Here is a 262,219-nt window from a genome sequence, read left to right as displayed (position 1 = left end):
TATTCACATGTACTATATATGTGCAAGGGATATCCATGTGAAAGTCAATGTTTTTCTAAAAGATATGCTCTAGTTCAAGTATAGCTAATGGAGCTGAAGGAGAAATTGATACAGGAAAATTCGGTGGTCTGTGTTATGCAGGAGGTCAGACTAGAAATTCACAATGACTCCTTCTGGCCTTAAAAATCTATGACTAAATTGCTGAGTCATGTGATAATTTGTATTTGAACCTTGCATCTTTGACCAGTTTCACCTGCCCTTTGCCCACTGGGACTACTTCCAACTTCAAACAGTTGCTAAATGCAAAAATAAAAAAAAACTTGCCACAAAATCCAGCCCTGGACTGATGTGATGAAGTGGGAATTTTCTGTAATGTTTTTATGAAGCCTATATGTGCCTCAGTTTCCCCTAAATGCTGCATTGTTACCAAGTGGGGAAAGGGACTGTTTGCTCTTAGGGCATGCTAGGAGACTTGGGTTTGGATGTCCCCTAGCTGCCTGGCCTTAGTCGCCATATCAGTGGAGCACCTGAGAAGACAATGAAAAACCCAATAACCATGACATTGACTCTTAGTAACCAATGACCTAGGGAGATATTGGTTTTCCTCACCTCTTAGCAGGGAAGCTGAGCAACATCCCCAAGCTGGAGAACAAAGGACAGAGATGTGAGGTGAGGGATAAGAGTTGGCTGCTGGAAGGAGTCCGGGCTCTCACCTGGAGTCTGACCAAGGAGGGACAGACAAAGCTAGAATAATGGGGTTCACTACAACTTGGCTGGGCTCCCTAGAGTGAACTATGCATTAACCTTCATTCCTCTGTGCTAACCTAAGGACTTCCTGTGCTGTGTTCCAGTTCCTAATAAACCTGACTTTTGGCAACTCTATAGTGTCACTGCAAATGCTGAGTGAGGTGCATTAATCCCTGCAGAGCGTACAAGAGTTTATCTCTGTTGGACTCACTGAACAGAGCTCATAGTGTGAAGCAGGGACCTGAAGGCCCCGAAGTCACATCTAAGGAGATGGTGAAGCCATATGGCCTACCCTGAAGGAAGAGACTATGAGGAGTCCTTGTGGCACCTTAGAGACTAACACATTTATTTGGGCAAAAGCTTCCGTGGGCTAGAACCCACTTCATCAGATGCAATCCTGAAGGAAGAATGAAACCCCTTGGGGGTCTGGCACACCCCAAGGGTTCTTCCTAGAGACTCTTCCATAGCTGGGGGTGTAGCACCAATCCTGTAGATCCTTGACAACCAGTGACAAATTTAAAAGCTGAATATCTTATGAACAGATCAGGCTGGCAACAGGTGTTTAATCACACTGGAAAGAGACTGGGATCCCCCTTTTAATTTCTAGCCTTGGTAGGTTCCAACTTATCAGTCCTTAAAATCATGAACCCCGATAGCTATTTGCATAGGTTTGCGCGTGTGCGTGCTGTGATGCTCTGTACATTGGGGGAACACCCAGCACCCCCATATTCATCCTTGTAAAATGATTGTGTGGTATACAATGCAAAGTTTGTCATGTCAGGTGTCTTCGGAGGGCTCATGATGTACTGAGCATTGTTGTTATAGTGATGTTATAGGTTATAATTTCATGTATATAGTTATGAGGCTGAAAATGTATCCTCATGGCTTAAAGCAAGCGTAGACAAAAATTCTCCAAGAGCAGAGAATCAGTTCACACCTCATCAGGGCAGGTATGGGACAAATCCAGCCTAGCCTCACAGGAACAAAAGACGCTGGCCTAGGCAGCAACAAAAGAACCTGTTACTCTCGAGTGAATCACCCCCCCTTCCTTTGGTCAGTTTGGAACTGCAATGAAGTAATGCTCACCTGACTCTGAAGGTGGGGGGGGGGGCAAAATCAAGATGGAAGAAAGGACATGATAAAAGGGAGAGACATTTGCCATGCTCTCTCTCTCTCTCTCTCTTCCACCTACATCTACAGACATCACCACCAAGCGACTGAAGCGCTGATCAAAGGGGAGAGCCTGGCTGAAGAGCAACCAGCCAACCTGTGGTGAGAAGCATCTAAGTTTGTAAGGACATTGAAAGTGTTAAGAGCTTAGAAAGCGTTTTGCTTTTATTTCATTTGGCCAAATCTGACTTGTTATGCTTTGACTTGTAATCACTTAGAATCTATCTTTATAGTTAATAAATCTGTTTGTTTATTCTACCTGAAGCAGTGCAATTGGTTTGAAGCGTGTCAGAGGCTTCCCTTGGGATAACAAGCCTGGTATGTTTCAATTTCTTTGTTAAATTGACAAACTCATACAAGCTTGCAGCATCCAGCAGGCATAACTGGAAACTGCAAGGGGGCGGGATAGCTCAGTGGTTTGAGCATTGGCCTGCTAAACCCAGGCTTGTGAGTTCAATCCTTGAGGGGGCCATTTAGGGATCTGGAGCAAAAACAAAACAAAAAAAACTCCAACCAACAGGGATAGTACTTGGTCCTACTAGTCAAGGCAGGGGACTCAACTCAGTGACCTTCCAAGGTCCTTTCCAGTTCTATGAGATATACCTATCTCCATATATTATTATTTATTATATTATAAGACAGAGGTTCCTAGGGTTGTGTCTGGGACCAGAGATATTGGCTAGTGTCATTTGCTTGCAAGTAGCTGGGAGCAGCTTACATGCCAGAGGCTGTGCATGAACAGCCCAGGAGTGGAGGTTCTCACAGCAGAGCAGGGTAAGGCTGGCTCCCAGAGTCAAAGATTGGAGAGGCCTAGCAGATCACCAGTCTGGATAACACCAGAGGGGAACGTCACACAGTCAGTCAGTCTCTCTCTCTTCTTTATTCTCCTTAAATATTGGTTGGGAATATTTTTTTTCTGGGACATCCATGTATCTTTGGAGTTTCTTTCCCTGTGGAATCATATTAAAAAACAGATGTTAAATACAGCCCTTTTTTGGCTTGCTGAAAGCTAAATTGGTGGTATGACTGCCTGGCTCCCATGGTGCTTGGGTAGTGCTAATAACCCAAAGAGCAGGTTTCACCTTTTGCAAAGAGTAAATTAATTCTGCTTTCACTATGTGCTAGGCACCAGGGTTGAAGATAAAGGGCTTAGTTCTCAGTTACTCCATCCAGGGCTGCTGAGAGCGGGTTCGGGGCCCAGTGAAAAAAATTTTCAGGCCCCTCAGCAAGGGCAGACCGGCTAAACAGGGCTGACGAGGGGGGGGAAGCCGGGCCCCCGGCCCCCTTCCGGACCGCCGGGCCCCAGTAATTTGTGCATCCCTAAGCCTGGGGCTGTGTAACAGAGCAGGCTCCACTATCTGTCATAGAATCACAGAACATTAGGGTTGGAAGAGACCTCAGGAGGTCATCTAGTCCAACCCCCTGCTCAAAGCAAGACTTAGGCTAGGTCTACACTGGGGAGGGGGGGGGGAATCGATTTAAGATACGCAAATTCAGCTACGTGAATAGCGTAGCTGAATTCGACATATCCGATCCGACTTAACCCGCTGTGAGGACGGCGGCAAATCGACCGCTGCGGCTCCCCCGCCGACGGCGCTTACTCCTATCTGGGCTGGTGGAGTACGCGCGTCGATTCGGGGATCGATTGTCGCGTCCCGACGAGACGCGATAATTCGATCCACGAGAGATCGATTTCTACCCGCCGATCCAGGCGGGTAGTGAAGACAAGCCCTAAGAACAACTAAATCATCCCAGCCAGGGCTTTGTCAAGCTGGGCCTTAAAAACCTCTAAGGATGGAGATACCACCACCTCCCTAGGTAACCCATTCCAGTGCTTCACCACCCTCCTAGTGAAATAGTATTTCCTAATATCCAACCTAGACCTCCCCCACTGCAACTTGAGATGATTGGTTCTTGTTCTGTCATCTGCCACCACTGAGAACAGCCTAGCTCCATCCTCTTTGGAATCCCCTTTCAGGTAGTTGAAGGCTGCCATCAAATCCCCCCTCATTCTTCTCTTCTGCAGACTAAACAAGCTCAGTTCCCTCAGCCTCTCCTTGTAAGTCATGTGCCCCAGCCTCCTGATCATTTTCGTTGCCCTCCGCTGGACTCTCTCTGATTTGTCCACATCCTTTCTGTAGTGGGGGGCCCAAAACTGGACGCAGTACTCCAGATGTGGCCTCACCAGTGCTGAATAGAGGGGAATAATCACTTCCCTCGATCTGCTGGCAATGCTCCTACTAATACATCCTAATATGCCATTAGCCTTCTTGGCAACAAGGGCACACTGCTGACTCATATCCAGCTTCTCATCTGCTGTAATCCCTAGGTCCTTTTCTGCAGAACTGCTGCTTAGCCAGTCGGTCCCACCCTGTAGCGGTGCATGGGATTCTTCCGTCCTAAGTGCAGGACTCTGCACTTGTCCTTGTTAAACCTCATCAGATTTCTTTTGGCCCAGTCCTCCAATTTGTCTAGGTCACTCTGGACCCTATCCCTACCCTGCAGCATATTTACCCCACCCCCCACCCCCCAGCTTAGTGTCATCCGCGAACTTGCTAAGGTGCAATTTATCCCATCATCCAGATCATTAATAAAGATGTTGAACAAAACCAGCCCCAGGACCGACCCCTGGGGCACTCTAGTTGATACCAGCTGCCAACTGGACATCAAGCTGCTGATCACTACCTGTTGAGCCTGACAAGCAAGCCAGCTTTCTATCCACCTTATAGTCAATTCATCCAATCGATACTTTTTTAACTTGCTGGCAAGAATACTGTGGGAGACCGTATCAAAAGCTTTGCTAAAGTCAAGCTAGATCACATCCATTGCTTTCCCCATATCCACAGAGCCAATTATCTCATCATAGAAGGCAATCAGGTTGGTCAGGCATGACTTGCCCTTGGTGAATCCATGTTGACTGTTCCTGATCACCTTCCTCTCCTCCAAGTGCTTCAAAATGGTTTCCTTGAGGACCTGCTTCATGATTTTTCCAGGGACTGAAGTGAGGCTGACCAGTCTGTAGTTCCCCAGGTTCTCCTTCTTCCCTTTTTGAAAGATGGGCACTATATTTGCCTTTTTCCAATTGTCTGTGACCTCCCCGATCACCACGAGTTTTCAAAGATAATGGCCAATGGCTCTGCTATCACATCAGCCAATTCCCTCAGCACCCTCGGATGCATTAGATCTGGACCTATGGACTTGTGCATGTCCAGCTTTTCTAAATAGTCCTTAACCTGTTCTTTCATCACAGAGGCTGTTCACCTCCTCCCCATACTGTGCTGCCCAGTGCAGCAGTCTGGGAGCTGATCTTGTCTGTGAAGACCGAGGCAAAAAAAGCATTGAGTACTTCAACTTTTTCCACATCATCTCTGACTAGGTTGCTTCCCTCATTCAGTAAGGATCCCACACTTTCCCTGACCTTCTTCGTGTTGCTAACATACCTGTAGAAACCCTTCTTGCTACCCTTCACATCCCTTGCTAGCTGCAACTCCAGTTGTGTTTTGGCCTTCCTGATTACACCCGTGCATGCTTGAGCAATATTTCTATACTCCTCCCTAGTCATCTGACCAAGTTTCCACTTCTTGTAAGCTTTCTTATTGTGTTTAAGCTCACCGAAGATTTCTCTGTTAAGCCAGCCTGATCGCCTGCCATATTTGCTATTCTTTCTGCACATCAGGATGTTTTGTTCCTGCGCCCTCAATAAGGCTTCTTTAAAATACAACCAGCTTTCCTGGACTCCTTTCCCCCTCATATTAGCCTCCCAGGGGATCCTGCCTATCATTTCCCTAAGGGAGCTAAAGTCTGCTGTTCTGAAGTCCAAGGTCCGTATTTTGCTACTCTCCTTTCTTCCTTTTGTGAGGATCCTGAACTCAACCACCTCATGGTCCCTGTCCTGCCATCCCATACTGTTACCAGATTTGCCTGTTATGTTGGGATACGCTCATTTATTAGGAACAGAGACGCAAGTGCGTCTGATGAAGTGGGCATTCACCCACGAAAGCTTATGCTCCAATACTTCTGTTAGTCTTAAAGGTGCCACAGGACCCTCTGTTGCTTTTTACAGATTCAGACTAACACGGCTACCCCCGATACTCATTTATTAGGGTTACTCTTCTGGGGGGCGGTGTTTTGTAATTCTATCAATGTACTGCTTGTGTCACTTGTGTTCTCATACAGAGCTCTATTTCTCCCGTCTGCAAGTTCCCTCCCAATGGAACTATCCTACAGGACCTAGGTTCCCCAGGGCTGGGTTCTTTGAGCCCCAGAATCAGATGAACACACACATTAACAGGGTGCATCTGAGAGGACAGGGTTAATCAGCACTTGCGAGCTGACCGCTTATATGTCCCTGGACTCAGTAGGCTGGGTTGAGCAGCATTTTCAAGCTGTCACCCTCAGTCATATGCCATGGGCACCGCACTGGAATAGAGTAAGCCTGAGCAGGCTGGGTCGAGCAGCACTTTCAGTCTTCCACCCTTATATGTCCCAGGTTCAGCACGTCCCTATCCCCACTTTCACGTTACAATTGTTCTGGTAGTAACCCACTTGATGAGCAAACCCCACAGGATTTTGGGGCGCTACAGGGATCTTAAGCTTAGTTACGAGGAGCGTTGCTGCAGAGCGAATGGGGAAGCCAAAAAAACACCCACGGCGGGGGTGGGGATGAGGGAGAGAGAGAAGCAACCGGCTTAACAATGAAAGCTATTTATTGCTAGGTAATAACCATACAAAGGGAGGCAAACAAACAGAACAGTAATAATATTAAATCTAACTTAAATTTGATTATAAAAGTCAGGTTTAGAAAACTATAACTGATCACACAAGTCAGGGTCAGAAGGCTATAGCTAGAGAGAGAGAGAGCGCTGGGTTCTCACCACTCCGTGAAGCTTGAATCGATCAGGGGTCCCAGGTGGTGGTGGTAGCTGAGGGTCCGGAGTGCTGGAGACAGGTAGAGCCCACAGCATGATCAGTCAGGAGAATATGAAGTCCCAATGGAACTGATGCAGATTTTGAATCCAGGCATCAGAGCACTTACTTGAGCATGGGTAGAGGTTTTTGTAGGGAAAGAACGATGGTTTAAGGGAGAACACTAGATTTGTTTATGGATAAACCAATGGCTTAAGAGAGTATACCAAAGGTGTTTTGTTCAGGCTAGACAATAGGAGCTGATCATTCCTGGCTTTGGGTGGTGTTCCTTCGAGGGAGTTCACAATGCAATTAGGCAGCTTCAGTATTTTGGATACCAATAAAGGATTTATTACTAGAATTGGTCTGATAACTACTGAGCTGGGTGTGTGCAGGCGTGAGTTCATTAACATCTGGAGCAGAGATCCAGCATCATGCAGTGCTTTCCTGCTTTTCTGGTCCCATAGTTCAGTGCGATTCTTGCCTTGGAATCTCTGTTCTCCATTCTGTATGCTAATGGGGATGCCTCCCTGTCCCATCTCCTTAGAGCCCCCAATCCACAAGCTAGTCAGGTAATTAAGTAGTCCATTCCTCAATCAAGTTTTCTCTGGGCTGGGGGAACTAACCAGAGCTTAAGTGACCAGAGTGCTGGGACAATTGTTATCTCTCAGCACTCTGTCACAAGCAGAGATGGGGGAAGCAAATGGGGAGAGCAAAGCTATTTTTGTACTTACTGTATTGTGAGGCTACGCAGGCTTCTTCCTGGGCCCTGGCCTAAATTAGAGTAGCCTCGGGGATTTAAATATTATTATTTTATATTGCAATAGCACATAGGAGCCTCAATCATGGGTCAGGACCCACTGTGCTAGGTATTGTACAAACACAGAACAAAAAGATAGTCCCTGCTCCCAAAGAGCTTACAATTTAAGTGTATGATGGGAGAAATCAGGTTGATACAATGAAACAGGCCAGAAGAGCAGAAGGTAAAAGTGAGAAGAGTATGATTAGTGTAATAAGCACAGAGCACCAGCTAAGTCTTTTGTAGGCATCCAGGCAGAGGTGAGTTTCAAGGAGAGACTTGAAGGAGGAGGATGTAGTGTCATTGTGGACTATTACAGGGAACTCCTCCCAGACATAGGGGGCAGTGTGGGAAAAAGCACCAAGGTGATTGTGGGAAAATTTGACTAATGGGTCGGCAACACTGGAGATCCATTGATGGTCTGCACTCTCATATAAAAGTTATCTGCATTAATCTTACATTTTATGGGACAAGTCCCACTTAATAGTGCCCTTATAAAATAAAGCAACGCACCACGCCATCTTCTCTCCCCAGAATGCATGTCCCATCTTGCTTCTACTGCACAATACACTTCTGTGGGTTAGAAAGTATTTTATCTTGAGTTTTGTCTTTGTTCTCCACCTATGTCATCCTGGTATCTGCCTGATTAATTCAGAAATGCCACAGATGTGAGAAAAAAAACTAGAAAGGAAAAATACTCTGACCCAAATTACTGCAGTGATTCAGAAGAAAGCACAGAAAAAGGACATGGCAAATTTTAGGGGGTTTTAGTAAAAGATAACACTTGATTAAGTGGCTCATTCAGGGTTCAAGCCAATACTCAAAGAAATCAGGGAGAATCCTATTGACTTCAATGAGTGTTGAGGAAGGTCCTGAGGTTAGAACACTGGGCTGGTTCTCAGCTGGGTGTCAATCAGTGTAGCTCCATTAAAAACACTGAAACACCTGAAGATTTGGCTTGCTGTATGGAACCTCCTGTGAGCTGGCAGGGAAGATCCCAGTCTGGGGCTTCTATAGAAGGCTTTATCAATGATAAGTGCGTGTTAGCCAGAATGGTCTGATCTGGGGATCTTTCATGTGGAAGGGGGGAGGTAACCAATATCTGGCAGAGAATGTATTTTTGACTTGATTAGGGTGATCTTTATAGAACACTAATGAACTAATGGCATCTTCATTATTGTCTTACTGTTTCCTTGTGTTCCCCTATCAATGTGGGGCATCCATCTGTTGTGTCTTGGATTACACTAAAATCATAAGCTCTTTGGGGCAGGACCTTCTGTTGTTCTATATTTGTACAGCTCCTAGCATCATGGGGCCCTGGTTCATGACGGTCCCCTGCTAGGCACTACAGTGATAGTTAACAATACTTTCCAGTGGGAAAGGCTCTCCCAGCAAATTTTCTCATGGTATGGTCATGTATCTCAGCTGAAAGAGAACAGGCTCTCTCTGTCTCTGAAATCATCTGGGTTCACTTCCTTTACAATGTAGCACCCAAATGGATTTACTTTTCACGCACTGTCTTGCCACAGGGAGAGAGAAAAGAAACAAGAGACAAAACTTTTTTATTAATTTCCAAAATAGAAAACAACTTCTTGGCTAACATCACAAGGGAGAATTCCTTTGTATTGATTCTGTGCTCGCTAACTAGTGAGCTCCATTTGCAAAATCTCATTTCTTTCTTTATTGCTCAGTTCAGAATTAGTCAGCAGGATCCAAAAGTGATTCCTTTAAGGTAGGTAGTAAGGGTTAGAGCCTCAGATAGTGTAAATTGGCATATGTCCATTCAAGTCAATGAAGCAATGCTGGCATACACCAAGCTGAGGATCTGACCCTCTGTGTGATAAACATCAGCTGCATGAATAAAATCTCCCTTGCTACAAGCCCGGGGAGGAGTGGGAGCTGACAAGATCCTTAGTTACATTGTTGGAAGGTATTTGGGTTGAAATGGAGCATGAGGAAGAGACCAGAGCACAAAGAAATAAAGGAAAATGAGTTAGGGCAAAACCTTTAAAGCTTTGCTATTACAGTGCACTCCTTTTATAGGAATCACATCCATCCTGCATGATTTGATTCTTATGAGCGGAGTATTTTAGGTGTAGGAATGATTTTGTCCCAGTGGTTTCAATCACTATATGCGGTTGATTCTTAGATCAGTGATTCTTATAAACAGAGTGCACTATTACAGTAGCACAATAGCTTGCATCCAATTTCAGGGCCCCATTGTGCTAGGCACTGTTCATAATTAGAGACAGGCCCTGACTCAAATTGTTCACAGTCTACACAGACAGAAGGTGGTAGAAAGGAAACTTTCTTCCTGTTTTACAAACGGGGAAGTGAGGTACAGGGAGAGCTGCAGTGACTGGGCTAAAGAAAGTCTGTGGTAGAGTGAGGAATTGAACCCTCATTTGCTGAGGTGTCAACTAATGTCTTGGCCACAAGGCCATCCCTCCTCTCTTCGATGGGCCTGTGCACCTTGGATTGATTCCACACAAACAGTAGGGTTGCCAACTTTCTAATTGCACAAAACTCAACACCATTGCCCTGCCCCCTCCTCACCCCAGCTCACTCCATTCCCCCTCCCTCCATTGCTCACTCTCCCCCACCCTCACTCACTTTCACCAGGCTGGGGCAGGGGGTTGGGGTATGTGAGGGGGTGAAGGCTCCAGCTGGGGGTGCAGGCTCTGAGGTGGGGACAGAAATGAGGGGTTCAGGGTGTGGGAGGGGCTCCAGGCTGGGGCAGAGGGTTGGGGTGTGAGAAGGGGGGGCTCTGGCTGGAGGGTTGGGCTCTGGGGTGGGGCCAGGGATGAGCGGTTTGGGGTGCAGAAGGGGCTCCGGGTTGGAGCACGGGGTTGGGGTGCGGGTTCCGGGAGGGAGTTTAGGTGGGGGAGGGGGTTCCAAGCTGCTGCAGGGGGGTTGGGGTGCGGGTTCTGGCCGGGCAGTGCATACCTCAGGTCGTTTCATGAGCATGCCTGGCTCATAGGTGGAGGGGCCAGGGGGCTCGGCACCGCCCCCACAGCTCCCATTGGCCAATAAGAGCTGAGGAGCCAGCGCTTGGGGCAGGGGCAGTGCACGGAGCCTCCCTGGCCCCTGCGCCTAGGAGTCAGACATGCTGGCCACTTCTGGGAGCTGCGCAGAGCAGGTAGGGAGCCTGCCTTAGCCCCGGGCCCCTGCTGTACCGCTGACCCAACTTTTAACGGCCTGGTCAGCAGTGCTGATTGGAGCCGCCAGGATGCCTGGCGGCCCTAACAAGCGGCAGAGTTGGTCAAAGGCTTCCAAAGCCTCCAGCACATCTGCCACAGGAAAATGAGAACTCCCCCACCTAGAAGCCCTGCTTCCACTGAGAATTAGGTTGCCCCTGCTGCAGTCACAGGGAGGTTAAAGGTGGCTAATGGGAGATGTTCCAGCCAAGAAGAGGTGCACAAAAGTAACTGATGATTCCAAACCAGAATATATGGGATCATAACATCTGCTAGGACACAGCCCCATGTGCAGGAGGTCACTTGCTCTCTAGTTCTCACTGTTCCAAAGGAGCAGCCCCTGAGTCACTTACATGGAAGAGATTAGATGTGGTTCACTTTTTTCTGAATAATGTTTACCCTACAAACCCTCTGTAACTGAGAACACACTCTGCAGGGAAACGAGCAGGGCTTTCTCTGCATTCGTGGGTACTGGGGTCTGTGGCTAGGGTTAATGTTGCCCTCTTTGACACTGGTGCATGTGACTGTGCTTAGTGAGTGCCACTGACTCAGACAAAAAGCTTCCAGAACATTGCGCTGGGAGCACTGGCACCTCGTTAAAGGCACAGTTTAAATGAGCAGCTTTTCAATGTTTTCCTTAAGTATTTAATTAAGAGGGCAAAAATCAGGTGAGGGGGATGGAACCTCTGGCCAGTTTATTTCCCCTTTGAGATCACCAAGGGACATTGCTGGTGAGCTGGTTGCTGAACACAGCAAGCTGAGCCTGAAAGTGGCTTGGGGGTGGGAAGAAAAGAGGAGAATCTCCCTCCCCCCAGACCAATTAGATGGATCTAGAGGATGGATCTAGACTGTTCTCAGTGGTACCAGATGACAGAACAAGGAGCAATGGTCTCAAGTTGCAGTGGGGGAGGTTCAGGTTGGATATTAGGAAATCTTTTTCACTAGGAGCGTGGTGAAGCACTGGAATGGGTTACCTAGGGAGGTGGTGGAATCTCCTTCCTTAGAGGTAGGTCAGGCCTGACAGAGCCCTGGCTGGGATGATTTAGTTGGGAATTGGTCCTGCTTTGAGCAGGGGGTTGGACTAGATGACCTCCTGAGGTCCTTTCCAACCCTGATATTCTATGATGTTCTGGGTCCAGGAGACTCCAGATCCACCTGAAACCTTTCTGCTCACTTGGAACATTGAGCAGGCCCAGTGCTGCAGGACCCCGCAGTATCAATCACCCTCAGAAATTAGTGGTGATGAACACGTGTGCACCATCCGGACCCGGATTTCAATCACCCCAAACATTGAGACTGGAGCAGGGCTTAGTTCCGACCCAGCTTATAGTGAGACTTTTTAACTGATTGGTGCCCAGATCCAAAGGCCTCTGGATGCCCTACGAGAAGAGAACTAAACCAGTGGATTGCAGAAGTGGGCAAGGCACTTCGACTTAGTGCAAGGGCAGAGAGTATAACAAGAAAGTGCACTAAGGAACTAGCTCTGCAAGATTCGGTATTTGGACCCTGATTTATATGGAAGTGGAGGAAGGCGAGGGAGCAGGAGCTCTATTCCTGTTCAGACAGCAAAGTTCCTCCACTGTCTAGCACTTCCTAGTGAGGCTTGCTTTAAGCTGCTGTGAGTTGCAGGGCCGGCTCCAGCTTTTTTGCCGCCCCAAGCGGCGAAGAGAAAAAAAAAAAAAAGCCGCGATCGGCAGCACTTCGGTGGCTGCTCTACTGCGCCGCTTCATTCTTCGGTGGCAATTCGGCGGCCAGTCCTTCCCTCTGAGAGGGACTGAGGGACCTGCTGTCGAAGATCTGGATGTGCCGCCCCCTTCCATGGGTGACCCCAAGCACCAGCTTGCTGTGCTGGTACCTGGAGCTGGCCCTGGTGAGTTGCTAGAACTTTCCAGCTCATATCAGGTTGCAAATTCAGGGCTAAATCCCTGGTCTCCTTTCTCCCATGAGGAGTCCCATTGATTCCACCCCATTCTGTTACTCAGCTTGGTGCAGGGTCAGAGGTTCAGCTCCAGCACAAGCCAGCACAGTTGAATGAGTCTGGTCGAACTAGCCTCCCATATTAGCCTTTTTTCTGTTACTTGTCTGCCCAACATCTAGCACAACAGGGCACTGATCCTTGGTTGGGCTCCCCAGGCCATACTAATATACACATAATGGATCTTGGCTAGAGTTGTGCAAAACTACCAGCTTTGCACAGCTTTAAGGGAATCCATATTTCCCTTGGTGAGGCACCTTCTGTCCAAGGATCTCAAAATGTTTTACAAGCATAGCAGCTAAGGATTAAGATCACCTCCGTGTCACAGATGGGGAAACGGAGGCACAGAGATGTTACGTGACTTGACAAAGGCCAGAAACTGAGTCAGTGGAGAAGGCAGGAACAGCACACTGTTCTCCCAACTCCACAGTCTCTCCCTTAACCACAAGATGACCCCTTCACCCTCCAGCCTTTAGTTGCTATTATTATTGTTGATTTATTTGTGCAGAAGGGCCCCAATCAGAGATCAGGAGTGGAGCTGGGAAAAGTTTTGCAGATTGCATTTTTTTTGGCAAATTAACTATTAGTTACAGGGTGAGTGCAACTATTCATAAATCCAAGTCAAATTCAGCCAAGAGTTTCAGCTAAGGGGAAAAAAAGAAAAAAAAAATTCAAAACTTTTTGTTTAGACATTGTCAAAATGATCTGTTTTGACTGTTTGTTATAAAATGATCACTTGTTTTGAAATTTTGCTGGATTTATTTAAAAAGAACAGACAAAGAAACTAAATGAAATGAAAAAAGGAGCAAAATGTTTTGGGTCGAACAATTTTTTAAAATTGTGGTAGAGGAAAAACGAAAAAATTTCATGTTGAGTCGACCCAAAACAAATATTTTTCCAGATTTTTCCATTTGATTCTATTTCTGGCTCATCCAACATCACCCAGCAGGCCAGTGGCAAAGTCACGTTCTTGCTCCGTGCCTCAGTTTCCCCATATGTGAAATGGGAATAATGATTCTGCCCTCCTGTGTAAAGTGCTGAGAGATCTATGAATGAAAAGTGCCAGACAGCTGGGTATTATTCTTAGTTGTTAAAAACGCTTTACAAAGATCTATAACACAGACAACCCTTGCCCTGGAGAATATACAGCCTCACTAAGACAGATGCAGAGTTGACAGGATGTGTGGGGATGCCCACTAAATGCTTTTGCCCTAGTCAGATGTTTGCTGCAAAACATGTTTTTTAAGAAAGCAAGCCCCTGGGACGCAAGGCGAAAAGCTACTGCAGCTTTTACTTGAACTTGAGGAATTGCTAGTTTTTAATTTCTGTGCTTTGAGCTGTGAGGAGAGTGTTTTACGCCCAGGTTGTGAGCTAGCTGCTGTGTCAGCCATCCCCTTAGATAATGAAAAGGAAGGAGTGGGCAGTCCCCCAGAGGGCTGGGTTTTTTCACTTGTTAAAGGGGAGAGTACCTAGAAAATTTTGCATCCCTAGCAGGAGCTCTGCTAGATAGTATCATCGCTTGGAAGGTTTTCCCCTAAAGTGGCCAGACTCAATGTACTCGCAATGAGAGGGAGTTGTGCTGGGAAGAGAAGGGGTCTCCCCACCACCCAGAGATGTCTTGGGTGGCTTCTTCACTCCCACAGTGTCAACAGTGATGCAAAACCACAGAGGGTCAGAGCAGCTGGGGTAAATTGACATTGCTGCATTGACTACAGATGGGGCTCTGCCGAGTCGCTTAACCTGAGGATCTGGCCCAGAGCACGTCATGTGAGAGCACACAAGGAAGGGGGAAGGTAGCCAAATGACATCAAACTGCTCTATATTGCAGAGGATGGGATAGCTGAATGGGGGAAATGGTAAAGCAAGATTGAGCCCTACCCAACAGTTCCAAAGGCAGCTCAGACCTGGGGAACAATCAGAGCAGCACATAGAGTCTGAAATCCTGGCTCGATGTCAGCTTTGCTGTTTAATTACTGTGTGGCCTTGGGCAAGTCACTTCCTCACTCTGTGCCTCGATTTCCCCAGCTGTAAAAGGAGGATAATGCTGCTCTGCCTCTCGGAGGGGCTGCAAGGCTGGATGCATTCCTGTTCCTAGAACCCAAGAGGTGAATTCTCAGGTCTGGTCAACAGCGGCAGATTAAGGTTTCCTCAGGCCCTGAGCCAGAATAAATGGAGGGTCCCTCCCCACCCCTTCCACCTGCAGCCCTGCCCCTTCCGCCTGCAGCCCTGCCAATGGCCCCATCCCTTTCTGCCCCTTCCCCAGGCGGCCCCTTTTCCAGCTAGTGTCTCCCCCCCATTCTATCCCCCACTGCAGCCCCCCAATCCCTTTTGCTCCTTTCTTCCTCCCCCGCCCCCCACGGCCCCAAGACCGGAGAAGCTCTGTCCCCGTGCCATGGCCCCAGGGCTGCAGTGTGGAGTGAGAGCTCCTCCAGTCCCAGGGCTGCAGCGGTGGTCCAGGTGCTGGGGCTTCCCCCGCCACCCCCTGGGGGGGACCAGGGAGGGGACGCTGGAGCTTCTTCCACCCCACCTGCCCGACACTTCTGCCGGAGAGTGGGGACAGGCGTGGGGGCTTCCTCTGCCAGGAATGGGGTTGAGGGCCATTGAGGGGGGCTTCTCCCATCCTGTGGTTTCTAACAGGGAGTGGAGTTGGGATGCAGGGGCTTCCCCTGCCCCGCCCATCCGGGGCTCCACGTTTCTGCTGACCTGTGGCAGATTTTTTCCAGGGTCCCTGGGCACAGGACCCGTCAGCCAAGTGGCTAATCCACCACAGCTGGTCAGAGACTTGTGTTAATCTCCTCCTTCCCTTCTCGCCCTAGATTTCCCTCTTTCAGTTTTTTATTCCCTGTATTTCACTTTTAGAATTTGCATCAGTGCCAAGGAGATTCAAAGGGTGACATGAAGGAGAACAGAAAATGGAAAGAAAGAGGAAGAAAATATTTTCCATTGGGGGAAAAGGGCAGGTTCTTGGTGTCTGGTGGGGAGACAAGGGCTGGGCTGGATTCCTGTTCCCTCCACTTAGGGTGACTAGACAGCAAATGTGAAAAATTGGGACAGGGGGTGGGAGGTAATAGGAGTCTATATAAGAAAAAGACCCAAAAATCGGGACTGTCCCTATAAAATCGGGACATCTGTCACCCTACCTCCACTCAAGGAGCTGGGGCTCAGTGCTCTGAGTGCCGCCATGGGGCACAGCTCCTGGGAGGAGCTCCATCCAATGGCTTCTATTGGCTCAGTACCCACGAGCAGGACCTTGACGAATAAATGTGTGTGTGACTGGGTAATATGCCTACACCTACCATGGACCGTAGGATAAATGCTCTCCCGGGTTCCCAGGGCCAGCCAAGCTGTGATTGACACAGGACCTGAAGGACAAAGGCATCTCTCAGGGCTTCTCTAATTTATTCTGGGGTGGTGGTGGGTGGTAAGTGAGCCCTGAGTGTTGGACCCAGTGGGGAAATTGTGTGCGCCTCGATTCCATTGCCAGGACATGGAGCGTGTAAGCGTAAGCCAGTGAACCCCACAACTGGGCTCCAATCCAGAAAGAGCCCTCCTGCACTCCTGTCATGGAGGACAAGCTCGGTGGCCCTCGGAAGAACAGCACAGGAGAACTCAGCCCCTGCCCCCCACTGCTCATCAGAGATTTCCAGCCTGGCTGCTGTGTGTTGCATTGGTCAGAACTGAGCCTGTAGCACTGCTGATCATTAGAGGACAATGAGATGTCTTTCTATTGTAGATTAATCTCTGATAATTTTTATATGACTTTACATTGTGCCTCTTCATATAACCTTGTGGTGGGTCTACCCATGTGTGACCTCTGTTTTCATGGGACTTTGTATTAAAACCTCATTTAGAAACTTTGCATTGCCCTTGGTATAATATTATAGCCCCTCAGGATAGAATAAGATAGAAGAAAAATTTTTTTTTGCTAGCAGTAGAACAAGAGCTCTCCCCCCCCCCCCCCCCCCCCGCCACTCTTAATCAATTGCCCTGTTGAATGAATGAGGTGTGAATGAGCAAGGCATGGAAGGCAGCACCTCCAGACAGCCTCAACTGTTGGAGAGGGGCTGGGAGCCAAACCCAAGGACAATAAAGCGTGTCAAGTGGGCTCATTAAAGACAAGCAGACATACTGAGGTCCTCGGGGGTTAGAAGCAAGCACCTTCTTTTGGAAACACCCTTTTTGCAGCATTGGGACAACACTCAAAAAAAAGCAGCACAAAGGACCAATGGACACAGACACAGAGTTTGAATCTGGTCTAGATTTGCATGAGAGGAAAGCTGCTATAAAAGTGAGGTGTCTTGCAGAGGACCCCGGGTCTCGTCTTGTCAACATGGGAGCATCGATCCGGATCGGCAGAAGCCCGGCTCCACCCCCTCCCCCATCTAACTCACCTGGCCAGTGAAGTTAAGGGGAGCAACTAATTGGTAACAACAAGACGGAATGGGTTTGTGTGTGTGTGTGTGTGTGTGTAAGTGTAATATATTATATGCATATAATACAGTGTTAATGAATACATGTATTACTAATAAATGTGGCGTTCTGCCTTATTCCCCCTGAAAAGATCCTGTGCAGTACTTTAAGTACAACATTTTGGTGGAGAATGCGAAAGGGGGAGCAAGCATAGAATCCACAGTTATTATAAAACTGGTGTGCACACCGCCAGCTTTAGCAAGACTGGCACTAGAGGAAAAAGAGTGTAAACTTTCAGTTAATTAACCAAACTCTGAAGGATATAGGAGTTTAGGTTTAAATTGTGTTCATGACTGAGCTAAAGAGGAGAATTTAGTGTTTCTCGCTCTAATCCGGGGAAGGATTAACCAAACTCTGAAGGATATAGGAGTTTAGGTTTAAATTGTGTTATAGAGGTACATACACCCTCAGCCGTAGCAAGACTGAGCTAAAGAGGAGAACTTAGTGTTTCTCACTCTGATCCGGGGAAGGATCTAATCCGGGGAAGGATTTGTATAATTGGTGTATGAACCCTCGGTGGTAGCAGACCGAGTAATACAGAGGGAAGCTTAGCGTCTCTCCCTCTGGCCCAGAGTGGGTTAAAAACATAAGATGCAGATCTTGTTCTGTTAAACCAAACTCTGAAGGATATAGGAGTTTGGGCAGTGTAGTGTGGTTTATGTTTGTTTGTTTTATTTTGTTTTGGTAAGTAATATTGTGGTAATTTCACAATTTTGAAGAAAATGTTTAAGGAATGGGACCAGGAAGGGTGGGGGCTAGTTGGAAAGCCCACCCTCCTTGCTAAATTGGTAGTGGAACAAGGCTTGTGCCCATGGAAAGGAACTGTTTATTGGAAAAAGCAGGATCGGGCCCAGGCAAGCAATAGATAAAAAAACTGAAAAACAGGTTGGGTACAAAGAGTTAAAACAGCACTCTCAAATCTTACAGCAGCAGTAACATCAGGAGAAGAAACATTTGAGACCCCAGAAGGGGGCAGACCTTTGGGACCCCTCTGGAGATTGGGAAGGGGGATATTTGGGATATTTGGGTAAATTCCTCTTCCCAGGGCCAAAATGCCATTAAAACAGTTAACAACAGTGCCTGGTTCTGCCTCAGATCTCCAGGCTATGGCAAAATGGCTGAAAATTTTAAAACAAAATTTTTTTTCTAGATGGAGTGTTAACGCCCTTTTACTGAGAGAAAGGGAGGATTTACACTCACAAGAAATGCACCATTTAATTAGCATTTGTGCAGCCCCAAGTACCAAACACACTGTGGCAGAGACCAAGCAGGTTCTGCCAAGGTGAAAGCACTGTGCTAATTTGTTTCCAAGCTTCTATCTTTCAGGCTCTGAACCAGAACATCAGGAGAGCTGGTACCAGCTGAAGAGTTATAAAATACCATGGTTATAGTGTCATGACAAAGTCTGTGTTCAGTGTTCTGTGTTGCATGTTCTGTGTCTGTCTCTGGTGGTGTCCTGTGCTAGCATTGGGTCCAGAGAGAGAGGGGATACTACACTAGACAGGGCAAATGTCTTTTCCTCTCTCTACTTCCCCCATCTCCATCCAACTTATCAATCACCCCTTGTGTCCAAAAAACTTTGGTTCCCAATGCATCAGGTTTATTTTTTTGTTAGGTTCTCTAATAGTAATTTTGTTGTTAATTTTTGTTCTTAAAACATTTGTATTGTTAGTTACATTTGCTTGTATTATTAATTCCACACTTTCCTCTATGCACTCTGGTTCTATTTCCCCAAGCCCTGAAGGGTAGTTCTTGGGCCCCCATAACCTGTAAGACCTTGGCCCATAATTGTATGGCCCCATCTTTCAGGTCCCCAGAAACCTCTAAAAACAACTGTTAAAAATAGAAAATTCTACAACATTTTAGCAACTAAATGTTAGTTTAAGTCCAAAACAGCTTAACCTTGCATAACAACTGTGGTACTCCTACAAAATCTTATTTGTTGTGTGTGCTTAAAAAGGTCCTGACCTCAGTGACTTTTATTGTTTGATGGCTATTGCAGCATCAAACTTGGGCCTCATTTTGTTTGTCAATGTACCCAATTATTGTAATGGTAATGGTTTTGTTGTATTTCCAATTATTATAATTATAATTGTTTGCATTTGTGTTTATGTTATATCTGGTGTTTAGTCAACTGTAATGGTTTTAGTTATATTCACCTGGTTATAATTGTTTGGTTTGTTTGCAACAAATACAAAAGATTTATATGGTGACCACTCAAGAATTGTTCTTGAGAGGTCAAAAGGGGGACAATGTAGATCAATCTCTGATAATTTTCATATGACTTTACATTGTGCCTCTTCATATAACCTTGTGGTGGGTCTACCCATGTGTGACCTCTGTTTTCATGGGACTTTGTATCAAAACCTCATTTAGAAACTTTGCATTGCCCTTGGTATAATATTATAGCCCCTCAGGATAGAATAAGATAGAAGAAAAATTTCTTTTTGCTAGCAGTAGAACAAGAGCTCTCCCCCCACTCCCCCCCCCCCCCCCGCCACTCTTAATCAATTGCCCTGTTGAATGAATGAGGTGTGAATGAGCAAGGCATGGAAGGCAGCACCTCCAGACAGCCTCAACTGTTGGAGAGGGGCTGGGAGCCAAACCCAAGGACAATAAAGCGTGTCAAGTGGGCTCATTAAAGACAAGCAGACATACTGACGTCCTCGGGGGTTAGAAGCAAGCACCTTCTTTTGGAAACACCCTTTTTGCAGCATTGGGACAACACTCAAAAAAAAGCAGCACAAAGGACCAATGGACACAGACACAAAGTTTGAATCTGGTCTAGATTTGCATGAGAGAAAAGCTGCTATAAAAGTGAGGTGTCTTGCAGAGGACCCCGGGTCTCGTCTTGTCAACATGGAAGCATCGATCCGGATCGGCAGAAGCCCGGCTCCACCCCCTCCCCCATCTAACTCACCTGGCCAGTGAAGTTAAGGGGAGCAACTAATTGGTAACAACAAAACGAAATGGGTTTGTGTGTGTGTGTGTGTGTGTGTGTAAGTGTAATATATTATATGCATATAATACAGTGTTAATGAATACATGTATTACTAATAAATGTGGCGTTCTGCCTTATTCCCCCTGAAAAAATCCTGTGCAGTACTTTAAGTACAACACTATGAGGGAGAAGAAAGCAGAGATCTGTCCTGATTAAACCTCTTCATGATGTGCCTTTGTGAACACAAATTCCCCCTGTGGCAGGCTAGCCCTGTGAGGGGCACCCGCCAGTGTCAGGCTGCAGCACAACAGGTGGGCCTGCCTCAGTTTCCCCTTTCTTCCACCCACAAATGGACCATATCTCTCAGTGTCTGACACAAAGCCCACCTCCAGACTTAGTTTATGCAACTACACCAGAGCAGCGATTCCCAAAAACCCTTGTAGTAAAACCATTCTCCAATTCCCATTGTAAACATAACAAGATACAAGAGGTTTTTCCATTCCCCTCTCTGGGGAGATCACCTGACATCACCTACCCAAGAGTCAATAGCAGCATTGTGTTCCCAGGTCCTTTTGCTCCTCATGCAGGGCCCCACTCTCAAGGCTTCCCTGCCTGAGGGATCAGTCTCACAACTCCTTTACTACACAGCCCCCAAGTCAGATCCCCTGCAAGAGGGCTCCCCACAGCATTCCCCTCCCCACACTTCCTTGCCTGTGCATCCTACCCCAGCTCAGGGATCCATCCTTCAGCAGCCACCCTCTTGCTTCCAGGCTCAGCTTCCTTTGACCAAGAAGGATCTTTCCCTTTTCTTGGGAGCTGCTCATCAGCTCCCCCAGCTGTGGCCAGTTCTCACCAATACTCCCATTCCAGCTATTGTGGGAACTCAGCTTTCTCTACTGGGTCTCCGACTGCTCTCTCCCAAGCAACTGCTGCCAGCTCTTCCTTGCTGCATCCTGTCTCTGAGTCTCAGACACCTCCTCCTTCTGGCTCCTCTCAGGCTCTGACTCACCCCAGCCATAGGTACTGGAACTAGGGATGTGGGGGGTGCTGCAGAACCCTGTGGCTTGAAGTGGTTTCCATTATATACAGGGTTTACAGTTTGGTTCAATTGTCACACAAATGCTTCTCAGCAGCCCCACTATCAAAATAATTGCAGCACCCATGACCCCGTCTCCTTCCCTCTAGGGCCCAGGTGGCCTCTCTTAAGTCTAATTGGGGTTCAGCTGAGCAGTCAAAGTGCACCAGCCTCTTCCCTGCAGCCCACCTCCCATCCCCTTAGGTGTCTCAAGGAACAGCCAAGCAGTTGTTCACCTTGCAGGTGCATTACTTCAGAGAAGAGGCTTCCTGGGAATGACTCATGGTGCATTTCCCGCATAAATAAATTAATGGAGATATCCTATCTCCTAGAACTGGAAGGGACCTTGAAAGGTCATTGAGTCCAGCCCCCTGCCTTCACTAGCAGGACCAAGTACCAATTTTGCCCCAGATCCCTAGGTGGCCCCCTCAAGGATTGAGCTCACAACCCTGGGTTTAGCAGGCCAATGCTCAAACCACTGAGCTATCCCTCCCCCTATGCATCACCTCATTTGCATAGCAGAGGACAAAGCAAGGCAGTACCCTCACTCCTCATCTTCCTGTCTTTTTATTATTTGTTTACAGAGAGAAAAAAATCAATGAACTCAGTATGGGGGGGATAGAAAGAAAAATGTGAACTTAAAAATAGAGAAAGATTTGCATAAAACATTTTAGTGAATCATTTCTGAGCTGCTTTCCTAGACTCAGAGATAGGGAGGTTGTTTGCTTTTGCCATGCAGAAGGTCACTATGCATTGTGGTATGGGGCGTTTCCAATTCTCTTCCATTCTGTTGCTCGTTTGGGTCCAGCCAAGTGGGTGTGTTCATAGTGGATTCCCCGTCTAGGATGATTTTAAAGAAAGTGTGTGGTGGAATGGAAGTATTTAAAGAGGGGCATACACATAGGAGACATTTGTGGATCATTTTGTGGTCCTCTGAAACACCCAGAAAAGGGATTTCCCTTGAGCCTGTAACTGGGGTAGATGTGATATGAGGCTAATCCACATGATTTTTGCCTATGTTGGTACATAGGATAGTCCATAGCAGCTCAGACCATGTAGACCATCATCCAACCTGGCTAATGCTCCAGAGGAAAGTGGAAAATAAATCCAGAGTGTGCTTACTCAATAGTACAATCTTATTCCATGGACAGAAATGTCCTTTATGGGTGATTAGCTGATTCCCAGAAACATGCCTTCTATTCGTATGTATAACCCTCTGTGTAGGACAACTCCTGTTGTCTTCAGGACTGGGCTCACTATTATCAGGCATACACAAAGCACATTGTACTGGGAAGCAATTTTTACTCAGGATATTGCCAGACAAAGTCGACACCCTGATCTTGGCACGTGCACACAGGCACATACACACTGTGGCGTCAGGAGGTATCAAGGTTAAACTTCTAGTTGGCATTGGATCAAACTGGTGTGGGATCTCTGAGAATCCAACAAGCTTCAGTCATCGGAAGATCTTGTAGGTGTTTGTCTCTGTCTGAGGGGTTGGAGCAAATTCGGTTGTATCTTAGGGCTTGGCTGTAGACAATGGATCGTGTGATGTGTCTTGGATGGAAGCTGGAGGCATGTAGGTACGTATAGCGGTCAGTAGGTCAGGAACCTACTGATCTTTATCAAGCATTCGTAAAACTACAATATCCACCTGGGGAAGTGAGGAAACAGATTGACAGAGCAAGACGGGTACCCAGAAATCACCTACTTCAGGACAGGCCCAACAAGGACAATAACAGAACACCACTGGCCATCACATACAGCCCCCAGCTAAAACCTCTCCAGCGCATTATCCACGATCTACAACCTATCCTGGAAAATGATCCCTCACTCTCACAGACCTTGGGAGGCAGGCCAGTCCTCGCTTACAGACAACCCCCCAACCTGAAGCAAATACTCACCAGCAACTACACACCACACCACAGAAACACCAACCCAGGAACCTATCCCTGTAGCAAACCTCGTTGCCTACTCTGTCCCCATATCTACTCTGGTAACAGCATCAGAGGACCCAACCACATCAGCCACACCATCAAGGGCTCATTCATCTGCACATCCACTAATGTTATATATGCCATCATTTGCCAGCAATGCCCCTCTGCCATGTACATTGGCCAAACCGGACAGTCCCTCCGCAAAAGAATAAATGGACACAAATCGGACATCAGGAATGGCAACATACATAAGCCAGTAAGTGAACACTTCAATCTCCCTGGTCATTCTATTACAGATTTAAAAGTCACTATCATTGAACAAAAAAACTTCAGTAACAGACTTCAAAGAGAAACAGCAGAACTAAAATTCATTTGCAAATTCAACACCATTAATCTGGGCTTGAATAGGGACTGGGAGTGGCTGGCTCATTACAGAAGCAGCTTTTCCTCTCCTGGAATTGACACCTCCTCATCTATTATTGGGAGTGGACTACATCCACCCTGATTGAATTGGCCCTGTCAACACTGGTTCTCCACTTGCGAAGTAACTCCCTGCTCTCCATGTGTCAGTATATAATGCCTGCATCTGTAACTTTCACTCTATGCATCCGAAGAAGTGAGGTTTTTACTCACGAAAGCTTATGCCCAAATAAATCTGTTAGTCTTTAAAGTGCCACCAGACTCCTTGTTGTTTTTGACCTTGCTCTCCATGGACTGTGGGAGGCTGAACTTGACCCAAGCCTTGCTTTTTTTCCTTTGCAGCTGAGAGAGAAGGCGGGAGTAGGCAGAGACCACACCTAAATTCCCCTGGCCATCAACCCCTCCCTTCCACAACTCACTCCAAGATTTTGACTCAGTGGATGCCTCAGAATATAAATAAACAACCTGCACCTGGAGTGTTGCAGATCAGGAAAAGTTAAAGCTTTGCTTGGCCTCCCTTTTCCCTTTGTTTTTTCCGCTCATCCTGTTGCTAATACCCAGAAGAGAGATCCCGTCGCTTACGCATGTTCCCCTCTGCACTGCTCCGGTCACAACGACTCCCTGTCCTGATGTCCTCGGAAAACTTTCCAGAGGTTTGACTGAGCCGGTGGGTGCCAGCTTCCCCTCATTTTTTCCTGTGGATTAAAGCTGCTGGATGGAAGATAAATCTTTTTCTTGTCGGAAATTTCTTTTTTTAATCAGGAACTCTTCTGCCTCCCCAGCATGAGGAGCACTATGCCGGGAGGAGTCCTGTGCTGCTTTCTGCTGGGTTGTCTCTTTCAGGAGAGCTTTGGAATCACCAGAAGATACTACATTGGTGCCGTGGAGACGGATTGGGACTATGTGCACAGCAGCTTGCTCTCTGTGCTGCAGGCACCAGCTGGGTAAGGCCATTTGTACTGTAAATGTTCTGACTGTGATGTGATGTCCATAGACAGCTCTCATCGTGGCTTTGAGGAAGGTGGCACCCTGCATCATGGTGGTTATGGTGCCCACAAGGGAAATAAGGCAACTATAAAATGTGTGTGTAAATGCAGCTGTATGTACATGAGTGTGTGTGCATCTGTTTGTGGGGGTATATCTGTTTGAATGTGCATGAGTGCATCTGTGCATGTGTGATTTAATCTGAGTGTGTGCATGTGTGTGAGGGCATTTTTCTGTGTGCATATCATATTGTGTGTGTGTGTGTGTATACATGCAGAAACACACAATCTGATTCTCCCAATGTCTTGCACATTACGTCTTCACTGGTGTCTATGCAAAGTGGATGTAGAATGCTCCCAGCAGTGCAGGTGACTCGAGAATTTTGATTTACTAGAATCCTCACACCTGCTTTGCACTCCATTTGCACAGGTGTATATCACTGCACGTGGTTCACGGCAGGGAGAATCAGGCCCACAAACTCACTCTCACGCACACTCAGACATACACATACATTCAACCAGGCACACACACAACACAGTGTAATTAGACACATGGATTAATTCTGTATTTGCTCGTGTAGCCAGCAAGAACAGCTTTGATGATGGAGTTTTAGGTTGTGTCATGTAGGGTAATTATTATTAACTATTACTTGTCCTATGCATTTTTCCATCCCAAATCTAGTTCATTTATTTGTGACTGAGACCTTGTATGATAAGAATTGCTTCTCCAGCTGGTACCAGCTGAGTATCCCCTTCCCTCACCCTGCTAGCTAAGTAGGGTTCTGATTTGCTTTTTGATGAGTTAATAGCTGTGGACTGTGCTTTCCGTGTCCCACAGGTTATAAATGATATCGTAGTGACACCTTTAGTTAAGGTTGGCCATCACTTCCCCTTAGAACTGTTTTCAGTTGCTTATAATTTTGCCAAACTGTAACTGTTTTGGGCTGAAATTTTCCATGCTTGGTGTCTGCCTCAAGGGGAATATTTTTGAACATTTCATCAGACATGGTTTGGCCATTTCCAAGAATGAGATTAGGGGGAAATATGTGGTTTTGCCCATGTGAATGAATTGTAAGAATTTTTTTGAGAAGTTCTAGCACCTGGGTACTTTGGATCAGGGACAGGAAATTTGATGGGGGAGTTGCCCTGGACTGGATGTGCCTTTTGCTTTTCCTGGGAAAATCTGTCCAAATTTGGCCAAGTCCGAGTCTTTGAAAAATTGCAGTTTTCACATGTTCTGTAGAGATTTGTTAGACTTTGACAGATAAATTCTCCAAAGATGCCATCTGCATATGCACAATCCTCCTCGAAGTGACTGAGCATGCTCCATCCAGGGGCTGCAGGACTCTCCTTGCAATTGCTATGCCCAGGGGCGGCTCTGTTTTTTGCTGCCCCAAGCATGACAGTCAGGCGGCCTTCAGCGGCACGCCTGTGGGTGGTCTGCTGGTCACGCGGATTCGGCGGGGTTTCGGCGGGTGATCTGCCGGTCCCGCGCCTTCGGCGTACCCGCCGCCGAAGCCGCAGGACCGGCAGACCTCCCGCAGGCATGCTGCCAAAGGCTGCCTGACAGCTGCCCTCACGGCGACTGGCACGCCGCTGCCTGCGGCTTGCTGCCCCAGGCACGCGCTTGCTGCGCTGCTGCCTGGAGCTGCCCCTGGCTATGCCAGGCTGCCCTGGCACCAGGCACCACAGCTGTGAGCAGGGAGGCTGTGCCTCCTGTGCGCTCAGTGTTCCCACTGCTGGTGCCCAGGCAGCATGGAGGAGGGAGTGGCCTGAATGCAGAGTGCTAAGGAATTGGGGTGGAGAATGGGGGAACACAGGAAGGGCGGATTACAGGAGCCAGAAAGTGGGGAGAAGTAGTGGGAGACAGGAACAGGGAAGGGTAGGGAATGGCAGTAGGGGAGGGGGATTGGATAGGAGCAGAGGGAGGGGTGGAGGCTGGGGTATATGGGAGGAAGGAAGATAGGAGCAGATGGGGGTCTGGAGGATAGGGGGCAGAAGTGTCTCCCATCAGTAGAGCACACTCCCTCCAGAACCTGGAATTGAACCCAGGAGACCTGAATCTCTCCAGTCCTCCGCTGTCAGCAGATGTCTGTAAAACCCACCAGCAGAGTGTGTCTCGTCCCTCTCTGATGCCTGGTCCACATACTCAGCCTGCTATTACTGTCAGTTACTCTACTAGCTCAAGTAGCAGAGGTCTGTACCAAGGAGCTAAAGGTCATAGAATCATATAATATCAGGGTTGGAAGGGACCTCAGGAGGTCATCTAGTCCAACCCCCTGCTCAAAGCAGGACCAATTCCCAACTAAATTATCCCAGCCAGGGCTTTGTCAAGCCTGACCTTAAAAACCTCTAAGGAAGGAGATTCCACCACCTCCCTAGGTAACCCGTTCCAGTGCTTCACCACCCTCCTTGTGAAAAAGCTTTTCCTAATATCCAACCTAAACCTCCCCCACTGCAACTTGAGACCATTACTCCTTTTTCTGTCTGGGTGTCTCAAGTTAGAGACTCAAAATTAGTGGACACTTCTGACAATATTGGCCTTAATTTCTCTGTGTCTCAGCTCCCCTTCCGTAAAATGGGGATGATACCCCCAAATCTCACAGGGATATTGGGAAGATAAATTCATTAGTGTTTTTGGAGCAATTTGATACTCTGGTGAGACCACCTTGGAAACTCCTAGGAGGAAATTAATAATAAGGCCTGGGGCCATACACTGAATGAGGAGAATAAAAAGAAATATTGAATATCTACCCATTCACTGAATGAGGCATAGGCTTTGTGAAAATGGGACATGATTATGAACTTAGATTGTATGGTGGTGCAAGGGAGCCAAATTAAGGTTGCACAGGAAATCTCAAGTCTGGCCTTTCCTCACTTTTGAGGGCTTGACATTGCAACTTAATGGTCTTTCAGCATAGTTTGTTAGATGTAATATATATTGACTTCAGTGCAGCTAGGCCACATTGCTGGGATTTTAAATCTATGGGCCAGATTCTGTTCTCAGTTAAATCCAGAATAACACCACAGACTTCCATTGTATTCCTCTGGGGTTTTGCTGGAGCAAGAGAACAGTATATGGTCTTCTAACTCTTATCACGTTTATTCAGTGATGCTCCAATGATGATATGGGAATTCATTCCCCACATTACAAGGGGAAACCCATCCTGTCTGCCATAGCGACTGCAAAATCAAGGAAGGTTTTTGGAATCACTGTGTATTTGGAAAAGAGGGTTCAGCCTCCTGAAATGTTTTATAGCCTCCCTTCCCTATTCTCCCACTGTCTCAACTTGAATGTCGCTTGAGAATGTTTTCTATCCTTTAACCATAGCCTGTTCCCTCTCCCTCTACAGCATCTCTATAGTCTGTCCATACCTCTCTTTCCCCACTGCCCAAACCCTAGCTTCTCATTTTCCTGGACTACAGTCACTTCCCCTCTTTGTCCTCTGCACTCCTCTTCCAGCCTGTCCAAAAAACCACTGCTAAAATCATTTTCCCTTCTGACTGCTCCACCATGACCCACCCTGCTTTCATGCCCCCTTGGTTCCCTGTCTCTTGGAAGCGATGCAGCAAAATACTGAGGCTCAGAATATGGGTGGTGTTAGAAGTGAGTCAAATAAGCCTGGTAGAAGCAAAGGTGCCATGTGTGCATAGGCTCTTGATTAGTCCTAGGTGTGGGTATCATATGCTTTGCCTCTGTCCCCAGGGGGCACTGACATTTTATAAGGTTATCCAGGCAAATGGCAGAGGCCCTTCTGGGAATGACGTCACAGCTTATCATAGAATCATAGAACTGGAAGAGACCTCGAGAGGTCATCTAGTCCAGTCCCCTGCACTCAAGGCAGGACTAAGTATTATCTAGACCATCCCTGACAGGTGTTTGTCCAACCTGCTCTTAAAAATCCCCAATGATGGAGATTCCACAACCTCCCTAGGCAATTTATTCCAGTGCTTAACCACTCTGACAGTTAGGAAGTTTTTCCTAATGTCCAACCTAAACCGCCCTAAACCTAAACCGCTGCAATTTAAGCCCATTGCTTCTTGTCCTATCCTCAGAGGTTAAGAAGAACAATTTTTCTCCCTCCTCCTTCTCCTCCTTGTAACAACCTTTTATGTACTTGAAAACTGTTATCATGTCCCCTCTCAATCTTCTCTTCTTCAGACTAAACAAACCCAGTTTTTTCAATCTTCCCTCATAGGTCATGTTTTCTAGACCTTTAATCATTTTTGTTGCTCTGGACTTTCTCCAATTTGTCCACATCTTTCCTGAAATGTGGCACCCAGAACTGGACACAATACTCCAGTTGAGGCCTAATCAGTGTGGAGTAGCACGGAAGAATTACTTCTCGTGTCTTGCTTACAATATTGCTAATACATCCCAGAATGATGTTTGCTTTTTTTGCAACAGCATTACACTGTTGACTCATATTTAGCTTGTGATCCACTATGACCCCCAGATCCCTTTCTGCAGTACTCCTTCCTAGGCAGTCATTTCCCATTTTGTAGGTGTGCAAATGATTGTTCCTTCCTAAGTGGAGTACTTTGCATTTGTCCTTATTAAATTTCATCCTATTTACGTCAGCCCATTTTCCAGTTTGTCCAGATCATTTTTAATTTTAATCCTGTCCTCCAAAGCACTTGCAACCCCTCCCAGCTTGGTATCGTCCACAAACTTTCTAAGTGTACTCTCTATGCTATTATCAAAATGATTGATGAAGATATTGAACAGAACCAGACCCAGAACCAATCCCTGTGGGACCCCATTCGTTATGCCCTTCCAGCATGAATGTGAACCACTGATAAATACTCTCTGGGAACGGTTTTCCAATCAGTTATGCACCCACCTTATAGTAGCTCCATCTAGATTGTATTTTCCTAGTTCTTTTATGCTTCTGAGAGTGCTGATTGACGACCGATGAAGTTACCCCTTCTGGAGGCAGGATGACTGGAAGTGTTCACCAATTACACTGGTGGGTTCCATGGCCCATTTGGGGGTTTGAGTGGGTGCCTGAAGATGTCTATGCTCTGTCTTCTCCTGGCTATGTGTCTGAAGGACTTTGATGGCTGAAACAGCTAAGATACACTAGCCTGCTGCTATCTAAACTAACTCCATCTAATGGAGACACTCAGAACTTATCTGTTACTTTTCCCCCTTGTTTCTAATTCCTTCCCTGCGTTCCAAGAGACTAAATCTATTTGGTGACTCCTGATGAGTGACAGGCATCCCCTTTCCTGGGGGTGAATGGAGTGGGGAATGGGGTCTCTGTGTATCCTATCAAAGTCTTGAGAATCTCTTCTCAGCCTCCAAGCCTTTTGGCAAAGGAGGACTGGATGGTAATTTAGGTCTTTAGCATGACAACAGTGCAGAGTGTTTACCTTGGCTGCCTCAGAGTTCTGAAGAAATTAATAGATAAGGAAGCCTAACAATGCTGATGAAATGTTCCAGGCGCTATCTGCCTTCACTTAGTCTGCTCTTAGGGTAAGAATTCTACTGTGATCTGATCTGATAAGAAGTCCTGCCAAAAATGCTTGGACATCCAAACTCTTATTTCACCTCTGATCCAGAACAAACTGGACTCTCCTTTGAATTTCTGGATTCTGCCCTGTTAATGATGATTGCAGGGAATGCAAAAGGAGCATTTGTGCTGCAGCAGCATCACCGTACATAACTGACTCCTCTTGGGCATAGTATTTAAGGACCAGAATCTATGCTAGTTTCCTGCTGGTGCCATTCCTGTGGCCTAGTGGAGTGGCTTCTGTCTTACAGTAGTATACCTGAGATCAGAATCAGGCCCTACAGCTCTGAATGCTTTTTTCAATTGTCACCAAAACCAGACTTTCCTGGCATAAAGATTCAAATAGTCTGACTCATTTCAGTGGAAAGACCAAAGCTTTTCATCTCCAGGGTGCCAGCTCAAATCTGGGACACATCACCCAGTGAGTACATAATGGTACAATCTAATGACAGTACTGTGGCTAATGTGAAATGAGTTTGGTGATCTCAATTGCCAGTGGGCAAGGAGCAACAGAAATCAGAGCTATAACTGGAACTAACTGGCCAGCTCAGTAAAGAGGCCATTGACTGAATAAACCGTGGAGACTAAATTCATCTCATTTTCTCCAATCCATCCAGACCAGGTTACAGGCATATTGGTTGGGTGGCATGGAGATGCTTGCACTGCTGCTATCTTGTTCTGTGGATTCAGGAGACAGTCACTCATCAGTGGAGCTTGGGGAAATTTTTCAGACATATAGTTCATTGAATGTGTCTATAACCCCAGCCCTTCCCAGTTTTCTTTGTCACTCAGTCCCTCTCCATTTCCCCTTTAGGAAAAATTAAGCCAGCTAATGTTATTACAAATGAAGGATTAGTCATAAGGGGAGAGAAATCTCTTCCATTTCTTCAAGGGGAAAAATAGCAACTGGTTTGTGTTCCAAAGAAAACATGCTGCAACAAACAGTGAGAGCATTCATTACTGGAAATGGTCTGTGGGCTGAGACTGATAATGCAGCCTGTACAATCCCTGGAGAAATTCAAAGCTTTGTTATCCTGAGAAACTTACTGGATTTCTTCTGGATAATGAGTTTGTTAAGCAGCTTAAAAAAAAAGATCAATAGTAGGTCTAGGTGGTGCAGTCAGTGTGCTAAATCATTAAAGCTGCCTTCCGTATCACAATGAGATAGCATCTGATTGCTAAGTGACCAGGGTGCAAATCCTAGTTAGGGTATAAATTAAATGAATTTCAGGACCTCACTCTAATCTCTAAGCAGAAGTCAAAAATCTAACCTGGCCCCTGCCACAGAGGATGAGAGCTGGAATACGGTACTGCCAAGGCATTGGACACAGGGCAGGGCTATCTGGGGTGCCAAAGACTGTATATGCAGGTCAGAAATGACATGCATAATTAACAGACTTCAGTATCTGAATACTCAGCATCTAACCTCCCTCTCTTGAGCAAGCTTATTGGGAAGCTCACCAAAGCTCACCGCCCCATGAGAAGGTCTGACACTTTGCAACCAGTAGAGGGCAGACAACCACATACACGTCTGTGGAACTGGCAATGAAAAATTCTGTGCCTGACAGCCCCTGATTGCAAATCAGCTTGTTTCTGTGCATATACTGGCCCCATTAAGCTGCAGCTCCTTGGCTTAGCATGTGGGGATTGCAAGGGCTGCATTATAACTAACTTGAAAGAAGTTGATCTTTCCAAAAATAATTTCTACAGATAATATCGATGTTTATTTTTATGCATTTTTCTATTTTTATCTATTTAAATTTTCACAGGAAATTATGGGGTGAGAGTCTGGCAATAATTATTTAATGATGGTAGATGTTGAGAATAAAAAATGTTAAAGCTCTATAAATGTTAGAACACAAATTGTCAACATCACATGTCAAAATATACAAAGTAAATATCCTTAAATGAAATTCTAATAAGTTCTCAAGCAGCATTTTTCTTACTTTGCTTATCTGTACATTTTGATTATTATCAATGGAAATATTTTGGCATCGGTTTGTGTGAGTACGTTGAAATTGACATTTACTGACATTTACCGATAAAAATCTAATCCTTCCAACCCTAATTATAACCCAGTGGTAAATTCCCAGTCAAAGTCAGGGCCCCATTGTGCAAGGCACTGTAAAAACATAGGAAGACAAGGGCTCTGTCCCCACAACCCTATAGTCTAATGCATGAAGGAAATCCATGATTTTAATCCACATGTCAGTCATTATGAGGGTCTTTCTCTTTGGATGAAGAGGGTCCTTATGAAAAGCATTCCACAGCTGAGCAGGTGCATTATGAGCTTTACTTTTCTTTAAAGCATGGGAGACTGGCTCCTACAGAAAGAAGGGTGCTAGATTAGATGGGCTAGGTGCTCTGAGCTGGTACAGTATATCTGATGTGCCTGCAGTTGAAAAGAGGTAAACATAAATGTTTGAGGAAATCTGGCAACCATGGGCCCTTGTATTATGCAGGATAAAGGATCACATAGAGCTTATGTTTCTTAGCAAGCTCTTACCACCTCAGATAGATAGAGTCACATGTTCACAATCAATCGATCAATCATACTCATCAGTGGATCTTGTCAGCATGTGTGTATTGTATAAAGTGGTAAGAAGTCTCATTATGATGCATCTTAAACCAGAATGACTCATCGTGTTATGTTATTACGGATAACTTAGTAATAACATTTTAAAAACTCATGCAGCAAGTATTAGGAAATTTACAGGGTGTATTAGGGCAGGTATTGACTAGAACTGACACAAAGGTATGATATTTTGGGGATGAGGGAGGAAAGGGGCATTTGTAAAAACCTTATAGATGGATCTGTACAAACAGTGCTAATTTTTTCCTTCTTTAATGCAGAGCTTCAGGGGTCCAAGGCCAAAAGTTACCTATGTCTGGGATTTCCACTCGGTACAAGAAGGCGGTGTTTGTGGAATATACTGATTCCTCGTTCACACAAACTAAGCCGAAACCAGCCTGGATGGGTAAAGAGAATGAATGTTAAATAGTCTAATGATCTATAGCTTTATATACATCTAATGGTCTTTATTTATACTAGATAGTATGGTGAGGAGAGTGGTACAGGAACCTAGACAGATATAGTTTTAATTGGGGATATACTATATCATATACTACAATGATGAAGATAGATAGATAGATAGATCACCTTTCATCCCAAAGAATCCCCAAACCCCTTACAAATTATACATAGCGATCACTTCACCCACCATCAAAATGCAGCCATCTATTGCAAAATACTAGTAATGACTTGCAATGCACTGCAGCATTAGTTTTGCAGCATACCAGCAAGTTTAGCATGATGAGGCAATGGGGAAGAAATTACCCAGGGAACCAAGCTACCCTCTGAACAACACAAACCTGGTACAAGAAGGAGATGCAGTATATTCTCAACTCAATTTTCCTTGGTCCAAGTCAACATTTCCACTTTTTTCCCCCCTGCATAGTAACATTTCTGAGCTTTCACAACTTTCAGTTGCTTAAAAAGAAACAATTCTTTTAAATCTTAAGATGTTTATTTCTTAGTGAAAAAATACATTTCTTCCTCTCCAACTGATCTGGTTTTTGCTCATCCTTAGCATGATGGACAAGCTTGGCAATAAATCTATTCACATGCCATGTCTTGTTGGGTGCAGTGTTACTGTAACTGTGATGGTCACCCAACTTGTCTTCCTCATATCTTTCTGGAGTCTTTTGGGGTCTTTTTGGATACAATATAGGTTGAAGTCAGTGACATGTAACCTCTAAGGTTATTAAAAGTGCTCAATAAATTGAAGCCTCTTCAAGCACATTGCTAAATTATATTCCCTTTACAGCTGTGCTGATATTGCTGTTATTTTAAAGAGTGTTTTTTCTTTAAGGAAAACCCAGCAATGTTTATTTTCAGATAATATTTTTCTAGCTCCAGAGGACAAGTGGGATCTTGTTTCCTTTGGACTTGGGGGTCATTATCCAGGGTTAAACTCTTCAAAAAGCTCCAGTCCCATTTTCAGAACTGAGTTAAGCACTTAGGAGGTGCGACTGCAGCATGGGTAGGCATAGCCAAGCTAGATTTGGTCTAGCTAGCTTGAACACCAATAGCAGTGAAGCCACAGCTGTGTGACCTATAAAAGCCATCCTGCAACCCTGGATATGTATCTGGCAACTAGCCGGTACTGCTACAGCATCACTGCTGTTGGCAGCCACGCTGGCTAGATTACAGCTAGCTCGGGTATGTCTACACATGCTGCAATCACACATCCAATTGCAGTGGAGACAGACCCTAAGTCTGATTGAAAGTCTATGGGACTTAGGCTCCTAAATCAGGTGCTTTTGAAAATTTTACCCTGCGTCTGAGCTTTATATGCTTTTTAAGAGCACAACCCCTTCAGTACCCTCTCAAAGCCACAAGGATCACCCTCAATTTGCTTTTTATTTCTCCAGTCTTCATAAACACCTCAGGATTAAATTAATGGAGATATCCCATCTCCTAGAACTGGAAGGGACCTTGAAAGGTCATCAAGTCCAGCCCCCTGCCTTCACTAGCAGGACCAAGTACTGATTTTGCCCCAGCTCCCTAAGTGGCCCCTTCAAGGATTGAACTCACAACCCTAGGTTTAGCAGGCCAATGCTCAAACCACTGAGCTATCCCTCCCCCCTAATGGATGCTGTGACACGTGCTCTGGCTCTGGAAGGCTGCACATGGCTTCCTGCCAGTGTCCTCCCCCTCACACTGCCTTAGTAACTAGGGAAGATTTATACCACATCATCCTAACTGACCCCTGCCTTTTGGGACAGTTTGGCCTGGGACCTGCAGAGTAACTCACATTCTGCTCATGACATGTTCACTCATAGACTCACGAGTACTAGCCGGGATCGCCTGGCTTTGCTTCAACAGCACGTTACGCCACTGTAGTAGCATCATAGAGTCCAAGGCCAAAAGGGACCACCAGATCATTTAATCTGACCTCCTGCATAGTGCAGGCCACCATCCCACCCAGCACCCACACACTACACAGAATGTCCATCCGAACACTGTACAGAACTGGAGACTGCAGGGGGGGGTCTCTCTCTCTCTGCCCCCCCAGGGTATCCTGTTCAATTCTGCCTGGAGAGCCTCCATGATGCCTCCATGATAAGATTATGACAGATCGCCTGGGATAGTAGGGACTGGACTTGATGATTCAAGCGGCCTCTTCTCCAGTCCTATGTTCCTAGGCCTCCCAGTGTGATGTCCCCCACCCCCATACCTCTGGCTATTTCTCCAGTTATCAAGCACCACACACTCCTGGGCTTCTGTTGTCCCTCTCCAGGATATGATTTACACCCCTTGTGTCTCTGTTTTTAGCTCAGCGGTTGTATGTACAACAGTTGCCCTGCAGTGTTCTCGCTCTTTCAGGTCTCCTGGGCCCCACCATCCGAGCCGAAGTCTATGACACGGTGGTTGTTACCTTTAAGAATCTGGCTTCCCACCCTTTCAGCCTCCATGCTGTGGGTGTGACATACTGGAAAGCATCAGAGGGTAAGTCTGGCCTCTTATCTCTGGCTCTGCAAAAGCTTACACAGTGCTTGTTTGCAGGAGGGCAGAGATATGGGAGCAGGGAGCTGAAGAATATTGTGCTGCATTCAGCACTAAATGGAAAAGCAACCTTTTTGCCCAGGTTTTCTCATCAGAAACCTCATTCTCATGGATGCATTAAAAACAAACAACAACAAAACCCCACCTTACCACCCAGTGAGATTCCTGGGGCAGGGAAGAGGGAAAGAGAGAGAGCATTGTCATATTTTTAACTCCTGGTGGGTGTTCAGAGACCACTGATTAGGGCCATAGACAAGTGGATTGGGTAGATAGATGGATAGGTGATTGGATGGTTAAGGGAAATTATCACAGGATTTCTAATGCACCAGTTTGAAATCAGCAAAAGTCCATCCAGTAATAATCTGGTTTAAACTAAATAAGTATTCAGATAATGAACTAACCCATTACTTGGCTATTTAACATTGATCTTCTGTTTGCACTAAAACTAGCTGTCAGACAGAGGTATCAGATAGTAACCAGCTGAATCTGGAGAGAGGCACAGAGAATGAGATGAGGTAGGGGCTGCCCAGACTGTTTTTAAGAATGATAATAATAAAACAAAGGGCAGTTGTGTGGTGACAGGTCATTGGTGCAGTGGATACGAGGTCATCAGTGACAAATGGGCTACTCTTTTGGCTTTAGGGGCAGGATATAAGGATGAGACCAGCCAGGCTGAGAAAGAAGATGACGAGGTGGATCCTGGTAAGACCCACACGTATGTCTGGGAAATCCTAGAAGACCAAGGACCAACAGAGTTTGACTCGTCATGTCTGACCTACTCCTACTTCTCTTACACTGACAGCGTGAAGGACATCAACTCTGGCTTGATCGGAGCCCTGCTTGTCTGCAGGCCAGGTGAGGGGCATGGGGAATCGGAAAAGTAAGTGGGTGGTTTAATCCAATCAACTGTTTAGTATTTTGGTCATGACTGAAAAGAAAACTTGAATCTTCCTTAAACTGAGTATGAAGCAAAGGCAGGAGCCCTGGGAGGAACAGCATCTGTTGTGAACTGACAGATTTTCTGGTTGACACATTTTCCAAAGGGTGGCTTCATCCATTCCCAGTCCAGAAAATTAACACCTTTTCCAGTGCCATGATGGAAATAACTTGGTCGTCTGTTTCCCTCAAAGAATTTCTAGTATTTCCCAGAGATTCCAAAGCAGTTACTGAGGCAATGATATCAGGGTGTGAATGTTTGTCCACCTTTTTAAATGCTTTCATCTATGCCATGATTATTCAGTGTAAGTATAATCACTTATACTTACATATAGGTATTTAAACCAGTTTCTTTACTCCACCTCCGACGAGGGGATTAGCGCTAAAATCGGCCTTTGTGGGTCAGATTTGGGGTAGTGTGGATGGAATTCGACATTATTGGTCTCCGGGAGCTATCCCACAGTGCTTCATTGTGACCGCTCTGGACAGCGCTCTCAATTCAGATGCACTGACCAGGTAGACAGGAAAAGCCTCGCGAACTTTTGAATTTCATTTCCTGTTTGCCCAGCGTGGAGAGCACAGGTAACCACGCAGAGCTCATCAGCACAGGTAACCATGATGGAGTCCCAGGATCGCAAAAGAGCTCCATCATGGACCGAACGGGAGGTACGGGATCTGCTCGCCATATGGGGAGATGAATCAGTGCTAGCTGAACTCTGTAGCAGTAAACGAAATGGCAAAATATTAGAAAAAGTCTCAAAGGCCATGAAGGACAGAGGCCATAACAGGGACGCACAGCAGTGCCACGTGAAAATTAAGGAGCTAAGGCAAGCCTACCACAAAGCCAGAGAGGCAAACGGAAGGTCTGGAGCAGAGCCGCAAATATGCCACTTCTGCACGGAGCTGCATGCCATGCTAGGGGGTGCAGCCACCACTACCCCAACCCTGTGCTTAGACTCCATCAATGGAGAATCACGCAACAGGGAAGCGGGTTCGGGGGACGCAGAAGATGATGATGATGAAGACAATGAAGATAGCTCACAGCAAGGAAGCGGAGAAACCAGTTTCCCCAACAGCCAGGATATGTTTATCACCTGGACCTGGAACCAGTAACCCCCGAACTCACCCAAGGCATGCTCCCAGATCCTGAGGGCACACAAGGGACCTCTGGTGAGTGTACCTTTGTAAATATTACACATGGTTTAAAAGCAAGCGTGTTTAATGATTAATGATTAATTTGCCCTGGCAATCGCGGCCAGTACAGCTACTGGAAAAGTCTGTTAACGTGTATGGGGATGGAGCGGAAATCCTCCAAGGACATCTCCAGAAAGCTCTCCTTGATGTACTCCCAAAGCCTTTGCAAAAGGTTTTTGGGGAGGGCTGCCTTATCCCGTCCGCCATGGTAGGACACTTTACCACGCCAGGCCAGTAGCACGTAGTCTGGAATCATTGCATAACAAAGCATGGCAGCGTATGGTCCCGGTATTTGCTGGCATGCAAACAATATCCATTCCTTATCTCTCTTTGTTATCCTCAGGAGAGTGATATCATTCACGGTCACCTGGTTGAAATGGGGTGATTTTATTAAGGGGACATTCAGAGGTGCCCGTTCCTGCTCGGCTGAACAGAAATGTTCCCCGCTGTTAGCCACGCGGTGCGGGGGAGGAGTGAAGTGATCATCCCAGAGAATTGTGTGTGTGGGGGGGGGGGTAGTTGGGTTTGTGCTGCATGTTAACCCGGAAACTGCATCCCCTCCTTTTACATTGCAAACCCATTTTAAATGGCCAACCCAATGGGTCCTTGGTATGGGAAATGAGGGCGCTGCTGTTTGAAACCATTCCCACATGTTATGAAGGTTAAAAAAGCCAAAATACTGTGGCTTACCATGGCTGCCTGCAAGCTGAATTCTGTTGCCTAGCACTGCATGAGTGATCTCTCACACCAAACCAGTAGGCCCTCAATATAAGAGGAAAAATGCGACCTTCTAACGAAAGCATATGTGCTGTGTAATGTGAACAGCAAAATTTAACGTGAAAGAGTGTACCCATTGTTCTCTAAAATGTGTCTTTTTTAACCACATCTTCCTTCTCCTCCACCAGATGCAAATGTTTCTCCTTCGCAGAGGCTAGTGAAGATTAGAAGGAGAAAACGGCGGACTCGGGATGATATGTTCTTGGAGCTCCAGATGTCCTCCCACGCTGACAGAGCACAGCAGAATGCGTGGAGGCAGTCAATGTCAAAGTGCAAAAAAGCACAATATGAACGAGAGGAGAGGTGGCGGGCTGAAGAGAGCAAGTGGCAGGCTGAAGAGGATAGGTGGCGTCAGCTTGCTGACAGAAGGCAAGAGTCGATGCTCCGGCTGCTGGAGCATCAAACTGAAATGCTCCAGCGTATGGTTGAGCTGCAGGAAAGGCAGCAGGAGCAGAGACCGCTGCTACAGCCCCTGTGTAACCAACAGCCCTCCTCCCCAACTTCCATAGCCTCCTCACCCAGACGCCCAAGAACACGGTGGGGGGGCCTCCGGCCACCCAGCCACTCCACCCCAGATGATTGCCCAAGCATCAGAAGGCTGGCCTTCAATAAGAGTTAAAGTTTTAAAGTTTTAAACTGCAGTGTGTCCTTATCCTTCCCTCCTCCCCCACCCCACCCGGCGCTTCCATACTCCCCCACCCCTCCTGGGCTACCTTGGCAGTTATCCCCCTAGTTGTGTGATGAATTGATAAAGAATGCATGAATGTGAAGTAACAATGACTTTATTGCCTCTGCAAGTGGAGCTAGAAGGGGGGAGGGGAGGGCACATTGCTGGGGCCCATACTTTGTGAGAGGTCTATGTCCATGTCAATTTCCTCATCACTCTCGTCGTCGCGCTGCAATTGCCTCCTCGCCTGGTCCTGGTTTTGCTTTGGCATGTTCTGGCTCTGCATATACTCCAGGACAATGCGCGTGGTGTTCATAGTGCTCATAATTGCCACGGTGATCTGAGCGGGCTCCATGATCCCAGTGCTATGGCGTCTGGTCTGAAAAAAGGCGCGAAACTAGTGTCTGACGGAGGGTGGAAGGGTGGGGCGAGTGACGACATGGCGTACAGGTACAGAGAATTAAAATCAACAAAGGTGGCTGTGCATCAGGGAGAAACACAAACAACTGTCACACAGAATGGCCCCCGCAAAGTTTGAACTCAAAACCCTGGGTTCAGCAGGCCGTTGATTTCATGGAGGGAGGGGGAAGCAAATGAATACAAAACAAATCTGGTCCATCTATTTTTACATCTTAAGCTGGCAGCAGACGGTGCAGCATGACTGATAGCCATCGGCATCTTCTGGGTGCTTGGCAGAAAATGCTGTATTACAACTGCTAGCCATCATCGTCAAGACGGTTCAATAGGACTGCCGGGTCTCCAGGAGACAAAATGAAGAATCAGATGCCCAGAGTGGAAAGTTTGGTTCAGTATTTCTTAGAGGAATCTGCTAAAGAAGTTTCCCGGGTGCCTCTGATTGAACTCACTGAGGAATATGACGATGACAGATATCAATCGTAATACACCATCCACTGCCAAAAGGCAAGGAGCTGCTGTTGTGTAGCAATGCAGCTCCACGTCTGCCAGCACCCAGATAGCCGATGACAGCTACCAGTCATACTGCACCGTCTACTGCCAAAAGGCAATTAGCTGCTGCTGTGTAGCAATGCAGTACCACGTCTGCCGGCACCCAGATGACATATGGTGATGGTGAGCTGAGCGGGCTCCATGCTTGCTGTGGTATGTTGTCTGCACAAGTAACCCAGGTAAAAAGGCGCAAATCGATTGTCTACCGTTGCTCTGACGGAGGGGGAGGGGCCTGACGACATGTACCCAGAACCGCCCGCGACACTGTTTTTGCATCATCAGGCATTGGGATCTCAACCCAGAATTCCAATGGGTGGCAGAGACTGCGGGAACTGTGGGATAGCTACCCACAGTGCAACGCTCCAGAAGTCGACGCTAGCCTCGGTACTGTGGACGCGGTCCGCCGACTTAATGCACTTAGAGCATTTTATGTGGGGACACGCACAATCGACTGTATAAAACCTATATCTATAAAACCGGCTTCTATAAATTCGACCTAATTTCGTAGTGTAGACATACCCTGAGATACAACACCACCCTTGCTGTTTCTTTAACAGTGGCATCACCTCTCTCTCTCCTCTTGCTCGTAGGAGCCCTGACCAAAGACGGAACCCAGGGCACGTTGCAAGAATTCGTGCTGCTCTTCTCGGTGATTGATGAAGGTAAGTACATGGTATGAGGGTGGCCAGATCCTGTATCCTGGCTTTAGAGTAGTCAGATTCTGCTGGTTGGGAGGGTTTGTGCCACATCTGGAATATTACAAACAAAGCCAGCCGAACGCACCTTAGAGTAGCTGGAGTTCACTGTCTGGGTGTTTCCTTCTTTGATGTATTTATTTGCTTTTAGGCTGGCAGAAGGGGCTAGAGAACAAAGTCTCTTTTTTTTGATTGGCTGCAGAGCTGCTTCCTGAGTTGAGTCTGAACACAGTGGGTGTGTCGACACTGCAGTCGGAGGTGTAACTGCAGCACATGGGATAAACCAGAACTAGCTTTGATCTAATAAGCAATGAATCCACAGCAGCTCAGGCTTGCTGCTCAAGCACATACCCAGGGTCCTAAGTGAGGTTGGACAGTCCAAGCTGCTACCCTGGCGGTTGTGGATTCACTGCTATTGTTACCTGAGCTAGCTAGACCAAAGCTAGCATGGGTCTGTATCCCTATGCTGCAGTCCCACCTCTGACTGCAGTCTAGATTCTCCACTCTGCCAGCCAGAGGGGTGAGACACCAGGACTGGTATTTGAAATCTGGTCTCCTGCATCACGGCTCTGGAAGATAACCTCCACCTGGCCACGAGGTTCAGCATACTGGGCCACTGGTTTTATTCTCAGAGCGGGACTCTCATGACTCTAACTCACTTGATGATGTCCAGGTGCAAAGAATTTTTGCCCGCCCCTGCATTCCCACTAGCATATGGAAAAAACAGCCTTCAGACCACAGGGCAGTCAAACCCATAGAGGAAATCTAGATTGTGATGAGATTTACTGGTGCTGAGCAACCTCAACTCCTATTAACTTCAGTGGGACTAGAGGGTACTCAGCACTTTACAATGGGAACTGAGCACCTGTCAGGATCAGCCCCTTACTACCCCAGATACCCCCATCTCTCTCTCTCTGTCTCTATCCCCATACACCTCTTCTATCTATCTATCTATCTATCTATCTATCTATCTATCTATCTATCTATCTATCCCCCATACAACCCCTCTATGTATGTATGTATGTATGGATGGATCTATCTATCGCCATACACACCCACATATCTAATCTAATCTATCTATTTCCGTACACCCCCTCTATCTATCTATCTATCTATCTATCTATCTATCTATCTATCTATCTATCTAATGCCATACACTCTTGTGATAAATGAAGTGGGATAGCTCCCTTTTATGGAAAAAAAAGCTGTAACCTTGGGAGTTTAATACAAGCCTGGAGTGGCAACTATTAATTTTTAGAGTCCTTGCCGGCCCCTACCTTCTGCACTTGAAGTGCCAGAGTGGGGAATCAGCCTTGACAACTCTATCTATCTAGTGCCATACAGCCCTCCCCCCATACACACCTTCTATATGATCTAACTAGCTAGCTATCTCAGGGAATTGGAATGCACACATCATCACAATAACCCAAGTGCTAAGGCCCTGACCCAGCAAAGTACTTGGGTACATGCTTAATTTTAACTTGTCCTGCTGACCTCACACACTGCAAGTCATGCATGTCCTTGAGTTGCTTTGCTGCACCGAGGCCTCACTGATTAGCACCCAGAACAACAGTAGGGTTACCATATCTAATAAATAAAAAAAGAGGACCCTCCACGGGCCCTGGCCCCGCCCATTTCCCCACCCCTAGCCTGCCCCAACTCCGCCCCTTCCCCGCACTAACTCCGCCCCTTCCCCCCTAACTCCGTCCCCTCCTCCCTCCCACTCCCAGCCACGGGGAAAGGGCTGCCCGAGCGCTACCGGCTTCACGGTTTGCCGGGCAGCCCCCAGACCCTGGAGGGGAAGCGCCCAGCTGGGGGCGCAGGGTCTGGAGGCTGCCCGGCAAACCGTGAAGCCGGTAGCGCTCGGGCTTTGGGAAGCCCCTATGCCTCCGGACCCTGTGCCCCCAGCCGGGCACTTCCCCTCCCAGGCTCCGGCGGCGCAGGGTCTGGAGGCACGGGGGCTGCCCGAAGCCGGTAGCGCTCGGGCAGCCCGGCTCTTAAACAGAGCCGAAGAGTCGGGGAGGAGCAGAGCCGCCATTTTCCCGGACACGTTCGGCTTTTTGGCAATTCCCCCCGGACGGGGGTTTGACTGCCGAAAAGCCGGACATGTCCGGGAAAAAGAGGACGTATGGTAACCCTAAACAACAGTGCACAGGTGCTGTGCTGCAGTCACTCCAAATATACCGAAGGCAGAGCTCTGAAGGAGCCCTGTCCGTCACAGAAACATGCTGGGCCCAGGACATCCAATCAAACAGGATAAATTAATCAAAATAAAAAAATAATGTTTGACCAGCAGTCTGATTGCGGCCTGGAAAGGCCTGGCAGCATAGCCTGGCGCCCCCAGTTCAGGAGAATGAACAGTCAGGGGACCGAGTCCCAGCGTGAGGGGGCTCTCACCCGAGAGCGCACTGCTGCCCACTCCAGGATTGCAAGGCTCCAGACGCTAAGGCCTCAGCTCTCGCAGCAGATCAAACACCATGAATTGCATTTGGCTAAAAACGAACTTCTTTGTCTCTCCCCCCAGGGAAGAGCTGGTACCCAGAGCCCAACAACACAGGAACTCCTCAGCCCCCGGCTCAGCTGCACGCTATCAACGGCTATATCAACGGCTCTCTGCCCGGTACTGAATGCTGTGGAGTGGGGGAAGGGAAAGGAGGATGAGGGAGAAGGGGGGTCTAGGAGCAGTGCAGGAGGGAGATTGCTTAGAGTGACACAGCAGGGTTATAGGAACACCTGAAGAGAAGGGATATTTAGACTGGAAGCCAAGAAAAAATTCCTGAGATTGAGATCTGCTAGGCTGTGGATTAGCCTCCCTAGGGATCCGTTTCTCCCACCTTTGTCTGTCTTGTTTATTTAGCCTGGGAGCAGGGCCGGCTTTAGACCAATTCAACCAATTTCCCTGAATCGGGCCCCGCACCTAAGAGGGCCCCGCGCCCAAGCCCTAGTACGGCGTACCGGCGTGGCCCATCTTCCCCAGGGGGCAATTTAAAGGGCCTGGGGCCCCAGGCCCTTTAAATTGCCACCAGAGCCTCACTGCTGGAGCCATGGGGTAGGGCTGTGGGGCTCTGGGGGCTATTTAAAAAGTCCGGGGCTCCCGCTACCTCTACCTTTAAATAGCCACTGGAGCCCCACCGCTTCCCCAGGGCTCCCTCAGCTATTTAAAGGGCCGGGGCGGTAGAAGCAGGGGAGCCCCGGGCTCTTTAAATAGCCCCCAGAGCCCTGGGATAGCGGGGGGCTCCAGGGGCTATTTAAAGGGCCGGGGCTCCAGCTGCCTCTGCTGCACCTCCTGCCCGCAGCCAGCCCCTGTCTCCAGCCAGCCCTGCACCCCCTGCCCGCAGCCAGCCCCTGCTGCACCCCCTGTCCTGCCCAAACCAGCCCCGCCCCCCCTGCCCTGCCTGCAGCCAGCCCTGCCCACAGCCAACCCTTGCCGCACCCTCTGCCCTGTCTCCAGCCAACCCCTGCCACACACCCCTGCGGCCCTGGCCGAAGCCAGCCAGCCCCACACACACCCCTGCCCGCACCAGCCCTGCACCCCCTGCCCTGCCTGCAGCCAGCCCTGCACCCCCTGCCTTGCCTGCAGCCAGCCCTGCATCCCCAGCACAGTCTCCAGCCAACCCAGGGCCGGCTCTAGCTTTTTTGCTGCCCCAAGCAGCAAAAAAAAAAAGCGCCGCCCCCTGAGCCCCTCAGACAAGCGCCGCCTCCCGAGCCCCCCAGCCGAGCACCGCGCCGCCCCCCCCAGCCGAGCGCCGCCAGAAACCCCCCCGAGCGCCACCCCCCGCGCCACCCCCCCCGCCGAGCGCTGGAGGCCGCCCCCCCCCCCCCCGCGCCGAGCGCCGCCGGAACACCCCCCCCGAGCGCCGCGCCGCCGGAGCCCGCCCCCGCCCCCTGCTGAGCGCCGCCGGAACCCCCCTGCAGCGCCGCGCCCGTGCCGCCCCCCCGCCGAGCGCCGCATGCCGGAGCCCGTCCCACCCCCGTGCCGAGCGCCGCCAGAACTCCCCCCCCAAGCGCCGAGCCCCGCGCTGCCCCCCCCGCCGAGTGCCGCGCAGCGCCGCCAGAGCCCCCCGCGCCGCCAGAGCCCGCCCCCCGCCAACTGCCGCGCCGCCGGAGCGCCCCCCCCTCCCCGCGGAATGCCGCGCCGCGCTCCCCCCGCCGCCCCTTACCAGGTGCCGCCCCAAGCATGTGCTTGGGTGCCGGGTGCCTGGTGCCGGCCCTGAGCCAACCCCTGCCGCACCCCCCTGCCTGAAGCCAGCCAGTCCTGCACTCCTCTGTCTCCAGCCCTGCCAACCCCTGCCACACACCCCTGTGACCCTGCCTGAAGCCAGCCAGCCCGCCCCACACACCCCTGTCTCCAGCCAGCCCCGCATCCCTTGCCCTGCCTGCAGCCAGACTCTACCTCCAGTCAGCCCCTGCCCTGCCTCCAGCCAGTCCCATGTCCACTGGTGCCCTGCAGTTCCCAGGGCAGTAACCCTGCACACCTGCTTCAATGAGGGGGACAGGGAGCAGCTGGGACCCACACGTTAAACCGAGCTCATTAATAATAATCAACAGCATATATGTCGCAATGTACATAACTATATAAGTAATAAAATTATATAGTTATGGAAAGTAAATAATACATGGAAGAAATGAAAGGCTTTTTTTTACATGTTTTTTTTTTTTTTTGTTAGTCATCCCTGCTGGGGCCCTGCTGAAAATGTTTGAATTGGGCCCTGCACTTCCTAAAGCCAGCCCTGCCTGGGAGCTCTCCAGGGCAGGGACTGTCTTCTACTAGATGTTTGCACAGAGTGTAGCACACTGGGCCCTGCTTTTAGCCTTTCTGTACTATACTAATGAATGGGTGGCAGGCTCAGCGCTGGGAATCTCCAACACTAGTGTAGAGGGAGCACTGAGGAAATATAGCAGGAGACAATCCAGCACTGACCAGGGATGGAGTAGACAACACAGCAATATTTTATCTGGATTCCATCTTGAAGGGCCCTGTCACACTCCCATGATAGTCAGTGGCAAAATGCCCAGGTGTCTTTACCGATGCAGAGTCAAGAATTGTACCCCAAAAGTCTGCCTGAGGAAAAAGCAGGGGGAGAAGTGAAGAGGAACAGCAAGTGTTTCTAGGTGGAGAGTCCTTTCCATCCCTAATTCCTATGGGCCAGAACTTGAAGTCCCTAATCTGGGCCTGACCCCATCTCCCATTAAAGTCAATGGCAAAACTCCCATTCACTTCAGGATCAGTCCCTCTTTTTTTGCTCAGTCCTTACTCCCTTGGCCCAGATGCTAAGAGGTGTTGAGCATCTGCAGTTCCCAACAGAAGTCAGAGATCCTGGCATGACAGGTTCCCAGAGCTTAGCACCAGTCAGGGGTTGGCCCATTGGTGTCTCTGGGTGGACTGGAGACTATAGCTGTGTGATTCTATAAGCTGTTCTCTCATTGGTGCATTTCCCCTCTCTTCCTGGCAGATCTCCACTTGTGCCAGAAAAGACCAGTCTATTGGCATGTCATTGGGCTGGGTACCGCCCCGGAAGTGCACTCTATTTTCTTTGAGGGCCACACATTCTTGGTGAGGAGCCACCGGCATGCAACCTTAGAAATCTCACCAGCCACCTTCCTCACGGCTCAGACCATGCCCACCACCAGCGGCAGGTTCCTAATGTTTTGTCAAATCCCGGCCCACCAGCAAGGTAACATCCACCAGCCATCAGGCTCGGAGAGGTCAGGAGAGAGAGGATGGGCTGGAATCAGAGATGTGTGAGGTGACACAACTCACAGCTCCCTCATGCTCAGTTAGACTTGCCTAGACCCAGTCACACCCCTTCTATTCATCTGCAAGGGGATCTAAGGTTGGTGTAATTGGCACACTGAGGAGCTGAAAGTGGGAGTGGGGCTATTTAACTTATACCTTTTCGTAGGCGCCAACTCCGTGGGTGCTCTGGGGCTGGAGCACCGACAGGAAAAAAAAAGTGTGCTCAGCACCCACTGGCAGCTCCACCAATCAGCTCCTCTCCCTCCTCCCCCCCCCTTCCCCCCCAGTGCCTCCTGCCCGCTGAGGATCAGCTGTTCAGCGGCATGCAGGAGGTGCTGGGGGGAAGGGAAAGAGCAGGGGCAGGAAGAGGCGGGGCGGAACAGAGTGGAGAGAGGCGGGGTGGGGGTGGGGCTTTGGGGAAGAGGTGGAGTGGGGGCTGGGCCTGGAGTGGAGTGGAGCAGGAGCAGGGTTGAGCACCCCCTGGGAACTCAGGAAGTCGGTGCCTCTGCACCTTCTTTCTCCTGCCTACTACTTTTCTTGCTACTGTCCTCTCTTCCAGCCATTAAACTTGTGAGATTTGCCATCTTGGACTCCTTTAGGCCTGGGGGAAACTCAGAACTTCTGCTGTTGGTTACAAATTGATGAGTGGATGTGTGAGTCAGGAAATAAGCACATCTTAGAAAATCTAACAGGCTGTAAAATTGAAGCAGTCTCCTCTCCCTTACACTGGATAAATCAGGAGTAATTCCATGAATGCCAGTGGTATTATACCAGTATAATACAGGTGTAAGAGGGAGGAGAATTACAGAGGCCCACTTGAAATTATTTAGCATCATCTCTGAATTTGGTCCAGAATCTTTCCCAGATTTGTTTTTTCCTATGTTATTTCAAGAAGCAAAAAGACCACCACAAATTTCTCCAGATAGTGCAGCAATTAATTGGAAGCTAACCTAGGCCTCAATGTATAATTAATTCTGTCTTTGCAGAGGTAGTGGCTGTAATACCTCTCCCATCTGGCTGCACTGGAGTCTGTTGGCTGTACATTTGTCTTAAGTCATCTATGGATACATATATATAAATCCCTGCCCTCCTCTACTAACCTATCTAATTCCTCTCCTAATCACTCTCCTCATCTGTCTCTCCACCTCAACCTACTTACCAAGACAGATACAATATGGCTAGATAGCTGTATGTCCATCTGATGTAGAGGCAGGTAAATGGGATACTAGTGAAACAATATCCAGAGGTATGAGTGAGTGAGACAGACAGACATTGATGTTTCTGCCTGGCCTATTTGAATCCAGCTGGCATGGAAGCATACATCAGTGTGGAAGTCTGCCTGGAAGAGCCCAAGATGAAGATGAGGCTGGCCATAGATGCACCAGATGAAGACTATTATGATGACAACTATGATCTGGACAACACAGTGATTGTATTTGATGAGAGTGACTCTTCCCCCTTGATTGGCGCACGCGCTTTTGCCAAGCAGGAGCCTGTGACCTGGACTCATTACATTGCAACTGAGGAGGTGGATTGGGACTATGCCCCAATAATGCCCACTTATCTGGACAGGTGAGAGCATGTTAGCATGGCCAGGGCCTGGGGTGAGTACAGGCTTGGCCAGCTGTTCCCTTTTCCCCCTCTGAGTTTTCTTTCTCTTCCTCAAATCACCATGAAGCCTCAACCAGACCCTTTCCATTAGCAGCTTACTTCTTCCTCCTTACATTGAGGAGTTAGGCTCAGGACAAGAAGAGAGTGGGCTAAGTTCTTCTCTCAGGTATACTGCACAACCTCAGGGGAGTGAGAGCTGAGTTTGGCCCTTATATTTAAGCCATATTCCTTGCTGCTGGCAAATGGTAGGCTGAGCCATATAAGTCACCAAAGCCATAATGTGGTTTACTTTCTGCCCATGGAACCTGATCTAAAGGGAACTGTTGTCATTAAGAATCCTATCTGAGGGTGTATTAGATTAGACAATACCATCAGCATGGCAAAAAGGACTACCCCAGAATAAAGGCTGGGTGAGCAATCTAATATAGCCCGAGGCAGCACGCGCAGTACCGGAGCATGAGGCTCTGTTTGGTCCCTTGCCAGAGGCTGGGAAAGTTGTGGAAATGACAGTCAGCTCCTGGGAGAAAGGGAATTGTTTGATCTACTGTACCAGTAGTCACTAACTTTTCACAAGCCACTTACTAGTAGCACAGGTAGAGTTCTGGAGGGAGCTGTGTGGTACTAGTCCTCTGAACAGAGTGTTCTGTAGTTGGTGCTGAAATACCCAGCCCACTTTGCCCTCTTAACCTGTGAGGGTGCCATGGTGGGCCACTTTCTTGGATGCTACCGCTCTGCTGGTTTCAATGGAGATACACCAGGGATTCCTTTGGCCCTGTATTTTTGCAGCTTAGAGATGTGATTGCATTGTCCTGAGAAGATGGATCCATACCAGATACAAGACAAGATTAGCCCCTAATGATGCTCCACTTCCTTCTGGGTAGCAGTAATCTGAGAATTCTATCATAGCAGTGTCTTACTCAGCACTGCCTGGTAGTGACAGTTGTCACCAGTCATCCCACTCGCTCTACTCACGCAGGCTTGCTTGGGTATTAAGCAGGGTCACAGGGTTCTGCTTTCCCATGTAGAGTCTCAGCCCAGCCCCCAAAGGACAAGTATCAACCTCTCAAAACTCACTGTCCCAGTTAGCACTGACTGGGCCTCTTGTCTGCAGGGAAGCCGAGGGCTGAATGCGCTAATAGAGGGGGTCCTTCCAGATCAGGGTAGTAAGAGGACGCTGCCTTGGCCAAACAAAGGAGTTTACTCAGCCATGTGATTTCGGCACCTCTGGCAGTGACCTCAGCACATGCGGGCAAGTGCCAGGCTCACTGCTCTGCTACAGCAACTAGCTGCTGCCAGGTCAGGACACCGATAACTAACCTCTTGTTATTAAATTGTGTAGTCAATAGTGTGACCACACTTGGGTCTGTTATGAAAGAGACTCAGGAGCCCGATAACCAATATCAGCCAGGTTTATTGCTAAAAGCCAATACCGGAAAAATGGTTCAATACAATACCAGTTTCTGGGATGCCGTATTGTTGTTAAATTCACCTTACAAAGAAGGTATGCTCCCAGAGCTACACATTTCAGCTGGTAGTATTTATAGGATGATTTTAGAGGTTACAAACCCCTTCACACTTCACTAAAACCCAAACATCAATTTTTCCCCATTCCCCATTTTTCTGTACCTTCTTTACTAGCACTTCAGATACTTATCCGAGAAAGTATCTGTATTAGGGCAGAACATTAATGGATTTTGCCTTTGACAAGTTTCCTGTTTTCTAACTCCAAAGCTGACTTCAGCTTTGCAAACTGTTCTGGGATACTTAGCGTAAGTGAACAGGATTATAGAAAGACATAGGCCAATTTAGGCCATATAACTGCTAGAAATATATATATACACACACAACATAATGTTATATTAATATTATGTGCTTAATGCATATTAATACATGTGGTGTGAATAATGCATATTGATAATGCGAGATCGTTCTTAACTAGCTGCTTTACAGCCTTTTATCTTTTTATCTATGCGGTTCATTACTTCTCTAAACTCCAAATAACGGGAACTGCTAGTACCATTTTATACTTTGGGTATACTATGATCTGGTTTTGATATTTTTCCTTTTTACAGGGACAATTGGATTTTTTGCCTGCTTCTGGTTTATTAGTAAGATTTTCAGTTAGTAAGATTAGCCCAGTGTATAATGGTCAACAGTGTCCTACAACTGCATCTGGTGCAGGCTTCCTCCCTTATAGAATTGATAGCCTGCATTTGAATCCAATCTTAGGGTTGTGGAAAAGTTGTATTTTGTTGCATTGTTTTTCAGGGCAGGGACTTCCTTTTCATTCTGTTTCTGTACGGTGCCTAGAACAATGTGGCCCTGATCCATGATTGGGGCCTGTGCGCACTACCACAATAACAAATTTATTATTATACAATTATTATTAATAATAATGATGGTGATAATAGTAAAAAAACAGCTCCTGTGCCCTCCGCCTGGGCTCACTCATTTTTCCTTTCCCTCTCTCCCCTGTAGAAGGTACACAAGTCAGTTTCTGGAAGCTGGTCCTCAGCGAATTGGTTCAAAGTATAAGAAGGTGATGTTTGTGGAATATGAGGATGGGACCTTTAAGAAGCGCAAGGTATCAGATCAACGTGACACAGGAATTCTGGGACCTGTCCTTAAAGGAGAAGTTGGGGATCAATTTATGGTAAGAGAAAGAGAGAGACGGCTTTCTGGCAAGAGGGATGGGAAAGGTAAACTCTGAAGATTCATTACTGTTCTTCTTCCTGGTTCCCTATTCATCCCTATGGTCTGACACAAATTCTTTACTGAGTCCCTTGTAGTAGCTAGTGTCCACCACTTCTTTCAGTTGCTATTGAAATCTAGAGGTAAAAGCCTCATTGACTTCAGTGGAAATTCACGTGGGATGGATTTGGCCCAACGCTCTTGACTTGTCTTTAATGCAATCAGCTGTGCTTAGTAATCATACTAACCCATACATGGTACAGTACGTGCCTTCCAACACATTCTTCTGAGACATATCTGTCCACTTCCTTCCTTGAGTCTTCTCCAACTATGTGTTGATTGCACGGGTAATTTAGGATGTACAGTACCTGGGGGAGGCTGCTTTATACGCACAGCCTATGTCACTGTACTCTTATTAACCGGCTGCTTGACTTGTTTATCATTACCAAGAGGCAGAGTGGGCTTCTGGTGAGAACAGGTTATGATTCAGCGGATTCTAGTTCTAGTCTCTTTGATTTGCTGTGTAGCTGATAGCAAGGAACTGAGGCCAAAGACTTCAAACTGGGATGGCACTTATCTCCATATTTATTTGATTGGGCAGATGTTCAGAAACGCCACACACCCATGATTGCATTTGAGGCAGATGGCAGTTGTGGGTGCTCAGCATCTCTGTGAATCAGGCCACTTACTCAAGTCTCTTATGGATTCAGTGTCCAATTATGGGCACCCATGTTTTAAAAAATCAGTCTCAGCCACTCTGGGCCTCACTTTTCCCATCTGTAAAATGGGTCTCAATAATATTTCCCTACCCTCTAATAATTCTGCCATTTCCATGTTCTTCCATGGACTGACTGAAACTGGGACCTCAAAGAAAGTCAGGGTCATAGAGTTTAAGACCAGAAGAAACCCACTGGATCATCTAGTCTGACCTTCAGCCATCACAGGCCACCAGCACCCCCACACTAAACCCGACAACTGAAATGAGACCAAAGTATCACAGCCCACAGGAGACTTGACTCTTATGTGCCACAGACAGAGAACAGGAGGGACTGAGGTGCACCTCTGCCCGAGGCCCCCTGCAATAGCAAGGCAAAGTGTGCCTAAGACCAATCCAGACAACATGGAGACACTGCTGAAGATGAATGACCATAAGGAAAGCTTTGAAGACACAGGTCTATAGAGGGCTAAGTGTTATTGTTGTTTGTTGTCATTTCAGATTGTGTTCAAGAATCTAGCAAGTCGGCCTTACAACATCTACCCTCATGGGCTCACCAGCATAAGTTCCTATCACCCAGTGAAGTCTTCTGAAGGTGAGATTGGCTGAGGAAGGTCACTGGAATTTAGCAGAGCTGTTGGCAAAGATCACATACCTCAGAACAGGAGAGTTTGGTGAAGCCTGCAGTAAATGGGTTGTTTTACCTATTCAAAGTACTTGGGTACTGAGGTCCCCTGAGACTGTATTAACTCTTGATAAGAGACCCCTCTGCACTGTGGAACCTTCTCTTTGAGGGAGGTTTTGGGGAAGGGGCTGACAGGAGAGGTCCTGTTGATCAGGGAACTGAGAGTCAGCCACAGGGGTCCAGGAGGCAGTGTGGAGGCCTCCCTCATGCAGATAGCTCTGGCCTCTCTAGGGCCCCCAAGATCTGAGAAGATCTGCATGTTCTGGAGTCCAGATCTCCTGCTGCTTACACAGAGAAGCCAACCCCGCCTCACAATGGCAGAATTCAGAGGAGGTTGCAGAAAGGGAACCTCTTGGGGTTTCCTTGCCCCTGCAGAAGTTCTGCAATGAGGGGCACTCTATGGTCGCATGTTCCCTCATGATGCTTCCAGACAACAAGAACCGATTCCTCTGCTGCTCTTCATCAGTAATGGAGGAATCACCGAGCCTCAGACATTCTTGTCTTTACACAGGATTTCTTTAGCATATCAGATCATCCAAGTCAGTATCCTCCTTTGGCTGTGACCAGCAATGCTTTGTAGGAAGGAAATACCCACTGCCATAATGCACCTTCCAGTGAGCGATGCCATACACGTGCACTGGGGAAATTCCTTCCCATCCCATGCACAGTGATCAGCATATGCCTTGTATATTTCACTTTCTCCTCATTCCCTGGACATTTCACACTGACCAGCCCTTCCAAAAACCTTCCTGGAACCACACAACTATAAAATGTGTTTTAAATGACAGCTTAAAGCAAAGTCAACTAAATAAACTTGCATGGTTCTAAAAGTGTTTTGAATGATCAATTGGCATTTATCACAAAATTCCTTAACATAAAACACTGCTTTATTAGCAGTGGTGTCGTATGGTAGTGACATGGCTGTCAGCTGTAGTGGTTTGAGCCATTGCTGTAGGATAATGCAGTATTTTTATTATATAATCAATACCTAGCTCTTTTCAGCAGTAGATCTCAAAGCATTTCACAGTTTTTAATATATTTAGCCACATACAGCTGTGTGAGGCAGGGCCCTGCTATTATCCCCATTGTACTCATGGGAAACTGAGGCACTGAGCAACTTGCCCCAGGTCACACAAGAAATCTGTGGCAAAATTGAACCCAGGTCTCCCAAGCCCTCGGCTAGTGCCCTAGCTGCTGGACCACCTGATTGGGGACAATGATAATCACTAATCCTCTTTCTGCCATTTTACTTAATACAACCACCCAGTTATGCCACCTTCCCAGTGACCAGTACCGAAATCAACAGGACTGGAATCTTACCTCATTTATACCAGTGTAAATCAGGAGTAATTTAATGGAAGTCAGCAGAGTAACACTGTTATAAAACTAGTGTGAGGGTGGCAGAATCGGGCCCTTTGTGGCATTAGTGAAATACTCCCTGGGCAAGAATCCTCCATTTTGATGCTGCCAGGATGGATGAGCTGGGCACATAAGCGCTTTCCTGCTCTGCTTTAGTTTGGGGTTTCCCTCTGGTTCAGCTTATCCTCCTGGTACTGTTTCTTGTTTTCCTGTGTGCAGTTGCTAGGTTACCATCTGGCCTTCCAACCACTGCTGGGCTGCCACCTGGTGGGAATCTTTGGGAGACACTGTTACTTAGGAGCCATCCTGATTCCTGGGTGGGCATCATGCAGCTTTTGTCTCCCTCCTCTTTCTTAAGGATTAAAACTATCTAGGACAACAATCGCAGTGCATGAACGAGCTCCTCTGCTGCTGCTCCTAGCAGGCATGTGAACCTCCAAAAAAAGGAGAGGAACCAGTGGTTTCAGGTTTCATAAAACTAGCTCAGATTTGCAACTCCCTCTTTTTTTGCCCCCCTATGATTTAATTTAAGCTAGTGCTTTCCTCCAGGACAGCTAAGTTCTGTTCCTGGCTCAGCCACTGACTCACTACATGACTGTGGGCAAGTCACCTCCATGCTTGGTGACTCCATTTCCCCAGCTATAAATTGGGCAGAACACTCACCCATCTTTGTGGGATCTCTGCCTAACAATTATTGTACCATAATTTAAGGGTGATCAATTAAATCCAAATTTTTCTAGCAACTTGGGCTTGGCATTAGGGATGGATGAGCCCCCTTCAGAAGCATATTGGGCATAAGCAATTGCCTTGAGCAGGTATCATCACTGTATTTATTTGATGTTAGCGTTTTCTGTCGTCTAACCAACCTTCTTTTCTCAGTTATTCTGTATTTGTCTGTCATTCTGCCCTTCCCTGCATCACTCTTCACCCTATCTATTCCCTTGCCATTTCACCTATAATCCCCACTCAGCATGACACAACCCAGATAAATTTGAGTTCAGATCAAACTCAGCCCATGATATTCATAAGTGGTTTCAAAATTAGGCACAAACCTTCCCTTCCATCCCTGGCTCTGTTTGGCTCAGGCAAGTACTAGCACCTCCAGAGAAGTCTTCAAACCTTCCCTTCATACTGTACTGGCTGCTTGGGTTTGCAAATGTGGTCCTGATTCAGGAAAGCACCTAAGTGTGTGCTGAACTTTAAGCACATGTTTAAGGCCCAGTGCCCTTCCTGCAGAGGATTGCTTTGTTGGCTCATGGCCTTGGGCTGGAAGTGTTGTGGGATCAGGCTTTCTCATGAGATTTCAGGAGCTCTGATTGGGGTTGGGCCAGCAGTCCCCACAAGAGAAGCCTCAATCCTGTAATCTAAACACTGTTGTGTTGCTTCTGGATCTGGATGCTTGTTCTGGACCTTCGGCTGCTTCTACAGGATGCTTGTATGATCTTGATTCCTACTTGTCCCATTCAATCCCTTCCTTCCTCCAGCCCATTTTATAAGTAGGATTACCCCCTCCACCGAATGCCCAAACCTAATGAATTGCTCTTGGGGTTGTCTGTTACCAGATAAAGATGTGAAGGATATACCTATTGAGCCTGGCCAGTCATTCAAGTACAGCTGGAAAGTGACGACTGAGGATGGGCCGGCTGGCTCAGATCCTCGCTGCCTGACTCATTTCTACTACAGCTCCATCAACCCAGTCCGAGACACGGCCTCGGGGCTAATCGGCCCCCTCTTGATCTGCTCTAAAGAATCAATGGATCAGAGAGGGAATCAGGTGAGCTCTTTCCTTTCAGCGTAACCACCTGCCATGGCGGAGGTGGGAGGTGTGGCCAAAGTGTGCTGGAGTCCCATTCCTTTCCTGTTGGAGCTGCAGGACAAAGCCATTGCGGTGCGACATAGTGACACTACACCGCAGCTTCCCAACATTTGAATTTTCCCATTGTGATAATGCATCATTGCTTGCTAATTTTTCATCCTTAGGGACAGATCCCAAAGCCCTTATGTAGGCAAATCTCCCACTGGCTCACGTGAGAGGTTTGCTTGGCTAAAGGGCTGCAGAATTTAGTCTTTACTTTCCATGACACCAATATTAATCAGAACTGACAAAACCTGTGTCTGTTGCCTTGATTTCAGTGCAGACGTATGGTTACCTGCTCTGGACAGCTTGTTCTGCTGTCAAGTGCCTGGTCATATATCCATATGATGGGTAACTTACATTACTAAGTATCTGAGATCAGAGCTGATGTTACAGAAACACAGCAGTTGGGTTATATGAAATGATTCACATTGTAACTCACACCTATGCTCTCCTGCCCCTGAAAGATCTCAATGATTCTGGAATAATAATAATCCCTAGATCTTTTCATCCGTAGATCTCAAAGCACAAGGAGTCAGGATCATTATCCCCATTGCACAGATGAGAAAACTGAGGCATAGGGAGGGGAAGTGACTTGCCCAAGGTCATCCAGTAGGCCAGTGGCAAAGCTGGGAATAGAACCCAGATCTCCTAAATTGCAGTCTAGTGCTCTATTCACTAGGCTGCACTGCCTGAGAGGAAACAGCCTCATAAGTGCATAGGTCACTAACATATCCATGGCACCAGGTGCATAGTAGTGTAGCAGCAACATTAAGAGCGAGGGAGTGTGTCATAAGGCATGGCCACCCCATAGCACTCCTTTTTGCCCAAGCATAGTACTGCCAGCACTCCCTGCCTCAGTTTCCTTCCCTGAAGTAGATCTCCTCAGCTCTCCAACACAGGTCAATGCTGGAGATGTGGCTTAACCCTCCAGCAGTGTTACAATGAACATGACCCCTTCCAGGATAACAACAATCCAGCTAAAAGTCCCAACAAACAAAAAGGTTCTTCTGCCCTCCATGGGTGTCTTTTTAGCCCACCATTTGCGTCCTGGTCCCAGCCCCTTTCTGGGTTACCTTGGTGTCTTCCCTGCTCCAACACAGGGCACTCAGCCCCAAGCTGGTGCCCATGGAGAACCCAGCTTTCTGCAAACCCTGGCTCATGGCTGCACATCCCAGACTGAGCTCTTTCAACTCTTTGATGAGGCAAATCCCTTATCACACAGGTGGGGCTGATCCCATCTCCCCAGAGTATCACGCACCCTGTTCATGAGACAGAGTATTTGTTTTTGTTCTAGTCCTGTCTCTGTGGCCCTGAGCAAGGGCCCAATCCTACAGAGTGCTGATCCCTTCAATGTCCTCTTAAGACATTGGGAGTTAAAATTAATGAGCTCTGACAACAAAATCTATTGACATTTTCTTAAATCCCCAATACGTATGGTCAGTGACTGGGCTTTTGGCTACTGCCAGGGTTGTGTTAGTGTCAGTGAAGGTAGAATTTGGCCCCAAAGGTTCAGACGTTTGCTTTGGATGAGCATCTAGCACGTGTCTGCTCCTCCAGAGCGCACTCCTGGGCAAGGAGACTTGCAAGAGCAAGCTTTCATGGCACATTTCCAGTGCTTCTCTTTGGGTTGAGGCATGAGTTGTGCTTTCTGCAAAGAGCTTTTCCCAACCCTGGTTGTAACATGAACACAGAGCAGCTTCATGCTCAGACGTGCTCAGCCTGGCTGCTGCAGCTCACTCTGGAATCTACCATCTCTGAACTCACCTAATATAGCTGCTGCCTACATACCGTGAGGCTCTAGGTTGGAGTTTAGCAGCAGCCATATGCTGGATACATGCACACACAGGATGTGCAGCCACAGGACTCCACTAGCTGGCTGAGAGCGTTGTCGTGCCCACTGGCTGAAGCGGTGGGTGGGCAGGCCAGAGCAGGAATCAAATGTGCGCACAGTGGTGGGGTAGCAGCAGGTCAGTCTGCATCAGAGGCAGCCAGGACAATGGTCAGAGCTCTCTGGAGGTCAGTAGGCAAAAGATCCAAGCCCAGGGGCTGGGTCAGTGGGTTGGGGAGGCGAGGTCAGGCGACGAAACAAGGCTGGGTTGGGAGAGGCAGCAACCAGCAGACAATAGTCTGTTGCTCAGACAGCTTCCTCTTCCTGTTGGGGCGTTTCTATAGTCCAGGTACCCAGGGAGAGTGCTCCTGTCCATCCAATCAGGGGCCCATAGGCCTTTAGCAATCAGGCTGTTGTTCAGGGCAGGGATTAAATGCATTGCTGGGCACAGCAGCTAAGGCTGCCACCTGGTGGGCCTGGGTGCAGTACCAACATCCTGCCCAGTCTTGGGTGATAGTTGGCAGGCACACTGTGACCTCTGAGTGTCAGTTTACATCCAGGCCAGAGCCATCCCAGATTATGAATAACCCTCTTCCTCTGTGATTCCCAGATGATGTCGGATGAGACTAGGTTTGTGTTGTTTTCGGTCTTTGATGAAAACCACAGCTGGTACCTGCCAGAAAATATACAGAGGTTCTGCACAGATGCAGCTACTGTGAACCCCCAGGATCCTGAATTCTATGCCTCAAATGTTATCCACAGTGAGTATCCCAGGGTGTGAGCTGTAAGTAGAGGACTGAAGAAAAAACCAGGATTATTCATACATAAGGACCTATCTTACTTATTGGCTCAGCACAATTATGGTAGATCAGTGTTAACTGATATTAGCTAGCAATGAATGACCTGATCTTGGGTTCTTTCTTGAGTGTAAGCTGGCCATGACTGTCCTGATATGGGCTCCTTCTGGAGGGGGAATGTGATCAACAGCTGCTTGTTGCCCGGGAATGAACTGAAGCCTTAACTGTATTGTCACACCCAGCTAAAATATAAAAGGTTAGCCGCCATGTGAGACCAAAGCACTGATAAAACTTCTCACACTTTATGCCTCTTCCAGGTATTAATGGCTACATCTTTGACAACCTGCACCTGAAACTTTGCCTGCATCAAGTGGTGTACTGGTATGTCTTAAGTGTTGGTGCCCAGACAGACTTCCTGTCTGTTTTCTTCTCTGGAAACACCTTCAAACACAACATGGTCTTTAAGGACATGCTCACCCTCTTTCCACTTTCTGGAGAAACCGTCTTCATGAGCATGGAAAAGCCAGGTTAATAACTTTAGTTGTTTTATAAATTACTGTGCCCAGCTGCTGTGCAGTATATGTTAACAGAGACAGGTCAGCATGTTCCATCAGGAGCATTTTACATGCATGAACTGTAGGGATCAGCTAGAAAAATAACCAGCTTTATTAAGAGAAAGAGATAGATTAATCAGAACTCAACTGAAACTGCATGAGCACGTAAATGGTAATTCCAGGTGCATCTGGTTCCGCCCTACTCCCTCCCCCACAACAGAGCTCATCAGCTAGCTATCAAGTTACATCATCAGAACAGGTTTCAGAGTAGCAGCCATGTTAGTTTGTATCCGCAAAAAGAACAGGAGTACTTGTGGGACCTTAGAGACTAACAAATTTATTTGAGCGTAAGCTTTCGTGGGCTACAGCCCACTTCATCAGATGCATAGAATGGAACATATAGTAAGAAGATATATATATATATAGATAGATATATACAGAGAACATGAAAAGGTGGAAGTTGCCATACCAACTCTAAGAGGCTAATTAATTAAGATGAGCTATTATTAGCAGGAGAAAAAAACCTCTTCTTACTATATGTTCCATTCTATGTATCTGATAAAGTGGGCTGTAGCCCATGAAAGCTTATGCTCAAATAAATGTGTTAGTCTCTAAGGTGCCACAAGTACTCCTATCATCAGAACAAACTCCTACGGAGTGGCTACCTTACAGAAGTTTACCATGTTTGAACACAGTTGTGAAGAATCAGCCTTGCTGGCCTGATGCTGACCATGACCTGGTGCCCAGTGTATAGATGAAGAAAAATCATATTCGGTATTGTGTGTGCTACCCACAGTCAAACCCTGCAGATTATAGCTTCAGAGAAGCACCTAATTTCCAGTCTCTGAAATCTTTCTTGGGTGTTACGTGTTCCAGAGAGACAAAAGAGCAGAGCTGAGAAATACAACAGACACAGTCACATTTTGTGCCTGTTTTGGCCACTAACGAATGATGTGAAGAATGCTGAGAGATGTAATGTTATTGTGAAGTTACCCCTATAAAAACTCTAAATTAAAAAAATTGTTAAACTTTTAAACTTTTTTTTTTTTGAGCAAGGAACTTTGAGAGTAATTCCCAGAGTACTTTATTCAGGTGCCAGGGGCAGAAGCTGATTGGTCATTCCCAAAAGACTTTAGAAAAGCCACAACCACTCTTTTGGCCACTCGGATTCCCCCCTTATGGAATGCAACAAGCACCCTTCCTTAACTTGCCATCACTACTCCTTGAGTTGCAAAACTATACTGTTCCACTCCTACAGAATCCCATGTGGGATGGGTGATGGGACGCAGAGCCTTCTGCCTCAAGGGGACTGGTTTGACAAGCTAAATGCTGTTACCATCTAATGGTGATCTCATGTCTTATGTGAAGTGCCCAGACGGCTTGAGTCCCATTCTTAGTGGCAATAAAAAGCTACCATCAGCACTGGCCTCCTTGTTGGCCATCTGAACAACACAGAGGCAAATGACTCAGGCCTTGATCCACGAGGGAGGAGCTCTGTCTGTGCACAGCGTCATTGACTTCCCTGGGACTATGCAAGGGTGTAAGAATCTTCCCGCATGGGTCTGGCAAGATCCGGGCCTAAATGAGCCGGAAAGAATGAACACACCTTTCCCTTCTAGGGGCGCCTCCCCGGGATACATTGACAAGGACAGTGTTGAAGAAGCATATGCTGTCTCCGTATATGCTGTATCTTGTCTATAATAAATACTGGCCTTCAATCCCCAGGGCTGTCAATCTGGCACCTTTCACCCCCATCAAACATACTTAAAACTGTATTAAAAATGGTTTAAAAAATACATCTGGACTGAGTCATGGTAGACAAGGTTCCACCACCTGGGAGTGCTGTTTCTATTCAATAATTTGTTGTTTGTTTCTTGTCAAAGTGATCTGCAAATTATTCTTTTAAAAATTAGGCTTGTTCCTTTATTTTTGTTTCTTATCATTTATAGAGAAGGCCTTGAATTTTTTAAGTCAGCTGTGGTTTTTGCTTGGTTTTGCAAGGCCAGCATCATTAACTGTTTCACTTCTGATAGTTTTAGCAGAATTTCAGCTTTTCTGTAGTTGTGGGCAGAGCCTGGGTAGATTACCACCACATTTTTACCAGTACGAGTCATGCCATTGCATGACACTGCAGTAAGATCAGCACAGCACAGCACATGTATGCAGATTTAAATTTTAAATAGCACCCAACATTCTTGCAGCCTTTTAAAAACTCAGAACAAATCTTACTGACAATATGTATGGCTGGAGAACAGACTATATTTTAGTGCCTAGTTGAGATTATTTTAAGTGTTTTTGTTCTGTTATAATGCATGCAAATTCTTCCATATACGCTCTGTCAAGTTTGTTCCAGCCTCCCAACCCAGTTTCCAAACGATAGTGAATCCCAACATGCTGGGCCTATGGCTTTCTGCTGGTGTCAGGAAAATCACTCTTAGGCCTGGTCTACACTACGGGTTTAGGTCGACTTTAGCAGCGTTAAATCGAATTAAGCCTGGACACGTTCACACGACGAAGCCCTTTCTTTCGACTTAAAGGGCCCTTTAAACCGGTTTCTTTACACCACCTTTGACGAGGGGATTAGCGATAAAATCGGCCTTTGCGGGTCGGAATTGGGGTAGTGTGGACGGAATTCGACGTTATTGGCCTCCGGGAGCTATCCCACAGTGCTTCATTGTGACCGCTCTGGACAGCACTCTCAACTCAGATGCACTGACCAGGTAGACAGGAAAAGACCCGCGAACGTTTGAATTTCATTTCCTGTTTGCCCAGCGTGGAGAGCACAGGTAACCATGCAGAGCTCATCAGTACAGGTAACCATGATGGAGTCCCAGGATCACAAAAGAGCTCCATCATGGACCGAACGGGAGGTACGGGATCTGCTTGCCATATGGGGAGATGAATCAGTGCTAGCTGAACTCCATAGCAGTAAAAGAAATGGCAAAGTATTAGAAAAGGTCTCCAAGGCGATGAAGGACCGAGGCCATAACAGGGACACACGGCAGTGCCGCGTGAAAATTAAGGAGCTACGGCAAGCCTACCACAAAGCCAGAGAAGCAAATGGAAGGTCCAGGGCAGAGCCGCAAACTTGCCGCTTCTACGCGGAGCTGCATGCCATTCTAGGGGATGCAGCTACCACTACCCCAACCGTGTGCTATGATTCTGTCAATGGAGAAACACCCAGGGAAGAGGGTTCGGGGAACGAGGAAGATGAGGATGGAGGTAATGTAGGTAGCTCACAGCAGCAAGGAAGCGGAGAAACCGGTTTCCCCAACAGCCAGGATATATTTGTCACCCTGGACCTGGAACCAGTAACCCCCGAACTCACCCAAGACCCTGAGGGCACACAGGGGACCTCTGGTGAGTGTATCTTTGTAAATATTACACATGGTTTAAAAGCAAGCATGTTTAATGATTAATGATTAATTTGCCCTGGCAATCACGGCCAGTACAGCAACTGGAAAAGTCTGTTAACGTGTATGGGGATGGAGTGGAAATCCTCCAGGGACATCTCCAGAAAGCTCTCCTTCATGTACTCCCAAAGCCTTTGCAAAAGGTTTCTGGGGAGGGCTGCCTTATCCCGTCCGCCATGGTAGGACACTTTACCACGCCAGGCCAGTAGCACGTAGTCTGGAATCATTGCATAACAAAGCATGGCAGCATATGGACCCGGTGTTTGCTGGCATGCAAACAACATCCATTCCTTATCTCTCTTTGTTATCCTCAGGAGAGTGATATCATTCACGGTCACCTGGTTGAAATGGGGTGATTTTATTAAGGGGACATTCAGAGGTGCCCGTTCCTGCTCTTCTGAACAGAAATGTTCCCCGCTGTTAGCCACGCGGTGGGGGGAGGGGTGAAGTGATCATCCCAGAGAATTGTGTGTGTGTGTGGGTGGGTGGTTTAGTTGGGTTTGTGCTGCATGTTAACCTGGAAACCGCAGCCCCTCCTTTTACATTGAAAACCCATTTTAAATGGCCAACCCAATTCATCCTTGATATGGGAAATGAGGGCGCTGCTGTTTGAAACCATTCCCACATGTTACCATGGCTGCCTGCAAGCCAAAATCTGTTGCCTGGCACTGCGTGAGTGATCTCTCATACCAAACCGGCAGGCCCTCACTATAAGAGGAAAAATGCGACCTTGTAATGAAAGAGTGTACCCATTGTTCTCTAAAATGTGTCTTTTTTAACCACCTCTCCCTTCTCCTCCACCAGCTGCAAATGTTTCTCCTTCACAGAGGCTAGTGAACATTAGAAAGAGAAAACAGAGGACGCGGGACGATATGTTCACGGAGCTCCAGATGTCCTCCCACGCTGATAGAGCACAGCAGAATGCGTGGAGGCAGTCAATGTCAGACATGAGAAAAGCATAATATGAACGAGAGGAGAGGTGGCGGGCTGAATCGCGGGATGAAAAGAGCAAGTGGCGGGCTGAAGATGATAGGTGGCGTCAGCTTGCAGACAGAAGGCAAGAGTCAATGCTCCGTCTGCTGGAGCATCAAACTGATATGCTCCAGCGTATGGTTGAGCTGCAGGAAAGGCAGCAGGAGCAGAGACCGCCACTACAGCCCCTGTGTAACCAACAGCCCTCCTCCCCAAGTTCCATAGCCTCCTCACCCAGACGCCCAAGAACACGGTGGGGGGGCCTCTGGCCACCCAGTCACTCCACCCCAAATGATTGCTCAAGCATCAGAAGGCTGGCCTTCAATAAGAGTTAAAGTTTTAAAATGCAGTGTGTCCTTTTCCATCCCTCCTCCCCCACCCATCCCAGGCTACCTTGGCAATTATCCCCCTACTTGTGTGAGGAATTAATAAAGAATGCATGAATGTGAAATAACAATGACTTTATTGCCTCTGCAAGCGGTGCTCGAAGTGGGGAGGGGAGGGTGGGGTGGTTGGTTTACAGGGAAGTAGAGTGAACCGGCGGGGGGGGGGGGGGGCGGAGGGTTCATCAAGGAGAAACAAACAGAAGTTTCACACCGTAGCCTGGCCAGTCACAAAACTCGTTTTCAAAGCTTCTCTGATGCGCACCACGCCCTGCTGTGCTCCTCTAACCGCCCTGGTGTCTGGCTGCGCGTAATCAGCGGCCAGGCGAGTTGCCTCAACCTCCCACCCCGCCATAAATGTCTCCCCCTTACTCTCACAGATATTGTGGCGCGCACAGCAAGCAGCAATAACAATGGGGATATTCTTTTCGCTGAGGTCTGAGCGAGTCAGTAAGCTGCGCCAGCGCGCTTTTAAACGTCCAAATGCACATTCCACCACCATTTGGCACTTGCTTAGCCTGTAGTTGAACAGGTCCTGACTACTGTCCAGGCTGCCTGTGTACGGCTTCATGAGCCATGGCATTAAGGGGTAGGCTGGGTCCCCAAGGATCACGATAGGCATTTCAACATCCCCAACGGTTACTTTCTGGTCCGTGAAGAAAGTCCCTTCCTCCAGCTTTCGAAACAGATCAGAGTGCCTGAAGACGCGAGCATCATGTACCTTTCCTGGCCATCCCACGTTGATATTGGTGAAACGTCCCTTGTGATCCACCAGGGCTTGCAGCAGCATTGAAAAGTACCCCTTGCGGTTTATGTACTCGGTGGCTTGGTGCTCCGGTGCCAAGATAGGGATATGGGTTCCGTCTATGGCCCCACCACAGTTTGGGAATCCCATTTCAGCAAAACCATCCACTATTGCCTGCACGTTGCCCAGAGTCACTACCCTTGATATCACCAGGTCTTTCATTGCCCTGGCAACTTGGATCACAGCAGCCCCCACAGTAGATTTGCCCACTCCAAATTGATTCCCGACTGACCGGTAGTTGTCTGGTGTTGCAAGCTTCCACAGGGCTATCGCCACTCGCTTCTCAACTGTGAGGGCTGCTCTCATCCTGGTATTCTGTCGCTTCCGGGCAGGGGAAAGCAAGTCACAAAGTTCCATGAAAGTGCCCTTACGCATGCGAAAGTTTCGCAGCCACTGGGAATCGTCCCACACCTGCAGCACGATGCGGTCCCACCAGTCTGTGCTTGTTTCCCGTGCCCAGAATCGGCGTTCCACGGCATGAACCTGCCCCAGTAACACCATGATTTCCACATTGCTGGGACCTGTGCCTTGTGAGAGGTCTATGTCCATGTCAATTTCCTCATCACTCTCTTCGCCGCGCTGCAATCGCCTCCTCGGCTGGTCTGGGTTTTGCTTTGGCATGTCCTGGCTCTGCATATACTCCAGGACAATGCGCGTGGTGTTCATAGTGCTCATAATTGCCGCGGTGATCTGAGCGGGCTCCATGATCCCAGTGCTAGCTATGGCGCATGGCTGGTCTGAAAAAAGGCGCGAAACTAGTATTTGACGGACCAGGGGAAGGAGGGAGGGAGGGCGGGCTGAGTGACAACATGACGTACAGGTACAGGGAATTAAAATCAAGAAAGGTGGTTGTGCATCAGGGAGAAACACAAACAACTGTCACACAGAATGGTCCCCCCAAAGATTAAACTGAAAACCCTGGGTTTAGCAGGCCATTGATTTGACGGAGGGAGGGGGAAGCAAATGAATACAGAACAAATCTATTTTTTACATCTTAAGACGACAGTGCAGCATGACTGATAGCCCTCGGCATCTTCTGGGTGCTTGGCAGCAAATACTGGGCGCTTGGCAGTTAGTGTACGAAGACTGATAGCCACATTTTTCCTGTATGATGATGATGGCCTTCAGGCCTATTGCACGATCTGCTGCTCAGGGAAGACTCTGCTAATGTGCGATGATCCAACTTGTAATAGGACGGTTACCAGTCGTAATACACCATCTACTGCCAAAAGGCAAAAGGCAAGGGGCTGGTGCAATGCAGCCCTATGGCTGCCAGCCCCACAGCTGCCAGCACCCAGATCGCCGATGAAGGCTACCAGTCATGCTGCACCGTCTACTGCCAAAAGGCAGTTAGCTGCTGCTGCTGTGTAGCAATGCAGTCCCACGTCTGCTGGCACCCAGAGTACATATGGTGACGGTGAGCTGAGCTGAGCGGGCTCCATGCTTGGTGTGGTATGTTGTCTGCACAGGTAACCCAGGTAAAAAGGCGCGAATCTATTGTCTGACGTTGCTCTGATGGAGGGGGAGGGGCCTGACGACATGTACCCAGAACCTCCCACGACACTGTTTTGCATCATTCGGGCATTGGGATCTCAACCCAGAATTCCAATGGGCGGCGGAGACTGCGGGAACTGTGGGATAGCTACCTATAGTGTAATGCTCCGGAAGTCGACACTAGCCTCGGTACTGTGGACGCGGTCCGCCGACTAGAGCACTTAGAGCATTTTATGTGGGGACACACAAAATCGGCTGTATACAACCGATTTCTATAAAACCGGCTTCTATTAATTCAACCTAATTTCGTAGTGTAGACATACCCTTAGTGAAGGATGGAAACACTGCTGGGGACAGTTCTGTGGAATGAGCCTAATTCCATCTGGCACCCCTTAGCATCTGGTGTATCTCAGCGCTGCAGTCCAGTTTCCTCCATGTACATTTCATCTGTCAGTATGTCTGCTGAGCCGTTAAAACAAGTCACTGAACAGCTTGAATGTAGTAACTATAATCCCCATCATGGATCATGGCTGAGATTGCCAAAGCCACACTAAGGTGTGTGCGCCCAGGTTCCATTGGAATGAATGACAACCCAGTTTCCACATCCTGTAGGGAATTAGCTCAATCTCAGCCCACATATTTAACTCAGTTGTTTAATCTAAGAGCTTACCTGGTGGCCTTTCTTCTTCCTCATCCCTAACCTGCCTGTCACACTCACTGGATCAGACACTCCCAGCGGCACAGGGAGTCTAGTCACCAACTTTTATGGGAGTTGGGTCAGGCCTGTTATGATGCCAGTGTGCTGTGCAATCAATGCCAGCTTCCCTTGAGCTTTTTCCTATTTCTGATTTGAAACAGCCACATGGGCACTGGTCACTCAGGCTTGGTCTACACTACCCCCCTAATTCGAACTAAGGTACGCAACTTCAGCTACGTGAATAACGTAGCTGAAGTTCGAAGTACCTTAGTTCGAATTAGTTCGAACTTACCTTGGTCCACACTCGGCAGGCAGGCTCCCCCGTCGACTCCGCGGTACTCCTCTCGGCGAGCTGGAGTACCGCAGTCGACGGCGAGCACTTCCGGGTTCGACTTATCGCGTCCAGACTAGACGCGATAAGTCGAACCCAGAAGTTCGATTTCCAGCCGTCGAACTAGCGGGTAAGTGTAGCCAAGGCCTCAGAGTTGTGCTTGTGGCTTTAACCCTTGGCCCTTTGCCCACCCTGGAGAGAATAAGAAAGTGGCATAATTGTATTTATGTAAGTGAATTTAGAACAGGTGAACGGCACCAGCCTATTTGGTGACCAGGACCAGCACAGCCCCCCAAAGCAAGAGAAGGCCCTGTCCTCTCTAGTGAAGGAGGGGGGGAGGGAACCCAGAAATCAACAGTTCATGGGGAGAATTATTTAAATCTCTATTAGAATAATCTAAATGTAGATTATTGTTATTGTATCCGGTCTTGGCTGTTCAGAGTTGACCAGGAAGGAATGAGCTGGTCAGAGCAGGGGGGTGGGAAGAGGGGCTTTGTGATAGAGGGGCTTTAATTTCTTTTAACTTGAGCAGGAGAGAAATGGTGACTGGGACTCAGGAGATCAGCATATGCAGAAGACATTCTGCACCATAGGTTCATAGATTCAAAGGCCCTCCTGCAGAACATAGGCCAGAGAACTGCCCCATAATATTCCTGTTTGAAATAGAGCAGATCTTTTAGAAAAACTGCCGGTCTTGATTTAAAAATTGCCAGTGATGGAGAATCCACTGCCACCCATGGACAACCAACCAAGTATTGGCTCTTCTGAGATTTGTGAACTCAGATGACTGGATTCAAAGTCCAGAATGCTGACCATTATACCATAGAACCAGTATAGTGTATCTGACAGCACCAACCAAACCTTTGATGGGTTGATTCTGGAATCCCACTGGCACCTACATGTAAAGTTGCAGCCATTGTATTAACCACTTCATAGCTACTCTCCACTGAACCCATTGTGGGGACATACCAGGTAAAGGTGATGGTACCAGGGATGCAGTCAATTCATTAGGTTTGTTAGGGAGCATTAAAGCATTTAAAAATCCTTGCCGGGGTTAATTCTAAACGCTGCCAGAAATGTTGCAGCACACGGAGACATGCATGACAGGTGAACCCAGTGTGTGATAGATTTCAGTGGGAATGGAAACAAGAATGTCATTGGCTTATGTCAGAAACATTCTTAAAATACAGAGCTTGCTAATGAGGGAGCACCAGCTGGGTGATAACTCTTGAGATTTCCTGGTATGTTGGACTAACACTGTTCTTTTGTCCTTTCCTGGGATAGGCGTATGGATGCTGACATGCCTGAATCCTGACTTCAGAGACAGAGGAATGTGGGCAAAGTTCACAGTCTCCAAGTGCAACACTGATCCAGAACTGTATTCCTATGGGGAAGATTATGATTTGATACCGGATTACTTGACAAATGAGGGCAATGTCCTTCAACCTAGGGGCTTCCCCAAGAATAAGAGATGGCGCAGGCTATGTCTGAGAAAGCATCGTAATGTCACTTCTTCCGAAAAGGAAACAGAGACGCTCAACCTCCAGCTAACACCCTGCTTGAGAAAACCCAGCCAGCCCCTCAAATTCAATAACAGACTTCAAAACAGCAGGAAGAATTCCATGGACCCCTCTTCCAACAGTACATCAGTGCTGTCCGATCTACATGGCCTTTCCCTATCTTCTCAAACAGAGACTAGCTTTGAGCCAATATCTTATGATTCCTTCTCAGAAGAGGCAGGATTGTCAGAAATGATCAGCCCTGACCAAGGATTTGGACACCCTTCTCCTGAAGGAAACTCAACAAGCTTAAGTGAAGTGGTCCATCATAACACAAGTTCAGCAAGAGCTGCAGCATCTGGCTCATATCCAGAAGGAGATACTCTCTTCTTTGGAAAGCATAGACCAATTCAAGCTGTAGAGATGGCTAAAGAGAATTTAGAGCTGCACAAGTCAGTAGACGATGTGATGTTCCAACTAACTGCTCCATTGGCCAACTTAGAAAAATTTCTTAAAGGGAATGTTACTTTGGCACAATTAAAAGAGTCAGCACGTGTGATGGGCCATCAGGAACCTTCCTTTAATGCTGACGAAACTGGTCTTCAAGGGAATGATAGTTCACTGCAACTGAATGACTCAAAACATGATTCTAGGTTTCAAGAAAGGATTCCATTACATGATGAAGAAATGCCTCTAGAATTGAATATTACATCTTTAAAGCCACACATACCATGGAATGATACAATAGCTACAGAAATGACTTCATCAACTAATGATAACACTTTCCTTAAAGGGAATAGTACTTCAGCATCATTAGACAAGTCAGCAGATAACACAAGTATACATGTCATCACCTTTGTGAACAGTGGGAAAGCATTTCTTAAAAGCAATCGTGCACCAATACAACTAGACACTAGGTTAGAAAATGACACCAGGCTTCAAGAAGAGGCTTCACTGGGTTTTTATGAAACTTCTCAAGAAGGAAAGTTAAATAGCCCAGCATATGGTACCATGCTTCAGGAGAACACATCGGCTACAAATGGAGAAGTATTCTTTGAAAAGACGGTAGAGAAGTCTTCAAATGATACAGGAATTCAAAGGACCCCTGCACCACATCAGAAAGATCTTCTCCTTGGTAGGACTAACATTGCACTCTTAGATACCTATGATACAGCAGATCTGAGGCTTGCAGAAAACCGTCCATTGGACCATGAGACAGGACAGGATAAATCTGGTGATGGTCTGGGTCTTTCAAGTGTAGAACACTCCTTGTCTGCAGAAAGTAGCATCAGGCTAGCCCCAGATAAACTTACCAATGGTACAAGCCTTCTAAAAAAAACATTTCTGGGCCGCAATGACATTTTTGCCACCAGCTATGTTACTACACAAAAAAGCAATCAATTAATACTGGGGACAAAGTTTCAAGAAGCTACAGAAAGCAAGGAAATGTTTGAAATGGAGAACGTTGACTTACTCAAATTAAATGTTATGGCTAACGAGAGGCAGTTCGAAAAGGCCCCTTTACAAAGCAGCAAAGACACATTTCTGAAACACAAGGTTACTGTGCTAAGTTTAGATGGGCCAACAAATGAAGACAACAGCTTATTAGATAATGAGGAAGTTTATCTCAACAGGAAAGTACCTCCAGCAGAGCTAGTGGACTTGATAAATGGTTCAGGTCTCCTGGAGGCCAGTTCATCAGACAAAGAAGGAACACTCCATAAAGGTAAGAGAATGGAGCTGGACTTGGACAGCCGGACCCCTGGGAAGCTAGTGCAAAGGACAGCTGACAAGCCCTGTGATCAAAACTCTCAAGGATGCAGCACTTATGTAAAAAAGAGGTCCCTGGAATCACATGGAACTTCACTGGAAGAAACAGAGGTGCAGCAAGGACTGGAGGATAAAGCCAGAGCATTGAAGGGAAGGCATAACTCTGGCAAACATACAGGAGGAATCGGAGCTGTGCTCAGAGGCACTATCAAGATAAGTTACAATGACAGAGCAAACCCCCTTGCTGCTAGGCCACTCTTGGTAGACACAACAGCAAGAGATCATGAAGCAACTGGCACTGATAAGCCCACAGGATATATCAGGGGTGTGTCAGCTACTCTTCCATACCATGCCAGCAGTCATGAGCTACCAGCAGTAGAGGGACACTATGACAACCAAGGTGAAAGTGATACAACTCAGAGAGGAGGTAACTCCTTTCTGATGGTGGAAGAGTCAGAGGAGGAGAAAACTAGTGCCACCTCTGCCTATTCAAGTGAGAAAACTACCAGAAAGGAACAGGAGGTAGGAACTGAGGCAGACACAAAGCCCACTGCATCCACAGAAGAGCAAATAACGAGTATGGTCCCCATCTCAACACAGGTTGTGGGGCAAGTGAGTGGAATTGAGTCACCTGCAGTAACTGCAATGCAGCGTAAAAGGGGTGTTGATTGGGAGGCACGTTTGAGCTTGCAGCCCAAGGGAAATGTGACAGATGGGGAAGTGAGCACCTTGAACCAGCTGGAGCTGAAGGAAACATGGATCTTCGGTAAACTGCAGCAGGAGCTCAAATCTAGTGCCGTTAAGGACCAAGTATTAGGAACTGAATCTAAGGATTTTCCAGCAAGCAAAGAGGCCTCAGAGATCCTGACAAAACGGGCCTCCAAAGGAAACTATCCACTTCCCCAAGATGGCATGGCTCTCAACCAGACCCTTAAAGGGGACCAATGGAAGCTGAAACACAGCCACCAAGAAAATCAAGTGTTTAAAAAGGAAGATGCCATTCCCCTCTCAGGTAGTAAAATACAGACACCAGAATGGAAGGAGGAGGTGCAGGGGGTAGATGGGACACCAAGCAGCAGGGAAAGCATCAGCAAAGCAAAGAGCAGGAGCTCCACTCCTGGATCTGAGGAATATTTTGACACCCCTAGAGAACCCAATGCCCTAAACAACATGGTCAAGTCCAACATCTCAATGCCCCAGAAGGAAAAATCAGACTATGATGACTACAGCAAATCCAAGGGAGACACTGACGAGTTTGACATCTATGGGGAGGAGGACCAAGATCTGCGCACCTTCACTGGGAGGGTCCAGCAGTATTTCATTGCAGCTGTCGAAGTTCTGTGGGAATATGAGAGCCAGAGACCCCAACACTTTCTAAAAGTGAAGTAAGTTTTACCAGACACATCCTTCCCCTTGCATGAGGCATCTTTCCCACCCTATTGATTGCTTTCCCTTCTACGGAGCAGCATGGATGAACAAAGCCAGAAAAGGCTTAGAGATCCATCCAGGGTACAGGCCCCACCACGAGACAGACACCGAGTTCCAGCCCAGCCTGTCCTATTCATGATGCTCCACCCCAATAGAGTCTTGTCTTCCTCTTGAGTCCTTGATCTTCCTTCCAAGTGTAGCAGCCTAGCTGGCGGCAGTCAACTGAACTCTGCCCTGCTACCTGCTGCTCCGCTTTGTTGAGGAGTTCACGTCCTCCCTAGCTTGATCCCAAAGATTCTGGCTCTAATGTGTCTTCCCAGTGGTTTGCAGTATCAGTTTGCCGTACCAGGTGAGGGGCAGGAGTTGGAGCCGCAGACTTAGTCATTGGCTTCCTATAGACCTGGCAATGCTAAGGAGATGTAGGAGAGGAATGAGCAACACATTGGTCTATGATTAGTCCCCTACTTGACAGTTTGTCCACACTGCTGGGGGACGCCAAAGGGAGCATCCTCTGTTGAGTGCTGTGTGGCTGCTGAGCTGGCCACAGCCATGTCCAAAACAATTGACTCAGAGGAGGGGCCAGAGAATCACCTGCGAGATGAAGATAGGGGTACTCTCAGCTACCACCTCTGCTCTCAGTCTGAATGTTACCCCACTTGGATTGCTCTCCAGCATGGCTATGAGCACTAAACACTCAGAACGTAGAGAGGGTCCAAGACAGCGAAGGCTGGAGCTTCTGTAAGTACCTGACTGTACCTCAGCCCCTTGGCTTCTGAATGGATTCCAGTCAAAGAAGAGCTGCGCCAGAGAGAATATCCCGACATGTAGAGCCCCGTGCTGATACAATTTGTATCTGCAAAACAGTCCATGGATATAAAGCAGATAGCCACAGATTTGCAGGGCTCTACTGCCATGTCTTGGCAGCTACATAGATCACTGTCACAGTCAGCTCATGCTTTGCCTCTTGAATGCCAGTCAGAGCCCTGTGGTGGCTCCTGGCTTGGCTCTACATTCAGACTCTCTTCCTGAGCAGGTATGTAGTGAGATCACAATGCCAACGGAGGTGCTTGTTTGGGGAGTTAGCCGAGGGACTAGAGCTGTGATGGGAGTCAGGGTGGAGAGAGGCATTAGAGCCCAGATTCCAATGTCCATGCCTCAAGCCTTCCACTCAGCAAGCCTGGCTGGTGCCTTCCCACAGAGGGTGTGGTCCTTTCTTGTTCTTGCAGGGGCCCAAGTAGGGGCTGGAGGAAGCCCTTCCAGCCGTACAAGAAAGTGGTGTTCCGAGGGTACCTGGACAACTCTTTCACCCAGCCGCTGGCACGTGGGGAGCTGGATGAGCACTTGGGAATTCTGGGGCCATACATCAGGGCGGAAGTTGATGATGTCATAATGGTGAGTCAGACTAAAAAGGAGAATCCCCATTTCCTTAAACGGAGTTAGGACGTTCCCAGTGCAAAGCTGCCCCTCTTTAGTTCTAGGTGGGTCTTCCTGCTGTTGCCGGCCCAGATGGGCCCGAGGAGGCAAACAGCAGGGTTCGTTGCCCGGTGTGCTTTGCACTAATAGACACACCAGGTGTGGAGAAGCAAAACTAACTTTATTCAAGAGCTCTGAATAGGCACTAGGAGACCAACACATCTTAAATCAAGCGCAGCACATATTAGCACGTTTCATTTTATATTTTAAGCAGTTTCTGTGTAAGCCTTTGTTTGTTACTCCCTCTTACCCCTCCCACCCCTTCCTTTTCTAGCAGTTACAGCAGACACACATTGTGGCTTATTAGAACAGTTTTCATTTGTATGCTTATCTATGGCCTTGTAGATTCATGCGCACGCAGTCTTATGCAGTCTTTCCCTCCCCCTTTTCCCCCGCATTATTACTACAAGTTTTGCTAGTGTGAACAAAACTACAGCTGTCTGCTAGAAAAGCTGACCCTTACATTTCTGCTTCAGCATGTAAGCAGTTAGCATAGAAGTAGGTGAAAGTTCTCAAGATGGAGTCACTGTGGCTCACTTAGACCCAGAGCAAAGGAATTTCATCGGCTCTTCTGGCCTTCCACTCCCCTGAGTTACCTGGTAGCTATGCCTAGTGACACCAACACTGCTACCTCTTGTGCCGGGACCCGTTAGCACCAAAGGCCTATCTTGCACCATAGGGTGGAGTTAGAAAACTGCCAATCAAGGGCCATGGCTGAGATCTGTCACATTCACTTTACTCTCCTGCAGTTCCTTGGGTGTGTTGGCTCTCATTGTGCTGACAATGCAAGGATATTCTGTGGGGCATTATTATTTATGCCAACACAGTCCCAGCTCCTCTAAGGTATTCAGGCACCTAACTCCCATTGATCAGCACCTAGATATCTGTGAGGAGCTGGGCTGTGGTACGCTGAGGTCCCTGCTAAGATCAGGGCCCCCTTGTGACGCTCAGACTGATAGCTAGAGATGGTCCCTGCTCTGAAGAGCTCACAATGCACATAGACAAAGGCTGGGAGGGGAAACCGAGGCACAGAGCAGTGAAGTGACTCAGCCAAGGTCATTTAGCAGGTCCAGGTCACAGATGAGGGTCTCCTGATCACAAGAGCAGTCTCTGTAGAAACACCACATGGCACTTCAGGGAAAGAGCCTCTTAAAAGGCAGAAGGAGCAGGGAAGGGTAGAAAGCTAACTGGGATTCAGAATGGCTCCCATTGGAGACACACAAGTCCCCAAGTGCAATCAGGCTCTGATTCATCCTCCCTAAAGAGCAGGGGACCAAACTGAGGAACCGTGTATAAACTCAGGCCTTGCCTACATGGGCAAGTAGCATCAGTTTAATAGATTGCTAAACCTATCTATTTAGTGAGACTCCTGTGTGGACACTCTTATTTTGGTTTAAGAGGGGCCTATTTCAGTTTAGCATCAACTTGTCCCAACTGGACTCAAGCAAAACCCAAATAACAGCATCCACAAAAGCGTTTGAAACTGGATCACCTTCAGTTCACACCTTGCTCATGCAGACAAGGCCACTTTTCCCACACAGCTCCAGCTGAGCTGGGTGATAGTGCGAGTTTGGCTGGGCAGTGTGCAAAGCTGGGACCCAGGCTGGGGTCCATTCTTGCTGACTGGCTGAAACTGAGTCCAAAGACACCCCCCAGTCCAGTGTGGATGAGACCTGTACTCATCATATGTATCAAGGAAGAGGGAAATTCTTAGCATATGTAATCCTTCTGCCAGGTGGAGCCAGCAGCAGCAAGGGCCAGGTTCAGTATCTAGGAGTTCCTTTTCACCAATACAACACAAAATCATCTCGAGCCCCCACCCAGTGACCTGGGACAATTACACAACACCCCCTGGGCGCCTCTAAGAGGAAATACTTCCCCTCTCGCAAGTAGAGTCTGAGTGTAGCAAAAACTTTTAATAAAAGGAGGGAAGTAACTCAGCCTTAATTTGGGAAAACCCCACAACTAGGGTTCATAAACATAAACCATGAGCAAAAGACCCACCACCTAGTAAGTTGGGCAGTGTCCTTTTCCCCTCAGGTTCTTAAGTCCAGCAACCAAAAAGTCCCTTTAACGTGCCCATCCCTTCTCTGCACCCCATTCAAAATTGCTGTCTTTTGGCCAGTGCAGCCCCAGAGTTCAGAGGTTCATCCACAGAGTTCATCTCCCACCCTGGGTGGAATTGGGTATAAGGAGGCACCTTACACACTCCGCTGCTGAGGCACTTGCTCATCACCCGCCAGCCAATTGCCACACCTCTCTAAGGGGCTCTGCTCTGGTCCTCTCCACCAGCCACCCAGCTGGCCACTCACCAAGATGTCTTCAGGGCCCACCACTTAACACAGCTCTCAGTGATTTCAGCTGTTAGTGCAGGAGCCTCACTGTTGGTGCACACTAAGCAGTCTCTTGCAATAGAGACACTGTTCCAAAGTAGGTCTAATACTTAGACCTAGGTATCAGTGATTTCAGCTCTGTAGCACATAATAAGACACTCAATTGAGTCTAAATTAGCTCTTTTATTATACCAGAGAGAGGGTCAAATGGTACTTATGACCCTTAAACAAGACCCACACCCTTTCTCAACTCATTGGGTTTTGGAACCCATGTCCCCTGCCTAGCGAGTGCCGTTCAGTTGAGGGTGAGTCCCTCCATCGGAGTATGCAGGTACAGTTCTCCAGCCCTCAGTTCATACAACAAGGATAACAATCCTTTATTACTCCTGCCCCAATAACAAGGAGACTGGGGATCCAACACCAGCCACAAGTCATCGTTTGGACAAGCAATCATAGAAGATTAGAGTTGGAAGAGACCTCAGGAGATCATCTAGTCCGTAATCACATCATGCTGAGCACCTAGGCAGGGTGGGTGTGTCCATGCAAATGAGATCAGCTCTTGAAGTGCTTTTCCACAGCTCACCACTAGATGGCAGAGGAGAGCTCATGCAGACTCTGCTTACACATACAATGGGGGCAGCACAACCCTGAACTGGGGAAGAAGAAAAGACCAGGTAGTATGAAGCCAGAGGCTGGAGCTGGGGGAAAAAGCAGTGGCAAGGACTGGCCTGTGTTTGACTGGCACTGTGGAGAAAACACACATCCTGCCCATAAAAACACATGTATCTTTCCCAGTGACTCCAGTAAGAGATGCACAAGCAGAACTGAGGCTAGGATCTGTCTCACTGAGCTTCACTAAAGAACAACAGCAGGAAGGGTATGGGGCATAGCCTGTGCCCCACCCAGGGAAGGAGTGTAGGCAGTGCCCTGGCTCCAAGATTCCCCCCATAAGGAATGTAACCCTTCTCTTTGCTTCTTCCTCCCACGGTGCAGGTTAGCTTCAAGAACCTAGCTTCCCGGCCTTACTCCTTCCATTCCAACCTCTTGCCCTACCAAGGAGGCCTGGGGGGAAACAACACATTCAGCCAGGAAGTGGTGCAGCCCGGCGAGCTACGCGAGTACTCCTGGAAGGTGCTGCCCCAGATGGCACCCACTGTCAATGAGTTTGACTGCAAGGCTTGGGCTTACTTCTCCAGCGTTAACCTGGTAGGTGGGAACCATGTATGAGAAACCTGTTGGTCTCTCTGCTAGCCATCTCTGTCCTCAGCTGTCTCTCAGCCAGAATCCCAGCTCCCCTGTTCCATGCAGACCCAAGGGGGTTAGTGCCTGGGACACTACTGCATAGGATATTTCTGTGACACATTGATGGGGACTTTCATCGGGCCATTTGTGAATGGGTCTGAGAGTGTGTAGAAATAGAAACGTAGGGCTGGAAGGGACCTCGATAGGTCATCAAGTCCAGCCCCTGCAGGACCAAGGAACTCTAGACCAGGTGTTTGTCCAACCTGGTCTTAAAAACCTTCAGTGATGGGGATCCCACAACCTCCCATGGGGGCCTGTTCCAGAGCTTAATCACCCTGGGACTTAGAAAGCTTTTCCTACCACCTGGTCACATTTCACAGGCCAGATCCTCAGCCCCTCTCTGGCTGCTTGTGTGACCCAGAGGTACAAAACTTCCCCTGCCTTGGTGAGTCCTTAGGCAGTGCAGAGTCATGCAGGTGGGATGTCTGGGGCATCCTTATGACTGGCCCTGTGCAGGCTATGGATAGAGCAGCCGTCAGACTTAAAAATCTGGTCCTTCTCAGCCACAAACTGACTAATGCTCACAATATCCTGTACCATTGTCCAAAGTGTTTCAGGTGGGGCAACTGAGGCACAGCGGGACTAAGCGACTTGCCTGAGGTCAGGCACTGCATCAGCAGCGGAGCTGGGAAGGGAACCCAGCGAGTCAAAACTATAAATTAAATAAGAGCAATTCTAAGTGTGCGTTCTTCCCCCATGTCAGATTGGGATCAGAGAGGGAGGGGGCTTCTGCCCCCTGCTGAAACCCAGCATGCCTCTCCCACTCCCAGTGCCAGGCTCTGCACACGCCTTGCTCCTCTCCATTTCTTGGCTTTTCAGCTGTGAGTTGGGAGCGTTCATAGCCAAAGCCTCTTCACCTGTCTGTCTAGGCTGAGGCAGCACATGCTGCTGGAGTTGTGGTTGGCACTCACAGGGCGCTGCTGGAGTCTGACAGGCACAGAGAGAGCCATCCTGGGATGAAGCACACGCTTCCAGAGTCCTGCCTGACAGTGGTTAATGTTGTTCTGAGTAGCCACATTGTGGCATTGTGGATGGGGTGGAAGTTAGGAGTGGACTCTACATTCCCATTACAGGAGAAGGATCTGCACTCTGGCCTGGTTGGGCCGCTGCTTATCTGCCACCGTGGCGTCTTGAGCCCTGCCTTCAGGAGGCAGCTGGCGGTGCAGGAGTTCTCTCTGCTCTTCACTATCTTCGATGAGACCAAAAGCTGGTATCTCGCCGAGAACATGGAAAGGAACTGCCCACCCCTCTGCCAGATCCAGCCGGACGATCCTGATTTTAGAAGGAGCAGCTACTTCCATGGTAAGAGCTCCGGCTCCTTTCCCCTCCCTATCCAGCCAGCCCACATAGGAGGGAAACTCTGCAGGGGCTGCTGTTACAGCAGCAGTCTGACTAGCAGAGCTCCAGATCAAGGGCTCCAGAATCCCCTTCCTTGCCCATCCCCTGGATAACAGCAAGAGGGACCTCAGCCCACTCCAGTGTGGCTGCTGCTGTCTGCAGACTTTGAACCACTCCCCTGCCACAGAACGTCCCAAGTGTGCTCTTCTCCTCCAGCTATCAATGGTTACGTGATGGACGCACTGCCTGGGCTGGTGATGGCTCAGCACCAAAAGGTGCGATGGTACCTGCTGAATGTGGGCGGCACTGAGGACATCCACTCGGTCTATTTTCACGGGCAACAGTTTGCCATCAGGACGAACCACGAGTATCGAATGGGAGTCTACAACCTCTATCCTGGTAAGAGTTGACCCAGGTGCTGGGAGCTAACCTGTCTCCTGGAGAGGACTGACGCAGGAGAAGCAGGCATGCCAGCAGCCTAACTCCAAAGAGTGCCCACCTAGCTTAGTGCAGCTGATGCACTCTGATTAGGGTGGACATGGCACCAACCTGACATCAAGGGGTACCTAAATAGATGAGAGCCTCTCAGCCTAAGAAAAAGGCCCTGGAACCAACACTGCCTCAAAGATGTGGATCCAAATGGCCGATAGCTGGTGATGCCTTACTGGCTTTGAAGAGTCTTGTTCTGTTTGTCCTGCACTTCGCACAATGAGCTCCTTGTCTATGACTAGGGCTCCTAGGAATGAGTGGTGGAAGTGCCCTAAAAGTGGGGGGAGCCACAGACACCCAAACCATTTGCCCTATCCCAGTGCTGTACTACCCCCAGGCCCAGCCCCTGCACCGACCGTTCCCCCCTGAAGCACCACCCTCACACCGTCCCTTGTCCGTGAGCCCCCACCCTCACACTGCCCCCGCCCCTGCACCGCCTCTTCCCCCATGACCCCACGCCCCACTCACTCCTCTCCACCCTGTAACCCCTGTCGCTCAACTTTATGGCTGGTAAAAAGTGATGGGGCCATGGCCCCCTGGCTCTCCGTTCTGGTGCCACTGCTTCTAAGTGCAATGTAATACAAACAATTCATATTTTTGTTAATTATTATTAAGTATCAAATTGAAGTGCATTTATTGGGCCAAACTCATTCCTGTCTAACTGCACTGGCTTTGATGAAGTTACACCAGGGAACAATTTGACCCAGTCAATGTGCTGTTAAGGCTCAGGAAGCAGCCTGACACCCATACTACCCTTGGGCAGTACTTTACTCTGTGAGTTGTCCAGTGCAATTGGCATCATGGCAGCACAATCTGCCCACTGGCTGCTCTTTTAGCTGCTAGAAAGAAATAATCCTTCATTCTGCTGTCCCTCCCCTTCTTCTCACCCAGGTGTCTTTGGGACGGTGGAAATGCGCCCCTCCCAGCCGGGAATCTGGCGAGTGGAGTGTGAGGTTGGAGAGCACCAGCAGGCTGGAATGAGCGCCCTGTTCCTTGTGTATGACCCGAGTAAGTGACTCTTCTCCTTGTTCTACAGTCACCTTCGCTGACTCTTCATTCACCTCCTGAGAATTTCATGTTAGACAGCAGGAGGGAGCATTTTCACAGGTCCAGAAGTACAGTAAGGCACTCTGGAGAACAGGGCTCAGGCTCCTCCTGTCACTTAGGTGCTTTTGAAAATTTTACCCTCATGGCCCTCAAACTTGGCCACACCAGTTTTCACCCTCAGTCAGCTGTGGGCGAATGAAAGTTACAGCACTGAACAATCTAACCACCTGACCAAGCCTACAGAAGAGACAGCAGGATAGCTACCTGCTGTCATTCACACCTGGAGTGAATTACACCCTCATCCAATGGGGGCATGTGACTATGAGTGCAAAACTGGAGGCCAGCTTGAACCACTTTTAAAAATTTGCCCCCAGCAGCCTGATTTTCAAACCCTAAGAAGCTATGGGCCACGTACAAAAATGTGCATAGACATATCACCACCACTGCATGCGCCAATCCAGCTGGCTAACTGAATAGGGAAATACCCATTTGTGGATAGGTAAACTGAGGCACAAAGAGTGCCTTGCTGAGAGTCACAGAGGCTGGCCACAGGTTATCATGTTCAGTAACACTCTTTACCATGTAAAGTGGTGCAAAATCTGTTGGGAATTGCAGTAAAGTCTTTGCCAGCTCAAGAGTGTAAATCAGTTTCCACCTCATTTTAAATACTAGTTTCACAACAGCAGGAAAGGATTGATTAAAAGATAGGAGGTGTCAGCCAAAATGTTCATAGAAACTTGTGTTTAAAAGAAACTGCCTAGCAACAAACAGGCCTGGGAGCCAGACATCAGTACACAGAAGAGACATTTGTCAACACAGTTGTCACACCAGTGACCCAACAAGAGGACAGTGTATCAGAGGGCTCTCTGAGCTACCATCCCAGATTGGCTTATAAACCAATAATAAAAGCTAATATCACCCACAAAGGTCAAAATCAGGAACAAGGGTCTGTAAGGGCAGATTTAAAAATTTGCAAAAATTTTTTTAAAATGCTAGAAAATCAATTCCTACCTTACTTACATGCCAGGACCTGAGTTCAGGCTTTTGGGGTCCCCTGTGATAGCTGTAGCAGTTAGGGTCACTAACACCTAAGGCTGGGTGGAAGTGTTCTCTCTGATCTTGAAAAAAGCAACAGAGGGTCCTGTGGCACCTTTAAGACTAACAGAAGTATTGGAGCATAAGCTTTCGTAATGAAGTGGGCATTCACCCACGAAAGCTTATGCTCCAATACTTCTGTTAGTCTTAAAGGTGCCACAGGACCCTCTGTTGCTTTTTACAGATTCAGACTAACATGGCTACCCCTCTGATCTCTGATCTTGCTGTATTTAGTATTGTCCCTATGGTGCTAGCAAAAAGCAAGGGTTCATGGTTCTATCTTCCCTTTAAAGCGAGTTTAAGATCTCTGACACTGTGTTTAAATTCAACCCCCGTCAAAACTTCCAGGAGAGACTTGTCATGTCACTGCACTGTGATGCTTCTTGATATCTGCACTGCACAGTGACTGTTAGCACTATTGATCTGCAGCATTGCATCGTCACATGGCGACATTGTAGCACAATGAAGTGGCATTGGCTCTGAGTATTGCCATCCTGGGATGCTTTCAATACCCTAGCTGCGCAGGGTGGTGGGTCACAGATAGCAGGACCTGGTCAGAACTGAGATGGGGGGAACTTGGCCATTTGAATTCTCCAGTGTTGGCACAAGCCGTTGTCTGTCTTGTTTCATATGGGTCTCCACGTCCTGAGTTTCAATTTGGAATCCAGGTTCCAGTGAATCAAGAAGTTAAGTGATGCTCAACTGAATCTGCCAAGTTGGCCTGGTTTCTAGTTGAAACTACTGGATATGATGTGATTTACTCTCCAAATCTTGAAGGGCCCACCTTCAAAGCCCAGCTGTGGCTGGAAACATGGCCCAGGTTCACACGAAGCCCCACAGAACTTGGTGCACCTTTCAGCAAGCCTGGCCTGACCTCTAGGTTTGTAACAAGCCCCCACTTGTCTTGGGTTGTGTTCAGAAAGGCTGGCCCAGCACTAACTGAGTGCCCTTATGGCAGGTGATGTCACTTGAGTACAATGGCCACCAGCCCCAGGGGAGGCTCCAAGATATGAATCTAGCAAATATGTGGTTTGAAATACACACCACCATGCAAAGCAAGCAGTGCTGTATGGGCTCCTTGGCTGCTGTGCCGAGCCAGACTTAGGAACCTAACTCGGTGTCCAGGACTGAAGGCTCACCTAGGTCTTAGCTTCTAGCCCATAAATCTTCTTTCCTCTCTCTTCCCCTTTGTTGCAGAGTGCCAAAACCCTCTTGGCCTGGCTTCCGGGAACATTGCGGATGCTCAGATCACAGCATCGGGGCAGTACGGTGAGTGCTGGACTTTCTGGCCTTGTGACCAGGAAGAAGGTCAAGTTTTTTCATCAGGCTTAGCCAACCCATGCTAGCAAGGCCTGACCTACTCAATCAACTTTCCTAGTCGAGACAAAGCCTTTTTTATGGAGTGGTTCCTGCCTCCTGCTGGATACCATCCCGGCATTGAAGGAGTTGTGGTGGGAGCAGACAGGGGCTGGCAAAGGCCATACCATTGGCTCTGAGAGCCGAGCTCTAGAATGCCTTCTTCCCTGGCCCCTTTCAACTGGGTTTCAAACCCTTTCTTGATTCCTAGAGGCCTCAACATGCTGCATTGCGTTGCCTTGGTGATTTTATCCCTTACCTTCTATGCCTGGGATGATTCCATTGCAACCACAGTTAGATGAGGCATCTGCAATAGACAGGTGCCTTCAAACATCCTTACTGTTTAGTTCACTACTTCGTCTCAAGTTCAGCTTTCCCTGCCTGCTGTGGCCAGTGAACACCTCTTCTGTCAGCTGAGAGCACCCTCCTCCAGCCCCCAGAGGAGTCTAGTGAGAATCCATTAGCCATTGTTATAGCAGAAGTGTGGCCAAGATGCTTGTTTCCTCTACACAAGAAGATCATAGAATATCAGGGTTGGAAGGGACCTCATGAGGTCATCTAGTCCAACCCCCTGCTCAAAGCAGGACCAAGCCACAGACAGATTTTTGTTCTAGATCCCTAAATGGCCCTCTCAAGGATTGAACTCACAATCCTGGGTTTAGCAGGCCAGTGCTCAAACCACTGAGCTATCCCTTCTCCCTACAGCCCTTTACAGTCCAGACAACATGTGATGCATGGGGAGACCCAGTCCCTTGGCAGGATGGTGGCCACTGTTAAAGAGAGGGTAAATGTGGGAAGCAGGGCTCTGTCACACAAAGATGCCTGAGTGGAGGTTACCCAGACTCTGGCATCCGAAGAAGTGAGGTTTTTACTCACGAAAGCTTATGCCCAAATAAATCTGTTAGTCTTTAAGGTGCCACCAGACTCCTTGTTGTTTTTGTAGATACAGACTAACATGGCTACCCCCTGATACTTGACACCCAGACTCTGTGTTACTCTGTCTTTTTAATCTAAGCCCAGACTTCCCATCTGACATTGAACCAGGTCTGAACAGTGAGGGGCAGGCAGACAGTCCCACTGAGTGAGGTGCTCTGACTCTGCTGCTGGTGCTGTAGTCACCACGCCTGTCTTTCCAGGTCAGTGAGTGAACTCACCCAATGGCTTCCCCATCTCTCTTGTGTTCTTCTTCCACAGGTCAGTGGGCACCTAGGCTGGCTCGGTTAGATTATTCGGGGTCTGTCAATGCTTGGAGCACTGACAGCGGCAACTCCTGGATTCAGGTAGGTTTCACTTATGGAGGAAGGAGACATTGTTCAGTGAAATTAATAATAGCCTCTGATGCCTGCAGGCACCAGTCATTTGCCCTGTGGATGGGCTACAGAAAGAGGCAGTGAGCAATTCAGTCTGGGAAAGCCCCTTAGTTTCCCCACCACCGCATCTACAGTGCCCTCAAGCTATTCAGGCCATTGCAAGACTGGGATGTTTCACCCCCGCTCTCCAAACTCCCTACACACATGCGCGCACCCTTCCAAAACCCCTACACACACACACGCATGCACGCACCCCGCCAACCCCCCTACACACACACACACCCCTCCAAACCCCTTACATACACACACACGCACCCCTCCAAACCCTCTACACACACACACACACACACACACACACATGCCCCTCTGAGCACCGTACACATACACACACCCCTCTGAGCACCCCTCTGAGCACCCTACACACACACACACACACCCCTCCAAACCCCCTACACACACACATGCCCCTCCAAACCCCCTACACACACATACACACACACGCCCCTCCGAGCCCCCTACACACACACACACACACACACACACACACACACACGCACCTCTGAGCACCCTACACACACACACACCCTTCCAAACCCCCTACACACACACACGCCCCTCCAAACCTCCTACACACACACACACTTTTTCCTGCAGGTTTAAGTTATCCTTTTCCCCACTTGTCCCCTCCTGCCAGACTCTGCGCTCCCATCCTGACCTCAGTGTCTGGTGCCGCATGCTCTGCATCCTCTGGAGCTAACCTCAGTGTCCCCAGACGGATGTGCTGCTGGAGTTAGAAATAGCATGCGACTCCCAGTGCCGCAGAAAGGGTCCCCTCTGCCTGCCTATCCCTTTCCTGCACCTTGTGCCTAGCATCTCACCCGCAGATTGGTGAAGTCACTAGTATCTGCCTCCCTCTGATGGAGAAAACAAGAATATTTCATGTTACACAGAGAGAGAGAGAAAAATACCAGATTCCCTTTTGGTGAGAGGTTTCCTATTAATGAGCAGAACAGATGAGGTGCCCTCCATGTTTATTTTTAATGTGGATTTTCCTGCATTGATGTAACACGCATAACAGTGGTTAAGTGATGCACTGTACAGGGCCGCCCAGAGGATTCAGGGGGCTTGGGGCAAAGCAATTTTGGGGGACCATTCCATAAAAAAAAGTTGCAATACTATAGTAACATGTATTTGGAAATGTAAAAAATAACCAGTGAAATACATTCAAAAATTAATGTTTAATAATTTGAAAATACATGAAATACATTATTTTAAAACATTAAATGCTTTAATGGTATGTATACATTTGCAATTACATAATGGGCTGTCGCTGGGTGATGGTGATGGTTGGCGCCAATGGGCTGTGGCTGCCTTGGGGTGGCACTACTGTTGCCCAGGGCAGGGTGGGGAGCTGGGCTCTGGGTCGGGGGGTGCCCGGCTCAGAGGGGCTGGGCTCGGAGCTAGGAGTCAGGGCTGTGGGGGGGGGCCAGGAGGGGTGTCAGCCTCAGAGGGGCTGGGCTCGGAGCTAGGGGTCAGGGCTGTGGGGGATGGGGTCGGGGGGTACCCGGCTCAGAGGGACTGGTCTCGGAGCTAGAGGTCAGGGCTGGGGGGGGAGGGGGAGGGGGGAGGGGGGTGCCCAGCTCAGAGGGGCTGGGCTCGAAGCTGGGGGTCGGGGGGTGCCCGGCTCAGAGACACTTACCATGCCGCTTACCCCCGCCTCAGCGAGCCGCGTCCAGGAGCTCCTGCCGCTCGGCCCGCCAGAGCTCGCAGCCCCTCCCCCTTACCATGCGGCTCCGAGTGGGAGGACCTCAGGTGCCACCCGAGCCACGCCGCTGCAACACTGTCCAGGGCCGCTCCTGGACGCGGCGTGCTGAGGCACCAGGGGATGGGGGAAGGCAAAGGCGGAGGCAGGGGGAGCCTCCGACATTCTCGTGGGGGGCCCTGCAGGGCCTGGGGCAAATTGCCCCACTTACACCCCTCTGGGCGGCCCTGGCACTGTAACATTGCAATCCTCAAAGTGGATTCTCAGCTCAAACTGCTGTGTGTGAGCAGGGCCGGCTCTAGGATTTTTGCCGCCCAAAGCAAAAACAATTTTGCCCACCCCCCACCTTCTTTAATTACCCCACCCCCAGCCCCGCCTCAACTCCGCCCCTTCCCCAAATCCCCAGCCCTGCCTCCTCCCCCCAGGCTCTCAAGCCTAGGAGGGAGGGAGGGGGAGAAGCGGCGCCTGCGCCGCGGCCACTCAGAGTCTCCCCCCCCCCCAGGGTTTGAGAGCCTGGGAGGGAGGGGGAGACTCCGAGTGGCCGCGGCGCGGGCGCCACTTCTCTCCCTCCCTCCCAGGTGCCCAAGCCTGGGAGGGAGGGGGAGCAGCGGCGCGTGAAACGGCCGCTCGGGATCTCCCCCTCCCTCCCAGGTTTGAGAGCCTGGGAGGGAGGGGGAGACCCCGAGCCGCCGCGGCGCGCGAAACAGCTGATTCGCGCCGCTGCTCCCCCTCCCTGTGTGTGAGGACGCCAGCCAGCCCTAAGAATGGGAGCAATCCTCCAGCTTAAATAGTTAAAATCTTGACAAGTATTGTAGCCAGCCTCACTTTAGTCAGCACTAATCATCCCCGATTCACATAAACACCAGATCAACCCACACTTGTAAACAGGAGCATAGGAACTACCAGGCCAGATGTGGCCCACGGTCCATCTGGTCCAGTATCCTGTCTCCAATAGTGACCAGTACCAGCTGCTTCAGGGGAAGGTGCAAAATCCCCTACCGGACAGCTATGGAGTAACCTAGCCATAAGGGAAGAATCTTCCTAACCCTTATCAGTTAGGGGTTGACTTGTGCCCTGAAGTCTGAAAGTTGATATTCCTTATATTATTTTATCCCATCTAATATAAATTTGGGTATTAATTTTATTATTATATTAATATAAATGTCAAATCCTTTTATCAATCCTGCTACACACTTGGACTCCATCATATCGTGTGGCAATGAGTTCCAAAGGTTAATGATCTACTGTTTTTTTTAAAAACAGCCTTTCCTTTTACCAGTGTTAAATTCATCCCTTTTCAGTTGTATTGAATGCCCAAAACTATTATGTGAAAATGTGGAGGGGAATTTAAACCCACAAAAGTCACTGTCATGTTAAGATAATTATAACAAAGCAAATAAAACTGTAATGTGCCAGCACAGTGTCTTTGATAATCTCCTGACAATACACACACAATAATAATACTCTTATAGCATGCTCCATCCAAGGATCTCAGAATGCTTCACAAATAGTCATTCAATCTTTTAGCAATCCTGTATATTATCCCTATTGTATGGATGGGGAAACCAAGGCTTGAAGTGACTTGCCTACGGTTACTCACAGGTTTGGTAGAGCATGCGTCCTGAGTCGCTACCCTGGTTTTTTAAACCGAAGACCATGTCCCCTCCCCTTGAGGCTCCTCTTTCCCCATTCAACCCTTCATACTCATGGGTGTGATTTTCCTAATGCTGGGTAATATCCGTTCTGGCTGTGAGAGACTGGGGCCACTGGGGCTGCAGAGTGAGTGTAGAGAGTTAGATTGGCACATTTCTTAGGGTCTTTCAGTGCCATCACAGAAGGTTGGTTGTGTTTGAGTAGCAGAGGGGAAGATGATGAGAGGGTGGACTGAGGTCTCCCAGTGGCCCCTGCAATCACTGATTGTGTGGGATACCCCAGCCTGGTCCTGACAGATTATCCTTGCTCAATGAGCCAGGGTTCTGCAACACCCTCCCCAAATATAGCAGGGAGGGAAGCTCCTCCCCAACCCCAAACCTAGGAGGAGTCAAACCCCATGTGCAAGTCGCACTGTCATTGGCAGCGGATACCAAAGGACAACCACCCTACAGGAAATGAATCTCTGTATTCCCTCGGTAGGTGGATCTGCTGCGTCCCATGATCCTTCACGGCATACAGACCCAGGGGGCCCGGCAAAAGCTCTCCAGCCTCTACATCTCCCAGTTCGTCATCTTCTATGGCCTTGATGGGGAGAGATGGAAGAGATACAAGGGAAACGCCACCAGCTCCCAGATGGTGAGTAAAGGAGAGAGAGTAGGATCTGAAAAGGATGCTGCATCTTTCTAGAACTGACTGATAGGACAGGATTTGATGAAGGCAGGCATCCTGTCTTCTGCAGCGACCTGAACCCCCTTCAATTCATACAATGCTATCTTGGGGTAAATATCTTCCTAATCCCAGCACGTGATAAGTTTATATCCTGAAGCATGAGGATTCATTGCTCCAGTAATTGCATCCTAGTTCATGTCATGGCAGATGTTTATGTCCATATAAGTATCTGACCATTTGTAAACCTACTCTTCAGTGACATCATGTGGCAGTGAGTTCCAGAGGTTAATTTTGGGTTGTGTATAATAGTATTTCTTTGTATCCATTTGAATGGTGTTTCATATTTATTTCACTGAGCCCTTATCCTTATATTATGAAGCTGGTAAGGTTAATAAGTGCCAGACTGGAGTGACCGTCTCCTTGCCACTCCTTATTTTGTAGACCTCTGTCCTCTTCCTTCTGCATGCGCTGGAGTAACAGGGCCCTATCTCTTCCCTTCCTGCAGGTGTTCTTTGGGAATTTGGATGCAACGGAGGTGAAAGATAATCGTTTCAACCCGCCAATCATAGCCCGGTATATCCGCCTCCACCCCACACACTACAGCATTCGGACCACTCTGCGCATGGAACTCATTGGCTGTGATCTGAACAGTAAGTCCCACCATGAGGCCCTCTGTTTCCAGCTCCTCCTCATGCCCTCTAAAATCTAACACTGGATCAGAGGGGGGCAAGGGCCTTCAGGTGCTAAACTATCAACTCCCGCTGATTTCAGCGAGAGACAAAGGTGCTCAGGGCCTGGCAGGGTTAGACCACGTTGGTGGCAAGTCTGGCACCAGACACACCAAAATTAGCTGCGGGGGACAGGAAGAGGGAGTGACATCTGGTAGGTAACTGATGCTTGAAAATCTCCTTATTGGCTGATGGCTATGGCTATCCTGGGAAGAGCACAGAGCTAGCTCTCGGTCCTGATGCAGCGGCTGTGGGTGGGTGTGTTAGCCATGCTGAGAACGCCCTCCTAGAAAGAGTGTCTGATCCTCACCTGTTTTAAGGCTGTGCTTGGAACCCTGTTTGCTTTTGGTTTTTAGTCAACTGCCATTTCAGTCTAGGGGAGTGATGGGGAGCAGGTGAGCGGATGGAGTCCTCCCTCCCACACACACTGGGACTGGATATGTGAGGCATGTTGGGGAGTAACGGACGTTTCCTTCTGAGTGACTCAAGGAGAACAGCTCCCACCCCCCAGTGAGAGCAGGTTGGAGGGAGCAGGAGCTGCTTTGGGTGTTGGGTGTGTGTCCCATGCACAGGACTGTTCTGGAGATGTGGGAGCTGGGCTGGCGGGGGACGGCAGAAGCTGAGATATAGCCAGGTAAGGTACGTGCATAGCAGGACTGTGACAGCTGGTCTTGATGTGATAATAGATGCTGCCTCCTATATGTTGGCCAGTAGGCCACCAAATGTGAGTAATGGGCAACCAGAAGGCATCTTGATTTCTATTGCTTCAACTCTTTTCCAGGCTGCTCTATGCCCTTAGGAATGGAGAACAAAAGTATCTCCAACCAGCAGATCTCTGCCTCCTCCTACAGCGAGAACATGTTCTCCAGTTGGGCTCCCTCCCAAGCCCGACTTAACCTGCAGGAGAGGAGTAATGCCTGGAAGCCAAAGGTAACCACGAGGCATTAAATGGGGATTTCCCAGCTCGCAGGAGCACTGAGCTAGTGACAGAGCACTGACTTGGCACACTCCCCACCTCTCCCGACAGGAGTCCCTGTGGAGAACGGTAGAGGAGCAGTAGTTGTGGGTCAATCATAGCTGCTCCAGTCTGAGCAGGAGGCTCTGAATGGTAGGGTGCAGGAGGTCTGGCTGTGGGACAGATGATAACTACTCCAGTTTTGGCCTCTCACAGCAGGAGGCACTACAGAGATGAGAGTAGGAACAGTGAGTACACTTAGCCTGAGCTGTGATGCCTGGCCTGATGTTCAGAAATGTTGAGCACTCACCATTCCCGCCCACTGACATTAGTGGGACCTGCAGGGCCCCAGCCCCTCTGAGAGTGAGGCCAGTTGAGTTCAAAGTCTCTTTGGATCCAGCAGCTCCTTGTAGAACATTTAGACCCCATCCACAATACAAGTAAACTGTGACTGCGACACTCTCATCTGCCATGCTTACAACACACCATGCTGAGTTGAGTCCACACAGCAGCCTTTTTCACAACACATGTATCTCCAATGGATTTGTGCATCTGCATCAATTATGCTCCGTGCCATGTTTGTATCATGGTGCTGTGGGAAAATCAGGGTAGCTATCCCACAATGCCTCAGCAGAGCACATGAAGCAATGCATTTTGGGATGCCCTACTGCAAAGAGACTGGGAAGGAGGGCTGGACAACCAGGTGACACAGACGCTGTCAGGAGATCCTACCCACACAAGGAAATAAGTGTCCTCACTTGGTTCCAGGAGCATGCCATGTGCCAGTCTAGCAGGGCAACACCTGGTTAGCTGAGATTGTTCTGAAGTTTTAGCACTAACCATGTCCAGAGATGGTTACCAACTTGGTTCAAGGTTACAGCATAGAAAAGGCTTTGGCCTGTTCACTCCCTGGAGCTGAGGACATTCTTAGAGCAGTGGGAGGGACTGGACATGCCTAAGTAAAAGTTCTGACATGTTGAGAGCTGAGGGGACTGTGTGCACCGTGTCTGGTGGGTATTTCCAAAGGGGTCATGAAGGCTGGTGTGTCATTCCCCAGGTGAACAGCCCCAATGAGTGGCTGCAGGTGGACTTTGAGAAGATCATGAGGGTCACTGGAATTGTAACCCAGGGCGCCAAAAACATCTTCAGTAACATGTTTGTGAAGGAGTTTGCTGTCTCCAGCAGTCAGGATGGCTCGCGCTGGACTCCAGTTCTCCAGGATGGTGAGGAGAAGGTAAACAGAGCCAGGCTGGTGCATGGGGGACCAGGGAAAGCCCAAGGGATCACAGACACTGATACTCAGGGCTGTCCTTAGGCATACGCAGCTATGCTGCCTAGGACACCCGAAAATAAGGGGCACCCGGCCCTAGGTCTTAGTGTCCACCCTCCCGCCTCTTCCTATCCCTGTTCTGACCCTTCCTGCAGGCTCCCATCACAGCTGGCTGCTGCAGCCTGGTGAGTCTTCCTCTGGAAGGGATCTAGTACTTAAAAGTGAAAAAGCCTTCCAGCCTGCCAGACCTATTAGCACAACACTGAAACTGTTAAAGAGCCATTCAAGTTGTAATGAAGCCATTTAACAGGCATTTGCCAATCCCCAGGTATATACTGTCAGTTTCTGGATTTACTGAAAAAACAGTTGTGCATTACTATAATATTTACTCAGAACATGTTAGTCTACAGGACCTTAGTTTAAAGTTTGCTTTAAAAATATTTCATTAGTGTGTTGCTGAAGATTATAAAATCACATCTCTAAAAAAGCCTTGCATAGATTTTTAGATGCACAATCTGAGTATTCATCTTTAGCCTTAAATGCTTGGATCTTCAGGCATATAGTTTTTTAAATAAATCCTTCAAAAGACCACCCTTATCTAAAATACACATGCAAGCCCGGGCTGCCGTCGGGCATAGGGGCACCAGTTTAATAATACTGCATAGGGCCTCATAAATCCTAAGGATGGCCCTGCTGGTACTCCTGGGCTCACACTTGGAGAGGGGCTGGCAACCTCTCTGTATCTTTATTTAACCAACAGCAACTCCTGGGGCTTTTGTCATTGGGGCAACTCAAGGGCCACTTGGCAGTAATGTGCTGCCAGGGTTGTGATGTTGTCTCTTTGGATGGAGCAATTAGAGGGGTTTTTCTGCTAGGATGAGAAGTCGGTGTTAGGTGTCAGGACTGTTCTTGGTGCAATCCTGTTTATGTACCAAGAATGCACACAAAGTCCTGGTTCTCTGAAAAGGTAGAAAGAAACAACAGTAGGCAGTTTCTTGGCTGTAAAATTCCCACGTCTGCCCCTCCAGTAGGGGACCACTCACTCATTCCCAAATACCGGACATTCCAGTACTTCTGGGAATGGCATGACCCCACCCCTGCCAGCATGACCCCACCCCCACTGGCTTGACCTTGGATGCACCGTGCACACAAGGTCATGCTGCATTGGGCAGCGGGGCACATGCCATTGTTAAGAGCACACTGCTCTTCAGATGGGCGTCTCCCATCTGAACAAAACCACATCTGTTTTTTTCTGTGCGGAAGTGGGACATACCCTAAAAAGCAGGACTGTCTGGTTTAATACTGGACAATTGGGTTCTTACTCTTCAGTGAGCTAAGCTTCCTCCCAGGATCACATTCACAGCTTCTCCAGTCATCCTGCAGGCTTTCTTTCGCTAACACACACAGGCTTCCAAACCAGTCTGAGGCCTTGGCTACACTTGCGAGTTGCAGCACTGTAAAGCCGTCCCCAGCGCTGTAACTCACTCCCCGTCCACACTGGCAAGGCATTTGCAGTGCTGTATCTCCGTGGTTGCAGCTCTGCATGTACTCCAGCTCCCCAAGAGGAATAGTGAGTATTGCGCTGCCGCTGCAGCCCTGCGGCGCCAGTGTGGCCGCCAAATGCGCTGTGAATGGCCTCCAGAATTATTCGGCAGTATCCCACAATGCCTGTTCTAGCCACTCTGGTCATCAGTTCAAACTCTACTGCCCTGGCCTCAGGTAACCAACCATGTGACCCACCCTTTACATTCCCCAGGAATTTTAAAAATCCCCTTCCTGTTTGCTCAGCCTGGCGTGGCGTGGAGTGCTATCAGCGAATCTTTCCAGGTGACCATGCCTCCACGCGCCAAGCGAGCCCCAGCATGGAGCAATGGCGAGTTGCTGGACCTCATTGGTTTTTGGGGGGAAGAAGCTGTACAGTCCCATCTGCGCTCCAGCCATAGAAATTACGATACCTTTGGGAAGGTATCAAAGGACATGATGGAAAGGGGCCATGACCGGGACGCCCTGCAGTGCAGGATTAAAGTGAAGGAGCTGCAGAGTGCCTACTGCAAAGCCCGCGATGCAAACGGCCGCTCAGGTGCTCCCCCCGCGACCTGCCGATTCTACAAAGAGCTGGATGCGATACTTGGGGTTAACCCCACCTCCATTCCGAGCACCACCATGGACACTTCAGAGCCGGTGGGGGGGGGGGAAGGAGGAGGAGGAGGAAACCGGGAGTGATGGTGGTGGGCCAGATGGAGACACCCCGGAATCCCTGGAGCCATGCAGCCAGGAGCTCTTCTTGAGCCAGGAGGAAGGTAGCCAGTCGCAGCGGCCGGTACTTGGTGGAGGACAAACAGAAGAACAGGTTCCCGGTAAGCGTTTTTTTTTTTCGGGAAGGAATTTTTTCGGTGCGGGCTCTTTGGGAGAGGAGGGTTAGGCATGCATGCCTAGATGCGGAATAGTGCATTGATGTGGTTTATCACATCGCGGTAATCGGCCTCAGTAATCTCCTCGAATGTCTCATCCAGAACGTGTGCAATGCGCTTGCGCAGGTTTATCGGGAGAGCCACTGTGGTCCTTGTCCCAGCCAGGCTAACGTGTCCACGCCACTGTGCCGCGAGGGGCGGGAGGACCATTGCTGCACACAGGCAAGCTGCATATGGGCCAGGGCGGAAGCCGCATTGCAGTAGAAGACCCTTACTCACCATTTTGAGGCTCCCGTGGGATATGTGTGCTCTGTTTCGGACAGGAAAATTATGCTATTGTGTAGACCCTGTGTGTTTTCTACTCCTTAAGTGTGGGGGGAACCATTACTCTGTCTGGTATAAACAATGCTGCCTCTGTTAAATGTTGCATTTTGCCTATACAGCTGCATCAACCTTGAGACCTCAGCCGTCCCTCTTATCGCCTGCTCAGAGATTGCAAAGGCTCAGGAAGAGACTGCGAAAAAGCAAAGAAGACATGCTGCAAGAAGTGATGCGGCAATCTATTAAAGAGAATGAGAAAGCACAGAACTGGAGGGAGAAAGAAAGCAGGATCTGCCAGGAAAACGCAGCGCACCGGCGGCAAAGCATGGAGCACCGGCAGCAAAGCATGGATCGGCTCATAAGCATCCTGGAGCGCCAAGCAGACGCTATCCAGGAGCTCGTAGCCATGCAAAAGGAGCAGTACCGCAAACACCCCCCCCCCCTACAGCCCTTGTCCCAAAACTCTTTCCGTTGTGCCCCACTGTCACCTCCAACCCACTTTCCCCAACTTCCGTGTTCTTCACGCCACCCGCTGCCTCCAACACCAGTATGTTCACCACCCAACCCTGAAAACCATGACCCTTTCCCTCTGCACTCAACCCCCATCACCAGGCAGTATAGCTATCCTGAAGTGCAGCACTCACTGCACAGCACACCAGACAGGACATATGCGAATCTGTGATTGTACCGTTCCCCACTCCATCCCCTTGTTTCTTTTCAATAAATGGATTTTTTGGCTTTGAAAACGTTCTTTATTATTGCATAAAGTAAAAGACTCCTTAGCACAGGAAATAAACAGGCACTGAAAGTCTGCTTATCTGCTTAGCAAACACTGATTCCTAAAGATTGGAACTACTGCATTTCACTCCCGTGCAGGGCACCAGATATCACTGCTGGTTTTCAGCCTCAAATTGCTCCCTCAAGGCATCCCTAATCCTTGCAGCCCGGCGCTGGGCCCCTGTAATAGCCCTGCTCTCTGGCTGTGCAAATTCTGCCTCCAGGTGTTGAACCTCAGAGGTCCATGCCTGAGTGAAGCTTTCACCCTTCCCTTCACAAATATTATGGAGGGCACAACACACGGGGATGCTGTTTTCGGCCAAGTCCAGCTTCCCATACAGAGATCGCCAGCAGGCCTTTAAATGGCCAAAGGCACACTCCACAGTCATTCGGCACCAGCTCAGCCTGTAGTTGAACCGTTCCTTGCTGCTGTCAAGGCTCCCCTGTGTAGGGTTTCATGAGCCACGCCATTAACGGGTAAGCGGGATCTCCAAGGATCACAATGGGCATTTCAACTTCCCCATCCGTGATCTTCCATTCTGGGAAAAAAGTCCCGGCCTGCATCTTCCTGAACAGCCAAGTGTTCCAAAAGATGCGTGCATTATGCACCTTTCCGGGCCAGCCTGTGTTAATGTCAATGAAATGCCCACGGTGATCCACAAGCGCCAGGAGAACCATAGAGAAATACCCCTTCCGATTAACGTACTCAGATCCTAGGCGGGGTGGTGCCAGAATAGGAATGTGCGTCCCATCTATCACCCCTCCACAGTTAGGGAACCCCATTTGTACAAAGCCATCCACTATTTCCTGCACGTTACCCAGAGTCACGGTTCTTCTGAGTAGGATGCGATTAATGGCCTTGCAAACTTGCATCAACACGATTCCAACGGTCGACTTTCCCATTCCAAACTGGTTTGCGACCGACCGGTAGCTGTCTGGAGTTGCCAGCTTCCAGATTGCAATAGCCACCCGCTTTTCCACTGGCAGGGCAGCTCTCAATCTCGTTTCCTTGCGCCGCAGGATGGGGGCGAGCTCCTCACACAGTCCCATGAAAGTGGCTTTTCTCATCCAAAAGTTCTGCAGCCACTGCTCGTCATCCCAGACTTCCATGACGATGTGATTCCACCACTCGGTGCTTGTTTCCCGAGCCCAAAAGCGGCGTTCCACGGTGCTGAGCATGTCCGTGAATGCCACAAGCAATTTCGTGTCGTATGTGTTACGCGGCTCGATAGCATCATCGGACTCCTCACCCTCACTCTCACTGTCACTTTGGATCTTAAGGAATAGTTCGACAGCCAAACGTGACGTGCTGGCGAGACTCATCAGCATACGCCTCAGCAGTTCGGGCTCCATTTCCCGCAAACAGATCGCGCTGCACAGAAACCGTTGAAAGATGGCGCCAAAGGTGGACGGAAACAAAGGGATTTCTGGGATGCAAAGCGATGCATCACGGAGCGTTGGGACAGGACCCAGAATGCCCCGCACCTACGTCCCCTTCCCACAACCTACGGCGCCAGAATGGGAAGATGTGCTCTGTGGGATAGCTGCCCATAATGCACCGCTCCCAATAGCGCTGCAATTGCCGCAAATGTGGCCATGACAGTGCGCTGGGCAGCTGTCAGTGTGGACAGACTGCAGCGCTTTCTCTACTCAGCTGCACGAAGTCAGGTTTAACTCACAGCGCTGTACATCTGCAAGTGTAACCAAGGCCTGAGTCTCCTAGCCCCTGAGTTTGTACTCAGTCCACTGAACTGCCAAGTACTTTGGGCAGGCCCTCCATTGTCTCTCCTACATAAAGTGACTTATTTGCTCCTTCCATTGAGCCTGAAAAAGAGCACTTGGCACAGCCATTGGATCAGACTCATTAGTTGGAGCCATTAGTAGCTTTCAGCATAACAATGAGGGGCTCCTCCCAAAACAGCCCCCCTCAGCCAACTGTAAACCCCTATTCCAGGGTGAGAGCTGATTTACACTAGAAAATTAATCAAACCTTGCTCAGGAGTGTGAAAAATCCTTGAATGACCAATTAAGCCAACCTAAAAGTCCCTCTGTAGACAGCACTAAGGCATGTCTCCACTACAAAATTATGTCGACCTAAGAGCAGGTCTACATTACAAATTTACATTGGTGCAGCTGCAGCACGTCTGGCAAAGATGCTCTAAGCCGATGGGAGAGAGCTCTCCTGTCAGCTTAATAACTCCACCTCCGTGAAAGGCGGTCACTGTGTCGGCGGGAGAAGCTCTCCCCTTGACATAGCGCTGTCTATACAGGTTGGTAGAATACGTCGCTCTGGGGGGGGGTATTTTTCACGTAGTTATACCGAAGTAAATATGTAGTGTAGACCAAGCCTTAGTTACGTTGGCATACACAATAATTAAATCGCTTTTGCTCCTTGTGTTGGCAGTGCACGTCCTCCCCAGGAGCGCTTGTACCAGTTGTACTGTCAGTGTGAGGCAGTGTGGTATGGCTTGTGAAAGCCAGTAACAGTCAATGTAAGCTCCACATTGACCTGCGTCAACCTAACTACATCAACATTGACTCTACGCCTCTTGCGGAGTCAGCGTAATGGAGCAGTTACATCAATGGGAGCAAAATTTTAGCGTAGACACTTAGAGTTAGGTCAAGCTGCCTTGTGTGTGTCTACCTAACTCTGCAGTGTAGACCAGGCCTAAGTCAACGGATGAATTCTGCCGTCGACCTACCTACAGCCTCTCGGAAAGGTGGATTTACTACAGTGATTGGAGAACCCCTCCCATCAGTGAAGGTGCTGTCTACACTGAAGCACTACATTGCTTTAAAGGGCAGACATAGTCTGAATGTGCTGCAGGGTACTATGGGACTCAGGTAATTTATCTGCTCTTCCACTGAAACAAAACTGTCTTCTCAGGGCACTAGCCAAGGAGAGATGCAGCAGCCCCACTTGGCAAACAAACATCTCCTGAGTTGCACTTGCTAGGAGTGCCTAGGGTGGTTGCTGCATGTGGATAGCATAGCACAGTGCTGCTGGAGGCAGAGGGGGGTAACCTTGTTGCAGGACTGGGCATATTCTTCCCCATTTGAAAATGTCTCACCCAAACCAAAACTTTTCCGTTTGTTCCAAAGATTTTCTAACCCTTTAAAAATAAAATTGAAGCAAAATTTGAAACAAAAAATCATTTTGAATCGAAATATCTATTTTCCATTTTTTTGCATTTTTTTCTTGACCAAAACAATGCAGAGAATTTGACACAAATGCATGAAATATTTCTGTTGACCCAATTATCCAGTTTTAGGTGAGAAAGAGTTTTGTCCGAAAAGTTTCGCCCAGCTCTAAGGTATGGTTTCCTGCCATTGTGCCCATTGGTGCTTGCTCTGGGTGAAGCCTTGCGGTGGGGCAGAATTCCACCAGCCCTGCTTGTAACTACCCTTGTGTCACCTGGCCCGTCAGAAAGCAAAGTACAGGGACTTGTTGAAAACACGCATCACCCCCAAATTAGAATGCAGGTCAGAATAAGGGGATTGGTAAAATCCTGACTGTGCAATGGCCCAGGGGGGTGGGAGTAATGGAGGAGAACTGGTTACCATGTGTGCTGCAGCAGCTGGGAGATGGGACGAACTCATGACATAGCAATATGGATAATTTAGTTGGGGATTGGTCCTGCTTTGAGCGGGGGGTTGGACTAGATGACCTCCTGAGGTCCCTTCCAACCCTGATATCTATAATTCTATGAACAGTCTATTAGTATGTGTATTCACTCTGTGTATAAGAATAATAGACTCATAGACCCAGAGAGTTAGAAGGGACCACAGGGGCCATCTGGTCTAAACCCCTGTTAAGATGCAGGATTTGTTGTGTCTAAACTATCCAAGACAGATGGCTCCAGCCTCCTTTTGAAAACCTCCAGTGAAGGAGCTTCCACAACCTCCCGAGGCGTCTGTTCCACTGTCCTAATGTTCATACAGCTAGGAAGTTTCTCCTGAGATTTAATCTAAATCTTCTCTGCTGTAGTTTGAACCCGTTGCCTCTTGTCCTGCTAGGGTGACCAGACGTCCCGATATTTAGGTGTTTGTCCTGATGTCCCGATATTTCGCGGCACTCCACTTTTTTTTTTTTGCTCCGCCAGCGACCCCCTCAATGTCCCGATATTTTCTTCCTCTCATCTGGTCACCCTATGTCCTGCCCTCTGTGGCAAGAGAGAACAATTTTTTTCCATCTTTGTAATGGCAGCTTTCAAATATTTCACATCCCCCCGCAATCTCCTCTCTTCCAAACTAAACATATGCAGTTCCTGCAGCCTTTGCTCATACAGCTTACATTCCATCCCTTTGATTATCTTTGTTGCTCGCCTCTGGATCCCTTCCAGTTTCGCTACATCCTTTCTATACATTGGTAACCAAAACTGGACAGTAGAGCGGTACTGTCACCTCCCATGACTTGCATGCTATGCCTCTGTTAATGCAACCTAAAATTGCATTTGTTTTTTTTTTTGCAACAGCATGGCATTGCTGACTTATGTTGAGGTTGTGATCCACCACAGCTCCCCAATCCTTCTCAGCAGTGCTGCTGCCAAGCCAGTTATCCACCATTTTGTATCTGTGCATTTGGCTTTTCTTTCCTAAGTGTAGCACTTTCCATTTGTCTTTGTTGAATTTCATTTTGTTGTCTATAGCCCAGTTCTCCAATTTATCAAGATCCCTCTGAATTTTAGCTCTATCCTCCAAAGTGTTGGCACCCGCCCCCCAGCTTTGTGTCATCTGCACATTTGATCAGTATGCTCTCTATACCTACATCCAGGTCATTAATAAAGATGTTAAACACCACCCCATACACTGCCTCCCCATATATTAGACGTGGGCTGTAACTGAATGATAGAGAAAGCCTATTAGAGCAATTAGCTGTCTGCACCCAACGCAGTGCAGAACTGATTCCTCTAGTTTATTCTCCAGATCTTTTCCTGTTTATTTTTAAATTTCCCAAGTGATGAAGCTTCTACTCCTTTCCTTGGGAATCTCTGCTTCAATCTGATAGACCTGCTGTTTAGAACCCTCCTCCTCCGCTATGTTCCTTTGCTTCCTTTCTTCCCACTCCTCACAGGTATATCCTCTGCTTGCACCACCTGAAATAATTCCCCTCCTGTGCCCTTCAGATACAGGGATCGCCTTCCTTAGCATTGTCCTACCCAGGGCCAGCTCCAGGCACCAGTGAAGGAAGCAGGTGCTTGGGGCGGCCAATGGAAGGTGGCAGCATGTCCGGGTCTTCGGCGGGAATTCGGCTGCAGGTCCCTCAGTAGAGAGGGAGCGAAGGACCTGCTGCCAAATTGCCGCTGAAGAATGAAGCGGCATGATTGAGCTGCTGCCGAAGTGCTGCTGATCGGCTTTATCTTTTTTTTTTTTCCCCCCGCTTCGCCACTTGGGGCGGCAAAAAAGCTGGAGCCGGCCCTGGTCCTACCCCCAGCTGAGTGAGATTCCCCCCTAGAGTAACTCCACTGACATCCAGGGGCTGGTTCCTGGGATGAATCTCTGAATCTTTCCCCACTGAAGGAGTGAGCAGCCCTGACATGGCAGAGCAGAGAAAGTGCCAACAATTTCTTCCTCCTTTCAGATCTTCAAGGGCAACCAAAATCACTTCAGCACCGTGGTGAACTCCCTGGATCCTCCGCTCTTTGCCCGGTATCTAAGGATACACCCCCGCCGGTGGCAAAACCACATTGCCCTGAGGACGGAGTTCTTAGGCTGCGACACCCAGCAAACATACTGATGGGCTGACAGCTGTGGATTAAAGGACCTAGCTTTGGCTGGACACTGAACCGTCACCAAGCCTGAAGCGACCCAAAGAGGAAGATCTTCCAAAGCCCATATGAAGGGCCACATTCACTGCAGGTCTAAGCAGAAGCAGCACCGTTCACTTCAGTGGAGTTTCATGCATTTACACTAGCTGGGTTGGGAATGTGGCACAGAGCACCCCAAGTGGTCGGAAGAAAGGATCCTGCAAAGGTTTATGGGTCGCCTGCCCTTCCCGTCTTTCTCTTTCTCATATACTGTGTGCCATATAGTCGGAGCATAGCACTAAATAATTAAACAGTAATTTTCCAGCAAACATCTGCCGCCACCCTCCCACCCCCCACCTCTCTTCCCCAGGCTCAGCCAACCTTGAAATCCCCATGGGGCTTAGAGTCAGCATTCATAGCAGCTAATAATTAATTAGCCACTGAGGTCTGCTTCATTATTTTCCATAAACTCTCAGTGACCTGGCCCTGGTCCCAGCATGAGTGATTGAGGGCGTGGTCTGGAGGGAGAGATAAGAACGTCACCCAAGGGCCACGTTTTGCAATCAGCTGGGGTTCAGCGCACCCAGCGGCCCCTGCCAGAGTCCAGGCTGGGGCTGTGCTAGCTAGGCAGAATGCCTGAAGCCAGTGGCCATGCAGCCTGACTCAGGGCTGTGGGATTTGTCCCACATGCCCTTTTGTTTCCCTTCCTTTGCTGAGTCAATAGTGCTCCGGCACTGTCATGGCCCAGTGCCACCATTCTGTCTTCCGCAAGTTGCTCTCTTGTTGGCAGTCATCTCTTGGAGCAAACCCTCCTCCTCCTGGGGCTTTTCTCCTTTTCTGTGCTCATGGTAGCCTGCTATGGGACTTTGGCCCCTCATGTGCTGATACCACAAAGAGTGCAGCCCAGGCAGACTCTCAGATTGTCACAAACAAGGATACTTCCTGTCGCACACACTACCCACCCCCGCCCAGATGCCAAGGATTCAGGGGGAAGAGGGTGCAGAGGTGAGAGTACAGGGCAGTGAGATGGAGGGGGAGCTCCCTCCCCTCTCCCTGGCTTGGTAAAGCACACAGCTCCCCTGCTGTCCCCCTCCTCTCCCTGGCTTGGAGCTCCCTCTCGCATTAGGTCTCAGGCTGACCCTTTGGGTGAGAGTGGGCGCCTGACTCACCTCTTACATAGTTCTCTGGTGTGGTTCTGAGGTGCTCCCTTCCACTGGTGCTGTGTAAGCAGGCCTGCCCCCTGCCAGGGGACGGCAAGCAGGCCAGATAAAAGAAAACTAGTTCCACAGCCCTTGCCTCATGCGCAGGAGAGGGGAGCAGGCTTTCAGCACTGCAGGCTGTTGTGGCTCCCACTCTCCTGGGTGGCTAAACAGGGTCTCAACAGCAATAACAGCCCAGAGGGCTGAGGCGAGTGGTGCATGCAAATCATGCTCCAGCTACTAACAACACAGTGCCCCAGTCTGGTTTGAGTGGTACCCAGTTCCCTGCGTTCCTCCCTTTTATAGACCCTTGTTAGGGTCTGACAAGCCTCATAGATGGGCTTGGGTAGGGGCTGGTCCTTAACCCCCTCTTGACTGGTGTGTGTGGAGGGTCAACTCCCTCTCCCACAACTCCCTCCCCCCACAGCTGGATAGTGATGTGAGAGCTCCCCCTTTTGTTTCAATCTACTTTAACCAAGGCAAGTGTTGGGAAGGGAAGGTGGGGTGATGTCATAAAAGCAGCAGGGTTCCACATGGCAACTTTAGAACCCAGAATGGGAGACTCCAAGATCAGATGTGATCAGGTGTGTGTGTGTGTGCATGCGCACACACACATGTCCTCTGGAGCTGTCACTCTGCAGTTTGGCCATCATCTGGAACCAGAAGCCTGATTTGTTCCCCTGAGGCTTGGCCTCACTGCCCTAGGGCTGCCTCTGACAGTGAGTACCTGGTAATTTGCTCTGTACAAAAATCTTTTTACGGACCTGATGGCCTGACAGTAAGAGGGTCTCAGTCCTTGCTCTGTAATGTATTGTATTGCCCTTGTATTGCCCTGGTAAAAGATGAGAAATACAGCCTTGACATTCTGAAGTTCATTGGTATCTCAATGTGTGCGTGTGTGTGCATATATGTGTGTGCAGGTACAGATGTGTGTGCATGTGTATGTGTGGGACAATGATTTTCCTGGGGCTGTAATAACAGCTCTTTGCATGGCGGCGTAGCGAGATTCCGAGATGTTGCTGGCCAGCCAGGACAGCCACTCCCTTGGAGGAAAGCAACACAAAGCTTGAAGCAGGTTGGTCTCAATGGAGGAATGTCTTTCCGTGTCACTGGGTGACTTGTGGGCTGTGAGCTGGGCTGTAATAGACAGTGATAAATGTTCCCTACAGCAGTGCTAGCTCAATGGCACAAGGCAGCAGGACAGTCAAAGAGTATCTTCAGTGGGTCTTAGAGACCCTAACAAGGATGACAGGCCTGAAGACTGGGCCTGCCAGCTGGTGGAGGCACATGGGACATCCATCCTCTGTGCCCTAACACTCCACTCTTGTGAGCGGTCAGCGGGGGATCAAAACACACAAGCATCCTGCTCTTACAGTGCTGCACAGGGTAGGATTCCTGTGTATTTCAATAGGCATGAAGGGTGTGTGATCGCACAGGCCATCAGTGCATCCCCCTGGTATCCCACATTGGCAGCAGCCGATATCTGACACTTCAGCTGACAGGAGGATTCAAACATAATGCCCCCAGGTGGTGCTGCATTGCTGTATGTGAGCGGCCAGAGGATTCCTTCCTCCTTGGCCCCTGCAGTGACTATTGCCCAGAGCAGGAGATCCGATTACCCTTCAGCCCAACTGCATCATAACAATAACAACCTGCTCACGGGAACAGAGTGTACAGACTGAAGGACGACTCCTCATGCTCATCAGAGCAAGGAACTCTTACCTGTGTGGCTGATGGCGTGGATCTTAACAGGGTCATTGCCCTCATTAGGGGAAACAAAGAGCACTTCAAACTCAGGGCTGGAAAGCTAAGAAGGACTCGGAACAGTCCGTCTCTCAGTGGCTTGCAAGCTGATCTTATCTTTTATTTTAGGAACAGGAGACCAAACAATGCCCCTTTCCAAGGTGATTTTTCCAGAACCCAGAGCAGCTGCAGGATATACACTGAATCCAGGCATTCCAACTCACTCAGTGTCAGAACACAGCTGGCTAGGGCCACTGCACTACTCAGTGATTTGCTCCATGATCCCCTTCCATGACGGACCACCCTCCTCATATGAACCAGCAACTCACAAACTAGTGCCAAAGAAACCCTGGGTGCCATCAGACATGCCCTGCAGGGATCCATCCTGCACTGGCAGAGACATGGACCAGATGGCTAGGCAGCTCTGTAGTTCCGGTCATTGTACTAAGTGACCCTGGGGGAAAAGTGGGGTTGGGTCCCCTGGGAAGTGTGGCCTACTTTAGAGTGACAGGTACCACCTCAATGATAAGCCTGCCCTTGCCAGCTGTGTTCTGAAGCTATTAGACTAGAGCCTGGTCTTCCTGTTCCATATAGTCACTGCAGCTTCCTTGGAATTGGTAAAATCAGCTGGAAAGGGGCCAGGAGGCCAAAATGGTTGGTCTTGGCTTGGAAGGGGGCAGTGCCAGAATCAAGGTGTGAGGGGATATAATCAGGGGCACCTGTGGAGAATGGGCCAATCCACTCAATCCCACCAGCCTCCACCACTGGCACATCCCAGAGCCGGTATCTGCCTCTCTTTAGTGAAGCCAGAGTCTCTTGGGCTGCAGGGCTAGTGAGACGCATTGAAAGAATAGTGGTGCTCTCTCGCCAGCATCATCCTGCTCAAAGCAGGAGTCGCAACTCGCTGCCCTCATCCCAGATGCTGAGTTTTTAAAATATAGTGATAAAGAGATTTAAAAGAATCAATCAATTGGACAGAAGGTCAACCCAGGAAGTGTCCAATCTGGAGTGTTCCCAAAGTATGAAGCCAGCCTTGAAATTCCAGGCAGCAGGGTATCAACAGGGAAACTGCACTAAACCTGCAGTCCATGGGAAAAGTCACAATCCCCTGCAGCAACTCCAGCTGCCCAGAAGTCAAGTGACTCAGTAATGGCTGTGGAGTGCTGGATTGTGGGTGGTGGATTTGTAAAGCCTGACAGGCTCCTGGACTAGTTTCCAGAACTCTCTCTTTAAATGTATCTTCTTCCCCAGGAATGGAAACAAGACCATGTTTCCCCTTGCCATATGAGGCAGAGCTCCCCAAATCCCCGGCCCCTATGTCATCTCAAAACAAGAATTCAAAGGTTCTGCAGAGTTAAAGGGCCAGATCCTCAGCTAATGTAAATTGTCGTAGCTTTGTTGCCTTCAGTAGAATGGTGCCACACAGTTTACACCAGCTGAGGATCTGACCCGAAGTGCTTGCATGGTGTAAACTGGTAGCAAGTGCCAACAGTGCAATTAGGTTAATTTGGGGAGAGAGGGTCTTTCCTGCAACAGCATCTCAGGATTACAGAAACCTACTCAGTTTAGGGTCAGGGGAGTCTGATAAACTGTATTACGAAATAAACCCTGGTCATTCTGTCAAGAAACAGCCTGGAGGGATTATCTATCACCTGGGAGCTTCTCCCACAAAACCATAAAGCAAGTTATCCATTTCCCTCTTTTCTAGCCTCTCTCTGTCTTTCTGCCTCTTCCTCTCTTCTTCCTCTCTCCTTTTTTCTTGTGGCTGATCTTGCTTAGACTTCAGGTATCCATGTGCGTAATTCGGTTCCAAACAGCAAACCCAAACCCTTTGCTGCATGGTGCTGCATTATTGGTGGATTTTGGCCCCACAGGAGTATCACATAGGGCTCATCAGTGGCGTAGAGCTGGTATATTGGCTCCTACATCACCCCTACTCCTACCTGCCAGCACAGGGGGCATAAGAGGTATTTTGTACACCCGGTATTATTTACAACTGCCTTCAGGTTGTTCTAAATTATGCCAGGGAATTGGCTTGTCAACGCAGCTGGCCCAGGATTGGGAGAGCGCAAAGACCACCTTTGGAACTACCTCTTGAGCTGCAACAGCCACAGCTTGAGGATCTGGGTCATAGTCACTCATGTGACACAGAACTACCCTGTCTATTGCTTATGCACAGGCCACCCTGGGTCCTGCCAAGAGGCCAGTGACCTTTTTCTGGGTGTCTTTGCTTTGGGCTTTTACTCCTCTCCCTCAATACATTTTAATTTCTTAAAGCATTTAAAAAGAAAAAAATTTCCCCCACACTGAAAGGCACCAAAATAAACATTTGTTACAATGTCAAAATGCTGGCTAAAAAGGGCCTTTCCCCCAAATAAAATGGCAAATGACAAGAGAATCAGGGCAAAAATGGCTTCATCTGGTTTTTAAGTTCAGGCTTGACAAAGCCCTGGCTGGGATGATTTAGTTGGGGATTGGTCCTGCTTTGAGCAGGGGGTTGGACTAGATGACCTTCTGAGGTCCCTTCCAACCCTGATATTCTATGATTCTGTCTCTTGGTCAGGACTCTAGAAACAGCAGAATCCAGACCCAGCCATCCCTGGGAGCCCCAGCAGGTCCAGGAAATTGACCACATGGGGTACATCTGGGAACCCTGCAGGCCCAGGAAATCGATCGCCTGTGGTACACCAAGGGGCCCTGTAGTAGGGTTACCATATTTCAGCAAGCAAAAAAAGAGGACGGGAGGAGCCCTGCCCTAGCCCCGCCCCTGCCCCTGCCCCTCCCACTTCCCGCCCCCCCAGAACCCCCAACCCTCCCCCCCTTCCTTGTCCCCTGACTGCCCCCTCCTGGGACCCCTGCCCCTAACTGCCCCCCAGGACTCCACTCTCTATCTAAGCCTCCCTGCCTCTTGTCCCCTGACTGCCCCAACCCTTATCCACACCCCCACCCCCAGACAGACCCCTGGGACTCCCAAGCCCCATCCAACCACTCCCCACCCCCTGACAGCCCCCCCCCAGAACTCCCAACCCATCTAAACCCCTCTGCTCCCTGTCCCCTGACTGCTCCGATCCCTCTCCGCACTCCTGCCCCCTGACAGCCCCCCCCAGAACTCCCAACCCATCTAAACCCCTCTGCTCCCTGTCCCCTGACTGCTCCGATCCCTCTCCGCACTCCTGCCCCCTGACAGCCCCCCCCAGAACTCGCAACCCATCTAAACCCCTCTGCTCCCTGTCCCCTGACTGCTCCGATCCCTCTTCGCACTCCTGCCCCCTGACAGCCCCCCCCAGAACTCGCAACCCATCTAAACCCCTCTGCTCCCTGTCCCCTGACTGCTCCGATCCCTCTTCGCACTCCTGCCCCCTGACAGCTCCCCCCCAGAACTACCAGCCCCCCACCCCCCCGCTCCTTGTCCCCTGACTGCCCCCTCCTGGGACCCCTGCTCCTAACTGCCCTCCAGAACCCCACCCCCTACCTAAGACTCCCTGTTCCTTGTCCCCTAACTGCCCCCTCCTGGGACCCCCCCCCAACTGCCCCCCAGGACCCTACCCCCTACCTGTACCCTGACTGCCCAAAACTTTCTCCACTCCCCCCAAAAAGCCCCCTCCGTTTCTTGACTGCCCCCTCCAGAACCTCCCTGCCCCTTCTCCTGCCCCCTGGCCCCCTTACCCTGCTGCTCAGAACAGGGTGTTGGGCTCTGTGCGAGCCGAGCCGGACACGTGGCTGCGCTCCCCAGCACAACAAAACCCGGTCCCTGGCCCTGCACAGTGCTGCTGGACCGGGCTGCAAGGGAGAGCTGCCGGCTCAGAATGCAGGGCGGATCCGGCTCCTCTACAGCTGCTCCGGAGTCCAGCCCGGGACTTTCCTGCAGCCCTCCCAGCCGCTCGCTCTGCTCTGCCGGGGGGGAGGGGGGAAATCCCGGACATTTTGAGTGCTTTACAAATTCCCCCCGGATGCTATTTTTAGAACAAAAAGGAGGACATGTCCCGGTAAATCCGGACGAATGGTAACCCTACCCTGTAGGCCCAGGAAACTGACCAGGTGGGGGACACTTGTCTGACCCTAACAGACTCCCAGGAAGGCATAACCCACCCCCAAGTTCCTTCCTGTTATATCCCGAAAGGAAATTACTTTTCAACCTAAAATGTGCTGCTCATTTCAATCCTGTGCGTGAGCAGGAAGCACACTGTCCAGGGGAGACACTTGATACTGGTAATGTCAAACCCTGCTGCTGTAACAGTGGATTCTCAACACCAATTCTATGAAAACAGATATGGGAGACTGATGTAAAGGGACAATTAACATTAATTAGCAACAATTTGTTATTCCCAGAATGAATCCCGTGCTGCATAAAATCGATCACTTGATTATTACCTTTTCTGTTAATTCCCTCTGAAGCACCTGGCATTGGCCACGGTTGGAAGACAGGACATTGGGTTAGATGGACCGTTGGTCTGACCCAGTATGGCTATTCTTATGTTTTTACAAAATACAGAACCAGACCCAAAAATGGGAAACAACCCGGAGGGAGGGGGCAGTGTAGCCTAGTGAATAGGACACTTAACAGGAGCTGGGGTCAATTCCCACCCTACACTGATCTGCTGGGTGACCTTGGGCAAGTCACTTCCCCACTCTGTGCCTCAGTTTCCTTTTCTGTAAAACGGGAATCATGGCATTGCCCTCCTATGTAGAGTACAGCTGAAAAGCGCTATAGAAGAGCTCAGGATTATTATTATTACATTTATCCAGGTACTTACAAGTCCCATCTGAGCCCCTCCCAAGTATTCATTCTCACAAAACCTCCATCAGGTGGGGCAGTGCTATTATCTCCACTTTACAGGGGGTGGGGAACCATGACAGAGAGAGACACAGTGACCTATCCAAGCCTATGGCAGAGCCAGGAATTGAACCCAGCCCAGTACTTTAACTACACCATCAGCCTTCTCCTTGTATGAGCTGAATCAGAGGGCTGTTAATTACACTGAAGATCCCCCATGCTGTCTGAACATATTTAATGCCCCCATGAGTGTCAGATATCTGAGAAGTCATTGTCCGTTGGATCTTCCATGCAGCATCTGCAGCTTGTGGGGGACAGGGTAAAGAGGACGCACTGCTGTTGTTTGGCAACTTGCATCTCCCAGCAATATTTGTAATGCTCAGATGCAGTGTCAATTTAATATCAGATATATTCTCTGTTGGGGGACTCCATTCGCCTCTGGCAGGGGTGTGGACTGGCTGATTCAATAGGTTCTTTTCTATCTTGGCTATGATCCTAATGGTTCTCTTCGTATTTCAGAGTAATTCTCCTCTTCCCTGCTGTTTATACCATGGTTAGCTGCAGGATTGTAGTTTGCTCTTTGCATTTATAGGCTCTCACAGCAGTATTTTCATTGTTATGAGCCTGTCTCATGCACTATTAGGATAAGGGAAGCATGAATCCAAACAGCCCTTCTTCCCCTAGGGATGCACAAAAAAGTCTTTATACGTGCTCATAATAGCACAGTTCCTAGCTATGCCTGCAATCAGATGACAAGGTGTGATTCCATGGATCATTCTGTAGACATCCAAATCCTGGATCCAGACTTCCCCAAACATTGGGGACGTTGGAATCCCAGCTTTATAGCTCAGGCCTTGCCTCTATATTTATAAATTCAGAATCTTGCTTAGTGAGATGCTCTTTCTAGCAAGAATACACTTAAGAGCCCATCTGACTGGCTAGCCAGGGAGTAGAGAATTAAGGGACTACTTTCAAATGTGGGCTGCAATTTGCACCCACTTAAGCCTGCATGAGCGCATCCAAACAGGCGCTACAGGCACAGTTGTGCATTATTTGGGCCTGTTCCAAAGGCCACTGAAATCAGTGGAAAGGTTCCCACTGACATCACTGGTCTTTGGATCAGGCCCTTTGTGAATCCAGTTACTCACCAGCATGTTGGGCTCATACCAGTTTTTCTGCTGTAATAAAGGGAATGGGTTTGGGAAATTTTCCCCTTAGTAACTGATGAGTCTTTTCTCAGAATAACAAAACCCCAACCTGTTTACACTTTTCAGTCTTCTTGTGGTCAAAGGATGCCTAAAGATCAAGACTAGAGCAAGGGCAAGCACGTGAGGGGCCAGGCGGAACCAGGTGAGGAGAATCGAGCCCTGTGAGAAGTCCCCTGGCAGGAAGAAGCCATGGCACTGCTGTTGCACAAGGCTGCGTTTCCTCTGCTGGTCCAGCTGATTGCCTCTGCCTCCTGCTACCAGTCCACCTCCAAGCCTGAGGTCATCTCCCACCCACCCAGGTACCTCTTCAGGATCAGAGAGCGGGGAGCCCAGAAACCAGTCCCAGGAAGACTTCTGACTTGGCAGGAGAAGGGGAAAGTTTACCCCTTTGCTGTGGGAGAGAGAGGAGGGTCAGGCCAGGAAATCCAACGTAAGTAGCAAAAGCAGCAGCTAAAGCCAAATTATGTAGAGACAGGCCTCATGCCTCCAGCTCTATGGGCTGGAAGTAGAGAATGGTACTGCCAGATCCATTGGTAGTGCTCATAGATGACGTATTTTTAAAGCCCCCCTCTCCCGGTGTCTGGGATCTGCAGACTGAGGTACACGATGGATGTGAGGCTTATTGTTCCCTTGGAGTCAGTTCAGTGCTGGAGAAAGGGACAGGATTTGCAGCCCTGAAACTATAAATTCTCAGTGTATCCATAAGAGCATCTACAAGACTGGCCCTAGCTATGTACTCCAACTTGGACCTAAGAGGAACCAGTTTTAGGGACAAGAGAGGCGTTCAGTCACCATGATCCATTCAGCTCTTGGTCACTCTGCTAAAACTGCTGCCAAGGGCGGGGGCAAGTTAGTGCCAACTGGGCGGGCAACGTGTAACGTGGTTATGAAACATCATAGCTAGTTCCTCCACTCCTGTCCCGTGCCAAAGGGGTACTGGATGTTTCAAGAGGTCAGAATGTAATTTGTTTACCCTGCCACCAAATGACCCTCCATTTCCTTTGTAAGAAGGGCTCAGAGTTCAGGGTTGTCTCTCTGATTGCTTTGTATAAAAGTAAAAATAATTTGCATTCAGGGCACTGACACTAGACTCATCTCCTCGAGCTCTTGTTCCTTATAATGGCAAAGGACAGTCACAAGGTGAGGCAAGTGAAAAGATAAGTGTATTCTTAGTTCTAATAGTTAAACACTATTGGCTATGTAGGATCAAAAGGGGTGAATGAAACAGGAACTGAATTATTATACTATTCATGCTTCAGAATAAGTTCTGATTTATTGGTCCTTTTCTAAATCTACTTTTATGAAAAATCTCACTAAGAGACTAAAACTCCTTGGGTCAGCTAAAACGGGTCCTCTTGGTCTCTGTTCAAATAACTGAGAAAACCCCAACATTTAACAATTAATATTGGGGTCTGTCTACATGGGAACACTTAGGAAAGTTAATCTGAATTAACTAATGGTGTGGATTTAAAGTGGATGAGTTAAACTGCATTAAATTCCTGTGTAGACACTCCAATTCAGAATTAAAGTGACCTTAATTCCATTTTGCTTAATTCACAGAATTAAATTAAACTAAATTAAAGCCACGTTAATTCTGAATGACAGAGTTTTAATGAAGTTTAACTCATCAACTTTAAAAGTTAATTTGAATTAACTTTCCTGAGTGTTCCCAGGCAGATGAGCCCTTAGAAATGTTCCAGTCTTTCTGAATGCTATTCAGGCTGTTTCAGCTTTCCCCAAACCTGCCTTCCAGGTTCCAAAACCTAATGAGACAGAGCCCACCTTCTCCCAAGTGTCTATGTTCAGCCCAGGATCCAACCCTCATGTGGCTCTGGGACCAAGGAGTCTGCCAAGAAAAGACACATGGGATCTGGATCTCCATTCATAGAATCATAGAATCATAGAATATCAGGGTTGGAAGGGACCTCAAGAGGTCATCTAGTCCAACCCCCTGCTCAAAGCAGGACCAATTCCCAACTAAATCATCCCAGCCAGGGCTTTGTCAAGCCGGGCCTTAAAAACCTCCAAGGAAGGAGACTCCACCACCTCCCTAGGTAACGCATTCCCGTGTTTCACCACCCTCCTAGTGAAATAGTTTTTCCTAATATCCAACCTGGACCTCCCCCACTGCAACTTGAGACCATTGCTCCTTGTTCTGTCATCTGCCACCACTGAGAACAGCTGAGCTCCATCCTCTTTGGAACCCCCTTCAGGTAGTTGAAGGCTGCTATCAAATCCCCCCTCATTCTTCTCTTCTGGAGACTAAACAATCTCAGTTCCCTCAGCCTCTCCTCATAAGTCATGTGCTCCAGACCCCTAATCATTTTTGTTGCCCTCCGTTGGACTCTTTCCAATTTTTCCACATCCTTCTTGTAGTGTGGGGCCCAAAACTGGACACAGTATTCCAGATGAGGCCTCACCAATGTCGAATAAAGGGGAACGATCACGTTCCTCGATCTGCTGGCAATGCCCCTACTTATACAGCCCAAAATGCCGTTAGCCTTCTTGGCAACAAGAGCACACTGTTGACTCATATCCAGCTTCTCGTCCACTGTGACCCCTAGGTCCTTTTCTGCAGAACTGCTACCTAGCCATTCAGTCCCTAGTCTGTAGCAGTGCATGGGATTCTTCCGTCCTAAGTGCAGGACTCTGCACTTGTCCTTGTTGAACCTCATCAGGTTTTTTTTGGCCCAATCCTCTAATTTGTCTAGGTCCCTCTGTATCCGATCCCTACCCTCTAGTGTATCTACCACGCCTCCTAGTTTAGTTTGCTTCACAGATGTCAGGAGGATGTGTCTATAGGTTCTACAGTACCAAGTTAGAACCTTCTTACATTACCAGACAATCAGCTTGTTTCATGTAGGTTACTAAGAAGCCATCAGGTGGGCACTACCAGCCTGGTTTACATTGAAACAAGTGACCTAGAGATGCAAATTGCCTTGGGCCCTATCCTGTTCCCACTGAGGTCAACTGAGTCCACTGGGAGCACAGTTAGGTGCCATATTCCATCACCAGTCCTCAGAGCTATCCATTCCTCATTCTCTGGGCTTTGGAGAGGCAAGGTGGGTGAGATAACTGGCTGGGCATATGAGGAGGCAGCAGGGACTCGCCAATGTGATACTTTATTGGCTCTCCCACAGACAGGATCAGGTGCCACATACCTTCTTCTCCTGTGGTGCTTTTTACAAAGGACATTCCTGTAGGAGATTTTTTTATTCTATCCCTCCAGCACCTTGCTCCTTTTGCTGACTAGAATGTGTCACCTCTGCAGGAGTCCGCAGGTCCTGGCTGGCAGACTACATGGACAATCTCTGGACCCATATCCTTGGGTCCTTCCCCCGGGCAGCTCTGTACATCTTCCCCCTTGCCTTGGGGATCATGCTCCTTCTCTGTTGCATCACGTAAGTGTGTGCATAGCCTAGTGCTCAGTGCATGTTACACATCCCCCATCTGTGCCCCAATACTGTAGAGCTGATGTTTATATAAAAAGCAGGTAGTCTTCCCTTGGAAGAAAAGACTAGTTTCCTCTTGTCTAGAGCTCTGGGATGAAGACTGTGGTTGATAGCTTCATTCCTCTACAGAGTTTCTCAGACTGGGGGCATGCCCATCTGCGGGGCATGAGAAGCTTTAGGAGAGCGGTGACTGCTGGCCAGGTGCCTGGCTCTGAATGCCATATCATGCCACCCTGACTTCTGCATTGCTGCTGGGGGTAGGGTGACCAGACAGCAGGTATGAAAAATAGGGCCAGGGGGTGTGGGGTAATAGGAGCCTATATAAGAAAAAGACCCAAAAATCAGGACTGTCCCTATAAAATCGGGACCTCTGGCCACCCTACCTGGAGGTGGTGCTGCCTTCAGAGCTGGGTGCCTAGCCAGGCATCGCTGCTGTCTGGGCGCCAGTATATGTACTTGTGTGGCGGGAGGGGCATAAATGACTACAGACACAAAGAATGGGGGTGCGATCAAATAAGTTTGAGAACCACTGCTCTAGCACAATGGAACTCTCAACAACAAGGGTTAAGCTCATCAGTGCAGGAGACAGCTTTCTTGGCGGGGACGGTCTGAGTCTGTGGAATGAATTCCCCCGGAAACCACAGACTTCCCCACCTACCTTCTGCTCCAAGTGCAAGGTGCACTTCTTTGACCTGCCTCTCTAACATAAATACATCCCCCTCCCCCCCCCTCAACCGCCCCACCCTAACAAGACACTCCACTGCACACACTTCTCCCCCTGGGGAGAGGCTGAGAGAATAAACACCAAGTGCCAGGTGTTAGTCACGCTGCTGAATGTGCTATTGAAGGTACTCAGCTACTACAGGGAGGAGTGTGATATAAGAACCTACACAGAACAGCAATGGCTGATGCATCCCCTCACTCTCTATGGAGTATGTTTCCAGTAAAATGGTTTGATTGGGGCCGGGGGAACAATTAATTTCCTTTCTTTGAAAAACAGCATTTGCAGAGCCAGGGCATTGGATGCCTTGTTGTGGAGAAGACCTGCACTTGGTCCCCTCATGAGCAGCCTTGCTTTATTCCATTCAGGAGGTGTGACCGGTGGCCCCCACCGCAGTCCTGGCCCATCCTCTGAGAGATTTATGGTCACCTAGAACAGGCCTTCTCTTCTTTGTCCCCACATCCCACAACTCACACTACTTTCTGGCTTTTAAATGCCACGGTCAGAAGCCTTATTCCATCAAGCAGGAGAAAGTTGTAGTTACAGCAAGTTGAGTCTTATTTTCATTACCCTTATTTTCCTTCCCCTTCCTGCCTCCTCATCCCCCCCTCCCCGTTTCCTTTCTTCGGTGACTTAACATTCTTCTCCTTTGGTTTCTCAGGGTTCTTTTGGACTGAAGAGACCAGAGGAACTTCCAGACATGTCTATGTCCTCTCAGTCCAGCGACGAGATGCCAGTTGGGCCAAGCTCCACATGGCCCCACTGAAGGAAGCCTCCCCAGGAAGTTCTAGGTGTTTGTGTTCCACAGATAGGAGATCAGTCTGTGCTGTTACTTATTTCCTTTTCACATTGGTGGTTTTATCTTAATGAAAAACATTCTCCCAACACCCAAATTGAATTTAATATTTCCAAATAACTCTTAGGGCTTGTCTACATGGGGACACTAAGAAAAGCTAATCTGAGAGTACGTCTACACTAAGGACACTATACTGGCATAGCTATATCACTGTACCTATGCCAGTATAATCTCACAGTGTAGACACAGCCTACACTGACCGAAGGGGTTTTTCAGTCAGAGTCAGACCACCACCTCCCCACACACGGGCAGCTATGTCAACTGAAGCATTCTAACTGCATGTACACTGGGATTGAGGTCAGCCTAGCTCTGTCGGTAAGAGGGGGGAGACCTGTGGTGACATCAATTGTAAGTGTAGACCTGTCCTGAAATAAGTTTAAAGTGGATTAGTTAAATCACATTAAGCCCCTCTGTAGATGCTTTTATTCAGAATTAAAATGACTTTAATTCAGTTTAGCTTAATTCACTTGAGGTTAATTAATTCACTTGAGGGGAATTAAACTAAACTGAATTAAGGTCATTTTAATTCTGAATGAAAATTCACACAGGGTTAAATAAAATTTAACTAATCCACTTTAAATTCACACCTTGAGTTAATTCAGATTAATTTTCCTGAGGGTCTCTGTATAGATAAATCCATAGATCTTCAGTTTCTACTTTCTGATAGTCTGTTATTAATAGGGATCACATTAAATGAGCAAAATGGTTTGTCAGCTCATCTTCCTATGGGGCCGTTACCAGTACATAGATCTTCAAACCCTGCTGGTGTCCATATATCATGCCTTAATCTGTGGGCACGCACACTGACAGAATTGGCTTCCATCAGTCAGGACATGGCTCTGCTACATAAAGGGGAGGGTTTCTTGCCACACATGGCTCAAAGGCACCGATCGTGAGCCCCACAAAATTATATACAAAAGCTTTGATTAATCCTTGTTTAAAATATTTATTTTTAAAAGATGCCATTTTAATGGGATAAAACCTTCCTGTCTGCAATTCTGAGTCTTGGTGCTTGTCCCTCCCAAGCAGGCTGCACTGTGACATGAGGGACTTTTAGCAGCTAGAGGTCCCAACCAAAATCAAGGTCTCCTTGTACTAGACTCTGTACAAACACGGTAAGCTCTTCAGGATATCAGCTGTCTCCTACTATCTAAGTAGACAAAACAGACAAAGGGTAGGAGGGGGAACGGAGAGGAAATGACTTGCACAAGGTCAGTGGAGGGCTGAGAATAGAAGCTAGGTCTTCTGACTCTCCATTCAATTCCTGCTCTCCCGGACCAAATGCCTCTAAGCATTGGGCAAGGTGACATGTGACCAAAGAGGCATGAAAGCCCTATCAGCTTGCAGGGAGATGGTGAAAGCACAGGCTTCCTGATCTTGCATCTAGAGACCAGCGTGAACCAAAACACCAGATCTGAATACCTCCAGACTTCAGGAAAGCTGGGCTCAGCATCCAGATCTCACGGCTGGGCCTGGCTGTGGGATGGGCAGGCAAATCTCAACACCCTCAGACTTTGCGTTCCAGTTTTACAGTTGATTCCTATCTACGGGCATACATCGCGCATGTCCATATCACGTGCCTGGAGGGTACAGAGCAGTGGGCTGGTTTTGTTTGGGTCTCCTAGCCCAAGAGTTGAAATGGTAAGACCTTTGTGACTCTTGTTTCAGAGGCTGTAGCTTTTTCATTTAGTGCTGGGCAAAATTTTCAGACTAAACTTTTTTTCATCAGAAAATGCAGGTTCGGGTCAACGGAAACATTTCACAAATTTGCAGCTAATTTCCCAACTGTTTTGGTGAAAAAAAATCAAAAAAGATTGAAGGGCTCATTTTTACATTTTCAGAATAAAAAAGTTTTGATTTTTTTCCATTCAAAACAAATGGCATTTTGAATTTTACTTCAATTTAAAAACAAATAAAAAAAGGTTAAAAAAACCCCTCAAAAACTAAATGAAACATTTAATTCGACCCAAAGTAGTGACGGGGCTGGGCTGGGAGTGCCCCACAGCTGGGCTGGGAGTGCAGTCAGAAAGTGGCTGCAGGCAAGAGGTTTAGACACTCCTGCCCAGGCCCTGTGCTTCATGTCTCAGTGCAAGCACCCAAATATCTGCTGCTTGTGGAAAGGTTCTAGTGTGGCAGGGGGTGAGCCAAGAATATCCCAAGGGAGTGGGACCTCACACTTCTGGGCAGGTTATTAGATTGATCTCACCTCATTATCTCCTCCCATTTGACCAGACATGTAGTGGGAGACTGGCCTGTGTGAGCTCCATGCCAAGACAGAACAGGTCCAACTGCAGACCCAGCACAGAGGTTCTGCATCAAAGGAGTGTGGAAGCAGAGAAAGAACTGTCATGCATTGCATCCCCTTCCTGTCAGTTCTTTCTCTGCTTCCACAGGAGCGAGAGAGATCCAAGTGTCATTCACCAGAGCTGAGCACTGCCTGGGGCTCAGGGCCAGAGGGCCAAGAGCCTGGTGGTAGCGGCTAGCCCAGGACCACACTGCGTTAGGTGATGTATGAACACAGAGGCAGTTCCTTCCCTGAGGAGCTCACAGCCTAACTTCCTGTTCTCTTACTCCCTCCTCCCCCTACCCCAGAGCTCCCATCTAATCCCCTCTCGCACAGTACATTTGTCTCCCAGCTCCCTCTGGAGCACCCACTTACCCCAGCTCTCTCTCTTTCTTCCATCCCCCCCTTCACAGGGCTGGGGACTGTTTTGTGTCTTCCTTCCCCTGGGGGAGGGAATGGGGGTAGATGACTGGATTTGGGGGTATTTGGGAATATGGATAGATTGATATTTTGGGGGAGTAGATATCATCTGAGCTGTAGTGATGGATTTGGGGGGGCACCTGGCTGACTTGGGGGTACATGGGTTTTGGAGGAGCAATATTCAGGTGGCAGTAGTTGGATTTATGGGTGCAGTGGCAAAGGGATTGGGACTGGTCCTGCTAGTGAAGGCAGGGGGCTGGACCTGATGACCTTTCAGGGTCCCTTCCAGCTCTATGAGATAGGTATATCTCCATATATATATATAATATGAATGAATGTATGCAGGTTGAAGGATTTTGGGGTGCATTTTGTGAAAAGAGAGGGGGGATGTGGATGGGAGAGGGGCAGGATGTCTGGGAGTAGGAGGGGAGTAGTAGTGGGTTTGTGGATGGGACCTGGGGGGTGCATGGCTGTTTAGTGGAATAGGGAGACAGGGATGGGGATTGGAGGGGGTGCATGGCGGTTTGGGGGTGAGGGAAACGGGGCTGGAAGGATGGGGATTGGCGGGGGTACATGGCAGTTTGGGGGTGAAGATGGGGCTGGAAGGGTGGGGATTGGAGGGGGTGCATGGCTGTTTGTGGGTGAGGGAGACAGGGCTGGAGGGATGGGGATTGGAAGGGAGAGCGTGGCGGTCTGGGTCTGGAAGGATGGGGATTGGAGGGGGTGCCTGGCTGTTTGGGGGCAGGAGGGGACAGGGCTGGAGGAATGGGGATTGGAGGGGGTGCATGGCTGTTTGGGGGTGAGGAAGACAGGGCTGGAAGGATGGGGATGGAGGGCAGTTTGGGGGTGAGGGAGACAGGGCTGGAAGAATGGGGATTGGAGGGGGTGCATGGCTGTTTGGGGGAAGGAGGGGACAGGGCTGGAGGGATTGGAGGGGGTGCATGGTGGTTTGGGGGTGGAGACGGGGCTGGAAGGATAGGGATTGGAGGGGGTGCATGGCTGTTTGGGAGTGAGGGGGACGGGGCTGGAAGGGTGGGGATTGGAGGCGATGCATGGCTTTTGGGGGGGTAAGGGGGCTGGGGCTGGAGAGGTGCATGGCTGTTTAGGAGTGGGGGAAAGCTGTGCGTCCCCATTAGCCTCTTCTTGCCCGTTTGTTTCCCTTCCCCTCTATCGCGGGCCATTGCGCGGGCGCCCCCTGCCAGCCGCTTCTCTCCGAGTTCCTGGGGTTGGTCTCTCCGCCCGCAGCGGGAGCAGGGGCCGCGGCCTCCCCCGCCTGGGCACTCCTCCTGTAGGGCAGCGAGGGGGAGTGACGGTGCCAGTCCCCCGGCTCCCGCCCCCTCCCGGCAGCCCGGCGCTTCCTTTCCCCGCCGGCTCCGCACGCTGTCCGGCAGGCTGCAACATCCCAAGCCCGCTGGCAGGAAGCTCAGCCACCCGTCCAGCCCCGGATCCTGCCCCCAGCAGCAGCTTTACAGGCACCGGTCGGCTCGGTTGAATTAATGTCCCGGCACTAGGCGGCTGGGGAGCGCAGCGGCTGCACCCGGGAGCCTGCGCAGGGACTGGAGCCGGCCCGGGAGCCGCCGCTGCTGCAGTGGGGAGCCGGCCCGCTCTGTTGGAGCCAGGGGAACCGGATCAGGTGGCTGGAGTCGGCGTGGGAGCGGCCGCTGCGCAAAGGAGTCGGCTCGGGTGACAGCAGAGAGCTCGGCATGACTCTCAAGTCGAGCCGGGGCGACAGCGTGAGCAGCATGCGGACGGCGCTCTCTGACCTGTACCTGGAGCACCTGCTGCAGAGCCGGCCCAAGCCCGAGGTAAGGGCGCTTCCCGGGGGGGCAGGGACAGCGGCAGGCAGCCGCAATAGGGGGCTGTGGCAGCCGGGGAGCCAGAAGCCGGGCACAGTGTGATGTGGGAGCCAGCAGCCGGGCAGAGTGCCCAGGGCCTCTAGCAGCCAGGTCTCATACAGTGCGGGGTGATAGCCCTAGGACACTTTATGTTTGGGGCCTCCCCTCACCCGGAACACACTATTAGCTACTAACTTCCCTGGGGTAGAATTGAGTGACCAAGCAGTTTGATGTACATTTGTGGTACAGCGCCAATCACATTTCACTTCCCTCCCTACAGCTGGCAAAGCAGGGGCACTGAGAGCTAAGAGGTCTGGGTCTCCCAGTGTGAATTTTGGCAAGTCTCTGCACCACTCCATTTCTCAGTTTCTACATCTGCAAAATGGGGTTAATGATCCCTCTCCTGGTGTGAGATCCACAGATGGAAGGTGCTCACTGCAAAGTCTCTCGGTTCTTATTCACTCCAGTCTCTGGCCCTTGGGCGTGTGTGGCCTTTTCTGTGAGGTTACTGAAGGGTTGAGGCTGGCGTCAGTGAAGCTGCTCTTCACAACACTGAGGATATCAGTGTTTAGGAATCCAGTTCACTTGCCCCCCCCTCCTACTCTGTCCACGGCGCTTTGCCGAGATTGTGGCCCTCATCCTGCTCTTGCTTGCTCTGGTTTGAATCCGAAGTGACTCCCTTGAAGACAGCAGCATTAGAGCAGTGTAAAATTGGTATGAGTGGGATCAGGGTTAGAGCTGGGGGGTGCTGTGGCTGAAGAGCCGTGAGCAGGGAGGGAGTGCTCGCTCTGTGTTACTCCGACACTACCTCCCTGGCTGATGTGGGGGCAGCATTGATTGGTTTTGGAGCCCCCTGTCCAGGGTACAGTGAGGAAGCCCTAATCTGAGGGTAGGGAGAGCTGCAGATGCAAAAGCAAGGTGTGAGGCAAGGAGGTGGTATTCACTGTCCTTAGATCTCTGAGTGGGGCTGGGGGACAGCTGAGGGGCTGACAGCTGTACTTAAATCTGTAATGAACTGTCCTGCTCTGTTTCCATCACGCTGCAGCATTTCATGCGTGGTTCTCCTCTCTGGGTGGATAGTAATGGGGGGGAGAGGGGGCAGGCATGTGAAGCTAGTTTGGAAGAGGATTTGCCATTTTGCTCCTGGGTAGGGAACGGGTAGCTGAATGGGATGAGGAAAGCTGCAGCTCCAAGCTAAAATGAGACTCTTTATTGTATTTGCTGCAAAGTTGTAGCTGGTCTGAACTGGAACTGCCTGTCACGTGAGCTGATTTAGCTACTGAGCAACCTCCAGCAAGCAGGTCCACATATCTGGCTGGAGGAGATATGGCAATGGATTTTAGCCCTGGGAAACTGGGGCAGGCCAATCATGCCTCCTAATTCCTGCTCCTGAGACAATGATCATTGTGTGGCAGGCTTCATACACAACAGCACTGGCTGAATGGCAGTGGCATTGGTTAAGAAAACAGCTGCAGTGTGCCTCTCTGCTTCAGGGCTACATTATCAGCTGGTGTAAATTGGGGTATCTCCAGTGCAGTCAATGGAGGTATGATAATTTACATTGCCTGAGGATCTGGCCCATTATCCTCAGAAGTGCTCAAGAATCTCAGCACTGTTAGGGTGTGTAGCTTTCAGGCTGCAAAGCTGCACAGTTGAGCAATGACTGCTTCTCTTTTTAAACCCACAGAAGCAGGGAGGAAATTGGAGACCAGACTGAAACTTTATCCTTAACCCACCCTGTTGTGCAATAAAGCAATAGAAAGAAACACAACCACCCATCATGAGTGAGTTAAATGTGAGCTTTAGAGTAGCAGCTGTGTTAGTCTGTATCAGCAAAAAGAACAGGAGTACTTGTGGCACCTTAGAGACTAACAAATTTATTAGAGCATAAGCTTTCGTGGACTACAGCCCACTTCTTCGGATGCTTTCATCCAGAACTCTGGATTCCCTCTCTTTTTGGTGACTGAAATCTGGCACCGTGAGGAAAACTGAATGATCTTGTATGTAAGGTGGGATTTGGAACTTCAGTCAAACCAAAGAAACTTTTCACATTTCCTGCCCCCCATCTCACCAGCCTGGAATCCCACAGACGGCTCCACAGCAGGTGTAAATTGTTGTGGCCTCAGAGACTTCAGTGGAACTGTCACAGTTTATACCCACTATGAATCTGCTCCCCAGTCTTTCCTTTTTATGCCTTGTTCTGCATCAGAGTGTCTTTAACCCTTTAGGAGCCACAGCTAGAGAGTGTCACAAGGGACATGCAATTGGTCTTATGAAATCCGAAGAAGCTGTATGGGGCTGGAGGGTGAAAGTCATAAACAGCAGGGCTGATGGTGAGCTGGGATGGCACAGGGCTCTTCTGTTTTTTCTTAAAGGTCTCCTGATGTGTATCAGGACATTTGGGACAGGCCTTCATAACAGCGCCTGGAGGGGGCTATGTATTTCTGAGCCCACGAATCAGATTGTCTTGTCACCAAGACCTAGCACTTCAAAGAAATGGAGAAAATTCCGAGTGTGTGGCTAGTTACAGGCTCTCATTTAGAATCTGAAGGTGCATCTACACTTCGAGCTGGGGCTGTAACTCCCAGTTTGTGGAGAGATACTCACACAAGCTGTGATGGAGTCAGTGTGCTGAAAATCGAGGGTAGCCTCAGGTATGTCGCCCCAAACTGGGAATTGCACCTCCAGCTCCAAGTGTAGACAGACCCTTAGGGACTTCAGGTGATGGAAAAGTCTCCGGCTGTACAGTCTTGGAGCCATCTCTGACAGTGCAAAGCTGCAGTCCTCCCCCCATTTATGAAGCTGTCTAGCCCAGATCTTCAAAGGTATTTAGGCACCTGAGGGTCTGGACCTCTGTAACTGCCCCACACTCTAAACCAGGGGTACTGGCCGGCAGACGAGCATCTGCCGAAATGCCGCTGACAAGCAGCGTCATCCAGGGGCGTCGCTGCTGAAATGCCGCCGAAAATGCGCCTATTGACGTTGCCACTTGTTGGCGGCATTTCAGTGGATGCTTGTCCACCGCCACGGTCCTCCGTGGCTCGCCAGACAAAAAAGGTTGGGGACCACTGCTCTAAACTCTGGTCAAATGGAGTGAATGGATTGTTCCTCTCTCCCTTTGTTTTGACAGTGTTTATGAAATCTTCTGTATAGCAAGCCTGACCACCTGGAGTCAAGATTGCTCTCTGGGAACAGGGGATGATACAAATTAATGCAAAATCCTATTCTGCATTCCCTCCTCACTCCAGCCCTATCACACACGTGTATGTTTCCCTAAGTCCCACCACCACCCATCCCCCGCATGGCAGTTTAATTCCCAGTGCCTGATAGGGCTGCTGGCTGACAGCTACAGTGTCTGTGTGTGGCCATGGCCTGTGCAATGAGGCAGCGGTGAGGGTGCTGTGAAGGGAGTAGACTCGTGCAGTGGAGCCTGCCTCCTGTCCGCAGCTGGCTGTGCAGTGATCCCTGCCTGGAGGGGAATCCTAGAGAGAGACCTAGGCCTCTGTGTGTCTTTGAGCTCATTTGTCACTGCATAGCTGTTTCCTTGGGTCCCTGTGCCAGCCTGGAGTGGGCAGAGAGCCAGCATCACCCTTGGGTTTCTCCTGGGTGACTTTATATCTGCTCTTGTTAGTCAGGGCTTCCCTTGGGAGACCTGGTCTTTCAAAGTTGACCTGAAGAAGTAACCAAGAATGAAGCAGGTAGTGGAGGTAGATGGCCCTTATCCCCTTTCAGGGGGTCAGGCATTAGCAAAGCGTACCATGCTCCGGTTGATCTTTGGACAAAGATGATGGCTGTTCAAATGATCTAATTGCTGTGAAGTTAATGTTTGATCACCTGCGACTGTGTTCCCTGCCTGCGGCAGCAAGGGTAGCAGCATTTGGCTGGAGAAGCTTGGCCTCCTTTGTTAAGCTGGAGCTGCCTTGCACCTCCCCTCCCCCAGGACCCGTGTGACCTGGAGGGATGAGAGTTCTTTGGCCTTTCCAAGGAGTCTCCCCTCTCCAGCCTGGGATCTGGGTTCAGCCCATTTTAGAAATGGGGGCCCACTGCAAAATTCAGGTCTGGATTTCAGACACTCCAGAGCTTGGGTCCAGATCCCAGCGGTGATCTGGTTGCTCTGTGTTGCTCTCAATGGGATGCTGGGGGTGGCGTTGGTACATTTGGTGGCTGAGTGGATGCACTGCTCCCCCCATATTCCTTGGAACATGTGGTCCTAGCAGGGCACTTTTCCACCAGCGTGCCCAATGCAGCGTGGCCCATCTGCAAAGCACCATCAAGGCCACTTTGTACGGAGTAGCAGCTCCCGGTGCCTCCTCCTTTGTCACCCATTACACAGCTATTCCATTGACCTCAGGAGCTGCATTGTCCCAGACGCTGGGCTCTGATCTGACCTGGATCCCATTTCCAGTGAGGTACAGCAGTAACCCATGTTCTCTCTGCCTGGATTCTGCTGAGCTGGCATTCAGTCTGTATTTTAACTTCAGTTGGCTCCTCGCAGTGCTCCTGAACTCTGAGTCCTCCTGCAGATGTTTCCTCTCCCTCAGAGGGATTTGAGAGCCCTGCGTAAGCAGCGGGCTCTGCCAGACCCTCATCGCCCTGACTCTCGAAGGGTCGAGAGGTCACAGGCTACACAAGGCCAAAGCTTCAGAACAACAATACAATGCTGCATGTGTGTGCTAGGCAGGAGGTTTACACTGAGCAGGCCATGGCACTGTCCCTATGGTCACATTCCCCTAACCCAGTCAGGCCTGGTAAGGCCACTACACACGATCCCTTAGTGCTTCTGTTTCATTGGCAGCACCAACTCAGAATGGAGGCTGTTCGTAACTCTGAACTAAATATTCTGGTTCTTTCCAAAGTTTACAACTGAACAGTGACTTAACACAGCTTTGAAACTTTACTCAGCAGGAGAAAAATGCTCCTCTTAACCATCTTAATTTAAATGAAATAAGCTCAGAAAAAGTTTCCTTACCTTGTCAATCTTTTTTAAAACTTTCCCTTTATTTATTTAGTAGTGTACGTTTAACACAGCACTGTACTATATTTGCTTTTGTTTTGTTTTGTCTCTGCTGCTGCCTGATTGCATATTCCCAGTTCCAAATGAGGTGTGTGGTTGACCGGTCAGTTCGTAACTCTGGTGTTCCTAACTCTGAGGTTACTGTATTGTTAACCCCCAAAATACTCCTGACTCCAAGGAGTCAGGCCTTGAAAAATCAGGAGATTGGCTTCAAAATTATGAGATTTTATAAAAATAATACCTTTGGGGTCTTTGCATTTGCTTCTGGTTTTTAAGCCTTTATGAAGTCACTTTTCCAAACCCTTCTCAGGGACCACCAGGGCTAGAAATGTACTTAGCTGACATTCTCACATTATCACAGGACTCCAGGAGCTGGGGCTTTAAGAAACACACCAAATATTGCAAGACTCATGAAAGCTTTGTGAGAGTTGGCAAAACAGTGACTGCTTTGCATTACAGGTCTCTTTATTATTGCTTTTCCCTCTGCTGATGCTTGGGCATCAGTTTATTTAATGCCAATGCTTAAAGTAGAAACAAGCTGGCCTAGTAGTTTAGAAAGGTTAGTGCTCCTGTTTAACCCCAACATGGTGGTCCTGGCTGAGGCAGCCCCTTTGAGTGTTGATGTTGGCAAAGAGGATGTATCTGGGGTTGTATTAGCCCCATGTGCCAGCAGTAGAGCAGTTAGCATACCTGTTTCCTCTTCCCTCTCTACCCCGGTGCCTTGGCCTCTCTTGTAACTTTTTCTTGATTGACTATGGTTTCAACAGGCGGCGGTTAAGGTCTAGGAAGAGGATGAGAGGTTTGGAGTAGGTGTACCAATCTCCTGAGCTCCTGCAGCCGGCCCATCATCAGCTGCCTCTGCCCCTCGTTGCCCACTCCTGTCTCTGCTCCCTCTGTTCATCTAGCACTAACTTCCCCAGGGATCTCTTGCACATTCCCACTGTGCCTTCTCCTTTGCAGCCCTTTGTCAAGCAGAGCCTCCCTGTGTGTCTCTGCCCCATCACCTCTCTGTCTCATTTTAGATTTCAGCTGAAATCCTCTTTTTCAACCCTCACCTATATGCTAGTGCCGTCAATGGAGCAGGAACAGAGGGGAATGTTCAAGCAGCAGCAGCTTAGTTCTTCTGAGACAGGACCCAACTCTCCCACAATGCATCTGTGCACCAGCTGTACAAGACCTGTGGTCACTCCTGCCTCCCTGGTCTCAGTCTCTATTGTCACTAGTGGGCCAGGTGGGAGCTGTAATCAGAGTGGAGTGCTCCCTTGTCCTGGCCATAATACCAGCTGTGCACTTTCTTCTGTCCTAATGCTCCCTTTGTAGAGTCCACTGATGTTACTGTTCACTTCCCGACCTAAACTGTTGTGCTGTGTTGCAGTGCTCTGTGAAACAGCTGCTGAGCTCCACCCCAGAGGTGGCTGCATTTCAGTGGGAGGTGAAGTGATCCACTGTATTAGAGTGTTCATAAAGTTTCATAGATTCCAAGGTGAGAAGGGACCATTATGATCACCTAGTCTGACCTTCTGTATAGTATGGGCTAGAGAACTTCCTCAAAATAATTTCTAGTGCAGATCTTTTGGAAGAAGATCCAGTCTTGATTGAACAATTGACAGTGCTGGAGAATCCACCACAACCCTCGGTAAATTGTTCCCATGTTTAATTACCCTCATTGTTAAAAATGTACCCCTTATTTCCAGCCTGAATTTGTCTAGCTTCAGCTTCCAGCCATTCGATTGGGTTAGACCTTCCTCCGCTAGACTGAAGAGCCCATGATTAAATATTTGTCCCCTATATAGGTACCTATAGATAAGGTTACGATTTAGTCATGGGTATTTTTAGTAAAAGTCATGCACAGGTCATGGGCAATAACCAAAAAGTCACAGCCCGTGACCTTTCTATGACTTTTACTAAAAATACCCATAACTAAATTTTACCTGCTTGGGATGTGTGTGGGGGGGAGTGGGTGGGGGGGGGGTGGCGGCAGTGCTCCAGCGGATGCTGCTGCTCCTGGGTGTGGGGGACAGCCCGGAGCCCTGCTGCCGCTGCTGCTTCTAGGGGGTAGCCGAGGGCTCCGCCACCGCTGCTGCTCCTCTGGGCAGGGGCAGCCTGAGGTGCTGCTGCTGCTCCCGGACTACTGCTCCAGGGCAGTGTCTGGGCCCAGATTCCCCTGTTGATGCATCCCAGGCTGGCATTAGCTCTTTTGGCCACCGTGTCACATTGGGAGCTCCTGTTCAGCTGATTATCCACCACAACCCCCAAATCTTTTTTACAGTTACTGCTTCCCAGGATAGAGTCCCTCAGCCTGTAAGTAGACTCATAGACTTTAAGGTCAGAAGGGACCATTATGATCATCTAGTCTGACCTCCCGCATGATGCAGGCTACAAAAGCTGACCCACCCCCTTTCCCTTGACTCAGCTGTTGAAGTCCCCAAATCCTGTGATTTAAAGACTTCAAGTCACAGACAATCCTCCGGCTAGCGACCCCCGCCCCATGCTGCGGAGGAAGGCGAAAAACCTCCAGGGCCTCTGCCAATCGACCCTGTGTGGCCTGCATGCTTTGTTCCTAGGCATAGACATTTTCATTGAGCTGTATTCAAATGCATATTGTTTTCTTTTGCCCCATGCAGTCTGATGGACTGTCCGGGTAAAAGGCCCTGTATAAATGACAGTCAGTCATTTCCAGCCAGTGACCATATTGAGTATGCTGCCAGGGTGGCTGGTTCACTGCTATCAGTCACCTCCTGGACAGGGTGTTTTGTCCATTCCTCAGCTGAAAGCAAAGGTTAGGGCTGGGGAGGGGCGGAGGTTCCTAGGCTGCCCCAACCTTTGTGACAATGCCTGAGCTCAGCTGACTGGAATGTGCTGCTTTGCTGAGCCTGGCGTTTGAGGGCTGCTGATGTACTGGAATCGTGCTGTGTCATATATGCTGAGGAAGCCAAGGAGAGATAAGAGGGGAAGCCATGCTGACTCTGCTCCCCTGGAGGCACTTTGAACTCTGGCCGGGGCCACAGTGAGACTTTCTCCAGCTTCCCAAAGGTCCCTGCCAGCTCTGCTGGAGAAGGCAAACAGGGAGCAGCATGTCTGCTGTCTGACTCAGAACGGTTCTGTTCCCCCTCCTCTCTCCAGTGGCCCAGGGCAATTTCACCATGTGTCTTTCCTCATCTCCCGCTGTCTGTTTGCTCGCTGAATCCAGAAGCATCTGCATGGGCAGCGGGTATCATAGGCCAGGGGAGGCTAAGTCTCCCCTAACCCAGGCCGTGGCCTCATCCATGCTCTACCCTGAGGCCCCTCACCCTCTCCCCTGAGGCTGGTAGGGGCTCCTCCGGCTATGGGGGGGCCCTCAGGGCTCCAGCGGGCAGTGCCTCAGGCAGAAGGGGCAAGGCCGGGGGCTAGTCTCCCCGAAGGGGAGGTTCACCTGCCGCCCATGAGCATCTGGTTGTCCCTCTGTCTCCCCAGCCTGGATTGCAGACCCGGCCCCCTCCTGATATTCTAGCTATTCTCCCTTCCACCAAAAGCCAGGCTTTCCTGGGGCTTGTAACAGCCACATGCACAACCTGAGGCTGAGGCTTGGCTGCAGGATCTGTAGTCTGAATGTATTTAACAAATTTGGCAGGAGCAACCTGTTTGGCTCTTTTTAATTTTTAGGAGAAGATTTTTTGGGGCTTTCAAAGATAGCTTCTTTCAATAAATCTGGTGTCTTCCCCGGCTTTGCCAGTACCCTGCAATCCTGACCGCTGCTCTCTCTGGGAGTCCAGGCCTGGTATCTGCACAGCTCTGCCAATGCACCATAGTCCTGATTTGCAGCACTGCCTGCTATTCCAGTGATGGATTCTGCCCCCAGTTCTGTGAGAGCAGCTTTGTATCCCCCTCGGTTCCAGTCTGGGGGTCCCCGCATGGCTCTGCTGATGCACCCTAGACCTGATCTGCAGCATCACCCCTCAGTATGTCCCCTAGTGCACCTCAGTCCTGAAGCGTGTCCCACCCCACACCGCTATGCCTAGACACCTTACCCAGCTCTTCCAATGCAGCATGGCCAACTCCAAATGTTCAGAAATCGTAAGTCAGGCTCCTTCTCTGAGTCACAGGATTGGTGTAAAATTCATGAGATTTGTTTTTAAAAACAATGCTGTTTGGGTTCATTTTCTTGCATTTAGTTTCTGAGCCTTTAGGATGCATTCAGATTCGATTTTCAAGCTCTTCTCTTTGACTGTGGGGATTAGAAATGTTCATTCTTTTTTAAATGAAACCTCAGATTCTCACCTAAGCACAGGACTACAGGAGCTGGGACTTTGAATAAGGCACCCAGTATCGCCAGGCTCGTGGTAAAATCATGACCCGCAGCCATTCCCTCCCTCCTCCTCCTCAACCATTCCAGTCCTAGCACCCAAAACAGCTCCACCAATGCCCCTCAAACCTGACCTGCAGCCCCCATCTCCCACTAGAGCTCTGGACTCCCCACACAGCTTAGGCCTGCAGTTTGCCCCCTCCCCCTTGCTATTGTAGCCCCAGTCCCTTTTGTCCAGCATCATCTGCCAGCCCATGCTGAATTGCATTGTGGTTTTGTAGTGGAGATGAATGTGAAGTGTGTGTGTGGTGTGGGAAGAGAAGTTGCTACATCCCCACACACATGCTCTTGAAGACAGGAAGCTGCACCCAACTGACTCTGCAGTCTCTGTGTATAAGGCTGGTTCCAAAACAGGCCCAGTCTACACTAGACGCTGTTGCTGGTATAGCAATGCCAGTTCAAGTGTGATTTATGATTCTAACTGGCAGAAGCCTTAATGTGTAGATAGGTTAAAAAAATGCTTCTGCTGGTATTGCTTATTTCATTCACCAACCATAAGTAAGGCTCCTGGTTTGTGATGGAGGTCGCAGAAGTCACGAATCCATGACTTCCTGCGACCTCCGCGACTTCTGCAGTGGCCCGTGTGGCTGACCGGCTGGGGACAGCTCCTTGGGCAGCCCTGGGGACAACCACACTGGCTGCTGCTGGAATGGCTCTGCAGCCAACCACTGCTCTGTCAGCCCTGGGCAGCTGGCCCCTGGAACCGCCCGAGCAGCAGCTGATGTGACTGGCCCCAGGGACTGCCTGAGCAGCAATCCCGGGGGTGGCGGGAGCAGCCACAGCTCAGCGTCTTCCAGCAGCAATCTTGGGGCGGCCAGAGCAGTGGCTGGCCCCGGGTCTTTCCCCACCACCCCAGATCGGCAGCGGGCCCCCTGGGGCTCCCACCTAGGTGGTGGTGGGAGCAGCAGCAGGTCCCCCACAGCTAGTGCACGGGCTTCCCCTCCCACAGTACTCCCCCCTCACAGCGTCCCTCGCCCCTTACGATTCAATCAGGGGTATTTATGGTATCAGTCATGGATAGGTCACGGCCTGTGATTTTTTTGTTTCTTGCCCGTGACCTGTCCATGACTTTTATTAAAAATATCCGTGACTAAATCATACCCTTAACCATAAGCGATATCAGCAATGGCACTTTGATGCTGGTATAACCTGCAAACCTTTTCCCATGTAGACATGTCCGTAGTGTTTACCCCTAAGGTGAAAGGAAGGGAGGGTGAAGGCAAGGTGTCAGATAAGTTGCAGAGGAATCCAAGGTCAGTTTAAAAACAAAGAACAAAATAACCAAAAATCAAGGAAATGAGAGAAAAACAATTTCCCACCAGAGTCTTTCTGAATGTGCTTTGCAGCTGGGACTGAGGGTGGGTGGAGGGGAGCAGAGCAGTGGTGGTGGCTGAATCAGCTGGTCAAAGAGACGTTTTGAGTTCAGAGCAGAAATGTCCTAAGACAAATTGATATAAGAGTAAGGCACATGGTGATCTCTGTCTCAGATTTGTCCCAGATCATGTGTTGGGAGGTAGAGAGATTCTGTATCGCACACTAACACAGTGTGTGTCTTTGTTCCCCCTAGTGGCTGGCCCACTTAAGAAGATGAGAGTCTACTACTGCTATAATCTAGGGGAGTTATTCCTGTAATTCAAGTGGCAGAGGCTCATGCTTTTAGCACTGAAGTTCTCAAGTTCAAATCCTGATCATAGCCCAAGCAGGGTCAGTTATACTTGCTCCTCCTGGAATGCAGAGTGGTTAGTCGGCAGCCTGCTGGTTTCTTGAAAAGATTATACTGTGCCATCTCTTTTAAAACTCCTGTGTAATTTGTTGGGATTCTGTGAGATCCTGGGGCACAAGCAAAGTGCTTCACATGGTCTGAGCAACTGACCACCATCTTGGACTCCTCCCAGGGTCCGGTGGGAGAGCAGGACCTCGGAGGATGCTAGAGACTGCATGCAACAGGGGCAGGCTGCATTAATTCCATGTGACGTGATTCAACATGCAAAGTCACGAGTACAGGAGTAAAACTGACAAGAGCCATGATCATTTCCTGGTCTGAGCTGGCCAGGACTCCTGATCTGAGCTCCTGTAGGACGGGGAACATGATCATCAGTCTTCTGACATATCCTGACATGGGAGGCCTCACACACATGCCCGTCCTGTAGCCCCTCCTGCAAGGAGCCAGGGTTGCCTACGTATTAACCACGAATGCATGTTGCTACCTCAGCACCAGAAGAGGTTAATGGGCTTGGTCCTGGCCAGGGCTGCTCTCTGCAGCTCATTAATTGTTCATGAAGCAGTAAAGTCAGTGGACTAATATCTAATCTGGAACAGCTGGGGGTGTTTGCTTTACCCTAGCGAGTGCTGGGAGCTGGCTAAAGAGGATGGTTGTATAGTGCCAGCTGCGGGGGAGAGATGTCTGACAAGCTCACAGCCAATGGATGTGTCATTGGGACCCAGCATGGGATAGCAGGGGCTGCAGGTCAGCAGTGAGCTGCCCAAGCAGGGCTCATTGCAGGGATATGGACTGGAGTAGCAGGGGGAACTGCAGGTCAGGACTGAGGAGCATTGACGGGGCTGAGTGGGGCCCAAGACTGGAACTGAGAAGAGGCTGCAGGGCTGAAATGAGGTGCCACTGGCCCCTAGCACTTGCAAAATGCACTCTCGGTGAAATCCTGTGTGCCTAGCTTATTTCCCAGCATCCCTCGCCATGCTGGCCAAGGGCCTAAGTGGTGTCATTGCATCAACTTTGGTGGAGTTGGGCCCACTTTGTCCCAGGAGGAATCTGGCCATCTGTATGCTGTTTATAGATTTCTACTGATACTTTGTGTAAGATCCTCCGGCCAAGGGATGATTAAGTCTCCAGAGCTTCACACACATGGTCTGCAACCTAGCTTTGGGATGGTTCCTCTTCCCATCTGCTTTTTGGCCAGTGGAAAGCATCATTGTATTGGGACCAGGTCGGCCATGGGAAGTGAGAATGCTGTTGAGAATCTCTCCACCTTTCCAATTTCTTGCTGCAAATAACCCCCCCCCCCCCACACACACACACACATGTTCTCACTGCCATCCGACAGCCAGCTCATTTGTAACTGTTGTTAAATTGGGAAAATCAAGTATTTCTGGCTGGCGGTGGGGCTTAAACCCTCTCTCCTGCGCTGCCTGGACAGGACCATCTCTGTTCCGCCTCTGCTCTATCCAATGTGCTGTTAACAGCTTTCAGCACCTGCAGTTGTGACATCTGTGGATCATGGCCAGAATGGTACCAAGAGTCCTGGAGCTGCGAGAGGCCATCGGGGAGCCTGACAAGCAACCCCAAAAGCCCAAGGTTAGGCAAGTCTGATCCTTCCATGAAGCAGGACCCAGCCGGCAGGCAGGGGAGATGTTAGATTGCTCTGGGGGGTACGTTTGCAAAAGCTGGCCTTGTGGGAGCTAGTTCAGGCAGTTCCCATGGTTCCTACTGACCCAGGTATCAGTTCTTTAACCATTTATGTGCTGCTGTGTGCTGCTCGAGAAATATCCTCCATCTAGTCCTGTTAATTTGTGATATTGAGAGGATTGTACAGCCGTCCTGGCTGGGTATGCTGTCAGGGGTGGGACAGCAGGAGTTACGGGTGAGCTCTAGGACTTGCGATGTGTGTGAACAACTCTGGGTACACGGGTTCATGCTTCCTTGGAAATCCTTGGTGGAGTGAGTTTTGGGAGGCCTGCTCTTGGCATGGTGATTCCTAGATGGAGTTGCTGCATCTATGATTTGTGCCAGTGATCCATCAGTTTTATCCAGCAAAGTTTAGTGCTTAAAACCCTGTGGGGTGCTGGGGAGAATGGGTACTGTGAGGAGCTTAGCCTGCAGACAGCTGTGTTGCTTGGACCGGAGGTGAGAGTTGGTTCAAACTAATGGAAACCAGAGTCCGAGTTCTGCTCCTAGTTACCTTTGTGTGGATCCAGAGTAACTCCATTTATTTTAGTGAAGTTACTCTGGAGTGATTCTCATGTGAGAAAAAATAACATTTAACTCTAGGTTTGTAATGTTCTGCCACACCGTCTTATTAAGCTTTGGAACACCTTGCAGAAGACTCATGGGACCCCTTTGGTTACCTTTCTCAAGTGTTGCCAAGCCTCCAGTTCTATTTACACGCTGGACATTTGGATCAAGCTCGTTTCTCTCTGGCTGAAGTCCTTTATGTTTCTTTTCCTTTCTTTTTACTCTCCCATCTCTCTTGGACACAGGCCCCACCTGCTGTCTGGGCTAGAATGAGCTCCACTAATGAATGTTACTCCTGAGCTGGCCAGCAGGGATCACTGTGGAGCGACACAAGGCTCAGCTTCCTCCTGAGAGCTGGGAGTGCCGCTTTCCCAGCACTCCTAGACCTCGCCTTCCCAAGGGCCATGATGGTCAGCAATCCCAGCTCTTCAGCTTGGTGGCGGCTCCCTGACCAGCTCTGTTCACAAGAGAGGCATCAATAGTGTGGCCAGAAAGTGCATCTTGAGGCTGATGGGTTCCGCAGAACACAGGAAGAGCCACCAACAGCCCCATGGCACGTAGGGGATCGTCATGGATACACTAGGGAGTTCCAGACGGGCTCATCTCCCACAGAAGGGCGTGTTGCAGAACCTCCAGTGCTGTCCCTAACCCTGATCTGTGCTTTGCCCTGATAGGCTGTCGTGTATCAATCAACCGCTGTGACTGAGGACATCTATACCAACGGCTCAGCCATGCTGGGCAGCCCAGCTCACATGGACAGCCGGGAGGTGCGCAAGATCCGGCTGGTCCAGTTCGAGAAGGTCACCGAGGAACCCATGGTGAGCTGGCAAGAGTTTGGTAATCCTTAAGGCCTCAGGGGTCAGAGTGAGACCCACTGGTACATTGGCATGCACAGTGGGAGTGACAATCCAGTCCAGCTCCCAGGTCTGTGGGTGGGGTAGGGATGATCTTGAATTTTGCAGACTTCAGCCAGACCATTGTCTGTTCCACTGGGACAAGGGTGCTGCTTTGGCCACTGCCTACCCCACTTGGAGCCTGAGGGGAGTTGCACAGGGTGTAGTGGGACCGGGAGGAAGCTGCATCAGCTGTTGATTTATTCTGCCAAGAGGAAATTAACCCGGCTGGAATTGTGCCAGGAGAGGACTCTGAGAAGTGAGACAGACCGTCTTGGATACCGGCCAGGCGTGGACTTTACCTTGAGAAGTGAGTGTCTCACCTTAGATATGTAAGACAGTCACAGATTTTCCTGTTTTCCAGGGAATAACGCTGAAGTTGAATGAAAAGCAGAGCTGCATGGTGGCCAGGATTCTCCATGGAGGCATGATACATAGACAAGGTAACAGCAAATGGCAAGAATCTGAAGTCATCATTGACTGAGACCTAGACACAAAAGGCTTCTGTTTAGTCAGAGACTTTAGCCCTTTCCTTCCACCCTGGTGCTGGGTAGAGCCTGTCAGTTTCATCTTTGGAGCTGGGTAGTTTCAGTGCAAAGGGATTAAACAGTTCCATGGTGCTGGTGAATTTTCCATTTGATTCCTCCATCTCTTGTATCCCCTCCCTCTGCTCTTTATATGTGGCTGCTGCATTAATGCCCTGGAGCAGGGGTTCTCAAACTGGGGGTAGGGACCCCTCGGGGTTGTGAGGTTATTACGTGGGGGGTCGTGAGCTGTCAGCCTTCACCCAAAACCCTGCTTTGCCTCCAGCATTTATAATGGTGTTAAATATATAAAAAAATGTTTTTAATTTATAGGGGGGGGTCACACTCAGAGGCTTGTTACGTGAAAGGGGTCACCAGTACAAAAGTTTGAGAACCACTGTCCTGGAGGTTTCAGGACATTCTCTGCTCGGAAAAGGGGGAGGGGAGATGGGGCAGGAGCAGTCATTAAGCTCATGCCTGCAAACAGAACAGAAACCATTTGTGTTCATCTCGCTGATGGATTCTTTGTCACTCCGTGTGGATCAGATCCCACCGATTTTGAAGGATGTTTTTTTCCGTTGCTAAAATGCACAAACAAGGCAAAATTTCTGTGCCAATGTCCTGCAAACAAAAAGAAGTTGCCAAAGTAAATGAACTTGCACCATTTCCTTTTTTTATTCTGGCACCTGCAGATGGCACATGCAAAACAGATGTCCTGTACATACTAAAGGAGTGCCCTTTGTCGGCTTTGGGTCCATTTAGAGGCCTTTATAGGTCCATGTAGAAAACAGCCTGATCCTGATCTCACACCAGAATAAGTCAAGGCCAACTCCAGTGACGTCATTGGAGTGCTGGCTTATCCCTGTGTATCTGAGATCAGAATCCAGCCTTCGTTATCTGTACGGATATCTAAAACGAGAGCACTTAAGGTAGAGAATGTTTATATACGCTTGGCTCTGCAATGAGGTTACCATTCAGCTTTACATTACATATTGGTTCACATTGTGGATACCACTAAAATAGAATGCTTTTACTGCAAGCTAAACTACAGAATGATGCAAGATCAAAGGCTGGTATGAATGGCTTTAGTTTTTGATCAGTTTTTTAAAAATATAATAAAAGGAGTGTGTATGGAGGGAGCGAAGCTGTGTTCCCCTCATGTGTGTATTTCACATGCTTATATGCATGCTTGTGCACTGACACACACCATGACTCCTTGGTAGAACCATGCTAAATGAGCCAATCTGGATGTAAAAGTGCAAGAGACGGTTGCATGCTGCAAAGCAACTATGCCTATGCATTGTGAATGCAAAAGCCATTTGGTCTGAGGTCTCTTAGGCTGGGGGGTTGCGATCCAGAATTTTGGGGGGTTGTATTTTGCTTGCTTGTGCATTTCATGGATTAATTTCTCCCATCACTGGCAGGCTCCCTTCATGTGGGTGATGAGATCATAGAAATCAATGGGCAAAGTGTGAGCAACCACTCGGTCGACCAGCTGCAGAAGATGCTGGTAGGTATTTTGGGAGGCTGCTCCTGAGGAATGACCCATTTGGCCACATAACACACATGTTGCCTGATTTGATTGTATTCATTCTTAATATGCAAATCACGGCAGATGTTGCAACACCTCCTGCACTAGGAGGAACTATTGTTGTTCCCCTTTCTACTGGAGCCTCTTCAAAGGCCGGGCCACTTCTCAAGTGCAGGCCATCTCCGCTCAGAGCACTGGACAGGGCTGTGCAGACAGCACCCGTGATGCGGCTTGGGTTGCTCGGTTGTCTTTTTAATTTAAAATTGCCCCCATGCAGTCAAACCAGAACCTCCCTCTGCCATGGGAGCTAGGGGGATGGTGCTTAGTCAAGCTCTGATTTCCAGCTGCTAGGGCCACAATGATCCTCTTGCACCATTCAGTAGATGGCTGCCCAGCTTCAGAGAAGGGCTTTTCTCAGGGCACCCTGAACACTCACCTTGTCCATGGTTAAAACTCTAGCCTGTCAGACCTGTTAGAGGTGCCAAGGAGTCGCTCATCCCCTTTCTGGAAGGAGCAGGGAAGGGCTGTCTGGAGTTTGTGGATTATTCTAACATCCCTGGTCTCAGCCTCTGATCTCCCTGAGTTTCCATCCCTCTCCCGGCTCTCCTGAACTGGTTCATAAGGCAATGGCAATATGGAGGGTGGGCAGGTCTCAAGGGCTGGAAGAATAATTAGTTCAAATTGCCCTCCTCTCCCCAGGCTGGTGTGTCAGTGCCCCATAGCCCCGAAGCCTCTCTGTGGTGGAGAGATGGGGTGAATTTAATTCTCTCTTCTAGTTCATTCTGGTGACCCCTTTAAAGCTACAAGAGGATCAAAACTCTGCTCTGTGTGGCTACCTGGATGCAGCTCTAGGCCTGAGTTAGTTAAGTTAGCCACTGTGGCTTCAATAGCGCAAAAGCATTTAGCCACAGTGATTCTGGCTCTGCTGAGCTCCCATCAGCTCTTCACTCAGTAAACAAGGCAGCTCCCCTATTGCTTATTGCCACCATGGCTCCAGGTTCCCAGCCCTCTGTAGGCTTCCTGGAGTCAGTGGGGAGTGCCTGTGCACACTGAGGTTAACGACACACTGGGGGCCTTGAGCTGGTTTCTGGATTGATCTAGAAGCTACATTCTCCAACTCTTCTCTCTTCCCCTTCCTTCTATCCACTAGAGAGAAGCCAAGGGGACGGTCTCAATAAAAGTCATCCCCAATCAGCAAAGCCGCCTCCCTGCACTACAGGTAGGTGCAGCTGTGTCCTCTCAGTGGCCCTGTGGACCAGCTGTCTTTGAGCTGGTGAGAAGTCACAGGGGTGTCACGGGGTTGGGCTGAACTGCTCTGCTACACTGAGATAAACCGCGGACAGGGTAAGAGCTGTTCTGCATTTACATGGGGGAAAGGAGAGCAGGATTTACCCAGTCGGCGGGTCTGTCTGCCCTGCAAAGTGAAGATGTGATGGTAGCACAGGTGGGCAAACCTGTGCCAGCTTGAATCTAGCTAGCACAGGTAACAATAGCAGTGTAGACGTGGCGATGCAGGCTGCAGTTCCGCACCCTGAAGACAAGATGGTCAGGGAGCCTGGTTCATACTCGGGCTGCTAGCCCATGCTGAAGCCTGTGCCAGCGTGGCTACACTATCATTGTTACCCATGGCAGCTAGATTAAAGCGAACCCGTGCTACAATTACACCTTTGCTTGCAGCGTAGACGGACTCTGTATAACACTGCCCAGCATGGCCCCTCCCTTTGCCTCAGTTTCCCCATCTCTAAAAAGGGGACAACAATATTTACTTCCTGTGTTAAGTGGTTTGAAAGGGGGCTCGGTAGGTACCAAGGGCTGGACTCCATTCTCAGTTCCATGGGAGTGATTCCCATTGGCCTCAATGGTGGTGGGGTTAGACTGCAAAGACCCTTTACAGACATGTGCTCCTGAGCCTGGGGCATCCTGTCTACTCCTAGGATTGCACTCTGATTCCTTGGCTGGAGGAGAGAGTGACAAACTCTGCCCTGTGTTGTACTGCTCCAGCCTCCTTGGTGAAATGCTGTCACTCTGCAGTCAGGCATTTCTGTTGCCGCAGGGTTGCTGATGCGATAGTCGGAAGCAAACGGGGGTGGCGGGAAAGCAGAGCAAAACACCCCAGCTCTTGGCTATGTGACCACACTGCCATTGCCATAGCAACAGAAGTGCATGTTGTTACGAGGCTCCTGCTCTCAGCACAGGGATTCAGCAGCCAGGGCTGGCCCATTCATCTCTGCATTCATCTCGCTCATTTGGCTTCTGGAGATGAATGAAGGGAGAGGGGGCTGGCAAGGACTGATGGGTCCCAACTGATTCCAAGAGGATATAGTTTCCTCCCTGCTTATAGCTACTTGAGCTTTTCTTGTGGCTTAATCTAGGAGCAGCTAGTTTATTTCCCCATTGCCTCCCAATATCTCTAGGGCATGACACCTGTCATAGATGGCACCAATCATACAGGTGTGATACCAGCTATACAGGCTAACAGAATCTATCTAGTTACAGATGGCAAAAGTGTATCTCTTCCATGCAATGAGTCTAAACTAAATTCATCACATGAAAACTGCTTTTCGAGGTGGCGACTGTGTGTGTCCAGTGGTTTGACCTCTTTCACATCCCATACGTTTAAATTGCAGGAGTTAACGTAACATTTTCTCTCTCTTTGACCTCCAGTTAGTTCAGTATAGGGTTACCAGATAGCATATGTGAAAAATCGGGATGGGGGTAAGAGGCGCCTATATAAGAAAAAGCTCTGAATATCAGGACTGTCCCTATAAAATCGGGACATCTGGTCACGCTAGTTCAGTAAAACTAGCAAGATGAAACACCCTGATCTAACTCTATGCCACCATTTGCTCAGAGCCAAATATTCTGCTCAGGCAGATTCTTCTTAAAAAGGATGATTGGGTGAGGTTATTTTTTTTAATTAACATACGTGGCCTTGGAGCCATTCTGCCCCCCTTTCCCGTATTTCATCTTTATTCTTCCTTTGTCACATATCTCCCATTGGTGTCTGTTTCTCTAAGCAATGAGGTGAAAGGTGAATATCTCCTCCTCCCCATCTCTCCCCTTCCTCTCTGTTCCTGCCAGGATGAGCTCTGATCTCTGCTTATTTATTAAGCTCTGTCCTCTTTTCCCTTCTCTAGCTAGAGACTTATCCTAGTTGATGCTGTCAAAACCAGCTGCAGTGCCACTGACTTAATAACAGATATGTGCAGGCACCTCTGCTAAGAGGGGACACCAGGGCAGTATCTTGCACAAACAAACCCGCCTCACTGAGACATTGTTCCCCAGAAGACTGAAATTTTCTTCCCTCTGTGTGAGGTTGAAAGCTTGTCTCTTTCACCAACAAGTGGCTCAAATAAAAGATATTCCTTTCCTTCCCCACCTTATATCTCTCATTTCTCCCTTATATCATTTTGGCTGGAGTTCTGGAGCAGTCTATGCCTATAAATGGCCATGCACAGACACTCTTGCTGCCTTTCCTTGTGACATTTCAATGCTAGGAAGCCTAATGACTTCAATTTTTCCTGCCCGTTGTGATCAGTCTCTCTGTCCTTCATGGTTGCTGTCACTTCACTGTATGACTGATAGGGTTACACAGTGTGAAGCAAATCCCATTGCATTGTCTGGAGGCGGAGCTAAACCATTCCTTCCCAGCCCCTGCCCAAGCTCCTCCCCCACATCTTGTAAGCAGCCAACCTCAAGCAGAGCAATTAGTTTGCACCAATCAGATTGCTGTTCAGAGATTGCAAGGGTGAACTAAACCACCATGAATGATCTGAATGGGAGGATAAGAGCAAACAGGTCCCACCTGTTGTAACCTCATAACCAGAGCTAGAGGCAAGCTCTGAAATTCAGACTTGGCCTAGATTTCAGACTCCACCACTGGGATTTGGGTTACACCTCTGGGGGAGACGGGTCCAACATGCAGTTGAAATCTGGATTTCACTTCCTAGATTCCAAGGGCAGAAGAATTGAATGTGACTGTCTACTCTGACCTCCTGCATAATGCAGGCCAGAGAACTGCCCCAAAACAATTCCTGTTTGAACGAGGCCCCAGATAAGGTTTGAGGTGTTTAGATCCAGTGCTCTGATTTGAGCCCACTTTGCAGTTAGGTTATTTCAAAAGCAGAATACACACACACCCCGCCCCCATCTTTGGACAACTGAGGGTTAAGAGAGCTGGGAGCTTCAGCCCCATGTGACATTCCCCAGGGTACAATCTGGACTGCTGAAATGCTGTGTCCCCTTAACTCTCTAGCTGGGGTGCCTTTTACACTGCTTTGCTGTCAGAACAGCCACTCCTGGCCTTGTCACGCACAGCCACTGGCATATAAAATCACCCCCAGGTGTATATGTGAATGCTCTCCCACCATCCATGAATAAATACAGGGTGATACTGCATATCTCCCCAGAAATGTGCATTTTATACTGCTTGGTAGACCCCTGGACAGTATAAGCTCATAGATAGTCTGACATTCTAACAAAGGGTAATATTTATGCACCAGCCTTTTATTCCAAGTAGAGGTTTCCCAAACACTTCAAACAAACTCACTGGCTTAGATAAAACAATAAAATAAGTTTATTAACTAGAGAAAGATTTTAAGTGATTATATGTGATAAGGGATAAAAGTTAGAATTGGTTACAAAAGAAATAAAAAGTTAATTCCTAATCTTTACCAAGGTAATTAAGATTAGAAGCAAATATCATTCTCATCCCGCCAGATGCTGCAAGTAATTCTCAGTTCACAGACTTGATTTCCTTTCAGCCTGGGACCACTCCCCTTAATTCAGTGTTCTTCAGGTATTCATTGATGTTATGAGCAGAGAGATGTAAGGTGGCAAGGGGAGGTAATTTGTGTGTTGTTTGGTCTCCATTCTTACACCTTTTTTACCCTTCTTTGAGGATTGCCCCCAGCTGGGAGTCAGGCGACAGTCTGTTTACATGGGACCGCCAATTGTTTTCCAGTGCTAATATGTAAAGTTCTCGCTTACACCTTCCTTCCTACCAGAGGATGGCTGCTTATCTAGGTGATAGTCCCTGAGGGGTCATTTGATTATGATGATACTTCGGTGTGTCTTTGTCTCTCAGAAACTAGTTTGTAGGCATTACCCAGAACTACAACATATTTCAGTAACAATCATAGAGCAAAATCTCATAATTTGACATGCAGTGATTTTACACATATTTCAACAGGATAATAATATTCAGCAGATTGAGTTTTCAAATGATACCTCACAAGGCATACTTTGTACAAAATATATTATAGCCATATAAAAGTAGTGAACATGAGGTACAGGGTGTCACAACCTGCCGAGTTCTTATGTTAACAAGAGATTGGCCAATGTCACTGGTATTTTACAGTCTCTCCTCAGGTTGGTCCATCCAAATTTTGACCAACCCCTGTGACGGGTTGGATCACAGAAACCCCCTTGGGAGCTGCCACCCGATGCGCCAAGACTACCCCTGCTTCTGTTTTCCCTGCCAGCTCAGGACTCCAGCACCCTGTCTTGCTGAGCCAGCCACTCCTGTCTGGCTCTAACACAGATCCAGGGTCTGAATCACTTGTCCCAAAGCTGCAAGTTTACCTGAAAACAGCTCACAGTAGCGTGCTTGTCTTTAGCACTCAGATGCCCAACTCCCAATGGGGTCTAAACCCAGATAAATCCGTTTTACCCTGCATAAAGCTTATGCAGGGCAAACTCATAAATTGTTCGCCCTCTATAACACTGATAGAGAGATATGCACAGTTGTTTGCTCCCCCAGGTATTAATACATACTCTGAGTGAATTACTAAATAGAAAGCGATTTTATTAAATACAGACAGTAAGATTTAAGTGGTTCAAAGTAGTAACAGACAGAACAAAGTAAGTCACCAAGCAAAATAAAATAAAATGCGCGAATCTATGCCTAATCAAACTGAATACAGATAATTTCCTCACCAGTTCCAGAGTGCTCCCTTTTACAGGCTAATCTCCTTTTAGCCTGGGTCCAGCAATCACTCACACCCCCTGCAGTTACTGTCCTTTGTTTCAGTCTCCTTCAAGTATCCTGGGGGGGGTGGAGAGGCTCCTTCTTTAGCCAGCTGAAGACAAAATGGAGGGGTCTCCCACAGATTTAAATAGACTCTCTCTTGTGGGTGGAGACCGCCCCCTCCTCCCTCCTATGCAAAGTCCAACTCCAAGATGGAGTTCTGGAGTCACCTGGGCAAGTCACATGTCCCTGCATGACTCAGTCTTTACAGGCTGAAGCCATTGTCCACATGGTATCTTGCATGTCTCCAGGAAGACTTCTCATGTGGATTGGAGCATTCCAAGATGCATTGTTCCCCAAGTGTTTCCTGATCAGGTACTTAACCTGGTGAATTCCTTCCTAAAGAAGCTGACCAAATGCCTCACAGAGCTTACTTAGAAATCAAGCAAGCATACAGCCCAAATTCTTATTCTCAAGTGGAAAATGATATATATGTACAAATAGGATGAATAGATATAGTAGACCATAACCTTTACGGAGATATGTTACGTGGCACAGGCGGCACAAAACATATTTCAGTTATATCATACATACATTTATAAACACCCCCCCATAAAGCCTTATGGGGTACGCTGTCACAACTTCGGTGTGTCTTTGTCTCTCAGAAACTAGTTTGTAGGCATTACCCAGAACTACAACATATTTCAGTAACAATCATAGAGCAAAATCTCATAATTTGACATGCAATGATTTTACACATATTTCAACAGGATAATAATATTCAGCAGATTGAGTTTTCAAATGATACCTCACAAGGCATACTTTGTACAAAATATAGCCATATAAAAGTAGTGAACATGAGGTACAGGGTGTCACAACCTGCCGAGTTCTTATGTTAACAAGAGATTGGCCAATGTCACTGGTATTTTACAGTCTCTCCTCAGGTTGGTCCATCCAAATTTTGACCAATGGAGGGAGCTGCACTAGCAAATCTGGGGTCTGAGAGCCTCACTTGCAGGGGCAGTTGGACCCTTTATGGTCTTTAATGCAAGATGTGGCTCACAGAGTCTTCAAGTCCCAGCATGCAATACTCCATCTTGATCCCCAGAACTCTGGCCTTCTGGCAACAAAGGGATACTGTGTTTACTACATGCTGGGACCTGTTATCTCACAGGCCACAGCTCCATAGGAAAAGTGAGGACAGTCGTGGACAGTACTTTGCCAACCCCTATTTTAATATGTTGCAAAGAAAGTCTGGTTTATCCTGCTCAGGAAGGAAGATCTCCAAGGCCCTGATTGGTAGAGCTCTGATCTGGCATGGTGTAAAGATGGGACAAAAAATAATATTTTACTCCAGACAGCATGTGGGAGTAGCTTCTTTTCCAAGCATGAATTGCACTGTTCTCTGCTTCCACATCATAGAATCGTAGAAGTGTAGGACTGCAAAGTACCTCATAGGTCTAGTCCAGTCCCCTGCACTCAAGGCAGGACTTCGTAATAACTAGATCATCCCTGACAGGTGTTTGTCTAACCTGTTCTTAAAAAGCTCCAGTGATGGAGATTCCACAACCTCCCTAGGCAATTTGTTCCAGTGCTTAACTATCCTGACAGGAAGTTTTCCTAATGTCCAACCTGAACCTTCCTTGCTGCAATTTAAGCCCATTACTACTTCTCCTGTCCACACTGGATAAGAACAATTTATCACCCTCCTCCTTATAACAACCTTTTATGTACTTGAAAACTGTTATAATGTCCCCCCCCCCAGTCTTCTCTTCTCCAGAATAAACAAATCCATTTTTTTTCCAGTCTTCCCTCAGAGGTCATGTTTTCTAGACCTTTAATCATTTTTGTTGCTCTTCTCTGGACTTTCTCCAATTTGTCCACATCTTTCCTGAAATGTGATGCCAAGAGATGGACACAATACTCCAGCTGAGGCCTAAGCACGGAGTAGAGCTGAAGAATTACTTCTCGAGTCTTGCTTACAATACTCCTGCTGATACATCCTAGAATGATGTTCATATTTTTTGCAACAGTGTAACACTGTTGACTCATATTTAGCTTGTAATCCACTATGAGGTCTAGATCCCTTTCCACAGTACTTCTTTGTAGGCAGTCATTTCCCATTTTGTATGTGTGCAGCTGATTGTGCCTTCCTAAATGGACTACTTTGCATTTGTCCTTATTGAATTTCATTCTGTTTCCTTCAAAACATTTCTCCAATTTGTCCAAATCATTTTGAATTTTAATCCTATCCTGCAAAGTACTTGCAACCCCTCCCAGCTTGGTATCGTGCACAAACTTTCTAAGTGTCATGGCTTTGCATTCCCAGGGCAAATAACTTGCAGCAATAACAGTTGAGTGAACTCCACATTTGTGTGGAATGAAGGTAAATTTGATCTCAAATAAGGGGCCTCCCTTGGTCAGTAGAGATCTCCTGCTCACGGCTTTGCCACTCAGCGATGAGCATCTCCACATGCAAGCTGTGATCATGGGGTATGCTGATCACACACTTCAGGTCTTCCATGGGTCATGGATTTAGCTACCACCACCGTTCAGCACGGTGACCAAATGTCTGGTGCCTGCAAAGCTGCCCCTCAATGGCAAAATCCCAGCTATGCTCAGCTTCTTCTCACAGCCAGAAAGCTCCTGTGGGTTGAGCTTACCAATGGTACTTGAACTTCCTCTTCTGCAGTTGCTCTGGGCTCTGCAATGTTCACAGAACAGACATGCCACAGGAGAGATGCAGAGAGCTGGTATGGGCAGCGGTACAGGACCGTACTCACACATTGAGCCCTTTCTATCTGTAAAGGTCCCCAGTGTTAGCCCTCTGGGTTGCCCTGCCTGCTAAAGCCAGTGTGATGGACATGTTTGTGAAGCTTAGGTGTGAGTTTCCTAGAGGTGGCCAGGGAGCAGCTGGAGAAGTTTACTCAGCAAAGGTAGAATCCCAGGAAAACCGCTGCTCCTGGGGAGGTGTGGACACAAAAACCCAGCCTCTGAGACCTGCTGCCTTGGGCAGAGTCTCTGCTGCCTCAGGGCTGGACTGGAGAAGATGTCTGGTTATGAGGGATCAGGTCATTCCCTTCCCTGGAAACTTCACCACTCCAGCCCCCACTCCCCAAATCGACGCTCATGCTGAGACCTTTGTGCTTGAAGACATTACCAGTCTGTTCTGTGGCTTCTGGCACTTGACTCCTAAGCGATGGTATCATGGCTGCTAGCTCCCCTGCCCCCTCGGTTCAGATAGCTGAGTCCATGCCTGCTAGAGAGCTGTGTATGTTTGGTATATAGAGGAATTCCCCTGGTCCTGCCTGCTGTTGGGTTACTGCACTTTATCTGGCTGGCTCCAGGTCAAGTAACCCTGTCTAGGCCCTGCTCTCAGTGACTTGTGTTTAGGTTTTGGACTAGCTCTGATTGATAGTGAGAGTCTTAACGTTGGGAGAGGGAAAATAGCATGTGTGGAGGGACTGACCAGCAGCAGAGTGAAAACCTGAGACAACTAGACCACAAGGTCCTGATCTGCTCTGGCTCATCCCATATTGGAGGGACTAGAAATGGGAAGGAGAATTGGTCCTCTTTGAAGCAATGGTTGTAGCAGTTAATGTTCAGTTCAAGGCTCTCTCTTCCCTCTGCCCCGCTCATCCCACCTTTAACTACCTGTTCACCACAGTTCACCCCCAGGAAATGGAGTCTTTCCCCGTTTGTGCCCTGACCTCTGGTAGCGCTTGCCTCACACTTGCTGTCTAGACTCTTAGATTTCCCCAAGGATGATGCCATTCCTCCTTCCCCAAGAGATTCCCAGAGTCAGAGGACACACAATTTGCTGGGATGGCCAGGGGAAGGCATGGAGTTAGATTTTGGGTGGATCTAAAAGCCCCTCAGACTGACCATTGGGTTAGCCAAAGGGGTTGGGGGAGTGTGTAAGTAATTCAGGGGCAGGCAAACTTTTTGGCCAGAGGACCGCATCGGGTTTCATAAATTGTATGGAGGGTTGGTTAGGGGAGGGGGTCATGGCCCCATGCAACCCCCCCGTTCTCTGATGACCCCTCTGGGACCCTTGCGACATCCACACACCCCTGCTCCTTGTCCCCTGACTGCCCCCGGAACCCCTGCCGCCCCATCCAACCCCCCCTCCTTCCTGACTGCCCCCCGGGACCCCTGCCCCCATTCAACCCCATGTTTCCCCCCTGACCTCCATCCATATCCCCGCCCCCTGTCCACTACCCCGAACTCCGCTGCCCTCTATCCAACCCCCCCTGCTCCCTGCCCCCTTACCGCGCTGCCTGGAGCACCGGTTGCTGGCAGCGCTACAGCCGGGCCACACTGTCGCTGCCGCCGCCACCACCACACAGCACAGAGCACCGGGTTAGGCCGGGCTCTGCAGCTGCGCTGCCCCAGGAGCTCCCTGTCCCACTGCCCAGAGCATTGCACCGACAGTGGAGCGAGTGAGCTTAGGCCGCAGGGGGGGAGAGACAGCAGGGGAGGGCCCGGGGGCAAGCCGCCTGGGCCAAGAGCTCGGGGACCTGGCAGGACGGTCCCGCAGGCCGTAGTTTGCCCACCCCTGACATAATCTAACGTTTGGTATTTCTAAGTGCTTGGGCCCCTTCGCTCTAGGCTGTGGCATCTCTTCTAGCTCATCAGGTCTGCAGATAAGATCTGAAAAGGGGGTCAGGGACAGGGGAGACTAGATGGGGATGTGCCCTATACTTGCAGCTCAAGTTTGGGCCAGTTAATTTCTTACCCCATCTTGTATGGTCACTGCTCGGGGACGTCACAGGAACCGCGTAGCAGCAATGGCAGAGCCAAAAGCACATGGCATTGGCCGGCTGACCTTTGGCCTGACCTTTGGCCTCTTCTCCAGATGTTCATGAGGGCCCAGTTTGACTACGATCCCAAGATGGACAGCCTGATCCCCTGCAAGGAGGCGGGGCTGAAATTCAAGACTGGGGACATCATCCAAATCATCAACAAGGATGACAGCAACTGGTGGCAGGGCCGGGTAGAAGGGTCCTCCACGGAGTCAGCAGGGCTGATCCCCTCCCCTGAACTGCAAGAATGGTATGTTCCAGAGCTGCTGGTGAAAGCAGATAGGGGGGTTGGGAGACTCCTAGTTGCAGGCTCTGTGCACAGCTCCAAGTGCCGCATCTCCAGCATGGGAGCTGCCCATGGGCTGGTAGCTCAGAATCCCCGCCTTGCATCCATGTGGAATATGTTTCAGAGATGAGACCGGTGTAGGTGCTGCTCCTTGGAGAAGCCGGGCCCAGCTACTCAGTGCAGAGAGCTAGGTAGACTGTCTCTTTTGGGATAGGCTGTTGGCGCCCTGTGACCCATGGGTCTAGCCTGGTGCTGCCCTGATCACCTTGGTGTGGACACTAGATCTGGCAAGGAGATACTCTCTGACCCCTTTGGCATGAGCCCTGAGTATCCTTTCCTTACTCTTGTGCATTGAGGAAATCCTGATGCTTCTGGGGGTCGCTAGGTTTGGACCAAAACCTGACCTGATCTGACCCCCTCCATCGCTCATGTGTTTTTCCCCTTGCAGGCGTGTGGCTAGTACAACCCAGTGCAGTCAGAGCGAAGCCCAGAGCTGCAGCCCCTTCGGGAAAAAGAAGAAGTGCAAAGACAAATACCTGGCCAAGCACAGCTCAAGTAAGCGGCCCCCTTCCTTGTCATGAGCCCTTGTCTGTTGCTGCTCAGAATCAACCCTGGCAGCTCTGTCACCACAATGCACCTTCCCATTGGGCAGTAGGACAGGGGTGCTCGCAGGACTCTGGTGCTTAGACCAAGCACTGGGCTCTGTGAGGTCGTTTCACCGGTTGAACAGCGTATGCAGGGTGCTGCAACCTGGTGACGGGGCTGTGATCCACATGTCCTCTGCAATAGGCTCCCCTGGTCATGTGAAAACTGTCTTTCCTGGGATCTCTTAACTTCCCCCTCCTGGGAACAATGCAGTCAGAGCTGCACAGCATGGCAGTGTGCGCTCTGGTAGCTGTCTCCTTATTGGAGGCTACCACTCCTACTCCCAGGGTAGCATGAGGAAAGGCATCTTGCCCAGCGCTGCGTCTGGCATTGGCTTTCCTGGAAGAGCCCCCTCGGGTACAAATCAGTCAGATGACCCTGAGTCATCTGGTAAATGACTCTCCATTATTTTCCCCTCGGAGATCTCTCCTCCTGTTTGTAAAGCAGCCTGCAAAGAGCCCGACCCGCTGGCTTTGTTTACATTGCTGCTGTGGAGTCGCAACAGGCATGGACTCGGAGTGTACACAGGGAGGAGAGAGGATGTAATCTGGGTTTAAACAAGCGGTGTTCTCAGCCGGACTGGAAGGAAAGAGCTATGTAGGAGCAACTCTGCCGGCGGCTGGTGCCAAGGGAGGAGGGGGGTGCTGCCACTAGGCATTGGGCTTTGTAAAAGAGCCATCTGTGTTTTTTTATAGTTGTTCTAGGCCCAAGTGCGTTAGCTGGGGATGGGTGCAGAGTTAAATCCCAGTTCAGGAGGGATGGGCAGAGACCCATAACTAAAGATAATGTGAAGCCTGTTGTCCTACCAGAGGGATGGTCCCCAGCCCAGCCCCTCCTGCAGGCTCCCCCACCTGATCTCTGCCTGCTTTGCTCCCTCTCCCCTGGGATTTTGCTCTCCCAGAAGGTCAGCTCTCTGCTCTGCATTAGGAATTATGGGCCCAAGTCTCCCCTGCACTGTGTCATCGTTTACACTGTGCATAGTGACACCCGAGCATTGCCATGGCACCCCGGTGACATGTTACACCCCTTCTGCACAAGGCACCGGGAAGCAGCTCTCTGGCTGGAATGCTCAGAAGGGCTCAGCACCCACAGCCAGGGCCAGAGTTTGGCACAGTGGGTACATGATGGGTGCTGAGCGCCTTTAAAATCCTGGTCCTTATTTGGTGCTGAAATGGGTGCTGAGATGCCTTGACTGTAGGAGTGGAGACCTTGGAAATCTGGCCCTGAGCTAATTTATGGCCCTCATCATCAGATGCATCCGGACAAACACAAACCCTGCACTCAGGTCCTGGCAAGTCAGCGGTTTTCAGTTCAACTCTTCTTAAAACTTTGTAACAGATCAGAAATCTGTTCCTCAATCAGGGAGAATCCTCCCTATTCACCACCTTCATCCAGAAGCCAAGCCAAGCCAAGCAAACAAACCCTGCTGGTTAAGTGATGATCTGCTTGTACTAGTGAGGTTTTAAGGCACCAGGACCTGAAACTGACCCGTAATAAGCCAGTGCCAACAATGCCCCAGAGAACTGAGTGATTGGGGGGTGGAGAGTTGTGTGACCAGAGCCTGGGGACATGCTGGCACCTGGCCTGGCCTGCAGTCTGGGAGATGGGACAAACAGGGTAGTAAATCAAGGGGATAAATAAAGATCCCCACAACTCACTCAGGGGAATAAACTAAGATCTCCATAACTCCTTCAGCTAAGCGTTAGGCTTGCAGCTTCCAGTTTGGCTCCTCTGGGGTCCAGACTCCTGGGCAGAACTGAACGGGGAGAGGAGAGGATCAGCTGTTTATTTCACACCTTGTCACAACAGTTTCCCCATATTAATCCCCAAAGTAAGTTACCATTTGCAGATTTCTCTCTGCGGCTGAGTTTCTAAGGGATGCAGTGTGACCTAGGAGAGAGCCTCAGGACCAGAGCTGAGTGCATAATTGATTTTTTTGGTACATGGGCCAAACTGAAAAAATCTTTTAAAAAAATCAGATTGGTTTGAAGCAAGTGTGATGTTTTTGGGGTTTTTTTTGCCAGGGTAAAAATAATTTGGGGTTTATTGTTTTGGAGTGCTTTTCATTCTCGCGCTCTCTCTCTCTCAGGCACGATCTTTTTTTAATTTTTGCTAATTTTTTTTCGTTTAAAATTTAGCTAAATGTTGAAATGAAATGCCATTTTGGAAGGAAAAGTCAAAGCATTTCATTTTGACTTTAAAAAATCTCAATTTTTTTCCCCAGCCCAGACTATTCACTGAATTTGGAAATAGTTTTGTGCCCCCCAAAAGGCAAGTCACTTCCCCTCTCTGTGCCTCAGTTTCCCCATTTTTAAAAGGGGGCTAATGATACTGACCTTTGTAAAGTGATTTGAGATCTACTGATTCAAAGTGCAATATGAGAGCTATGTGGTGGTGGTGATATTATATATCGACGCCAATACGTCCCAGCGGCCCTGGGCAAGGATGTGCCCTAATTTTGCATCTGGACTGGTTCTGATGCTCTCTTGGTTCCATTTCCCCTCTCTCCTCCCAGTTTTTGACCAGTTGGATGTGATTTCGTATGAGGAGGTGGTGAGGCTGCCAGCCTTCAAGAGGAAGACCCTGGTGCTGATAGGTATGGCCCTGCCCCTTCTGTACGTATTGTGCTTTTCTGGCCATTGTCCTTCTCCACCCCGATCCTGACAATGGACAGAACGGAACCTGATAGAGCATTTCCATTGGGGAACCCTGCTGGCTGAGGGTTAGTCAGTTATTCCTTTAACACGGGTTTGATCCCAAGGCAATGGGAGTGTTTCCATTAACTTCAATGGATTTTGGATCAAACCCTTGATCCTTAATACAACCTCAGCTGGTGGATTTATGACCTACATCTGGCCTGAATAAAATGCATTCTCCTCGGATTGAGAGTCCTCCGGATTCTAAAGAGATTTGGGGGGGGGGGGTTTGGGGTGCTGCAAGAGTCACCCCAGACCCCCACTCTCCCCCTGTTTTGAGCTGCCCCTGCTGGCTGTGCAGTAGAAGTTACCATCCCCTCGTTCAAGAGCTGAACTGGCATCCTCAGGCACAGCTGTGCTGGCCAGCTCGGGCATCTAGAAACTGGCACTGTTAGCAGTACCTGAGTCATGGTGTGAATTGTGCTGCAGAGGGAACCTGGAGAAGGAGCAGCCAGCCCTGTGTGGGAGGGGGTGGGTTTTCAAAAACAATGCAGTTTTTTTTTTAAAGAATGATAAAGCTGCCTCTTGTTTAAACCTAAGGGTGGGAATCAATCCCTGTCCCGAGCCTTCCATGGCACAGACCCCTTGGTATGAGACTCAGGGCATGTCTACATGGGGACACTCAGGAAAGTTATTCTAAATTAGCTTTTAAAGTGGGTTAGTTAAACCACATTAAACCCCTGTGTGGACACTCTCATTCAGAATTAAAGTGGCCTTAATTTGATTTATCTTAATTCACTTTAAACAAAATCTAATTAAGACCACTCTAATTCTGAATGAGAGTCCACACGGGGATTTGATGTGGTTGAATTATTTCATTTTAAATTCATTCCTTTCGGTAATTTGGATTAACGTTGCTGAGTGCCACTGTGTAGACACTAAGGTCAAGATCTTAAAAGGTATTTTGGTGCCTAACTCCTATTGGTTTCACTGGGCGTTAGGCACCTAGGAGGATCCAGACGTAACTCGGCAGTGCCGAGGCTGTGCCTGGCCCAGTCCACAGTGAATCAGTGGGCTGGCTCTGGGACTGGAAGTGCATTGCCCTGCATTATGGCTGTATTGAAAAGAACAGGGTCTCCCATTTTGCAGCGTCTGGTCTGTTCCAAAGGGGCGAAGAGGCTCAGCTATCTGGCCTGGGCAGCCATTATCCCATTCCTTCTGGTGGATGGGCTCAGCGACCCAACAGGGATGGAATTTCCATGGCTAGCTCATCCTGCTCCATCCCTACCCGCTCTCTCTGCCAGAGGTCCTTCCTATGAATAGGGGTTCTTCTCTTACTCCCCCACATGGCTCCTGTGATCACCCTCTCCCCTTCTCCAGCACAGGAAAAGCCTCTCTGGGGGGGCACTGATCTCCCATCCCTCTCTCATCCTCTTGCACAGGTGCAAGCGGGGTAGGTCGTAGCCACATTAAGAATGCCCTGCTCAGCAAGAACCCAGAGAAGTTTGGGTATCCGGCTCCATGTAAGTAGTCACCCACTGTGGGGTCGGGATCTACAACCAGAACTAGCCATTTTAAAGCCCTAGGAAAGACAGTTTCCCAGCACTCACTCCTAGCCTTGCCTGAAGACTGCATAGAGCTGGGGGGTTTTAGGTGCAGAAAAGCTGTTTCAGGGAATGTTCAGAGATTGCTCCAACTCCCTCTGAGCCCTGGACAGTCTGAGCTCATAGTCACTGAGCACTGGGCGTTACTGGGCGAAGGATACCAAAAATAGTCCCTGTTTTTTTTTTTAAAAATAAAAAATAAAAAAAGGGAAGCTCTAAGGCATTCCTAAAACAGATTTTCTGTACCGTCCGTGGTACATGCAGAACCCCTGTGGGGGTGAAGTGCCAGGAAGATGTGATTGATGCTCCTTTGGAATGACTCACGAGAGTAACGGGACCACCCTAAATGCCATCAGAGAATGTTTCAGCCCCATGTGTTCATAGATACAGGAGTGCACAACCTCAGTGCAATCAGCCTTGAAATCAGACCCGAGCTCCTGCCACTGGATGTCTCAGTGACCCACTGCGTTGAGCGAGTTTTGTCTGGTCTGTTTTTGCTAGTGTTGCTAAAGTGGCTCTGGAGGTTGCCCGCAGTCATATTTAGGGAAGGTGTTGTAGTCCCACAGGGTGCATGCTGGGTAAATGGGGCCTGCCTCGACCAAGGCAGCAGCGTCTCCAGCACACTTGTACTTTCCAGCAAGATGGCAGCTTGTCTGTCCCGGGGGCATCTTTCCTTGCCATTGGGGAAAGCGATTGGGCTGATTACCCTGTGTTCCTGCCATAACTCCTGAGCAGTGCCAGTGCTGAAAACATGGCAAGGCCAACTGGAGAAGAGCACATCCAGCTAGGCCCATGCTGGGAATGGCCTGGTGTGCACGCAAAGGCTGGTGGAGGTTGCTTTCATTGGGTTATCTTGGCTTTTTGGAGCCTCCTGCCAGCAGCGGAGAAATAGAACAAGAAGTGTCAGGAGCCTGGCCTCAGAGCTGGTAGCTCAGTGTTTTCTCTTGGCTTTAAAGAACACCATCAACATGAAACCTAGTCAGGTTCAAAGCAGGCCTCATAGGTCTTGCTGGGCCTGATTTTTGTTACCAATAGAACTTTAACTATCCAAAGAGTTACAGTCCATTTCAGGCTCTAACATGAGCCCTTGTTCCCAAGTGATGCAGCTTACAGTGACTTTGGCTGGCCAATGAATAACACCAGCTTTGCCATACTAATCGCTTGGGGCAGGGCTGGGGGGCCCTTGACATAGGCAAGGAGGTTGAGAGGCAGGAGTGCTCCAGATCACCTCACCTGAGCAACTTTCAAAGCACTACAGGCAGCAAATCCATGCTCTGCCCAGCCTTGTTCCAAGCAGCAAAGGGTTAAAGCTGGTGGAGGCCCTGCCTCTCTTCACCAACTGCTCACTTCCTCTGGCTCCCCTCTCCTGGCCTCCTTAGGGTCCAGCTGAGCCCCACTTTTGGGAACACATTAGGCTTCCCATTGTGCAGAATGGTACAGCAGCCACCCTCTCCACAGCCTTCCTGCTCAGTAGTCACATTGGCCCAAGCTGGCTGGCCCCTTTGGTTCCCTTGTGGGGTGGCAGCATGGGTCAGTCACCCAGCTCTCCTGCCCATCCAGACACCACACGCCCCCAGAAGAAGAACGAGGTGGATGGGAAGGACTATCACTTCATCTCCACTGAGGAAATGACCAGGGACATCTCCGCCAATGAGTTCCTGGAGTTCGGGAGCTACCAGGGAAACATATTTGGCACCAAGTTTGAAACAGTGCATCAGATCCACCAGCAGGATAAAATCGCCATCCTGGACATTGAGCCCCAGGTGAGGGGGAGGGACGGGGGCAGCGTGTTAGGGGTCAGAGTTGGAAAAAGCACCTCTAAAATTTGCGGGGGCAGCTTTGCACCCACATTTAACTGCACATGCAATTGCGGGTGCAAAGGAGGATTTAACCCTGTCTTCCCAACTGTGCCCACCAGTTGTGCCCGCAGAACGCTGGGGCCCATCACTCGCGGGCATAATGTTAGTGGCTGGGTGAAAAATGCATAACCCAAGGAGGGGCTGGGTGAAAAGGCAAGGCAGTGAAAGAGCAGGCCATTTGGCTAGGAGCGTGGGACGCTGTGGAGGGCAACTGAGCTGGACTGAGCTATGCACCTGCCGGTAGCCAGGGGGGAAGGGCATGGAGGGAGGAAAATAACCACAGAGATAAAAACCAACGGATGGATTCCACCGAGTGCCCCCGTACTGGGCAGATACCTTGGGCGAGACCGCTGCTGATGGCCCCACGCCTTCCTGCTGCACAGATATTCCAGGGAGCACCCGCCTCCTAGAAGCGGAGCATAAAGGCAGATGGCAAAGCTGCCATGGGATTGGCATATCCATCCCCAGGGCACGGTGGAAAGGGCAGGGGAGTCTGCGCCCCAACTCGGTGACTTACTGCCTTCAGCTGATGAGGGCATGGAGGCAAACCTCTCCCCTCAGTCAGAGCTGACTGTTCCAGCCCTTAATGATGAAGGCTGTTCTGTGGGTCCCTGAGAACTTTCCAATGGGATGAGAGAGGATAATTACAGCTGCGGAGGTCACTAGCTGCTGGCCTGGAGAGGTAGATCACACTAGCTCTGCTCTACCCTCAGGTGTCACTATTTCAGGTCGGCACTGTCTAGCTAGCAGAACGTCAGCTGCTTCTGCAGCCGGGCCAGCATCCACATGGCAGCTGCTGGAAGGGTGCAGTCGGAATTCTTTGCTGCATCCCGAGCTAAGGATTTTTAAAATGAATTTATACTTAGCCGATGTGACAGGCCTGGAGCCCAAAGGCCTCTGGCAGCAGCAGTGCAAGCTGTCCCCAGCTCCACAGAGCCAGCCTTTGACCCACCTCTCTGTGGCCAGCTGTCTGCCTCCCTCTGAGGCTGGCAGATGCCCTGGGTGTGATGTTCGGGGATCCTGGCCTCCAGCAGGGTCCAGCAGAGCTGGCAGTGCTCTGGAAGGCAGGAAGGGCCTTGCGCTCTGCTCCTAGCAGAGCTGCCCTGCCCTGAAGAGCAGCTGTGCTCCGTTTGCTCCTCATCCCTCTCTCTCCCTGCCCTCCATCTGCAGACTCTGAAGATTGTTCGCACTGCCGAGCTGTCCCCATTCATTGTTTTCATCGCGCCAACAGACCAGGCCACGCAGGTGGGTGCCATGGTGTGGCGGGAGGTGGAGCAATTATGCAGGCGTGACGCTGGCCAGCGCATCTGGCCCCGATGTCCTCCCATACTCACACCCCCATGCACTTTTGCCTCTTTGCACCCCTCCGTGGCCACTGTGGCTTGTGGCCGGGGGGATGAAGAGACCTTTCCTCACAGCAGTGGGACCTCAAAGGTACGGTTCACCCCAAGCAATTGTTTCTGTTCCCTTTCCTCCCTGGGGATTTGTTCTCCTGTCCCCTGTTCAGAAACCAGCTTGCCCGTTCCCTGTCGGGTGTCTGGGTTTTCCAGCTGAAGGAGTGAAGTTCATCTGAAATATCCCAAACTTAAACCTCCCTGAGCGCACCAGGTAACTCCAAAGCTATGAGCGTGGGTGCACCCCCCCCCCCAGCTGGGGGCACAGAAGCTGTTTGTAGGGGGCTGGGAGCTGATTCCCCATTCATGATAGTGGCTGCCTGGACTTGAACAAGTGACTTTGCAAAAGGAATCCCTTAGGAGGTGAGATGAGGCAAACCTGCCCTTCCCCCAGGGCTGCTTCCCCTGCTCTTAGAGGGATTGTGGTGGCTGGAGCTGAGGGAGTGAGACTGTCCAGCATGTGTGCTCTTCCATAGCTCTCCACTAGCGCCTGGCTGCCTCCAAGCCTATAGGAATAGCGAAGGCAGCAAGACCTTCACCCCAGACAGCAGCATAGCTGGGGAAGATGCCCCTTGCTGCTTCATTCTCCTCCCCCACCAGAACTGGGGAGGAGAGGGCTGTCTCAGGACTGGAATTACAGGGGATGGGGCAGTGTGGGCGGAGGGTTTGTCAGCAGCTTCTCCCCAGAAACCCCTCCTTCACGGTATGAATCCCAGCTAAGGTGCTGAGTTTCCAATAGGCGAGGACACCAACCACCCCACAAATGGCTCCCTAAGGGGCCCTGGCATTCACGGATTCTGACTTTGCCCTGCCCAGGGCTCTCCTAGAGCCAAAGCGCTGTCAACTCGCAGTAGTTTCTAGCTGCAGAGACCTTCCTGCTGTCAGTGAGACTCACACTGATTAGACTGCAGCCAGCCCAAAACAGTAACACCCAGATCAGCTGCCCCTCTCCAGCCTCATGGGTATTTAATGGTGCAGTCTCTGGTGCTGTGCAGCAGCCAAGTGATGGGTATTATACGAGAGACTGGCTTAGGTGTGTGGCTGGATGGGTCCCTTTGTCCTGCCCTTGAATAGTCTTGCCTATGCAAATAGCACACAGGAACAGCGTATGTTCTCTTGATTATTTAGCTAACTGAGCTGCTGCCCCTTACGACTGAAGATGAAAGGGGGGTTTATGCAGCGATTTGTTCAGAAAGCACTGGGCTCCCAGGCTGCAGCTTGCAGCAGGCATGTGTCTTTTTAACTCTCTTGGTTCCTTAGCGGCCCAGCTAAGCTAACCCGTTGCTAAGCAGAGTGCCCGCATGGCAATGGCAGAGCTGAGAAATTCCACACAGCTGGACATTGAAACCAGGGGGCGAAAGGAGCAGGATGACCACACATCCCGTTTTGGCCGGGACAGGCCCTTTTTAAGCCCTATCCCAGCCGTCCTGACTTTTTTGGCAAAACTGGGCATTTGTCCCGTTTGCTCTTGCCAACTGATCAAACTGGACAAATGCAGTTTTGCCAAAAAAGTGGGGTGTGCAACCCCTAACGGGGCACAGAGGAATGTGTGTGGGGGGGAGGAGGGAGTGGCAATGCTAGCCCTGTGTGGGAGTGGGGACTGGGGATGGGGGAGTGAAGGGGGGCCTTGGGTCGGCCCTGTGGGTGTCCCATTTTCCCTTGTTTACTCCCTAGAGGAGTAAACAAGCCCTGCCTGAGGCGTAAACAAGCCCTGCCTGAACTCAGTCCTGGCCACACAGGACCCCTGCTCTATGCTCTTGGACAGGGCTGGCTGTCAGTCAACCTGTAGCTGGGGATTAGGTTGCAGACAGTTTGATCAGGCAATTGTAACAGCTGGAGGGTTGATGTAGCCTTTGAATGAAGTGCCACCCAGAAAGTGATTAGTCTGTTGTGAAATGCTGTTCAATGGAAGGTGTTATGTAAGGGCTAACTCTTGTGCTAGCTGAAAAAGTTGTGGGCCAGCTGGCTCCAGGGGCCTGCTACCCCATGCACCGACTGCAGTTCCTGAAGGTGCCAATGTGAAACAAGGCTGAGCTACTATTGCTAAGAACTGTCTTCTGCCACAGGGGACAGGCCCTGGGTGGTGAAGCAAGTGCTATATTTAGCCTGCTTTCACAGTTCAGGTAACTGTTTAGTAAGTTAAGGGGAGAGTTTAGAGCCAAAACCTGACCTCCAGCAGCTCAGAGGGCAGAGAGCTGGGGTATTTTTCCCTTCTAAATATGCTCTGGCTGCTGAGCGCCACACAGAGAGAGGGGCACAAGCTGCAGCAATTCACTGTTGCCCAGAGCTGAGCTCATGATGCTGGTAAACAGAAGAGCCGTGTTAATTTCAAGTGCTACTAGGGACAGAGACGAAAAAACAATGTTAGAGAGAATCAGAAAAACAACAAGGAGTCCGGTGGCACCTTAAAGACTAACAGATTTATTTGGGCATAAGCTTTCGTGGGTTAAAAAACCCCACTTCTTCAAATGCATCCACAAAAGCATATGCCCAAATAAATCTGTTAGTCTTTAAGGTGCCATTGGACTCCTCATTTTTGTGGATACAGACTAACACGGCTACCCTTCTGAAAGAGAGAAGCAGGAAGGAAGTTGTATTGGAGTTCCTATTTACAATATTAATTGGATGCTGCAGTAGGCTCCTGCAGGCCTGCAATACCTTCAGTAGCTCGGTGTGTTGCAGAGTGCCATGCAGCCACCTCTGACATCTACCATTACTAAAGGTAGCCCTCACAGTAGAGGTACTAGGAAAGCGGGGCAGAGAGACCTGGCTGGGCTGTGAACAGAGACTGATAGTCCAACTTGCAATGAGTCTGCTGTCTGAATAAACCGTGGGAGGGAGGGGAAGTAACTTCCCTGAGCGCATGCCACTGGCCAGCAGCTGGATTGGGAACAGAATTCTTGTCCAGAGGCCCAGGCCTGCACCCTCAACCACCTGTCTCAGCCTTTGGGGCTCTGCTCCAGAGGCAGGTTGAGGAAGTTTGTCTCCCCTGGGAAATTTACCAGCAGAATTGTATGGCTCTAATCTCCCTGCTGAGGGACACCTAGTCAGGAAGGGATGCTGCCTTCCTCTGTAGCTGATAGCACATTCAAAGCGCCATAGCGAAGAGGCACTGTTATTCCTATGTGCCCATCTGGGAAGCTAGACCAGTATAAGACTGCTGGGACAGTGCCCCGGTAGCCCAGCTAGAAGGGATTTCTTTTCACATGGGAATTGCAACCTGCATTGAGGTGTATAGGTCCTCTGCAGGCCAGCTCAGGGAGCTGGCTCCTATGCACTCTGCTGGGCCTGCTATGAGCCTGTAGTGGGTGGAAAACCCAAAACAGAGCTAGCTTTCTCAAGTAGGGAGTTGTGCTGCATGCACAGATCCCTATGCTGCTCTGGGTATGCAGCACCCAGAGCTTTAGGAAGCACCTGCAAGTCTCTAAATAAGCTGCTATCATTGCAGTCCACACAGCAGTAAGGGCATAATGCAGGATTCCTGCACGGGCCATAAGGGCAACTTGCTATAGGAGTAAAGGGGCATTCATATTGAGACCAGTACTTGGTACAAGCCACTGCACTAAGAGATGGTGCAATATCCCATCTGGGCCAGAGGCCCTCCCCCAGTACATCATGTATCTCCCAAGCCAATAGGGGCAACCCACCTGCCTCAACCTCCTGGGGGTTCTGCATCGATACACCCCTCCCACAAGCCCCAGCTCACCGGCTCTCTTCTATTGCAGTTGGAGGCCTTGCAGCAACTACGCAAGGATTCGGAGAGCATTTGCAGCCGCTATGCACACTACTTTGACCTGTCACTAGTCAACAACGGTGTGGAAGAGAGCCTCAAGGTGCTACAAGAAGCTTTTGAGCAGGCCTGCAGCTCACCCCAGTGGGTGCCTGTCTCCTGGGTATACTGAGCAGTTGTCCAACCCTGGCAGCTTCCTGCTACTCCCATCCTGCAGAATGGGATGGTGGGAAACCCCTGATCTACATAGCTCAACACCCAGCCCCCTTCTCTTTTAACATTCTATGGCCAGTGTTTCATTGGGTCTATTATGTCCAGGGTAAGAGTGCAGGGATCTCCCAGCTCAGGCCACCAATCCTTGTGCATCAGCACTACTGTAGTGTGGATCCTCCTCCCTGGGGTGTTTAGGGGAAAAATTCTATTTTATCTTAGGATCTGTACCCCAGTGCTACATAATTGGGGCCATACAGTACCCCTCCACTGAGCAACAATCCTACTGATCATACAGGGAAGCTTTCCCAATGACTGAGGGGGGAAAATAGGGGCCTGCTCTAGTAACTAACCCTGTGAATAGTAGCTATTTTGTGCTGTGCTTCACTCTTGAAGCTAGGATGGAGGCACTTCTAACAACATGAGCTCTAAACCTTATTTGGCCATTTGCACATTGTTACCTGATGCAGCTGGGCAGACTGCACCATTTGAAAACCCTGGCCCTAGTCTTCAGACTCAGCACACGTATGAGATGGAGGGGCAGTTCAAATCACAGAGTTGTTTTTTCAGGCTAAGCCAGTGCTACCACAGCTTGTATTCTAAGGATTTTCTTCACAATCAGAAGGGCTAATTATTTTTAACTGTGAGCTGGAGTTAGTCACCCCAGGGGCTGGTCTTCCATGCTGGATGTGTGGAGTTCCCGACTCAAGCCTGTGCAGTTGTCACTTGACACCTCTGACAATAGTCAGACACCAATAAGGCAGCAATGATTAAAATAACACCCTGGAGTCAGTAAATTAGATTGGCTGGACCCACTTATCTATTCATTGTATTACATAGCAACAATAGGGCCCACATGGAGCAGCAGTTCTTCAAACCATAATCAATGTCAAGCTCAAAGGAGACTGTTTTGTGTGCTTTATTGTCAGGGAGTGTCACAGGAAAGGGGATTAACATGTCTGAAATCTGCAATTTTTAAGGATGCCAAAAAAAAAAACTGATTATGTGCAATAGGGACCTTTATTCTAGTCCACAGCAGGGAAACACCCTGTAGCAATAAAAGTGTGTTGAAGCATTTGCTCAGTTTTATGGTTTGTGCTGAGCTCAATGGGTCACTATCCAGTGAACTGCTCCCCCAGAAACCAGCTGAACTGCAGTAATATTCCCTACCCTTGGGAGACTCCTATCAAAGCTGCAGCCCTCTTTGCACTTGAAGAACAGAAAGTGTACAGGACTGTGCCATAGAGACCCTTAAAGGGGCAGGGAATCACTGCTCAGGGTATTCTGTCACAGGACCAGCACAAGCTGGAATTACTCCCCACAATCACTTAGGAGGTTTCTTCACCCATAACGAGAGCACTCACCCCTTCCCCTCCCACCAAACAGCAAAAGCCAGCAATAGGTGCCAGGGCAATGCATGTGGGTTGGTTCACAAACAGTCTCATGGCAGTTTTAAGGGAATAGGGCCTCTTACTGGAAAAATCCCATGTTCCAAGCTGGCCAAGGTAGGTGCTGACCAAAACAAATCAGTAATTTAGTCAGTTCCTATTAGAAGATTCCAGAGCAGCACCATCATTACCTTTGCAAGCAGTCCTAGCAGCCAGCACCAACTATCCTCTCTCCTGCAGCTCCTCCTCCATGGGAAAGGAGGTACAACTGACAACAGAATGGGGAAGAGGCCTGTCTGCAGGTAGCCCCCACCTCAGTGCCCAGGTGGCCAAGTAACTGAAGCACTGCCTCCTACCCATTTTGAATAGCAACAAGTCAACACTTGAAAAATAGTTTATTTATTTATTTTTTTTATAAAAAGTAAATAAAAATCACAACTTTCTTTTCCCTTAAATCCCTCACAGGCCCCAGCTGTGCTCACCACCTGTGCGTCTCCTTAGTACTGGGCGGGGGGGGGAGGGAGGGAGGAGAGAAGAGAAGTAGAGCAACACAGGTAGGCACCTTTAGGCCTTTACTTCAGGTGGTATTTGCTCAGTGCAGAGTATTCTACCCCCCTCCCTCAAGGGGTAAAACCAGTATAGGGATAAAGCCAGTCACCCAGTAGCACCAGCAACCCACCTCCTCCTGCCCGTGAGGCACCCTAGGAAGAGAACTTAGGTGCTTTGTTTGGAACAGACCATCTGCTACCCTTAGCACATTCAGCTTCAAGCAGCCAAGGGCTGGTACCAAAGGCCTCCGATCTCCGTGCACACTACCCTTTAGAGAAAGCGTATGAACAGCTGACACCTTCCAGAATATACTTGGCCTCTGGCCCCAGAGATCTCTCCTCTGTCTCCATTCCAACCCCCAGAATCGATTAGGTGCCAATACTGGAAAGGAGGGCTGAGGCAGCGGTGGACATAGCAGCCATAACATTGAAATGGGGGTTTAGTGAACAGCAAATGGAGCCAGGTCCCTGCACTATGAAACAAAATGGGAGAAACCTCAAGCACAAATTCTAAGCTGCACAAACTGAAAACATGTACCTAAAACATCTGCCCTCCTTGGGGAGACACTGAGACTTGGCTAGCTGAGACTCAAGTCACGCACTGCAAGTTTAAAACCAAAGCACTTAAAATAGCCGATGTGATCAACCAGACCCTGAATGCTGCTCCAAGAGGGTGAGTGGCTCAGGCCAATTCCTTCAGCTGTAAGAACATTCTGTGACAGTCAGGGTAATGGCTCCCAGACCCATGAACAGAGGGAAAGGCAGGATTAGGAAGGGGGGCATTATCTCCATCTGTGGAGATAACTTGAAACACTGGGGGTTAGGAGGACTAATTTTCAGCAGAAGCTGCTGGTTCCCTGAGAACACAGTTTTATATGCATTGAGGCAACCAGCTTAGCAGAGCACAGTCCAGTGGGTAAGTTTTGCACTCTTCCCTCCAGCCACCCTTAAAACAGGATGGGGAGAGGCTTATGGGGAGCTCGCTGAGCCACACTGTAGACATGCTTTTGTTTGTGTAAGCAACGGATCGGGAGCCTCATCACCCCACTGCAGTCAGTGTTTCTGCATTGCTGGGGAATAGCTTTTGTTAAGGACTCTCCAACTTCCATCCAAGGCAGGTGGCCTCATCTGGCTGGGAGGGATCTAGCCATTTACTCCGAGCTCTCTTCAGCTTGCTTTTGTTTCTTCTTTTTCTTCTTCTTCTTCTTTGTGCTGGTGTCACTGGCCTGCAGAGAAGATGGAGCTCAGGAAGGGTGGTTGGGAAGGAATCACTGCTGATTTGTGGCACACCTTTCAGCAAGGACTAATGAACTATTTGTATAAGGATTCATCTTAACTACCCCCCAGGAGCTCTCATTCATGAGGGAAGAGTGACATACCATTCTGCCCCCTCCCCCATCCAAGGCTCCCCAAAACAAAATCTGCCGGGCAGAATAATTACCGACATGCAATGCACCGAGACCAGGAGCATGTACACTGGCGAAGCAATTGGCACACCATCTAGCATGATGCCCTATCTCCAACTATGCATGGTTCCAGAGGCGCCAGAGGAAGGCGTAATAATCTCTGCCAGACAATTGTGAGAAAGCTACCCCAGGGGCAAATTATTCCCAACACATTAAACAAGGGCAGTCTGAACACAACAGCCACTTCCACACCCGGCCCTACAGGTTAATCTGCTTATCCATGGCAGGCCAGCCGCCAGGGACAGACAATAGTGCCAACTGAGCTTAGCTATACTGAGGCGGCTTACAGTGGTGCAACTCTATACTGATGGGGGAAAGCAGCAACCTACATGGACAAACTGAATAGGTGTCTCGGGTTTTGTAAGTATCACAAGGAGGGGTGTACAAGTGATGCAATGCAGCCACACTCCTAGGCCTGCTGCTCTGCGACACCGTCCAGCTACCTACCACTTCCATTAGCTCCCCTTCGCTCTCGGCAGCTTCTTTGGCCTTCTTCTCTTTTTTCTTCTTTTTCTTTTCCTTCCTGCTCTGCTCCTCTGGTTGCAGAGTGGCTGGGGAGGATGGCGCCACTGCTGCCTCCTCATTTTCACTCTCTGTCTCCCACTTTCGCTGTTTAAGAGTAAAGCCAGATCAGATCAGCTCTCTCCCAGCTGAGCAGTAACAGGCGGCCTGTCTTGAGTACAGATGACAGACCCCACATAGTCCTGAGGCCACCTCCTCAATTTGCCTTCCCATCCTAGCCCTCCGCACCCTCAGGAGCATGGTAAGAGCGAGCCTTATTCCTGGTAATGCTGTCAAGTTCGTCACGGCTTGTGTAATGAGGGAGACTATAGATCCTCTGGAACCTATCTATGGTTTTCTGAAAGCTTTGCAAGAATCCCTGGCACACCCCTCCCTCATGTTCTTCCCATGACATCATTCCATCTACAGCTTAAGGCTCCACATTCTTCCAGTCTCTGCTGTGTCATCTGTACACAAAGCGACAGAGCCCAAAATCAGGCCTAAGTTTGGTCCCCAGAGATAACCTGCTTCCTTTGGTAACACACACATGCTGGTTGGGCTTTTTCAACTGAGCTGAACTGCACAGACCAGGATAGGGGCTGGTGCCCATGGCCTCTGGAATCCCACTGGCACAGCTCTGCATTCACATTCTGGGTCATGGCCTTGAGCCATCTTTAGGGCTCTTGTTCCCAGAGCTTGTCCCTCAACAAATTCAAAGCCTGGCGATGTAACACTAACCACACAGAATATGGATTGCATGTGAAAGTCCACTCTGCTGGACAAATCAAAGGAGACTCCATGTTAACTCTGCCTTCCCCAAAGCAACAACATAAGTCACAGGATCAATCTGCCAAGGCAGAGATGTTCATCTGACAATACGCAGGTCTGAAATGGATGTCACATGAAAGTAGCCTATGATACTTACTTTTGGTACCCTCTCGGCCACTGCTGCTGGGGCTTCTGCCTCTTTCTTTACAGCAACACTGGAAGGAGGAAAACACTGAGTCAAATGTGTGAGTACTGCCGATCAATCCTATACGTTCAGATTTATTATCCTCCCTCCTAGACGCTTGCTGCAAACCAAAACTACATCCCTCAGCCTCCTGCTGCTACACAGTTGACACACTACAACTCCTTTTTCTGACCACTATGTTATATAACACACGGTGATGTACAGAAAGCCTGCAGCCTGCATCAGTGCCTAACCGTGCCGGACAAACGCAGAGCCTTCCCTGTTTAATTTGGCAGACTGACTCCCTCTAGAGCCACAGATACCAAGCTAGAAAGGGATAACTGTCTGCTCACTTGGTTTGTCTGGAATAGAACCCTCTACTGTTCCTCCAGGGCAGTGCTTCCTAGGGAGGGCAAACAACTGCATTGCAATTAACATTCTTTGAAAAGGTATTATATTGCCTGACAGTATTTTTAACATGCTACATTCAACCCCGGCGACCTTTTATATCCCAAACTGACATTTTCCAGCAGAAGTCAGCAATATGCCCCAAGAAAAAGTGGTATTCTAAGATAGCACAGCAGAGACTGAATGCATGCAATTCACCCCTCTGCCCTGTCCCTCAAGCACTGTGCATTACCTGTAGTCCACATACTCCTTCTTCCAGGAATCCGGCGTGCTCTCGTTGGGCTTGCCATGCTTGCTTAACAGGCCCTGCTTGATCATCATCATCTTTTGACTTGCCTGATGTGACAATACAGAGAGAAAAAGTCACATTCTAGCTTCAAAGCAGCTATCATTTCTAATTGGAGAAGTCACATGGCATATGACGAGACACTGTGGAAGAGAACCAAGTTCACGATGAAACCTTTACCAGGCCAGAGACACACAAATATGTCCTCAAGGAGCCTCTGATAGCTCATGGCAAATTATCGTTGTTGCTTCAGAGTTTATTCCTTAGCTGATGTCATTCTTCTATTTGTAACACTGGTTAATTAAAGTAGTAGTATTCCAGAAAAGATTTTTACCATCCCAGTTTGCTTATAAGTGTCACTGCATGAGAAGGAACTGCAAGCAAATTGGAGTTAGTCTTCTACTGTTACAGACCCAGCTATACATAAATGATAATCACATGTGCATCAGACAAGTGGGGAAGTGGACTTGTGCAAGAGACACAGAAGTCGTGTTTCTGTTGCTCCTGGAGTCCCTTTCGACAGGCTTTAGTACTCTGCCACACGCCCACGATACACTGTTTCTAATGCTATTTTGAATTTCAATGGCACCTTTCATTAGAGCACTTGGAGCATTCTTACAGACACTACTTCAGCCTCTCAAGAGTGGGGCATGCAGCATCTTTCTAATTCCTCCACAAGCCATCAGTACTGGGTGATAGATTTAAGTCATCTTTGCACACAGTGCTTATGTCAGCTACTTTACATCATTTGGCTCTTCCTGGAAGGATTCGCAGCACAGACTAAAAGCAGTCTGATCCTGGTTTAGCCTAGTCAAGATCCAGTCTACACCACCAACTGGAACCAGACTTTTAACCAGGTAAGGGACAGTTCAGCACTCAGACATGGTTATAGCAGTGTAGACATAGCCCAAAGAGCCCAACAGTCTCACAGCAGGAGCAAAGTTGATCAAGCCTTTTTTTGTCTTCTTGGCTCCAGAGGGTTTAGACAAACTATAAAAGTTCGGAAATGGAGGTGAGAAACTGGAAGCCTTTATCTGGGACCTGCAGCTTTGTAAGAGGCTGCTTCGAACCCAATTTCTCAATAGCTGAATGCCATTTCCAACACCACACAGCCTCCCACCCCCTTAGCCTCACCTTGGGACCAAGACCCCATTTGCGGGGGTAAGTGTCTCTTTCCATGATCACCCTCTTGATCTTTGCCACTATACCATGGTCACAAGTAGAAATCACTGCGGTGGTCATCAAGGCAACAGCTGCATTAATGGAAAATGAAAAGAATGAACATTGAGGCACAGAAGAGCAATACTGGCCACCTACTGGATTCAATCTCCTATGACTCAACGTTATGGTGGTGCAGAGATGGGCTACAAAGTTGGCATTCCCAAGATTGACAATTTTCATCAGCCCCCTACACAATTACCCAAGAAGTCCATCCAACTCAAACCCTGGACAGGCTTCCACTTGTAACTCACTCCCTGTCTGGTTTTATCATCGGGGAAGTACAAACCGGGGAACTCTAGATCTAAAAGCATGAGCATCTACTGCCTGAGCTAAAAGACTTGGCTCTCGTAGCCAAGATTGTAGCAGGCTCATCAACCACTATGTGGCTCAGCTCCCACCAGAGCACTGGATGCGGGTTCACAAACTAGCCAGAAGTGAATTGTTACACTACTCAGTGGTATCCTGTATTGGATACAGGGCATAAGCACCACACACACACACACACAGCACTGCTCATTGTCAGATGTGCGCCCAGTCAGGATGGCACCTTAGTCCTTATTACCTAGGCAATTCTTTGCTGTAGGTATCTGGTAATAAAGCATTAATACAAAATAACATTCAGCAGCCATCCAAGATGCATCATTTCTTTATACTAGATGTCGGAGAAATAGAAATAGCTTCCACATAGATTTGTTAGGAGAGAGGAGTTCACAGGCAGCAGTATGTGATCAGAGAGCATCACTCGTCTTGGTTGAGATGGAGCCCCCATGGAAAGGGACTCCAGCCCTGCTGGCTCTGTCCTGCTCCTGCGGGCAGCCCGCCAGACCCTCCAGCAGCCCCCAGTAGAACACTGAAAGACTGGAGGGTATTTGGAGGCTGCACGGCACAGAGACCCTAGAACAGGAATCTAGGTGCTGCAGGGAGGGCAGTGCAGCAGCAGCACTCAGAGAATGGATAAACTTCATCATCATTTCACATACAGCGTGTGCCCGAAAGCCTAGGACATGGGAATAGAGTGAACAGAAGTCAAGCAAAAACCTTGCTATCTTCTGCAGGTTTTTTATTTTAATGGAGGGGTATAGCTAGGCTTGGAAGGATTAGACTTTTACTGCTAAGTGTCAATAAATGTCAATTCCACTGTATACAAATTGACCAAAAAGTATTTCCATTGATTTCTTTCTTTGCCTAAGAACTTAGAGTTTGATTTAAGGATATTTATTTTGTACATTTTGACATATGTTGACAATGTGTTTTAACAGTTGTAACGTTAACTTTTTGAATCTTAACCTCTGTCATTAAATAATTGTCTGCCCTCCCATAATTTCGCATAACTGTGAAAATTTAAACAGAAAAACCAGTTATAGAGCAGTAAAAATCTGTTAGTGTAACAAATACCAGAGTTATAATTAAGCCATTATTTCTCAGCTGACATCATTGACCTCTAAGCAATGTTGTTCTCACACTTCTAAGGGTAGCAAGTCACAGTTCTCTCAGCGACAGCCTTCAATTATTTCCCACCAGGAAACATGGATGAAAGATTCTGGCCATGGTGAGTGCCATCCCGGCACCCATGTTTGTTACAAGCTTCTGAAGATGCTGTATTGATCTGTCTTTACTGCCAACTAACTAGCTTGGTGGCTGGAGGAAGAACATTGACCTCTTCTTACCCATGCAGATGGCCTCCCCTTTAGTGGTGATGACAACAATCTCCTGATTAATCTCAATGCCATCTTCATACCTCAGAACACCAGGAAGCATGATCTTGGCACCGTAGCAGATGGCATTAACCTGGAAGGGTGGAAGAGGAAGGCTGAAAAATCTGGTTGAGAATGTAAAGTTACATGATCTTAACCAATGCACAAGATTGGCTGAATAAATTTGCAGAGTCACTCTAAATACCAATTGGTGCTGCCCCAGTGATAAAATGATGTTTTTTCCCATGTATGACTTAAGAGCATCTCCCCCCACACTCCAGAATTTGGCCATTGCTCCTCTTTTCAGACCTGCACATTGCCTCCTTGAAAGAGGTGCTAGTGATTGTTTATGAGGATCTGGATCACCACCACCAAAATTATTTGTTACTAGTTGTCCAAGCTAGAGGTGAAGTTAGGGTGAAATGCATTAGTGTCACCCCACTGTCCCGCCACCTGACGACATTTTCCAAAGCCATGTAGGAACTCACTGCACTGTCCTTCATAACCAGCCGTTTGTGTGAAGTCAGCAGCTTCTCCAAGGGGAAGATAACCCTCCTCAGGTAACTCTCATCCTTGTTGTTGTCATACTGCCACTGGGCATCCAGTACATCGTGCATCGTCACCATGTGGTCCTGCAGAGAGAGATAACCACTATGTTAACCCTTGGCTCAGCCACCCAATCAAATCAGACCGAGAAAATATGGCTAAAACAAACAGGAAAAGCAGTGATGAATTCTGGGGTTCCTAAAAGGTGTTGAAGATAAAATTAGCAAGAGCCATGAACAATGCAGGTAAGTGCAATGCAAACTCCCCCACATAACTCTGCTACCACCCCTCTGCTCTGACCTCTGCTGTTCCAGTCCTGGGAACCTCCTGACCACAAATTGCCAAGTTCGTATATAACGTTTACCATAAAAACTCATTTATGACCCGACCCACAAATGAACTTAGCTTCCCACACATGAAACATCAGCATGTGAAAGGCTGAGCTACCTAGCGCCCCAAATCGCACACTCTACGCTGTTTGCAGTGGCGATAAGCACCCTATCAGAAACCTCAGTACTCCGGATGCAGTACAACAGGCACTAAGTTCACAGGCTCTTAGGAAAAGAGAGCAGAGAACTTGTTCCACAAATGAAGTGTTTCTCCAAACTCCAGACCATCTGTGCCCATGCTGGAAAGTCTACCTAGGCTTTTATACCACCCCCAGCACCGCAGTATCCAAGGACCTTACAAAGAGGTGCCCATTTTAATCCAAGTATGGTTCCTACATTAGATACCGTGAACAGCCCAAAGCCAGAGTGCAACAAGAAAGCAGCTGAGCTCTTTCAGTACGTGAACATTTTGTGGGCTGAGTAACAGAAGTGGCAGAAAGCAAAGCTTCCCATCATCTTGACATGACTTCCAGCCACTCACTGTCCCAAAGTTTAATTACCAGAACAGGGACAGCAGCCCTGAACTGAACTCAACACTCTGGGTAAAGATAACTTACAGCAAGGGCCTTTCAAAAGAAAAGCCAGCCATACCCTCCTACCTTCTCTCCCATGATTCCCGAGCGCACTCGCCGGAGCTCTTGCATCTGGCCTCCAACCCCCAGCAGCAGGCCCAGGTGGACACACAGTGTACGGATGTAAGTGCCAGCTTCACAACTCACCCAGAAGATACCTGGAATGCAATACAGGGAGGGGAGAGAAGAGTTTTGAGCTATCCAGAGGTACCATAATTTAACACACTTGCCTATAGGGATTAAAGTGAGCCCTGTGATTGGCTCCATGTTCAGTGTCTCCAATGAGCCATCAGTATTGGGTGATAGATGTAAGTCATCTTTGCACAGCGTGCTAATGTCATCTACTTTGCATCATTTGGCTCTTCGTGGAACAAGAGTTCAGCAACTTTTATCATGGGGAAAATATGCAAGACAACTTTAGCTCTTGCAGAGGGTGGTGACTGGCAGTCTAAGGGCACCTCTCTGGACCGTGAAGAAGCTCATCCCACATAGAAGTAGGCGCACTGGTGGGATACTGTCAGTCAGAGATCACCATAATGAGGCATTCATCACATTTCTCCAGGAACATCAACAGAGGGCACTTTTCCTTTCCTTAGATGGCTGTAGTGTAGTGCATCCCTTTTGGAGTTCAGTCTGGAACACAGACCTCTTTTAAACCAGTTTCAATTAACAAGTTAAAGCCTGGATTTTAAAATGGGACCATCCAGTATCTGCTCATCACTGCACCTGGGAGAGGAACAGCAAGTCCCCTCTAGTGGTGTGTTCACTAGAGCCTCACGGGGAGAGTCCACAAAGCACTTTCATGCTTTGAAGTGCTACCAGAGAACCTAGGTGTTGTTTTACCTAATCTCCTCTCAGGGTCGTATTCTACCAGTTTGCTCTCGTAGATGGTTCGGACCCTCAGTTGCCTCTTGACAGCTGCAATGAGGGGAGGTCGCTGAAACAGGGCACCGGTCAGAGTTTCTATTGCCTAGGGGGAGAAGCAGAAGAACTGTCAGACTTCACCCTTACACAACCCACACCATCCCATCAGCACATCTAGACACAAGAGCATGCTGCTATTTAGGCAATAAAAATCATTTCCCTATTGTATATCATATGTTGTATCTGATCATACTCCATTAAAGCAAGCCCATCTGAGCCACTTAAGCACGCCCCTAGATAGGAATTACTCCCCCAGCTACCAATGGGGCTACTTTGTGAGGCAGCAGCATGTGATCAGACAGCATCACTCGTCTCAGCTGAGACAGAGCCCCCATGAAGAGGGGCTCCCGCCCTGCTGGCTCTGCCCCTCTCCTGTACAGAGTTGGCCAGACACACGAGCGGCTTGCAGCAGAACTATGAAAGGCTGGCGGGTGTTTGGAGACTACACAGCATGGGGACCCTACAGTAGGAATCTGCGTGCTGCAGGGAGGGCATTACAGCAGCGCTCTGAGAATGGATTCATCATCACTTCACATACACCACATGCCTGCTAGGAAGAGAAGGTGTTTTTCTTAAAAATGCACAATCACAGCATTTGTGAAACAGCAAGGACATTTCAACATCTGAAGGACTGAGGTCCATATACCCAAGGGAGAATTGCAATTGTTATGGACAATCCTACTAAAACACAGACAGCAAATATACAGTAAACCAATACAAATTAAGCATCTGATTAAGTAACATGATGTCATGCTGCACAATTTTGATTTTATTAGGGGCTGTTTACTCTATTTCCTCTACTGCAACAAAATGCTCTCAATGGCTCTTTAAGGAATGCTCCTACCCACATCTCCAAGGTGGACTGATGAGACAATATAGCAGGAAGCTAACGTGGGCTCAGGCATGCAGAGACTTACCCTGGAAAGCTGAATCTCATTTTCAATAGCATTGTGCAGCCGAATGATTCCCACATACTCTTTGCCTGAAAGAATGACAGAAGAGTAGTAAGGAGTGGCCACTTGCATTTTATTGTTCACCACCATGTCGGTGTTATTACAATTCAAACATCTGTAGAGGCCAGTCTTCAGCCAAAGACTTTTAGAAAAGGATCAAGCACAAACATCTCTAACCCCTTGAATTTATCAACAAAGAAACCCAAGCTGCAGGTTTATTTATGGAGCAAGACTTATTATGTAGGGCAGCACAGCATAAGTCTGAATAAAAGCAATGGTAACTTCTTGTGTGTAAATTAAAATTTGCTGTTCCAAGACCTGATCAGCTTAAAAAAAAAAAAATGGTGACAGCAGAAAGCTCAGGAAAACAGTAATTTACTTATAGGCACTAGTCCAAGTCAGGATACCAGGCCTCCAGTTCATCCCAACTTTGTATTCTGCCATAATGGACAGCAAACCTTAGTTAGAAATAGGCATCCTTTAGAGGACTGGAACTGGAATCCTCTGCTTATCATTAAAATGCAGTCAGTCGGTCTTTCATCTGACCACTTAAAAGAACTAGAGAGTAAACTACCCCAATTCAGTAAAATGACATGCCTGCACTCTGCTGAGACTTGACCAGCCGTGTTGCTCGTTCGATGCACACAATCAGACACCCTGTCACTTTGGGGTCAAGCGTCCCACTGTGCCCTGTCTTTTCAACCCGGAGGATGCGCCGGATCCAGGCAACCACCTCATGGGAAGAAGGGTTGGATGGCTTGTCGAGGTTAATGAAGCCTGTCCTGGAACACAGCACACAGATGATTAGAACCTCCAATGCCATTTGATAGCCTCGTTGTATTTTACCAAGGGCATCTGGCTTCTAAAGAGAGAGATGTTTTGCAGCCAAGAAAAACTACATCCAAAGGAGCTCCTCCCAACATAGAGCATTTTCAGAAGTGCTGAGCAACCGACAGCTCTCATTGAGGTCAAAGGAGCTGCTAGATGCTCTACATTTAAAACAGGACTTTTATTAAACAGCCTAACTCTAAACTCCTGTTCTTGAAAATTTTGGCCTTACTGCCACCTTGGCCTGACTGCATCATATATACTACAAGAGAAAACTCCCGCAGCCTGGCAAAACATCTCCACTAAAGTCTTCACACTGAATATACATTTACTGGTGTCTCTATAGCAATACCCACTATACAGTATCAGGAAGTAAACCATGCTGGGAAGGGCAAGCTATATAGCTTTCAGACACCATAACATTACTCTACTTTTCATTTCTAAATCTACCCCCTAAAGAATCTGTAACTAGAACAAATTGAAATGTATGAGACTGGTAACCAAATTTAAAGAGGAATTTTGTATAGCCAACAACAGTGAAGAAAAAGTAACTGTTTCCAGACCTACTTAAGCTGGGAGGGTCACCAAACCCTTTGAGGGTGTAAATCGTGACAGAAGTTACAGTTTTCTCCCCAACAAACGTACCTAACATACTCAGCGATGTCTCTCTTCAGGGGATTGCAGCCAGAGGGAAGGGGTGTGTAGTGTGTTGTCCTCACATTTAGCTTGTCAAAGTTCTACAAAATCCAAACAAAATGTACCGTAAACAAAATACTCTAAGCCTTTAGAAACAAATCCCATTTTACCTAAAATGGGGATCTCCATGGGGATCAAAAAAAAAAAAAAGTTCTGTGTAGAGAACTAGAGTCTCTGTGGAGACTTAGGCAAACATCATCCCTGCGCAGAAAGAAGGAATGGGTGTAAATCCTGTGGAGATGATTATAAGGCAAGTCAAGGTCATATGCAGTTTGATAGATCAGGCACACAATGAGTGAAAGCGCTTTTCAACATTTGGGTCATGGAGCCTGGTGTAAGATTGGTTGCCCTCTGCCTTAGGTTCCCATGTAGGCTATTGTCTTTGCAGGCAGGCTAAGGCACACGTGTGAAACAAGGAGTAATGTTTTTATATCTGTACACATACAGACTCAATCCTATAATCCTCTTTACCTTCAGTAGCAAGGGCCACTGAGATGTGTCCAGCTGAGCCACTCGGGATTCAGGTTTGATGAAGAATTCCTCTGTGTGCTGTATGTCCTGGGGAGAAATATCACAGATCAGAGAAGTGGAGTTGACACGCAAAGTGTCTTATCTCTTTTTTACAACTGAAAGTCTTTTGTATTCTGTTGCCAACATTCACAAATTATTGCTAACACATTTTACACAATAACAGCTACACCAAAGCAACATATCCACAGCACGACCAATTGGCTGCAAAACCATCATTGTCCAGAGAGATTATGGCTATAACACCAAGTAAAATTGAAGAAAATTTTGAAAATTGCTGGAACTGAAGTAATGAAACAACACGAAGCAGCTCCTCAGAGCTCCATGGCAAGTCAAAGTTGCTTGGTTGGTTACATGTTTGAATGCAGAATAATGATCCCAGTCTGCTCCCTTCACTCACTAAAACACTAGCGAAGTTTCAGTTCCGTACCCCTGGATTGTGGGATTATCATAAACAGAGAAAGAAAGCTATTCTCCAAAAGACCATAGGAGGCAGAATCTCTCTGATGCATTAGAGCAAACTCTTGACTTAGGCTATGTCTACACTAGCACTTTTGTTGGTCAGAGGTGTAAAAGAAACCACATCCCAACTGGCATAAATTTCACCAACGAAAATGCAGGTGTGGATAGAGCTATGTTGGCAGGAGCCCCTTTCCGGGCAACATAGCTATTGCAGCTCGCTGGGGGTGGTTAAATTATGTTGTTGGGAGAGCTCACTCCCATCAGCATAGAGTGGCTACACAGGAGACCTTACAGCGGAACAACTGCAGCGGTCTGTAGTGTAGACATAGAATTTTTCTCTTTTCAAATTGTGATGTGTTAAGATGTGATTAGCCAGTGTCTTTTTATTGGAGAAGTTGCTTAACTAAGGCTATTTTGCTTTAGACTTCAGGTGACTGAGTGAATGGGTGAAAAAAGACTAAATCCAAATCCAATAATGGATTATTTCTATTTAAAAATGAATAAAGGCCAATTTAGGACAGCTTCTCTTTTGAATGACACATTCTAAGCACAAGCATCCCCCCCCCCCCAACCAGGATAATTAAACTGATAAGAACAGATTTTAAAATTTAATTAAAGTGAATGTTAAAATCATATAATACACAGGTTAAGACTATTTGTACATCTGGGTATAATGCTTAGATTATCCACAAATACAAAGTGTGTTTTTAAAGTCATATAGTGCATAATCAGCAGTAACCCAAATTTAGGTGAATGAATTTAAGAATAAAGTTAAGATATTTAGCATCCAAGTATTCGGGTACATCAGTCATGAAAAAAAATGTATACAGAGAGTTGGTGGCAGAAACCAAAATACTAAACCTGTAGTCAGCTGTAGCATTGGATCCTAAACAGCCATTTTAGTCTCAAGACATTTACTTTTATTAGGGGGGGGGGGAGGTAGCTTTATCCAAGACACCAAACACTCAATTCTCTGGGATCAAAGCTGATAAAGAATTTAAAAATCTGCTACAGTTTTTTTGCCTCCAGTCAGGGCAGTTCTATTTGTCTATGCATACTCGGAGCAAGGAGAGGTGCTGATTCTGGACAAAGACTCCAATCCCCTTTCATTCTAAGTCCCTGATTTCCCATGGGCAGCATTCACCAAAACCAAGGCAGGAAACAACACTGCTCGCCTTCTATCCTGCTGCTTCTCTCCCCTCCAACTAAAGACCTAAAATTGCAGGTGAGTAAACATTGTTAAGCCATACTCACACAGTTAGAGATTCCAGAAGTGGGCCATTGAGTCCTTTTCTAGAGATATTGAAAACAGGTGAAGCAGGTTCCAAGATCTTCCCTAAACAAGAGTTTTGCCCAACTTGAAATCAAGTCAAGGCACCAAGCTAGCCTGGAGGCAAACTCAGTCATACAAGAGGAAGGAAAAAAAAAAACCCACTCACAGCAACATCTGCATCTGGTAGAGATTTCTTATCCTTTTTCTTCTTCTGCTTCTTAGCTATACAACCTATAATTGAAACAGAGAGGTACATTAAATATTTTTTTCATACCAGAACTCATCCAAATCCAAATTGGTAGCACTACAGAATTTTATACTAGGACAACCTCCTGTGGCAAAAGCATATAAAACTGCAAAATTAACAAACAAGCAACATTTATCTATCTCTTAGTTCAATATAAGGTTCAGAAGCAACTTAATTATTATTTGTTCAGCTCTTTGACGCATTCAATAGCAATCAGAGGCAACATATGATATTTAAGAGCAACTATTTCCACAATGCAATTTTCTTCCTTCTCCGTTGTCTTTTCTCTTTCCTACTTTTTACCCGTCTGCATTTTCTTCTCCGAAGCAACCCCCAATTCCAGGAGCTCCTCCCCTCTCCTGACAAAAACTGACAATGAAATAACCATTGACGACATGAAAAATATCTTCATTAGGCTTCAGAGTCAATGTTGAAGCGAGATTAATGAGGTAGGAGCGGGAGGAAGCTTACACCGCCCAGTCTCAGAGCCACGTGCCAGGATGCCCGCAGTCGGCCACACGCCATACTGACAGGTTTCCAGCACAGCTCAAGTGACTATAACTTTTGCAAACGAAAGTCCAGAGGCTGCGGAAATTAAGAAATTAATGGAGATATCCCATCTCCTAGAACTGGAAGGGACCTTGAAAGGTCATCGAGTCCAGCCCCCTGCCTTCACTAGCAGGACCAAGTACTGATTTTGCCCCAGAGCCCCAAGTGGCCCCCTCAAGGATTGAACTCACAACCCTGGGTTTAGCAGGCCAATACTCAAACCACTGAGCTATCCCTCCCTGGAGATAATTCCAGGGGCTCCCGGGTTTCTCAAGGCCGCCCAAGCCACGTGTACGCGGAGCGGCCCCAGGGCTCGGATCGCGGCCCAGGCGGCGGAGGAGGGCCACACCCGGGGCAGCCAGAGAGACCGAAACCAGCCCCAGGCTACGTGTTCGGGACAGACAGAACCACCCCCTGGCCGGGACAGGCTCCCTACCTTCCCCGTCCGCCATCTTCGCTCCGCGCACTCCGAGAGCCGCGTGCTGCTGCCACCCGCCACCGCGCAGAAAGAGAGACTGGAGCGCCGCCCCTGTCCCGAGCTGCACCGCGCGCAAACCCCGTCCCTGTCACGTGCTCAAAGACTCGGCCTGGGTGGGGGGGTAGAGGAGGCGTTGCTTCCCCGCCACGTGACGAGGCGGCGTGCGGCCCGCTTCCCGTCACGTGACGAGCTGGCCGTCCAACTGGGGGCGTCACCCTGCTCTCACCATGGGGCCCGGCCGCCCGCCCACCCCCCGGTTGTTCCAATAAGGCCTCCGATCCTCATGGCTAGCTCCTGCGGGGCGCTGGGCACCCCCTCCCACTCAAGGGCCATTACCGCCACGGCACCCCCACCGCGATACTGAACGTACCTCCCCGGAGCAGCCGCACGCCACGGGGATGGCCGTAACTCGAGCATAGGGGGCGCAGTGACCCTGCCAGCTGGGGCTAAAGTGAGGTCCAAACGCTATCGCCAGACCTCCTCCTAAGGCAAGCAACGATTATTTGACTCTTTGGCATATAGGAAGCAGTCACGCCTTTAAAAAAAGTTACTGCTGCAGGAAAGCCGTGCCAGAGTCCGTATTTACACTGAACATACTCATTCCACTTTCTCAAGGGAAAGGAGTACCACAGCTATAGAAACGCCTAATGCTTTGGCTCCTGTCAGCCCCCGTAGACATCACTGTTATTGCCAATCCAGAGGGCTATTGTAAACATGATGCGGCAGGTAGGAGTGTACTATGGAGGAAGGAGTTTTCCTTTTTTTAAAGGTCATAATGCAGATTAAAAGAGTAGAAAGAAAAGGGTATGAGTATGTTACAGAATCACACACCCTGGGAAAATATGTAATAATCACTCTCTAACCAAGGACAGTTTTCTATGGTTAGAATAGCCCTTCTCTCTATCCAACATTTTCAGCCCTCCTATGATAGCCCTTAGGCCTAAGCTTGTGTTGAAGCAGTCTGTTCCCACCCATCACCAGTTCAGTATATGGTTATGAGTCTTCCCCACAGGAGGTACAGCTGCAGTTTTGTTTTTACACAGTTTTATCTTAAAGATGTAACATACAATAGTAGCTCCCTTTAACATTTCCCCCCCATATCCTGCCCTCTGGCACTGCACCTAGACTCAGGCCTTACAGCACCCACAAGCTTAGACAGCTGAAGACTACTTCAGGATAATAAAGACAGGAAACTCCATTCTGAGTTCCAGTACATAGATGCTTCATTAGTCATACCTCAGTGAATGCACTGATTTCAAAACATGTCAGTAAAAATTACATTTCAAAACATTTAAGAAATAATGTAAAGTTCACTTTTATATGTATAAATCAGTTTGCAGTTGCACATAAAGCAACAATGACACAAAATACCCATCAATTTCCAATGCTTTGCAGGGATGTTTTGTCTCCACTTACAACAAAGGCTTGAAGTATTTTTTTAAGCAACTTCCAAAACAGTCTCACTTTTATTCACACAGAAGACCATGTGAGGTAGAAACACTACATAGCTTGAGGTCCACAAGGTGCCATTTGTGTCAAAGGTAATCCAGCTTGCAAAAAGGAAAAACAAAACAAAACAAACAAAACATTGTTTCTTTAGGATGCCTAAATATGATTAAAAGGAACCCACCCCAGAAAGGCGCAACTAAAGTTCATCCTCTGCAGGAAAACATTCTTTCCAGAAGATGGCCAGCAACATGCTCTTCTCAGGGCAGTGTTATCATTATTCAGCACATAAGAAATGCCATACAAACATTAAATTTACACCAGAGATTTGTAAAATGAGATTGGAAATGGAAATTCAAGTAGGAAAGGAGGTTTAGTTCATTAGACCACAGAAAGGGTCTAGTATCCAATTTTTAATTCTCCTCATCATTAAAATAGAAAAGTTAATGTTAAAAAGTGTTAAAAACTAATCAAAGTTCACATGCTTTTTAGATATACATCAAGGCTCAATTTTGCCCTCCACTATGAATGCACAACTCCTATACACCTTAGAAGGAGCTGCAAAAACATATCTGAGGGCCAAAATTACAGGTAAATGTTCCTACACCAATACAATCCTTTTAAACTGCTGTAACAAGCCTGATACATAAAGTAATATAGTCTCTGTAGCAAATGCCAAAATTAAACACATTACATCCATCTTTACCTACTTGTTGAATGAAACCAACAAGGCAGTGAGGCTAAAGAGCCAGCAGCAGTGACTCCCCATATTGCCTAGGTTGTAGCTAGTGATATCTGTATTGAGTAGTAAACAGTTTTAAAAGTCTACAATATTTATTGAATTACATCTTAAAAAATTACAAGCTTCAGGATACATTGGTGTCTTGAGAATTCTATCTACAGCATTTATTAACAGAGCAAGAGCTAGGACCAAGAGCCAGGTAGTTAGAAAGTACAATTCTTAGGCAACAGATGCCAACATTGAAACAGAATCTGGAGCAGAAGGTACAGAATAAAACTTTAGCTTCCAATTTAGTTTTTAAATGGAAAGAGTTATGAGTTTAGTTACTTTTTTTTTAAACTTAGCACTTTAAACAGAAACTGGTATTTTTACCAGCTTGCTCACGTGTGAATTACACTGATACAGAAAAAATGCACTAGTCATTACATCTCCAAATGTGAGAATTTTAAACTAAAAGACTGAATCCTGGCATTTGTGGACTGTTTGGAAAATGAGTGCCATGTGCAGTCTCTTCATAAAAAATGGCAAGAATCCCACCTCTTACTACCTCAAACTGTAGTAGCATACATACAGTTTCTAATGGATCAGGTCATCTCCTGCAGTAGCAGGTGTCTTGAATCTGTGAGTGAGAGGAGAATGGCAAAGAGGCCATACTGGGGCTGAAAAAGGAAAGATCTCTATAACTAGTAGTAGTAAATAGGAAGTGTTGGCATGTCCAAGTTCCTTGTCCCCAATGGGAAAATAGTCTCTAGCTCATAGTCCTTTCCTACATGCGGATGGTAGCAGAGAGATGAACCAAGGCTGTGTAGCAGTGATGGGCCAAAATAGAAAAACCCTCTATATGGCTACTGTGGGAAACAGAATCCCATGGTGGTTGAAACAAGTCATGCTGGTGGTGATGCAGGGTAGGGATTAGACTCCTGTGGCTGGCAGCAGAGGGGAAGGCCATTCCCCGTGGTAGCAGATGGGGCTCATCTCTCCTGTGGATGGTTGCAGTAGGTGTATGAGGTTAATTTCTCTTGTAATGCTTGGTGAGGGTTTCAGGCTATATGAGGGAGATAGCAACAGATCAGTGAAGGTGCAGTTAGTCTCTGTGGAGATGGCAGATGGTGCAGAGATGCCATAGAGATGGCAGCTGAAGGTGGGCAAGGCCTATCTCCCTGGTGATGCTGGTTGGGGGGGGAGGGGAGAGGAACTCAGAGTCCCACTGAGGCAACAGCAAGTGGGTGGGGCAGGCCTCTCTTTCTGGTGGGAGACTGACTCCGCTATGGAAGTGGCAGCAGGCAACTGAAGCCAGTCTGAGTGGGGGAACTAGGCCCCCTGCCCAGAGGGGCTGATCATCTCTTGAAGCACCAGGTGGAGCAGGTGGTTCTGCTCGGGGTTGAGCAGCGGCCAGAGCTCAGCCTGCAGCACTTTGAGTGCCTCCAGGTCCTTCTCCTGACAGGCCATGACAGTGGACTGCAGCAGGAGGAAGAGGCCCGGGGGCAGGTACCCTGCCTGGGGGAGTTGCCCAGCTCCCGCCCCACTCTCGAAGGCCTCCCAGCAGTATTTCTCCAGGGTCTGGGCATGCTCGGGCAGCAGCTTGGGTAGTGGCGGCTGGAGCAGCAGAAGCAGTAGCACCCGGGACACCTCGCAACGCACTAACACCTCTAGGAAGGCGCCGCTGGGTGGGCTGGGCCCGGCCTGGGCCAGCAGCTGCGCCTGGGTGAGCACAGCCAGGGCCCCGTCGTAGTCGCGGGTGAGCAGCAGACAGGAGGCCAGCTCGCCCAGGCAGCGCAGCGCCTCCAGGGGCAGCTCAGCGGCCGCCAGCAGCTCGGCAGCACGCTGGAACTGCGGGGCGGCCTGGCCGGGCTGCTCCATGTCCCGCAACGCCGATCCCAGCTCCAGGCAGAGCCCTGCCGCCAGCGCCGGCTGCCCCAGTTCCAGGTGCAGGCGGGCGGCGAAGGCGAAGCAGCTATGCGAGGCCTGCAGATGCTCAGCGAAGCCGCCGCTTAGGCTCAGCCGCTGCTGCAGGTCCCGCTCCTGGCGCAGGAAGAGGCGCGCGGCCTCGGTCAGGGCTTGCGCCTCGCCGGGCCCGTGGAAGAGACTCTGGGCGCAGCGGGCCACAGCCAGCTGGCACCAGGCGGCGTAGGGAAGGCTCTCCTGGGACCGCAGCTCCCGGGCCAGCACCCCGAACTGCTCCGCCGCCTCCGACACGTTCGGCTTCCGCAGGAACCGCTTCCGCAGCTTGGCCGACACCAGCCGGTACCGCGCCAGGAAGTCCCCGTCCCAGCCCCCGCCGGCCGCCCCCAGCACCCCAGGGCCTGCCGGGCCCGAGCCGCCCGCAGTCGCCATCCACGCAGCGACTTCCACCCGGAAGTGAAACCGTCGCGTGCCAGCCAATGGGCACCCGCCTTAGCGGAAGAGGCTGCGCACGACCCCTTCAGGGAAGAAGGGGCTAGCGAGAATACGCCCCACCCCCTAGAGCAGGCAAGAGGCGGGACTGAGATTTCCGCCGCTCCCTGGGAAGGGAACGGCGGGGTTGGTCCCACCTTCTGCAGAGAGGGGATGCAGGGGGAGTTGGCTTGGCTCCGCAAAGCTCCCCAGGGGCTCCCTGTGGAGTGAGGCGGAGTAGGGGTGTGGTATCCCAACCTCTCGCGTAACAGCCCCAGATCCTTGCAGCCCAGCTCATCGGTCCTGAAAGCCCATCGTGGGCCCAGGGCTAGGGTTACCATATTTTGAGCCTCCAAAAGGAGGACACTCCACGGGCCCCGGCCCCGCCCCGCCCACACCCCCAGCCCCAAAGTCCCCGCCCCAACTCCGCCACCTCCCCTGCTTCCCGCGAACATTTGATTCGCACATTTGATTCGCGGGAAGCCTGAAGCAGGTAAGGGGGGGAGGAGGTGCGGCCCTGGCTGGCCCCCCCGGCGTTTCCAGCCTGGGTCGGCTCGGGCCCTGGGGTGCCGGTGTATCAGCAAAAGGGGAGGGTTGCGTTTTGTGCTGATACACCAGCCCCGGCCCCCGGCCGAGCACCCCCGGCCCGCCCAGCACTGCCGGTCCCCGGCCCGGCCCCCAGACGAGCACCCCCTGGCCCCGCCGGCCCCCGGCCGAACACCCCCGGCCCGCTCAGCACCCCCCAGCCCCGCCAGCCCCCCGGCCCGCTCAGCACCCCCCAGCCCCGCCAGCCCCCCGGCCCGCTCAGCACCCCCCCGGCCCGGCCCCCGGACCCCCGGCCAAGCACCCCTCCGGCTCCGCCGGCGCTCGGCCCCGCTGGCCCCCGGTCCCCGGCCCCGCCGGCGCTCGGTGCCCCTGGTCCCCGGCACCCCCGGCGCTCGGCGCCCCCAGTCCCCAGCACCGCCGGCGCTCGGCCCCGCAGGCCCCGGCCCCGCTGGCCCCCGGCGCTCGGTGCCCCCGGTCCCCGGCACCCCCGGCGCTCAGCCCCGCTGGCTCTCGACGCTCGGCCCCGCCGTCCCCCGGTCGCCGGCCCCGCCGTCCCCCGGCGCTCGGCCCCCCCGGCGCTCGGCGCCCCCGGTTCCCGGCCCCGCCGGCCCCTGGCCCGGCCCCCGACCCCCCTGGTCCCCAGGCCCGGCGGCGCTCAGTGCCCCCAGCACCCCCGGCGCTCGGCGCCCCCGGCCCAGCACCGCCGCCCGCATGTCCCGATTTTCCCGGACATGTCCGGCTTTTTGGGATTTCCCCCCGGACGGGGATTTGGAGCCCAAAAAGCCGGACATGTCCGGGAAAATCCGGACGTATGGTAACCCTACCCAGGGCGCAAGTCCTCGCCCCTCCGAGCTACAGCACTGTGACACAGTAACACGGGCAGCCCATGGGCATAGTGCTGGGGAAGCCCCACAAACCAGGGGCACGCCTCATCTGGGACAAGGGCTAGCTCCCCAAATGTGCCAGCATGGTCAGCAGCACATCCAGCCCTCCCTGCTTCACCTCACAGCCTTCATTAGTGTGTATCCATTCACAGAGTCCAAGCGTCAGCTAGTGGCCTCCCAGTGACATAAAAATGGTCCAAAGAGGCTACCAGCTCCCAACACATCAAAACAAGAGGGTAGCACACAACAAAGTTTCAGAGTGGTATCTGGGTTACTCTGTATCACCAAAAACAAAAACTCCATTGAGGGTGCAGGTTTTGCAAAGTGAATGCCGCACAGACCGTGTCTTGGTCCAGCCACCATTGAAGGGCTCTGATTAATGCCAGCAGAAGTATGACGACCTTGTCTAGCGGGTGATGACCTGGTATGTATACCAATGCCAGTCATAATTGGAGAGGCTGCAGCCTGAGTCATTTATGCTGCACCACATAAGTGCAAGAGGCCATGTGCCCCAGGAGCTTCAGGCAGCACCTTGCCATGATGGTGAGTACACTTTCAGGCCATTTATGAGAGCTGCAATGTCCCTGAAACGGTTCTCCGGCAGGGAGACCCTTGCCTGATTTGAGTCAAGAACCGCTCCTATAAAGTCTATCCTCTGAATGGGCATGAAGGTGTGTGACAGAGCAGGGAGCGGGGCAGATTGACCTGGGAATGTCGTCTAGTTTTACTGGGACTGTCTGCATGGGGGATGGGAGAGCAGGGGATGTCTTTAGGTGAGGGATGGTACCTGAGCCTGTAAACTGAGCCGGGGGGGGGGGGGGGGTTGGGCCAGGTGACACCTTTTCAGGGGAAACTGGACAAAGAGAGGGAGGAGCCGGGGGGGAGGGGAGTGAGTCGGCTGGGCTTTTTTTTCAGTTTTGGGCTGGCTGGGAAGAGGCAGGGAACCCCAAGCCAGGAGTCTAACTCCTTGCCCCCAGAGGGACCCAGATGGGGGGTCCTGGTTGTACCTACAAGCCCTGTTTTGGACTGTGTTCCTGTCGTCTAATAAACCTTCTGTTCTACTGGCTGGCTGAGAGTCATGATGAGTCACAGGAAGTGAGGGTGCAGGGCCCTGACTCCCCCACGCTCCATGACAAGGTGGACTTGTGTTTGTTGTCCAGGAGACCCAGGTTCCTGAAAGTGGACTGTACGAAGTCTATGTGCCCTTCCACTAGTTCTTTGGACTGACCCCTGACCAACCAGTCGTCTAGGTATGGGAACACCTTCACTCCCCATTTCCTGACGGAGGCTGCTACCACCGCCATGCGTTTCATGAATACTTTCAGGACTGTCGGCAGGCCAAAAGGCAGCAATGTGAACTGATAGTGATTCTGGTTTACCACAAATCGAAGGTATTTTCTGTGGCCTGGGAAGATGGCTATGTGAATGTACACATTCTTCAAGGTGAGGGCAGCATACCAGTCCCCTGGATCTAAGGAAGGCACAATCGAGGCTAGGGAGACCATGCGGAACTTCAGCTTCTTCATGAACTTGTTGAGGTTCTGAAGGTCTAGGATGGGTCTGAAATCCCCATTGGACTTTGGGATCAGGAAGTAGTGGGAGTAAAACCCTTGGCCTCTTAGCTTCATGGGAACCTCCTCCACTGCCCCCACCGTTAGGATTGACTGCACCTCCTGGGTCAGGAGATCTTTGTGAGAAGGGTCCCTGAAGAGGGACAGGGAGGGGAAGTGGGAAGGAGGGGAAGAAATAAACTGCAGGATAGATCCCACTTCTACCATATGAAGAACCCATCGGTCAGAAGTGCTGTTGGCCCATGCCCAGTAAAAGCTGGACAAACGGTCCACAAACATAGAGGTGACATCAGTAGTGAAAGTAAGATAAAAGACTTACCAGGCCCCTGAAAGGGGCAGGGCCTTGGGCAGAAGGGGTAGGGCTGAGGGTCAGCGTCCCCCAGCTAGCCCTTCCGTGCTGCCCGGCCCATGCTGGGCGGGGCTCTGGCAGTGATTTAAAGGGCCCAGGGCCCACTTTCACCTCTGGGTGACATCCAGGTTATGGACTGGTGCACTGTCCTTGGGCGCACCTTCAAAAGTTTTGCTTATTGCCCGTTAGTTGTCTCGTGGGCGCAGACATTGAGGCTGATGAGGAGTGAGGGTTCTGTCTCTTTCTGAAGCTTTTATTCCTTTGTCGACCAAAGTCTTGTCTCTGCTGGTGCTGCGGTGGGTAAAAATGGCGCATGAGCTGAGGTTTGTAATGCTTCCGGGATGGGGCTGGAGGGGAGGGGAGGGGAGGGGAGAGGCTGGAGTGTGAAGGCCCAACGACTTCAGCGTCACCCTCGAATCTTTTAGACTATGAAGCCGGGCATCCATTTGTTCTGAGAAGAGGGACTGTCCCTCGAATGGTAGGTCCTGTACTTTCTGTTGGACCTCATGGGATAGGCCAGACGACTGAAGTCAGGAGCTTCATTTCGTTACCTCACCTGTGGCCATCGCCTGGGCTGCCGCATCCACGACATCTAAGACCACCTGGAGGGATGCCTTGGCTATGGCCTTGCCTTCGTTTGCAATGGCAGCAAACTCTGATCTAGAGTCCGATGGTAGGAGCTTCTTAAACTTCTGCATGGCTGACCAGGAATTAAAGTCATACCCACTGAACAGCGCCTGGTGGTTCTTAACTGGAGAACCCCCGTGGAGTATATTTTCTTCTCTAAAAGGTCCAGTTTCCTGGCCTATTTTGCCTTGGGTGACGGTCCCTGTTCCCCTTGCCTTTCCCTCTTGTTGGCTGCAGCAACAACCAGGGAACCCTACGTGGGATGAGTGTACAGGTATTCGTATACCTTGTGGAGTACAAAGTATTTCTTCTCCACTTGTTTAGCTCTACCAAGGCCAAGGCTGACTCCGTTATCTCCTCTACTGGGAGGTTGAGGTTCTGAGCCATCTGACGCAAGAGCTCCTGGTGAGCCTTGTAATAATCTTGCATCGGGGCTATGGTCATACTTGCTACTGCCTCATCAGGCAAAGATGATGAAGAGGCTTGTACAGTTACCGGACTGTAGGCTTATTTTCAGGTTTTTGTTTTGTTATGTGAATCCTTATGCTATAATGGGTTAATGTTATGATGTTTGTGTGCTGCTTATGCACATTTATGGTTTTGGATGCCATCTTGTTGGCATCACCATATTGAATAGGGCTAAACAACAGCCCTTCTCTACAGAACTTTTGCGTCATAGAGGTTTTATATATAGATAGATAGATAGATAGATAAGGATGCTGTCCCCAGCAATGGTGGCTGTCTGCCATAGAGGCAGCCTGTGAACCCGCCACTTTGCGCACGCTTCGAGAGTCAACATCATCAGCATCACTCACTTGCAAACCATCCAGGAGGATCCTGAGCGTGTCCTGAGCTATACCATCTGCTCCATTTCAGCCAGGTTCCGTGTTCCTCCTGCAAACTCCATCTTAAGGCAGTGGAAGGTCCAGAGCCCAACAGCCGCTGCAGGGACTAGGTTCATGGTCAACTGTCCGCTGTCCACTTGCCAATCATCGCCATCACCCTGCAAGTATAAAAAGGACTCTAATTAGGGATACCCATAGTTTCCTAAGGATTAAGTTGGGAGCCGGGCTTCAGACCCAACCGGTTCCAACGACTGTGCTGTTTTACTCTGTTTATTGTTTCTCCCCCTTAACTGTGTTCACTTCCTCCCCAAAAATAACACTTTGTTTGCACCTTAAACTTGGGTCAAGTTTTACTTACCTGGGGTCCTGGGTGGGGTGTGAGGGATTTTATTTTACCAGGTGATAGATATTGGATGCTGGGGCCAAATCGCAATCTTCTCATTTAGTTTAACTTTTGTCATAACTTCTTCAGTACAACAGGACCTTTTACGTCCTCCGGTGCCAGCGGATCACCCATAAGTGTGACCTGAGAGTCTCGGACTTCTGCCCTGGGAAAGGAACCCCTCTCCGACCGGGACGGCAAGGGTGCCCTCGTCTCTGAGGCTGTTGAGTGTGAGTGTGGGAGCCCTGGGCCATGTGAGTCGTCCAAGGGGTTCACATCAGCCACTGGCTAGGAGGCCATGCTGCCGGAATGAGCCCCGGGGCCATGGCAGTAGAGCATGTATGGTCCGCCCGGAGTCTGCTCCCTCACAAGATGTATGACTCCACCTGTGATTCGGAGTCTGAGGACCTGCTCCTAAGTGATCATGGGGTGCTGTGCTCTTTGGTGCTGAATAATGGTGCCGAAAAGGAGAGCGATGCCACTGTGGGAGCAGTGCCGTGATGGGGAGTGGGGTGGCGATTGTAGAATCATAGAAGATTAGGGTTGGAAGAGACCTCAGGTGGTCATCTAGTCCAACCCCCTGCTCAAAGCAGGACCAATACCAACTAAATCATCTCAGCCAGGGCTTTGTCAAGCCGGGCCTTAAAAACCTCTAAGGATGGAGATTCCACCGCCTCCCTAGGTAACCCATTCCAGTACTTCACCACCCGCCTAGTGAAATAGTGTTTCCTAATATCCAACCTAGACCTCCCCCACTGTAATTTGAGACCATTGCTTCTTGTTCTGTCATCTGCCACCACTGAGAACAGCCTAGCTCCATCCTCTTTGGAACCACCCTTTGGGTAGTTGAAGGTTGCTATCAAATCCTCCCTCACTCTTCTCTTCTGCAGACTAAATAACCCCAGTTCCCTCAGTCTCTCCTCGTAAGTCATGTGCCCCAGCCCCCTGATCGTTTTTGTTGCCCTCCGCTGGACTCTCTCCAATTTGTCCACATCCCTTCTGTAGTGGGGGGCCCAAAACGGGACACAATACTCCAGATGTGGCCTCACCAGTGCCGAATAGAGGGGAATAATCACTTCCCTCGATCTGCTGGCAAAGCTCCTACTAATGCAGCCCAATATGCCGTTGGCCATCTTGGCAACAAGGGCACACTGCTGACTCATATCCAGCTTCTCATCCACTGTAATCCCCAGGACCTTTTCTGCAGAACTGCTGCTTAGCCAGTCGGTCCCCAGCCTGTAGCAGTGCATGGTATTCTTCCTTCCTAAGTGCAGGACTCTGCACTTGTCCTTGTTGAACCTCATCAGATTTCTTTTGGCCCAATCCTCCAATTTGTCTAGGTCACTCTGGACACTATCTCTACCCTCCAGCTTATCTACTGCTCCCCCCAGCTTAGTGTCTTTCGTGAACTTGCTGAGGGTGCAATCCATCCCTTCATCAAGATCATTAATAAAGATGTTGAACAAAACCGGCCCCAGGACCGACCCCTGGGGCACTCCACTTGATACCGGCTGCCAACTAGGCATGCTGGGGAGTGGTGCCACGATTCAGAGTGGTGGCAGGACCATGAGCTGTGCCGCAATTGTGACTGATGCTGGGAGTGTCTACAGCTGAGGTAAGGAGTGATGCGGCTGTGGCGAACACGACCACAGTGTTGAGCCTCTCGAAGATGAGCGAGACTGAGGGCGGTGCCTCACCATCATTGCTGGCTTGCCCAAGAATGGTGCTTGTCTTCTTGGAACCAGACCCTGCAGAGTCTGAGCTGTCCCTTGTGGGCCGCAGCCCAGGGGAGAGAGCGGTGCTGGGAGGGTCAGAAGACTCTGCACCTCCTCACGTGTCTCTGGCATCGATGGTGCTCCTAGGGTCGTGTCCCCCTTGTGGCTCACCCTATGAGGGAAGTCCATTGGCACCAGACTTGACAGGTCCTCCGCTGGGGCTGGAGTCAATGGCCCCAGTTGAGTTGTGACCGATTCAGAGTGGCCCGATGCGGGTCTTTCTCATGGGGGAACGCCCCCAGTCTGATTTTTTTGTCCTCTTCTTTGGCACCAGAGATGGACAGCGGTGCCGTGCTGTCGGTGCTGCCTTCTTGGGTTCCAGAGAGGTGTGTCGGTGCCAGGAGATGGTTGGTACTGGGGAACCCAGGCCACTCTGGGTTTCTCTAATAGATGCCGATGTGCTCCTTGTCAAAGAAGCACTCAGTGCCGGGTCAGGTTGTCGCTCCAAAGAGGGACACAGCACCGCCTCCATGAGGAGGAATTTCAGCTAACTGTCTCTCGCCTTCTTAGTTTTAGGTTTGAAATTCTTAAAAATCTGGCACTTTTCTTGGATATGACCATCTCCCAGGCACTTCAAATAACTGTCATGGGGATCACTTATTGGCATGTGTTTGCGGCACGCCACACACTGTTTGAAGCCCTGGGACTGAGGCATGCCCTGGAGACCGGTCAGGCTAGCCCCGCAGAGCAGTAGCTTACAAGTATTCTAACTATTATCTACCTTACTAACTTATTCTAACTAACTATTTACACTTATTTACAATTTATTTGCAGGAAGAAGATCACTACAGGGTATTGCTTGCTGAGCAAGAGATAAGAGCGGAAAGAAGGAACTGAGGAGGCAACGGGCAGATGCCTATATACTGGACCATGGAGGCGCCACTCTAGAGTCAACCTGATGGATACCACTAGGAGAAAAATGTCCTGCAACGGTGCAGGCGATGCGCACACTCCTCTGTTGGAATGGACATGAGCAAGCACTCAAAGAAGAATCATAAGTAACATCAGTCATTTTGCCAGTATCCCAGAGGGACCTCTAGAGAGCAGCTTTTCTCATTAGCCAGAGAGAGTCAGTTCCAAACCTTTAGTAGTCCTAAACCTGCCTTATATCATCTCATTTCCTGTTTGCAGAACTCAGCTCTCATTCCTAACTGCCATGGATCCCTTCCTTCTAGCTTTCCATCCTTTTTCCTGTTTCAAGGCATGTCAGCCAAAACAATCTCCTTTGCACTCCTAGCACTGAGGAGGAAAAGAATAATGGCTCTCGGCCAGACTGTAAACCCCCTATTCACAAGGGTGACCTAATTCCAATGGGACTACTCATATGAGTAAGGCCAAGTCTACACCTAAAAATTAGCTTGACCTAGCTACATCATTCAGGGCTGTGAAAAATGTTGCACTCTGTGCAATGTAGTGAGGTCCATCTAATCCACACTGTAGAAGCAATTAAGTGAATGGAAGGATTCTTTCACCTCTCAGAGAGGTGCTGGTTCCAGGACCCCTGGCAACCCTGTCTACTTTAAGCACTGGCTGTCTGCAGGTAATGCTGAACGGAGTTCTCAAGAGAGTGGTGTCTGCTATTTGGCTGGGGATAGTGGGCAGCCCTCTCTTCACAGTGAGCAGTGCAAGGCTGATTAGGTTTGCTGCACTTGGGCAGGAAATTCTGGGACATTGGGCCAAATGGCTGAAGTGGCTGGGTAGGTTTTGTAGATTGGCTGGAGGGAGAAACATTCAGGGAGGTTTCTTCGGCCTGGGATTTCTCGGTGATACAGCAACCTGCAATGGAAACAAGATTGTTTCTTTGTTTCTTTTAGCCTGCTCATTGGAAGGACTTGGCTATGCTGAATGCAGCTTGTGCTGACCACGGGGGGCCCAGAGATCTGCCCACAGGCTTCCTCAGCTTGTCTTCCCAAATGCTAGAATTGCTGCTGTGAACAAATGTGGTTTCCATGCTGGCCATCACATGTGGTAACTTGACCTAGTTTTAAGGGGACTATAAATACAAATAGATAAAAAGACTAACTGAGAGAGAAGGGGTGAGATGGGGTGGGGCAGGAGAGCAATTATAACATTAAAGACCAAGTTTTCAAAACCACACACACAAATTTCAGGGCACTCAAAGTTGCAAGCAATACATTGGGCACCCAGAGAGCTGGTGTGGCTGATATTGCAGGCTCCTGGATAGCTTCAGCGCACCCAGATTTCAGAGCTGGGAAGTTTTAAATAATACATTTCTGTGCTGAGTGAGTTTCCACCACAGTCAGTGCAGAAATCAGGCTTCACTCAGTGTTTAGACTTTCTCTGAGATTTATCTTTAATTTTTTTTATCTCGATGGGGTTTTCATTGGATCTGAAGAGCAGGAGCCAGTGCTGATATTGACCAGTGCAGTTTACAGAATGAGTGGGGACAACATCCTTGCACCACAGAGAGACAGATAATGACAGGATGCAACTGTGGGGACTCTATTATAGAGGGAGGGGTGGCACTGGGCAATCCTATTGCAGAGAGAGAGAGAGAGAGAGCACTCCATTGAACCTATCACAGAGACAGGTCAGCATTTGATACCAGCACCCTATAGTACAGAAAGGCAAGTCAGGGTATGGCACTGTTAGCCATACACCCCAGAGAGCGATGGGTGGGGTATGGCAGCAGGGAGATCAGACAAGTCATGACTGGTGACACTATCACTGAGTGTCAGGTTCAGGGTAGGCACGAAGGAATCAAATGCAACATATTGCTCATGGACTTCTAGTGTGTTGGCAACACTTGGATCTGTCCTCTCGTTCCATCGTTTTGAGCTCTGTTCTCAAGAGCATCGGAATCCAGCACTCATGACCTTTGCTCCCACCAGTGATCTCACAGTAACCAACAAGCGGAAAGGGGCTAAAAGCAGAGGCTTTGTCCATTTCAGAGAATGCAGAGCACTCTGAGCTGGCAGTGCTGCTGGGGTTTCCTACTGCTGTGTGAGCAGGTTAGGAGCTGACTCACTCTTCAGAGCCACAATCCCCATACCCCAGTCTCCGTTTTATGCTTCCTGCCCCTTCAGACCTCATGTATACGCACCACAGCTCTGACGGTGATGCATCAATTCTCTGAAATGTCAAGGATCGGCTGGAGAGGGGGCCCATGGCACCAATCAGATGTCATAGACCAGGCCTGATGGGAACATGGGGGGAAGGGGAGGGAGAGAATCATCCAACTAGCACAACAGAAATGCAGTGTGTTAGCAGTGAGCAAACCTAGACTCTGTGCTTGAAGCGGAAGGGGCCCAGAGAGTGGGTTGACCTTACACATCCTGATAGTGGGCGGGGGAGGGCGGCCTAGACAGTGCTGGTGTTAGCCCATTGGTGGCCCTAAGCAGGAATATTCAGGGGGATCCTCCACAACACATGCTAATAATTAATAGCAGAGCCCCTTGAGCTGCTCAGGACCCAAAGCAATTGCTTAGTCTACTTATGCCTAGCACTAGCACTGAGCTTAAAGCTTTACCAGCTGAGGTTCTGGCCTCACTATTTCTCTTACTCGTTTTACTTTAACTTGTGATTACTTTCATGGAGTCACTCCCATGTGAATTATTTCATTTCAAAGCAGATTGCAGAAGCTGTAGCAGCTGCCTGTCTTTCCTTCCCGCTCAGCAGTAAGAGAAATCTCACACCATCTTTGTCTGGGTGCTGGTGCATGTTGTTAAGGCGAGACTTACAGAGGGTATGGTGCAAGAGCTCTGCACTTGCAGTGGGAGGCTGTGCAGTCCAGTGGTTAAAGTAGGGATCTGAGAGTCGAGACACTTTGGATTCAATTCTTCATTACCCTGCACCTGGGTTATAAAAAATCCAAATGGTAGCAATTTACATCCACTTTTCATAGGTGTAAGTGACTGTAAGAGGTAAAGGATGATGGCAAATCAGATCCATAGGTTCTATGCCTGAGTCTGCCACAGACTTCCTGGTGACTTACCCTCTTGCTGTCTCAGTTTCACCAGGTTTTAAATAGGGATAGCACCACCGAGGGAGGCTTATGTGAGGTTTCATTACTTGCCGTCCCTAGTGTGCTTGAAGCTGTTCCTGTGGCAGGTGAGAAGCTGTGGAAAGCTTGTTTTTTTTCCGCCCCTGCTTTCGCTTTCCTTCCCGGTACAGCGATTAGCATCTGCGTGGGTGAACTCAACCTTTGTTCATGAGCTAGAATCCAGCAAAGTGGAAATTGTATGAAGGGGAATTTGCTTATTTTCATATTGAATTTCCTCTTGAGTCTGGAGGGTTCCAGAGCATCATTGGCTCATGAGGCCAGCTGGGCCCCAGAGCTTCTCCACAGTAGATTCTGCACTAGCAGCAGACCCTGTGTCCTGGCAACTGGGACCCCTTAAATACAGGCACTGAGACTTGATAGGGACAAATTTAATCTAGGTGTTTTATTGATCCCCTTGGCACTGACTAACTGTCCCCAATCATGCACTGGGCTGAGTATAAAACCTGGCATGGGTTCTCTGAGGTGTAGCATGCTGTGCTTCAAAGCAGCACCTTGGAACCCCCATATTCACTACTGCCATATAATTATGATCTGTTTGGTACAAAGTATGCCTTGAGCTATTATTTTAAAAGGCTTGATCTGTTGAACATTAATATCCTGTTGGATAGTATGTGCTATCATTGTATGGGAAGTTATGCAGTTTTGCTGTGTGTGTGTGTTACTGCAATATGTTGTAAGGTTGGGAACACCCACAACCAGCCTTTCAGCTGCAACAATGGAGGAGTCAGACTTGCTGATGGCCCATGAAAGGAATACACACTTCCAGGAACCATATTCAAAAGAGACCTCTCAGAGATAGCACTTAGACCAGGAGTTGCGAAGGTGTTTTCTCCAGGAATTGAAATTAGGAAGGGTGTTCAAATATACAAGGTGGGGTGAAGGTCAAAGAGGGATGAGACCATGAGGGTGAAGGTGGGCTGTATGGCACCATAATAAAAACTGAAAAATGTTTCACAACCATTTTATTAGATTCAATCATGTTTTAAAATCATCACAAATATTAAAGTTGGCTACTCAAGCCTTCTATGAATCACTACATCTACATCCTTATTGGTTTCTTGTTGTAATTTTGCACAACTCTGTTAATGAACTACTTTAGGGTTACCATACGTCCGGATTTTCCCGGACATGCCCGGCTTTTTGGGCCTCAAATCCCCGTCCGGGGGGAAATCCTAAAAAGCCGAACATGTCCGGGAAAATAGGGAGGGGCCGGCACCGCTGGGCCGGGGGTGCTCGGCTGGGGGCTGGTCCGGGGGTGCGGGGCCGGGAGCTGGCCTGGGGGTGCGGGGCCGGGTCGGGGGCCGGAGGTGCTTGGCTGGGGGCTGGCCCGGGGCCGGCACCCCAGGAGCCGAGCCAGGCTGGAGACGCTGGGGCCAGGGCCGGCCGCCGGAGGGAGCCGCTCGGTTGGGGGGGCCAGACTGGGCCGCGCCTCCTCCCCCAACCCCCCCAGCTTACCTGCTGCCTGCTTCAGGCTTCCCGTGAATCAAATGTTCGCGGGAAGCAGGGGAGGGGGCGGAGACTTTGGGGAAGGGGTGGAGTTGGGGCGGGGGGGCATGGGCGGGGCCCCGTGGAGAGTCCTCTTTTTGGACACGCAAAATATGGTAACCCTAAACTACTTGAATGCAGTGCATTCATCTTTGGTGGCTTCTTGTGTGTCCAGTACTTCCAGTCCTTCATATGCTCATAATCAGGCAGAAGGCAACTTCTTTCAGAACACAAAATTATATTCAATGAGGAAAAAGAACAATCAACTATAGCTGTTGTGACTGGGAGTAGCAAGAGATGAATTCCTACTTCTTTCATCCCAGGAAACAGCACAAATATTGGGTCAAACCACTAGTGATAATTTGTTTGCCATATGATATTCCACTCTGTGTTCAAATTCTCTTCTGTCCTGACCACATAGCAGCCCCATTGCTGGTAGCGTCTCACTCCATTCAACTGTCAGTGTGTCATAAAACAGGCATCAGTAAAAGCTACATAGAGGTTGAATAGAATCCAGAAGACGCTGTTGTAGCATTGTAAGAATCAAGTCTGTGTACTTTTTCAGCTGGGCGTGGATGTCAGGGGATGGATCACTCAATGATTGCCTGTTCTGTTCATTCCCTCTGAAGTACCTGGCATTGGCCACTCTCAGCAGACAGGATACTGGCTTAGATGGACCATTGGTCTGACCCAATTTGCCCGTTCTTTAATTATAATATAATAAAAAAAAAGTTTAGTACAGAAGCTCCCCAAAATAATGACTTCTCAAGATAGCGATGATGTGAAATAACAACCTTGGCAAATAATGCATTTTAAACATCTTGGCCTACTAGGAAATGTATATTTATATAAGTTTCCCAGTCACAAATCTAGCTTTCTGGAGCAAAGTCACTAATATGTAGTCCAACAAACAAATGTTCCTTTAATGTGCCCCTCCCTTTCTCCTCCACTGCACCCCACTCATAATTGTCGTCTTTGGTCATCGGAGACGCAAAGTACAGAGGAGTTTTCACGTGAGTTCACCTCCCAACTTAAAGGGTGGGGGAGAGAAGACACCTTGCTTGTTCCTCCAGCCACTCACCACTTGCTCCAGCCCCTGGCTCTGGCTGCTGTTGTTTGTCGTGCCACCGCTCCATTGCCAATGGCCTGCACCATCACCTTCTGCTGCCACCTGCCACTGTGACCTCTGCAAGTCAGTCTCTTGAGGTTCCACCCAGCTCTCAGTGATTTCACCTCTCAGCTGGGAAACCTCACTGCTAGTACAGGCTGGGCCAGCAATGTCTTCTACAGAAACACTGTCTAGCAGCTGGTCTAAGCACTTATACCTGATTATCAGTGATTTCAGCTCTAGTGGTCACTTACAAAGACAAAATACTCTCTATGGAGCTTAATCAGCTCTATCTTTAAATGGTGGAGGGTTGGGGGGGAAGGTACATGTCAAATAGTGCCTGTGACTCTTAGGTGGAGCCCACGTTCCCAAGCAAAACACTTGTCCCCCACCCTATCTCTCTCTCTTTCTCTGTCCACTGGGATCTGGCATGCAACCCCCCCGTGCTTAGCAACTGCAGTTCAATTGTGGGTGACTAATTTGTAATGAAAGAGGTGCCAGAGCTTAAGCAAGTTTTTTACTTTCATAACGGATGTGGCAAGACCAGAGGTCCTGGGGCAATAAACTGCCAAGCCTAGAGATGCCAGGGCTCAACCCTGACAAGCCCTGGCACAAATTAAGCCCTGAGGGTGACCCCCTCAATCAGGACAGGCTAAGCACAGTTCTGCTGCCCTTTACTCAGACATAAGGATAACATTTCATTACCCCTGCAATCAACAGATTTAAAATTTTTGTTAAGGCTACTGTTAAAATTATATAATACACAGGTTGAGAAAAGAGTGTCTGTACATCTGGGTATAGTGCTTAGATTATCCACAAATACAAAGTTTGTTTAAAAACTCATAAGATACTGTGACATAGTTCCTCCTCTATCTTGGTGGATCCTGCGCTTATTGGTGGATTTTCTTGCCTCAGAGATTCACCATGTGGGTTGGGGAACAGCCCAGAGACCTTCCCCTCTAGAAGAACCCACAGTCCAGGTCAATTGGGAGGTTTGGGGGGAACCCGGGCCTGCCCTCGACTCCGGGTTCCAGCCCAGGGTCCTGTGGACTGCAGCTGTCTATAGTGCCTCCTGTAACAGCTGCATGACAACTACAACTCCCTGGGCTACTTCCCCATGGCCTCCTCCAAACACCTTCCTTATTTTCATCACAGGACCTTCCTCCTGGTGTCTGATAACGCTTATGCTCCTCAGTCCTCCAGCAGCACACCCTCTCACTCTCAGCTCCTTGCGCATCTTGCTCCCAGCTCCTCACACTTACACCACAAACTGAAGTGAGCTCCTTTTAAAACCCAGGTGCCCTGATTAGCCTGCCTTAATTGATTCTAGCAGCTTCTTCTTAATTGGCTCCAGATGTCCTAATTAGCCTGCCTGCCTTAACTGGTTCTAGCAGGTTCCTGATTACTCTAGTGCAGCCCCTGCTCTGGTCACTCAGGGAACAGAAAACTACTCATCCGGTGACCAGCATATTTGCCCTCTACCAGACTCCTGTACCCCACTGGTCTGGGTCTGTCACAATACATATAGTACATAATCTGCAATAACCTAAATTTAGATAAATTTAACAATACAGTTTAGATATTAGAATCCGAATACTTGGGTACATCACTTATACAGAAAGTTAGTTGTTGAAAGCAAATATAGGAATGAGTGTAAATTGTCCCTCAGTAATTGAGCATTTAGGATGGGTTGTCCCTTAGTAGATATAATCCATCAGAGAAGTATTTCTGTTACTTTCCAATTTTGCTTCTCATTGGCACTCCAGCTCATCTCTCCTGGTATTGCCGATGTCCAGTGATGTGTTTTATGGAGATGTCCCTCGATCACCTGATGGCATCCGACACCATGAGTTGCCGCATCAGCCAAGCGTAACGTTGCAGATTCTGCATTCTCGCAACACTCACTCATTACTGGGGCTCCATGTGCCCAGGGCTCCAACGATCAGCGTGCGTGTCTGCACCTGGTAACTCTTAGCTCTCAAGATGTCAGCCAGAGAGGCGTACTTCTCCACCTTTTGAGCTCAAGCCTCGTTGAAGGTTGGGGTCCTCTTCTCAAAGGGCACTGTGATGTCCATCATCATGATCTTCTTCTGGCCCTAGTTGGTGATGACGATGTCTGGTCACAGTTGGCTGTCGGACCTTCACGGCCACCTTCCTTACGGGTTGCAGGATGGTTCTGACTAGGCAATGTTGGATTGCATTATGTTACAGCTACCAGGCTCTGGAATGGGGCTTGCAGCTACACGGGACATGGGGTAGCATCTCTTTGGCATAGCTGCACTTCCTGCATCGCTTGTCCCAATTCCCATGGCAGATGGCTCCGTTCAGTGGCATGCAGTTGAGCCGGGCCCTGTGAATGAACCTCCAGTCGGCAAAGTGGGTGAAGCTGCCCCCGGGGAGGAAGTGATTGCTGGCGTCCCACTTGCACATCACCTTGAACGCCTTGCCCTGATCCGGCTTCTGTTTCAGGTTTTCCACGTACTGGCAGCAGTTGGCATCCTTCGAGGTCCTCTCCAGCATGGTTCTAGCTCTTGGAGTGATGATTGTGTGCTTTGCATTCTTTACCTGTGGCACCAGGATTCCCAGCTCCTGGCATTCCTCGCACCACGTCCAGTGACAGCCAATACAATTCTCCAGTCATTACTAAAGTGTTTTGTAATCCAACACCAGCCAAAATTGATCACTTGGGTAACACAACTCTGTCTGCTGGATACAGTCTGGTCCTGAAGCCTTTCCCCCTCCACGCTCCCCTCCGTTGGCTTATCACTAGCTGTCAGGAAAGAGCTTCTTCAGATCTTGCTTGCAAATCATAATTTGAAATTATTAGGTTGGCCAACATTGCCAAAATGAATGCCCAGACATTGTCATAAAAAACAACAGTTGTGTGAGGAAGCTAGTGTTCATACTTTGTAAACCTATTATGCTTTCTCGGGTACTAGTATTTTCTCATATACTGTATATCCTTTTAAAGTGTGTATTAATATTTCAATTTCAATTCAAATTTCCAATCAATGATTACATTGCCAACATTGCATGTAAGTAGTTGACCACTGGGGGGATGATGGGGAAATTCAGGGGAGGTGTAGGGAAATCCCTGGGTGGCCAAACCATGGCTCGCGAGGTGCATGTGGCTCTTTTACAGTTAAAGTGTGGCTTGCAGAGCCTCCTATCCCCCCTCCACCTCCCAGCCTTACGGGGAGAGGGGGAAAGAGCATGGAACCAGTGTTCCTTCAAATTTTTTCCATCCATGTGTGGAATGAATTTTGTTATGTGCAGCACCAATATCGAGGTAATATGCGGATGTGCGCCATCACCTCTGTGCTTTCATGGCAGCCCTTATCCCACCAAGAGCTCACAACGTCCTACTGCTAGTACCTAGCTGAGGCTTAGGGAAGGTCTGTCTTCAGGTGACATCTGCAGAACCTATCTGTTCATTCCTACAGCCTCCTTCCACAAGGATCAGTACATGCTTCGCAAACTATACATATAAATGCACCACTGAAATGCAGTCACCTCTTGGGAGGAAAGTCAGCAGACAGCTAGCCCAACAGCACAGAGTGCACTGTACAGTAGTTTGGAAAGATAAAGGGAATTTTGGATAGGAAGAATTTTTTCCTCTTATGCAAAAAGCTTGAGATATTTAATGTTTAGATGGCTTCATCTGTAAAGGTCTCATCTGAATGTAAAATATACTACCACAATATTAGAAATCAAAGTAACTGTTTCTTTTTAAATCAGGACACCAAGACTCAAAATAATTAAAAAAAACCCACTCAAATTCCCCTTACTACCATCTTCTTGTATTAACAGTACAAAGCACTTTAAAGTCCTATAGACTATTCAACCTTCATGTTGTTTATATTTTTACATTGGATCAGCTTGGACAATTAAAGTAGCACACTGAAGTTCACCTTTAGATTCTCATGCACACATACAATGTTCCAATGTCTGGGTTATTACAGTGAAACACATAGTTCTGTAAATTTACATAGCACTTTGCAAACAGATGGGCCCAGGCAAACTTTGGCGTGACATGAAGTTCTCCCACTTCTTTCTATTAGGCCACTCATATGAGTAACAGCTACATGAGTAACACTTTGCAGGATCAGGCCCCTAGATAAACCACATGTCCTCCTGCCCATTAAAAGCTTTGCAAACACTGCTAGGGGAGGCTTAAATCCACAACAGGGAATTGTTGTAATTGGAAATCAGACAAAAACAGTCACAAAAACATTTCCATTAGTCCTAGTTTTGGTAATTTCCTTTTAAAACACAAATCAAAAAGCCAACAATATTTAGTGATTTTCATTTATAAATCTCACAGTGTTTTACAGAGGAAGGTCAATATAATTATTCCCATCTGGAAAATGGGGAAACTGAGGCATGGTGTGGAGTGAGGGGGTGGTACAGAATAAAGCTCCCCAAGTCCCCATTACCACAACCCCACCTCAGCCCACTGCCCCCCCCCCACACACACACATTCTCTACGCTTACCTGTGTGTGCGCCTGCATGGCCAGAGCACGGCCCTTGATGGCCTCTTGTGCAGCCATGCGGGCACGCACCTTAGAGGGAACACAGCTTGGAACCTCTGCCTTGCAGCAGGGTGGTAGGATAGGGGTTTCTGCCAAGCAGGGATGCGGGGGGGGGTGTGTGTGTCTCAGGGCTTCAGCCCTGTGTGGCATACCTGCTGGGGCTTGGGGCTTCAGCAGGAGTGGGGCTGAAGCCTCAACCCCTGGCAGGTGTGCCCTGGATCTTGAACTTCTGAAGATTGTAGTATGCAGCTTGGCGAATCAGTAAGTTTGGCTACCCCTGACATAAACAATGGAGACTGCTTGACTCATATCATAGCAAAGAGTCTTTCCAGAAGCTGGAAGAAACTATAAAAGAGGGGAATTCAACACCTGGAAACACGTCTGGAGGAAAAGATTGAACTGGGGAGGTGGTTCCAGGCTGAAGGAGAGTCCCAGCCTGTGTATGGAAGATCTGTAACCTGCTTGTACTATCTATCAGGGTGAGACACTGCTTGATTCAAATCCTGTCTAGTTTATAGAACTCAGATTGCAATTTTATCTTATTTCTTAGGTAACCAACTTTGATCTGTATGCTTACTTCTTATAATCGCTTAAAATCTATCTTTCTGTAGTTAATAAATCTGTTTTATGTTTTACCTAAAACAATGTGTTTTGGCTGAAGTGCCATGGGAATCTGCTCAGGAACAAGAGCTGGTGCATTGTCCTCTCCACATTGAGGGAAGGGCGGACTGGGTTATAAACAACTTTGTACCTGAAAAGAGGCAACTAAGAGGGGATATTATAGAGGTCTATAAAATCTTGACTGGTGTGGAGAAAGTGAATAAGAAAGTATTATTTACTCCTTCACATAACATAAGAACACAGGTTCACCCAATGAAATTAACAGGCAGCTGGTTTAAAACAAACAAAAAGAAGTACTTTTTCACACAATGCACAGTCAACCTTTGGAACTTTTTGCAGGGGATGTTGTGAAGGCCAAAACTATAACAGGGTTCAAAACAGAACTAGATAAGTTCCTGGAGAATAGGTCCATTAATGGCTATTAGTCAGGTTAGACAGGGATGGAATACAATGCTCTGAGTGTCCCCAGCCTCTATTTGCCAGAAGCTGAGAGTGGACGACAGGGGATGGATCACACAATGAGTGCCTGTTCTCGTCATTCCCTCTGAAGTACCTGGCATTGGCCATTGTCAGAAGAGAGGATACTGGCCTAGATGGATCATTGGTCTGACCCAATTTGACCTTTCTTATGTTCTTATGTAAAAATTAATGATAGCATAATAATAAAAATGTTTAGTACAGAAACTCCCCAAGATAGCGACAATATGAGATAATGACCTTGGCAAATAATGCATTTTTAAAATCTTGGCCTAATAGGAAATGTATATTCATACAAGTTTTCAGTCACAAATCTAGCATTCTGGAGCAAAGTTACTAAAACTCAGTCCAACAAACAAATGCTCCTTTAATGTGTCCCTCCCTTTTCCCTCTACTGCACCCCACTCAGAGTTGTTCTCCTTGTTCAGTGAAGACCCAGAGAAGGCACCTTGCTTGTTCTTTCAGCCACTGACAACTCACTCTGGCCGCTGTTTTTCGTCATGCCACTGTTCACTCCACTGCTCCATCGCTGATGGCCTGTGCCATCAACTTCTGCTGCCACCTAGCACTGTGACCTCTGCGTGTTGGGCTCTTGTGGTTCCACCCAGCTCTCAGTGATTTCAGATCTCAGTGTGGGAACCTAACTTCTAGCGCAGGCTGGACAGTCTCTTTCACAGAAATACTGTCCCGCAGCAGGTGTCAGCACTTAGACCTGATTATACTGGTCTACAATTTTTGAGAAGTCGTCTGCTTCAGAGATAAAATGTGCTATTTATTATGTATTTTGATGTGCTGAATTCAAATATGACAATTAAAACAACTGATTGGCTACTGTTTCTAAGATATTTAAGTTTATACATTTTATGTCTATGTATATTGTGTAGATAGTAGAGTTTTAATCATAAATTGTAAACCTAGGTCTTTTCATGTGTTTATGGTTGCTTTACATGATAATATTTCACCTGTCCTGTTTATGTAACACTTTAAAAATCAGCAAAAGGGTTATATAAATAAAAATTTTTATGAAACAAAAGGCAAAAAACTATTATGTACATAGTTTAGTCCTATTCAGTGTCTACTCGGCGCTTCTTGGCTTGTCTCTTGTATTCATTAAATGGAGCATCTCTTGTCACTGTCCAGCAATAGTCTGCAAGCATTGATGGGCTCCATTTGCCCTGATAGCGTTTCTCCATTGTTGCAATGTCCTGGTGAAATCGCTCGCCGTGCTCGTCGCTCACTGCTCCGCAGTTCGGTGGAAAAAAATCTAGACAAGAGTGCAAAAAATGTACGTTTAGTGACATGTTGCAACCAAGGCTTTTGTATGCCTTGAGGAGGTTTTCCATCAACAACCTGTAGTTGTCTGCCTTGTTGTTTCCGAGAAAATTTATTGCCACTAACTGGAAGGCTTTCCATGCCGTCTTTTCCTTGCCACGCAGTGCATGGTCAAATGCATCATCTCAAAGAAGTTCACGAATCTGAGGACCAACAAAGACACCTTCCTTTATCTTAGCTTCACTTAACCTTGGAAATTTTCCACAGAGGTACTTGAAAGCTGCTTGTGTTTTGTCAATGGCCTTGACAAAGTTTTTCATCAGACCCAGCTTGATGTGTAAGGGTGGTAACAAAATCTTCCTTGATTCAACAATTGGTGGATGCTGAACACTTTTCCTCCCAGGCTCCAATGACTGTCAGAGTGGCCAATCTTTCTTGATGTAGTGGGAATCTCTTGCACGACTATCCCATTCGCAGAGAAAATAGCAGTACTTTATGTATCCAGTCTGTAGACCAAGCAAGAGAGCAACAACCTTCAAATCGCCAAAAAGCTGCCACTGATGTTGGTCATAGTTTATGCACCTCAAAAGTTGTTTCATGTAGTCATAGGTTTCCTTCATATGGACTGCATGACCAACTGGAATTGAGGGCAAAACATTGCCATTATGCAGTAAAACAGCTTTAAGACTCGTCTTCGATGAATCAATGAACAGTCTCCACTCATCTGGATCGTGAACGATGTTGAGGGCTGCCATCACACCATCGATGTTGTTGCAGGCTACAAGATCACCTTCCATGAAGAAGAATGGGACAAGATCCTTTTGACGGTCACGGAACATGGAAACCCTAACATCACCTGCCAGGAGATTCCACTGCTGTAGTTTGGAGCCCAACAGCTCTGCCTTACTCTTGGGTAGTTCCAAATCCCTGACAAGGTCATTCAGTTCACCTTGTGTTATGAGGTGTGGTTCAGAGGAGGAGGATGGGAGAAAATGTGGGTCTTGTGACATTGATGGTTCAGGACCAGAAGTTTCCTCCTTTTCCTCTTCCTCGTCCGACTTAAGTGAGAATGATTCTGGTGCATCAGGAACCGGCAGTCCTTCTCTGTGGGGTACTGGGCGTATAGCTGATGGAATGTTTGGATAATGCACAGTCCACTTTTTCTTCTTTGACACACCTTTCCCAACTGGAGGCACCATGCAGAAGTAACAATTGTTGGTATGATCTGCTGGCTCTCTCCAAATCATTGGCACTGCAAAAGGCATAGATTTCCTTTTCCTGTTCAACCACTGACGAAGATTTGTTGCACAAGTGTTGCAGCATATGTGTGGGGCCCACCTCTTGTCCTGATCTCCAATTTTGCAGCCAAAATAAAGGTGATAGGCTTTCTTAACCATAGTGGTTATACTGCGCTTTTGTGATGCAAAAGTCACTTCACCACAAACATAGCAGAAGTTATCTGCACTGTTCACACAAGTACGAGGCATCTCTGCTCACTTTGGCTAAACAGAAATGTGTCCCTTTGCAAAATCAAACACTGACAAATAAGAGAGCATGACACTGTATGATTTCTAGAGCTGATATAGGGCAATTTGTTCAGCAGAGTGATGTAAGCTTCGTTATGATTGCATCATCCGTGACTTCTAGGAATAAAATGATGCAATTCATATCATGTATGATGCAATACCAGCTTCAGATTGCATCATTCATTGTTTTGCCTAAAAAGCAAGTACTGTCCCAGTCATAGATTTATTCATAGATCCAGTCAAAGATGTAGTTTAGTCATTTCTGGTTTAAATTGAGATCCCTTCTCTTTATAACTCACTTATCCTCCGCCATTCCCAAGTCAAGGGTCGTATATACTGACCCAATAGCATATCTTGAAAACTAGAGCCAATCAACAATTTTAAGAATCATTTTCATTCTCAGTGACCCAGAATTAGTAAAGTTTGACTACATTTATTTCAGAAGCATTTTGGCTGTAGAGCAGTGTTATCAGCGATTTCAGCTGTAGTGGTTACATAAAAAAAACCAAAATACTCTCTATGGAGCATAATCAGCTAAATATTTAAATAGGGGAGAGGGGCAGGTCAAATAGTGCCTGTGACTCTTAGGCAGAGCCCACACCACCAAGCAAAACACCTGTCCCCCACCCTCTCTCTCTCTCTACTGGGATCTGGCATGCAAATCCCCTGCTTAGCGAGTGCAGTTCAGTTGAGGGTGACCAGTGCTTAATTTGTAATGAAAGAGGTGCCAGGGCTCAAGCAAGTTTTTTACATTCATCACTGCTGTAGCAAGATCAGAGGTCCTGGGGCTATGAACTGCAAAGCCTAGATGTGCCGGGGCTCAGACTTGGCAAAAATTAAGCAATGAAGGTGACCCCCTCAATCAAGTCAGGCAAAGTAAAGACCTTCTGCCCTTTACTCATACAATAAGTTTTACCACCCCCTGCATTCAGTACTAAAGTGATTTCTGACACACCACCAGCCAAAATTGATCACATGGGCAGCACAGTTCTATCTGCCGGATACCTAGGTACCTAGGATAACTAGATGTGTTCATGTAAATACATTCTGGTCCTGAACTCTCCCCCCACCCCACCCCCAATTCCTGGCTGATCACTAGCTGTCAGGGGAAAGCTTATTCAGACCTTGGTTGCAAATCATAATTTGAAATTATAAGTTTGGCCAACATCACCGAAATGAATGTGCCAACATTATGATAAAAAACAACAGCTGTGTGAGGAAGCTAGTCTTTGTTCATTCTTTTCAAACCTATTATGATTTTTCAGGTATGTATTTTATCATATGCTGAACATGCTTTTAAAGTGTGTATTAATGTTTTGATTTCAATTCAGATTTCGAACTGACTAAACTGGCAACACTGCGATGTAACTAGCTGACCACCGGGGGGAGGGGGAGGTGATGGAAAATCCGTGAGGTGGTGTGTGTGTAGGGAAATCCCTGGAGATGGTGTCTGCACATGAGAGAAGCAGAGATAGGAACAATGAGCAGTCACTGCACAGACCCAGAGGGATCATCAGCAGGTAGATCTCATCACAACAGACTGGTGTCCATTCAGAGAGTGGAACTGGACCAGGCTGTGACAAGGGTGTTCCCAAGATGTTACAGCAGGGTGCACTACAGTTGCATCAGCAGAAAAAAGGCCCCAATCTCATGAAGTGCTGAGCACCTCTTGCCAGGTTCAGAGTGTCCTCAACTCCCTTTGATATCAATGTACCTCAAAGCAGGTGCTCAGCAGCCAGCAGGATTGGGCCCTACATGCCAGTAAGTAGCTGCTACATTCAGCAGGCCCCAGCACTGTTAGGGTGGATTTTGCTATATGGGCCAGAACCTCCGCTGGTGTAAATCAGGTTAGCTGAGTTGAGCTAACTCTTTATTTCTGAGCACTAGTCAGCTATTAAGGTGACACCCCATCCAGCTCCACGCACTTGTTTTTAATCTTGTCAGTTTCACTGTAAAGAAAGCGGTTTCAATTCTGATCTTCGTGCGCAGCAGCCCTCCCACCCCCGTCCAGTGATCGGCAAGCTGCGGGTTACATTTTGGGTCTATCAAGCCACATCCCCTTGCAAAAACCTGAAGCAGCAGCAACCAATATAGATATGAGAGAGGAGGGCAGGCCAATGAAGGCAAGTGTCACTTTCAGGAAATTCTACCTCCACAAAAAGGTTGAAAGGGGACGAACAAAGAGCAGAAATCCCCATCACAGCAAGCAGGGGATCAGAGAGGAGCTGCTGAGGTAGGTGAAGCTGTCCCATCTTTTTCTGTCTTCACGGTGACTCTTGGGGTGAGCTGAGTCATTCTACGGTTTCTGTCAAGGGCTGGATTCTCTGAGGTTGGTTAATAGTCATGGATGGTCTTTTCTGCTATGATTTATTGAAACAGAATTTTCTCAGGTAGGTAGGGAGAAAAGTGTACCAGCTTAATAGAAACAGCTGGGGACAGATGCTTGTACTCATCACTTTGCACACATATATGGAACAGTGTACTCACACACTCATAAGATGGTCACAGTTATAAGTACATACTTATAAACAAGTCAGTTGATACACACACTTAGTCATATAATGATTACAGCTACACATACACACACACACAGAGGACAGTATATATTCTCACACACACATACAGACTCTCACCAGGCGTCACACACTTGTTGGTATACTGACACTCCCAGCCATACTGGTGCACGCATACTCACAGCCACATAGAATCGTAGGACTGGAAGGGACCTCAAGAGGTCATCTAGTCCAACCCCCTACACTCGTGGCAGGACTAAATATTATCTAGACCATCCAGACAGGTATTTGTCTAACCTGCTCTTAAAAATCTCCAATGATGGAGATTCAACAACCTCCCTTGGCTATTTATGCCAGTGCTTAACCACCCTGACAGGAAGTTTTTTCTAATGTCCAACCTAATCCTCCCTTGCTGCAATTTAAGCCCATTTCTTCTTGTCCTATCCTTAGAGGTTAACTACAGCAATTTTTCTCCCTCCTCCTTGCAACAGCTTTTTATGTACTTGAAAACTGTTATCATGTCCCCTCTCAGTCTTCTCTTTTCCAGACTAAACAAACTCAAATTTTCCAATCTTCCTTCATAGGTCATGTTTTCTAGACCTTTAATAATTTTTGTTGCGCTTCTCTGGATTTTCTCCAATTTGTCCACATCTTTCCTGAATGTATCACTCAGAACTGGACACAATACTCCAGCTGAGGCCTAATCAGTGCAGAGTAGAGCAGAAGAATTATTTCTCATGTCTTGCTTACAACACTCCTGCTAATACATCCCAGAATGCTGTTCACTTTTTTTTTTTGCAACAGTGTTACATTGTTGATTCATAGTTAGACTGTGATCCACTATAACAAGGAGTCTGGTGGCACCTTAAAGACGAACAGATTTATTTGGGCATAAGCTTTCATGGGTAAAAAAACACTTCTTCAGATGCATGGAGTGAAAATTACAGATGCAGGCATTATATACTGACACATGAAGAGAAGGGAGTACCTTACAAGTGGAGAACCAGTGTTGACAGGGCCAATTCAATCAGGGTAGATGTAGTCCACTCCCAGTAATTGATGAGGAGGTGTCAATTCCAGGGGAGGCAAAGCTGCTTTTGTAAGGAGCCAGCCACTCCCAATCCCTATTCAAGCCCGAATTAATGGTGTTAAATTTGCAAATCAATTTTAGTTCTGCAGTTTCTCTTTGAAGTCTATTTCTGAAGTTTTTTTTGTTCAAGTATGGCTACTTTTAAACCTGTTATAGAATGTCCAGGAAGATTGAAGTGTTCTCCTACTGGCTTTTGTATGTTACCATTCCTGATGTCCGATTTGTGTCCATTTATTCTTTTATGTAGAAACTGTTCGGTTTGGCCAATGTACATGGCAGAGGGGCATTGCTGGCACATGATGGCATATATAACATTAGTAAACGTGCAGGTGAATGAACCCCTGATGGTGTGGCTGATGTGGTTGGGTCCTCGGATGGTGTCGCTAGAGTAGATATGGGGACAGAGTAGGCAACGAGGTTTGGTACAGGGATTGGTTCCTGGGGTAGTGTTTCTGTGGTGTGGTGTGTAGTTGCTGGTGAGTATTTGCTTTGGGTGTATCTTAGGGCTTGGCTGTAGACAATGGATCGTGTGATGTGTCCTGGATGAAAGCTGGAGGCATGTAGGTAAGTATAGTGGTCAGTAGGTTTCTGGTATAGGGTGATGTTTATGTGACCATCACTTATTTGCACTGTAATGTTCAGGAAGTGGATCTCTTGTGTCAACTGAATTTGCTCCAATCTCTCAGAAAGAGACAAACACCTACAAGATCTTTATTAAGCATTCTTAAAACTACATTACCCACCTGGGGAAGTGAGGAAACAGATTGACAGAGCGAGACGGGTACTCAGAAGTCACCTACTACAGGACAGGCCTAACCAGGAAAATAACAGAACGCCACTGGCCATCACTTACAGTTCGCAGTTAAAACCTCTCCAGCACATCATCAATGATTTACAACCTATCCCTCACGCTCACAGACCTTGGGAGGCTGGCCAGTCCTCGCTTACAGACAGCCCCGCAACCTGAAGCAAATACTCACCAGCAACTACACACCACACCACAGAAACACTAACCCAGGAATCAGAGTAGCAGCCGTGTTAGTCTGTATCCGCAAAAAGAACAGGAGTACTTGTGGCACCTTAGAGACTAACAAATTTATTTGAGCATAAGCTAAATTGATTGTGTCTAATTTGCATATCAATTCGAGTTCAGCAGTTTCTCCTTGGAGTCTATTTTTGAAGCTTTTCTGTTGTAAAATAGCCACCTGCAGGTCTTTTTGAGTATTATGATTCTCCAACGAGAAACTGCTGAACTCGAATTGATATGCAAATTAGACACACTCAATTTAGGTTTGAATAAAGACTGGGAATGGCTCAGCCATTACAAACATTGAATCTATCTCCCCATGTAAGTACTCTCACACTTCTTATCAACCTGTCTGTACTGGACTATCTTGATTATCACTTCAAAAGTTTTTTTTCTCTTACTTAATTGGCCTCTCAGAGTTGGTAAGACAACTCCCACCTGTTCATGCTCTCTGTATGTGTGTGTATATATATCTCCTCAATATATGTTCCATTCTATGCATCTGAAGAAGTGGGATGTAGCCCACGAAAGCTTATGCTCAAATAAATTTGCTAGTCTCTAAGGTGCCACAAGTACTCCTGTTCTTTTTACTAACCCAGGAAACAATCCCTGTACCAAACCTCGTTGCCTACTCTGTCCCCATATCTACTCTAGCAACACCATCAGAGGACCCAACCACATCAGCCACACCATCAGGGGATCATTCACCTATACGTCTACTAATGTTATATATGCCATCATGTGCCAGCAATGCCCCTCTGCCATGTACATTGGCCAAACCGGACAGTCACTACATAAAAGAATAAATGGACACAAATCGGACATCAGGAATGGTAATATACAAAAGCCAGTAGGAGAACACTTCAATCTTCCTGGATATTCTATAACAGATTTAAAAGTAGCCATACTTGAACAAAAAAACTTCAAAAACAGACTTCAAAGAGAAACTGCAGAACTAAAATTGATTTGCAAATTTAACACCATTAATTTGGGCTTGAATAGGGATTGGGAGTGGCTGGCTCATTACAAAAGCAGCTTTGCCTCCCCTGGAATTGACACCTCCTCATCAATGATTGGGAGTGAACCACATCCACCCTGATTGAATTGGCCCTGTCAACACTGGTTCTCCACTTGTAAGGTACTCCCTTCTCTTCATGTGTCAGTATATAATGCCTGCATCTGTAATTTTCACTCCATGCATCTGAAGAAGTGTTTTTTTACCCATGAAAGCTTATGCCCAAATAAATCTGTTCGTCTTTAAGGTGCCACCAGACTCCTTGTTGTTTCTGCAGATACAGACTAACACGGCTACCCCCGATACTTGATCCACTCTGACTCCCGAATCCCTTTCCAGAGTACTCCTTCCTAGGCAGTCATTACTCATTTCCCATTTTGTATGTGTGCAACTGATTGCTCCTGCACATTGCATTTGCCTAGTGATCTGCACAAGGACGCCTGTCCTCTGTGACACACTGGCCCGGGTTCCACATCCACCCAGTGCAGCAGGACAGAAACTCTGTGACTGATTCAAATGATCTAAGCGTCTGAGGTTTTAAACAAATTAAACATGACAGCAGGGAATCCAGTCAGCACTGTGTCCCTCACGCTATTTCACAGTAATGTCATTGTCTAGGCTGGTTTCTCCCCCCCACCCCCTGTTTTCTTTGTGTTGGAGATGGGTGTGTTGATAACTGTGTTGCAGAAGATGCTGGGGGGGGGGGGGGGGGGGAGGGCAGGGTTGGAGGTTTTAGCTCCTCGGAAGGTGGAGGAGGTTGTTAGGGCCTTGTGTGGGGGTGTGACCTTCCCCAAGGCTTTGACATCTGGGAGAGGATGCATATTTTCCCCTCCCCCTTGTAATTTCAGCTGGAGCTGACTTGACACTTGGCAGGGAGAGGTTGGACTCTTGAGTTCCCTACTTCTGCAGCCTGTGTCAGCAGCTAGTGAGCCAGCATGCCCCAGCATTCGCCACTCTATACAGCAGCCACAGATAAACACATTCCTGGAAAGTTTCTGCTAAAACACTCAGCAGTGAAATAGCAAACACTAGCAAGGCTGTTGTCGTCCAGCTTCTGTGTCAACACCCCATTGGGATGAATGGAGCACTCCCTACACTGCAGAGCTAGTGGGGCAGCTGTCTGGCTGCAGGCTCAGGGAGATGTCACACACTGGTTCACAGCTAGCTCCTGTTTTGAAAATTTTCCTCATAACTCTAAGGGTCAGAAATTTACGTCTTTTAAATTAAAGCTCAGACTCTGTGGAGTACAATTCATGGGCAGCTGAATTTCACAGCCATGAAATCTCAGAATATATAGGCCCCTCCCCATACACATGCATACAGACAGGCTCAGGTTTATAAGCATGCTTACATCTGCAATGCATGTACGTTTACACACATCTGAACACACACCAATTCTATAAGAGCATGTGCAGATACACACCAACCTGTACACTCTCCTGTTTGCATTCCTTTGCACATGTGCTCCCTTTCAGAGGAGGGGTGACCCTCTGCATTGCATCCCTTAGCAAGTGAGCTCAGTTTTATTTTCCCACCCAAGGGTTCACATGTCCAGGTCTGAACAGTATCTGAGAGTGGAGACCCTCTGAAAAATTCTCTGGCGTAGTGCAGCTGTCAGCCCTGAGGACCCATCACCCAGCATGAGCCCAACCAGCGCTGCCAACCTTGGTGCTCTGAGAAAGAGAGACAGACAGACTGATGCATGAATAGCAAGCAGTAAGCTCAGTGCTATACATCATCCTTTTGTGTAGCTTCCTTCGTACTGTTTATTCTCTCTGGGGCACCTGACACTGGCCACTGTCAGAAGACAGGATACTGGGCTAGATGGATCTTTGGTCTGACCCAGTAGGGCCATTCTTATGTTCTTTATGTTCAAAGAGTGTCTCAGAGTAAAACAGTGCTTCAAAGACACTGCAGTGTGAATACACGGGTCTCCCCATCACACGCCAGTGGCCATGGCAAAGAGAGTACAGGAAGCACAGGTCAGAGAGGAAGGTGGTGTTTAAATTGGAGGTGAGAGCTGAACTAAGAGGAGTCCTAGGAGATAGAAAGACACATGGAGGCTGTTCCTGATGTCAGGATTTGCGGAGGAGAAGGTTCTTGGCACAGTAACAGACAGATAGTACTAGATGAAGGGAGCTGAGTGGCAGGGTCTGTATGAGGCAGGCTTGAACCAATACATGGAGAGTTTTACAATGAAAAGGTTTGATGTTCAGGGTAATGCACAAAGGGCTGAACTTCAGATTCCCCCTTGATAAAACAGGGATAACAACCCTTCCATTCTCTCACCCTTTGTCTGTCTGACCTACATAGATTGCAGATGTTCTGGGGCAGGGATTCTCTCACCTTGTGTTTGCACAGTGCTTAGTGCAGTGAGTCCCATGCTAGCTGGGGCTTCTAGCCATTGCTAACATACAAATAATGAATGCTGTCTTGCACTCAGAGTCACCAGCTGGGGAATGCAAGTTGAGTGGTGGAGGGATAACAATGCTCGCAGCTAACCAATCTGTGCAATCTGGATGCAAATACTGTGACACCTGCTTGATTTGCTGCTCTCCTTGATGGTGCCTCTTAGTCCCAACGATCTACTTCTTTATCTTCATCCTCACCAGGAGCACAAATGGGCATTCGGAGAGGAGTGGGCCCACAGAGGTTAAATGAGAGGTGCTGCAGAGAGGAGAATAGAGAATAACGATACTGAGTTGCGGTTTCCAAGGTGAGGCAAGGAGAATGGTACTGGAGTGTAGCAGCCCTGGGATTGTAACACTGTAAAACTCTAGAGGTCTTGACCCAGCCTCCTGCAGCGAGACAGTCTCACGTCTATTAATAAGGTCTTAGTCTGCATCATGAATTCATAGGCACTGAACTGATGGGGCTCTAAAAAAAGAACAGGAGTACTTGTGGCACCTTAGAGACTAACAAATTTATTTGAGCATAAGCTTTCGTGGACTACAGCCCACTTCTTCGGATGCATATAGAGTGATGGGGCTCTGTGTATGACCCTCATGTAGGCTGTCCCCAATTTATGAGCCTCAAAAAGATGCTGCTTTATCATTGGTTCTTCTACCTGAGAAGCATGGGATACACATCGTTTCTGCTGAGTAAATCTCACCTCCAAAATAAGAACAAAGGACTTGCCAGAGTGGATCGGACCTCAAGTCCAGTATCCAATCTGGGACAGCAGCCTGCACTACAGAGCAAGAGCAAAAGGGGTCAAAAGGCCCCCTCTTTGTCACCTAGAGGCAGGACTCAGAATACCCAGAAGTGGCCAATCTGCTGAGGAGGACAGGGCCTTCCCCACAGGCACTTCAGTGTAACCAATCCACTGAGCAGTGTGGTGTGTGGCTCGCTCTGGGAGAGAGGGTGTGAGTCTGTCACAGCAGCAGCTGCATGCAGGGGCTGGCTCTTTAGCTCAAGCTGTATAGACTCGTGCTTCTGGCCCTACAGGTCCTTGGCTCAGTGCCTAGTGTGCTGGCTTCACCAATGACGTTCGGTTTCTAATGCCACAGTGCACCCAGATACCACAGTGATGGGCACTTAAGTATGGGGAATGAATAACTATACACCGCTCACCCCGTAAGTGAATGAACACCTAATAAGTTTGTGGATTCATACAACCGCACATTCCCTTGTCTTTCCAGACCCCTGGAGTGCAGATGATGGGCTCCTGGAGTACTCTTTTTCCTGCCACTGAGTTCACACAGCCTCAGACAAACAGCTCCGTTTGTGAGATCCAAGATGGCTTCCTTGCAGTGACCCTCCCTGTGTTGTACTCCCTCATCTTCATCATCAGCCTGCTCAGCAACATGCTGGCCCTCTGGGTGTTCTGGCGCCACACGCAGAGGAAGACCTCCATCACAGTGTACATGAGGAACCTGGCTTTGTCGGACCTCCTGCTTTCCCTCTGCCTACCCTTCCGGGTGGCCTATCAAAACCAGAGTGGCCCTTTGATCCTCTGCACGGTAGTTGGTGCTTTCTTCTACCTCAACATGTACGTCAGCATCATGTTCCTCAGCCTGATCAGCCTGGACCGCTACCTGAAGATCATTCGGCCACTCCAGCAGTTTAAAATCCACACCCTGCCTTGCAGCACAGTAGCTGCGAGGGTGGTTTGGCTGACCTATGCCATTTTCACACTGCCTTTCTTTTTCGAGACTAGGGAAAAAAGACCTTGTGCCAACAAGTGCTTCCACTTCAGGAGCAAACGCCCACTGGGGGCAGCCCTCAACATGATCGCCGTGGCTACCTTCTTCATTCACCTGCTGCTCTTCCTCTATTTTTACGGCAAGATATCTGCCAAGCTCCATGAAGTCTCCTCAGGGAAAGTTCAGCAGCAGAGCAGAAGGACAAGCAGCAGGGCCATCACAAAGACCTTTGTGGTCCTCGTCATCTTCACTGTGTGCTTTGTCCCCTATCACTTTGTCCGTGTGCCATACATTCTGGCTCAGCTGGATGTCATCTCCAGCACGCAGTGGAAGCAGGCTCTCCACCTCACCAATGAGCTTGTTCTGTGCATCTCGGCTCTCAACAGCTGCCTGGACCCTGTGATTTTCTTTTTCTTGTCCAGCAGCTTCAGGAAAGCAGTATTATGCGCCATCCAAGGCAAGCTGAAGAGAGCTCTTCTGAGGAATCAGGGGGCTCTAAACCACAGTAAATCCATCACAGAACCAGGGCTGGATTAAAGAATTCTGAGGCCCTGGGCACTGGGAAGCTTGGCCTGCCCACATCTTCCTTAAACTAGACAGAGCACGTGATCTGCAGTCTGTAAATAGGAGAACAGCTCCCATTACCATTACTTAAAATAAAAACAAAACACACACAAACCAACCAACGCTTAGCTCAGCCAGCCCAGAGCAGTGAACCACACAAACATGGGGGCTTGCTCCTTAAGGGCTGGAGGTTTGGGGTCAGCCAGCCCTGATTACTGAAGGAACTGCTCCATCCCATCTGTGCCATGTTAACAGCCTGGACGGGACCTGCTGGAGGACAGCAGGAAGCTGAAGAGAAGGGAAAGTCCAGGGGGCTGTGGTAGAGACATCAGGGAAAACCCTGACCAGGAGGTGGAACTCCAGGCAGGTAAAGCCTGGGAGTGACTGGTGACTTGGTGCCTAGCTCCTGGGAGGAGGGCTGGGGACTTCCTACCCAAGGGGAGAGAGACAATGCATGGAGGTTGGGGCCTGGAGACTTTGAATTGGGCCCCAGCTCTGAGGACTCTCTACCAAGGGGACAGGGGGAAGAGACTGAACTGGCAGGAGGGTTAGTTTGTGCAAAGACTAAATAAACTGGATCCCAGAAGGCGAGTGTTTTAATCACCTTTCGGACTATGATGGTGGAGTAACTGAACAACCAAGAGGGGACACAGAGGCAGGGTGCTGCTGAGTGGCCTCTGGCCACAAAGGGGTGCTCCAGAGGTGGCTGCCCTGTTACAGTGGTTATGGCAGATGTCTCAGGGGTGGGGGTTGGAGGAGTTTAGCTGCCAGGCCAGTGCCACAATACCACCCATTCACATTTGGCCTGGCTGGTCCCTGTCATGCTGGAGGTTTTGGTGTTGTTGACTGGGGCTGGCAGAGGGAAGGTTTGGGTTGCTTGGGTTTTTCCCCCAAGCCTGAGCACATCATAAGGTTGACCTAACTTCCAGGGCAGCCACAGCTAGGTCAACGGAAGGTGAACTACAGCGATGGAAAGGCAGTTCTGTGGATGTAGGAAGTGCTGATACCACAGAGCCATATTTATGCTGCTACAGTGTAGACAGGGCCAGAGACTTACTAGGAAGACTGGGAAAGAAATTATAACTATTTTATCGCTTCTTACACTGCAGCCCTCTAGGCTAGAGCTGTTCAAGAGAGCAAATGCAAGAGAGGACTAACTGAGTCCCCTTGAGCTGGGGGAGGAGAGTGCAGAAGAGAGCAAGGCTGCAGTTCTTGCAAAGTCTTGCTGTGTTCATGAGCATATTCCTCAGAGCGCAGAAGGACTAGAGGCATTTGAGAGAGCATGCTGGCATGGGCCTTTCCCCTCCTCAGGCTCCCTGGACCCCTGCTATGAGGATTCTGAGAAGAGAAGGAAAAGATGTGACTTCTAGGCCACAAGAACACCATCCCACCGTACGTCAAGGGGAAATAGATGGGTCAGTGATCTGACTTGTATAGACATCACATCCCACTCAGATGGAAATTCAGCAAGAGCAGGAGGTGCAGCAGGAACTGAGTGACACTTGGGCAGTGGGTGAACACATCCAATATATTGGGGGGAAGGAGGAGGTTGGGAAGATTGGCAGGCCAGGGAACAGTGCAAACGCTGTAATCTGAAATAAAGACAAGTTGAGTCCTCTCTCTCTGGTGCCAGTGTCTGTTACACCAGGTTAACCTCCCATTTCTGTACAGCTCCTGCCAAGAACTAAGCAGGTGGCCACAAACGTCTCACATTTCCTATTGTCAGTTGCATGCACCGATTCCATTCCCTGCCAACGTATCCCTGGAGTTAGCATTTGGCCAACTGAATAGGAAGCTCACAGCCGCCAGGGTACTAGCAGAAGTGTTCAGGCTATGACAAGAGCATGGGCTTCTGATCCTGTAATATGTTGCAACAGGGAAGAGCTTGTGGTTTAAGTTCTCAAAACCAAGACAAGCTCAGACTCTGATGCCCCATGCACTATTTACAATATTGGTCTTTAAAGGTGACCTGCAAAGGAAAAGCAAAATCAGAATCAGCAAAATTGTTGGCTTTTTTATGAGAAGTAAGAAAGGCCCAAGGTTCCCTCACCCTGCAAAAGAACAGGATATTGTTCTACCTCTTTTATTTTTATTTATTTATTTATTTTAAAAACTACATTAGAAATTCAGGTCTAGTCTGGTCTGTTTTTCCAAAAAGCTTCTACCACACTGCCTAGCACTTCTTTGGCCCACGGAGCCCCACTTCTCCTCTTCAGGTCATAAGAGGGAGTGTGGTCTAGCAATGAAAGCAGAGACTAGGAGTTTTGGGTTGTATTTCTGGCTCTGCCACAGATGTGCTACATGACCTCGAGCATATCCCTTAGCCTGTGTGTTAGTTTCCCACAGATAATAATTACCTACAGCGGAGGGATGGGTGGAACTTAGCATATTAATGTAGCACAACAAGGTAAGAATTGCCACATTGGGTTATACCATCAGCCCAGGATACTGAGTTCAGGACCAGGTTCACAGGGACATGTTAGAAATGCAGCACCTGGCCTGGATTTTTGTGTCCCTGTGGAATGGCCTTCTGCCTAGATTGACAGTACTTGCTTGAAAACCCTTGTGAACACAGAGGTGGAAGGACTGGCGTGTATCTATTGCGGGTGTTGGGATGGCTGGGACAACTGAAGATCTGCTCCCTCAACCAAGGGGAGGAACCACTGATTGAATTCTGGGGACAACCAAGGGAAAACCAGGGTCAGAGGACAAAAAATCAGGGATCCAGCCAGGGACGCTGAGCAGAGAACCCCTGACAGTGCCCAACGCTCCTCCCAGGTGGCTAAGGAGTCAGTGGAACTCTGCTCACAGGTGTGATTTGATGAGGGACCAGAAATAGAGCCCCACCCATCCACCTGCTTCCTGCTTGAGCGATGGTTGGCGCCAGGAGAAGGTCAATGAGGAGGTCTTATGACTTTGTGGGGCCACACGTAGGTGTGCTAGGATCAACAGGGGAGGGGAAAAGTGCTGGAAGAGGGGCTGCAGCCTGACACACCCTAGGGTGTGCCAGGGTCTCCCCCTTGGCGCAGAAGGTATGGGTGTCAGAGTCCATGAATCATGTCAAGTATGCATCTGTGTTCACCAACCAATATCCCCAGCGGGCCGTGGAACCAGAGTGGTGCACAGATTGGCCCACTGGGGTTCCTGGCCCTGGGTAGGTGGCAGCAGGGCCTGCGATTTGGGGTCAGGGCAGGAGACGAGGGCAAGGAAGTGGATGGCATGAAGTCAAGCATATGTAGATGTTCTCAGGGCATGGTTCAGAGGTGGCCTAGCTGGTATTGTGTTGGGGGCAGCTGGGAGAGCTTTCATAGCAGGGGGCCCAGTGACAAGCTCTAAGGGGCCTGAGGTGAGGAGAGGGTGGGGAGCATCCTCCTGCAGGACCCATTTGGGATAAGCAAGAGCAGTGGGGGTCAAGGCTGCCCTCACCTCTAGGAGCACACAACTGGGGAAAAGTAGAATGGGCAACCCCATGCACTGGCTGAACACTGTGGGGTCCACCCAAGCCCTCCAACTGTAGTCCAGGAGGTCTCCAATATCTCACAGAGATGAGAGCGGGGCCCGGCTCTGCTTCTACCTCTGGGCACACACAGGGAAGTGAGAGCAGGACCTAGAGGCAGTGCTGGAGCAGCAACCAGGCACATGGGATTGGGCCTGTTGCCTGGGAGCAGATGATAACAGCTCCACCTTCCAACCGCTGTGGGTCCTATACTGCACGTATGCCAGCCACCAGGGTGGGGCACCAGCACCTGGGCAGGGGGCAAAAAGACCTTGGCGCACAGGTCCCCACTGCCAAGCAACTGCTTGAATCATAGAAGATTAGGGTTGGAAGAGAACTCAGGAGGTCATCTAGTCCAATCCCCTGCTCAAAGCAGGGCCAACACCAACTAAATCATCCCAGCCAGGGCTTTTCAAGCCGGGCCTTAAAAACTCTAAGGATGGAGATTCCACCACCTTCCTAGGTAACCCACTTCAGTGCTTCACCACCCGCCTAGTGAAATAGTGTTTCCTAATATCCAACCTAGACCTCCCCCACTGTAATTTGAGACCATTGCTTCTTGTTCTGTCATCTGCCACCACTGAGAACAGCCTAGCTCCATCCTCTTGGAACCACCCTTTGGGTAGTTGAAGGTTGCTATCAAATCCTCCCTCACTCTTCTCTTCTGCAGACTAAATAACCCCAGTTCCCTCAGCCTCTCCTCGTAAGTCATGTACCCTAGCCCCCTAATCATTTTTGTTGCCCTCTGCTGGACTCTCTCCACTTTGTCCACATCCCTTCTGTAGTGGGGGGACCAAAACTGAACACAATACTCCAGGTGTGGCCTCATCAGTGCCGAATAGAGGGGAATAATCACTTCCATCGATCTGCTGGCAGTGCTCCTACTAATGCAGCCCAATATGCCGTTAGCCTTCTTGTTCCAGAAAGTGACTAATGATGGAGGAAGTGCAGGTGCAGTGATGGCTCCAATAGGATTTTCTAAATGAAGAGAGGACTAAATTTTCTCTTGTGAGAGCATTTGGGACAGGTGAGTGTCAGGTCACCTTAATGTTGGTACTGGGGAATGCTGCAGGTCAAGAGGAGACCTTGACTTGTAGCCTCTCATGCCCAGCTCCAGGCTTCTGACCTGACAGAAGTTAAAGATGCCCCAGGATCAAGAGAGAACAGGGACCCAAAACCCCAGGGATAAAAAAACAGGCTCTCCCTTTATAGGTTAGCACTAGGCACACTCCAAACCCCAATCCCTCCAAGCTTCCCTGTAGCATCCCACCCCTGCTTCTGTGGACACTCTCAGAATTACCAGACCTGCTGTTCTCCAAGGAACCATACACTACAGCTTACTGACTACACCCTGCAGCACAGCTTTGGCTTAACACGCAGCACTTAGATATGTTTATAGCAAACCTAAGAAGTTTATTTAACAAAGGAGAGAGGTTGGAGAAGCAGCAAGCAGAATTAGTAGACAAATGGTTACATATAAAATAAAATCATATGCTTTCTAGGGCCTAAATGTAATTAGAAAGTTCTCCTCCGGTAGAAAGAAGCCCATCTCACCTAAAGTTCTTCCCAGTGGTTTCAGCCAAGCCTGGCTGAGATTTCTTTCCCTGAAGCAAACCCACTGGCAGTTTCCCTTCTCCCCTTGGCATCTGTCTGCTGCACCCAGAGAGTTCCAAAAGGTCTTTGTCTTTACTTGTAAACAGGATGCCCCTGCTGGTTTTGTTTCTTTCTGACCCCTCCCCAACCAATCCACTGATTAGCATTTTGTTCAGACTACAAGTGAGCATCCATTGTGAACCTCTGATACTCATGCAGGTGACCAGCCCAAGTGAGAAGCGTCTCTTGGCCCATGCTGGGCAGGAATATGAGTCACCTTTTGGTAACCTGCCTTAGCTCTCAGACCTAGAGACCATCATCAGTATATATACACATGTAATTCCTCACAGATTTCCCATACATACATCTTGCAATGCTTATGATAGCCAGTGTGACACAGGTGCTCAGAGATCTTGCACGGCATTCTGTGGCAGACTAGTATGTAGGTAATAGACCCCAGGGATCCCTATAACCCTTATGTCCCCCTATGCCCTCAGGCTGGCCAGCTGGCACAAAAGGCCCTGGATCACAAGCTCCTTGGCAGACCAGGCCCTGTTATCACCAGAATATGAAGCTGGAGACACATGGGCCTTTGGCCAGCTCCTCATCTAATTCTCTTGCAGGGGCAGAGTGATATACCCACACTCACACTGGATAGTACCTATGTCACAGTCCCCAATGTAACTGCACCTCAGACCCCTTCATGGCCTGTTGAAGGGCACCCTATGTAAGCCTCAGACCTCTAGCCGTCACCTTTCTTGGGATAGTCTCAATTCTCTCTCTCTCCAGACTGGGGATTTAGGCTGCAGATTCTTGCAATCCACGGTGATGCTTTCAGCAGGACGGACTTCAGTTCAGCTCCTGTCATCCTGTTCTCGTGTGTGTGTGTGTGTGTGTGTGTGTGTGTGTGTGTGTGTGTGTGTGGGGGGGGGGGGGGGGGGGGGGGGGGAGAGGCACCAGTCAGCTAAGCAAAGTACTATGTATTCAGAACAAAAGAACTGCAGAGAAATCACATCAGTAATACAATCAATTGCTTCTATGCAGGACTAACTTACTAGGCAGTCACCCATCCTCCCCATGGAGACACTGAAAGGACTAAAGTACTTCAGGCACCCTCTCTTGGTCAGTCTCATGTCAGGTCTTGGACTGAAGTGTGAGTGACTCTCCTCAGGGCTGATATTTTTGAACCCTTTCAAGTCCATTGTCTGGAAAGACCTTTGAACCAAATTGCATCAGTCTGGGTGCTGTTTCCCCTGGGTGTGCATTTAAAAAGATGCATCTGCATTGTTTCAGTACTGGGATTTGCATTATAACCCCCCCAAGTGACTTCAGTTCCTGCAGGAAGCATCCCCCATTGAGCCAGGAATACAATCCCTAGCCAGCCCATAACCATACCTATTAACCTTTATGAATTTGATACAACAATCTGAATATTCCAGGCATCCATAGTACATCACATCTCAAGGAATAATCAAGACTATTATATTGCTTCCAAAGCATTGCATGTGTCACACCTTATATTAACTTCAATGGGACTACTTGTAGAGTAGGTACTACTCCATGAAAAGATATCACAACCTGGCATCTTTACTTTGTCTCAGGCAAAGAGAGGAAAATTACCCCCTCCCCTCCCAAAAAAAGTTTACCAAGACCAAGTCACTCTTGGAAATTTAAGATCCTTGGGAGGAGAAAAACCCTGAAGAAGTTTGGACTGAGGACCGGCTCGATGTAACAGAGCACACGTAATGGCAGGATCAGTGTAATACAGATGAGGGATAAGTCCCATACTCACGCACTCACAGACCTGAGCCTCCAACTCACTGTGGTGAAAAAAAGAAGCAATTCCTATTTTATTAGCCAAAAATGAGTTTGAAAAGCTTGAGTACAAAGACAGATCACAGATCATGGGGAACACACTGTTACTGATACGGCGTTCAGACAAATGCATAGATTTGACAAAGCGCTAGTGTGTGACTAAGAAATACTGTTTCCCCAAATAATATTTGATTCCAGCAAGTTGCTTAGAAGAAATTCCAACTTCTTAAGATCTGGGGAAGGGTGGTGAGGAAGGTTAAGCCAAATTCTCTCCCCTCCACCTTTGTTGCTGGGGAGGGAGGTTAAGAGAAGTTGAAAAGGACATGCAGGAAAATGTGTTTCAGAAGCGTACACATAGCTTTCCCCACCATGTGCTTCAAGGGGAAAACAAACCAAGACCACATCGTCATAATGAAGAGCGTATAGTCACTTCCGGCAAGTTAGGGAGGAGGGTTCAGTTTCCAGCAGAGTTGCTCCTGGGTAGACCGGTGTCCCCCATCTATTCAGTCCGCTGGGTCCAGAGGAGCTTACACCTACCATACCCCTGTTCCCTATCAGAAAGGCACAGGTTTCACTCCAGTCTCTCATCAATAACCTTGAGGCAATTTCTCCCTTGCTCTAGTTTGAGTCCTGGGTGTTTGAGCTTCCTGAAGTAGCAGAGCCTTACCTAGTAACAAGTGCTGCTGGGAGCAGCTGGCCCCACTGGAGAGAAGATGGAGTGTCACCGGCTGTGTTACCTACAGTGCTGCTCTTTGAAATACAGAGATTCGGACTCGGGAAATCTGGTAGCACTTTGCCATGTGCAAACATCACTGCCATTCCAACAAAACCCAGACAGAACATCCCCCCAGGCTGTGAAGGAATTCATGAATTCCACTCTCTCTCAAATGCAAAGCTGTCAGCTGTGCTTCAGGCCTAACATTTCGAAGTCAAACTCCCTCCCCACTCCCTACAGTTTTAAAACACTCAATACAAACAGGTTTTTCCACCCGTTTCTATATCTAGGCTGTTCTTGAAATCACCCGCTGCCCCATGCAATGTTTAGAACCCAAGACATCATTGTAGCAAAAGCACCAAAGGCCAGAAAGTGGCACTGTCCAGGCGGTATCACTCTTTGAGGTGCATGAAGTGCCAAAATGCTGATTTTTAACGTTTTTGCTTTTATCCATTTTTTACATGTAAAAGGCTTTCAAAATGTGCACTTTGCTGGCAGTCCCCATGTGGGCCAAGAGGAGAATTCTGTGCAGAGGGCTTGATGAGGCTGTTTTCCTTCCTGCTGTGACAAAAATTGAGAGCTGCCTCCTATAGCAGAAACTGCCAGCACCAACCTAGACCTCCCCCACTGCAATTTGAGACCATTGCTTCTTATTCTGTCATCTGCCACCACTGAGAATAGCCTAGCTCCATCCTCTTTGGAACCCTCCAGTCCATGGGTCTTGGGAAACAAACAACTGGAAAAAAGACCCTCTTCACCCAAGCTTGCAGACATGAACTAACAGCTAATGGATCACTTTTGCACATATCCCCAGTTGGGGGATTACACTGGGTGCTGCAGTTACTCCCTGACAAACCCTAATGACTGATGCGAAGCCTTGCTGTCTAGGGGAGCAAGTCCCTTAAACGGACACTGTCTAATAGCTTCACCCAAGTAGGTTTAGGAGAAGTTTTATGAACCCTAGTACTAGGAGACATTCATCTGTATGTGAACTAAATGAAGACCACTGGCTTTATAGGTAAACATACCCATGCTCTGTTTGTAGCACAACAGCAGCTGGCTAATTCAGGAGAATCAGAGAGAGAGACTGACCAGCCTTGTTTCATTTTCCAGGCTTAGTGAGGTGAAAAAGCAAACAAACAGCCTGAAGAGTGAAAAATAAACGAGATTGGTCATCGTCAGCTATCATTAGTAACAGGAAAGGGTCTGCTTTTAAAGAGGATTTCTATCTTGACAGCGTCCCTTTAAAATGCCAGACACTCCTATGCAATCCATGCCTTTCTGGGCCTGAAAGGCAACTCGTTAGCGACCTTTGGAGGAAACATGGTGTAAGACCCTAAGCCTCTCCCAGCAACAGGTTGCCAGCTTCCCTGCACTAAGCCTGTAGCCCACAGGCAGAGAGAACAGAAAGGCCCAAGCAGCAAGTCTGCAAGAAACACGTGCAGGGAAACTGACCAGGTAACGCAACAGGCTGGGGGAACTGTGGAGACAAGCCTGCTGCTGCTCAAACCAAGGAGGGGTGTGGGAAATACTGCCCTTGCCTTGCACTGCTGCCTGATGAACCGCACCTTGCTCCCTCCCAGAAATTTCTCACTTCCCCTTCTTCCCCACAGATCTCAGAGGAGAGGTTCCATACTACACTGGCTGATCCGTTTGGGCCATCAGTCAGCACAGTTTGCCTTCAATTACTGGAGAAGGATGACATTGTATATGCCCCAAAATGCATGCACACAGGTGGGGTCAGGGGAGGTGTTTAAGGAGCGGGAAAGAGAAGAGAAACTTGTTACCACCCTCATGCTGGAGTAACTTGGTGTTTGCATTACTTCACGCAGGACCAAACTGATCCTCTTGTTCTCTCTCGAGCTGGAAAAAGGTCTAGCTCAGGGTCAAAACAAGGCAAATAGCTACTTTGGCCTACCCTGTGCAATGAATCCTGGAAGGCTGCTGACAAAACACCTAGGGGAACGTGAGGGCTTTACCACCTCATTTAAAATCCAGAAGGCACTTGATTGGAATTTTGCATCAGCTGGTATTTGTGAGCATTTCCAGCTGCAGCTCAGCTCCTTGGCTTCTTCCTTCTCAAGAAGAGTCAGACTGTGCTGAAAGGCCATGGGGGTGGGAGCAAGAGAGGTCTCCCCCTCTGCCCCACAGCTGACAATCAGGTAAAGCTCTGGTGACCCTTAGCTCCCACCCATTCCCCCAGGCACCGAGAACTATTTGGCAGGGATGGGGGTGTTTGAGGTATTTAAAACGTGTTAGTTCTGGTGAGGCAAAGTCCCAGGAGCACTGTAGTTGATAGGTTTTGCTGCCTCTCTGCTGCTGAGTCTATGTTAAGCTTGCAGCCCCAGGAAGCGTGCAGTATTTAGCATGTCATCTCTCGTCAGGTAGCACCCGCACAGCTGGCGGTATCCCGTGAACGATTCCCGCCCATGCAGGATGCGCCAGTTATCCACAAACAGCGCCTACATAAGAGGAGAAAAGCACTGAGAATACGGAGTGAAGAAGTGTCCACATGAACAGAGGACATATTAGAACAAATTATGACCTAAATGGCACATTGAAACATTAATTGTGGCCCTTGGGCTGCTTAATATATAGCAGTGGTTCTCAAACTTTTGTACTGGTGACCCCTTTCACACAGCAAGCCTCTGAGTACGACCCCTCTTATAAATTAAAAACACTTTTAAATATTTTTAACATTATAAATGCTGGAGGCAAAGCAGGGTTTGGGGTGGAGACTGACCACTCATGACCCCCCACGTAATTACCTCACGACCCCCTGAGGGGTCCCAACATCCAGTTTGAGAATCCCTGATATATAGGCATTGAAATGAAGAATGAATTACTATTTACAGTGCAGTAGCTTCTAGGAGCCCCAGTCATGGACCAAGGCACCACTGCACTAAGTGCTGTATAAATGCAGAAGAAAAAGCCCCAAAGAGCTTCCAATCGAAGATGAGAGACGACAGATAACACAGACACACAGCGGAGTACAAAGAAACAATGAGACAGTACTGGCACAGTCTATACCATTTGCTTGTGCTTCTATGGTAGTGGTCTGTTGGCAGAGTTCACCAGCACTATAAACCTCGCAGGGAGAGGGTGGGAGTGGAAGGGGCACAAACACTAACCTCAGGGATTGCCATACTCCACTTTTCAGGCTGCACATTCTCCCCTCAGCCATGCAGGAGCAGAGGCAGACTGTAGCAGCTTTCTGACACTAATCTCCCCTGGCTGAATCTGTTTTGTGTATATGTAAACCTTTTCAGTAGGCTTGGACGGATGTGTCCCCTGGGCCAAAACATGCCTAGGATCTGCACACTAGTAACATGGTCTGGTTCTGTGCATTGTAATTGTAATGCTAGACAAGGGGTTAAAGCACAGCACATCCTTGGCATTGTAAACCCTGGGGTGCAGCCTTCTTTTTTCTGCTTCCATGGTTTGTGCACCACACACTTCAGTCACGTCTGGGGTGGGAGAATATTGATTTTATATACCGTTTTGTAGTGCAAGACTCAGAGAGCAGCCCAAGAGGATGGAGCTTTATAGGAATGTTGGTCTCATCTGTTTCCTCAGATGCCCTCTACATGTTTCATATATTTCCATTAATAAGACCTCCCACTTCTACAAGACCTCAAAGCACTTCACACATTAACCCTCACAACCTACCTCACACTGGTATTTTTATTGGCCCTACTTCACAGATCAGGAGATCTATTTCCCCATCTGTGGCAGCCCTCCTCCCACACTGTTTTTGGGTGAATTCCCATTATTTTTGGTTTGACATGTGGCCACATCCTCCCTCTGCCCCACTTTTTCTGGTGGTAAGAATGTATGCAATGGAAACTTGTGTGCTGCTGATACAATGCATCCTACCACAGGGTTGAGAGGGGGAAACTGAGGCACGGGGAACTTATCCAAAGTATTACATCAAGTCAGGGGGAAAGATCAGCTGTCTTAATTGCCAGTTCCCTGTTATATCGAAATAAGTGCTCTGCCTCCCTCAATGCAGTGAGCTCATATGCTCCCCCAACCTGTGACTACCTTGCCTGGCTTCAGTTTGACCCAGAGTTCGTTTTCCGGTCTCCGTAGCTCTGTGGTGAGTGTGCGATGCGCGGCATACCAGCGATGCACAACATCATAAGGCACTGTGTTGATGACAGCTCGGTCGTAGTTATTGTACCTGGGTCAGAACAAAACAGAAGAGACAGTCACTATGGATCTATGAGCAGAGCAGAGCCAGATATTCCACAGGAAACCTCTAGAGTCTAATGCACAAAGGACGTCTTTAGGAAGGCCACAAAAAACGCATTGGGGTTGCTCTGTATTTATGTAGTAAATGTGGCAGGGGTGAGGTGGGCGAAGAGCGGGGATTTAAGTAGGAACAAGTTTAAATCCAAACAAAACTATCCTCACTGAATTATTTTCCAAAAACAAAACAAAACACACCCCACCACATTTCTGTTAATATTTTGTTTTGGATTTTTTTTAAACCTGCTGGGCTCAAATGACCTGATTGGGTCCCTTTCTTATAAAAAACCCTTTAAACTACAATTGACAATTTACCCGGTGCAGGGTGAAGTTAGAGCACTGCAGTGCAAGACAGAGGCAGCATCATTTAAGTGACTTTGAATCACTCATTTGCCAGCTTGGAATGCTGGGAGGGTGAAATTCACCCAATGCAGAGAGCCAGCAAAAGGCCCCCACACCAGAGTGATTATTTCTTTATCGTTAGCAAGTAGGAACAAAATAAAAAATGATGCATGGTTAGCGACCTGTATGTCAAGTGATACATGGGTATAAACTCTAAGCAGAAGATCAACCCTGATGTATTATGGAGAACCTTAAACTCCTCCTGTCATAATAAAAGGAGATTGTGCCGGAAGTGCACGTGCAATCTACTATCTTATTCTCCAATCAGTGACTAGCTCAACACTGTTTTGGGAATACCAGTGCTTGAACAACCTGACCAATCAGCATCCTCAGTAGGAAACAATCAGTGGAAGCCTGCTTCAATGCTATGTATGTTTAATGAAATAGAGGTACAGGGAGCAGGGCTGAATGTTTATAGTTCATCTTAGGTGATGTTATGAGGTACAGAAATGGCAAACACAACTGATCATCATCCAAAGTAAAGAGCACAAGCTGGACAGCTTGCATTCTAACCAGAATCAAAGACTCAATACAACTTGGGCTAAGTTTTACCCCACCTCCCTGTAGACGAGGTGGAAATTCAGAAAGACCTATGTATAAGGGGCCTGATCCTGCTGGCACTGAAGTCAATGGCATGACTCTCACTGACCTAAATAGTGCAGGATCCAGCTGAAGAGGAAGACTTGTGCCACCTGCAGTCCCCCTGCAGAAAGATGACTGTGCAGGGCAATGGGTGGGTGCACTGGGGTTGGCAGCTACTCGCAGTCTGAGATTTAAGAGCCAGAGTTCTCTGTTGAAACGTATAGGGTGTTTGGGCTTGTGGCTGCTTGCCCAGGAGATGATGCTCTGAAAATTCTCTGGACATCTCCCCATTATCAGTCTGGAAATTTGGCAGGCATAGAATTGCCACATGTAATTGTTTCAGACATTTATAATGAATGGCATGGATAACCACTGAAAAATAAGTGTGCGGAAGTTGGTGAGAATTACGTAAAATATTCAGATTAGAATAGTGGCTCCCACCCTTTCTGGGCAACTGTCTTCATTTTTCAGATGAAAGCCTCGCCTATAGACAGGGCCCCTCCACTCCCTTTCAGCCAAGTGTGCTGTAACCCATATTAGAGCCAAGGCTGTTTCAAACCCAGTCCTGCAACTGTTCTGTTGCAGGGCAGACAGCTCACAGCTAAATGGGAGATGGTCAAGAAGTGGCATTGCCAGAGCTCAGAACAGAGGCTTATCTTTAAAAGATAGGGTAGAGAGCCTAAAGTACCAGTTAGAAGAGCCGGCAGCACTGGTACATGGTTCAGTGGCTGGGAGGGCAGGAGAAAATGCAGTATGTAAAGGAGAGTGGTTCTATCAGTCTACACTGTGCAACAGGACCAGTGTGCTGGAAAACCCACACATGCCTTTAATGTCTGCTCCCCCCCAAACAATGGTGTGATCCATTATTTCTCACCTGATCAAATAGAGCTCATTGTTCCAGGGGTAGATATTCAAAATTGGCCCAACCCCAATCATGTGATTGGGACAGCCCACAACATTCTCAATGTACTCATGTTTCAGCGGCACCTTGGTGAGGAGCTCAAATTCTTCAGGAGCTCGCTGGAGAACCTGCTCTGCTGCGTAGAAGCCATCCACCAGCAGCGTCCTGCCACCTGTCCCTTCGTGCTTGAGGCAGTGGAACACCTGGATACTGCAAAGGGGGAGAGAACACACAACACAAAGGAAAATCCAGTCAGTCTGTCACATGGTAGAGAATGAAGTCATGTGGGTTGTTATAGGAAGATATCTACCAAGATAGAGGAATGAACCCAGGAAAGAAGCAGCTCATGACAACTTCAGAGTCTCTTTTATAGTATACTTCATTTAATTGGGACACCTGCCAGGGAACTGAAATGGCCCAATAGCAAGTGGTAGATGCTGCTGTTTTACTATGTCAGGTATCATACATTTCACTGAATGAGGACAGAGCCAGCCAGTGCAAAATGCTAAGAAGTATTTAACCCTAATATATAAGTAGTTGTGAAATTCTAAAGCCCAATCTTATAACCGAAGTTATTAATTAAACACTGCGGGTTTATTTAGTACATTGTTTTCTCCGCCCCCCCGCCCCAACTGAAGTCTGAAATGGCTCCTTCTCTTACTACGGATTAGAGGACATGCTAGGACAGGAGTGGGCAAACTTTTTGGCCTGAGGGCCACACAGGGGAATAGAAATTGTATGGCAGGCCATGAATGCTCACAAAATTGGGGTTGGGATGCAGGAGGGGCTGCAGGCTCTGGGGTGGGGATGAGGAGTTTGGGGTGTAGCAGGGTGCTCTGGGCTGGGACCGAGGGGTTCGGAGGGCGGTAGGGGGATTAGGGCTGGGACAGGGGGTTGGGGCGTGGGAAGACGCTCAGAGGGTGCAGGCTCCGAGCGGCACTTCCCTTCCTCAAGCAGCTCCTGGAAGCAGTGGCATGTCCCTTCTCCAGCTACCACGCGGGGGTGCAGCCAGGCGGCTCTGAGTGCTGCCCCATCCGCAGGCACTGCCACTGCAGCTCCCATTGGAGTGCGCAGAAGTCGGAGTGGGGCCATGCTGCAGCTTCCAGGAGCCGTGTGGTGCAGCCCCTGACCCAGCACCCCATCTGGAGTGCTGGAGTGGGGCCGAGCCATATGGTACGGCCCCAACCCAGCGCCCCAGCTGGAGTGGGGCAGAGCTGCATGGTCCGGCCCCTGACCCAGCACCCCGGCCGAAGCAGTGCCGAGCCACGTGGTCTGGGCCCCTGACCCAGCACCCCAGCTGGAGAGGGGCTGAGCCGCATGGTCTGGCCCCTGACCCAGTGCTCCGGCCGAAGCACGGCCGAGCCGCTGGTGCTGCCCCCGACCTGGAGCGGGGCTGGGCCACTTGGCGTGACCCCCAACCCAGCACCCCAGCTGGAGCGGGGCCGGCTGGCGTAGTGCGGCCCCCAACCCAGCGCCCTGGCTGGAGCACCGGAGCAGGGCCAAGCCACATGGTGCAGCTCGCGGGCTGGATTTGGCCCGCGGGCCATAGTTTGCCCACCCCTGCGTTAGGACATGGCTTAATTAAAATACTGTGTTACAGTTTCTACAGCAGTTTTTACAACAATCAAATTGCTATGAAGTAGTATGAACTATTCCCAACCCAAAAGAAGATTCACCCTGGATTTTAGAAGTTCAACAGACATAAAACTAATTCCTCTAGAAAATGCCTTAGAACAAAGTTAGTTTAATAAAAAGCAAGCTTTGGAAAAATAGGGAAATCAAAGTTAAAGTTCTACTTAAACCATGAATGTCTCTCTCTCTCTTTCTCTCAGGTGCTCATCATTGTAGCATCTGAGTACCTCACAATCTTTAATATAATTTATTCTCAACACCTGTGAGGTATGGTAAAAGTGTTACTGTCCACATTTTACAGATGGGAAACTGAGACACACAGTCTGAGTGACTTGCCCAAATCACAGAAGGAGTCTGGCAGAGCAGGGAATTCAACTCAGGTCTCTTGGGTCCCAAGCTATTACCTAGCCATTGGGCCAGTCCTCCACAAAATATTGCAAGGTGTGGAATTGCTCAGATAAGGGAATCCAAACAACCTGAACTTCACCCCTCTACCACCTCCAAAGTATCTTCCCCATTTATTTCTCTTCAGACCTACTTGGTAAGGTGTAGTCTGACAGATAGCACCCTCCAGCCACACAGGGCTCCCCAGAACCAGTTTTATGGGTTGACAGTTTCACCCATTAAATTACCACCACCACTTTCTGCAGCACTCTGTGCCTTCCCTGGAAGTCTCCGGTCCAATTCTAACTGACTGATCCTAAGTTTTAGGAGGCCTCATGAGAAACGGTGTGCAGTGATCCATCCAGCTCATTCATCCAGCACCTGCAGCTTCTCTCTGTTGGGCTCTAACTATCCCTTTACACCCACAAGCGGCAAGAGACTTCAAAACTGGCACTACCCATTCAAAGGCAGATCTCATGACAATGGGGAAAGCTGTTGACAGACCAAGACAGCTGCAGAAAGGTTGCTTGATGACACTGTGGCTTTCAAAAGGTCAGCATCCTGTAGCACCTAGAGGTAATACAGCCTGTTCATTTTAGGATATCAAAACCAGAGATAATGGTGGAGGCTATTGCAGACAGTGACACACTAGGGAGACAGGTTTCTTTCAAAGCAGAAAGGAACAACAATAACTAATGATTAGCAGTTTCTCCAACTACTGGTTTAATCAGAAACCTTTACTACTCTGCAAGAAATAAAGGCATTCACTCTTAAGGACTTTTTTCTATCTGTTTCAGTGGAGTTTTCATTGGACAGTTCCTTAATCAAATCAGCTGTGCAGAGCATACTACGCAAAAAAGGTCTCAAAATAATGCCCAGCTGTTCATAGAACATACTACAGCAGCCTTGCTCCTGGGTGACCGGCACGACCTGTGCTTTGTGCAAGTACTCCTCTCCCACATACAGGGCATACTAATAAATCATTATTCACTTAAGATCCCTTGCTGCTATGCAAGTTACTCCCTGCCATCTAGACGTTCTGTGCTAGTTTCATTGCCATGACAGTACATGGGATGTGAACTGGGCAGCTGGAGCTTAACTCGGGCATGCAGTTTTGTAGGTTCCCTCTACCCTTCCTAAGGGCTGCTCTGCAGTTCATATGCAGCCAGAGGATCTCTCCCCATTACTCCTTTCTCTGCTTTCAAAGCTCCATGCTGCAGTTGCCACCCTTCAGATGATTAGAAATAGGGATGTAAATATCCATTAAAAAAGTTAACCGTTTAAATGTTTAAAATTATGACATTTAATTGGTTAACCGATTAACGGGAGAGGGGGCCTGAGGCCGCTGTGGCTGGGGGCTGCTTGCTGCAGCTGGAGTGTTAACAGTTAGGGTCGGTTAACCAGTAAGACTAATGCTTACCATTTAACCATTTTAGTATTTTACAGCTGTACTTAGAAAGTGCTCAACAACACTGGTCCCTAATTGGGCCTTCGCCTGGTGACTGAGGGAGCTGTCTCTGCAGCATTCCCAACCTCCTGCCATGAAAAGACAGACTGAAAATGAAGCCTTGAGTCTCCTGCACAACAGTGTGATCAACATTAGGCCAGTTGCCTTTTTCTCTCAGGGCATCAAAACCTGCATCACAAACAGGGTATAAAGTCTACATCACAGGGACTAAAACTACTTGTGAACACAGAGTCTGGGAATGAGCATTTAATGAGCATGTTGCAGTTCTGAACATATTGAAAATGGAGACAGGAATGAACTTTGGAACTGAGGAGTCCGAGCAGCAGGCAGTTTAACCGATGACAGTAATACACCACTGGAAGAAAGTAAATCCAAACTCATTTGAAGTTTTTGCTCAGACCATGTGTAATGATGGTATATAAGTCAGCACAACCCACACATCACAGCTTACAAATAATCAGTCACTAATATGCAACTTGTGAACTTTGGGATTCTGGAATCCATATATAGATTTTCATAGTAATTTTACTAACGCTGTAAAGCACATAAACTGCAAGGTAGTTGGGTGGCTGGGCCTACTATATATGGTCATATGGCCAACTTCATTCCAAAAGAGCACCAAAGAAGTACCTGAGTCACCTTGACAGCAAAATATAGTCACCCAAGAGCCAACCCATAATAAGAATGTGTCCCTGAAGGACCAGGAAGTTTTAGGTGGGGAAAAAAGGGGATTTAAAAAATAAAGCATGCTGCCAGATTCCTGAATAAAACAGGATTTCAGTGCAGCAGTACCATACTGTTGGAATGAGTGAGTCTGTTTAGTGCGTGGCTAAGGTCTAGAACCAGCCAACCCACTTATCAAAAATTCTGCCATTAGAAACTTCAGTCTAGTAAATTACTCTTGTCCTTTGAGCTGCATCTTTGGGAACCAGCACAAGCACTTACCCACAGGGCTCCTGGAAGTAGGTGGTATCAGTGTGACGATCCAGAGCCAGTTTTGTGTATGCTGTGTCTCCCCGGGAGAAGTCAGAGGTGAAATACCACATTCTACCATAGATGGTCTCCCTGGAAGAGAAAAGACAGGATCTGATCAGGTGTACATCACAGAGAGGCCAGTAAACATAACTGGTGTGGCACAAATTGCTTTAGGGAACATCCTATCTGTTTTCATAAGTGTATCTGTCACCATCCCCCAAAGTGTACAAGTTAGAAGGTCAGAATATCGTGTGCTGCATATTTGATAATATACATTAAGTGACTTTCATTACTAACGTCTCAAGTGAAGGGGCTTCCACTACTTTAAGTATTCAATTCCTCTCTCTCATTACAGAGCCCCAACCTCTCCTGTGTAACCCCCATAGCCTTTGAAGTCTCATAACCAATATCCTTCAAGCAGATGAATGGGTCTGCTCCTACAGCATTCCTATAAAAATCAACAAAAGCCTCACTCCTGAGTCATGAGAGGCATTCCCACAGTCTGAAGATGCTGACCCTCACACAGCACATCCCCCCTTCCACTCATCTCCTCTGGGATTGCACAGAATCCCTGCTTGAGTTTCAAGGCCCCCCGAGTTTCCCATCTGACACCCACTCTCCAAGCCTTGAACTGTGGGGAAGGAAGATGACCAGCAGCGGAGGAAATAGGCTGAAGACAAGCAAATTGTACTGGTAGAAAGCTGAAAAGCACTCAGCCCTAGATCCTCAAAGGTATGTAGGTGCCTAACTCCCAGTGAAATCAAAGGGAGTTAGGCACCTACATACCTTTGAGAATCTGAGTCTCGGGTGCCACAGTAATGAGGCCTGTAAGTACCTAGATAGATAACACATATAAGATTCCCTTGGGAACCCATCAATGCCACTCCTTAACCAGCGTTAAAAGAGTAGCAGTTCTGTGATGTAAATCTCTGCATTGCTGATGGCCTGGGGCACATAAGCTGTTTCTACAGCACTCAGTCTGGAGACAGCCTGAAATTCAAACCCAGGCTAGAAGAGTGGGGTTTTTGTTTTGTTATACACTTGAAATATCTTTCCCACACTTCTCCTTTCGAGGCAACTACAGATTTTTTTTTTTAATCTTTCCAGCTCCCAGGCCCAAGGCTGCCCTCCCAACCCTTCATATCAAAACAGGAAATCTCTCTCCTAGTGAAGCTCAAATCTTCCCAGTCCAGCACTTACTCATTGCTCTGCACATTATCCATTAGCACAACAGTGGCCAGATGCTGCCTATGCAGCTCCACAATGCCATAATCCTAGCTTTAATAAGGAGGGGGGGCTCGTGGACATGGCAGGTTCTACAATGCAACATTCCATCTTGAATCAAATGGCCTGGCCACAGAGACTGCAGGTCCCAGTATGTAATACTTCACCTTGACTGGAGTTATATTCTGGGATCAAGGGTAAGAGAAGGCTGCACCTTCGTAGGAAAGAGAGAGACTACAATCTGCTCGTTATGTGTGTGGCCCTTGGAGCTCCTAGAAAGTTGCATGTGGCCTTCCTTAGGGCATCTCTAGTTACCTGATCAAGCTGATCCTCTCTGCTAAGATTTCCGTGTCCTCTTTGGTCGGGGGGACGTTTTCTACAAAAGCAATGCCATACAGCAGGAAGTTTTGCAGGAATTCTTTTAGCCCCTCTTTTGTCTCCAGGAAGTTCTGGCAGTCCACGGAGGGCACTTGGGCTTGCTGATAGATCTCAGCATTCCAGAAAATTCGAGGATGCATGACCTGCTGCTTCTGACCCTCATAGCTGTTCTTCACCAGCCACTCTAACCCATACCTGGTCACATGACCATCTGGCCCTGTGATAAAACAGAAAGCGTTGTTGCCACTGGAGCTTTGGGGTGATCAGCCAGTTAAAACATGGGATTGGGATGTAGTCGTCACCCTATAATTTTGTCTAGCAACAGCTTCTTACTGTGGAATTAGATTTTTCTTGGACAAGTTAAATGAAGAAGTTATCTTTGAGGTTACAATGAGAAAGTGAGCATTTGATACACTACATTGCCATTTCATATTTCAGTGCACCTGGTGGCTCCCTTATTTGCATGACAAGTTCTAGTTCCCAGCTACACTACTTTTATTTTAGTCTTAGGGTTCCATGTTCTGGCCATCTCCCCAGGTGTGACGTGGTGTCTTAGTCAAAGTTCAGAACAGAATGCATCAGCTTTGCAGTCCTATAATTTGAAATCAGATCCATTAAAACCCCCTAGACAGTACAGAGGGGTAATGCACCAGGAATCAGGCACTGGTAGCACAGGAATGGTCTGAATAAACTGCTGAGCTCTAACGGGACAAATCTACAATCACTCCTCAGGGCAGGAGAAAAAGTGACAAGCTGTGGAGCAGAGAACAACTAGTAGAGGATTAAGTAGGAGACAGGAGTTCTGATCAGACCCTCACATTAAGGGGGGAAATGTAAAAGAAAGAAATCTTTCATCTTCTAATGTATTGTTTGAGTGTCTGCATTTTCTCTTGTTCAAACAAAACATATTTGGGCAAAAAAGGAAACAGAGCTTTATATTCTGAAAGAATGTTTACAACTATAGCACAGTCCAGAACCACACACTGTTCTCAAGTCATCTGTTCACAGCTAGGTCTCTTCCCAAAACAGCACTTGATCCAGAGATAAGCCTGGACTACCCCAGGAAATGTAATAAAAATGTAAGCCCTTAACTGTGATCCATCAGCACTCTTTGCCACAGCAGGATCGCCTTACCATCAGCCCAGGAATGTAAGCTAACGAGCACTCATGGGGCACTGGGAAATCTTTACCATATGCCTACATTCAGTTCTTACGTTCATTTAGATTTTTTTTTTTGGTGGGGGGAAAAAAGGGCACCACTTGTTTTGTGACTACGAAGGTTTGATTTTGTCCTATTTAAAAAAAAATATGCTTTGAAAAGTCACCTCTCTGAATTTTATTTTTTACTTGTTAAAAAAGAACACCCAAGAGAAGAGAAAAAAAAAATATTTTGAACTTTGTTTACTTTGTGCAATGACTACACACAAAGTGCTGTCAAGCTGAAATGTTTCCCCATTTGTGTGGGTCTTTTAACACAACCAACAGAGGAAAGCAACAGTATATAGTGGGAAAACATGCTTCTCAATCACAGGAATAGGCAGGGGACTGAGTGCTGAGGTAATGTGTGGGACCTGAACCTACTTTGAAACGTTTCTGAAATAGACTAGGTTTCTAATGGATATTGTTTCTTAAAGACTAAATCAGCAGTTCAGCTCTCACAAACCACTGTGTAACAAGTTGTCAGCGTGCATGCAAAAAGATGCAAAACAATGAGACTGTGTCTATAACTCCCTGCATGGACACACTTACTATGGGTAGGTCTACGCTGCACTTTTATCAGCAAAACTTTTCTCAGTCAGGGTGTGGGGGAAAAAAAAAAAAAAAAAAAAGCCACCCAACTGACAAAAGTTTTACCCATGAAAAGCACCTGTATGGACAGCACTTTGTCGGCAGGAGACGCTCTCCCGTCAACAAAGCTACTGCTGCTTGCTAGGGGTGGTTTTATTTTGCCGGGAGTAGAGAGCTCTCTCTTGCCAGCAAAGAGCAGCTACACAGAAGACCTTACAACAGCACAGCTATGCCGCTGTAAGGTACACAGTGTAGACATAGCCTAAAAGAGTGCCTTTTTCAGGTTTAGCTTATGTCGCTTTGGCAGTGGTATAAACTAAACTGGAAAAAGGTACTCTTGTAAGAGTGGGGATTTATAATTATGCCACTATATCACTATGACTATAGCAGTATAGCTATGCCAGTAAATTTCCCCATGCAGACAAGCCCCAAGTTTCAGATCTCCACTAGTGAGAAACAGCTTTTTAGACACATTGAAAACATGCTGAGAGTTTTCTTTTCAGTTAAAAAGCAACACAACCCTGGAAATGATTTAAGGCATATGCGGATTGTAGAAAGCACCTAGGGACATCTCGCAGAATGACACTCTTCAATGTTTACCTTGGCTGCAGCTGGGCCCCTTCACAACATTTAGTGCAGACTCCCTTGACTTACATGTTAGAAAGAGCGTGGTCTCATCCACTCGGACAGTCTTTGGTTTGATGCACAGATCCACACTAGCTGTGTCTAAGCTGCGCTGGTTGGTCTTGCTGTTGTAGCAGGATGCTGAGCGGCAGTGATCACGCAGCCACACATAATCAAAGCGCATCAGGGTCTCTGCGTACCTGAGCTCTGGAGAAATAGATAGTTAAAAAGAGTCCTTGGTCAAACAAGTTAAAACCAAGGATTTGTCTACACTGCAGCTGGGAGGTGTAATCCCCACTTAGCTAGACATACATGTAAGCGCTGTGCGAGCTAGCACACCAAAAATAGCAGTGTGGCCACAGCGGCTCAAGTACATATCAAGGATTTCAGACTTAGGCGGCTAGCCTGAGCCGTCGTGGCCACACTGCTATTTTTAGTATGCTAGCTTTATCAGAGAATTACACCTCCCAGCTGCCATGTAGATGTACCCCAAAAGGCTAAGAACCCCACCTGTATAAGCCCACTTGCAGCAACTACAAAGTCTATTAGTATTTACCCTCAAACCACTGCACACACGCTATCTACCTCCAAGTAGTGTTGTGAATATTAGGCAAGTGCGACACTGTTGGGAAGGAATACTGCAGACTTAGCCATGCTGGCCACGTACCTAGGCAGTTACTTATTCCTTTCTTCCCTATTCCTTGACAGGCCAGACTATTTCATTCCCTTTGCAGAAGTGCTGTCCAACAACTATCCGAGATAAGATGCTCCCTTCAGTATGGCTGAAACCATATTGCTAACTGGCAATTGTATAGAAATACAGAAAGAGGAAAAAGTCCAGCCAAATAGGATAGGTATAAATCAACAGGTCCATCTGAATACAACGGAAACCACCACTGCACTGGCACTAAGCTTGACACTGAAATATTCCTTGATCCATAGCATGGCATGGTGCTTTTGCCTTTCTCCCATCCCCAAACAGCTTAAACCTGTCTCAGCCAGCTTTGATATCTTTAAGAATGTCTTTGTGTAAGAGGAGAGTCCCTCCCCCTCTAGTCCAGCTTGACTTTTGAAATCCAAGTATCCAGATCCATATGCATTGCATCATCCTTTGGACCAAAGATATCTTAAATATTGGGCAATTTCCTTTAATTACATACTTAAAAGAGATGCTTTCAAATAGAAAGGTCCCCTAAACTAGCCTCATTTGCAGGGCCCTACCAAATTCACGGCCAAGAAAAACACGTCATGGACCATGAAATCTGGTCTCCCACCTTGAAGTCTGGTCTTGTGTGTGCTTTTACCCTGTATTATACAGATTTCACAGGGGAGACCAGCATTTCTCAAATTGGGAGTCCTGGCCCAAAAGGGAGTTGCAGGGGGGTTGCAAGGTTATTTTAGAGGGGGAGAGGGTCGTTGTATTGCCACTCTTACTTCTGTACTGCCTTCAGAGCTGGGCGGCTGGAGAGCGGCGGCTGTCGGCAGGTTCCCAGTTCTGAAGACAGAGCCCTGCCAGCAGCAGTACAGAAGTAAGCGTGGCAATACCATACCATGCTGCGCTTCAGAGCTGGACTCCTGCTCTTCAGCTGCCCAGCTCTGAAGGCAGGGCTGCTGCCTGCAGTAACGCAGAAGTAAGGTTAGCAGTACTGCAACTTCCCCTACAATAACCCCTTGCAACCACTCCACAACTCCTTTTTGGGTCAGGATCCCTACAACACTGTGAAATTTCAGATTTAAATTGCTGAAATCATGACATTTACTCTTTTTAAATCCTCTGATTGTGAAATTGACCAAAATGGACCATGAATTTCATAGGGCCCTACTCATTTTATATGCCCAAGGTATATCTTGACATGGTGACTGTATGTATCCCCGTGGGCTGTGCTGAAAGGCCACACATGGATAGTGAATTGCCTTCAGGTAACATATAGAGCAGAAATTAGCTAAGAAGTATCAGGTATAATTTAAACACTGGAGATATTAGGGGGTTATTAACTGGTCTGTCAGCTGCCTTACCAGTCTGCTTCTCTGTCTGACAAGGGGCTAAAGTGGCTTGCTCAAAGGCACGCAGCAAGTCAAGGCTCAGATGGGATTAGAACTCTGCCTTAGCCTGCTAGACTGGGCTGCCTCAAAACCATTAGGGCATGAAGATGACCTGGTCCCATACGTCCCTGAAAATACCAAACCAAACCTCTAAACCAGAGGTGGGCAAACTATGGCCTGCGGGACCCTCCTGCCCGGCTACTGAGCGCCTGGCCCAGGAGACTAGCCCCCGGCCCCTCCCCTGCTGTTCCCCCTCCCCCGCAGCCCCTGGGCGGCAGGACAGCGAGCTTCTGGGGCAGCACAGCTGCAGAGCCCGGCCTAACCTGGTGCTCTGTGCTGCGTGGTGGCGACTGCATGGCAGGCTCCAGCTGGGTGGTGCGGCTGTAGAGCCGCCAGCCACCCGTGCTCCAGGCAGCGCAGTAAGGGGGCAGGGAGCGGAGGGATTGGATAGAGGGCAGGGGAGTTTGGGAGGGTGGGCAGGGGTCGGGGCAGTCAAAGGGCAGGGAACAGGGGGGTTGAATGGGGGCAGGGATCCCGGGGGGGGGGGGCATTCAGAAATGAGAGGAGGAGTTGGATGGGGTGGCGAGGGGCACTTGGGGCAAGGGTTCCGGAGACAGGGAGAAGGGGTAGTTGGATGCGGCAGAGGTCCTGGGGGGCAGTCAGGATGGGGGGGGGGGTTGATGGGCCGGAGGGGGCGGTCAGGGGACAGGGAGCGGGATGGGGGGTGGATGGGGCAGGGGTCCCGGGGGGCCATCAGGGAACAGGGGAGGTTGGGGGGGCAGATGGGGGGAGGGCCGGGTCACGACCCCCTCCCCTAACCAGCCCTCCATACTATTTCCTAAACCCAATGCGCCCCTCAGGCCAAAAAGTTTGCCCTCCCCTGCTCTAAACCATATAATAAGAGGGCTGTGATCAGACTCTACTCTCACTTACACTAGTGGAAATTAAGAGTGACTTGACTGAAGGAGCACCACCACGGTAAAGCACGATCAGAAAAGGCTGCTTCCCATCCGACCCACACTGAGAGGTGGACACACACACCAACACATGTGCACGCGCATACACTCTCTCCCCCCTTACCTAAATGATCACCATGTAATTGCCAGGCACAGTTCAGAGACGCTGGGGCCATATGGTGCCAACGGGATACAGCAGGGAGGCTCTTTCTGTAACGGGGCTGCCATGATATTTGGTGTCCACTGCTTCTATTCAGCAGGCACTGGGTGCTGGAGAATAGATGTGCCAACCTATGGCACCACATACTAGGGAAATTCAAGAGGAAGGAGAGACACCAATGTTACTATGGCTGGTTCTATGTTACTATTTATCTTTATTACAGAGGTGGCAATCAGGGCAAAGATAGGGTCAATCCAAAATAGTTTACAGTCTATGTTACTGACAAAACACAACAGCTAGATGAAAGACAAGTGTGGGGAGGTGAAAGTAACGGTAATAGGAGCAAGTTTAGGTGAAGCCTGGCAGTGTTCCCAAAGTAGCACCGAGTTGTTTCAAGTTACATAGAATCCACCATGTTATCTAGTTCAAACCAGCAAGTGACCCGTGCCCCACACCATCTACATAGCCATCATCAGTTGTACAGTGAAAATAATTTAATATGCTTCAGGTTTTTAATTAATACGTTTTTTTAAATAGGGAGCTTTATTGCTGAACTAATGAACTTTGAATACTACTACTATATTCTCTCAATTACTGCACAGCCACACAGGTTTCTAAGCTTAAATCAGAACCCACCCAGCTGTTTTGTGGCAGCAGGAATCCACATCTGTTGTTATAACAACACTGACAGGGCACCCATCACAATGATATCTGAGTGCCCCTTACCCTGCTTTCAATCAACAGCTTTAGATCAATAATATTAAATATAGGAACGTTTGAAAAATATAACTGCATCAAGCAGGAGATGGAGAATATAGAAAGTGATTTTTACCTGTTTCATTTTAATTCTCATTTTGGGTGTTTCCTTCATCATTTTATCAATCAGAAAGAAGGTTTACCCTAACTCTGCTCTGATTCACCATTCCTTTCTATTCTTCTGAACACTGAGCCTGATCTCATTTCCAGCATCTCCACTTAAGGCTTTACTTGTTCATGGACATCCAGATGCTGGTAAGAACAGCAGCAATACAGAGGCTGCAAGTTTCCAAAGACCAGATCCTCAAAGGTATGTAAGTACCTAACTCTCATTGGAGTTAGGCACCTAAGTACCTTTGAGGATCTGGGTCCAAGACTCTATCTGCTAAGCAGAGGAAGTAACTAGGCTACTCTCTCTGAATAACACCTTCCAGTCTTAACAGCAAACAGAATGACCTTTGTAAAATGGAAGTTGTTTGAGATTAGACATAACAAAATTCTAAGGTTAGAATATCAGTAAGATGATTAATTGAACTCAGTCCATAAATTATTCATAGACAATAGGAAACAACAATCAGGAAGTTGCTAATTCTGGTGGTTACTAAAACGTAATAATCCTTCTTAAGCAGGCTGCAAGCAAGCAGACTGTTTTGCTAATCATCTGCTTTCATCTTAGAATCAAAGTGTTTTGGCTCAACGCATTGGAGAGGGTGGGGCAGACGGAAGGCAGGGAAAAGAGAAAAGTATGCTGCTGCCTTACAGGCCTGTGGCTTGGGACAAGCGCTTTTGAAACCCTGAATTATCACCTTAAGTGCCCAAGCATGAAAGACATTGAAAACTTGCATGCACCACCACTCCTAGTACCAAAGTCATCATTCCCGTATTAGGTGATACCATGGTTCAGAAATCACAACAGATTGGCCAATGTTAAGTTTTTAAAATGGTGTCCAATGTACACCAGTTGAAGGGGGAAAAAAGGGGGCAGGGATTTCAGATAAGTTGCACTTTGGATACTTTTCATCCAAGGATCACAAAGCACTTTACAAACAATGACCAACTATGCTTCCCTTGCTCTGAGAAGTTGGGAAGTATTCCCATTTTACAGTTGGGGAAACTGGGGCACAAGCAAGTCACTGTGAAGCAGAGACTACAACCCAGGAGCCCTTTGAATCCAACTCCCTTGCTCTGACCGTCCGATAATGCTCCCGCCTACATCAAATTAGTGAATCAGATAGGATTGAAACAAATAAGTACCCAACATTCCCAAGAGCCAGGTGCCACAGGAAGGCCTTGTCTAAATGAATACTAGTTTGTGGCAAGCTAGAGAGTGTAAATCTAGCCTGAAGTAGGCTGTCTGCTGTCATGCACTGGGCGTCCATGCAGACCCTGCTGCCACACACAGTTTTGTAGTGTGCTTTAATTTATGCTGCTTTGATATGGGAGTAGATCAGTATGCACTAGGGAACTTTTAGTGAGTGGCAGCAGGATTCACATGGACACTTAGTGCGCAACAGGCTAGTGCAGGGTAGACCAACACCCCAGCTTGGTCTGAAAACTAAGCGTTTGTTTAAACAAGCTCTGAGACATGGCTACACATGAAAGTGACAGGTTTCAGAGTAGCAGCCGTGTTAGTCTGTATCCGCAAAAAGAACAGGAGTACTTGTGGCACCTTAGAGACTAACAAATTTATTTGAGCATAAGTTTTCGTGAAAGTGAGTTAGCCAGGTCTCATTCTAGTCTCTAATTATTCACTTCACAGAACCACACAATGTCCAGTAGGTGCTCAAGAGAAACCGAGTTCAGAATGGCAAGACATAGTGCTGCAGCTCAGGAATAAGGTGCCCTGGCAGAGCTGGCTGAGGAAAGATGACAGTGCCTGCTTTTCCACTATGTCTGGCTCTAGCCAGCAACAGTCAATCGTTTTTGTGGACAAAATTCGTACTTCTAACATCAGTAGCCCTTAAAAGAGAATTAGCCAAATCTGCCGAAAAAAACTTTACAATAATGAAATGGTAAACAAGTCTTCAAAAGATGCTACCTTGAGCTCAGCAGTTAACTATACGATATTTATACAATTTACAAATCCAAACTGTACACACTGAACCCGAGACGATATCCCTGAGACTCTCACGCTGGCTTAAAACAACAACAAAACAAACAAAAAAACAACAACAACAAGAGTTTTTGCTCCTTAGATCTGTTTTGCATAAAACAGGGCTAACAGAAACAGCTTAACCAAGAATTGGATTGCTTCAGATTACAAATGGGTGGTTCTTTAGGGGAGATACACACTTCTGTATTAATTGTCAGTTATAAACTAGTGCAGAAGAGGGACAAAAATTACCTAGCCAATGTAAGGATAAAGTATCTCGTGCTTTGATATCAAAGTGTCAAGTAAATAAGATCAAATGTATTCAGTTCTGAAACACTCTGCAAGAACGACACAAACTTTCATTTTGGAGAGCTGTAAACTACAGACTGCCGGTCAAAAGGCTGATTTTAGCTAATGACTTTTGATAAAGTTCAACTAGCATGTAAAGAAAAAGCCCAGTCTAGCTCAACACCATACTATTCATTTGGTATTTCATGACAACCTCTCCTTTCATACTATATATTAAAGAGCACAGTGGTTCATTTCAGCCTTTGGAGCATCCACAAGTTTAGCTGAAAGAAAACCACAGGGTCTATATACATTTCTATATACAGAACACAAAATAGAAAGATTGCTGCTACAAACCTGTTAAGAAAACAACTTCTACCTTTGGGAGCTTGAACTGTAGTTATCTCCTTCCACACACAATCCTTTTATTTCCTTCCTCTTTCAGTATCAAAGGTTGTCAGAGAATAAAAACATTTAGTGGGTAAATGATTTGCTTATCTAATCCAATAAGAATCATACTGTGTTTCTGCTCTATTGGCAGGAATCAGTCACTGCAATAAGTGCATTCTGTGTATTTCATCCAAGTCTCAGTTATGGATAGTAAAACTAAAAGGAGAATTTGAGAAACTGAAACCAAAAATCCATATACTAGAGAGCATTTACATTTACCTTGGGTGCCAGTTTAACGAATCCTGACTGAAAGCAGCAAGTTAGACCTGTCCTCATTAAAATTAGCCATTTAGACAGCTAAATTTTCTTGTATTCAGCTTACCTTTATACTTTGACCTTTAAGTTGTCCACACTACAGACAGACCTAGTTATCAATGCAGAGAAGTGCAATGGCTTGAGGTGTCAAGACAAAGTCCCTTAAGATTCAATAACAAGTGGGAAGGTGGAAGAAGCAGCTAAACCATCTCAGCCTGAATCCAAATGATCAGAGGAGTTTGAGATGGGAGAGATGTATTGGATCATCAAGCCCATCCCTCTACCAGGGCAGGATAGAGTTGTACACAGAGAACCTGAGATATTGTTTTACATTATTTATCCAAAAGGCCAAGAATAACAGGAGTGAGAAAGATAGAAACATGTCAATAGAATCTTAACCCAAGACAAAGAGTATGGGGGTGAGAGGGAGAGACTACTAGGGAAGGGAATGCAAAAGGGTGAAAAATTTAAACATACCGGCACCACTGCTTATTTAGGTTTTTAAGAAAAAACACCATAGCACAGCCTTCTGGAGAAAGAGTAAAGAAACATGTTTGTTGCTATAGGAGGCATAGGGACTACAGCTGCAAGTAACAGAATAGCCTCTCTGTAGAGGATACAAGAAGAACTTACAGTGAGTGAAATCAGATGGCCTTTCAGTTCATTTATTAAAGTGCTTTCAGTTCCCATTTCAATGAAAGAAAAATATTGAACAAAGGAAGTTAGTTAGGATCCAAGTATTTTAATCAATACGAGGACTTTTTTTTTTTTTAATGTATTAAATGAATCTGTGGTCTCCATCCAGTTTTTAGTGAGCAGATCACCATCATCCCACAAAACCCCACATTATACCTGGCACTACCTGGGAAAGAAGATTTCATATTCCAGTTCTGTTAATCTAGCACCATTTAAACACAACAACAACATTTACTCCTAATCAACGGGGCTGCAAACTCTTGTTCTAATTTGGCTTTTAAAAAAGGTTTTCATCAAACGCTGTATGGCTCATATTTACTCTTCCTTTAATTAATCCTTTACTTTCTTACAAGCTTCCAACTAAAACCAAATGTTTCCAATTAATGACTTGTTAATGTAGGAAATAGGACAGCATTTCAGTATTGCAACCAACAAACATTAGTTTTGTTTTGTTTTTTAAAAAGCAAACTGTTCCCCTAAGCAGCCTGAGAAAAATGTATATTGTCTGCAAGTCTCAGCCAGGATAAATATTTGGTGCTGGTTGCCTGGCGAGACAGTTGCATCTTTAATCGAGAATTTCTATGCTGCTTTAGAAAATGCAACCAACCATCCTGAGGCCGCACTATTCGAGTTAAAATAACCTTTGTGAAGAGAATACTGATTAAACAGGGATAATGTCGAAGGCTGATAAGGAGATGCCTCCCTTAGGAAGGTTACCATTCAATGTCAGGGGTAAATGAGAGAGTTAGTAAAACTATATCAAGCACTGAAAGTCCAATCATAAACCAAGTGAAATAATTGATAGGTACATAAAACTCAGTGATGATGGGTGTCTTAAATTACATGGATGCTCATAATGCATTTCCTATAGTAACATATCAGCAGTTTTAAGGATTTACGGAGCACATGTTACACAGCACAAGTACCACTTATAAAAAAACACCACCACCACCACAAGTAGTGGATAACACTTTTGTATCAACATGGATTATTTTCTCTGCCAAGAAGCAATCTTCTGGATTTACTCCACTACACTGAAGCAGCAGACAGTTTTCCACACTGGATCTCTGCTATGACAAATCCCCCACTCCCCTTCCCCCCACAATTAATGTTATGTCAACAGTTAAGTAGCCAATAAAGACATCAGGAGACAATGTCAGCTTTGCATTAATTTTGCTAAAAACGAAAGCTGTAAACCAAATACCTGGTGTTTAATGGTGACTGCTTGAGACAACCACCTTGCAGTAATTGTATCGACAGAACAAGAAGCAATGGTCTCAAGTTGCAGTGGGGGAAGTCTAGGTTGGATATTAGGAAACACTATTTCACTAGGAGGGTGGTGAAGCACTGGAATGGGTTACCTAGGGAGGTGGTGGAATCTCCATCCTTAGAGGTTTTTAAGGCCCGGCTTGACAAAGCGCTGGCTGGGATGATTTAGTTGGTGTTGGTCCTGCTTTGAGCAGGGGATTGGACTAGATGACCTCCTGAGGTCTCGTCCAACCCTAATTTTCTATGATTCTATGAAATCTGCCAACTCTTAACTCATTTGTATCAAGACTTTCATCTGCTTCTTTTTAAAGACCATAGCACATGATTCTTTCTGTAATTCTCTTTTCCAGCAGACTAACCCTCTTTTTATCACCCCCACACATGATCACATTTACGATAGTACTTACTTCGTTCAAATGGTCCAATTTAACATGGTTCTATTTTTGCTGGGTTTGTACTTTGACACTAATTAATCCTGGACTAAATGCAGGAAGGCTAGCTCTCAACATGTCAGAGGTGTACTGCCACCTGCTGGAGAAGAGGTAAAAATAGTGCCCTCCACCTTAATTAACTATCACTGACAGAAGTATAGAGAAACCTATTGTAATTCACAGATCAATAAAATTTGAAGTAATAATCCCTGTGTGAACTTTGGGTCAAACCATATTAAACAAAATTGCACTAACATGGGTTTGAACTCTAGTGAAGACAGGACCAAAATTTATCTGGGTCCAGGGCATTTTAGTTTGTATGTGTGTTTTTTCCATTATTTCTTCTACATAGGAAAATATTTAACTTTCTTATAAAGCTAAAGGGTCTTCAGCACTAAAGTTTTATATCACACATCAACATATGCTCAGGGTTTGATTAAAAGAAGCAAATAAAATACCCCAAATATTTTAAAACTCTGCATGATATCATAGAAGTTATTTTGTTATAGCCAGAAGAGTTAATACTCAGACACCCTACTGGACTAGAATCAATGTATAACTGAGTAGAGAGCTCATATGTAATCTAGTGGCAGCATATTCTAGTGGACTAAGTTTGGGACTAGAACTATGGACACAACATTTAACATCTCTGTTTCAGCTTTCCCTTCTGTAAACAGAGATAATATTTACCTAATTCTTAAAGGTGCTGGCAGGATTAAAGTTTGTACAACACGTTGAGGATGTTAAATGCTATGTAAGTGCTAAGTATTAGAGAACATTGTCCCCAGTGGGTGAAGAGATGATAATATTGAGTGGGAAAAGGCCTCTCCACCCTGAACCCATGTAGACTGCCCCTCCATAGATCTGACTAACAGTAGGGCAACACACATGCACCCTAGGCAAGTTGGTTGTTTTGATAAAACAGATTTTATCAGGAAGCTGACAAAAGTTTTTTTTTGAGTTCAGCTCCCTCCCTAATTGCTGGCACTCCTGCCCCCATTGCCAGTTATGGCTAACTAACCAAACAGCATCATCTGAGCAACTGTTGCCAAAAAGTCATGGCTTCCATTGGAAAAAAAGGTCAAGCCACCCTTTTCCCACACATCTCTCCCCCACAGTCCATCATCACCCACAGAGAACAGGCTAAGCCTCCCTTTCACGTCCACTGAATGTTATTCTTTCAAATTAAGGAATTTTTTAAACAGATATTAAGAAGACCAGGATAATGTACTTTTGATCTAAGCAACATGGGATGATGCTGGAGTAAGCCGTAGTCTACAGAGACAACATCAGATACTTATCCACATCCCCTAAGCAATCATTTGGCGGATAGTCTGGAAATTGCTAGTGTTCTAAGGATTAAAAATCCTCCAGTGACTCAATCCCCATTTAAACCAGAAGCAGATTGCTGAAACAATCTGTTTCTACACCTAAACCAAATTTGTGTACCAAGTGTGCTAGCATTCAAACTTAGAAAGTAGCCTTGTCTGGATTCAGGCAGACTATCAATCGGATAGTTCAAAGGTCAGCTCCCTCTCCCACCCTAAAGTTTAGTCCAGTAATATAAATCTAGTTTTGACAGGTTAGTCCATCTAAAGCAGCAACACTGTGTAAAAGCACCTGGGAGGGCTGGAGGTAGAAAGAGATAAACCGTTCTCTCTCATCCCTCCAACCCTTTCACTAGTTCAAAGGTGAAAATTACAACAATATACAAAAATTACAACACACCACACTGGTCTCAAGATAGGACATGGAATGTTTCTCCAATAACTTTAGAGCAGTAATAAAGCACAAAGATAGCAGCTCTTACACTTTGGGAAAGCAGTTTTACTGCAGAAATTGAAGTCTACACACATGAAAACTGGAGCTGGACAAGGGGAAAAAAACAGTTACTAACCTTTCCCTAACTATTGTTCTATGAGATGTGTTGCATATGTCCATTCCGATTTAGGTATGTGCACGCCCGAGCACAGCTGTTGGAAATTTTTCCCCTATTGGTATCTGTTGGCTTGGCTCTAGAGCCGCTGGTACAAGGGGGCCCCTGCCGAGCCTGCACTCCTCAGTTTCTTCTTACCGACCACTCCGAGAGTGGGGTTGGTGGATGGGTCTTGGAATGGACATGTGCAACACATCTTGAAGAAAAACAGTTACGGAAAAGTTAGTAACCATTTTTTTCCTTCTTTGAGTGTTTGCACATGTCCATTCTGATTTAGGTGACTCACAAGCTGTAGCATTGGAGGTGGGCTCTGAGTTGAGGGGCAAGCCGACTGTAGTACTGTTCTGCTGAATTGCACATGGTCTGTTGCCTGCTGAGTAATGGCATAATGAGCTGAAAATGTATGTACTGAGGACCAGGTTACTGCTCTGCAGATATCCTGAATGGGGACCTGAGTCAGAAAGGCCACTGATGAGGCCTGAAACCTTGTAGAATGAGCTGTGAAGTTCAGTGGAGGGGGAACGCCTGTGTGGTCATAGCAAGCTCTGATACAAGATGTTACCCATGCCGAGATCCTCTGAACAGAATTGGGAAGACCTTTCATCCTTTTAGCTATCAACATGAAGAGCTGTGGGGTTTTGTGGAATGGCTTGGTCCTTTCAATATAGAACGCCAAAGCCCACCTAACATCCAGAGAGTGCAAGCATTGTTCCTCCCCATTAATATGTGGTTTATGGTAAAATACTGGCAAAAATATGGGTTGGTTGCAGTGAAACTGGGACACCACCTTAGGAAGGAAGCTCAGGTGTGCACGTAACTGCGCCTTGTCCTTAAAGAAGACTGTATAAGGAGGTTCTGCAGTGAGGGCTTGGCTCTCTGACACCCTCCTGGCCAATATGATTGCCACTAAGAAAGCTACCTTACATGAAAGGTGAAGTAGTGAACATGTTGCTAGTGGCTCGAAGGGTGGTCCCATCAATTTTGAAAGGACAAGATTCAAATCCCATGGGGGGATTGGTTTCCTCACTTGAAGGAATACCCTCTCCAGGCCTTTACGGAAGCAGATTACCGTCTTATGAGAAAAGACCTATCTATTGCCTATCTTCAGGTGGAACACGGAGATGGCTGCCAGGTGGACCTTGATCGAGGAGAGGGCCAAGCCCTGCTCCTTCAGGGATAGAAGATAGTCCAAGATGAGTTGTAAGAGGGTTTCCAGAGAGGACATTCCATGTTGTGAAAACTGAAAGGAGAAACACTTCCACTTGGTGCAATAAGCAGTCCTCGTGGAGGGTTTCCTGCTGCCTAGGAGGACTTTATAGACCTGCTCCAAAAAGGCTCGCTCATCGGGATTTAGCCATGAAGGCTCCATGCTTTCAGAAGCAAGGAGCCAAAGTTTGGGTGGAGCAGATGCCTGTGGTCCTGGGAAATCAGGTCTGGATGGAGCGGAAGTGTGACCGACATCTCCACAGACTGTTGAACTAGCATTGTATACCAGTGCTGCCAGGGCCAAGCTGGAGCTATTAGGATGATTCAGGCCTGATCCTGTCTGATCTTTGTCAGCATCATGTGAATCAATGGAGTGGGCAGAAAGGCATAACAGACCATGTCAGCAGGAAGGATCCTGGGCTATGACTCCTCAGGGAGCAGAACTGTTGACACTTCCTGTGGGCACGGTTAGCAAACAGATCTATCTGGAGATCACCCCACTGGCGGAAGATGTCCCACATGACATTTGGGTGAAGGGACCACTTGTGGTGAGCGGAAAAGAACCTGCTGAGGTGATCTGCGAGGTGGTTCTGTACCCCAGGTAGATAAGAAGCCTACAGCTTGATTGCATGAATAATGCAGAAATCCCATAGACTGATTGCCTCCTGACACAGAGGGGATGAACAGGCCCCACCTTGCCTGTTGATGTAATACATGGCTGACGTATTGTCCGTGAGAACTGAAACTGTCTTGTTTGTAATATGGGGCAGGAACATCTGGCAAGCTAGGCAGACCGCCCTGAGTTCCCTGATATTGAAATGGAGCAATAGCTCCTCCTGCGACCATAGACCTTGTGTTCTGAGATGACTTAGATGGGCTCCCCAACCTAGCGCTGAGATGTCAGAGACCAGATGTGCAGATGGTTGGAGCCTTGCGAAGGCTCCCTTGCATAATACTCTGTGGTCCAGCAACCACTTGAGGGAGTCAAGGACCTGAGGCGGCACTGCGAGGACCCTGTCCAGTTGGTGCCTGGACAGGGAGTACAACGAGCTCAGCCAAGCCTGGACAGGTCCGAGTCTCAGCCTTGTGTGTTGCATTACATATGAGCAGGAAGCCATGTGACCGAGAAGGCTTAAGCACAGTCTGACTGTTGTGATGGGGTGCGACTGAAGGGAACAACTAAATTGCCTGGAAACATTCGTCCGGGAGACAGACCTTTGCCAATGTCCAGTCGATAAGAGCTCCGATGAACTTTATTCTTTGAACAGGTGTTAGAGTTGACTTCTGTATGTTTATGACAAGGCCCAGGTCCAAGAAAGTTGACTGTATAAGGGCAATGTCGGACTGTACTTGCGCTGGGACTGGCCTTTGATGAGCTGGTCGTACAAGTATGGGAAGACATGAACTCCTCTTTTCCTTAGGAACGCTGCTACCACTGTCATACATTTGGTAAACACACGCCAGGCAGTTGAAAGGCCAAACGGGAGGCCAGCGAAATGATAATGCCCCTGATTCACCACAAACCTCAGGAATCATTTGTGACCTTGGAATATTGCAATATGAAAATATTAGTCTTTCAAATAGAGGGAGGCATACCAGTACCCTGAATCCAGCAACAGAATGATGGATGCCAAGGAGACCATGCAGAACATTAGCTTTTTGAGGTAACGATTGAGTTTGGTCAGGTCTAGGCTCGGCTTCAGGCCTCCCTTGGCTTTGGGAATCAGGAAGCAACTTGAACCGAACCCCTTTCCTCTTAGTTGACCTGGAACCTCTTCCATGGCTCCCATCCAAAGAAGGGATTGCACCTTCTGCTCTAGCAGAAGCTTGTGAGCAGGTTCCCTGAAGAGGGACCGGGAACCGGGGTGCAGGAGAATGTAGAAAGTAACTGGAGGGTATACTCCATGTATTAAGAAGAGGGTCTGAAACATAAGGCCTCGTATCAGAGGCCTGAGGCCTGAACTAAAGTAACAGTCAAAACTTGCTGAAGCATAGTCAAGTTGTGAGCAAGAGGCAGGCCCTGCTCTCAGAATTTGGCAAGCACAGGGCTAATATTGCAAAAACGCATATTCCTAAAAAGGTGCTGGGCACAGAGTACTCACGCAAGCACATTCCAGAAGGGTGGTACCAGAACACCGATACCAGCACATTACCCAAAGATAACAGGAACACGCTGACCCATCCTAAAGACAAGGTCAGGATGACAGCATGATGGATAGAGATGTTTTGATCAAACCAACACGTACAAGGCAATGGGTGGCACCCTGATATATCAGGGGCAATATGTAACTTGTTTGTATTGGTGTATAAAGATGTATCTCAGAGGGAGTGTTTTTGGCCAGCCTAGGGGCCAGTGGAATGTCCCACCATTGACTGAGCTGCATCCATTGTCATGGGCATGAATGTATTAGTGGTCTGATAGTCTCCGTGATACTAGCACCGTGCTTCGTCGACAATAAACCTGGCTGGGTACCTTCGTACCTTAACGGATTTTGTGGTCTTTGAGCAGTTCACTCGAGGTCTGTTGTGTCAACTGTCTGCACAGAGCTGGGACAGCACACAGGGAGAACAAACGCAGCCGAACATCTAACCACACCCTGATTCTACTGTGTTTAAAACCCAGCGGTCGAAAGTAACCCATTTCCAGGCCTTGAGGAAGTGGGTAAGGCAGTCGGAAAAGATGGGGAATAGATCCTGAGATTGGGGGGTTGGTATGTCATCCTCGAGAACTTGTCAAAACGAGTGTCTCAAGTTGCCTGAGCGGCGTGGGCCCAATTGAGAAGGTCCGGTGGCAGAGGAGGGTGGAGGTGGTCTGCAACTGAATCCCCTATTCCTTCCCCTCCTCTGGTCATGGCTAGGCTGCTTGGTGTAATAGCGCTTAACTGCTGGGGTCTGTATTGCCTTCTAGGCTGAGATGGGTTATGCAGCCCTAGAAATTTTAACGTGGCCCTAGAATCTTTAATGCTGTGAAGCCTAGCATCTGTTTGCTATGAAAAGAGCAAAGAACCTTCAAAGGGCAAGTCCTGCAGTGTCTACTGGACCTCCTGAGGAAAGCCAGCTTCTTGGAACCAAGAGCTCCTTCTCATGGTAACCACGGTGGCCATGAATCTAGCTGCAGCATCAGCAGCATCCAAGGCCACTTGCAGTCTTGCCATTGTCCACCAGAGCTGAAAACGCCTGCTGGTTGTCTTGAGAGAGTTTCGCTCTAAATCTGTCCATTGACTCCCACACGTTAAAGTCATAGCGATCCAGCAATGCTTGCTGGATCGCTATGCAAAGTTGGAGGCCCCCCCACCATCGAGTATGCTTTTCTGCCGAGTAAGTCTAACTTCTTTGGCTCCTTTGCTCTCCGTGCATGACCCATCTGTCCTTGCCGTTCCCTCTCATTGGCTGCCACCACCACCACGAGAGATCCCGGCGGGGGATGAGAAAGTAAGAATTCACAGCCCTGAGTTGAAATGAAATATTTGTGCTCCGTTCTCTTGGCTGTGGGTGGGAGGGAGGCAGGTGTCTGACACAGGACCTTAATCGGCTTCATTATCGCCTCATCGCAGTGGCAGAGTGACTTTTGCAGGCACAGATGCTGATAAAATAGCCACCCGCTTTAGCAAGTCTTGGGGGGGTCCTTAAATCATCTTGAGGGTGGGGAAGCCCTCTTCGCTATCAGATTGTCATTCAGTGAAGAGGAGGATGTGACATTCTATACCTGGGAGGAGCATGCTGTAACCCCCATATTCCTCATTTTTATATAATCGTGATCTCACATATAAAGCATGCCTTGTAAGGTATGAGGGGAAAGGTTATGATCTGCTGAAAGTCATTTCTCTATCCATATATGTATATCATTAATGCATATGAAGTTATGAGAATTGTGTAGTATGGTTGTCACTAAAACATGCTGTAAGTTGTGGGAATCAGCCAGATATTAGCTCCCCAGAGGCGACAGCAAGGAAAATAAGCAATGCCCAGGCGGGGTATCAAACAACCCATCAACATCTGTGTCCAGCAAGGGAGCTACAATGCAGTGACTCACCTGCATGAGACCACACACAGGGAATTGCTCAACCTTGCTTGGAGAGACTCAGTAATGCTCACTTGACTCTGAAAAGGGGAGGGAGGCGCAAAACCAAGGGGGAGGAAAAGACACGAGAAAAGGAAGAGATGTTTGCCATGCTCTTCCCCTCTCTTCCACCTACATCTACAGACACCACACCAAGTGACTGAAGCGCTGATCAAAAGGGAGAGCGTGACTGAAGAGCAACCAGCCAGCCTGTGGTGAGAAGCATCTAAGTTTGTAAGGACATTGAAAGTGTTAAGATCAGCTTAGAATACGTTTTGCTTTTATTTCATTGGACCAAATCTGACTTGTTCTGCTTTGACTTATAATCACTTAAAATCTATCTTTATAGTTAAATCTGTTTATTTTACCTGAAAAAGTGCGTTTGGTTTGAAGCATGTCAGAGGCTCCCCTTGGGAGAACAAGCCTGGTACATATCAATTTCTTTGTTAAATTGACAACTCATATAAGCTTGCAGCATCCAGCGGGTATAACTGGATACTGCAAGACGGAGGTTCCTAGGGTTGTGTCTGGGACCGGAGATATTGGCTAGTGTCATTCATTTACAAGTAAGCTGGGAGCAGCTTACATGCCAGAGGCTGTGCCTGAACAGCCCAGGAGTGGGGGTTCTCACAGCAGAGCAGGGTAAGGCTGGCTCCCAGAGTCAAGGATTGGAGTGACCTAGCAGATCACTGGTCCAGATAACACCAGAGAGGAATGTCACAGAGGAAGAGGCATGAAAAGCTGTTCTTTCTTCCATCGCCTCCTCTACTCAGGATACCTGAGCCTACTGTTCGGTACCAGTTACGGAACCGGGCTGCACGTCAGGGTCTGTACCGGGTTGCATGCCCAGCCCTGTGCCATGTTTGGTACCGGGTGCAGCTCCTCCCTTGGTACTGGTCGGTTCCAGCGTGTCTCGTTGCTGTGGTGCCAGAGAGCAGCAGCAAGGGAGATAGGGATGGAGCGAGACCTGGGATGGGTCACGCTCCCATAATGGCAACCAGCCCCAACGACCATGCCGGTGCCACAGACTCCGCAAAAGGAGCTGCATTCCAGCCAGCACTGCTCCAACCAATTCACGGTCCCTTCAATGCCAAAGGCGTATGCGGCAGCCAGGGACCTTTTGACTCTGCCAGTACCAGGATCCCCTGGCAGCACCAGGAAACACTGAGGTAGTCTGAGAGAGAGGGCTATACAAAATATGGGAATATACTGAAAATGAGAACAAGAGCAAATATAATGAGCAAATATCTATACCTTGAAGGGGGTTTTGTACGATTCCATGGAAATGTTGAAAAAGCTCACCCCTACTATTCCATCTCTTGATTATTAATGAAGAGGTGATGGCTCATTTGGATTCTGAACACATTTGGCTTACTGTAAATATTTTTCCCCTCCCAACTACACAGAATGAACTCTTTCACGGGGAATTTTTTCTTCCCTGTCACAATTGACACTATCTAAAATCAGATGTGTAAGTGACATGTTCTCATTCATTGACTCAACTAAAAACTGTTGGTCTGCAGTAATTCTGAAATCAGATGCCTTTCTGATCCATATTAGCAATATGCACTTTTGCCTAGAAACTCAGAAGTTGCTTTTCACATCCAAATCATCTTCAAAATTCTCCTCTTGTTTGTGCAGGTACATGTGTTAATCCATCCTTCAACATTTTCCTCTCCCGTCCTTCCACCACAGACCTTCCAGGCTAAACCCTCAGGAACCCTAAACCTGAGGAAGAATGCTGCCAGCTAAGACGACAGATTTGTCATGCCCACATTTTCTGTATCTCTCAACTCCCTTAATCCCATAAGAGAGGGACATACAAGGAGTATTTACAAAAGCCTCATAACACTGGTGCTTGTCCATTACTTAAAAGTGTATTGGTGCCATATGTGGTATATCAGAATAACTAACATAATTCATCTAGCACTGTTGTACAAAGTTACATATAGAGGTATTTACAGACACTAGATTGAAACCAAGCTAACTTTCAATTCATTTATCAAGTTCCCATATAGGAGAGGTGAATGAAACGTAGAGCAAAGAAATGTAGGCCTAGTCTACACTAAAAAACATTTGCCAGGAAAGTTATACTGGCAAACTCTCCTAGCATAGTTGCAGTTTTTGCTGATATAGATTACACTGGTTCCTCCAATGAAATATGCTATACCAGCAAGAGCAGTTTTTTTGCCAGCATAACTGCATCTACACTAGGGCTTTTGTCGGTATAGAAATGTTGTAAAAAACTCACCCCATACTCACATTACTATACTGGCAAAAGTTTCTAGTGTAGACCTGGCCGAACACTTGAACTACTCGGCATACAGGGTAAATCAAGTGTAAATGGGATGGGTCTTGCTGCCTCTAGTTCTTTACTTCCTATTTACCAGGCAGTGGGAGTGTTCAGTGCAAATTCAATTACTGTGAAGTATGTTTACTTCACCAGCAAACAAAGTAATGGGAGAAGATATGATTTCAAAGAGAAAAGTAGTAGAGTTTTTGTTTTCAGCTGAAGCCCAGGTACAGAGAGCTGGGCCTCGGAATCATGAAAGCTGAAAAGAGTGAAGCACAAACAAGAGATTTATGGCTAAGATACACTATTCAATAGCTGGAAGAATTGATAACAAAACCAAACAGGATTAAAAAAGAAGGGCATTGTTATCTGACATCAACTTTTAAATTAGCAATTGTTATATTGCTTCCCAACTCTTACGAACACAGTGGGCTTCATTTCAAAGACTTATAGCCATATATCTGAAGTGGAACAGGTTTTAGTGGCACCAAAACCAGCTAGACTTCTAGACCCACTTTTCAATGGGGGCTGCTCAACAGTAAGATTTGTAGAGGATATCTAAAACTTGAGGCCAAACTCAAAGGTAAGACAGGACTAGTGCAATTCACAATTCAATGTCCAAAAGGTAGCTGAATTTGAGAGTTTTGCATATGAATGCTATTAAAATAACCCCTTCGAACCATATGCTTCCCCACTGCTCAGAAGCCTCCTGAGGTTTGTGCATGATTTTTTTTTTTTTTAAAGGCAAATCTGTTTGCTTATGAGGGAGAAAATATTGTCAAGAAACAGGAGGGGCTTTGACTGCTACATCCAGAGCTCGCAGACCCAGTTTTATGCATTTAGCAGGGCAAAATGGCCTGGATTCAATCATGGTTATGCAGTTGGACATTTGAAAACAGTTTAGACAGACAGATTAATTGCATTTAACTGCTCAGAAGCTAAACAGCTCAAATCACTATCTGTAAGCATATTACTCAGCCAATTTTTAATACATTTATGTGGCTCTTGCTATATACCAAAAACTCCAGATGTGTCTTTGGAGATGCCTGGAACTGCTCCTATGATTGTCCAAAGACATCCAAATTGGAACTATTAAAAAAAGGAAGGAAGGGTCCTGAGTTTAGAGAGACTGCTCAGTTAACATATGCAAAAGATTTGAAAGTTCTGAAACACAAAGGAGATACAGTTGCTCTCATACCTGAAACCACCCTACCTGTAACATTAGTGAAGCAGGAAGAACGGAAAATGAGATTCACAAGCAACTGAATTTTCAGATGAAGAAGTCTACCTGATCCTAGAGTACTGTTAAGGTGGTAAGCAGTGAGGAATGAAATTGACATTTGGGGGGAGCTATTCTCATCTCCACGAATGCTCAACTACTATTATATACTAGGAAGTTAAGCCTATGGATAGGAGAAGAATAGAGTTGTAGCACATGAATAAGGCAGCTGAAGCAACTTATGCATCCTTGATGAGCCAGTAGTAAGATAATCATGCAACTAAACAGGCCTTGATTAGCAAGAGGAAAGAAACCAACTAATAAGAAAATAACCCAAAGGAGGTATTAGCAAGTTCTGGATAAACTGAAAGTCTCTGGATAAAGTTGAGAAGTGTGAGCAACAAGGGTGATGTCGTGGTTGGAGGCTGCTATAGACCACCAGACCAGGGGGATGAGGTGGACGAGGCTTTCTTCTAGCAACTAGCAGAAGTTGCTAGATCGCAGGCCCTGGTTCTCATGGGAGACTTTAATCACCCTGATATCTGCTGGGAGAGCAATACAGCGGTGCACAGACAATCCAGGAAGTTTTTGGAAAGTGTAGGGGACAATTTCCTGGTGCAAGTGCTGGAGGAACCAACTAGGGGCAGAGATTTTCTTGACCTGCTGCTCACAAACAGGGAAGAATTAGTAGGGGAAGCAAAAGTGGATGGGAACCTGGGAGGCAGTGACCATGAGATGGTCGAGTTCAGGATCCTGACACAAGGAAGAAAGAAGAGCAGCAGAATACAGACCCTGGACTTCAGAAAAGCAGACTTTGACTCCCTCAGGGAACAGATGGGCAGGATTCCCTGGGAGAATAACATGAAGGGCAAAGGGGTCCAGGAGAGCTGGCTGTATTTTAAAGAATCCTTATTGCGGTTGCAGGCACAAACCATCCCGATGTGTAGAAAGAACAGTAAATATGGCAGGCGACCAGCTTGGCTAAACAGTGAAATCCTTGCTGATCTTAAACGCAAAAAAGAAGCTTCCAAGAAGTGGAAGATTGGACAAATGACCAGGGAGGAGTATAAAAATATTGCTCAGGCATGCAGGAGTGAAATCAGGAAGGCCAAATCACACTTGGAGTTGCAGTTAGCTAGAGATGTTAAGAGTAACAAGAAGGGTTTCTTCAGGTATGTTAGCAACAAGAAGAAAATCAAGGAAAGTGTGGGCCCCTTACTGAATGAGGGAGGCAACCTAGTGACCGAGGATGTGGAAAAAGCTAATGTACTCAATGATTTTTTTGCCTCTGTCTTCACGAACAAGGTCAGCTCCCAGATTGCTGCACTGGGCAGTACAGTATGGGGAGAAGGTGACCAGCCCTCTGTGGAGAAAGAAGTGGTTCGGGACTATTTAGAAAAACTGGACGTGCACAAGTCCATGGGGCCGGATGCACGGCATCCGAGGGTGCTAAAGGAGTTGGCGGGTGAGATTGCAGAGCCATTAGCCATTATTTTTGAAAACTCATGGCGATCGGGGGAGGTCCCAGATGACTGGAAAAAGGCTAATGTAGTGCCCATCTTTAAAAAAGGGAAGAAGGAGGATCCGGGGAACTACAGGCCAGTCAGCCTCACCTCAGTCCCTGGAAAAATCATGGAGCAGGTCCTCAAGGAATCAATTATGAAACATTTAGAGGAGAGGAAAGTGATCAGGAACAGTCAGCATGGATTCACGAAGGGGAAGTCGTGCCTGACTAACCTAATTGCCTTCTATGATGAGATAACTGGCTCTGTGGATGAGGGGAAAGCAGTGGATGTGTTATTCCTGACTTTAGCAAAGCTTTTGATACAGTCTCCCACAGTATTCTTGCCGCCAAGTTAAAGAAGTATGGGCTGGATGAATGGACTGTAAGGTGGATAGAAAGCTGGCTAGATCGTCGGGCTCAACGGGTAGTGATCAATGGCTCCATGTCTAGTTGGCAGCCGGTTTCAAGCGGAGTGCCCCAAGGGTCGGTCCTGGGGCCGGTTTTGTTTAATATCTTTATTAATGATCTGGAGGATGGTGTGGACTGCACTCTCAGCAAGTTTGCAGATGACACTAAACTAGGAGGCGTGGTAGATACACTAGAGGGTAGGGATCGGATACAGAGGGACCTAGACAAATTAGAGGATTGGGCCAAAAAAAACCTGATGAGGTTCAACAAGGACAAGTGCAGAGTCCTGCACTTAGGACGGAAGAATCCCATGCACTGCTACAGACTAGGGACCGAATGGCTACGTAGCAGTTCTGCAGAAAAGGACCTAGGGGTCACAGTGGATGAGAAGCTGGATATGAGTCAACAGTGTGCTCTTGTTGCCAAGAAGGCTAACGGCATTTTGGGCTGTATAAGTAGGGGCATTGGAACATGATTGTTCCCCTTTATTCGACATTGGTGAGGCCTCATCTGGAATACTATGTCCAGTTTTGGGCCCCACGCTACAAGAAGGATGTGGAAAAATTGGAAAGAGTCCAGCGGAGGGCAACAAAAATGATTAGGGGTCTGGAGCACATGACTTATGAGGAGAGGCTGAGGGAACTGGGATTGTTTAGTCTCCAGAAGAGAAGAATGAGGGGGGATTTGATAGCAGCCTTCAACTATCTGAAGGGTGGTTCCAAAGAGGATGGAGCTCGGCTGTTCTCAGTGGTGGCAGATGACAGAACAAGGAGCAATGATCTCAAGTTGCAGTGGGGGAGGTCCAGGTTGGATATTAGGAAAAACTATTTCACTAGGAGGGTGGTGAAACACTGGAATGCGTTACCTAGGGAGGTGGTGGAGTCTCCTTCCTTGGAGGTTTTTAAGGCCCGGCTTGACAAAGCCCTGGCTGGGAAGATTTAGTTGGGAATTGGTCCTGCTTTGAGCAGGGGGTTGGACTAGATGACCTCTTGAGGTCCCTTCCAACCCTGATATTCTATGATTCTATGAAAGGAAATCTCCCTACTAATAAAAGAAAGATAAAGATAAAGATAGATAAAAGATAAAAACAAGAATAAGATATTTACAAATCCTGATGACCTTAGATTTTTGCTGGCCCATTTATACAATTTACTTTAGAGTTCACTAAGGACTTGTCTACACAGGGAAATTGATCCACGGCCAATGGGAGCTTCAGGGATGGTACCCAAAGACAGGGCAGCGCACAGCAGAGCCCTGCCCCACCCCACCCCCAGGAGCCACTGCCAGACATGCTGGCCACTTCGGGGAGCGGCACGGGGCCAGGGCAGGCAGGGAGTCTGCCTTAGCCCCGCTGCGTGCCACTGCCACCCCAGAGCTGCTCGAGGCCAGCGGCGCTGGCCGGAGCCCGCATCCCAAACCCCTTCTGCACCCCACACCCCCTGCCCTGAGCCCCCTCCCGCACTTCGCACTCACTCCCGCACCCCAACCCCCTGCCCTCTCCCACATCCCAACCCCCTGCCCCAGCCCTACATTCATGGCCCGGCATACAATTTCCCCTCCCAGATATGGCTCTTCAGTGGACACGAAGAATAATTGATCACCTCACTTTTTATAACAACCATTAATACAGTGGTTCTCAAACTTTTGTACTGGTGACTCCTTTCACATAGCAAGCCTCTCAGTGTGACACCCCCCCCTTATAAATTAAAAACACTTTTAAATATATTTACCATTATAAATGCTGGAGGCAAAGTGGGGTTTGGGATTGGGGCTGACAGCTCACGACGCCCCATGTAATAACCCACGAGCCCCTAAGGGGTCCCAACCCCCAGTTTGAGAACCCCTGCATTAATATATCTGAATACTTATCAGTCTTTTTTCAAGACAATATATGCCCAGTTATTTTAACCTTTTCTTATGATAACAGATTTAGAAAACCTGACATTTTTGCTGCTTTCCTCTGGGATCTCTCCCCAAACACAGCCACTCCCAGCTCCACCCATACACTGCCCCCCCGCTCTGACCACCCCCAGCTCCCCCTAAACACAACCTCCCTCCGACCACCCCCAGCTCCCCCTAAACACAACCTCCCTCCAGCCACCCCCAGCTCCCCCCAAACACAGCCCCTGCCTCTGGCTCCCACTCAAACACAGTCCCCCCTCCGGCCATCCCCCTAACACAGCCCCCCTCCGGCCACCCCCAGCTCCCCCCAAACACAGCCCCCTTCCGGCCACCCCCATCTCCCCCCTAACACAGCCCCCTTCCGGCCACCCCCAGCTCCCCCCTAACACAGCCCCCTTCCGGCCACCCCCAGCTCCCCCCTAACACAGTCCCCCTTCCGGCCACCCCCAGCTCCCCCCTAACACAGTCCCCCTTCCGGCCACCCCCAGCTCCCCCCTAACACAGCCCCCTTCCGGCCACCCCCAGCTCCCCCCTAACACAGCCCCCTTCCGGCCACCCCCAGCTCCCCCCTAACACAGCCCCCTTCCGGCCACCCCCAGCTCCCCCCTAACACAGCCCCCTTCCGGCCACCCCCAGCTCCCCCCTAACACAGCCCCCTTCCGGCCACCCCCAGCTCCCCCCTAACACAGCCCCCCTCCGGCCACCCTCAGCTCCCCCCAACACAGCCCCCCTCCGGCCACCCTCAGCTCCCCCCTAACACAGCCCCCTTCCGGCCACCCCCAGCTCCCCCCTAACACAGCCCCCTTCCGGCCACCCCCAGCTCCCCCCTAACACAGCCCCCTTCCGGCCACCCCCAGCTCCCCCTTAACACAGCCCCCCTCCGGCCACCCTCAGCTCCCCCCTAACACAGCCCCCTTCCGGCCACCCCCAGCTCCCCCCTAACACAGCCCCCTTCCGGCCACCCCCAGCTCCCCCCTAACACAGCCCCCTTCCGGCCACCCCCAGCTCCCCCTTAACACAGCCCCCTTCCGGCCACCTCCAGCTCCCCCCTAACACAGCCCCCCTCCGGCCACCCCCAGCTGCCCCCATACACAGCCCCCCTCCGGCCACCCTCAGCTGCCCCCTAACACAGCCCCCCTCCGGCCACCCTCAGCTGCCCCCATACACAGCCCCCCTCCGGCCACCCCCAGCTCCCCCCCAAACACTTTCAAGTCACCTGCCAGACAGCCCCGAAGCACAGACAGGACCCTCCCGACAACGGCTCCACCCCGCCTCCCGCGGGGGCCCGCCCAGGAGAGGAGCCTGCGAACCATCGAGAGCTGCTACCAGAGCGGTACTGGAAGGTGAAAGGAGGCCTCCTAACCATAGAATATGCGGCTTCCGGACAGAGCGGCGTGGCACCCTCCTAACCATAGAGAGCGCGGGCTCCGGACAGAGCAGCTGTAAGCGGGCGGGGAAGGTCTCCGGACTACAGCAAGGGACCCCGCCCACTGATGGGGAGTCCTCTTAACCACAGAGAGCGCTGTCGCGTGTTTCCTGTACAAAGGAAAGCGAGTCTCCCCGCCCACGGGGAGTGAGCCTCGTGTGGCAGAGCCACATTCCAGTGTAGTGGTTTCTGTGTCATGGCATTTGTATCACATGTGAAGTTGGCATGACCTCACATCACAGTAGGGTGACCAGACAGTAAATGTGAAAAATCGGGACGGGGGTACGGGATAATAGGAGCCTATATAAGAAAAAGACCCCAAAATCGGGACTGTCCCTATAAAATGGGGACATCTGGTCACCCTACATCACAGTGACACATGTAGGGTTGCCAGGTGTCTGGTTTTCTACCTGGTCCCTGGCGGCTGTGGTCACCACCACTGACTGGGCTGTTAAAAGTCTGGTTGGTGGTGCAGAGGGACCAAGGCAGGCTCCATGCCTGCCATAGCTCTGCATGACTCCAGAAGCAGCAGCATGTCCCTTCTCTGCCTCAGGGCAGCCAGGTGGCTCTGTGTGCTGCCCCCATCTTAAATGCCAGCTCCACAGCTTGCATTGGCTGGGAACTGTGGGGGCAATGTCCATGGATGGGGCAGTATGAAGAGCTGCCTGGCTGTGCCTCTGTGTAGGATCTGGAGGAAGGACATGCTGCTCCTTCTGGGAGCCACCTGAGGTAAGCACCAGCCAGAGCTTGCACCCCTGACCCCTCTTGCCCTTGGAACCCCTTGGTCTCAGCCTGGAACACCCACCTACACCTCAAACCCCTCATAGAGTCATAGACTATCAGGGTTGGAAGGGATCTCAGGAAATCATCTAGCCCAACCCCCTGCTCAAAGCAGGACCAATCCCCAATGAAATCCCCAAATGGCTCCCTCAAGGATTGAACTCACAACCCTGGATTTAGCAGGCTAATGCTCAAACCAATGAGCTATCCCTCCCGCCCCCAGCCTGCACCCCCAGCCGGAACCCTCATACCCCCCCACCCCAGCTCCCTGCACGAGCCTGGAACCCCCTCCTATACTCTGAATACCCTAGCCCGGAGCCCCCTCCTGCACCCCAGAGCCCACACCCCAGCCAGAGCCCTCATCCCCCTGTGCCTGAACTCCCTGCCCCAGCCCTGATCCCTCTCCTGCCCTCCAAACTCCTCAGTCTCAGCTCAGAGCACCCTCCTGCACCCAAATCCCTCATCCCCAGCCCCACCCCACAGCCCACATCCACCCCCCTTCCGCCTCCCAACCCACTGCATCAGCCCAGAGCCCCCTTCCACACCCTGAACTCCTCCTTTCTCGCCCCACTCCAGAACTTGCACCCCCAGCCGGAGCCCTCACCCCCTCTCGCACCACAATCCCCTGAGCCTGCCCAGTGAAAATGAGCGAGTGAGTGAGGGCGGGGAGACTGAGCGACAGAGGGAAGGGGGATGGAGTGAGCAGGGCATCCCCCCTCTCTTTGGCCCCACCCCTGCCCTGTACTCACTCCACCCCTGGGCTCTGGGGTGAGGCCAGAAATGAGGAGTTCAGGCTGTGGGAGCGGGCTTGGGCCGAGGAAGTGGGTTGGGATGTGGAAGGGGGGTGAGGGCTCCAGCTGGGGGTGTGGGCTCTGGGATGGGGCTGGGGGGTTTGGGATGCAGGAGGGGGCTCTGGGCTGGGGGGTGGAGCTGAGGGGTTTGGAGTATGGGAGGGGGCTTTGGGGAGTGGGTACGGCTCGGGGCTGGGGGTGTGGGTTCTGGGGTGGGGCCAGAAATTAGTGTTTCAGGGTGTGGAAGAGGGCTCCGGGCTGGGGCAAGGAGGTGGGTGATGGCTCTGGCTGAGCATGTGGGCTCTGGGGTGGGACCAAGGATGAGGGATTTGGGGTGCAGGAGGGTGCTTCAAGCTGGGGCTGAGGGGTTCAGAGGGTGGATGGAAATCAGGGCTGGGATAGGGGGTTGGGGTGCGGAGGGAGTGAGGGCTTTGGCTGGGGGTCTCTGGGGTGGGGCTGGGGATGAGGGGGTTGGGGTGTAGGAGGGTGCTCTGGGCTGGGACCGAGGGGTTCAGAGAGTGGGAGGGAGATCAGGGCTGGGGGAGGGGGCTGGAATGCAGGTTCCAGGCGGTGCTTACCTCAAGCAGCTCCCGGAAACAGCAGCATGTCCTATCTCTGTCTCCTATGCCATTGGCCGCTGGCACTTGGGGCGGGGGCGTCGTGCGGCACCCCGTGGCTTCCCCTACATCTAGGAGCAGAAGAGGGGACATTCCACTGCTTCCAGAAGTCGCACAAAGCCATGGCAGGCTCCCTGCCTGCTTTAGCCCTGCTGTCAGGGCCGGCTCTAGGTTTTTTGCCGCCCCCAAGCAAAAAAAATTTTGGCTGCCCCCCATCCCAGCCCTGGGCTCCTCACCGCACCCCCCTGCCACCCCAGCCCTGGGCTCTCCCCCACCACCCGCACCCCCCTGCCGCCCCAGCCCTGGGCTCTCTCCTATCCCCCCCACCATTGCCCCCCCACACACCTCCTGCCGCCCCAGCCCTGGGCTCCCCTCCCCCACCTGCACCCTCCTTCCGCCGCAGCCCTGGGTCACTGGTAACTTGCTCCCAGGGCAGGTCATTCAGCAGGAATTTTCGGTGTGCACAGAACACAGACAGGATTGGTTCCCATATGGTTACAGAACTGCAGTAAAGTGGAACACTTTTCAGCTTGTGTGATTGGAGGATATCTGGATGCATATTATAAGACTGTCCTACATAAATGAGGAAAAGTTGAGGTGCCTTTATTATTCTTTTGTTCCACTCTTTCTTTCTATGGGGAATTTGCCAATGCAATATCACTGTCTTCCTTTTAAACAAACAAACAAACAAACAAACAAACAAACAAACAAACAAACAAACAAAAAAGGCAATGGCTGTTGAAAATAGCAATTCCAGTCCTAATAACCACTGGGAAGCATTTCTTGCTCAATTTTATCCTACTTTTTCTATAGCAAGTTACAATGGATCAGTATATTTGATTTGGGAGAAATGAAGTAACAGCCACCCAAACTGAGCTTGAGCACTCCTGAATTTTGCGGTGTTCAAATCTGGAAGGCGGGGGGGGGGGGGGGAGGAGGGCTGTGGCTCTGCAGGGGAGCATGGCAGCATGTATGCAGCAGCGTGACTGGCGCTGCGCGAAGCCAGACACACTGCTCTGAGTGGCACGGTAAGGGGGCTGGGGGGTTGGAGAAGGGGTAGGGGGTTCTGGGGAGGGGCAGTCAAGGGACTGGGAGCAGG

General features: G+C 48.6%; 6 protein-coding genes, 1 long non-coding RNA gene and 6 other non-coding genes across 36 annotated transcripts; 4 read left to right on the top strand and 9 right to left on the bottom strand.

Moving 5' to 3' along the window:
• Positions 1-24,172: 24,172 nt before the first annotated feature.
• Positions 24,173-108,716, top strand: F8 (coagulation factor VIII). 8 transcript variants are annotated; one of them, XM_065556272.1, is made up of 28 exons: positions 24,173-24,303; positions 24,419-24,580; positions 32,989-33,113; positions 35,525-35,647; positions 36,347-36,559; positions 40,835-40,906; positions 43,464-43,559; positions 46,393-46,614; positions 47,981-48,248; positions 50,766-50,940; positions 52,195-52,288; positions 55,300-55,511; positions 58,034-58,184; positions 58,538-58,747; positions 68,154-71,523; positions 72,793-72,958; positions 76,366-76,578; positions 77,748-77,976; positions 78,229-78,411; positions 79,393-79,509; positions 81,841-81,912; positions 83,194-83,279; positions 87,205-87,360; positions 87,899-88,043; positions 88,903-89,051; positions 90,134-90,310; positions 92,135-92,703; positions 93,201-93,372. In XM_065556272.1, exons 2-27 carry the CDS (start codon positions 24,420-24,422, stop codon positions 92,567-92,569), a joined length of 7,620 nt encoding a protein of 2,539 aa, XP_065412344.1. In that variant the 5' UTR covers positions 24,173-24,303; position 24,419; the 3' UTR covers positions 92,570-92,703; positions 93,201-93,372. The 8 variants fall into 8 exon arrangements, with proteins under 8 accessions (XP_065412344.1, XP_042714683.2, XP_042714682.2 ...); XM_042858749.2 differs by lacking the exons at positions 92,135-92,703; positions 93,201-93,372 and adding an exon at positions 108,593-108,716 and having other exon boundaries at positions 24,279-24,580; XM_042858748.2 differs by lacking the exons at positions 92,135-92,703; positions 93,201-93,372 and adding an exon at positions 99,437-101,655 and having other exon boundaries at positions 24,279-24,580.
• Positions 108,717-117,463: 8,747 nt separating this feature from the next.
• MPP1 (MAGUK p55 scaffold protein 1) lies at positions 117,464-158,580 on the top strand. 2 transcript variants are annotated; one of them, XM_005301327.5, is made up of 12 exons: positions 117,464-118,064; positions 132,095-132,238; positions 132,678-132,756; positions 134,262-134,347; positions 135,519-135,587; positions 145,195-145,391; positions 145,876-145,982; positions 148,588-148,668; positions 150,151-150,231; positions 151,873-152,075; positions 153,342-153,416; positions 157,291-158,580. In XM_005301327.5, exons 1-12 carry the CDS (start codon positions 117,963-117,965, stop codon positions 157,465-157,467), a joined length of 1,401 nt encoding a protein of 466 aa, XP_005301384.2. In that variant the 5' UTR covers positions 117,464-117,962; the 3' UTR covers positions 157,468-158,580. The 2 variants fall into 2 exon arrangements, with proteins under 2 accessions (XP_005301384.2, XP_042714686.2); XM_042858752.2 differs by lacking the exon at positions 135,519-135,587 and having other exon boundaries at positions 117,649-118,064.
• A 702-nt stretch (positions 158,581-159,282) lies between these two features.
• DKC1 (dyskerin pseudouridine synthase 1) lies at positions 159,283-174,776 on the bottom strand. Of its 3 annotated transcripts, XM_005301331.4 has the most exons (15): positions 174,373-174,776; positions 173,307-173,371; positions 171,349-171,435; positions 170,827-170,918; positions 169,951-170,135; positions 169,318-169,382; positions 168,320-168,446; positions 167,504-167,634; positions 166,458-166,601; positions 165,943-166,063; positions 164,189-164,307; positions 163,001-163,104; positions 162,334-162,391; positions 161,355-161,516; positions 159,283-160,667 (listed from the first exon to the last, which is right to left on the bottom strand). In XM_005301331.4, exons 1-15 carry the CDS (start codon positions 174,386-174,388, stop codon positions 160,593-160,595), a joined length of 1,551 nt encoding a protein of 516 aa, XP_005301388.1. In that variant the 5' UTR covers positions 174,389-174,776; the 3' UTR covers positions 159,283-160,592. The 3 variants fall into 3 exon arrangements, with proteins under 3 accessions (XP_005301388.1, XP_065412348.1, XP_008169040.1); XM_065556276.1 differs by lacking the exon at positions 159,283-160,667 and having other exon boundaries at positions 161,074-161,516; XM_008170818.4 differs by lacking the exons at positions 159,283-160,667; positions 161,355-161,516; positions 162,334-162,391 and having other exon boundaries at positions 162,997-163,104; positions 174,373-174,605.
• On the bottom strand, positions 162,576-162,711 carry LOC112059926 (small nucleolar RNA SNORA56). The gene has a single exon (XR_002889199.2). It is a non-coding gene; the product is annotated as a small nucleolar RNA SNORA56 (small nucleolar RNA).
• Positions 163,732-163,807, bottom strand: LOC112059922 (small nucleolar RNA SNORD83). The gene has a single exon (XR_002889195.1). It is a non-coding gene; the product is annotated as a small nucleolar RNA SNORD83 (small nucleolar RNA).
• LOC112059927 (small nucleolar RNA SNORD17) lies at positions 165,000-165,251 on the bottom strand. The gene has a single exon (XR_002889200.1). It is a non-coding gene; the product is annotated as a small nucleolar RNA SNORD17 (small nucleolar RNA).
• LOC112059925 (small nucleolar RNA SNORA36 family) lies at positions 167,312-167,448 on the bottom strand. Its single transcript, XR_002889198.1, has one exon. It is a non-coding gene; the product is annotated as a small nucleolar RNA SNORA36 family (small nucleolar RNA).
• LOC112059924 (small nucleolar RNA SNORD83) lies at positions 167,761-167,836 on the bottom strand. The gene has a single exon (XR_002889197.1). It is a non-coding gene; the product is annotated as a small nucleolar RNA SNORD83 (small nucleolar RNA).
• Positions 168,691-168,934, bottom strand: LOC112059923 (small nucleolar RNA SNORD17). The gene has a single exon (XR_002889196.2). It is a non-coding gene; the product is annotated as a small nucleolar RNA SNORD17 (small nucleolar RNA).
• A 1,899-nt stretch (positions 174,777-176,675) lies between the features above and the next one.
• LOC101938399 (40-kDa huntingtin-associated protein) lies at positions 176,676-178,994 on the bottom strand. The gene has a single exon (XM_005301326.5). It carries the CDS (start codon positions 178,934-178,936, stop codon positions 177,914-177,916), a length of 1,023 nt encoding a protein of 340 aa, XP_005301383.2. The 5' UTR covers positions 178,937-178,994; the 3' UTR covers positions 176,676-177,913.
• Positions 178,995-180,587: 1,593 nt separating this feature from the next.
• On the top strand, positions 180,588-191,011 carry LOC101936373 (uncharacterized). The gene is made up of 3 exons (XR_256385.5): positions 180,588-180,948; positions 184,270-184,409; positions 186,729-191,011. It is a non-coding gene; the product is annotated as an uncharacterized LOC101936373 (long non-coding RNA).
• Positions 183,619-259,014, bottom strand: TMLHE (trimethyllysine hydroxylase, epsilon). 14 transcript variants are annotated; one of them, XM_065556279.1, is made up of 8 exons: positions 240,235-240,348; positions 236,706-236,887; positions 233,613-233,789; positions 231,108-231,387; positions 229,539-229,658; positions 225,083-225,319; positions 223,018-223,156; positions 183,619-183,955 (listed from the first exon to the last, which is right to left on the bottom strand). In XM_065556279.1, the coding sequence occupies exons 2-8, from the start codon at positions 236,884-236,886 to the stop codon at positions 183,806-183,808; spliced, it is 1,284 nt and encodes a 427-aa protein (XP_065412351.1). In that variant the 5' UTR covers position 236,887; positions 240,235-240,348; the 3' UTR covers positions 183,619-183,805. The 14 variants fall into 14 exon arrangements, with proteins under 14 accessions (XP_065412351.1, XP_065412354.1, XP_065412358.1 ...); XM_065556278.1 differs by lacking the exons at positions 183,619-183,955; positions 240,235-240,348 and adding exons at positions 218,265-221,435; positions 258,870-258,978; XM_065556280.1 differs by lacking the exons at positions 183,619-183,955; positions 240,235-240,348 and adding exons at positions 218,265-221,435; positions 258,723-258,864.
• Positions 210,291-211,451, top strand: LOC101936747 (probable G-protein coupled receptor 34). The gene has a single exon (XM_005301318.3). The coding sequence runs from the start codon at positions 210,302-210,304 to the stop codon at positions 211,325-211,327; it is 1,026 nt and encodes a 341-aa protein (XP_005301375.3). The 5' UTR covers positions 210,291-210,301; the 3' UTR covers positions 211,328-211,451.
• Positions 259,015-262,219: the final 3,205 nt, after the last annotated feature.

The sequence above is a fragment of the Chrysemys picta genome, chromosome 9, assembly GCF_011386835.1.
Source record: "Chrysemys picta bellii isolate R12L10 chromosome 9, ASM1138683v2, whole genome shotgun sequence".
NCBI classification, from domain to species: domain Eukaryota; kingdom Metazoa; phylum Chordata; order Testudines; family Emydidae; genus Chrysemys; species Chrysemys picta.
Note: the sequence above shows the minus strand (reverse complement) of the source record. Positions and strands in the feature narration are given on the sequence as shown.

Bases quoted from the DNA above. Each gene is read 5' to 3' on its own strand.
- F8 (XM_065556272.1), top strand. From the start codon at position 24,420: ATGAGGAGCACTATGCCGGGAGGAGTCCTGTGCTGCTTTCTGCTGGGT. The intron at 71,524-72,792 runs GTAAGTTTTACC...TTGTTCTTGCAG, and splicing joins CAACACTTTCTAAAAGTGAA to GGGCCCAAGTAGGGGCTGGA. The intron at 77,977-78,228 runs GTAAGAGCTCCG...CTTCTCCTCCAG, and splicing joins AAGGAGCAGCTACTTCCATG to CTATCAATGGTTACGTGATG.
- TMLHE (XM_065556278.1), bottom strand. From the start codon at position 258,919: ATGGTTAGGAGGGTGCCACGCCGCTCTGTCCGGAAGCCGCATATTCTA. The intron at 236,888-258,869 runs GTTAGGAGGCCT...GAATTTCCCTAG, and splicing joins CGGAAGCCGCATATTCTATG to TATGTGGTGCCATAGGTTGG. The intron at 231,388-233,612 runs GTAAGTCAAGGG...GTTTTATCACAG, and splicing joins GACCACGCTCTTTCTAACAT to GGCCAGATGGTCATGTGACC.
- LOC101936747 (XM_005301318.3), top strand. From the start codon at position 210,302: ATGATGGGCTCCTGGAGTACTCTTTTTCCTGCCACTGAGTTCACACAG.
- DKC1 (XM_065556276.1), bottom strand. The intron at 170,919-171,348 runs GTAAAGAGGATT...TGGATTTTGTAG, and splicing joins AGTGGCCCTTGCTACTGAAG to AACTTTGACAAGCTAAATGT. The intron at 170,136-170,826 runs GTACGTTTGTTG...GCTGTGTTCCAG, and splicing joins GACATCGCTGAGTATGTTAG to GACAGGCTTCATTAACCTCG.
- MPP1 (XM_005301327.5), top strand. From the start codon at position 117,963: ATGACTCTCAAGTCGAGCCGGGGCGACAGCGTGAGCAGCATGCGGACG. The intron at 135,588-145,194 runs GTAGGTGCAGCT...CCTCTTCTCCAG, and splicing joins GCCGCCTCCCTGCACTACAG to ATGTTCATGAGGGCCCAGTT. The intron at 150,232-151,872 runs GTAAGTAGTCAC...CTGCCCATCCAG, and splicing joins GTTTGGGTATCCGGCTCCAT to ACACCACACGCCCCCAGAAG.
- LOC101938399 (XM_005301326.5), bottom strand. From the start codon at position 178,936: ATGGCGACTGCGGGCGGCTCGGGCCCGGCAGGCCCTGGGGTGCTGGGG.